The following is a 209,620-nucleotide window of genomic DNA, read 5'->3' as shown; positions in this document are numbered from 1 at the left end:
CGGGGCTTTCCGAAGCCCTGAAATCGAGTCCCCAGGCGCAACCCATGTCCACGGATTCCTGCGTTTATCTTGCCAGGTTGAGGTTGCTCAGATTCCACGAGTCCCGAAACACTCCAACTTTTCCCTGTCGATTTCTGTCGGTGGCCAGGAGGGTGGAAGGTGCAAGAGGGTTGATCACGATTCCAAGGTTAGGATCGCGACTCGAGCATGCGTGTACACATATATCGTATATTCGAGATTCGTTTCGACGTTTAAGGTCATCTTGCGCAGTGGCGGACGAAAATAAATTTGTGATTTGTAAGTAATTTGTCTGGTAACTTTCGCGTCAGATATCTTCCATCGTGTTGCCGACGGTCACAGTATTTTAGAGTAGGTTAGTACGTATTATGCTGAGTCGCTTATTTTCTAAAATCCTGCCACTTTTTATTCGGTTGTTTATTTATATCGAGATATGTACAATTTTGTGTGCTAGACTAGATTGGCCGCGTAGTAGTGATACGCGTATGTGAATACGAGCGTATGGAAGGATGTGTGTGCATAGCGTCTCGAAAGACAGATAAACGCAGTGTGGTATAGAAGATGGTGAGACAAAGAGAGCGCCGAGACGGGTGCAAATGTATATCGATGAAGATCCTGGAAATCGTTTATTAAACAAATCTAAAACTATTTTAATATGAATTCTAAGTGTAACCTTGGTGTTCCTTTACTTTTATTTCGGCGATTAAGATCCACAATTCTCAACAATTTATTCATTTGATGTAAACATTTCATATGGGATACGACGACTTGCGTAATATTAGGTTGTCCGAAAAGTGTCTTTCTTTTGCAGACACGTCCTTTACAACGACGCATCTTTATACAAATATGAAACCTAATCTGTCAAACGTTGTGATTTTTATCTTGATAAAACAAAAACGTAATTCGATAAAATGATACAAAACGAAAAATATTGTGCGTCAATGTACATCAATAATGCAAAACGAAAGAAACTTTCCGGACGACCTAATATTATTCCAGTGGTCAAGTTCGTCGCGGTATATTAAACGAATGTTACGCTTAAAATGGCGAAACAAATGTAAAGTATCGGTGAACTCGTTGGCTGGGTTAGATAATTTAGCGACGATATCGATGTGTTCAAACCGGCAGGAATAAACACTCGAGGCGAGAACGTAGGAGGATACTCGACGACATCCCCTCAGTTGCACGCGGATGTTAATGTCAGCAGGAATCGTTGAATAGTAAACATATCCGTTGAGTGTTCCGCGAAAGTAAATGAAATCAGCGGCGATGCTCCTACGTTCCAAGCTCGTGAGATTCAGTGTTCGCATAATATCAGAGTAGTTATGGTCGGCGGCAGACACTGGTTGTCCAAGTTCGTAGGCAGAACGTGTCTGACAAATTTACCGTTTGCATCGTTTCAGCCTGTCTCTTACGACGTTGCTCGAATCCCGGCAACTAGACGACTGACGCAAATTCTACCTAAAGTTAAAGGAACGAGATTAAAGTACGATACTTTATGACATCGGTTCGCGCCACTTGTATTTTAACTTTCTTTTGTCCGCTACCGTAGGTCGTTGAATTCGTCCGTTTGGCGGCTACGATGGAGCGTCGTTGTCAAGGACGTGGTCGAAAGAACGTCGACTTTACCCGATACTCGACAAGATATCTCGAGTAAAACAAGATATTTTCATTAGTGAAATGTGTTGGGACTGGGAAGGATTGCAGAGACGCGCCTTTAATTGAAATGTCGAGGAAACGATATCAATCTCGCGCGAGCAGTCGATAAATCAATCGGTGGAAGCAATTAGAATTCCGGAGATGTGGCGTGGTGCGTTAAACTTTCGTTTTCCGTCTCGATCGTTTGACGATCCGTCACGGGGATGCGTCGTTTTTATTAAAGTTCCCTTAACCGTAGGGCCAACAGAAGGGGCTAGAAGAACGGAAGGAACGATCGGCAAACGTCGTTACCCTGCCACGACGAGGTTAAAAAAGTTCTCGCGACGCGACGGAAGTTTTTTCGCCGAGGCTGTCGCCTCTCGACCTTCGACGCCCGAACGCACCTCCGAAGGGCAAACGACTAGCTCGAATTCGTAACGAGACGGGTCTACCGGAGCGAGTTTGCCAGACGAAATTTTTCTATCGTCATACTCGATCAATTTAGTCCGAATCCCTTTTTCCAACTTTCGTAAACAACGGTGGAACACGATAGGATTCCCTAAAACGTGGCTAAATTGCAGTCTCGGACATATTTGTACGCTTCTTCTCCAATTGCCAGCTTCGTATCTTTTCTTTTTCCTTTTCTTTCCACGTACTTAACGATTTGCCAGTGCCGCACGTCGCATAAATTGCCAGGGGAAAGTCGTACAGTAAGTACACTGTACGTTTTTGTAGCGTAACTCGGGTTACGCGTGGTAAAAATTAAATTTGGAAAGAGTAATTTGTAAAAGGGACGAATCGTCGTTGTTGAATTTTCACAGAACCGAGGTAAAATGTAAATAAGTTAGTGGGGGTAATCTGCAGAGATAAGAAAGTTGTAATTAGCAATGGACGAAAATCTGTCGTCCAATATCGGTTTACTTAGTAGATTGCAAGGTCTGAGTATATATTGACAATACCAATCTATTCCATCTAATGACAAAATCCACAATCACTTAGTTGCCAATCGATAGATGTAATAATTAGTAAAAACATTTTGATGGAATAGAATCGCTAAATGAGTACACCTATCACGATGAATATCACGAGTAAAACGATCGATGTTTCCTTGGTCTGTGCGTCGGCCACGCGAGCCCATCTTCTACATTTGATATGGCAAAAATATTATTAATAATCGTCTCATAGCATATGAAATTTTCATCGAACGATTCTCTGCGAACGGTGAACTGGTTCGTGAAAGTTTAGTTTGCTCCTTGGTAGGCTGTTTGTTTTTCTTACCTATCCATTCCCCTAACTTCCTTCCTCCCTTCAAAGGATTTTAATCGCAGCAAAAAGATTGTAAAGATTTAAAAAAACCTGGTGGCGCAGGAATGACGCAAAAGGATCACCCAATTACCTGAAAAATAAGGAAAACTCTATGGGAAGTAACTTTTGTTGTACAGGGAAAGTCTTGGAACTCTGACAGTACCGAGAGAAAAAAGAACTACAATACACCGGAATGCGTTGCTTAGCGCTGCTGTATTCGTTTCATTCTCCATCTACGGTGCGGTTGACTAACAGTTAACCGAAACGGCAACTCGCTTTGACCGGCGCTTTCCTATTTGTAGAAGATAGCACGGTCTTTCCACCGAGACGACTTTATTGGCAACGTTCGAGTCGTCTCTCTCTCTCTCTCTGTTGTTTGTTCGTTTGTCTCTTTATCAGGGCGTGTTCTTTTAAACAGTTGTATACATTGGCGACTGTCAGTTTGACGTTCGTCTCGATCTCTCTCGTCCGTAGCCGGTAGCATAGCCGCTGTAATTATTTCTTCTTGTCTCGTGACGACGTCCAGGCGACCCTTGTCGCTGACATTATCTCGATTCACCTCACAATCGTCTGATTCCAAGCAGCCACAACTCCCTCGAAGGAACTGTAATTCCAGCGTTTTCCAAATTCCCCGCTCCCTTGGAACAACGCTCGCAGCAACGTAGCAGCGGCCGGCTAATTTCATTTCGCCGCTGAACGCAAAAAGACGTCGTGTTTCAGCTAGAAAGGGAAGCTTGTAACGAGGACGAGTACTAGTTGACAGGTAGGTCACGCTTCGCAGCGCGTCAGTTCCTCGTAATAGTAGCGAGTCCTCTGGGAAGGGTCAGAGGTTCCGTCGAAAACGCTCTAAGCGCAGTGAGGGAGAGAAAAGAGCGCGGCTGCGACGAGGATAGGGCTGGAAAGAGGGGTACGAAGGAAAGGGGTCGCGAACGTCGGGGTACGGTTGCTGGCCGTTCGAACGAAGCGGCCAATCTACCGGAATTGAACCCGCGGATCTTTTTTGCAAGGCGAACAGCTACCCTGGCGCGACACTTGGGGCTGGTCTCGCGAGGAACGTGGTCGGGACATGTGCCAGAACGCGACTCGATGCCGGTCTATGAGATTCAGACGACGTTGCGACACGGCGATTGGAGGATTTGGTTGGCCAACGGGGAAATTGTACGAATAATTACGGAGAGCGATCGAATTTTCTGCGCGAAGAAAATTCAGAAACGCGAGGCGGGGAATTGTACGGACAATTAACCAGTCGGCTGTTGCGACCGCTTTGAAAATTGTGCACCTAAAATGCGTCGCATAAAGTAAGCGGCGACGAACACACTCGTCGAAAACGTTTCCGATTGAATGAAACCGAAGCGTTTTATCGAGAAAGCTTCATGTACGTGTGAAACATATGGGAGCGAGCCGTTTGGAAATTTTAACGTCACCTTCGCGGCACGTTTCAAGGCCGGAACGCGAGGTCAGATGCGCGAAAGCCTCGATACGGTCGACAAGTTCCGTCACATTTTTTCGTATCTCCGGTATCTCCGGTCAAACTGAAAATACGGTGCCTGGGGATGGAACCTACGCTTACTGAGCAGAGCAGATGGACCGAAATACGAATTCGCGAATATCGTGAAACGTTACGCATGATGCGATGGTGCGACCGTAAAGTAGCGGAGATGTCGTTCGTCCGATACAGCCCGCTATATCGCTGTATCGCCATACAAGTTGGTTTAAACCTTGCAATTATAGATACAAGTATAGAATGATGTCAACGATAAGGCTAGACACGGAGTACGGAAGTGACGCGCAAAGAACATAGGTGAGGCCAGAAAAATATAACATGCAGCGAAAGAGTATGCGATTTGGTCTACTTCGTAAAGTACTTCCCATTCTGTGACGTGCTTTACCAAGTAGGCCAAACCGCTATAATATATATAGTATATAATATAATAAATAAGCCAAAGGGCTTAGAATTACGTAATAAATGATAATAATTGAAGCGTTATATTGGGTGTGGTGCGTTAAATAATCACTCGGCGTTTAGGTCAACAATATATTTATTAACAAGAGTCTTCTTTTGATCGCGTCACGTATCGTTCTCGGTTTCGCTAGTCAATCTCATTGCCCGGTTACAACTCCACTTTATCGCTCTCTGGTTCGAACTTAAGTGTCGATCGGATTCGATTCCTTTCTCTTTGTCGCCCCTCAATATTCCCACTATGAACGCGTTTAAGCACTTCGCTTTAGCGATATACATTGTTGCCGAGTGCCGCCACATAATAATTAAGCCCGAGGAGACGGTAAGTTTCCCATCATTTCGTAGCGTCTGACTGGAAAAATTGAATATCGCGAAAAGGAAACGCGGAACCTGTTGCGAAGAAAGCCACTTCGTTAGAGGATAAAAGTACGCGCCATTGCTTCTTGCAGCCGTGTTGTATCTTTATTTGCTCGTCTTTTCGACTGCGTAATTTCAGCCGTCCAATTCAGCCAACTCGAACTTCGCACGTGGAAATTTCATAGAGAAGAGGAGATATCCGGAATCGAACGGACGTCACGGGATGCATACACGATCGTTGTACCGCGATTCAAGACTCGCTCGTGCTATATGTATACGTACGTATATGGTTAGGAGAGAAAGGCGACGAGGAAGATCTGCGAAAGGCAGGGGACGGCGGATATTCCCATGGCTCGGAGAATAGATTGCTTTCGCGTGCACGCCGGTCCCCGGTGGCAATTTCTACCTCTTCGCCAACAGACATGCTTGTATCTCCCGCGGAGCAACGGTCGGCTATACCCGAGATTCACTTAGCGCGTTTCGATAACGCGACACGTTCCTGAATACGTCTCAGCGATCAACGAACGTGAGATTCCGTGGAGATCTCGTTCTCCGCCCGCGAACGCCCGTTCCGGTTAACCCGACACAATCGGATTTTCCGTCCCCAACTTGGAGATGATTAGAGTGAAAGATTGTAGCTTCGGGTGTATGATAATTTGTCACGGTTATAATATTCTTTTCATTATATTTTATAACGGGAGATTGTAGTCTCGAGTGGCTATAATTTCTTCCTTCTCGCTTTCAGAGGGAAAATCGTTATTAATGTAGAAATCTCGATTTAACTTAGGGACGGTTATGACGAAAGATTGTTATCTGCGGTTAATGATGAAGTCGTGACTAGAGAATCTTTTTTTTTTTTTGCTGTGGATAATTAATATTAGTATAACAAATAGTAATTAATGATTATAGAAGAAAGGATAGAATAAGATGTGGTAAAAGCGCAATAGGAGATTACCAGCTGTAGGGGAAGAATGGCGCCGTAGAAAGCAAACAGAAGCACGCTGCTGTGTAAGCTTTTAGTTAGATGAAGTGATAGTAATTGATTGCCACAACACTAACGGTAATTAATGGTAGCAGAAGAAATAGCAAAAAATAGAGTAAAAAGGTGAGCCTCATACAATTGAAAAATAGTAAGATAGTGCTGCTATTCGATACTATTGATATTCTAAATGTGTCTCAAAGGAACGCGACTAAAGTACAAAAAAATAATTCTCTCCGCCTTAAACTTGATAAATCCACTCCTGAAAACGTATAAATGCGCTTACATAAAACAAGTACGTGTCTTCCAAAGAAAATGCACTGTGAGTTCGCGCGATAGAAAGAAACTGATTCAAACTAAACTAAGAAACCTGTCTATTAATCTTCCCCCTCTCCCGTTAAAAAACTCCAAAATTCACTGCGACAAACCAAAAGAATCTTAAAGTTCCGCTTCGCTCTTACCGAGCCGCGCGAACAGCCGCGCAAAGAAACGAGAAAAACAAATCTAGCTGGCCATCCTCGAGGAAAAAACATCGAGTCCATCCGGTCGAGTTGCTCGTTTTGTTATTGCAACTTGTTGCGAGTATCGGCTCTATCCGACAAAATCAACCACTTTTCTCTGGCGCCCGGGCCACAACCGGTACACTCGCGAGTTTCGTACAGTGGAGGCGGTTCGTAGCCAATTTACAAAGTGGCCTCGTCGAAGGCGAAACTTCCATTGGAAAGGAATCGTATCACTGGGCGGTCCTTCGATCGCCGATAAACGAACGGAAAGTTGAACGAAAGTCGTCGACGGCGAACAGACGACAAAAGGCTGGTCGATAGAAACGCGTTTTCCCTAATCTCGTCGACTCGAGTGGCACTCCGACTCGTCAAGGTTCTTAACCCTTTGGCGATGAAGCACGTGTACGGGGTGGTTCAAAGTTATAGAGTTACCACCTGCTTGATCGAACGGGTGGCACGAGGAAAAGAGTCTCTGGCCGAATCAAGATCATTCGATATTTCTAAATAATTGAAATTCTAAATTGAAAAAGGAGTTAGTTGTAGTCGTTTTCGTGCTAGAACATTCTTAACGAATAAATAATAGTTTCGACGATCTCGAGTCTCTGTACGACCGACGAATAGTTGAAAATATCCGGCGTAGAGTATGTGTTATAATATTTGGTAGACGAAACAAATTTTTGTTTAGCTTCGTTTGCTGTAGTTACGTTCGTAAAAATGTAAAAATGCATAAAAATCCGCTGTCTCTTCATTGTAATATTTAGTGGGTCTTCGCAGTCTAGTGTGTACGTAATTGTAATCTCTTTTCCTCATCAGTGAACGAAGCGTGCGTATGTTGTTGCCTTTGTGTAATAACGAATTTTGCGCTACTCGCATTTTAAACTCTCCCTTTGTCCACTCTATTAAAAAAAGAAAAATGAACCGATACTTTATCAGTCTCGTCAATAACGATATTAAATGTATAATTCAACCATCTCTTAACGTTTAGTAACCAGAAATCATGCTTCTTTATACTCATTGTTCTCTAAACTTTCTTCTCATCCACTCTAGTAAAAGAGAAAAGACCAAAGTGAATGCATCTTTCTTTGCAGTGAGAACACACTGCATCTAAAAGGTTAACAGTTGCGTGGCCGATTGAAACCCTATAACGTTCCGCGCCCTTATCCACCACCATTCTTCCGGCGTCTCCGACAATGCGGCAGCTATCGACCGCGGACGTTGGACTTTAAAGTCGAGGAACACGTCAGCAATATCCTGTTCGGTAGCCTCCTTGAACCGAGATTGTCGCGCGCTGCTGCCGGGGATATGACCGACTCTATAAGGGAAGTTCGTCTCCTGCGAACAAAATATCCAGACTGCTTTCAAGGGATACGGCTCCTCTCCGTTTCTCTTTGTTCGGTCGTGATTCTTAAACATTAGACATGGTTAGACACGCATTAACACTGCCACGCCGAAATCACACGTTTCGCTCAGCACACTACGGGAGTATTTTTATTATTCAAAACATATAATGGCAAAATAATAATAAATTGACGATGTAAGGCAACATTCTTCCCCAATGGACCGTTTATCTTATTGGTGGTCACGGATGATCACCGTGGTGCCTTGGTAACGGTTGTTGGCGACGTATTATAACGAGGCCTCGTTTATTTCGACAAACCATTCGCTTTCGTTGTTTCGTCGTAAGCAAAACATGCAGAATATATCGTTGAAACGTGTAGAAGATATTAATAAACGGTATTTGCTTATTCTATATATAACAGTAAGGTATGTTCACGCTTCTAACTTCAATTATACGATTATAAAGCAACATTTACGATTATTTTCTAAGCTGTGTTTATAATAATATTCGCGGATTACCCCTCAAAGATACGGATGCAAACACAGTGCACCGTTAAATGCAAGATTCGTTCTCCTTTTTTTTATTGATGTTCTAATACAAATGTTTAATCGTTCAATGGGGCACTTTTTATTTCAAAGCATCTTCTAAATAGATAGAAGAAATACAATTTTTGTAATTGTAAGAAATTCAAGCGCTCCGGTCACCAATGACCAACGTGGCAGTCAAAGTGTTAATATCATTGATAAGATTGGCAAAATATCGGTTGACCCTGTTTTCAGTACACTGGACAAGAGGAAAGTTCAAGAGGCATAAAAAGACAGGGTTTCTGGTTATCGAACGTTGATAGATCGAACACACGCTAATATTTCATTGATAAAACAAATAGAATGTTAGTGATTGACTTCTTTTTCGTAGAACGGACAGAAGAGATGTTTGAAAGTCATTTGTACAATTTGTATCGGACAACTGTGTCCAGGTAAAACGTCGAAATAGGATGGTTCTTGCCCCGTCGCGTCGGTGACGTGGACGCGACGAAGAACGCAATCAAGCCAGTGATTTCTGTAACAAAGCGTGGATCGCGAGGAGTTTTTGCATTTGCTAATAATACGTAATTCCGCAACGGAAAGTTTTCCGTATGAAATATCCGCGTCGACGGTAAACTTTCAGTCCGGTTATCCGGCGAACGCAAAGGGTTAATTGCGTAGCGTAGCGCACCGACCACGAAGGCATAAAATAAAGTTCATAATTGCATTCTCTTTGGCCAACGTCAGCCAGCACCGCTTCATTTCTTTAATTCGTACAACTTTCCAAACCCCTTTCATCGTCTCTACCATCGTATGCCCGTGCCGTTTCCCTCTGTGAAACAGAGAAAAATCTCTGCTCGTTAACGACGATCCTCGTTGCATCGTGAAAATACGATGTTCTTTTTTCTTGATTTTTTGAACGATGTTGAATTTGTAATAAAACCGCTAGAATTCCATTACACCCGTGTTACTTCCTGTGAAACGGTTTCTGGCGTTAGTTGGAGTTGGCGCTGGCTTGAGAGAAATCTTGTTAGCCTATTTTAATCATTTTCCTAATATTTCCTTAGTAACGCGATAACGCGACAACGTAGAATATTATGTTGCTATTAGGTTGTCCCGAAAGCGTCTTTCCTTTACAAACGTGAAACCTAATCCGTCACACGTTGCGCTCTTTATCTTAATAGAACAAAATAGTACGCGATTCAATAAAACAGTATAAAACAAAAAATGTTGCGTAGCTATTATTTCCTTAAAAAAAACGAAAGAAACTCTTGAGACAATCTAACGCAAATGGATAAAAATGCCGAGTCAGTAGCAAACTAAAGACACACGTTCGTTTCATCTGACAAATATTCTGGTCCTATACGTAATATTTTTACAGATCGCGTTGCATTCGTCGTGTACATTTTTACCTGCAATGATTTCCCGCAATTGAGATCCGAGGTATTAAAAAGCAGAGCGAGAGAAAGGCGTAAAAATCGTGGAACGTCGAAAAGCGATTGGAGTCGCATCGAAGCTCGTAAATAAGAATTTTCGCGCGCTGTATACTAAGTTGGAAAATGCCAGCGAAGAGTTGGTACCACCCATGAGACTCAGGCCCTCGTGAATCGTAACACGTGTAACTATACGCCAAGAGGGAAATTCCTGCTGGTGCAATAACGATCCCCGACGAAGGAACCACGTGGAATACTGTAACAGTGTAACACTTGGTTGGGGAGAACCATTGAATAGACCATAACGGTAACCGTTATCGTTACCCACCTAGCCGACCCGATACGCTCAATCAAACGGTACCTGTTCCTCGACCATGCTGCTTCTTACTTACAACCCCTTATTCGTATCTCCAAATCGTCAGGGTTGTCCTAATTTAACTGAGAAATCGATACGTTGAATATCATCTAGATAGCACGACTCCTGGTTATTGAAAATTTCCATCCTATTTAGAGGATTCAAATTTCCATGTTGTTCGTTCATTTGACGTAATTGCGAGGCGTGTATGGTTGTAACGATGTTTACGCACGCCAGCAGAGTTTATTAATTACCAAGATCATACACAGAGGTATTAGACGCTCGAAGACTGTACCGATTAATACGACGGATCGAAAGGTAGAAGATTATTTTATTGAATTTATCTTGGAATCCAGGATCGTTCGATACGGTGAATGAACTTACGCGAGCAAGAAATTTATCTTCCCAAGCGTTCGAAGCTAATTACATACTTTTTGTCTTTCGAACAGCGAGCCGACATCAACGTTTAAAAGAGATAAGAAGAAGAAGAAATCGTTCTCATATTCAACCCAATTGCGGTTTGTCGCAACAGATTCCCTATATCGAGCTCTCGGATGTCTAAAAGGAATGAAGGTACTGACTAAAATGTACCTAAGGTAGTGTGACGCACGAACCAAAAAATCCTGCTGCCAAAGATCGTAGCATGATCGTTACCAATACCCGACTAATAGACGTGCGATTAAAATCTGAAAAGAAAGAGGACAAGAAAGTTCAACCAGTCGTGCGTTCAACCGATTCCAATTTCTGCGAAAGAGCCTCGCCATTGCCGGCGAACATGGCGGTTTAACGATACAGGATATACTTTTTCTCGGAACGTTTCAGCGTAATCGAAGAAACCGATGCCAGAGGCGATCAATGCGAACCGCTCGCACCCGTACATATGCATCCCTCCTGCCCCGTGTATATCCGTAGAATGGTGCCGCCAGGTTTCCGAGGTTTCCATAACGAGAATCTACCGGACCCTTCGGTGCCTCCAGACGAGGATCACAATTTTCCCCATAACATCACGTGCCGTTCAAACCGTATCCATGGGACCGCGACGAGATAAGAACTTCCAGCGAGCGAGCCTCGGCATTCGACGTATTGAATGGGCCTGTCGACCGCCAGCAGGGGGTCGGAGAAAAATATCCCCCTCGCTGGACCAACGAAATTTATCAGGTTCGTCGCGAGGCTTGATTTAATTTCCCCGCGCGGACGTCGGGAAGTTGGAACGATTGTTACGATTCAGTACACTACGCGCTTTGTACCTCTGTTTTATTCTCTTTTACTCTGCGCGATGGAACTCGCGCGGTAGATAAGATAGAAAAGTAAGGGTTTCGGAGATACCAGAGTCGCGAGATACGTACGTGGAATTGAGTTCTTCGTTGCTTTCGCTTTTTCTCATTCTGCGGTTATCGTCGATTACGGGGTAAAGGTGTATTAGAGAAATTAGAATTGTCATAGGAACGATATGGAATATTCGGTTAAAGTCATTCCCGGTTCTATCGGTATTTCGAAGATAAAAGCCATCTGTGATATTATAAAATTATCTAAAAATCAAATATAATACTAGTTACCTTAAGAATTTCTTACTGTTTACCGTTTAACAAATTCTATGTTATAATTAATAACGATATGTAAACTAATTATAAGACTGTATTTGTATATTCGTATAACGTATGATTACAAAATATTCCACTTTATTTCAACAGATTAAATTAGCGCGCGCAAATGTCGCGTGCCAGCTCGTGTCACCTCCCCACCACTTTACTAAACGTATCTGTAACATGGGGTGCCATTGTTCTATCGAAAATCGTCGTGTTCGGATGTGTAACCTTGCTCGATATGCTTCGCTCTGCCTATTACCGTGTGTTACGTATTTCCATTGCTGTTTCGTAAGTATTTATACGCTATTATTAGCATTCGTTCGTTAGTACACGTTTATCTAATCGTTTATTAAGCATAGTTAATCGAGTTTATTAAGTGTAATAAAGTTAAACAGTTCTTGGAGGTTAGTTTATAATTCTTCCGTTAATCGTATGTATATCGCTCGATTATCGATAGCTTCGGTTGGCAACTTTTAACACAGGATCTATGTCATTTTAATATTATCGATTTTAATCATTTTCAATCGTTAATCTTCCGTGCAGATTATTGGCTGACGCGTGGATAACAACGAAAGAATAACAATACCGTATGATGTCAGGGGCGATTGACAGCCGATACGACGTTCTGCTATTTCGTAAGTATTTGTATACTCCTATCAGTTTCCTTCAATTACTATCCGTTTGTTTAATCGTTTATACGTAGTTATAGTAGAATTAAATAGTTTCTCGAAACTACATTAGTCTGTTTTTGTTCGTCGCATCGAATTAAACTTGCACGCGCAAATGTACAGGAAAATATTTTGCGCAAGCTTGTACCACCTGCTGCCAACCGAGTCGCATGGTATACCTATGCCATGTGGAATGTTATTGTACTGTCGAAAGTTGTGGTATTAGCACGTAACCTCGGACGCTTAAAGCACGTCGTTAAGCTATTAACTGCGTATCGTTGCGAGTTTGTAAGCATTTACATGTATCCTTCTACCAACTTCATTTCATTACTGCGCGTTTATTTAACCTTTGCGATAAACACATTTTCGAAATAGCCTCGCTCGTCTCTTCCTTTGATCGTATATTTCACTGTTCCTGCGTTATCGATAGCTTATATTACAAACTTTTAACGTAAAATCGATTTGTTTCTAGTTACGTTCTCATTTTTATTCATAAAGATATCCCTTTTAGGAAGGTAGAACACGATAAAAGGTAATGTTTCTTTTAAATTAAACAGTCTTTTCTACCAAATACTCTATTATTTATATAGAAATATATAAATAAAGTAGTTATTATAGAGTATTGGTTATTACAGAGTATAAAAATATATATGGAAATATTTTATTATTATACAAGCTATTATACAGATCGTTCAACATTTCAGAGAAAATTGCAAGTGTCCCAATACTCTTACCCGACGATATACCCGGTCTGTGGTTATGTCATACAACAATGGTTTCTACTCCGCAAGTGTAACGTCCGGTTTCGTTTTCACGCTTCTTACGTTACGTCGAAACGCGATACCCAACGACGTCGCCGGGTTCTGTCCGCGACATTCACGCTCAGGTATGCATATACACCTGGGAAACACGAGAATCCACGACTTGTCTCTCGAAACGGAACGATCGCGAGCCAATGGTGAATCGCGTAGACTCTCGCTCTCGATCGTCGAAAGTTTCGACTTCGTTTCAACTTCGTTGCAAGCTTCCCTCACGTTCGTGGAATCTCCTGTTTAATTTCTTCTACTCTGCGAGCTCTCCAAGTTTATATTAAATGCCGGAAATTGTATTTGGGAGTTGTAATCTTCTAAGAGTAATGATAACTTGTGCAGAATATTAAGAAGCAGGGGTTGAAAGCTCCAAAGAGTTTATGTACAATGTTCGCGAAGAGTAATCAATGACGAATCTAAAGTCAGTTGTTCTTAGAATGCAACGTAATTTCGTATTTGACATTAAGTTAGTTCTCTAGTTGTCGGATTTAACTGCATCGCAAGTTTAGTCATTTTTCGTAAGACTAGCTTCGATCTCGAAACGTGTATAGTAAACGACTGGAAGGGAAATGAATGATACGAAATGAGATAAATAGAGGAACCGATCTCTAAGAAGATATTAAGAAATATCGTGTCTTAACACAGAGATTATCAGTGGTATTAATCAAATCCCATTTGTACGAATCTGAAATTCTTTGATCAGATTAAAATCTTTGTCAAACAAGAAGCTTTTTAAACGAGTTAAATCTGTTTGAGAATCAAACTAGCGGATATTTTTACGAATTAAAAATTTCTATCTCTCGGACGTTTCGCTACGTGTATTATAAAATTCTACCTCGTACGTATCAACTTGGAATTTTAATTCGTTTAATTCAGATATGCCTATCGGCCTTCCAAAAAGATAATTTTCCAAGATCCTTTTTTTCATCCATTTGCTTATATTATATTATCCAATCGTTCATTGTCCGTTTCCAACCCTATACGTTTAACTTAAATAAAGAAATATAAAGCAAAGAACGATACTTTGGAGAACAGCGTAAAAATACATTGAATAATTCTTATCATTTTTTTCATAGCGAATCCATATTCGGTTCTCCATCGAAGAAAATTGCGAAACGATTCGCGATTACTTGCAGTCCGCTGCTAAACACAACGCCAACGACCATAGTGCTTTTCGTCGTTCGCCAATATCCCTAGATACTTCTATATACGAGGTGGTTAAATGGTAGCAACAGAGCGGATCTTTCGTCGTTGCGGTACACCGCAATTTTCGACCTCTAATTTTATGGTTTTTCGTGGCGGACCCAACGGAGAGGAGGTCTGCCCTCTCAACCAGAAATCCCGCACGGTGAAATACCTTTCGCGTACGTTTACGTACGTACAATTATCCTGTCGGTTACGCCGGTACACACCGATTATTTTCTTGGCGCTTCGCGTGACCAGCATCGTCCTTTTTTCTTACCCTTTCAACCATTCGACGATGAACGAGAATCTTCTCGATGAAGCTACCGTGCCAAAGTATTGTATTTCAATGCTTATTTTTGTCTTTTATTTCTTTTTTGGTTGGTTGGTTGTTTTTCTGACAAGTTAACACTCGCGCGTGTTCAGCTTCGCAGACGCTGCAAAATTGAACACACGCAAGCGCGAATTTGTAGAAAAGATCGACGGTATTCGTTTCATCGCGACTTCTCCGTGTTTGTCTAATGAAAATTTTAGGTCCCTCGGGGAAAGGATAACGGAAAATTGAAAGATCAGCGTCATTGCCGGCCCCACGAACAATTTTCATCGATTCGTCCACGACTTGTTCGACGAGAATGTTCGTTGCACGATTTTTCAAAAATAACTATCACTAAATTTAATAAAAAAGCCAGAAACTTTTCCATTGATTTCTAACATAGCATATGGCTGTCCACGCTGCCTGTCCAATCTTGTTCGACTTCAAAATCAATAAAAATGTTCACCAGGCGCAGTACTTTTGAAAACTCGACGAACGAAAATTGCTGTCGAACAAACGTGCACAAATCGTGGACAATCATATTCCGTTTACGAATCAATGAGATGTGTTAATGCTGATGCTGATGATAAATATTGTCATTTGACGATAACATTTTTTTTTATGGGCGGGGAAATGGAAGTTTTATTTGGACAAATGTGGACGATTTGCGGACAAACGAGTACCGATTGTAGTTTTTTTTTTTTTTTTTTTTTTTTGCGTGTAAATTCGCACTTGGAAACGCCAGTTTCACGAACCGACTGGCGCAACTACTATTAGGTCTTTGCTTCCATTCGATACTGCGATAGTTGCTACTTATTCGATCATATATTTCGTATTCTTACTTTCCGAATTTTGCTGGTGATTCAAATAATAATTGTCAATTGAACTAGATGAAACTGGGTTTCTGATGAAAATCATCCTCGGTGACATTTTAATTACGTTACGATATTAAAACACGCAGAAGGAACTTTGTAGCGTTGGCAAGTTATCTTGTTCACCATATATACAATTTCGTAATTTTATGTATCGTAAATTTTCATACAACCGATACTTTCGTTAATTTAAAAATATCCAATTTGTTACTTTCGTTCGTAGTTATTTTTCCATTCGACTATCCTTCGCTGATTGTGACCAAATTTGTTAATAAATAGAATAATCTACTATTTTCTTTGACGATAAGCAAAATCACTAGCGAGAAGTTGATCACAATGTGCAATAAGACGACATCGCGTTGCAAAATAGCTTCCTGTAAACGATCACCGTGGAAATACTGTAAACATCGATGGTCAAGGATTTTCCACGTCTTTTCCCCAATGGCGCTGCTCTATCGATTATCGGCAACGTGTTTTCTCCTCGTCACACGCGTCTTTGCTTCGAGAATATTTTACGTTTTCGTATCCGTAGCAGCTGGAAATAAATTTCCATTTTTAGTGGAAACTCCGCGCCGCGACTTTGACCTTGCAGCTACTCCACATTTCTATCTTCGTCCATATGACGTAAGTTTATCAACTTTCATAGTCGTTCGATATTTCCAGATTTAATCGATATTTTCATTCTAATTGGTACAGAGCGGTGTGCGGACGTTTTTAGCCAATCACATCTTTCAGCTTGCGTTCCAAGATCGAGGGAAAAATCTATCCTAAACTTTTGCACGTCGCTGTACCTATACCTGTACGTGGATGAAATAGTTCGTACGATAGAAAGGGTATGGGTGAGGTATGCAAATTAATTGCGTCGTGTATTATACCGTAAGCTTAATCTTTTAAGCTTCTTTGCGCTCTATATGCGCTTCTCGCATGTGCGTGTTAATTGAAAATCCATGTGAAGCAGCAGTTTTCGCGTGATTTAACGAGCTGAGATCGTTTTCGAGACAAATATTCGCTGACTTCCACGATTTGTTTGCCGTGTTTAATTGCGCTCGCGCGTGATCCACGTGCCATTTTCAGTGCAAACCCGAGCTTCCACGTTGAACACACCAATTTCCACGTAATTTTATCGAAGAGTAACTCGTTGATAATTTTTAATACGCGAGTATGATCGATTTGCAGTAACGATACAGAAATAGCATAGAACCTCTTTCGTGTTGTACACGCAACGATCGTAGCACGAGTTACTCGTTAATTGTATTACTCTATTAATTATTTATTGATTATCTAATCGTTCTATACATTCCCATGCGTCGTGTTTCTCCTGCAAGACGCCCGACCGATACAAAAATTTCTCTGACAGTTCAAAACGGAGTTTCACTGCAGCAGAGTCGAAAGAAAAATCGTCGATTTAGCAGAAAAGTGGCACGCTTGGAAACTCGTCGATTTTAAGCTACATCTTGGAAACTTAATTCTAAGAACACTTATTTTTTTAACTAAATTATTATTACCATTTTTTAAATAAAGTTACGCGGATCACCTCTGATTCGTACAACTTATAAAATTTGTAAAATTTCAATTCAGCGATATCGGTTGGATCGTGAACGAGTTTCCAGAGTGCTCTGTCGGTCCGTAACATACTTTTTAACTCTGAAAAAAACGGTGAAAGGTATCGAATCCGTTCGAATAGCAATAAATATTTGGGAGATCGCAACGCCGGAAGTGAATCGTATAAAATACGTATTGATTAGAAAGAGGCGGCCAGAAGAGTGGGGCCATTTGTCCATTTAACGGCGAAGATCTTGACAAAAGGTCTACAAATCCCTCGTGGAACGAGCGGCGCATCGCGGGATAAAGGAAAGTAATGGAAAGCGGACAGTAAATCTAGAGCAAAGCAGCAGCGGCAACTTCCTGGAAAATTTCAAGTATTTATAGTTGCGCACGTAGGCAGCAGCGAATGCCAAGCTTTGGTAAACAGTAACCTGTTTCGTTTATGTCGGATGAAAAGGCGGCGAGTGTATGTTTTACGGTGTTTCAAGGTCTCCGTCGCTCGTGCGTCCATCGAAACGTTATTATTATCATTCGTTTTATTTAACCACTTAACCGCGGAATTTAGTTTTAGAAATGTCTCGTGAGATTAGGTCATGGAGTACGTAAACGAATACAAGCGACGACGAATGTACACGTCAAATATAATTGATAATTAATTAATCCGTCAAATATATTAATTTTAATCAACTAGAAATTCTCCTGCATAAAGGTAATAAGTTTTTAGCAACGAATCAATCGAAGTTCGAATTTTCTAAATTACACGCTGTGCAATTATTCTACTTTACGTTCATCTACCGACGTTATCACTTACGAAGGTACTTTCTTTTTTCAACAGTTGACAGAGCAGTGTAGTTCTACGTTGAAGTTCGTGTTGGAGTGAACTATTACGTTTTATGTACGCCCTATAGGTATCTTTAAGAGCGATGTTACACGACGTGCTTCTGTTGTCCTACTTTACAATAGTTACGGCACTTTTCACGACACCTCGGGAAAGCTTCGTACAACGTACGATCTACCTACTGTATATTCTTTTATGTATTTTATATGCAGTAAGTATGTTTTTACTAGCAAGCGATAACGCTTTCTTACGTCTATCATATACGTACTCGCATACATATACGTTGTTCGCTGGTATTTCGTTAAATTAGGCACAATAATATAGGATTTTTTTATTTATTTAGAAATTAGGGTTTCCAATGATTTCTATCCTATATGATAACTTTATTGGTCGATAGATCTATTTACAGTGGATTAAACAGGAAACGATGGTTATTTAACGTGAACTAAATACAGTAATGTGCTATAACTAAGGCAACTAAATAGTTAACTCGGCAACTCAACTCTTGACTCCTCATAACTCGACTCGACTTTCAATTCACGACTATCCCACTCGACTCTTCATGTGACGACCATCCGGTAAAAACTGCCAGGCCCTTTTGACCTAACGGCACTTAGACCTCGCAATATTGTTTAACCCGATATTTTTTAGGCCATTTGTCCACGATACTACAATAACGTATGCTATTATACAACAAGTTGGTATTGTACCTTAAATTATCCACTCAACTCCTACTATGTGACGATAGCAAGGTAACACGAAATTAATACAATACCAAAGAAAGATTTGGAAGATTCTGCTGGTAAACTCCATCGCATCTATCCATGAACGATATTCATAAAAGAGTAATTAGCTCGCTTGTCCCGTTTGATAAAAGAGGAAAACGCAAGACAATATCAGAGAAGATTCCAAAAAAAGAAAACAGCTTGTCAGCTTTGCGTGTTTCGCATTGCAGATATAAGCCCTTATTCAGCCGTAAACCCTCACCTGGTTAACCTGATATTCAAGAGAACAATCACGGCACGTTAGGTTGATATTTCTGTGCGCATTTTACTTTCTCCTCCTCCTGCTCGCTTAATTTTCTAAGGGAATTTATAACGATCGGTCGTGAAAGGGAAAGGAAACGTTCGGATGTTCGCGACGAAGACGTTGAATCGGCGAAATACGAAGAAAGGTGCACGCGTATTCAAGATCCGTCGTAATTATTTCGCATTCGTATCGAAGCGGGAATTGAGACGAGAACACGCGCCACCGGTTGCGACAGTTTCGCGCCTGTGCGCACCAACGCTGACGATACGGCGCGGAAAACGTTTCTCTCTCGGTTGAGCCGTATGGTCGTTACGCAGCGAACGTCTTGCCGGTAAAAAGGATACTTTTGTAAAAATCCACCTGGTGCTCATTGAACGGAGAACGACAAGAGGGAAGGAAAGAAATTTCTCGAGTTATTGTCCGCCGCAGTAGAATGGCCCGCGATAAGTCGGACGTCGAGAGCACGTTCTTCAATACGCTGGATTTCACTTCGTCAGAGCGTACAAATCGCGAGATTCCGTTGCTTGAACGCGTGTCAACGCGTTGTTACTTGATATTCAAACCGGTTTTCGTCCTTTTTTTTTATTGTTAGATAATAGCGAATGATTTTGTCGATTTGAAGAAAGATTTACTCGAGTCTTTCACCTGTAACTGTATACTTTCGTAAGTTGTCGATCCTTTAAGCATCGAACGATGCGCATATTACAATTTATCTCAACGATATGGATACTTCGTTCTCTTTAACTTTCTTCAAATCAGTCGAATTTAAGCGGAGGAAAGAGCGAAAAGACGACGCGCAATTGTATGCGGTGCTCTGGCATCGTCTTCAATCTCCATCGTCAGTGTCTCTTCCGCTGCTTCTTTTTCCTTCGAATTCTTATTCGCTGCTCTTATTCGTTCGTACAAAGAACATTCTAATAATATGCATCCTATGTTTTCGTTTTTGTACCAGTCACGTTCCCCCATTCCCCCTTCCCTATTCTTCGCCTGTATCCTCTTTCTTTGTAGCAGAATGTTTTCTTTTGTCAGTTAGTCTCGGTTGATCTATCCTTCCTATTGCCTTTAGCGAGATTTTAAAATTCATGTGCTCTTCCCCTCCTACATTTCCTTCCCTTAATCTCTCCTACCTTTCCTTCTTCCATCCTCTTTCACGTGCTATCCTCGCTCGCTTTAACTTGTTCCGTATTTTCCATTATTCACGGTTTTCTATATCCTGCTACGTCCCCAGCAAGTGCACTAGTTCCGTGCGTTTCCTCCAATCGCGTTTTCCATTCGTTTCGTTGTTTCCCTTTCCGATCGTCCCTCTGCTTTGCCATCGGTTTCTCCGAGAGTATCCACGTTCGTACACTTACGAATTTCCCTTAAACGTTGTTTGCGTCGTCGGCAACGTTCACGCCGACGAAGATGGGTGGTGGAAACGCGGAAGACGCTTGTTCCGTGGGATCTCCTCTCGGTCTGGCCCATCGGTCTTGTCCGCGACGATTCGCCGCTGTATTTCCTCGTTTAGGAAATTTAACGATGATAAAGCGGAATGGTTACGGACTTGGGAACAACAAATTAACGAAGAGAGAATAAACGAAGGCTCGCGGTCGCGCCCTCTCGCCTCAGATTTCATTTATGCCCTTAATCTAAACTTCGCAGACCGCTCCCGTTGCTCTTAAATCAAGCACGCGTTGAAATAATTCAGGCTACCTTACGGGTTCGCGCCTACACCTCAGGAACCCGATTTACCGTATCGGAGGAAACTTTGGCTGAATAAAGTGGCCTCCGACTCGCGCCACCCTCGCCCGCCTTTCCAAGATCTACAAGAGCCTTGGTATACATTTAGCAAAAGCGCGAACGGTGTTCACGAAACGGTAGCGATATCTCTCGTAGGATTTTATAGAGTCCTTGATATTGTGAGCGGGCTGTTGTAAATCTTGTTTAGCCTGCGGTAAATATAATATGATACGGACTTCTTGGAACAACTCGCAGCAAGTTTATTGGGAATTTATACGGTTATGGGCGAGCAAGATACTTGTGAGTCGTTCTTTCTTCCTCCTCCTTTTCTTTTTGTTATCATTCGTGTTTTTTTTTTCTTTTTTTTTGTGAAGAATTATTAGCGAGTTACGAGCCGATTCTCTCGGCGATTCTCGTCGGTAATTTACGTAGAATACATTGGAAACACGTTCATTTACTTCGCGAATATTCGCCAACGAACTCGTATCTTGGTGGATGACGCGAAATACCTGGCTGTTACACCGAAGAATTCGTAGCATAGCGATTCCACGGCGAACGAATTCGTATCTATCGATAACGTTCGTAGACTTTGTTTCCGTCGCAATAAATACTCGGATCTGTATTTTTCGTTTCCGTTGGAACGCGAATGATACTTTCGGATAATTGCCGAAGCCTGTGACGATCGAAGCATTCGCAAAAATTGAAGCCAGTCGGCTTAGCATTACAGAAGCTCGATTCTCCTCCCATGTCAGGCTGTTGCGATAAAGAATCGGATTGGCAGCTTCGAAAACATGTTTTTAACGCTTCCCGATCGATTTAAAATTGCGTGAAAAGAGCGAAGTTGATCGTCGATCGATCTCGCGAAAAGCCTAATTCTCGTTTATCGCGTATTTCGCCATTACGACAAAGCGATTCGAGGTCTGCATCCTTCATTTCTATTCAGACACGTTCAAATACCTTGCGATAATTTGCAAACACAGCGACACAAAGCGAGCCACCCTATCTGTGTCAATAATCCTTACATTCGGTTCTTTAGCCAGCATCGATTTCTCTGAAAGAAGACGAACAATGCGTATGGTATGCCGCCGGTGCCGCTTGAATAAATGATAAACGCGGTAAACAGGGTCCTTTTCGTCTCCTCTGCTGTCTGTTTCATGGACTGAATAGTCGCTGGTATATATATCGAGCTCAGCTGGATTTCGATGAAGTTTCTTTTTTCTCGTGGTCGGGGTTTCTCGGCTTTTCGCGTGTTTTCTCAGTCTGCACGGATAAATAGAAATTTTTTACCGGTGAAAGAGGATGGCCTCGCCGCTGGCATTCAGAACCCGGAAGCCGTTTAATGTAACGGCCGAGGAATGCGTGGAAATTGCGACCCCGTCTGCTCTCTCAGGATTAAGATCGAGATAATTACTCGGCGCCCACGAAACGTACGACCAGACGCGCCGTCCCGACGCCTCTGCCACGAATCGCTCACTACCGAAAGCACCGTCGCTCTTCTCGCGATCGAGTTCTTCCCCGAAATTATGAAACACTGAGTCAACTTTTTCTGCTTTACTCGAGGAATAGACAATAGTCAGATTTCTCTGACAAGTTTGGAGAATAGGTGACAGACAGATATTTTTGACAAGTTTGGAGAATAGACGATAGATTTCTCTGATAAGATTAGAGAATAGATGATAGTCAGATTTCTCTGACAAGTTCGGAGAGTAGACAATAGTCAGATTTCTTTCACAAGTTTGGAGAGTAGATGATAGTCAGATTTCTTTCACAAGTTTGGAGAGTAGATGATAGTCACATTTTTCTGACAAGTTTGAAGAATAGATGATAGATTTCTCTGATAAGTTTGGAGAAGAAACGATAGTCGAATTTCTCTGAGAAGTTTGGAGAATAGGTGACAGATTTTTCTGATAAGTTTGGAGAATAGATGATAGATTTCTCTGACAAGTTTGGAGAGTGGACAATAGTCAGATTTCTTTCACAAGTTTGGAGAGTAGATGATATTCAGATTTCTTTCACAAGTTTGGAGAGTAGATGATAGTCACATTTCTCTGACAAGTTTGGAGAGTAGGTGACAGACAGATTTTTCTGACAAGTTTGGAGAATAGATGATAGATTTTTCTGATAAGTTTGGAGAATAAACGATAGATTTCTTTGATATGTTTGGAGAATAGACGATAGATTTCTTTGATAAGTTTGGAGAATAAACGATAGTCAGATTTCTCTGACAAGTTTGGAGAGTAGACAATAATCAGATTTCTTTCACAAGTTTGGAGAGTAGATGATAGTCACATTTTTCTGACAAGTTTGGAGAATAAACTATAGTCAGATTTCCCCGGTAGGTTTGGAGACTACGTTGCGGTGTATTCGCGCGTACCCATTCGTAGATTTTTGAGAAATGTTTATCGCTTCGAAAGTCGCGCAACGCAACACTCACCCCGAGAAGAAGGATCGCTCCCTTCGCGATCAAGTTGCTCGATATTTTCAGAGGCGAGATCATATGTTTTTGTCGAGTTTGGGGAGTAGATACTACTAGCGTTCGTTCGTAGTTTTCCTCCAGACTTTTATTCCTCCGAGAGTCACGCAACGAATCGCTCACGCCCGGAAGAGTACTATCGAGTTCTTCCGTGAGAAAAAGTCTCGGAAAATGATGTCGCAAATTCGCTACCGTATAATTTTTTATCGATTTTCACGTATCCGATATATTTTCGTTTCACGATTCCAATATTCGCCGATAATCGTTCATGGGAATCGATCGGTGAGAATCGCGTTCCAATTCCCCTGCTTCTCTCATTTTCCAAGTTCGTCATCTCGCAATCTGATTCTCCGGATCTTGGGTTTACCGTCCTCTACCTACTTACATAAACTTTCTACCTTCTCATATCAGTTTCCGTTCCTCCACTCCAATTCGTTCCAACTTCATTAATTGGACAAGTTCGATGAACCGTCGGACGAACGAAGAAGGTAACAATGCGACAAACAGGTGACGATGACGCATCGACGAAAGCTTAACGAACCGACAGGGTTTATGTTAAAGTTACGACTGTAAAGTCTTACGATTGATAACGCGTTATCACGCTGTTTGTTGTAGCGCAGTAGAATCTGTCGTAATCGAACCTACAGGGAGACGAACGCGCTCGGATAATGGCAACTTTCGGATAAATAGAGCTTACGTCCGGTGACTCTCTACAAAATCAAGCCCCACGCCGTGGGCAAGATGACAGCCAGATGTCCACACACACTTATCGCGTACCTTCAATAGCCTTAAAAACCCACCATAAATCTTGGCATTTTCATAGTTAAGGTCCTTCAGACCAGACAAGTATCTCTTATTTCAAGTGTTCCTTACATTTATTGTCTACTACGGGTATCTTTCGCTAGCAACTTTCTCTCGGGGGCGGCTAAGACCCTTCCTAGTCCACCAACCTTCTTATTATCCAATCAGAAGCAATGTGTATTGCCCTCATTTTCCTAGCCAAAATTGTCATCAACAAATCCGATGGTCCCGTGCGCTAGACACACCCATCCCTAGCTTTCCTTCGCCACAGCATCGTCACCGAATTTCACTGATTTTCCATCTTCAGAACAGTCAACATCTCTTGACCGGGATTCCACCCCTAGATCAGTCACCTACTTAGCTTATACATACGCACCAGCGTAACTATCTTCTTTACAAAGTTGTTGGAATAAACCGTAATTTATAACTTGTTATATCAATGTCACATTTAATTTGTGGCGGCACTCGATAGCAAATACCATCGGACGACACTAACACCTGTCGGATGGCGACAGCGCAGTGGTTAGCGCCTTAGGTTACGAAACGTTCGGCACTCGGGTTCAAATCCCGGCGACCGGAATTTCCGATTTTTCTTTCCACAACATCTAAATTAGAAGAAAAGCAGCAGTACCCCAGCAACGCTACACTATCACAACTACTACTACACCTCAAATTTAACTACCTCTATTATCCTAACCGAAATAGGGGATCGATCATTTCGTGGCGTCGATTGTCTAATCGTAGCAGGAATTTACGACTCCCGTTGACGTACTTCCTCGCGAACGCGTCTCTCCGCGAGTGGGTCGAACAAGAGCAGTCGCTTTTCTCGCGTTAAATTCTATTTATTCAAATAGGGATCGTACAAGTTGTTGGTTCGTTTTATTCGACATGCGAGAATTCGATATTTTTGAAATATCGCGTTTCATACGGGAAACCGATGATCGCGTGGTTCGTACATCGAAATTATCGGAAGCTTCGAACGAGAAACTGTCGCGTCGATGATATTTTATTTAATCGTCATCGGTCGAACGTATACAAAAATTTGTCGAATAACGACTGCTCCAGGCCTCCTCCATGAAATTTCCGCCGTTGAACGCGTCGAGTTTTTCGCATACCAGAAGTGTTTTTCGATAAAACAAGGGTTGGTCGAATATGCCGTTATGGAAAAATCCCAACCCCCAGTTAAATTCGTATTTAGCAAACTTGACGCATGAGAAATTAAACGAAGTCTTTGATATTTAATAACGTTCGCCTTTGAAATAAATAAAATGGTTTGCGACGGTGAACGAATGAATCCGTCAGTGAGAATACGTACGTTTAGAACGACAGGCGGTTACCTGATACTAGGTATACACGTAGAAACAAAGAAGATACGTTTGCACAGAGAACCTAATGACATTACCGGTTCCAAAAAATTAACCAGTTAGCTATTCTTCGCGAGTATACTCGGAGAAATAACAATATCTTGCCTTGCGACGAACCCCGTCGCTAATAAAATCAAAGAATAAAACGGTCATTATGTTATTACTTAACTCTGCGCTATAACAACCGCAGCTACTCTGTGTCTCTGACGAGTATACTCGCCAACGCTTACTTCTTACGACACATTTTAGGTACACGTTTCTCAAAGAGCTATAACTGGTCCAGAGGCAGAGTTTGATAAGAACGTGACTGAATGATCAATCGGCAAGTGTTTTCGTAGCCACCGTGAATTAAACCAAACTGAAATTTAATCCAAAGCAAGTTACTAAATTACCAAAGAAAAAAGGAAAACGGAAAATACAGCTAGGAGAGTTTCGAAACCAACAAATTAGAGAAAATTGTCAAACCACTTTGCCCTTTGTGCGAACACGAGGCATCGGATTTGAAAGTAAGATGACGTGGTGCGCCGAGTGCTCCCGAAACCGTGCGGGGGAAATTCGTTTCTCGGTTACGTTCTCGATGGAGGCAGGCAATGCCGTGGCGGGTTACCGGGAAAGCAGGCGAACAATGCGAAAACTTCTCTATTCAATGGCGTTCGAACGAACTCGTCGTCGCGTGGCCGTCTCCCCAACGTGAAATGACTGCCGTCGGGGCATGGATCGTATAAAATTGCGCATAAGTTAGCCCGAGTCTCTTGCCGTACGAATAAACGATCTCCAGGTCGCCGGCGCGGCGTAACGATACGCTTCGGAGAATGCAACGATGAAACGACTTCCCTCGGCTTCGTGCTCCTCGTGCTATGGCATATCGCACGAGCTACGTCTTTGAATATCGTCTCATTTTTTCCCCACGATATCGAGCTGAATTAGAAAATTGAGAATAAAGGAATTCGTAGCGATCACCGGTAAAATTATAGCGATGCTTTCGCCCGGCATCCTACACGATCTTTTTTAATAATAGGACCGACGATTTTGCGAATTGATTTTGTGATTTTGTGAATGTAAAACGGCATCGATTGTCCAAATGGCGAGGTCTCGACAACGTCTAATATGCTAAGACGCTGTTACACGAGGGACGTATCAGAATTCTTCCGGTGGTTCTCGAGATTAGCCCGAACATACGGACGCTTATCGGGGATTTTTATTTTATGCTATTTTATACACGTAAATGGAAGATAGATGGGCGAAATTGATTTTCTGAAGGTTACTTCGTAGCAAGAGAATTAGTGTTCACGGGTCTCTTCGGATCTTGTAGAACTGTTCCGCTATGTAAACTCTCGTTCGTCTTTAAAAACAACCGAAATCTCCTGCTGCGTCGCAACGATTCGATACTTGGTCAAACTCGATTTCGGATTTACTTCGATGAAGGAATTTGGTTGGTAAGGACCAGCACCCGATTCCCTCAAATTCTTGTGAAACTACAAATTTGAATTTTACCAAACTCCTACAGACTTACGCAAACCTATCCAAACCATCGTCCATCGATAATTCCCAATGTATTAGGTTGTCGCAAAAGCTTCTTTCGCTTCATAAGGAAACAACAGATGCACAACGTTCCTTCCTTTATACCATTGAGGTGGTGTTGGATGTAAGTGCGCAAGAAATATTCTCGAAGTTCAACAATAAAATTTATTTAACAATTAACAATCAACAATTAACAATCAACAATCACGCTTCTCGAATGTGTTTGCTTCGCTGATGCGCTAGACCCTTCGCACTTCGCTGCTCGAAACGGAATGAATCTTTTGTTCAAAACCAAACGGATTCTTTTCTTTGTTGCCCCTCGATATTCCCATAACGCACGCGTTTGTTAGACGTCCGCGACCGTTGCCGCGTATGCATCCTTCCGAATATTCGACGAAAGGACCGTAGAGATATCGATGGTACATTAGGCATCGTCGGCCTTACGCTTTGACGGTATAGCGCTTTGTGTCGCGAAGCCGTCGGAAAATTCCATCGTCGAATGCCGCCACACCATTTTATCGAACGTTCATTTTTCCTCCAATAGAATAAAATGGATCCTACATAATTCATCTATTACTTACAATGAATCTGTTATTTCTTTATAAAACGAAAGAAACTTTCGGACAGCCTAATCCTCGGACGCCTACGATTTCCAAACTTTCCCTGTACCCTGGCCAGTTTCCAATTTCCCCCGCCACTCTTTGCCAATTTCTAATTTACCCCAACTTCAGTCTGCTTGCGTTCTACGCTTCTTGATCCATTAATCCGCAGCGATCCCTCGAAACGCCAGATCCGAACGCATCCCACTGTCCCCCCGTGCATCCAACAGCCGCCCCCTCGACCCCCTTGAAAACAGCCAAACACACGTGTCTCTGTTGTTGGATCCGCGGATCCGCCTAAACCCGAGCACGCTAGATGCGACGCGATGCCACGCAATCGCCGGGAGAAGAGTTCTTTTAGAGCAGTCGAAGGCAGAACGCCGACGACGTCGGCGGGGTCGGAGCGGAGAAAGCCGAGGGAGCGGCGAAACGAATGGGAAACAATAACGATACAGCGTTCCATAATGCATATCAACGGCTGCCAGGCTCTCATTTCCCGCCACGTTTTCCTGCGCTCACTTCCCCTCTTGTCTCGCTGGTCGGTACATCATTAAGCTCGCGACGAGGTCTCTTCCTCCCCTGCGCCAACCTCCGGATGCACCGTATTCCCTGCAACCGCGTGCTACGCCTGCACCGTGCACCCTACACTGTTATGGTTAGCCCTGGCGATGGCTTTCGAGATGCCTAGTTTCCTCTCGGATCGCGGTGAATTATCGATCCGAGGGATGCTGTGTCGTACTCTTCTCGTTCCGCTTCTTCGACGAAGAGAAACGCGCAAGTTTGGGGGTTTCCGTGTTCTCCGAAGTCGTGCTCGAGCATAGCTGCACGTTTTGGATCGTCGTTGAGCAACGAAGCACGACGCGATGAAAATAAAAGAGACAAATATCGATTAGACGCGGTGGAAGGCGGATCGCGAAGAAGAGTCGTTCGCAGCGACGCCTCGAACGAGTTTGCCGAGTTGTTTGACGAAGCGTTGCGTCGATCGAAGGAGGTCCGGTTATCTTATCGGGAAAGTTACTTCTCAAGATCCGTCGACAGGTTGGGAATCGTTGCGAATTATCGATCCAGGGGATGTCGCGTCTTTCTCTTCTGGTCTCTCGTTTCCTTGGCGGGTAGAAATTGGTGGTTTTATATTCTCCAAAGGTAATTCCAAATGCGAAGTTGGTTCAGGGTACTTCTGCTATCAATTTGGAGATGGTTAGGGATCGTCGCTGAGGAAGCGGGACGATATCGGGACAAGGGAGACAAATATCGATTAGACGTCACGGAAGCCAGATCGCGAAGAGTCGTTGAAGGTGATATCTCGAAGGAGATCGCGCACAATTGTTTCACGAAATTGAAAGAGCTCTGTCTATCGTTACTTGCTTTGGGAACTTGCTTCTCAAGATGCGTCGACTGGTCCTCAATCACAGTGCGTCGTAGATCCAAAGGATACGCCGTGTCTTTCTCCTGTTGTTTCGCTCCTTTTATCAAAATTTCTCTTTTCCAATTTTCTAAAATCGTACATAAATATAAGATAGAACTTTGTTCATACGAACGAAATTTAGTATCGGCCGCTTATCCGAACTTCAGCTGATCTCTTGTTATATCAGGTTGTCCGGAAAGTGTCTTTCTTTCACAGACACGTCTTTTACAACGACGCATCTTTATACAAACATGAAACCTAATCTGTCAGACGTTATAATCTTTATTTTGATAGAACAAAATGGATCATAGGTAATTCGATGAAATAATATAAAACGAAAAATGTTGCGCATCCATTATTTCCTTATAAAACGAAAGAAACTTTTCGGACGACCTAATACGAACTACCGGCGAGCGTCTTTCCATTTCTTGATACGAACGTCCAACAATAAGACGTATGTGGAGTAGGAGCATGCGTACTCCCAGTCGATACTAGTTCGCCACATTATTATGTATTTAAGAACAAACGTTTCGTGGAATTCTCTTATGTAGAGGATGCGAGTTCCTATTATGCGAACGAACAATCATAGACGGCGGGGAGAAATAGGCGGACTCCTGTTATACGAACGACCTGGTTATGTGAACCGACTTTGTTCCTTTGTTAATGGGTTCGTATAAACGAAGTTTCTCTACTGTACTTCTGAAAACGTGTCGACTGCTTTCGACTCGTAACGAATTATGTATCCGAAGGATATCGTATCTTTCTTTTCTTCTTTCTCTACACTTTCCGGTAGCTAGACGTAGCGAAGTAGAAGGAAACGTTTCGTAAAAGAGAGCAGAATAAACGAAGAGCTTCTGTACGGTATCTGATGCCGCGTCTACCGTGTTTTATTGAAATTTTTCGATTCCTCTACGAGTGTATTGACATCCCAAATGACCAAAGTATGCAGACTGTTGTAATTAGACTGCGGCTGTTCATGCACGTATGAAAAATTTGAAGGCGAATTCGATTCGATCAACGCTAACTTTATCGGACCTGGTCGAACGACCGGTTTCAGAATTTAATTAAAAATTCTCACATTATCAAAATTTGGGAAAGCGATTAATCGGAAAACGTAAGAATTTACACAAAGTTGGAGAAATAACAATGGACGTACGATTTGAAATTAAATTTCGAAACCGGCTATTCCACCGGGTCTGGTAAAATTAGCATTGACAAAAAGATGTTTTTTTTTTTTTGTTTTTTTTTTATTGTACCAAGATTTTTTTTATTACATCTGAGTAATTCAGAATAAACTATGAATTATAATAAGATGTGTTAAGCAAAAGTACCGATATGCGACGGTACGACGTAGCCATGCTGTATTGTGCCTCGGCGTCTTTACAATTTTTTGTGTTTTATTTTTTTGTGTTAAATTCTATGGATTTAAACCGCTGGGGAGCGGAGCTTATGTGCGATCTTGTTTTTAATTGTTATTTCTGTCCTGAAAACTTGGCCGCAAAACAGGACGCTTCGATGACAAAAAGAAAAATATGAGCTTAGAATCCACGGCCTGACTGCAGTAAATTAACAATAGAACTACCTCATCAGCCGAATTGACTGGTTTTACAAATTTATTTTCAAATTCTTACTTCGTGTTATATTTTTTCGCGCAATGATGTAACGAGTTTCGCAACGATAACTAAAAGAATAATATAATGAATTTTATTTTGACTTTTATGCATTCAAACTAAAAATAATTTTGTATCAAGACTACTTATACCAATAGCAGTGAAAATGACTGGTACTTATCAAAGTGTAAAAGGGTCCTGCAATCTGTTAAACGAACCCCAATTAACCACTTTCTTCGTTTTGTACAACTTCGCACACGTTTTTCAAATATCTGATATCATTTATCAGGAAAATTCCGAATCGATCGCTAGATGCTAACGCTAGAAATACCACGGCAATCAAAACGACTGATTCGACAATTTTATAAATGTGTCAACCTTCATTTAGGGATCCCAGATGGATTAATAATACCAAAAATGTACTACATAACATGGAATTGCTTCTGTAAGAAAGTAATAAATCAATAAATATAAAAATATTCTATTGTTACGTATTTTTTAAAGACCAATCGTTTCGGCTGGTTTTGTTAACTATCGGTAGTTCTAATGTTAAGAAAAAGGATGAAACAGAATGCACACGTTTTTCCCTGCGTTCGTTACGCGTTACGAAACACCGTATACACGAGAATCGGAAGACACTTTGTCCACAGCGCGGAATAAATGGAGAACGTCGCGTTCCAAGTTTAATGATCCGCCGACCGGTACTCATATTGAAGCATCGTATACAACTCCCTGAAGGGCCCACGGATTCCGATCAATATTCGAAGCAATTCGGAGCTCGTACATTCGAGATAAGTCGAGGCATCCTGAGATCTACGCCACAAGGGTATACCGTATGCATCGGAGACCAAAGAGCACGTGCACCTACTTTGGAGTTAGCGAAGGTACCTTGTTCGTATTACGATTAGGTAGCGAGTTTGATACAGTGTAAATTAGAAACTTGGTCCGGTTCTAACGAGATGTTGCTGAGAGGGATTCGAGACTCTACGAATGCTCGAATTAACTTGGAGAAGCAGTTCAGTCGCAAGCTTCCTTTCATTTTCGATAAAATTTTATTCTTCCAGAACGTAATCGTCCACGTTGTCGTTCAAAAATAACTTTCGTTGCTAGTAGGTGATTTTTTTCGTGAGCTGTCAAGTCGATGATCGTTCCAACACCTTGAGATCTGACGCATCGCTCAGGATGCAAAGACCGTACTTTTGCCTGTTGTTAGAATTTAATCTTGAAGTTAAGATTAATAATCTGTGGAAGACACAATGTTTGTGTTGAAATAATATTCAGTGATGTTTATTAAATAGAACTACAGATGTATATAAGCGAGTGATATAATTAACAACGTATGGAGATTGTTAATTGTTGGCCAGTTACTCTCAGACTAGATTTAGGTAGTGACCCATGACCCCTTAAATACTTTGAACCCCACTCTCTATACAGTAATGAGTATGATCTGTGTAAGTGTCCTGTTCAAATGCCTGTGTGGGTGTGGGTTAAAATCGATTTTATATAATACGTGGAAAAAAGTCAAGGTGTGAAAAATATCGATTTTAACTTCCTCGAGTTTTATTATGAGCAAAAGTATGATCCTTGCATCCAGACCAATCCCAATGTCCCAACGTTATATATATATGTAATATATCGTACGAAACACCCGATACGTGTCTCCATCCATAGAACAAGTCGCACCGTCTTCGACGATGCCCTCGAGACAACGACATGCTTTGAACCAGTTCGATCGAAACTCGAAACCTTTGCAGTAGGCATTCGTTGAAGTTTGTATTCAGTTCAGTGCGAATGTTGCTACGGTGCGTCGTTAACGTCAAGATGTATACGTACTTGTTGCTGAGAGTTCTCCACGCAGTTTCAATGCACGCGTATCGTACATGGAACTTGATAGGTTTAAAGAACATCATCGGTTTCCTATTTTATTCGCCGCCCATCTGTTTCGATAGAATCGCGCGTACACCCACGCAAGTCACAGACACCTGCTACTGCATGCGATTATCGCGAAACAGCAACAAATTTTACTTTACTTTTGTATGTCACGACGTACGTAACAGCGGCTATTTGATTGAAACGCGTCGCAAGAAGTAAGCAACGACGAGTATACTCGTCGAGCACGCAGCCCGACGTGGCTATTGCAATATAGAAATAAATCGTAACGAAATGATCGCTTTAGTTTTTAATCTCATTACCGTCGTAACGCGGTATATTGTCATTTCTTCGTGACGACTATACTCGTCAGAAACGGGTAACTGGTTGAACGAGTAAAGGCAGCGATTTCACTTAACAACAGGAAAATAGAAGAAACCTTTTACGAATACTTATGGCCGGCAATCGTACGCATCGTATCGGTACGCGTGAAGAAACTGCGCTTGGCAACGACGTTTGATCTTCGATCGGCGGCGCCAAGGAACGTGAAACCGCGGTCAGATCGATAGTCGAGGCCTGAATTTCGCGAGTTCGCGGCAACAAAGCGCGTTTCCTCCCGTTTCTTTTTGGGGTAATTAACCCGTGCTCGTACTGGTATCGTTTCGCGGAGTTAACGTTTCGTTAAAGGGGTGTCCTGAATTAGAATGTTCTAAAACACCGTCTTTTTGTGATTTTTTTTTTTTAGAAGGGAAAGAAAGAAACGAAGTTATCGAATTTTGAGGTATGGTTTTATATACATTTAACGAATACAAAAAATTGTTTTTAAAGTACAAAAAAATATTATCACAGATTTCTAAGCCTATTTCATGGACTGCGGTCTTCAATCGACGGGGAAGACCTACCTTGTAATTCTTGAATGAAACAAAGAACCAAAAAAGGATTAAATTATTATGTATTTTTCTTCTGGGTGAATTAAAGAAGTTCGTCAAAAAGTTTATTTAAATAATTGTTATAACACCTTAAAGTTTTTTTTTTTAAACACATTTTTTCCTAAACCCGCCAAAATTTTCAATTTCACATTTTTTTCTGCTATTGTTTGGTTAAGGACACCCCCTTAGGAGAGGCCGAGAAAAGGCTGACACACTGGCAACGCTTGAGAATCAACCTGATAAACAGCGTTCGTCGTTTGCGTTGCTTTATTCGGTTTGGGTTTGCGGTAGAGCTCTCGTGATCTTTTTGCTTTAGAAGCTTGGCAATTATTTTTAACTTATTTCTTTATTTATTTAATTATTTCTGTATTAATTATTTCTCATTCTTAATAGCGTTCAGGACGCTTAATACGTTTCCAATCTCGTTACTCGCAGTATGTCACTGTAATATAAAAACATGAAAGTGCAGCTTGTGTTTAGCAAACGATGGTAGCCTTTGACACGTATTACTCGGAGCAAACTAGATGAGGAAAGAAGATGAAAGTATGAAGAATCGGGTATAATTGCTGTTTGCTATTTAATATTTCACTGTCAGCGACAGGTGTAATTACTAAATATTTTACTGTAATCAAATAGTCGGCCATCGGAGAATTCAGAACAATTGATATTATTCTCTAATGAAATCTACCTCTGCGAGAAACTCTGAACAGCCGAGTCAGCATCGTTTTAATTAAATATTACATTATATAACAATCCTAGGAGAGTTTGCACGATACAAAATCGTTTAATTAAACGCCCCACCCTTTTGCATCCAGAATAATTATTATTATTCTAAGGTGGATTACGCTTTACCGCTGCAAAGTACGAACCAACGATGGAACAAAAATTTCAGTCTCGATCCCTGCAGAAATTTGTAACGAGGCTTCAAACTCGAAATTGATCAATCCATTTCAACAAGACCAGCGTAAAGAATCGATAAACAACGAGAAGAAAGAAATACGTTCGCGCTTCGGGACTGGCTATTTGCATACCAAAAAGATCTATTCCCGCGCCAGTTCAGTATAGTTGGTTCGAAAAAGATTCGCGGGAATCCTTAATCACGATCGATTCGTATAAAACAAGGCGACAAATTCGAAGGAAACACCAGCCAGCTACCAAAATCACAATCCGATCCGACAATACGATTTTCTTGAAAATCGTAACGAAGGCGACACGCATACGCACACACTCTTTGCTTAACGAAGCACTTTCCATTCTACGCGCATTTCCGGTCAACCCTGACATCGAAACCCCCTGGTGATTGCAGTTTCAGCGACGCTTTCCATCGAACGTATGCCGAATTTTCGAGTATCCAAAGCTGGAGAATCCGGGCCAGGATTTCTCGGCCGAGTAACGCGACGTTACGTTCGAGCCGATCTCGCTTGCTTAAGACTCGCGCAACAAAGAACTTTTGCCGATTTGCGAAAGCTACGCGGATATAAAAGTCTGATACGAGAGTGGCACGATGTGTGTGATAACGATTTCGAAGCTGTGAAAGGAGAACGGCCAGGAATGATATAATAACTTTATTGTTCTTTGGAAATCGTGTTTATGGAGTTCGCACGGTCGTGCGCGGGTGTGAGATGGTTTTACGGCGATGGTTTTACGGTATCCGACTTGGCAAACAGTTGCATGGATTTACGTGTATGTGTTTCGAATATTTCTCGAGGATTTTCGTTTGGTTTACGAGCGGAAACGGTGGATGGATAACGCGGTCGTGTTATATTTCACGATAATTCGATCCGTTTTTCTCATTTTAATCCGCATTTTTCTCGCAAGATTTCCGATGATCTTGCAATTAGCGGTGGTTGATGAGTGAAAGCGACAGGGAACAAGAGAAACGACTTCTATTCGTCGTTTTCTACGAATTTCTCTGCAAATTTATATTTTTCGGAATATAATTACGCCGGTTATCATGAAACTGGTGGAAGAAGATATGCATTGAAATATTTCGTAAAATACACGATCTTCTAATACGACACTTACAGTTTTACGAATAATTTGTTCGAACACGCGTCTTTTAAATACTTGAAAGATTTATACCATTTTCAAAGTTATATATATACCGCTAATTAGTAACTTAGAGCAACAAGAAGATTATGAATTGTATTAGGAAAACGAGCTAAAAGCAACCAGATTTATTTATTTATTCGTGTCATATATATTTGTCGGAGATGAAAGGACATCGGGACGTTTCTTTTGGAATTTTTATGAAGATCCCCAATACTTTAGTCTACACTTTTCATTATAGCTGTACCTAAATAACAAAACTTAGAAGTAGTTGTTTATGATTTAATCCGATTACGTGTGCCCGAGATTTATGGCAGTAGACTTGAGCTCGAAGTGACACAACGGGTCGCTAAACGTAGCCATGATCACGGGATGGACGTTTTTACCTAGCAGAGGTATGGAGTAATTGTATAGCTCTCCTTAAAAATATAATTGACCCGAGGGGTACAGAGAAGTACGGAGAAGAGTATATAAGCGTAGTTCCACTTGGACCGAGAGAGTTAGTTGAGTTCTACTTGTACCGTGGGCAAGTAAGTTGAGTTACGCTTGAATCGTGGACCAGTAAGTTCAGTTCGACTTAGACTTTGGAAGAAAACGCATTCGCTATCCCGTCGACCGTGGATTCGGTATTGAACCTATGATCATTGTCATTAGTATCTCGAGTATCTAATGGTCACGGTTACTTGTCAAATTCTGTAATAATCATATTTGTACCAGTAAATATCTTCTCTATTGCATAACAACAATGTCTAATCCAAAAGAAGATTCGTTACGTGCCCCTAATCCTAATGAGAACTCGACATATATATTGTAACTGTGCACGATTAAAATATTCGTGATAAATCGGTGGAATGTGAAGTAGTAGATCCATTACGTCTTTATGCTTTTCTTCTTTTGTTACTGGCCACTCGCTTGCGTACAATGGAGATAACTGTAAAATATAATATAATTTTGGCCTTCCCCTTGTCGGTGAAACGTCTAAAACATGAAATTCCACTTGAGGCTCCATTCACGTTTTACAAAACATTGTACGCGCCGCGTTACTCCGTGCGCCGTATCCGAGCCTTTATTTAACGACATAATGCAAAAATACGTAATTATATCTTTTTCTCGCGCGTCTCTTAATTCACGCGTTAAAAACATCTGATTTACATCCATGTCGTTCCTCGTCGTCTCGCAGCTACGTGGCAAGGATTCTTTCACGGTACAGCGATACCGAACAGGTGTAACGTTAAATATAAAACAAACGAAAATCTCGATCCTTTAGGTTCCTCCACTTCTTCTTCGTCTTCGCAATTACAAGAAAATGAAATTTACCTACCAAGCAAACAGCGTTATATCAGCTTGTCCGAGAAGTTTCTTTCGTTTTGTGAGGAAATATTATATGCACGATATTTTTTCTTTTTTATATCGTTTTATTGAATTACATTTTGTATCAACAGAACAAAATTCAACGAAATATCACAATTATTTCATAAAATAATATAAAAGAACATCGCGCATCGATTACGAAGAAACTTTTGCGACAATCCAATAGTTTGCACGTTTCGTATATTTTCTCGTATGGCGTGCATCCTGTGCGATGTTACGCTTTCAAATTTTCTATAAACGCAGGAACATGCACGGCGTAGGAAACGCCAGACGCTGACTGGCTGAGCGATTAGCGCACACGCGACGAGGACGATCGGCGCGTGGACGAAAAGAGAGAAAGAACGCGTAGCAGCGTTTCGTATCGGTAGCAATTGTTGGAACGAACGAAACCGTCTCCTGGACGGAGCGGTGCGTCCTTTTTATCGTCTACTTTCCATCTAGACAGAAACGAACGTGGAGGATGGGCATGGACAACTAACTCACGATCTTCCGTTCGAGCGAGATAAAATACAGCGCGATGAATTTTTTCATTGTTAGAACGGCTGACAATGCGCATTATTCTTTTTCCGCTTTTGTGTTATATCCGGTTTGTTCGTTATCCTTGCCTTAATTAAGATTCGAAGACGGAAAAGAGGAAAATCGCGTCCGCCTCTTTCTTTCTCTCCTTTTTTCTCTTCTCTTCCCTTTTTATCCGCTCGTTTCCGCCTCTTTATTTTTGTCAATCTTTTGTAAGCACGAATTTGTAACGACGGGAAACGCGGGTCGAAAGTAAACCGTGTAGTTTGCTCGAGATCCGCATTCGTTTCGTCGCTGACGAATTTTTCTCGTAGTCGCTTTATCTTTAAAATCGTTGATCGTACCGCTGCGACCTATCTCTCTTCAAATTCATTTCAATTCTGTCCTATCGCTATTCTATCGGTGATTTCGCTCGAAATACGCGGTTCCTCGCGAGTCTCTACGCTTGTTCTATGTTAGTCGAGTAGCTTGAAACTACCTACAGGGTAACCGTGTCTGATGATACGGAGCAACGCCTGACACGGAACGCTGCGGTATCTCGGCGAGCAGCTAACGAGAGATCGATAGAGCGAAGGCGTGAAATGATGTTTCGTCGAATGCAAATGACTAGCTTACTCGTATTAAGTTTGCAACTAAGTGATTGCGGATTTTGTCAATGCCTCCTAATAACAAAATCCACAATCACCTAGTTGCCAACCCAATATTTCAGCCTCGCTCGGAAATCTGTCGTCGAACGCATTTTTCATGTCTTTCGTCGTTATTACCTTTCGCTATAATATCTATTGTTTTTCTCCTGCTTTTCTAACGTTAATTTCATTAAAAACCAAAAGAAGCTTTTGACACCAGACGTTCCAGATATTAAGCGCACTTTACCAATATGAACAACGAGCATAATTACTGTTGAAGAAGAAAACTCTACATCTGGTTATTTTAGTTTTCTCAATATAATCGACTGGGACGAAGGCAAACCATAGACAGTAGACAGGCGACGATGGTGTCACGTAAAATAAAAAATGGGAATCGAAGGTGTAAAAAAAAAGAAAAAGAAGAGAATTTATTTCTCAACGCTTGTTTTTCACTGGCTACAATTTACTTCTGAACTCTAGGCGCGACTTTTCAAGACCGAAGCTCTTACAACTTGACTTTCGGCGGAATCTGATTCCTTTTCTTTGTCATCCCTCAATATCCCCACTATCCACGCGTTTGTTAAGCGTTCTCGAACATTCGGCGAAAGGACCGTTGGGATATCGAGGGTTCGTTAGGCACTTCGCTTCGGCGACATACATCGTCGCCGAGTGCCGCCAGATCTTTATGTCCGTCATCATCCCATCGATTCCGAAGCGCGGCCTGGTCTCTCATGTGGTTGGCGTCACAATGGCTTCTCGGCTTTCGGTCATAGGGTAACACTGCTAACACTACTTGCACTTACACTTCTGTATTAAAATATATTTTCTACTTTGCAATTTATCCACGCGTTCCTCTGTTCATACATCTAATAGCTTCAACGATTACTTCGTTTGAAATTATTCTCTCGCGTCTCAAGCCTGATTGAAATTTGAATTGAAATTTTGAATTGAAATTTTGTCAATTATTGCTTGATTTCAAAGGAACGACAATAGCTGACGCGACATTGTTTCCAATTTCATGGCGTGCTTTTCTAACGCGCATACTCTTCAATGAATTTATCACTCGATCTAAACACAGTACGATGCAATTTCAAAAAGCTTGAGATCAGTGAATGCGACGTTTTCCGTTGTACTTCTACACACACACACACGCACACAGACACACCGTTGCAGTGCTCTTGATAAGGATCCTAGGAGAATCTCGACGTTCCCAAAAAAGAAGAAGCTTAAACGAACGGAAAACCGCAAATTCAAGAATTTGTGGCAAGGACGCGCGTCCCGGTTCGCTAGATCCTTTCCGAGTGGCATAAGGGTGGAATGGTGCGGGGACTCGACGTCGAGCCACGTTTAGAAATAGCAAGAACTAGAGATTTCTGCCCGCGATTTCGCTCCACTTCGTAAACTACCAACGATGTTTAACCAGTTAGCTGTTTTTGACGAGTATACTCGTGGCGAAGAAATGGCAATATTTTGCGTTACGACGAGCCCTGCCAGCAATAAAGTGAAAAAATAAGACGGTCATTTTGGTGCAACTTAATTCTATATCACAAGAGCCACACATACTCCGTGTTCGACGAGTATACTCGTCGTCGCTTACTTTATACGACACATTTCAGGTAAAGTCATATTAAAACCTGTTTGGACCTATGGAATCCAACTATGGGGAACAGCAAGTAATTCCAACATAGAAATTCTCCAACGATTCCAATCGAAAACCTTAAGATCCCTAATAGATGCACCTTGGTACGTCACCAACGAAACGATACACCACGACCTCAAGGTACCCACAGTCAAAGAAGAAATATCAAAATTCAGCAATAGACATGGCATAAGAGTTAACAACCACCAAAACCTTCTAATTACTCAACTACTCGACACGTCGGAACAGATCCGCAGGCTAAACAGACATTACACCTTAGATCTAAGCACTAGATTCAAGTAGAATCAAACATATTATAAAAATTCATTAATTATGTCATAGTATCACGTCAGATAAATTTACTTAAAATTCTCTAACGAGAATTGATTGTAAAATAAACGCAAATAAAAAAAAAAACATTTTAGGTACAGGTCTTTCAAAGTTTTCAGGATGGTCGCAACAGCTGACTGGTTAAACAGATGAATTTTTCTGAATGAGAAACCTGTATGTTATTTTTGCATTCGAAGGACGAAAGTTGGAAAAATTAATTTTTTCTCCTTCGTAGCTTACGAGCTGTTCCTCGATGACTGCTTTGTTTCTCTTTTTTTCGTTCTCTTTTTATTTTCATTCAATGTCCAGGCTCCAGCCTTCTACCGTTTTATTTATTATATTTATAGATGATATTACACGGTGTATTATGTATTGGGTTGTCCGGAAAGTTTCTTTCGTTTTATAAGGAAATAATAGACGCACAATGTTTTTTGTTTTATATTAGTTTATTGAATTATGCATTGGAAGTGGATCATACGTAATTCAATAAAATAATATAAAACAGAAATTGCTGTTCGTCTGTTAAGACCTTATGAGACGAAAAAGACTTTTCGGACAACCTAATATAAATATAGAGATATGATACTACGCGCAGATATATTATTTCGTATAGATAATAGACGACTTGAGTTGCTCGGTGCAGCTTGTGCGTGCACAGGATACGCGCAGTGTGCATTGCCAAGTCCCTGAAAAAGGAAGTTGATCGTGCACGCGTCCCTGGATACCGGCTATGTACACATAGGAGACACCCTTGCTGCTCTCGGGGGACATGTTAGCTTCGCACGTGATATTCCCAGCCTGCGACGTCTTTACGACGAGACCTCTCAACCCTCTTTTCGCTTCCATAGACCGCGCGAGTAACCTCTCCGAACGCGCGCGTGTAAGTGCCGCGAATCCGCACCGATGAATCTTACCGGTATACGAGGATACACGAACACGATGGTGTGGATGTCGTACGCAACCCTTCTTCGTTCGTTTCCCCCTTTTATTTTCGACATTCATGTTAGTCGACTCGTGGAACACGCTGCTCCTTTACGTGGACGAATTTTTTTGTTCTTTTCCTTTTTTGGATTCGATTGAGATATTATGCATATGGTGGAAGGTAAGGAAGGGCACTGGAATGGGGAGGATAAAAGGGGAGAGCAAGGGAAATTGAAAGAAAGGAAAGGAAAGTGGAAGAAGGAATGCGAGGATAAGGAAGGAAGGGTAGCAGCGAGAAGGAGGAAGGGCGGTAAGGGGAAAAAGAGGGAGAGCAAGGTACATTGAAAGGAAGGAATGCGGGAAAAAGGAAGGAAAGGAAGCAGTGAGAAGGAGGAAGGGAAAAGAAAGGGACATTGAAAGGAAGGAATACGAGGAAAAGGAAGGAAAGGAAGCAGTGAGAAGGGGGAAGGGAAAAGAAAGGGACATTGAAAGGAAGGAATGCGAGGAAAAGGAAGGAAGGGGAGGTCAGGGAAAAGAAAGAGGAAGGGAAAGTGACATCGAAAGGAAGGAAGGAATGATAAGTAAGAGAAAACGAAGGAAAGAGCAGGAAGAAAAAAAGGAAAAAGGAAAAAGGAAATAAAAGAAAATTAACCCTGTCGTTGTTAACGTTTCTTCTTCGCGTTTGTATCCCTTCGAATATTCTCTACATTTTGAAAATGCAGTGGCGTAAAAAAGTTTTCGAAACTTCTCTTCGTGTTACGATAGATCAAGAAATACACGTAGTACATATATCACGAAGTACAGACCTTTTCAACGATAACATATCCGAGATAGAGTCTGCCGTTTTGCCTGTTTTTTTTTTTTTTTTTTTTTTCGTGAAGAAATTATCAAAAAATATTTTAATATTCGTCTCTTTTCTCGATGATAACAACAAGAATGATTTACTTTATACCTCCACTGTCCAACGATAGAAAGGATCAGCCTACGTGCAACATTTTCCGTTCAAAATGTCACCTCCCAAACGCGTTAACAAAGTTTGTCGATCGAGGTCTGGAACGCCCTGTATATTTCGATGATATTTGTCGAAACAGAATATTAATTTCGAGTCACGTGGAAATGAGAAGGGAAGAGAAAAAGAAAGAAAAACATTTGTCTGTACATCAAACGAACTGCCACGATAATGTCACATTTATGCAATTTTTGCAGATTAAGAAGCCCACGTTCAAGTATGTCGGTTTATTCGGCGTGGATTTATGGTTCGGTTTGCTATGGGAATTTGGGAATTCGCGGATGGTTGTAAGTCTGAGATATATACGTGGCGGTTTCCCAAAATCCTTCGGGACAATGAAAACCGGAAATGGCCGTACTGTCAGGGTTAAATATCCCCAGGGTCGACGTACGATGTAACTTTAGATTTCAGATAATTAAGAATTTCGTTTGATCGTCGACGTTCCAATCTATGTTTTCATCTGTGAATCAATCAAATTAATGACAAAAGCCATTCTACAGTTTATGATACAAAATGTAGCAAAGAGACGCGTAATCGGGTCGACGTAAAAACGCTAATTCGCGATAATCCTGCTTTCGTCTATTATTCCACTCGATAATCGCATGTATCGCTGCGAGAATATCTTCGCCGCTGATATCGCCATCGAGAAGCTCGATCCTCTTATTTATCTAGCGGCGCCGTCTCGAAGGAGCCGTGGAAATTTTGAAACGAGGTGACGAGTGTAATCAGATGCCGACTAGCGTCTAATTATCGGGCCGGTAACGAGCTCGATGCCCTCGTTAAGCTTGCGGCTAGCTGAATACGCCAGAAATTCGAATCGGTGCAAGCCGCGGTAGTGGGAACTAAGCCGCTGTTGCATCGGAATATCGGCTATTTACCAGCGAGAAACAAAATGAAACGAACTAACAAAATTGATTTTCCTAAAGTTCAATATATCCCTATATATATGTATATATGATATAGGTAGGTCTCGTAGAAATTCAGCGAGAAAAAAAAAATCTAGTTTAGCTATCTCGATAATCTGTGACGACGAAGAACGGAGATTCGAATTTAGACGAACAGAAAGACGATTATTTGTTTGACGACGCGTGCAGAAAAATATGATGGAACGATGGTAACGATAATATGGGGATGCAAGAAGGAATGGAGGAAAAAGCTATAAAAATTATGCTTCGATAAAAGATCAAGTTTTCTTTAATGATACAATATCGGCCGCAGTATTACGTCGTTTACATAAACGTAACCCTGGAATCTCCTTTTTATCTTTCCTCTTTCCTATAGTTTTCTTACTTTTCGAAGGGAAAATAAGATCGCGTAACAGCAATTTTTTTACGCTATTGAGAATTACTTTTTATTACTCTAATTTTTGCGAAAGACATATATATAGTGGTCGTTTGCCGGGAAACTGTGGTCGATCGATGAAAATGAAAATGTCGAAGACCGCACAAACCGGCAGAATATTCGCGCAACGCAGACGAACGTTTAAAACTGGCGTTCGGAGCTGTGCTTTAAGACTCGCGCAAGCTCTAGTGCACCCTTTCCACCGGTCCACTTTCGGGGCTACTGAGCTCCGATCGCCGAGCACAATCGAACACGAACACCACGATAACGACCATTGTTTCACACGTGGGCGAAATTCTGACGAGGCACTCGAGCCCCGCGAGGATCTGCTGTTGTCTACGAAACAGTTCCATGTCGAAATTCTAAAGAGTTCGACGGCCTTGTTTTACTGTGTTGGAATACGACATTTCACGCATAGGCACAATACCCTTACACAGACACCCACACAGTCATTTGAACAGGACACTTACACAGGTCATACTCATTACTGTATATAGAGTAGGGTTCAAAGTATTTAAGGGGTCATGGGTCACTACCTAAGTCTAGTCTGAGAGTAACTGGCCAACAATCAACGATCTCCATACATTGTTAATTATATCACTCGCTTATATACATTTGGTTGTGTAGTTCTGTTTAATAAACATCACTGAATATTATTTCAACATAAACATTGTGTCTTCCACAGATTATTAATCTTAACTTCAAGATTAAATTCTAACATACTGGAGCATCTTCCGTGATGAAGCAAATCTGCAAGTTGGATAAGTGAATTGTTGCGCGGTGTGAGCGCAGAATGCGAGTATCGAAATCGGTACGTATGCAACGTATTTTTGCGAGTAAAATTTTAGTGATATTTCTTCGAATAAAAGGTAATCTTTTATTTGTTGATCGATGCTAGAGAAGCGCAGTTTCTTCGAAGTAGACGGTAGTTTCTTCGTCTTCTATCACCAAGCGCGGATTATTACGCGATCTGCGTGATTTCCATTTTGACCTAAATAATGTATTTATTAAATAAGTAATTTTTACCTTTTTCCTCTGTTATAAAGAACGTAAGATGCGATGTTTGCGAGGTAACATTGTCTACCAATCGTTTTGAACAGTAAATTTTCGATAAACTTTATGAAGAATTCGTCGTTTACTGCATCTATGACCGACCGCGCGCAGTGATGGGAATTAATCGTCAGTCGGTGCCTTCAAACGGTCCCTTAAGTAGTTCCATGATGCAAATGGGTTAACTGTTGCGATCTCTTTGAAAATTGCGTGCCTAAAACGCGTCGCAAAAGGTAGGCGATGACGAGTACACTCGTCGAACACAAAGTACGTGTAGCTGTTATAACATAGAATAAAGTTGTAACGAAATGACCGTTCCATTTTCCAATTTCGCTATTACTAAATCGCACTAAATTACAGTCAATTTTAACCACTTTTTAAGTATGACGAGTATACTCGTCGTAACGCGGAATATTGAAATTTCTTCGTGTACTCGTCAAAAACAGTCAACTAATTCACTAATTCGCTTCCACGTGATGCATTTTTCTCAACGAGTAATTCTTCTATCTCCGTTATCGCAAATTTATAGAAATTATTGAGAAACGTAGAAATTGAGAAATTCTTGCAACGATACCGTTAAGTACTGTTAAGAAAGTAACAGTCTTCTCTTTTTTCAAGATGGATAAAATACGCTCCCTAAAATTTGATCGCTTTTTTCTTATTAACGCGAGTAGCGCTAGTCGATAAGGAAAAAAGGAAAGCCGCCTGTAGGAGGAAGTTTACCCGCTGAAACGAACAACGAAGTTCTTTCCTTCGTTGGTCGGGGCTAAACACACGGAGCTACAAGGTAGGAATATTAACAGAGGACTATCTCGACGTCGTACGGCTCCTCGACATGGTCGAGTGTCCATAAAGCGACGAGTATTTAGTGCCACTACGAAACTGTGCTTCCAGGCTTACAGCAACTCTGTAATCGGATCTTCGTGTCCGACTACTTCACTTCCGGGCTGCGGAACCACGGAAGGACCTCGCGTAACGTCGCTAACTAATTTTGTAAAAATAACAAGAAAAAGAAGCATTTAATATTCTTTGGTAATCATTTGGTGAACATTCGAAGTTCTTGTAATTAAATTTTCTCTTCTACAAAATTATTTTTTCGTACTCGATACCAGTCACGCTTTGCCGCTAAGTATCACTAAAAAAAAAAAAAAAAGAAAATTCTTTAAGAAAAATATTATTCCCTTTAAAATGCACGTACGAACTCAATTTGTTCTCAATTTTGCCACTGAAATTCCAACAAATCCTTGCGGTGAAAATTCTAAAAAAAGTCACCTTTGTCCTTCGATTAAACCTCTTTGTAAAAACAAAAACGTTCGCCGTCAATCTTGCGAGAAAAATCATAAGTCACCCCATCGAAATCCCCTAAAATATCTCGTAATTGGTCGGCGTTAACGAATCAGCCACGCGAATTCGCTGTTCCTCCGTGGCAACTCTCTCCTTAATCTCTCGCCACGAAACGACAATAGGCATTCAATCGGCTATCCGAAGTGCCGGTGGCTGGAAAAGTGGCAATTTCCTCGTCGGCAAACCGCGTGCAGGAGCGTCGTAAAGCATCGAGCGACGCTTTTTATTTCGGCGCCACGCCGTGACGGATTTAGTGGCTTAGAACTATGTGCCATCTATCCGGACCAGCGTCGAGTCATTAAATTTCGCGAGTGCTTTCAACGTTTCCCCCTTTTTATTTTATTTCTATGGCAGAGGCAGCAGGTAGTCAGATATGGAATACGATTTTGTTTCTCGAGCGTCGTTCTTACGAAACGAATCGCAACGCAACTTCTTCTAAAGAGTTTCACGAATGTCGTACATTCACGTTGAATTTAAGGCCGCTCCTTTATACTCGTAACGTTGTGAACAATTTTCGATATTGAACTAACGTAAAAAGAGCGGAAATCATTGAAATTGTAATACGAAACAAGTACTCGAATATGGAGTATCGTTATATTTTCATAGAAGACGAGCGAAAGATCGTTTTATTATTCTTAACGTTCGTAACGACCGACGAACTAGCCGCCTCAGAGATATACATTTATCAGGTTTTAACAATTTAGAATTTAATAATTTAAGAATATGTAAATAAATTAAGAAATTCATTTAATAGTTTTTAACGAGTCAGAGTTAAACAGTTGCGCTGATTTATATTAGGTACACCATTGCACGTAATTGGCTATTCTCCTCCACCTGTGTAACCTGTGTGAATACATCATTTTGCAAAAATCTTGAACTCGATGTAACGAGAGCTACGATGATATTTAAATCGTGAAATTTATATAGTATTGGCTTGGCAACTAAGTGATTGCGGATTTTGTCATTAGGTGGTATTGGCATAGTCCGCAATCACTTAGTTGCCAACCCAATGGCATGTTCGTCGCTTTACAGCAACTAGGGTTGCAAAACGCGTACTCGTAGGTCGTAGATGGAAAAGAAATTTCAGGAAATACGACGCGCCGCGGAATTACGATATCGCTGGGTGCGCTCGTAGATCCGCTCGAACGCACGCGGACGGTAGGCTCTTAAGAGTTTCTGAAACTTGGCAATAATGTCGCGACGCTAATGCGCCTCGTTATTCGACGCACTACGTACGCCGTTTACATCAGCGTAACTCTTTGAGTAGGTACTTCGATTTTTCTTCCTTTCTCATTTTTCTTTTCTTCTTTTTTTTTTTTTTTTTTCTTTCTTTTCTTTCGTATATTCGCCGCTGCTCGTAGTTTCATTCAGCACGCTCGTTAGCGTAGATAATTGGTGCAGCTTGTTATGGACATAATTAATCGATTAGAATTTTGTATTTGTATACAGCTGGGAATAGACGACGAGAAATTGTGGAAATTATTCGCGAGAATTATAGAGGAGAGCGATGAATTAATAATAATTATACGCCGGGGACTATACAGTTGTGTGGATTAGATTTTGTTGAAAGAATTCCGGCTGAATCGAGTAGTTGAAAGATGAAAGTACAGGATGAAAAATTGTGACTATTATTCGCGAAAATTATAAAGGAGAAAGGAAGAGTTTCTGGAACTGCGTTAACAGCATACGAAATTTATTTACGCATATATCCTTAGATTTGCACTGTAGGCACGTCATACCAATTAATTGGCAAAATTCAAATTTGTCGTCTTATTTCTTTCTCCGTTCATCCTCTGTTCGTTTTTAAAACCTCGTCCAAAAGCTATATCCAACACTCCTTTCAGCTAACCCACCAATGGCCAGGTATGCGAATTTCACATATTTTGTCCGTCCGTTCCCCTCACAGCGAATCGATTATCCAGCAAACAAACACACAACAGGCTGCAACACGTCGCAAGCTTGCAACCTAGTGCCATAGTAATCTGTTTCAAAGATACGACTTTAGCCCGGATTTCGTTAAGGGATCAGAAATTGCTGCAGCGCGAACGCGCAGTAAGCGGACGTTGCGCAAGACGTGGAAAAAGGAGTTACGGTAATCTTCACGTAGCATCGAAGAAACCGCGAGAGAGACGAAGAGAGCGGAGAAGAAAGTAGCTCGTGGACGATGAGACGAGCTCTCGGAGAGTTTGAAGAGCGAGAACAAAGAGGAACGCGGGATGTCCGAAAGAAAAGGGGAAGAGGAAAAGAGCAGGCAAAGAGGAAGAAAAGAAAAAAGGAAGAGGAGAGTTTATTACGCTTTCGCCAAGTTTTATGTCCTTTAATCTACACGGCACACCCGTGGGGAATTGTTTTACGCCGATGTCGCACCCGCAGCATTTTACGGGCCACTTTGGATAACGTGGAAGCCGCGCCACCGTTTGACGAAAGTTGGAACAAAACGGCGGCGAACGAAAGCCAACGCATGGATTAATGCGTCGACGTTGAAATTGGCCCGTTCGTAGAGCGGAGCGATCGAGATCGCCCAACCGCCCTTTCCTCACCCTTCCAGCAACCGGAGGAACCGGCAAGAAGAAGTAATTTTCCGTCTGAGAATTTTATGAGAAATTTGACGAGGGTCCCGCACGATCGAACCCTCGCTGTGATATCCATCGCGAACTTTTCGATAGTTCGTTATATACAGGGTGTCCCCGTATTGTGTACTCGTATTCCTAAGAACGAAAGCATTTTACGCAAGAATAGGATTAAACGTGAAAATTCTCGAGGAAATTACAGAGAAGTCTGTATTTCACGCGTATCTAACGCTGCTATCGGTAGTTTAAATCAGCTTAACAGTACCAATCGTGCTTGGAACGGACGTATATCTTTGTTTTAACACGTGTACTAAAAAAATACTCTTCTACCAACGAATTAGGATGCGATCGTGTAATCGTTGAAACGCTAATTTAATCGCTACCATCTTGAAGGTTGTTGATTAAATTGCTTAAAATTATGAAGATTTTAAGATTCCGGAATTAACAAATAAATTTTTAATACACCTACGAGCATCGATATACGATTGTTACTTAGTTCCATGAATATTATAGATAGTATAAATTATTTGTATTTTTTTTTTCTTCTTTTGTTCTGGATTTACTACGTACAATACGTAAATATAGGAAAAGTCTTTCGTCGGTTAGGAGTTTTCAGTGCAACGATACCGCGTGGATGGTAACGTGGTCGTTCGATCGCGTTATTCCGAAGTGATATAAAGTTGAGATTTCGTTGCGATAAAAGGGAAAATAAAAAATAGAACTCCGGTACTCGATGGCGAGAGGATGTGCGATAGTTATTTGTATTGCTTCCTTTATAGTCGAGCAAGTTAGCGAGGATGATTGACATCATCGTGTCAAAATGTACGAATAAACTCGCTAGGTCCTATTTCCAACTCGTGTTCATTTCAACGTACAATCGTGAATCTACGTCAGTCTGGTCATACTATCTCCAACTATATCACTCAACGTACAGCTACGACGATCGTATAGATAATATCATCGTATCAAAGTATACGTTTAAAGTTTTTATTTATACCCCATGAAAAATGTATTCTTCGCCTAAAAATATAATCTCTACGTGACATCATCGTGTCAAGGTGTACGATCCACGTGTATACGTCAGCCTCATCCTACAATCTCAATCTACGTATATATCAATCTCGTCGTACAACCTGGATCTACGTTGTTCAACGTACAATCTACAATGGTGTAAGATCATCGATGACGTTATTTGTACGATTCGTCGTTAGACGGAACATCTACAATCGCGTGCAATCGTCGATGATGTCGCCCACACGTTGAGTGACGTAGATCGAGACGTACGATGAGATCGACGTACATGTAGATCGTATACCTTGATACGACGATATCACGGGCTAGAGATCACATTTTTCCTTAGAATATAAATACGATTCTTTAAACTTGTACGAGGTAATAATCGAACTCTTGCAAAAGCCACAAGGATCGTCGTTAAAGCGTACCACTAATTTCCAAAGCCTCTGCTCACAGGCCGACGACTTGGCTTCCACCTCCGGAAGAAACAACGAAAATATCGCGCGCAGCAACCTCCTTGCTCGCAGGTAAATATAAAATCCTGCGGGCAAGGTACATAAGGTGTGTCCCGAGGTTAGACTGTAACACACCCTCGTATATAATGATGAAAGGAACAAAAGTGGACAAGGAATAGAAACGGGTGAAAGAGCCGTAGTAATAAGGTATGAAGAGAAATCGAGGGCAAGGGACACAAACGAGACGGTGCTCGAATGCTGGGAAAAAACGGTCTCGAGAAACTGCAGATGGAAAGAAGAAAGAAAAGGATACGACGTGGAGAAGGGCGGTGAGGGAAGCGGAGGAATTCGGAGCAACGCGTACGAGAGACCCGAACACCTAGTGCAAATTGAAAGGACAGAACAGGAACAGTCGCGATACGACAGAATAGTAAAAGGAAAGTACCACGGAAAATGCAGGGTATTAAGAAAGGAAAGCGAAGCAGAGTATCCAAAGAATATAATGGAATATAGTGGAAAAGGAATGAATTAATAAGGTGAAGTTACGTTGGAAGAGGGGAGGAAACGGTAGAAGATCTCGTAGAAGAATGCTGAGAAATTGAGAGAAAAATAGAATTAACCGGAAGGATGATCGTGCGGAGACAAAGGGAAGGAAGAGTAAAGGGATGAGGAAAATAGTAAAAGAGGAGAAGGAAATAACTGAATAGGTTTCGCGAGTATTTTAAGTATCCGAAGTATCGTAATTACGTTACGTGACTTTGACGTATCACGTTGCTACGTGTACACACCTGTACATGGTCACCGGACATCTTAATAGAATTTAGATGCAAGTTGTTTTAAACGTAATTCGCATTAACCACACGAGGAATTACTCAGGAATTATATAATAACTCGTAAATAGAATATTTCCACCTCGCTGCGAGAGGTGCTGTCGATGTCCTCTAACTCTTCAACGTATATCGACTTTATCGCGAAGAAATTGAAACCCCAGCAAATCTAGCCGTACTTCCCAAATCGCTAAAGGAATCCCTCTGCGATACGTAGAACGTCGAAAACCACGAATTTATTCAATGCGATAAACACCTCTACGAATCCATCCAACTATTACCGTGATCCCTTAAATAAACAAAACTTTGGATGGGACGATTTTTATTACGAAATAAAATAGTATTTATCGACTGTTTGTAATTTAAACGAAATGTAAATCGGACAGTATGTCAGAAATCCTAAGAAAGTATTTTATATTTGTTTTTCATCCACCCTTGTGCAGACATCACCGCCTCATCTAATTTTCATACCCTGTCGATTCTTTTCTTCTTTTTTTAATATTCCTGCTGTAATTGTCTTGCAACATCCTTCTAATAATTGCCATAACCGTTTCTTCGACTTTTCGCCACTCTTGGTTTATTCTTCCGCGTATTGTAACTCGTCTCGCAGTTTCTCAAATAGATCCACTTAACCATCCATTCTTAAATCGGTTTATTCGAGCTGTACAAGTATTTAATTCCACGTTCGAACATTATCTTGCAGTAGCTCTATATATATATTTATAAAAAACGAAATTAACCGAACGAAATCAGGCCGGAAGATCGTGCTCGCGTGGTATCGTTCTAACGACTAATTTTACTAAAAATGGCTAACAGTCCGGTGATTTATGCACGGGTCGTATATCGATTTTATAACCGCAAGCACGCGCCAATGACTTTTTCAAGGCCGAGAATAGAAGAAAATAAAGTTTCGTGTCTAAATATAAAATCGTGCGCGATAATAATCGAACTCTAAAATTGTGACGCGGTAACGTTCGCCGAGTGGAATGTAACACGCGCGTTCCCCCGAGTCTCTTACAGAGATTAAAAATCGATCCGTCCTTAGTCCATTCTAATTCGCATGAGCCATCGACTGATTAAAATCCGCTCCCCGGATACGACGACAGGGCCGTACGCGCGTTTGCGTCTCACCCTCGCCGTCGCCCTCGCGTCTTCCTGCACCCTCTTCTTCTCCGGCCGCGGAAATTGGACGCGATTTCGACGACGAGATCAAGCTAGCGTCGAATGGAACGCAGAACGAAAAGAGCAACGCCACGTCGTCCTTTGCGCCGGAATAGACAGACTCTGTCGCCGATCTGATCTGATCGCCAACAAGATTTCATTGTGCAACCCTTCTCTTGAGATCGACGCTGACCAGATCGGGTGACCGTGCGCAAATGCCCGTGCACACGGTGCACCGTGTCGTGGCTGATTGCTGGGAAATTTTATTTCACGCTCGTATCGCCCGGTGGCTGTCGCACCACGAGATATCGACGTCGAGCCGATACCGACAAAACGGAGAGAGAAAACTGCGAAAATCGTCACGATCTTAAATGGTACTTCTTCGTTCTCCTTTCCTGTCTTCCTGTATTTCTTTCGCTACCATTCGCGCGTCTCCCTTCTCACGCGCTTTTCGTCGAAGATTTATTCGGAAATTCTCGTTGCTTTTCGAGCGACGACTCAGGTCAGATCAAGTAGCATGAAAAGCAAGGGGAAGCGTTGATATCGTTCAAAGTTATTTCAACGAAGATATTTACCTGCGGCTTTTCGTCGCTTGTTGACCGACGAATAAGTTCGGCTTAAGTAAACGAATTAAGTAACGAATAAATACGAGTAAAAGTTCGAGCAGATCGGATTAAAAAGCGGAAACACCAGGAAAATAATTACGCTTTATCAAAGTAGAATCGAATAGGACGCGCGACTACCCTCCATCTTCGTCGATTAATCACGCGCTCGTTCCACTCGAGTCGTAAAGGGACAAGACGAGAAACATCATCGATCACTCGATTTGCCTGTACGTTCAGCCATCAACCGGTGCGCCGGTGCTTCTCAACAAGCTTCGAAAAAAGGCGCACGATTTTAATAAACTTTCGTCCCCGATAAGCCCCCGAACGTCCTTTATCATTCCGTGGAAGCTCTCGCGTCGGCTTATCGTTCAACTTTTTTTCCACCCTTTCCATCCTTCCGTAACCACGGCTTCACTCCATCGTTTCTTTAATAACCGAAAGGCTCGATTGAAATTGTTAACGAAGGAGCACGAACTGTATAGAAGGGAACAGGATAGAGTATCGTTGAACGAGGTAAAAAGAAGAGTCGAAGAGGCGGAGGCGGAAGAAACAGAGAGAGAGAGAGAGAGAGGGAGAGGGAAAAAAAAGCAAATTTCAAGCATCGACCGTACTTCCGTAAGCAGCTGATGCCTGAGAACAGGCGCCGCGGCGTCTAGACGCCGGCGGGAAAACCACCCCCGTTGTTTGGCTCTGCGCCACCCCTTCAACCCCGCCATCAACCTAGGGGAAAAATAAAGCTTCGACTAGATTCAGATATGCCATGGCCAACCGAATCTTCTTCGTCGCGTACTTTCCTAACATTTTTCCAACTCTCTCGTTTCTTTCCTTTTTCCATGTTGTTTTTTCGCCCTTTCAGAGAATTATATAAGATTATCGTAGATTATCGTGCTACTCCGTTTCGTGATACTTTTTCTATTGCAGTCTGAAAATCCCTCTCTCCTATTAATCAACGTAGGTGTCTTTTAGAGTAATGAATATTAGGTTGTCCGAAAAGTTTCTTTCGTTTTATAAGGAAATAATAGATATTTTTTCTTTTATACTATTTTATCGAATAATTATGATACTTTATTGAATTTTGTTCTATTGATACAAAATGGATCGTGCCGCGATTCGATAAAATAATATAAAAGAAAAGATGTTGCGCGTCCAATATTTCCTTATGAAACGAAAGAAGCTTTTCGGACAATCTGATGGATCGATTTTGATTGTACGTATCGAGAAAGGATCGTTTAAGTTTGACAGTGGCTGATCGCGGATAAAAATAACAATTGAAATTATGTTTAAAAAATAGGAATTTTTACCTTCGATGTGGCAAACGACTTTCTCGTTTTAATTAGCATACGCGGATGTCTTTTATAGACGAACAATTTGATTTGGAAACTTTTGATTTATCTTGAATTATTTCTGTGGAATATTATATTTTATTTTGCATCATTTAAATTGTAAGTTTGGAATTGATCGAAGATGAAAGTATTCATGAATACATATTAAATCAACGATAATTCATCGCGATGACGAGAGAGGCCGGTTATGAGGGAAAAAGCAAAGTTATTAATCAATGTTTCACATTTGCGGATAACGATTTCCGTTCATATTAATTAAAATCCAATATGCGGGCTTGGCTTTATGGCTCGGTACCTGCAATCTGCCCGACCCGGCGAAAATTCACGTTAACTTTCACGTGGCTGTTTCGTTTCGTTTTAATCGAACGTTAATAATGGCTTTCTTTATCTTCCAATTAAATTAAAAGCGGTGCCTTGCAATTAATAGAGATAGGATATTGCAACTATAAATTGGAATATTTCACCCCAACGTAACGTTTTATTTGACCGCGTCTCCAAAGGTAAATTTTATAGTCAACTACAATATACGAAAAGAAGTAACTCTTTGCAGCTTATGGTGTACGGTGAAAGCAAAGGAAAAGTTTAAATACGTCGATCGAAATCGAATTAATTAGATCTCGTTGCCACCTGACAAATTTTACTTCAATTCCAAACAATTTTAAATTTAAAATACCAACGTCCCTAATAGCAGCATCTGACGTGTATTCCGGTTCGTCGAGTATTCAACATCGAAGTATTTCGTTCGTAAATGTGAAAAATTTCAAAATATTACACCTCGAGCATACGAATCTAAACCACTCAAAACTGTAAATCATTCAACATGGACGTTCAAAGTAGCCAGGTTTCAGGGATTCGCGGGAACCTCGAGGCGACAAAATCCCAGCCATTTTCAAGATTCAATTGCCAATTTTCCCGTTAATTATTCGCTCGTATAATTGATTATTCGATCGCAAGCACCAACTCTCGCACGATTCAACAATAGCGAAACGTCGTATAAACGTAAATTCGGTATGACGACGGCAATTCTACGCGAGCGGGTAGTTGGGCTTGACAATTTGCCGTGGCAAAAATCCAGTGGCGCGTACTCGTTGCGTCATTTACAGGGCGGAGCAGCGCAATTTGAATTAGTTTAACGAGATACAGCCATCGAAACTACTCCGTGGGCCAACACGTTGCGCCATAAACGCGTTCCGTGGCTTCTGGGCCCTTGAATTTACGTACGTACAGGCGCGTGCTCCACACTTGCCAACTTATTGCACGTATCCAAATTGCCACTGGCCGGATTTCACTGTGTTTATCCGGCTAATTTATCGCGCGATACCAAGAACGGTAAACGGCGCTCGAATTACTCTCGTTAATGAAAGAGCAGAGGTACGAAGAGCGCGCGATACTCGGAAATTGCTTATCGTCGCAGGAGAAGAATGGAACTCGCGATTTGGGCATTTTGGATTTCAAAAGAATCCAAGTACGCTGCTCCATCGATTTACGCGGCGTTTTTCTACGCGCTAAATTATAGCGCAATTTGCGCGGTAGTTTTTACGCGCGATGGTAATTTACGGGGCCAGTCGCGAGTTAGGGTTGTCACGCCGGAGACACGGCGAGTGGTGAAATGAAGAAAATCACTGGTCGTTTCCCCGCGTCGTTCGAACGATTTCGCGTAAGTTTTATCGTCTCACGAGCAAGGCAAGAAAAAATTCAGACTTTAGATATACTGGCAGAGTTTACTCCCGAAAAAATAAATTGCACAAATTCCCTTGTAACGTTAATATTTATAACACAGAATATTCATTTCGAAGCATATGATCATCGTTTAATCGAAAACCAAATCCACTTATCCCGTTACCTGTACCTTACGAAGTTAATGAATTTCGCTGACGATCCTCGCTCGCATAAGAAGCGAACGAAATTGAATCGACCAACGGGTACCAGCAACCGTATCGTGACCACAATACGTAGTCGCGGTGATCGATTAAAACTGTAAGGTAATTAGCAATTAGCGGGCTCTTCTGCTACGGCTAGACAGGAGGAGACGACGACTGGTCGTTAGATCCACAGGGGTTTGCATAACGAGCATGCCAAGAGTTAAAATGTCAGAGGGTTGAGGCACGTGCGTACGTCGATAACCCTAATAAAGTCGTTATTGCATTACCTCGAGGTCCGTCACTCCAGGAAACTCCGCAGCTCTGTCGTTTCGCCTTCTTCTCTCTACCGTCGTTCCTATTTCTTTCTCTTTCGCTCTTCGAACAGAGGCCATAGACAAGGGAATCGAACTCGTTGACCGGTCAACAAGATAAACTAGTTTATTTCAATGACCGCAACGTAGGTAGCCCTCGTTTGCTGTCTCTTATTATTTAGTAGACGACACGCTCGATGCTGGAAGACCTCCGGTTTCTCTGGGAATGCTGCAAATACGAATCATGTGACTGGTTTAGTAGAAATTGAAATATGATGTTTGATGGAAATGTGTATTGGAAGGAGGATATCGCGCGTATGGTTGCTCGCGAAAGTATTGGCATGTAGCTTGCCCATATGGTTTCTTCTTTTTTTTTTTTTTTTTTTTTTTTTATATATTGGATGTTGAAATTTCATTGGCACTATAATCACACGCAACTGTCGTGATTACGTTGGCAAAACTCTTGATTCCGGGAACATACATGGAAGTTATGCGGGATATTATATAGTTAACACTGGAACTGTCACACCAGGCAAATTAACTGGTTTTACAATTTTATTTTAGAATTCCTACTTCGTGTTATATTTTTTTCCACAATGATATAATGACTTTTGCAATATAATGTGTAAATAATGTAATGAATTTTATTTCGTTCTTTATGTATTCAAAGTGAAAATAATTTTGTATCAAGGCTACTTATACCAATACCAGTGAAAATGACTGGTACTTGTCAAAGTGTAAAAGAATCCTGCAATCTGTTTATCGAATCCCAATTAACCAGATTCCTCGTTTTGTATAATTTCCCACACGTTTCCCAAACTTCTACCGCGCATCATTCGATATGATGATATCAGTTACCAGGAAAATTTCGGATCGATCGCTAGATGCTAACACTAGAAATACCACAGCAGTCAAAACGATTGGTTCGACAATTTTATAGATGTGTCAACCTTCATTTAGAAATCCCAGATGGATTAACAGTACCAAAAATGTACTACATAACGTGGAATTGCTTCTGTAAGAAAGTGATAAATCAATAAATATACAAATATTCTATTGTTACGTATTTTTTAAAGACCAATCGTTTCGACTGGTTTTGGTAAAAATAGCTTCGTGTTAACTATCGGTAGTTCTAGTGTTAACGTGGTATATACACTCGTGCCTCGATTTACTGAAAATTACATAAACAAAGTCTGTCGACAGGGAAGAGAACATATCGCAAATGAAAGCTAGCACGTATGAGTTTTGGGAATACATAATCGTTTGAAATATCTTGACGAGAAAGATAACGATAGAAAGATGTGAGAAAATAAAAGTAAATTTTGTTCGATGTCACTGTAGCTACTGTAATTCAAAACAATCAACATTTTCTTCTTAATCCGAGTTTGAGAAAAGGAATTTAAATTCCATTTAAAAAACCGAAGGTGACTCTGATATCTCGTTAAAAAAGCAAAGTAATAAGAAAAGCAGATTAGAACAAAACACCGTGCAACTCTTGTTTGAAATGTTTTTTCCTACAACGAATAACATACGAGTTATTTTAAATCGTCGTGTCAGGAGACTCACGTTCTCTGTACGTTCTCCAGTTGGTTTCAAATTTGCCTGTTTGCCAGCCACGAAATTTCAATATGTTTCGCACGTAATGCGCGTAACGATACATTCGTAAAAATTTCTCGACCCGAATGTTCCAACAATTTCACCAGCCACTGCGTGTAATATCACGTTGTATCGGGTTTGTCTCGATTCCGTTGCTCGCGATAGACGATCACGACCGAAAATTGTCCCAAAATCGAAACCCAATGGATCGCTTATCTTTTGATTATCGCAACGATATATCGTCTACCCCAAACACCGATAAACACGTTACACCACGAAATACGCGGGTTTCTTTTCGTCTGTGACGCCATCGATTCCATCGGACGAGCGTGACGGAAATTCCTCGTCCGGCATTTATACACGAGCTAGACACGTTCGGTTCGTGTGCAGAGCGTTGATCGAGAAAATTAATTGCAGCGCTGCGAGGGAATTCGCCCGTCGCCGATGCGCGCCACGATGAGTACAATTAAATATCGCGAGCGTTCGATCTGCCGGCGCGCAAAATCGCGCACATACGCGTTAATTCTGGCGAATATTCGCCGCGTAAAGAAACGCCACGATCCGCCAGAAAATAAAACGGTGAACTTTCGATCGAAGGATTTGCCGGATGATCGTATATTGAAATCTCTGGCTTTGGCTAGCGCAACTTTTATGGAAGAGAGGGCAGGCGATGTTTCGTTTGAATTCGACTCGTTGACCGCGGTTTTCCTGACATTTATCAATGGGCGAATCTCTCGGTAGAATTAGACGGCGGATATTTACGCGATCCGGTGATCCTACGAACGTATGGCGTGAAAAACGCGTGCAGTGAGCTGTTTCATCTTGTTAAACGTTATAACGAGCGCTACGAATGTTTTATATTCGTCGTATTATACGCGTCAATTCTGCATCTTCAGATTCTCTGTAAATTCACGAAGAGCTCCACCATCTAAATGTAATTTTTATTCCCAATATTACGACAAACCATCGCTCGATCCTTCACAATGGGTTAAGAAAAACAGATATAGAGGCTGGAAGTAAATAAAATACGGAACCCGATGGAACGCAATCTGCGATGAAAGGCAAATTTAATAACTGCGCGTAATAGATCGAACGATGGATGCGAATAAGAGGAAGACGCGATATGCAATGTACGATGAAACGCAGATCTAATAACTCGTGTTTCTCGGTGCACACGGTCCTCCACGTCCGCAAACTCCCTGGATTACGGGAACGCGTACTGGTTATATATCCGGTTACACGAGGTTCGTTTGCTCGTCGGTCCAGTCACATTGACTCGGAAGTCTGCGAGTAGTTAGAAGGGAAAAAGAAATAGTTTCCCGTGCTACGCCACTGCACGGAATATTGATCGACGGGGTGCAAAGAGACTCTTATACTCGACACCAGTCGTCAGCCAACCCTTACGTAGGCCCTCGCACGCTCGCGGCATACCTTGCAAGACACCGCCGATGGAGTCGCCATGGAACATTAATTTTTCTGCCGTATCTCAACCTCGCGGCCAACTTTGTCAATCGCGACGGGCATAATGGCCCGTGGAACTCGATGATCCTGCAGAGGGCCATCGACGATGTTGAACAGAGAATTTGCCCGGCATACATTGAAAAATGACAAGAACGTTCCGATATCCATCTTATCAGTGTTCCTTTACACGAGAATGCGATGCAATTGATAAATAGTGTAGTATCGTAAACTATTATAATTAGTTTGTTAATAATAATTGAATTAAACGGATGTTAGTTAAACAGAAAACAATGGTTATTTAACATGAACTAAACCAAACAACGTATTATAATTAAGACAACTAGATAATTAATTATCAACTCTCGTCAACACAGATTCAACTCCCTCTCAACAACGCTAACAACACTATCTTGACAACGCAATCCACGCTCTTTGACTTCTCAACTCATAGTGCTATCAATTCGTTTATGTCCCATAGCAATCCTTTGTCTTTTGTCTTAGCCTCATATTTTCGTCTTAGACCCACCACGTACGTGCTCAGCAACCGCTTCTTTATAACTCGCACGACACCCCCCAGGCCCCTCGTCCACGATACTACAATAGTTTTAGACGAAGTAATCGTTATTGTAATAACAATCTTTATCGCTTTTCCTGCGGGACTTGGATATCCCACGTACCATGGAGTATGATAGAATAGAAATATAGTAAATTCCATTTATATACATCGAGGGTCCGGGCGAATAACATGCAAAAGCGTGCAGGACGCGACTGGTAGAAAAATAAGAGAAAAATATAAATACTTTTCGCGTATTTTACGGACTCTAAGATTTTTTTGTAGCACTCGTTCTAGGACTCTTTTCGCATCCACCAGCGAGGTTCGCTCCGTATTTGCCGTTGGCGAGAAAAGTTTCAGGGTCGCAAAAAATCGTAATTTTGATTAATGACAGTTCGCTGTCTCGTTAAACGCGCTTCCGTTCCCAAGAAGCGAAATTTTGCAACGGGAAGGGCGAGGCTTCCGCGTCGAGGCCACGGTCTCCGTACCGCCGCCGGCTGTTATTAATTTTTTCAATTAAAAATGCCGGCAGTGCAGTCGGCTGCACCCGTTGCGCGAGAGTTTTTAACGGGGCGCGTTTCGTTTTCAGCTCGCGTGAAATTTCTACCTCGGCTATCTTGCCGTTTCTTGTCGTTATCCCTTTAAATTTTATGCAATCGTAAAATTTAGCCGGCAGAAACAGCGACCAAGGAACACGCAGGCGAATATTTTTCCTCTTCGTCGTCGCGATTTTAAACAAGAGACCTCCGATGATAACGCGAAATGATCGAAAATTGCGAACGAAATGTTGCGCGTTATGGCAACGTTCGCCCTTAGCGGATTAATATTACCACGATGATGATCGCTTTCTCCATTTTTTACTAAAATTAGTTAAACGAACACTCGTCAGAATCGATCAGAAATCGAACATCGGATACTCTGAAAAAAGTGGTATAAAAAATTCTCCTAGAATGTCGCAACAGAGCTCCGACAATGTTCAAAAAGATGCGTCAAAAATTCTCCTTGTTCGATTCTTTGAACGTTCGGTCTACTCTTCGCGAACGTTTGGTCGCGTTCGTGGTGAAGACGCAGAGCGGCCGCTCGAACGGTGAGATTAAATATTCCTTTCATTAAATATTTCTCAACTTTCTGTCCAACATCAATGAACCATACGATACGTCTACGTTGGATGGAATCGTCGAACGAAACCAACGATAAATTCGTATCCGTTGAACTGTGATTAACCAACGAGTAATATAGCGTTAACAATCGTTCGGCGAAACGGCGATTTCGAAGATGACGAAGCGGAAAGGGGATTTAATATTTCAGGGCTGGCGTGTAACATCGAGGGACATCGCAGAGGCTAACAAAACGGGCTAGGGCGGAAAGGTAAAGCGGTTTGGTTTCTGTCGTACATATTTGAGAGAGCAAAAGGGGTGGAAAGAGAGCAAGATACAACAGTCGATGTTGGTTCGCGTCCAATGTTCATACGTCGCTACGAGTATTATGCATTGCGCGTAGATATTCTATTCGAAACGGCTGGCATGAATATGTAGGAAAGCACGGCATCTCTACTTCAGGGTGTCGACCACTCTTGCATCCCCTCGACCGTGCCAAAAGTCCCTCGTGAGCTTGCAGTCACCGAAATAGCTACATTTGGCAACTTTCGAATTTGTTACGTTGTACGACGATCGGCTCGGCGGAAAATATCTTCGATGGATTAATTGTTTTTATTTATAAAAGAGACGCTTTTACTCGACAAAAGAGTAAAGGTTTCGCTTCTTTTCCCTCGCTTCGTGAAATCGTATTAGAAATTCTATGCACTTGCTGCCAGGCGATTGGCTGCCGAGACTATTCTTCTATTTAAAATCTTAAATGGATTTATCGACTGTCCACAGCTCCTTAGCCTTATCAAAGCCTTCTACACGCACCATTCTCCGGTTCTTTCTTCTTATTCTACCGTCCGTCCTTCCTCTCCAGATTTGCCCACGTAAACGCTGTATCGATTGTGAGTTAGGCGACGCTTTGTGCAACGAAGTCAACTCGACCAGCGATCTTGGAAAGAAACTGTACGAAGCCTTAGCTGACTCGAGCGTAGCTTTAGTACACCCTGTATAAGTCCAGGTGTTTGTTTCATTGTCTCGCAGCGACTCGTGTCTCATAGCCTCGACGCTTATCTCCCTTTTATCGCGTAGAACCTACTTGTAAAAGGGATCCCTTACCGCCGAGTTTTTTAATAAATGAATTAAACAAATTAAACGATGGTTGAATAAAAACGAGCCTCTCGTCCATCCCGTTGCGAAAGAACTTGCTTTATGAAATTTTAACGAATACCAGCGACAAATCCTCTTGAAACTTTCGTTGCGTCATCTTTCGACGTCGAGTAAGCTTTAAACGTTCGACTTTCTTTTCCTTCGTACAACGAAGTCGCAGAGATATGAGAGGAACGTAAATTCTCCATTTACGTTGGATTTGGAAGAGAAAAAGTTGCCGACTAAAAGACCCTACCCATTTCCCCTCCACTTAATGAAATTAGGTATATCACTTAAACCTTTAATTCGTCTCACTCTGAAAGAATTTCATTTATTCTACTCTAGAAAATTCCGCTTCTCTCCTTTACGCAAATTGAAAACATTGAAGTTTCAACAAATACCGCGAACCACCAGCCCTTTCAACAGTCGTCTTTACGCCGTCTTTTGACGTCGACCGAGGTTACGATTAAGCGTTCAACCCTTTTTCTCTTCGTATAACGAAATTGCCAGGGCACGAGAGGAGCAGAAGAATGTAAATCCGTAGAGAGAATAATAACTTAAGCCAGCAGGCAAGAAGGAACGCCAGTTGTATTCATTAAATCGTTCTACTTCCGTGCAATTCGTTCTTAGAACGTGTACCATGGTTTGGCAGTCGCGTAAAAAGATTCTGGGTGAATCCCGCAGGATCTGATGCATATTCGATCGGTACCGGCATTCGGGACGTCGATCGATCGGACGAATCTCGGGGACAACGACGACGACGACGACGACGACGGAGGCAATTGGATACGGTGAATACGGGAAAAGGTGAAGCGGAACAATTAGATGGGTAAATCGGACTTCGAAGGAGGAATGTCGAAACTGGTAATCAGAGAACACAGTTTATTTTCTCGATGAGGAAAAAGTGGAAGGAAAGTGGCGCACGATGTAACCGATGAATATAGAGAAGATGAAAATAGAGGAAGGAAATTGATTCAATCGAAGAGTCTTCCAGGTAGTAGTCGGAGAATATCATTTCCTTCCTTCGTAAGTAGAATGGTAGACGCGGCGATCATTGAAAAGTATTCCAAGAGAGGAATAAATTAATCGAAATAAATGTGAATAATCGTACAAAATATTCGTGTAATAATATTCGTATAATTAGCTAATACGGGGGGATCAATATGTATTGGGTTGGCAACTAAGTTGTTAAGGTTTATTTGTTGTAGGTGAATACAAAGAAACGCGTGGATAAATTGTAAGGTATTGTAAGTATATATACATTGTGAATATTAAAGTACAAAGTGTGGAATACAATGTGAACTGGTCCAGATCCGCACGTTAGCAATGTTACCCTGAGACTAAAAGAACCCTGAAGCCAACGTCGCACATGTACCGCTTATGGTCTGTCCTCGACGCATTCTTTTGTCTATGCGCTGTCGATGGCTTCGGTGCTTGAGAAAACCAAAGATCAGATGTAGAGTTTTCTTAGAAGTGGCGACCATTTCAACATAAGTGATTGCGGATTTTGTCATTAGGTGGTATTGACAAACCTCGCAATCACTTAGTTGCCAATAAATGGCAAAATATTAGGAGTAGAAACAAATCTTTTAGCGAAGCTGATAGTCTGCTTAAAGAATAGCGCCGCAACTTGTTCGATCGAAATATTCGCCGTTGCTCTCTATTATAGCTTTAAGCCATCCATCGTCGAATCAACGACGAGTTTTATCACGAAAAAATTCAACCGCTGTACCGTCTAGACCGCATGTAGTCTTTAGACAAGATCCGACCGTCGAGTATCTTCTCCGCTAATTGGAAGTGGGTTCATCGGATAAGGCGTGTTGCATCGATCGAAACAGGTAGTAATCGGAAGGAGTAATATCCAGTGAATAAGCTGGCTGTCGCAAAACTCGTTATGATGTACTCTGTCGTAGCAGCAGTTCGAGGCTTAGCGTTATCGCGCAGCAATTTCACAGAACGTCCTTCTTAATCAGTAGCCTGACGATCGGATCTTGTTTAATTGTAAAGACACGCGATATTCTTCCGTGATTCTCTTATAAAAAGCAAGAAGAAATACTTGGATCGATTAAATAAACGTTGAATTTCGCTGTAAAATGGGATTGTTCGTTCGTACGCCTAATACATAATCCTGAATTCATTTAGTTGTATCGCGTACAGTCTATCTCTATTCCTCTCCGTAATACAGAATTTAAAAATACATTTCTTGCGCTTTGGAGCTTTATATAAATATAAAACAGCTTTCGAATTTTTATTTCAAATGATAACAACGAAATAAGTTACAAATTAAATCTGGTACAAGCGCTTCCATTGGTTGCACGCTCAGGGTTGTAATTGCACGTCATACGGCATAGTAACATTATGGAAAATCGTAGAACTATAGTGGAAGAATAAAATTCTTCGGAGCGACGTTGCAGATCTGTGTTCTAACGTTGTTGTTGATAGACAACGTTACACGGAACAATGACCACGAGGTACTAGAAAATCTGAAACATTGCTATGTCGGGAGATGAGCGTTAAATGTGGCTGCAAAACAACGTAAATCTACGATAACATAGAACATTATAGAACAGTATAAATCAGCCACAATTTCTTACAACCTCGTTCCGTTCTTCTGGAACGGTTCACCGGCCGAGATTCAATTTTTATCGCCTCGAGTCACACCGTAATCGTATATCACCGTCGAATAATACGTATACGAGTGATCTGTAAATAATACGTGGAACTTAAGCGTGGTACAAATTGCTTTCCACCGGTCGGCCGAGCGGCTTTAGCGGACGTGCAACCTTTCGCCAGCACAAAGCGCCTCTTCTACCGAAGAAGCTTTTTCCGCCCCGTGCTTTCTTTACCGCCTTGCCATTTCGACGGCTTAAGGCCTTCCGATGCGGCCCTCGACCAACGACCTTCTAACAAGATATAATATTTATATCAACCGGTGAAATATTCTCTCCTCGTCGTTTGTAAATATGGAGGCTGTTTCGTTCAACAGCTCGGTAATTTGGTCCTGCCAGCGGTAATGGCCAAAGGTATAATAATTCCGAGTACGACACGGTAACTTTGATGGTAGTATAATATACCAGGACTATTGTGTCTCGTCGTTGGTTTTATGGAAATGCAATGCCACGTGCCGCTACAGATTTCATTCGATGTGGTAGTAAGACGATATTATGTTCGTCAAACTCGTGCTACGTTCTTCCGCTCATAATCGTATTTTTCGTAACGTTAAAAAGTATCTTGAGCTCGGACGTAGTATGACAGAACTATTATTATCGGTATACATGAGTTTTGTATTAAACTTCGAAAGTGTTTTTGTTCGTTCAAACAAGAGCAGGCATTGAAGTATAGAAATTCGAGCGTCGTAGGATAAATCGACGATTCGATCAACGTGTCATGCTACGCGATTCTTCTATCCAATTTTGTATTAAACGGTGAAAGTTTTCTTGCTTATCGAAAGCACAGTAGCTTTCAAGTATACGAATACACCAAGACGAGTTAGGTCGATAAATCGACCAGTATTATACAACACGATTTTTCCTTCCAATTTTATATTAAACATTAAGACTCTTTTTGTTCGTCGAACAGCATCGAAATATACAAATTCCCCGGTAGTCTGTAAAAATCCAACAGCCCCGCGATCCCCTCGAAACCATCGATGAAATACACGTCGTAATCAATTCGATCCGAAAGGCATGGCGTGATGGAAAGTCGTATTTCCGGTGCTGGTATTCTCTAGCGCGTCCTTCTTCCCATTTACATTTATATCGACATTTTTCATTGTTTCTAGGTGTGTACGATCAGCCACCCAGATGGACCTCGCGTCTCTTCCTCACCCTGATGGGATCCATAGATATTACTGGCTTGGCAACCAAGCGATCGCGGATTTTGTCACTAGGTGATAATGACAAAATCTGCAATCACTTGGTTGCCAATCCAATAATATCTATGGATTCCATCAGGGTGAAGAAGAGACGCGAAGTCCTAGCTGATCGTACACACCTAGAAACAATGGAAAATGTCGATATAAATGTAAATGGGAAGAAGGACGCGCAAGAGAATGCCAGCACCGGAAATACGACTTTCCATCACGCCATGCCTTTTCACTAGGTGAAATTATCACTAGGTGATAATGACAAAATCCGCAATCACTTAGTTGCCAACCCAATATCGTCATCTTGAGGTTGGATGCAAGTGCCCAAAAAATACTCTCGATGTTCAACAAAAAAGGGTTTATTTAACAATTAACAACCAACAATCAACGATCAACGATTAACAATTACGCTTCTCAAATGTGTTTGCTTCGCTCTTACGCTGGACCCTTCGCACCTCGCAGTTCGGAACGGAATAAATCTTTTGTTCAAAACCAAACGGATTCTTTTCTCTCACTACGTACGCGTTTGTTAGATGTCCGCGACCGTCGCCGCGTATGATGCTACATTAGGCGTGTGGGCCTTACGCTTCGGAGGTATAGCGCTTTGTGTCGCGAAGCCATCGGAAAATTCCGTCGTCGAATGCCGTCACAATTTTATTCGAACGTACCACATTTTCGGCCAAAAGGCTTATCTTCGGGATCGCGTCGAGTGTATCAAAAATAACCGATCAGCCCCGCGTTCCATTACCTAACTAACTGTCTTTTATACCGCACCGCGCTCTCTATTATATCACTATATCGTGCGCCGCAGGTTACTTAATTTTGGTCGCTCATAGGAGGACTCATAGGAGGCTCGGTGATCCAATTATCGTGGTGCACCGCGAACGCTGAAGCACGGATGACGCGACACCCTCCGACCATCCCTTTTCACGTCGAAGGGGAAAAGCAGGCTTGCCGCTACCTACGTTGGTAACGATCCTCGAACGTAGAACGGATGATGTCTCGCCATAGGCAGCGAGGATTCCATTCCGCTGACGGATATCAATTCATTTCCTGCGAAAGCTCGCAACTGCCGTATTAAATCGCCGTATCCGAATGTTTGCGAATCTTTCTTCGCCTTTGCTTCGCAATTATTCTCTATGGTCTGTGATCTCTATCGACCTGTTTCTAAATGTGAATTGAAACTGTCTGTGCGTGTACGTGTGTGTGTGTGTGTCTGTATTACGATACCGTTAGGTTGAACGAGATCGTCGTATACAATTTAGATTCATCGCGATACGTGACGATCCGAGAGATTGAAAATGAGGAATCACGCACGCCAAAGAATTACACTCTGTCTCTGTATTCGATGCTTCGTGTAAGAAGCGACGATATTGTCTGCAATTGCACGATCAATCTCCTCGTTCGCCAATGAAATGGCAGCGTGTACAGGGCGCGGCCGAATAATGCACGTACGAACGAGCATAAGGTGTGCACGATAATAACCCGGTGAAAGAGTAAGAAAGAGATGTGCAAGAAGATTTTTCGTCCGAAAAAACCGAGCTTGAAGTTGGATAATTATCAGCCAGGTGTGGGTAAGCAATCGGCAGGAAATAATCGTACAAGTGAAAAGTAAGGAAAATTAAAATTTTCAAATTTAATTAAAAAACCAGGCAAACAAAAATACATTTTCCACTTATCCTCATCCGTAGAACAATCTCTTGTCGATTATTCGCTCTTGTCCGGTCATGTTCAAGTATAGTTGATAAATTTTCAAATCCGATTTCCTCGGAGACTGTGTCCCGGGTGAAATGTTTTCTTCTTATCTTTGCATAAGTAATCGCCTTACGGCCGCCTGTACATTCCGCAACACTCTGTACACCTGTAACTTCCTACTTTATCGATCTCCTGAAATTGTTCAAACGCATTTTCGCAACGCGATTGACCTGATCAAGACCTAAAATCCATTAGTCGATAGATCGAGACAGCGAATCGCGTAAACTGGGACGTAGAAGCGTAAAATTAAAATTAAAAATATCTATCTATCGGTCGGTCGTTGAAAACGTAGTAATAGTAGACTCGCATCTGCTAGTGTGCATTGGTCGTTAAAAGATTCAAGCTCGTCTGGAATTCTTTGAAACTGACCAGGATATAGAGGAGTGGCGACATTCGCAAGAGAGAGGGTTGCGATTGATTTCCTTGGAGCAATCGGATAAATCGGACGACATCGGTGGGCGGAACAGGCCGCGACGTATATTCGATGCGACACACAATACCGCACAGTCGAGCGTATTCTCGATGGAAAATAGAAAGCTCGCTTACAGGCCAAAAGTGAAACGATCTAGAAAACTAGGAGGCACGCGCGATAAGCAGGAAATCGTTGCTACGTGACCATCCCCCTTGCTCTACGCGCATCCAACGTTCGAATCGGTCGGGAAAATTATTATAATCTTCGGCGGCGCTTTCGATACCGGCGTAACCGGCCCGGCTCTGTGTCGTCGAACGCTCGATAAAGTAAGGATATTCGACTTGCTATTTATTTTCGGCTCGATAGGCAAGAAGAAGAATGCCGCGCGAAGCTTTTTCATTCTTGTAGCTGGCGGGAACGATCGAAAGGTGTACTCGTAGAAAGGTCTTGGCGATGCAAGCTCCTCGTTCCATTGGCAGATAGCAGCGAAAGTTAGCGGATATTTGTATTTAGATCGACGATTTTTACGGATATTTGGCTCGAGAGAAGAAAATGTTTAAAGAGGCGGATGAAAGTCAATTTTTGCGTGGTATAGTCGTGGAGTTAACGCCTCTGTTAAATTACGTCGATCTGGACAAATAGTTAGCGAGAAACGAATAAATTCTGAAGGTACACGAACGTTGACATATTCCACGGAGACAAGCTTAAACAACGCGACACTTTGCTCTACCGAATAGTTGCACGAGAATACAGTTCTCTGAAGTTGTGTAATTAAGAAAGAAGGAAGAGAAACAAGCGACGAGTATAAGGATCAGAACGATGTGATTTGTTACAAAAGGGTTAATTTCATTGTTAAAAATGCCATCTTCTAGGATCGCGATAAATCTATAGAAATGCTACTCTTCGCGTGTTTAAACGATCATCGTCGTGCGTAATACAGACTCGTTAAATACCAATTTAAATAAGAAGGCGAGGAAATGAAATAGGGCAAAAGGAAGAGACACGTGAAACGCGATAATATTGCTGCAACGCGAACCGTATCAGCTCGTGAACGGAAAATATCGAATATCGATTTAACCGAAGGCTCGAAACCTTGGCATTGAATTCACCAGCCTGGCTGCCTCTTTTGCCTTCGCTCTCTATCTCCTCTTTATTTTCCGGTACGCTTTTCATGCGTTCCGCTTTTTCTTCCCTTTTCATACGCGCCATTGTTAGACTAGACTAGACGCTCTGAAACTACTTTTCACCCGGGGGGCTGCAACCTACACGCTCACCGCTTCGCAATATCAGCCTATATTTTGTCGTTACGCCATTGTGGCCCCTGCTGCAGCTCACGAAACCCTGGTATCCCTTGTTTTCTTTTCACCTACGCTTCGGCGAAGCTCCGCGGCTCTTCTTAATACCCGGGATCGTTCCGTTGCCTGGTCAGAAGGCTTGGTTCCTGGCTTTTGTTTGCCACAGACACGATACAGGCGTTTAAACGATCTAAAAATTGGAGCGCCAGACGAAGAGATCGCGCGATCGATTCCTAGAGAGGTACGACGATGATCAATTACGTCGTGACGATTCCGCGCGTCACGGACCACCTGTTCCGATTTTCTCGCGGCGACGTGCCTTTCACGCGCCTCCTATCGTCTCTTCGTTACACGCGTTATGTTCGTCATCGAGAATCGATAAATTGTTCCCAAAAGGGAATCTACGCACGAGATTCTTTCACGCGTAATGGATCACTCGCAACGTCGAGAGCAGAGTAGCATCTCACGGGTATTTCTTGCTCCAAAGAAAGAAACCACGAAGACGGACAAAAGAGAAGACGTTTAGGAAGAACATATTTTTGAAAAATCGCCAACGATAAGCATTCTACCTGTATCTTTCTTATTTCCGTAGAATATTCGCAGAGAGGTGAAATCTGTCGCGTTGGAATTCCAGTCTCAGCCGGAATCTAGTCGGTCGGATTTCAGACTCTCGCGACCTTTATCGAGCCGCGTATTTCCGATTCTTCGAGTTTCGCAATGTTCGCGCAACGTCGTATCGTTAACACGCCGAGAGTTAGAGGTTTCGCTTTCGCGATTTCATCTTTTACTTCTTTCGAGCGACTGCCTGTATTTAAAACAAAATTACCGTGAACGTCCGAAGCTTCTTCGGCAATTGCCTCGGTACTTTGCGATATTACTTGTTACGTCGCTGCCTAATCTTTCTCCGTTTTCATTATTCGCTACCCTGTGCCACGTCCTTCCTTTGCTTCGCCACTGCATGTAAACGCGTTCCACTCTCGACATTCTTTCCCGTCAAGCAACACGTTCCACGTTGCTCGTGCTGCGTGTAGTGCAGTTCAATAATCGAACTACCTAAGCCAGCAGTCTAAGTAACGTAAGAAGAATACATCTCTGAAATTTCTATTAATCACTGTCATCTCTAATTATTCCTTTGTGCAATCCACCTGTCTCAACGTATCGTTTCTCACTACGAACTGCAAAGGTTTAAGAGGGTGTCCTGAATTAGAATGTTCTAAAACAGCGTTTCTTTGTAATTTTTTTTAGAAGGGAAAGAAAGAAACGAAGTTATTGAATTTTGAGGTATGGTTTTATACATATTTAACGAGTATACAAAATTTTTTTTAAAGTAAATTCAATCGACGGGAAAGATCCACCTCGTAATTCTTGACTGAAACAAAAAAACAAAAAAGAATTACATTATTATATATTTTTCTTCTGGGTGAACTAAACAACGGCAGAAAAAAAATGTGAAATTAAAAATTTTGGCGCTATAATTGGCGCTAATAAGGTGCTATAACGATTATTTAAATTTTTTCTGCCTTTGTTTAGTTCACCCAGAAGAAGAGTATATAATAATTTAGTCCTTTTTTGGTTTTTTGTTTCAGTCAAGAATTACGAGGTGGATCTTTCCAGTCGATTGAATTTACTTTAAAAAAAAATTTTTGTACTCGTTAAACATATATAAAACCATACCTCAAAATTCGACAACTTCGTTTCTTTCTTTCCCTTCTGAAAAAAAATCACAAAGAAACATTCTAATTCAAGACACCCCCTTAAAAAACACAGTCGAAATGCGGAGAAGCGTGTCTCGAACCCATCACTAAGTAGTAGGATCGTTGGTAAAGTGGACGCCGAATACTCGCGACCTACTTGCTATCCATCCACCCGATACATGGCACTCGTGCGAAATTTATTCGCAATTGCGGAGGCGGCGGACGGAAAACGAAAACAGGATAAGCTTTTGGGAGAATTCGCGGCACAAAAGCGTGGCAGATTACGCGCTGAAAGTTGCAGCGTAGCTTTGGAACAAGGTCCGCGAATATACAATAACGAAGTAAAACCTAGTTCGCCAAAGCGTGTTACGTTCTCGCAGCTGAGCTATGCGTCTCGTTACTTCTATCCACGACTACGCTCTGTCGTGTCTTCTCGTCCAAGCGTACGTACAGTCGGCAACGAAAATATCCTGGACAAGTTAGCGGGAACCGGCTACCAACGAAGCTTCGCTGAACGCTGCATTGCCTGTGTCAAAAATGCAAATATATTCGTTTCCACCGTTTAATGTTAATTCGCGTTGAGGAAAATCCTGTACCGAACCGTACGCTCAACTTTGCGAATTTATTTATGCGAATTATCGCGAATGTATTTATTAGAGCTTTGAGGGGCTTCCGGTTTTACACGTAGCTCCTTACAAATTCTATACGACCGTTTCAGATACGTTTACTTATCGCTATTTAAGCTTTGTCCGATTGCTTTGTCCAACAATTAACACTTTGGTAACTTGGTAATTGGCAAGGGAAATTGTGCGAAGCGAACTGTGATTCTGTTGGATATTTTCGTAATGAACAAGAGAAAAGAAGAAGAGGAAGACAATTTTGAAGATGTATTTTATTTATTTTATAAGTTGGCTGTTTCTCGCGAGTATACTCGTCACGCGTAAAAAGTAGCTGGAATTTGCTACTTAAATTGCAATTCCAGTGAAAACTAAGATATATCCGTAAATGTTTCGAATATTTTCAGGCTGAGACGAAATAGAACGAACAAATAGAAAGATATAAATAATTATTACGAGAAAAACCGTATGCAACTGCTTCCTTTGTCCTCTGCGACACATTTTAGGCGCACGCTTTTCAAAGAGGTCGCAACAGCTAACTGATTGAGATAATGATAAAACGAAACCTCTAGTTTCTTTCGATTTTGCCCAATGGGCTGGATAAGACCCCCGTACGATATTACCCCTAATCTGAACTAACAACGATAACATCGAGAATGATTAGGTTTCTCCATTCCCTAGCCGATACGGTCTCCGTATGCCCATCTATTACACCGTGTACGTACACTGTAACCAATCTTCTTGCAAAGAAACCCGCACAATATTCTTCCCGACGATATACGCAGATTTATCGTTTGATTTAGTCTTTTTCTTCGACAACTTTTCCTGTTTTCGACTGTTGTTTGTCATCCTAAGTTCGAAGGTTACTTGTCCTTCTATTTTTTCCCAAAAGTAGCGAGCAATTCGTTTTCGTATCGAGGCGATTCCTATTTCACGCGATGACAAATCGATGACGAAACTCTGTCGACGAACGCTTGAATGTGACAGAAGAAGACAATTAGCGAACGATTAATTATCAGGTCATTCCATAAGTAAATTCAGTAAACAGACAGTCGTTGGTTTTCGCATACCAGACGAAAGTAAAAAGTTTCGTAATTCGTCGGCCCAGCCTGTGAAAATTTTCGCTTCGGTTTTGTAAAACTCCGATAGCGACGACTCCCGCCGTCCTAAACTGAGCTCTTAGAAGAAAACCGCGTTACTTATGGGCTAATCCAACGTACAATTACGAAATAATAAGTACGCTGTACAGGTTTTTTCTACCATAGAACGTACGAATAAATAAATTAAGTACACAGGACACTGAAACCAATTCGACCAAGCTTCGTCGATACTTATTTTCCCACCATCTGGCCATTTATTTTTGTCTCCGACTGTAGATGTATCCGCGCTACGGTTTTTTAGCTTTTTCGCCATTGTTCTGCGTACACACAGGGGAATCCCCGCTTCGTTCCGACGAGCTGTTCCGTGTTTTCTTACGCCTCCGCTTTCTCTCTGGAGCCTCGCCGTGTTATCGACAAATTAAAAGCTCGCAACCTTCCGCGACTCTAGACGCGTCATCGCGGCGAAATCAACGCGGAAACGCAATCTGGACACGATGGTGTATCGCCAAGAAGCGTAAGGATCGTTGGCAAGATCAAATGATCGTGAAATGTTTAATGCTGCGGCCGAGGGCCACGCGAAGTCTCGTGCTGCGTGTTCCGTTAATTTCGACGAGCCACGTTATTACCGCGCGATCCTCACGATGAACATGTACGAAATGTAAGTTTCGTTCTCGATCTGGTAGAGAAAAGTATGAAAATCCAGCGCACAGCTGAAGAGTTAAACGTCTTCTTGAACTGCAAAGGCTGGGTTAATTGTACTTTCTTGGCACGTACATATTCCACGTTTGTTTGCTTCTAAATTACACACGTTTACTTGTGTATTATTTATTATTAGTAATGGCAAACTTTGTTATTATTATTAAAGCTAATAATTATAACACGTAGACTGTCACGCGACATTTTTATGCTTTGCCTATGGGCAACGATATTTCATTTTTGTAAAATGTTACATTAATTACGATTAATCGTTGTACAGCACGTTTTTCATTTCACACTGTTTCCAGCTATTCGAAATTTGTTGGTTGATCGACTCGTTTTGTTTCGATCGTTACGAAACAACATAAAAAGTCCTGCCATCGATGAATACTGTCGTGAATATCGATGAATATAAACGTGTTTCTGATAAATCGAAAGCTATGGGCTTTACGGTTAACGCTTTATGCTCGACGCACCGCTTGGACGAAAACACATAAATTAAAAATGCCTGTTAAAATATTGAAAGCTTATCAAGCTATCAAAATCTGTCGAAACTTTCAAGACTTTCGAGAGCCGCAATCATGTTCGGAGTGATTCGAATTCTTCGTCGCATCTGCAGATTCGAAACGATATTCCAAGTGTTTCAGATTCCATCGCTGACTGGATACACGAGCCCCAGGATCTTCCAGGCGAAAAATCGTCTACGAGAAGCAGAGAAGAGGAAGGGAGACACGGAGAAACGAGGAGCAGCAGAAAAGAACAGAGCTCGCGTCGTCTGGAAAAAGAATAAGGGGATTAGTTGTAATTGGGACTAACGCGCCTAGATTCTTGTAAAAATCGTGGATAATATTTATCCACGGTAACGATACCCGTTAGAAACTCGCTGGAATTTTTACAATGATTTAGACAATGGCAATTACTTTTAATTTAACGCGCATTTTCATTGTCTTCTCTCTTTTTTTGTGTGTGTGTGTGACGGGATTAGAGATTTCTAGGTTCCGTTCGTTTCAAATCCTCTTGTACTTGTCTGGAGCGGTGTTGTTACCTGAAAATTATATGTAATCGAGTAGTCACGTGTATATGGATGGTACGCAGCATGCATACGAAGAGTGAGGAGAGTGAAATGGAGAGGATGAAATGGGACGAACGAAAGGGATGATCGTGTCAGCGTGTTGCGTCTGATACGTAAGGAATGTGGCACGAGACAATATAAAATTGCGTCTCATTAAGTTGTATGCGCGAATGTTCGTGTTGTATTTTAACTACGTCCACGACCAGCGTGAAGAATTAATCGTACGATCGATCCAACGTGGTAGAATTGATAAATAAATATAAAATTATAAAATGATAAAAGATCTTTCGTAAGTTTATGATCAATTTCTATGTTCTCAAGTGAAAAGATAGACGTAAAATGAAACGAAAATAATTTAACCAATTGACATCAAAGGATTGCACATCTGAGAGCGCGTCTGTGACTTTTCGCTGCAGCATCCGATGCAGAGTAACACTTGACCATCGCGCAACCTCGAACTGCCTTCCTTAGGGAGAGACGCCTCGGGACGTGTTCAGAATTCGTCTCTGCCACTTCTCAACTCACGGAATAGATTCTGTTTCTTCTCTGTATTCGAAATTTGTAGCTCGATTCCAGCTACATATTTCGTAAAGTATCGCCGCACTTAAGATTCCCTGGGTCGTTGCAATCAATCGCATTACCTATTTAAAGTATTATAAATAAAATATCAGTTTAAAGCATAGTGGTAAGTTAAGTATTGTATAGAAGCACAGACTGTTCTATCTACCAAAATTAAGGGACAATTTATTATCCGTCATTAACCCGGAATAAGTGGTGCGTGAAATATGCAAATGCTATTCCACGTGTATTCCGCGTTTATGTTTATTCATAGAGTTCTCAACAGTTCTTACTTTACGAGAGAAAAAAGGCTGAATTACAGATGTATACCGGATATATTTCATTCTCTGTGCCTAGTCCAACAAAAGATCATTGCGTGACACGTTTTATCATTTGGGAAAAATAAAGACTCTTGTGTAAAAAATTAGAATTTATTCTTATATTTATAATAAATTAAATATTATAATACGTTAATTAATTCTAAGCCAATTCTTCCGCGGTTCACATCTACTGAAAGTACTTTCACCTCTACACGCTGACCTATCGAAACTACCGAATTCTTTAACCATTTCGTTGGTATAAGTCCATCTGTACCCGCTCCTATATCCACAAACGCTCCAAAGTGTGTAATGTTTCGTATCACACCCGTTACTGATATCCCCGCGCTCAAATCATTAATACTGAGCAAACTCTTTCGAAAAAGAGGAGTACGAGTCTTTAATCGTATATCCTCGTCCTTCTTCATAGATAAGCCTTTGACTATCACCTCCATAGTCGTCTCGTTAGTATCAAGCTTCTGGGCCAAACTAGCAAACCCTTCGTCAGCACACGATTTTACTTTTTCGATGAACTCCGTAGTTCCGAAATTCTCCAAGTTACAATTACAATATTTCAAGAAACGTTCGGCTATTTTGTACGATTCAGGATGGATCCAAGATTGATCTAATAAGTTATATGTCTGCTTAGACTTCTTAGCAGGCTTGCGTTTCTCAGAATTATCATTCATTGAAGTTTCTGGCAATATCCTAATGAAACCAGCACATTGTTCGAACACCTTGTTCCCAATTCCTTTCACATCCAGTAATTGTTGCCTATTTTTGAACGGTCCAAATTCGGATCTCCATTCTATAATGTTATTTGCCCTGGATGCGTTCAAACCTGCAACTCTTCTTAAAAGACACTGAGATGCAGTGTTCACATCCACACCCACAAAGCTCACAACCTCTGAAACAACCTGTAATCATTTTTATAGCTGTTATTGAATTTGTCAATTAATTACTTTATCTTGAATCTTAAAGCTATTGAATTTTATATTTTATACCTCATTTAATGCCGCTAACAATTGCTTCTCTGGTAGATCATGCTGATACATTCCCACACCTAAATGTTTAGGGTCTACTTTTACTAATTCAGCGAGTGGATCTTGTAGACGTCTCGCTATAGAAATAGCAGAGATTAAATTCGTGTCGAGGTCCGGGAACTCGGATTTTGCTTCGGGACTACAGCTGTAAATCGATGCTCCGGCTTCGTCAACTATCGTGTACGAAACCTCCATCGATCCGAACGCATTGGACTTAATTAACTTGTTTAGAAACATTTCAGTTTCTCTGCAAGCTGTAGCATTGCCCAATGCTAAAACTGTAGCCTTATATTTCGTCACTAAAGCTACCAAAATATCTGCTGATTCATCATAAGATTTTTTTTTCTTTGTGTGTGGATAAATTACATCTGTTTCAAGTACATCACCCTGCTCAGAGATTGCCGCTAATTTACAACCATGCGAAAATCCTGGATCTATAGCAAGTATGACCTTTCCTCGTACAGGTGGAATAAGAAGCAACTGTTTAACGTTAGTTACGAAAACTTCTATAGATGCTGTCTCTGCTTTTTGTTTCATTTCGCTTCTCACTCTACGTATTACCAAGGGCTTTATCAGCTTTGTATAAGCATAGTTAATGCTGTCGTTTAATAATTTAGAATGTAATTTAGATGCTGTGATGGCTGCATTATATTGTTTATAACAGTGTGCTTTAAATCCCTTTTCGAGAAAATCAGGAATGGTCATCTTTACGTTAAGAAACTTTTGCGCTTCCCCACGATTAATAGCCAATATCTGATGAGGTTTAATGTATTTTGTGTTTGCATTAAAGTCATAATATGTTTCATACTTTCTATGAGCATCCTTTTCTTTACTATCTGCAGATTTACTATTGGTTTTACATTCTGTAATCTGGATTTTTATCGCAGATTTGCTTTCAAGCTCTTTGACTTTATCAAATACAGTTTTATTCTTATTTATGATATCCGCTATAATATGTACAATTCCATCTATAATCTGTTGCTCAGTTTTTAATCCATCCTTAGTGGAATCGATAAAAGAAGATAATGGAGGTAGTGCCTGACCCTGTAACACAAAATCACTTACAGATCCCAAACCTAGCTCTTTTGCTCTTTCTGCTAAAGTTCGCTTAGACGCTGGCTTAAAAAAAGAATATATATGTTCTAAGTCGTCTAAAGATTTGGCAGATACAACAGCAGAATGCATAGCAGGAGACCACTGTCCTAATTTGTCAATAGACTTCAATATAGTATTAGCACGTTGTTTGATAACTTTAGCATGATCGAGACTTTCTTTCAATGCTCTTAACTTATCTGGCTCCATGCCACCAGTCATATCCCTCCTATATCTTGCAATAAATGGGATTGTATTGTCATTATTAAAAAGCTTTATAACATTTTCTACTATATGTTTTTCAATATTGTTCACTTCGCTAACATAATCTTCAACAGCCCATTCTTTCAATTCTGTAGATTTTAAAGATATATCTTTTAATATTTGTTTAATATTTCCTGCGTCAGAATTTTGTATTTCTTCTTTTTTCCTCTTTGCATTTTTATTTTGTGTCTTTTTATTCAAGTCTACTGATTCATTTGTGTTATCTATAAGTTCTGTTTTTACTTTTTCTCTTCCAAGTTTTGTTGCTATTTGTTTACTATTTTCACTTAATGAAAGGGTTCTCTTGGTACTATTTGTAGTTGTCTTCCTCTTTTTCTGAGGTGCTTTCGTGGGAACATAATTTTCATCATTTGAAACATCTGCAGGTTCATCCTCAGAATCACTTGAAGAAATAATTATTTTTCTTGCTCGAGACACTTGTCGTATGCTCCTTTTCATTATGACGTTTTTTACAAGTAAATAACAAGTATCTAAACTACCAGAAAAAAATGAACTATGTTCATAACTTTTGGTAATCGTAAATTAAAATATTCTAGGTTAATTATTAAATATACAAAACATATTTATACACATATATGTCATATAATTTCTTTTAATCTCTTACTTAACTACGAATAAGATTGTCATAAAAAAACTAGTAAATTGCTGCAACTCTATTTAATAATCATAATAATCAATAGAATTTTCCGAACAAGTTCAAGCACAACTTCGAACTAACCTTTAAAAATGTGCCTTAAGTTAAGGCGCTTGACGAGTTCGTGTAATCGGACAATTCTCAATATTTTTCGAAATTATATAAAAATTACAGATGAGATTTTGAAATTATAATGAATAACTTTTGTAATTTTTCAATTATTATATTTCATACAGATTTAGTATAAAATTTCTTCATATATTTCAGGTGATTTTGCTTTACATACTTAGCTGAAACCTTCATATTTATAAAAATTTGATAATTATTTCTTTTCTAAGGCACCTTACTTAATAATGATTTGTCTGAAAGGATGATTTACGCTTCTGTAATATTAAAAACATAGGAATTAAAATAAAGATAATAATGTGTAATAATACCGGAATACAGCTACGTATTTTGATATTATAAATTTTTATACGATTCAAATATATAAACAATATATCATGGCAGAAAAATTTCGATCGTTCATCAAGGTATTAAAAAACGAAATAAATAAACATCAACTGTTTAATGCATCTACAAGAATTAGTAGCGTCACTGGAAGGGCACAAGAAAAGTTGAACAATATACAAAGCGCAGTTGCTGCAAAGTATGATGTTCTTGCAAAGGTATTACATTTTATTTATTCATTAATAAGTATAAAAAATTATAATGTACATATGTTTGAATATAAATCATTTAAATTTATTTACTCCAGCAAATCAATAATGATTTAACAATAATTCAAAATGTAAATGGAACACAATTAGCACCAAGTCCGTTACCAAAGAAAGTTGTAAAATGGTGGCAATGGTATCAACAAATAACAGGTTTGGACAAGGTTGAAATAGCTAAACAACAAGTGATCTTTGCGCAAGACAAGTTGTTCAAATGTCAAGATGATAGAAGACAATTGAATCGTGAGGCAATGTTAATAAATGATAAATTAAAAGAAGTATATTCAGAACTTATTCAAATTAAGAGGGATGATCCAAAGTATGTACAATTGACAATAGTGGAAAACAAAAATCTTCAAGATCAAGCAAAGATTATGACAGAGCTTAATTTGTTAGAGAAAGAGGAAAAAGAACATTTCACATTATTAGCAACTGCTATTAAAGAATATCACGATAGTCAAACAATGAATGCTCAAAAGCATAAATACTTATCTATTGTTGCATCTGCTTTATTAGCGGTCATATCATTGGTAGCTTCGATAATATATAACAATATAAGGGTAGCAAATATTCAAAACATTTTATCTGAAGCGCAAGAAAAGAATGAAAATGTGCTCAGAAATAGTTTTCTATCATTAGAAAGTAGTTTAAATACAATTCGTAAAACAATAGAAAAGAATAGTGAACCAAAAGTCATGGTTAATGAAGAATTAGATAATAATAATATTGCAGAATTGCAAAGAGCTTGTGTTGTATTTGGGGTATGTATTATTGGCATATATATACTGAGATCGGTAATTGGTTAATGGTTACCTTTCAATTCATAGCAATGAATTTATTTGAAATAATTTTTTAGTAACAGAGATTTGTTCGTTTATAAATGTTTAATAAATAAATATATAATACATGTATATATTTAATTATATAATGAAATAAAGAATACATTAATATATGCATTTAGTTGGATAAATTTTATGATGTTTTGTAGCATTTTGTTATCATGTTATTTAGTTGCATTGTTCTTTGTATAAGAAACCGAGGCTATAATTTTCTCAGAAAAATACACATATATATTTGATAAACTGGGCAAATACAATGTGATATTTTTATATGGACAATCGTTTAACTAATTTTTATCTGCAATAAATGATTTTATTAAAAATAAAGTGAAATTGTTATGTGTTAAATATTAAGAAATTTAAATTTTAATTATCTGAATTATTTTATGTATTCCAGGATTTCCATTCCATACCATCTGGTAGCTTTACTTCAACTTTTCCTTTGCTCACTTCTGACCAATTTGTGCTTAACACTGTACCGCCAGACTCTTGCTATATATGTAGAAATATTACAGTGTTAAAATCAATACAACATATTTGTCAAGTGCTTTTTGAAAAGAAATACTCACAAAAGATTTATTCATTGCACGTCTAACTTCATCAGATCCACTACCATATATCTGTTGGAATAAAGCATAGAGAGCAGCTTCTCCTATAGGCTTTTCTTCTGCTTCTTGTTTCTCAATCTCTTTCTCTACTTTATTCCAATCCCGTGTCTTTTTGGTAGTTCCAGGATTTTCTGCTGGTTGATTTCCAGCTTGTAAAATTTCTTAAAAGATTTAAATCATTTTAATATGGCCATTCAAAGCAGGTTCTGTTTATACATAATATTTGAATTTTTGGTTCACCTTGAGGTATGGGTTGTACTGTATTTTGTGCAACAGGATTTCCTTCCAAAGTAGACCATGTAATTCCATCTTGTTTTTTCAATTTAATTTCTATTTTAGATGGATCGACTTTGTATGTGCATTGATCTGGTATTATTGCATGAGCTAAATCTAACTCCAAGCTATATTCATTGCCTGATGGTAACTGGGCAGACACACTTAACTAAAACCAAACAAAGAATAAAATATACAACTGATATTCAACCAAACAATAACTACTTTCATGTAAATATGACCGACAAAAATATAATTAAATTATTAATTTAAAAAACTAATTAAAAAAACATTATATACATCTTACACTTTCACAAATGAAATATTTACCGTATTCTTCTCGTAAACAACTTTGACATTTTGTGCACTTTTCGCAAGAATCGGAACTATAACATGACTTTCTGTTTGATACCAATCGTGCCTTATTTTTGGAACTGGCATCTGTAAACGTTAAAAATTTTTATGTTACATGTACAGTATTGATGTATTAACCATATTTCTTACTTCATCATTATTCACTGCTGTTGGAGTTTCTTCGTTACCCATTAGGTCGATTCTTTTCTAAAATATCAAAGACAGACCATTAAGAAATTTAACACAACATTCACATATATCGTACTTCTCGAAAGTTCATATGAATAGTATAGACGAGGAATATAATACAAAAGAGATGCTAATCATAAAAGAGAGCAAACTATAAGGTGTACCATCTTATTGGTTTAGAAAAATCGAAAAAAGATTTTGTTGTATCTGTTTTAGGTTTTATATGTATAGTAATAAATAGACTGTAGATTTTTATGCAAATTCATATTTTTGAAAATATAATTAAAGATATAGAATTTCGGTAAAGTAATTCTGTAATTTGACTGATATGGTTGTGTTCTAAAATAAGTTTATTTCTTCCTATCTCTTGAAAATTAAGTCAAAATGTTTGAATTTCCTGTGAGATACATGAAAGAAAGCCAACTTCCGGTGCCGCTTCAATGTTTTCATCAGTGTGACAAAATTTAATGTAGATAAATGTGAGGTTTAAAATCATAAATAAAAATCGAAGTTAAACAGTGATTGATAAAAATGAAAGAACCGTTCAAGGCGATTATCGATGATGTAATTATAGAACCATCCAAAGTTCAGCCAATTATTGGTAATTGCACGTTTATTCATTAAGAAGTATTTCGATATTTGAAACAACTCGTGTGTAAATTATTTTTCGAAAAATAATTGAATTGTGAAATTATACTACTCTTATAATCGTAATTGCCATTTATTTTCATTGATTTAATTCTAAATTACAAGTGATAAACAACTTGTTCGATTTGCCAATTTATAATTCATATATTACATGTATTCATTTTGAGAAAAAACATATATAATTATTTTATAGTTAATTTTCAAAATGGAGAGCTCAAGGATGAGGAAGCCAAAAAAATGTCGTGTGGATTATTTTACGATCAAAACAAGAAGAGGACAATGCTGGCTATGTCAAATGGACAGATTGTTTATAGAGGTTATAAACCAGACACGAGCCAAGATTTGATGCGTAGTATGTTTGTTCTTCATAACAGAAGGACAGGGAAGGTGAGATTGGTTCAGGTTGAACGTTGGCAAGTGACTCCGGTTTTGGAGAAACCTGCAGTGGAAGATAATAAGGGTGCAGAAGATGAAAAGATCGCTAAGTTGAACAAACAGTTTGGATCAAAGAAAGTGAAAAGGAGGACAGAGCAATACGAAAGATTAAAAGTGAATGTAGAATCTGTTAAAGAACAGCTTGAACAAACTGTATCTAGTAAGAAATTGTCTTTGCAAATGTTTTATGATATACACATAATCTCATGCTAATTTTCCTAAGAATAGAGTTAAAATTTATTCTTGTTACAGATGTTGAAATTGACAGAACGGACTTGTCAATATCATTGCCAGATAATGAGTATATTACAAATACTACTTTACCAAAGTGTAATAGAGATGCAACTAGTGTAAATGATGTATATAATATTTTTGATATTGTGCCAAAAAGTAAATTGGAATCTTTGTATGATAGTGTTACGGAAATTTTAAATGATAATTCTAATAATAAACAAGAGTATGTTTATTTTGAAAAATTACTATCTTTTTTTATTATTTTATTGTATACTGATATATACATTTATTGCTTTTTCAGAAACTCAAAATTTTTCACTCGAACATTACATCATGTGAAATCTGATCCAGATAGTCTTAAAAAGACTGCGCTGCTGATTTATGTTCAATCAGTTGCAGCATGGTTAAATATGCCAATCAAGGATGCTAAAAAACGTGGTATTGAAGTTTGTTCAGCTTCTCAAGAAATTAATTCGCATATAATAGACACGTATAGTGTTCAGAGTAACCATGGAAGGTATGTGCAACAAACATATAATAATCACATAATAAAAATGTTTAATAATTCAATAATTAATTTTTAATATTTTATAGAATGAGACCAACCAGTGTAAAAGACAAGGGAGTAATACACTGTATGATCTTAGCACTGATAATTAACAACTTTACATTAGATTTGGAATTATTTGCAACCATATTCAGTCATCGTATGGGTCTAAAAAAAATGACAGACCTTGCTAGAATTGTTGGTGCTTTACCTAACAAAGAGGACAAGAAATTTATTACTCTAAAAGTTCCATTGCCAGCAACAATATCTGTTGTAAAAAAGGGAGGAAAAAGGAAATAGTTATACATGGGTACAAATTTTCTATAGCTGTTTTACAAATGAATTACATTTAACATTTGTTAACTTTATATAAATTGAAACCAAGTTTATATTTAATTGAATAAACATTCGTTTATTATAGTTCGACCATTCTTACTATTTTAATGCTTCAAACTTTCCATGTTACAGTTTTTTCACTCTTCCAAAATATTTCCGTAACTCCTCCAAAAATACGAATTCCAATTTCAATAATCAACATGAATTATCAAAATTCAAAAGAAGAATGCAGATCAATAATTTTAGCAATCAAATGGCGAACGGCGTAAAAAGCAAGAAAGTTCCTAAGTTGAAAAAGGAAGGTGAAGAAAGATGTAGAAAGATAATTACATTCGAATAAAGGATAGACATTTTAGAGAATAAGGAAATAGAGGAAGGATTTAAATTGATGATTTTAATATGATCCTAGAAGATCTAGCTTGTATTAACGGAGGGTAAGGTCGAAGAAACTGGCACGTTGGCCGGCCCTGAGCAACTCCCAGTAATGTGGGTCGTCGTCTAACTGTTCCGCGTACCGTTCCGTCGACTCTGTGCCGTCCATTAGTCAGATTCAACTACTCCTTCTCTTTCTTACCTCCACCACTCGATAGCCGTACACACACGGTGGAGCATCTCACCTCTTCTCTTCCTTCCTCATTTTATCGACACCTACCACGTACTGAGGAATCTTTCTACAATCGATACACACTGAGAAAACCTTAGAAAGTTTGTCCCTGTTCCACCGAGCGTGTTACATTTTTTGATGAAAACAAGAATCGGATTTTTTGTTCCATATGTAGCATCAACATTGGTGTATCTTTGACCTATATGTTATTAAGGTTTGATAAACTACATAAAATTATTTTTAAGAAAATAAATTATAATTTTATATAAAATAAATCATAATGCATCTTTAAAAGATTAATTTTAGTAGCGACTCAGGAATTATTATTAGAATATTATTAGAATTTCATGAAGTTTATAAATAACAAAACAACAATACAAGAATCATACATCAGAATTAAAAGAAAGGGTAATTTAATAAAATATCAAAGGTTTATGACAATATTTCTGAAAATCAAAATCACTTCAATTCAGTGATCATTATATTTGGTGATACTTTCATTTCGACAGGAGAATCTTCCGGGATTATTTTTTTCCTTCTCTGGACTTTCGTCTTGCTCTTGTACAACATTTTGTCCACGTTCCTCCGAAGTTCCACCTCTTCGCCTTACCGCCACCACTTCAGCCGTCTTCCTGCTATCACCTGGTTGCCGAGGTACCTCAGTCGACGTGTGACCCTCTACCAGGGCTGCAAGTTTTCATGGTTTCGTCGCACGTTCTATTCACCTTGATCGTGTCCGCGTTTTACGATTGCTTTTCTTGTGACCAAAAAACCGAGAGTGACAGGTTCAACGGTAATTAGAATTGAAGTACATGGAGTTTTAAGTGCTTAAAAACACTGAGGATCGTTCTGAGATCACTGGGGTGCATCCGCATTCATCTCATCATTGCATCCAGGTATTTTTTTCTATAATGTATTGCTTTCCTTTTAACTACAAAAATTCATTAACAGAAATTATGCTTAAAAAGAAAAAGAATACTTTTTGTGTTGAATATTTTTTTATTAATCAAGTAATGAAAAATTGTAATAATACAATTATTGTTAAACAATAATATTTAATTTTGCTTAATGAAAGTACAAGATTTTCTACAGATTATTCATTAAATTAAAAAAAACAATTAGATTAAATTATTAAATTAAGTAGATGAGAATAGAGTATTTTAATATTTCGTTACAAATTTCACGTATCCAGCGTACAATTAGAATATATATATATATATATATATATATTCTGTAATCATGATACCGTTATAATTAGGCCGAGTTTACGCTGTATTAAACGTTCCATGGAGGAGCATAAATGCACGTGATAAGAACCACGTTGAAACGCGTTAAAAATTGAGTTTGAAACCGGTTACTGTCATTGCGTTTGCAAACGATTCATTTAAAAACGAAGGAAACCTCGACTACAGCATGATCTATTTATAATGTTATCTTCCGTATGTATAATTCAATTGATGTTCAAGGTATAATTAAATAAAATTAAATTAAATGAAGATTAAATTAATAAAAGAAAAAACGAAAGATTCATAAATAATAATAAGAGAAAAACAGTAAAGGTAATAAAGAAAATCCTGCATTGTTGAAGACTCCGTTATGGTCTTAACAGCCGTGTCAAACAAGATCATACGAGATGAAAAGTTGAGAACAAATTTTTTATCAAAGATTTTATCATCTTTTCAATCGAAAATTTATGACAACAATAATAATATTCACATACATAAAACAAAAGGAGATGATTACAAGAAGTATATAAAAATTAAGGAGTCCATATAAATAGGTGAAATAATAGAAGTTCATATAAAGCATCTAGAAAACAAGTTAAATTTAAGGAGAAATTCTTACATAAAAAAGTAATGATACAACTATGATAAAAATTCTAATTGTTAAGGTAAGAATAGATTGTGGGTTTTTATGTATTTATGAGAGATTTGAAGTTATAAAAGTGTATAGAATAATATAATATACAAAAATATATAAAATATCCAAAGTATAGTACTTACTATAACATTTAATAAGTAATAAAACAGTTACTGACATCTAAATTTCATCTTTACCATTATATATATATATATATATATATATATATATGAATTTGCATAAATATCAGCAGTCCGCTGATACAAATACGCGTACAATCGTGCAATATACTGTGAACAGAAAAAAGGTCAACAAAAAATTCTTTACTGAAATAATAGATCAGAGACCCTTGAACGAAGTCAATAATCACATTCATCGAGATCACAATGAACCATTGATAGAAGTACGATAAAGAAGAAAGAGGTCGAGGAGGAATAGCAACGATGAATATTATTACGGTTCCCTCCGGTGTCGTTGCTCATGGAAAAGCTGATGATTCACGAACCTGATGTAGCCGAAACAACTCTCAGGACTGAAACCCCAAAAACAAGCCGGTTAAAGTGGGTCATCCCGATGAACAGTACACACGTTTCTGTTTCGTGTACCAGTCACCGAGTTAGGAGGCGGTCACGGTCACGAACACGCTAAAGACGAATATTATGACCACCGAGGGACCTTGGAAGATGATCTCACAGGCAACAATAGATTGTTTCAGGTTATGTTGCGATCTATCAACTAGATGGCGATCAATCAGGTTGCAACTGTTCGATCGAGGTCGCGAACCTTGAACGATATTAACGTTCAAGGTGGAGGTAGATTAAAGATGTCTATTAAGCTTGTGTTTAGTAGGTTTATTTGAACTTTTTAGTATAAACGAAAGAGCAAATGAATTGTAAGTAACGGAGTTTTAACTTAGACGAATGCGTGATGAATCTGTTGTCTCTTAAAGCGCCTGGTGCTTATATTCTGTCAATCTAGGAGATGTGTTTTAGTTAACGATTCCTATCAAGTGGAAATCTGTTTCTGTCCAATTCTGTAACTGCCGAACTGTCATGGACGGTATACATGGTATCGGCATACATGGTCGAGGGTACGTAGCGTAACGTCCTTTGTCTATTGTCGAGTTTATCGAGTGTCGAGGTTTATGCCACGTCTTTTACTGTTGAGAAGACCCGTCGAGTGCTTAGGATGCCAATTAACCTCTCGACTCGGTCCGAGTCGTAAACCTTATAATATGTAGCGTGGAAAATTCCAATTTGCCAAAAAATAGCAAATGTGCTGTCTATACAGCAAACCCAAAACCCTGAACAGATTGTTAAAACTATTTGAGTTCCATGCTTTTATCCACCCACGCATTAATAAAGATGACGGTTCATTTGCTTCCGACTCTTTCTGCTCTAGTTTGTTAACACCACAAAGTAATTCTAATTATAAAAGAGTATTATTTAATCTCTATCATGCTGATGCTTCTTAAAGGGTTTGTAAGTTTTAATTATAGTTTATTCATTAGAAAATGAAATTTTATGATGGATATTTATAATTTTTTATGATTGATCAATTTGTGGTTCATGAGAAGATTTATAACAGGGATGGTACAAAAATAGAAGTACGTTTGGGTCAATTTGGTGAAAATAATATATGGAGTATGTAGGAAATGATAAAAAGTGATTTTTAATCACTTTCAGTATTTCCTTACAAATTTAAGTTTACTATAGAAGATTGTCACCGAAGTAGAGAAAAGAAGATACGTTATTTAATTCCAAAGAAGTGCCATAATTTTCGTCAGTAATCTGTAGTTTGATAAATCTACTAATAAAAAAAAAAAAATTAAGTAAAAAATACAAGAACAGATGATAAAGTAAAGATATTTAATCGTCGTATTATAATTAATATTTGATGGTACTATAAAATATTTAGTCACAAATATTCTCCAAAAAAGATGTCCCTGATGGGTCGGCGGATGTTCCTCGAGGCACCAGTTCCGTTTCGTCTGTGACAACGAAAGCTTGCTCGAAAGTGCGAGTAACAAAATGCTAATGCCAAATACAGCGATGGAGATTGTGGCACAACCTCGACAAAAGCTGCTGGAATGCTACGGGAAGAGCACGAGGAAGAGGAAAAGAGAGAGAGGACGAGAGAACCCGTTACGCGTAGGAACGCGATTCCGCTTGATGAAAGATGTAGCATGTAACCTGTTCCTGTTTATCATTCTATTGTGCTGATGATTTTCTCCACGGTCAGAGGATCCGTTAATTACTGGCCAGAAGCTCAATGTATTGTCGACGATGAACGACTTTGATTTTCATTTTGCAAATAATTGCTGGCAGTGTCGTCCTAAATTTCCGGGTCTGACTCGTGGATCCTTTCTTGACAATTATTGTAAATTACAAATTATTATCAATCGCTCTGAAACGAATTATTGAATTATTTAATTAAAAATACGTCATTTAGATGCAAGAAGAAAAGTTGAATTTCTTTCTGGCAATTGTGAAAATGATTCGTATTTTCGAGATTTTAAATGGATTAAAATTTATTACCCAATGAAAAGGAAATAATTCTAAGTTGAAGTTTGTAGATGCAGGTATATGCAACTGAACGGTTAATTCATTAATTTGCATTTGTTCGCATTGTTCTTGTTTGGCGAAGGTGATGCAGACATCGGTGACGCGTTTACAGTAATTTCGGTGATGGTATGACGCGACAAATCCGGTGGGCGTATCATGAACTGTACGTGTATCCCGCATGCACGTTTCACTACCGTGTCCAGATATATTAAATGTAGGACACAAGGGACGGAACTGTTTTCCGGCCTTTTACTTTACCATCCGTCATACTGACAGTTCAGAAAACTAACAAGCATCGTGGATAATTTGAAGTTTCATAAATATGTATAATAATGGAGTACTAGAAAAACAGAAACTGAGCATGTTTTTAAACGCTTACAACATTCGTTTCTCTAATTTGTATAAGAAAATGTAGAATTTCAATTTACGTAATTGGATCTTCAGAAATACTATGTATAGAATATAAAGTTTAATTTGATACTCTAACTTTCTACAAGTATAATAATATTTCCATTAATAACAGCCATAAGACTGCTATAAATAAGAATCGTAGAGCCATAATATATAAATACATGTATTATATTAATAAATACTACGTGTAAATACTAAATATAAATAAGAAAAGCAAGCCGTGACCAACTTTTACCTATCGCACGTATTCTATAATTAAAGTTAGTAAAAATGTATAAAAAAATATTTTCACATAGAACTAAAATCCTTTATTTTATTACGAATGTGACACGCTTTCAGGTATGCGAAGAACAATGCGATTCGGTCCATGGATACTAATGGTCACATTGGCCTGCGTGACGGGCACCTTGTCGGAGTATTTGATGGGAGGCCATATGGACAACAGTCCGCCAAAGTCCTTACTGGAGGAGATGGAATCTTCTCCAAGTTTGGCAAGGACGGCGCAGCTGGGTGACCTTGACCTGGATCTCGATGCAGAGGAGAGCACCGCTGCGCTGTCGACGTCGGACGACGAAGAAGCGCCGCGTTATCATCTTCCGTATCCTTTCGCCTTCAACGGTGGCAGACCGTTTTCGCTCGAGAAGGATCCTATCACCGGTAAAATTGACTTCGAGAAGGCGCCGCCAGTCAAAGCCCTCAACTTCAGCACTCGTTATCAAGAAAGCGTAAACGAAGATGAAAAGATGAACAACAAGGACTTAGCGAGGGAGAACGAATCTTATTTAACGAAAAAGAAGATGGAAAACAACAAAGAGACCGATGATGTTAGTCCAAACGAGATTAATCCTTATTCACCTAATTTTCATGATTTTCTTAATCTTCCTGTTCATTATTCTTCCGACAAGTATGGCAAGGACAAATATCCATTGATATCAAGTTCCTATGCGAATACAAAAGTTCAGAGTGGATCAAATAGTTATAGTACTTATAATCACAAGCCTTATCATGGAGAAACTGTAATGTATTATCCCACTAGAAAACCGTATATGCCTAAGACAACTTCGACTACAACAATGAGAACGACTGCTAAACCAATCCCGTCGACTACATCTAGAGCTACCACCACTTCTACGACTTCTAGACCCACGACAACTTCGACGACGACGACGACGATGACGACGACTAGTACTACTACTTCTACTACGACATCTAGTCCTCCACCATCTACTACTGTCTCCACTTCGACGAAAGCACCTGTTGTAACAACCTGGAAGCCTCCTGTCTCCACTCCCAAACGATTTACTGATCATCTGGATGATTACGATGATATTCTTCCAATAGAGAAACTTCAATCCTCTGCGTACAGTAATGGTCATCAAGGACCAAATAATATAGTGCAGCACAATCGAGATCCTCAGACGATGCCTCCTATAAACCACGAAGAGTATATAGATAGTTACGAGGATTATGAAATTGGAGATGGAGAGGATGCGAAGGATTATGTCTCGATGAAAGAGACGACCAATGAAATTGTAAAAGCTAGTACAGTGCCTAGCACAACGTCGACTGTTCATAATATAACCACAACTGTTGGAATTCCAGAGACCACTCCTGTAACCACTACGACAACAAGTACGCCAGTTCCATCATCGTCTGCAATATATTCTTCACCAGTGCCTCAAGAAAGTATCTTCCACAGTAACTCGCTACCGTTCCAAGCTCTTCCTTCGCGTCTAGTAACGTCTATGCCCTTGGACAACGAACACAGAATGCCATCAGCGTTTGAAAAAGATAATCGAAAACATGGTATTGCGGATAACATTATCATGAACCAGGGATATCGTCCAAACGCAGTTATTAATCAGAGACCAACTGGATTAGGTGGGGGAATTCTGGTAGAAAGCACTAGCAATATAGTGATACCACCTGATCAGGATACAGTATCCTTTGTCCTTGGAAACAGACAAAACGTCGAAGGTGGATATTATTCACTAGGCACTGCAATTGGAGAGAATCCTTATAGCGGCTCTACTGGAATCGATGCTTCTTTCCGACCTTTATACGGTGTTTCATCAGACAAAAGCAATTACGATCCACAATCAGATTACCGAGGAACAATTGGCCTGCCTTCGGTATCCGTACTGGAGAATAATCCTACTTATGCTGCTCAAACATGGAGACAACCTAATCCTACTGGAACTCAGAAGCTGGCAAATGAGATAGAACCTTCTAGAACACAGAATTCATTCGTAAAAGGCACAGTGCTTATGGAACAGTCGGAAGATAAGAAGGATGATAAGGACGTTAACTACGTGGTATTTCCTAAAGATGAACCTAAACAACCAGTTGAGGAACACATTGTTGTTATAAACGAAGCTGATGGCACTGTGCATGAAATAACACCTTCTTCCACAACGTTGAAACCTGTAAGGGTAGATCCTCCAGTTTTAAATGAAGATCACCTGCCACAACTTTCGGAGAACTTAACTCCGCCGGCTGAACGACCAAAGTCGCCACCACAGTTCTATTATCATTATCATCACGGTGGTACGATAAGACCGGATCATCCAAGACCTCAAAGATTGCCTTTGCCACCTCGTGGGAAACAACCACCGTCTCCTCCCCTTCCACCACCTCCTCCTCCTTCAGAACCTATGGGAATAAGAAGACGTCCTTATCCTCCCGATTCTACTTTGCCAAACATTCTACCACAATTCCGTCCAAATGCTAAAACGTCTCATGGTCATCGTGGATCTGAGGCGATTGGAACGATTCCAGCTGGTCAAGGCTATCCCACCAGAGTGAGACAGCCTGTTCAGTCTCATCCTCCAACCAGAAGACCTCTACCACCTCCACCTCCATCTTATCTTCAGAGATTAAACCCTCCTCCTCCTCCAATTCATGCCGTTAGGCTTGCCGGCGCAGCTTCCGCGAAGGCTGAGAACATAGTGCCTCCTCGAGACGTCGAGTCCACGGTCAAGAGGTTTCGCCTTCCATCGATACCAGCCACCTCTAGAGGAGAGGACGATGTTAAACTGGCGCACCGTGTGCCCAATCAGAAACTGCGGTTGGAAGAGGAAGAACGGGCAGAACGTTACTCAGAGGAGCCGCCTCAGGTGCCGCCAAGACCTCCATTATTCCCTAAACGAAGAACTGCTGATCCGCCACACGTAGCTACTCTTCAGATGATCCAACAACATGGCGAATTCGCGGAGGATATTACAGAACCAAATTTGTCCTCTATGGATGAAAATACAAATGACGAGTCGGATAGAATAGTAACTGAGCAGAATGCAGATAGGAGAAAGTTTGACAGCCATGAACCAATAGCTGAGCCACCGGTTTACGTGGTCTATCCTGTGAATACTGCTGTGAATATTCATCCTGACGATTCTAGAGAAAAAGATGAGAGCGTAGTTGTCGGGACGAGAGGACCACATAGACCCCTTCCTCCAGAGACATTACTTCAGGATAATGAGGATCAAGAAATGGATGAAGAGCCAAGACCTTCTGTTCATAATGTCTTTAATGGACGGCCACTTGCCTCAGACTTTCCGTATCCTCTGGAACGTCCTGACCCTTCCATTCTTGTCAATGGAATGAGAGAAACGCCATTATTGGTGCCCAGCGATCAGCGACAAGAAGAAGATTCTATACAAGAAACTACAGAAGAGAAGGACGAAAAGGATTCCAGCGTGAACGTTATACCATACTTACAGGATTTCGTACCTTTCCCAGCAAGGAAGAACGAGGTTATCTCAGCTACTCTTCATCGTTTGCCAGCCTTGCCATCTTCTACACCAATTGCTTATGTTTATACTCCAACAGCTCAAGCTTCTCATCGTTTAGACATAGATATGCGTGATGAGGATAAATCTAAAACTGAAAATAGTGATCAGAAGCCCATTCTGTTGCCTTCGCAGCAACCTTCTAGTTCCTCCAGCTCTGCGCCGTCTCCACAGAACTTCATGGCGCCGTTTGTAGCAAGTATCAGTGCAGAAACACCTTCAAAGAACGGCTGGAGCGTTGTCGTAGTTGAACCTACCATTAGTAGAAAATCGGATGACGATTCTTCCGAGACCACCTCGAATGCAGAAGAGTCTCAAACAGAAAAAACTGAATTCGATGCTGAGAACTTCAAACCACAGCTCTTCGGTGGGTTCAAACCGATTTACGAATTTCCTACGCAGAACGAAGACCGGTCAGAGCGTAAAGAATCCAGCGAGTTGGAAACTGAAGTGAGCACGCATTTTCAAGAGTCTGCCAATTCGACAGTTTGATGAAAGCATATGTTTATCATGTAGAAATATTAATTGAGCGAAAATAAGCTTGGTTTCGAGTATTTCGTTAATTACTATTACGCTCCTCTTGGCATTGCTGTCTTTCTCCAGAATGAAAGATTTGGACCAATCTTAGTTGGGTTATCGAAGTAATGCCGATTGGAACACTTGCTTTGAAAAGGGAACTAAAGATCTCGAAACTATGTGCACTGGTGACTGGGACAATTCATTGTCTTCATGGGGAGTTAAACTATATAAGTCTGAATATTCACATGATCTTTGATAATTTTGGATCATTGAATTCGTTGAGAAGGGTTGGATGCAATGGGGTGCAAGCGATACAATCCGAGTTAAATACTAACAATTTAGTAACAATCTTAACTACTTCATGTAATGCAACATGTTATAAATCATCTTGTAGCAAAGAATAAAATTTTATTAAATGTATTTGCACCGCTTTGCATGTAATCCTCTTGATTACAATGACTACAAGGAATCATCTACAATATTTATTTTATTAAGAAATTACTATATTTATATTAATTTATCTATTTTATTTATAGATTATATAGTAATTTTATAAAGTTCTATTGTGTTAAATTGTAGAAATCACCATATTTTGTACATCTACTTCATACGTTATCATAATAAGTTTGAATCTATCTAACGAGTCAGTCTGAAGAATGTATACTACATTACTTATTTTCTACTTTCTCATTGATGATCGCAATTATATATTAAGCAATTAATATAATAAATTATTCCTAAATTATTTATTGCATACTCCGTTTATTTATATTAATGCCCTCCTAAATGCGTCATACTTTGTACAATGTGTTTAATATAAAAAACAAATGCTCCCTGGCTATATACTATCAATTTTACAATAACAATAATACTGTAGCGCTTCAAACGAATATAAATTATTAATTTCTAAGGAAGACTAAGAATTGACATGATTGGATGAACTTTATACAACATGGAAAATAATATAAGTACTCGCTTTCTTATAAACTAATATCAGAATATCAATTTCATATGATGAAAAGGATGCATTGCAAAGAATGCATATATCATAAACTTTCTTAAAATACAATAAAATAAATATACAATAAAATATTAATTGTTTGTGCCCTTATTGATCACTTATAATTACCAAACTACAGTTACCAATTACATTAAGGCAAGAATTTGTTTTCTTATAATTAATGATATGGAAAATCTAACCAGCAGTAACAATTTTTAATTTATGTCATAGTCATTTACTTCTAAATATGAGTAATGTAATCCTTTTATCGATTACCAAAGAGTCGTAAATCCAACTTCAACACAACGATGCCTTTTTCGACTTCATGTAACTGAATACGTTTCTGTATTGGCCCACACGAATCTCTACTATCTCTCATTATGTCAGCAACTCTTATTTCTGCTCGGCCGAGGAATTCTGTGATAATATTTAAAATATTTTGTTACTCTAAAATTCTTTTAGTTATGTTTATATGAGAAGTATAGAATTAATTTTACCATCTGGACTATAATAGCCTTTATCGAAGACCGTGATACATAAAGTATCCTCAAGTAAATCCTTTACTTGAAATTGCATTGATGTATCCCATAAAGGGCAATCAGTTCCTGATATGACACCCGTTCTCTCTTCTTGTGAGCCCATACTCACTTTACAAAATGTATTGCACTTTCCTATAAAGTTCGATATTTTATTATAATTGTTATAACATTAAAAAATTTAATTTTATATAAAATAGATTACAGTGCTCATACTATTAATAAAGCATAAATTGCAAGTGTAAATTGCAGTTGCATAGTTTTCGCAGCTAAGATGTAAGATAATAATATTATTAAGTTTAATGTTACTAGATAGCTAAATACTAACATCATCTACTATTGCAAAAAGGTCTCCCATACATGCGTAATATAGTTAAGAAATGAAGAAGCAATAGAGATAAAAAAGAAAAATTTAAAAAAGTTTAGCTAAAACATAAGATGTATGATTTTCAATCCTTTGTAATTTTCATTTTATTTGTGTTTATCTATAAGTCTGTCCATACCAAGTCGCAAGGTAGAACTTCCATGCAAGCAGAAAATTTTACCTTTTTTCAACATAATTAAATCTTCAGCTTCCACAATTACTAATCGAAGTCTACCCTGGGGTGGTCTTCTGCGAACTACAATCATGCCAGATCTTTGTTAGTAAAATCGCATTGTATAGTTAGAGAATGTAATTGCGATACGAATGACCCTCGATGGTTTTATTTCGTAGTGAAGATTATTACGCTTCCTTTCATCGTACGCTTTTATAGAAAAATAAAAAATAACAACCAAGCAACCATAAGCAAGCACAAAGCACATGCACGAAAAGGCAAACAACTTAAGCACATACAAGTTTGGCTTACCAGGTATTGTCTTTAAATTGAAACCTTCAAGCACTGTAACAAGAATTCTGCCACACGCTCCAAATTGCGCCTGCTCTGTTTACTCACACATATTATGCGTTATTATACATTAAATTTATTGTAAGTATTTCTTATACGTTGCATTATACTTATGAAAGTTACTATTACAATAACGATACAAAAATAAACACGGAGTATACTATAACTTAACAATAATATATAGCTAGATATAACGAAAGTATGACTTACTTGATCTTTGTCTTTGCAAACGTGTTTTTTCGTTTTCCATAAATTTCTTTCTTGCTTCTGTAATTCTTCTGATCCATAGTGAACATTCACTTGGAGACGGTGCTAATAATATTATTGGCTTTTTTTGATCTTTTAGTCTCAATATTTTCGTTGAATTTTCTGAACCTTCACAGGAACCTAAACTAATATTACCATTCATCTCTAAATCACCCAGAAAAGATAATTCGTTTAAAAATATTGGCTGCAATAAATAAATATTTTCATTAGTACCGTTATGCTGCTATTACAGTAATTTACTGTAAAATACCTTTCTATACATCTTGAATTTTTGATGTTCGTTTCTCTCAAATGAAAACTGTTGTCCACTGGATAAAGACTTTCTGCTGAGTACTGGTTGAGCAAACAGTAAGAAGTCGTTTGTGAGAAATCCAACAAGTTCTTTTCCACTTTTTGCCTAAGAGGCATTAAAGTATTATAAAGTTGTTATTACATGAAAGAAATGTCTCCTAGATTTGACCTACCTTATGAAGTATACCAAAATGAAGAAGTTTTCGTGGACCTAAAGAATTGGTTAAAGAATTAAAGATAAGTTGTTCTTCAAGACCATCGCATGCCACATGTGTTTGCAACCATTCTAATCTATCACTATTTTCTTTTTCTCTAACTCCCTCGTTTACCTACAGTAAAATAAATCAAATTAATATTAAAACGATAATAATCCTTTTTATTTAACTGGACAGTTAATATTTTAAAAATTTTACCTGAGTACAAAATTCTTCGGCTTTAGCCAATGCTTCTTGGAGATATTGCCTATCAGGATGGTCAACTGGTGTGTGCTCTAAAATCTAAAATAATTATGGTAAATTGATGTAAAGATGTTTATACTTTTCTGAAATCAAGAATGGAAAGATGATAGTTACTTTGCCAATAATAAGAGGATATTTTGTTATCCTTTGCATTGGTTTTATAAGGAAAGAGCTCAAAGGCATTCCTTTTGTACGTAGATCTTGCTGACAGATTTGAGCAACTTTGACAAATTCTGGCATAGTTTCAGTCAATCTCTGAAGATAAACAGCAGCGGATATTTGACAACTGCAGAATCTTATATATGCTGACATTCTAGGTATCTAAAATATACGAATATTAAACTATGATATAAAATTAATTACAAACAGTAAAAGAAATTTACATTTTCACATAGAATGTCTCCAATCATTCTTACAATCCCTCCTTCGCTATTATCTCGTCGTATCCGTAATGTTCTGAAAAATATTTATCAAATAATTGACCGGTATTGTAAATGTTTTTTGAATTATATTTATATAAAACGCTACCTTAAGAAATTATCGTTACACGCAATAATATCTCTCCAATTAACAAATATTTTATCTACTTCATCCACGGTTAAAACTAAACTTTCAATGAGAGGTTTCTCAAAAACCTGTAAAAGAATTTTTATTTTTAAATAAATTTAAATATAACACATAGCAAATTATTTTACATAAAAATTGTTATATACCTCGTGAACAAGTCTCATGTCTTCTATATATGCTTGTTCAGTTGTGATAAGTTCTTTTATGTATTCTTGTCGTTTTCTTTCCATAGAATCCAATCCAGCCACTAGTAAGTTAGTTGTCATCTCATTAGCTACACATAAAATGTATGCAGAGTTTTTTCAGTCTCTTTTTATTTTTTTTTTTATTTTTTTTAATAACTTTAGCTAATTTTAGGCGACTTGCTCCAAATAATAAATGAAGTTTTTAGCAAAATTATTACATACAATTTTGTAAGAATTAAATGTTTGAGAAATAAAACTTAAAAATCATAAGAAAATATTCTTAGTATTTAAGTTAGTCATCGGGTTTCACTGAGTAATGGAGAATTGTTGTACTCAACAATACTTTACAACAGACAGATACTTTATTTCAATCAGCAGTTTTGCGAATACGTCTGTATATTATGTATGGATATGTGTACATATGTATAAGAACGGCGTGTATATGCATATGAGAAATTTCAAATATATCCACATGAAGTGTGAACAAAAACCTGTAATAAATACAGAATGATTTAACTTGTTCACACTCATACAGTGTCCTTCACTCAAAAGTATACCACACACAATTTGAGATTCATAATGAGATTCGACGATACAACAAACAATATGGATATTTTGCAAATAGTAACAACCTTAAGGATATAGCACTACACAAGTATTTTTCTCATCTAAGAATAACCAGTTGCATAACTTGCTTTACACATTGTCAACATGTTTTAGATAAAGATTACAAGATTATGGGCGCATCTAGAATATTTAATATTAAGCACACAATGTTTAGTTCCATGATCAGGCATATTTATACACTTTTTTTTGCAAAGAGTTATATAGAACGTGTAAAAGGATTAATTAGTGTATAAATATGCTGATCTACTGTGCGCTTTTGCGGTGATTCGAAACTAGTTATTCCATCAAATTCCTGAATATTTCAATGGAATGAATATTAAATGTAATACAATATATTCAATGATTTCTTCTACTAATTATTTTGTATTACTTCGCAAAATTTGTATAAAATTTTAAACACTACAAAATTAAGAGTAATTAGGAGTAAAAATAGTAAATTATTTCAAAATAATAAGGCGGCATTTAAGTATCTCAGCACAGAGATTCGTAAACTTATAAGCAATAAATATAAATAAAGAATAAGTAAATAACAATACATTTGTGAAATAATATTTAGATACTCTATCCTTAAATGATCTAAACTATTATACTCAGGGGTAAATTGATGGAAAAACTGGTTTACAATATAACATTACTTAACAAATCATTCTCACCATTGGAGATAATATCTACCTAACTTTATGATTATTATTAATGATATTTTAATGATGATTTAGGCTCTATAATAAAAGGCTGTGAAGAAGGAGCACATCATCTTCCATTATGTTATCAGACAAAACTCAAAGCAGAAAACAAATAATAACTATACATATATAGAATAAATAAATAGGAACAATGGATTTGGTTAAAACTTATTGAATTCAAAAGAGAGCAATATTTTAATTCTCTTTGTAAACATTATGCACAGTATTACTACGTCTCTTTCTGATCCCTATACTTACATATAAAATTTTGAATTTAAACAGAAGTTATAGACTGTGTAATTGTTCAAAAATTTCAAGGCTATGTAAATATCTCCTATACATTGTAACAAACTCTTCACCCGTGGCAAAGAAAAGGTTAAATGAAATATTCAACACTATGATTTAACAACTCCTTCTCCCTTTACATTGAAGACAAGCAGAAAAATAATATTCTGTTGCCTATATTGTTGCTCTAGGCCTCGGCGCAATATAACTGTACAAACCATCTGTATTGCACACCAAATAACGTACTAATGCTAATAGAAGAGAAGGGAACAGAGACAGGCAGCAGTTAAACATTTTAAAAAACTTCACTCTTAGGGACATTAATTATAAAGTTCTAATACTACTAATAGCACTTGTACACGTAATTTTTATTGATCTAACACTTTAAGCCCTTTAATTATTTAATAATGTTTCTATATTTTTATTTACACATAAAGCTGTTCAAATGTTAAATACATAGAGTAGTATGAATGTTTTACAGATAAATACTTCGATGTTTATTGTCTTTACTTCTAGCAGAAAATGCTTCTGTACTACTACAGCTATATCTCTATAACCGCTTTTTTGTGGATTTTAAAAAATTTTCTTTTGGGCAAAAAGTGCTAGTATAAACAGAAAGTACGTCTAATGTCTTCTAAAAATCAAACTTCTTAAATAAATATATGTTGCATTTAATTTTTATTTGAGATATTAGATACTAATAGATTTTATTCCAAATGGTTAAAGAAATCATATTCGATTTTTAAGCTCTGTTCTAAATTAAAGTAGAGGGTTGAGGTAGGATTTGGTGCACATGTCAGGTGGTTGTAATAACACGATATTAACTAGTTACTCAATATTTAGCGCTCTCCTTTATGAGTATATATATATATTATATATATAAATACTGCGCAATGGTAATTGCGTTTGTAAACCATACGTAGAGATTCAATAGTTTAAAGGATAATGGTCATTAAAACATATGGTAACAATTTGAACGATAATGAAAATAAAGGACCGAGTAGGACCCTGAACCAGAAGAAAAAGACTCGCAATAATTCGGAGTAATATAAAAACGAAGAACCAGCCCTGAGTCTGTCTTTCCCTTCTTTTGCTTTCATTTCTATGCTCATTGTCTCCACCGATGAGACTTGTTGGTTGTAACATGTCGCGTTCAGTGTAGACTGCTATCATTCTTATTGCACTCGAGACGCTTTTATTTTAGCCTGCAATGCTGCGGTGCTGCTCTGCTATCCTTTATGCTGCATGTTAAGCAGAGGCGAAAGATAACAATTAGTAAAAAGGATTGTTTCCAAGTATTAATGACAGATATTCAAATTCCTTGAAGTAGCTATTTCGCTTTATAATACTACTATTGATATTATAATTCCACTCAAATACTTTATGAAGCAATAGCTTAAAGTAATAAAGCAAATTAATAAAGATTATATAGATGAATAAAATAATAATAAATAATAAAAATAAGTAAAATAAAAAATATGATTATAATGATTATTTATATTATAATGATAATGTTTATAATTTGATATAATATATGTTAAATAAAATGTTTTCCTTATCTAACTCTTTGATTACACTTAATGATATGATATTTCTAAAATAGGGATAAATTTAAAATTTTGTATTAAACATTAAATAATATTATATAATTTTTCTTTAATTATACACATATATATATATAAAATCCTATAAATATTTTATTGAAACGAAGCAGCTACCTCAAACGGACAGACGGACGGACAGGCAGGCATGCAGGCAGACAGGCAGGCTGTATAATAGAGAAAGTACGCTTCTTTGATAACTGATTTCGCAAAAAACTACCCGTTATAAATAGACCAGAAATAAAATAACGATTATTGTAAAGTACCGCTATCTTTGATATACCGCTTTCCAAGCCAAAGTGCGGAATTTGAACGCAGCCATATCAGAGGAGGAAGCACACATAACATCCGTAGTGTATAATAGTGAAAGAAACACTGTTTCCGTATAATTTTTTATCATAAATTAGAATGTAGTACTCATAGACTATAAACAATGAAAATCAATAAGTAATATTTATATATCTAACTTATCAAAGAACTTGTCAAAATATTCAATAACTATCTTATTTATGCCTGTAATCTATAGCTAATTTCAAATTAATTCTATAAGTTATTAGTTAAATATTATATATATAAATGACTATAATATGTAAATAAAAACGTATTTAAAAGCAGATTTTTATGATATTTTTATAAATACAGAATTATACAATATGAAAATATACATTATGTATAAGTAGATGAAATAGTATTCAGGAAATTACTATTTTATGTGGTCCTACTAAACGACCGTCGCATTAATTTATAAATTGCGTTATTAAAATTTTGAAGACTGATACTGTCATAACATCGATTTATATCTTATAATGATAGATAAAATTTGAAACCTGACGGTCGTCCGTCTATCCGTATTATAAATTGCAAATATGGTATAGCAATTATATTTGTTTCATATTATTTCAAATTGTATTACACTAGTGAATTACAAAACTGTTTCAAAACTGCTCCTTATTAAACACTTATAATGGACATCAATTATATTTCAAATTCTATAAAAGAAATGTAAAACTTTGAAATAAAAAAGAATACTTACACATAGAAGATACATAATTACTAGGGAAAACGCCAGACATTCCGTTTAATTCGCCTTTCCACCATGCTGCTTCATCCTTCGCAAGTACGGTTATAACGTCGCCTTTCTCGAAACTTAATTCATCCTCATTTTGAGCCTGATACGGGTACAATGCCATAACGCGTTCTATATTGGTAAAACATGTTACTGATATGTTCCTCATATTTAGTGCATATAAAATGACATTACACAAAGTTGAAAACTACTCACCAACATTTGGATCTGTAGGAGAGTCTTGATATCCATGAGAAACAGGTGTACTTCGATTGCTACTACTGGTTAAAGGTTTAACATAAGAAGCTGGGAACCAACCAATTTGTCTTTTTTTACCACGTGCCTAAACAGTATAGCAAGAACACGAAATATAATACAATTACAAAAAAAAACCATTATTTTATCATAGTTAATTTGAAAGGACTAATAAATTATACCTGTAATTCTCCTTCCCACCAGCCACTATCTGTCTTCTTACGAATCATTATTAATTGTCCCTTTTGTAAATCTAACTGCTCAGAACTAGTGGCTTGATAAGGTGCAATAACTTGTACAATTTCAGGTTTCCTTCCTCTCTGTTAACAAAGCCTTTGTGTTATAAAAATATACTATATATTCTACTCATATATATATACTATAAATATTACAAATGTATATTATTATTTATGAAGCCATAATATATGAATATTAAGCACAAAATATAAGCCAGTACTTAGCAGGTACATTTTGTAACAAATAAAGTACCTTATGATACTGCGATAACGGGACATCAGCAATAAAAAAAAACAATTAAATTTTATTAAATAATCAATATTAAATATTCCTAAATTACATATATGTCACAAGCACATATTAATTACCTGCTGCGCAGCCATTGCGGAAAAATCTGGCAATTCTGCTCTATCTTCCGCGGCTTGTCTTTCATCTTCGAGTTGCTCAGCAGTTTTCTCTGCTTGCTAAACATGGGATATATGTGCGTCTATCTTTATACCTTACAGGCTAATTATTAATGTGTACAAAATTAAATCTATAAAGCTTTTAAATACACAATAGCTTTTTACAATACAGAGGAAATATATTCTCAACATAGTTAGGAAGTAGAGAAGCATTAAAATCAAAATATTACGAACCAATGTTGCCTGAGCAATTGAAGTAGCTGTTTCATGATTACTTGTGGTTGTGTCCTCAGTTGTTTCAGTAATCGCAGTTGTTTCAGATACGTTAGTAGTTATAGAGGCACCCTGATTAATGTTATATATGTTAAGATTCTAAAATCTTGTTTTATTTCTTATGCATATCATCACATTGTATAGCAAAAGTTGAAATCAGTTACTCAAACTTCACTCAATAAAATGGAAGGAGGACCGCCATTTTACCTGATCTGGAGCATCGCATTTTTCTACATAATTGGCAGGAAAAATTCCACTCCTATCTCCTGTAGTGCCTGTCCACCAATCACCTTCCTTTTTAGTGACTAATATAACTTCTCCTTGGTTGAAAGTTAAGTCTCCAACCTCGGCGGAATCATATAGATATAAGGCTACGTAGTATTCATTGAGTCCTTCAACTACTGCAGTTTGATTAGCAGAAATTTCCTTGACATACGATTTAGGGAACCAACCCTTAGCTCCATTACCAGATGTACCATACCACCAATCCCCCTAAAGTGTTAAGAAATGTAATTAATGTCAATGTATATATACGCTGTGAATATATCTTTATACTAACCTGTTGTTCATCTACTTTAATAATATCTCCTTTCTCAAAGGGAAGATGTTGCTCTATCGTAGGACGATAGTGATACAAAGTGGTTACTTGTATATCACAAACTACACCTAATCCAAGAGTAGGTATGATAGGTTCAACAGGAGGAGGCTCATCGCCGAGTGATCCGGCATCAGATACATTCTCAGGAACTTCAGCAATCCCTCTATATTAAATAAACATAATAATAAATTATATATCTTTTTAACAATTAACTATGATTTCAGTTTAATTAACTAACTCTAACGTTCTCTTCTCCACACTGTCTTGTTGTACGAAAGCATTATCATTTGAGCTGCCAACATCTATTGGTTCTACATAAGATTCCGGGAACCAACCAGTATGACCACGAATTTCGCCAGCCATCCATCCTGGTTCTGCGTTTTGAACAGGTGGTACCTGTTAGAAGAATAATTTAATTTTTATACTCTATGTTCTTCATATTATTCTAATATACGAATATAGTTTTATAATAATACCAAGATAATATCACCAGGTTGAAACGATATTTCATCTTGATTTCTAGCTACAAATTCGTATAAAGCTCTATATTTCATAACCCCTGGAGTAGTTTCTTCCACTGCATTAGTTGTGGTGGTATCATTAACAGGCCATGCAGAATCGTTAACTGCCGCTGAAGTATCATTCCAACCACTATCACCCCAAGCAGATGTTGTATAATCGGTACCAGCTCCAGTACCACCACTTGCTCTGAGTTCTAAAACTTTTAATTTTTTATCTTCGAAAGTTAAGTAAAGATTCTTACAGTCAGCCACTAAAGTTTCCAGTTGCGTTTTAATATCTTGAAGCTGGCCATTATTATTTTCTATGTCAGCCATTTTAGCATCAATCTATTAATATTAATTTCATATTACAAAATTACAGCACTTTTAATATATTATATATTACACTGTATTTTGATATACTTAAGTATACCTGCTGTTGTAAATCAGCAATTTTATCCTTCATTTGTTTCAGGGTAATTTGCTTATTATCGAATGCCATTTTGATTGCTTCTTGGCCCGCCGACTCCATAGCTGTATTTAGCTTATTCTTTGCTTCGATTCGAGCTTTCTCTTGACTCAAGGCTAGTAATCTTTGGTTTTGTTCTCGAAGTTTATTCTTTAAGGCAGCCATCTCTTGTAACTGTGCATCACGTGTCGATCGCATTCCATCAATCGTCGTTTTTACTCCAGATACACCAACTCGAGTGTCACAGATTTTTTGAGATAGTTCTTTCACTTTATCGTTCTAAGTTGTAACCAAAATTTTATATAGATACTAGTTAGTTTATTAATAAAGTCTTCAATACTTACAAGTGTTCCTAATTCGATAGTTAATGTTTGATTTTTTGCTTTCAATTTTAGTAAGACATCTTGTTCTTTTTGCCTCTGAGTCTGAAGCTCTTGTGATTTCTGTTTTTCCCATTCTAATTGTCGTTGTCTTTCCATCTCTCTGTTAAAACAATAAATTTGCATTACTGAAAATTTTTAAGATCTTTATAGATGCAAATATTTATATAAAATTTCACTTACTTTCTTGCTGCTTCTCTTTGTTCTTGAGCTCGTTTTCGTTGTTCTTCCTTTTCCTGTTCAATCTCTTTCTGCCTTTGCATTTGTTTCTCAATCTCTGCTTGTCTTCGTCTTTCTTGTTCTAATCTGTATAATATTTGTTCTCAGTCAATATAAAACACTTTAATACAAACGTTCTCCTATCCAATCTTCAAGAAACATTTGTTTACCTAATTTTCTCTTGTTTCTCAGCCTCTTCCCTTTCTTTTCGTTCACGTTCTTCTTGTTCTTTACGTTGAATTTCTAATAAAGCCTTGCGTCTACGTTCTAGCTCCGCTTGTCCTTTCTCAAAATTTTCTTTACGTTTGTCTTCAAAAGAGGTCTGTAAGAAAAACAATTATAATATATAATACATATTATTATACATAATTATGAAATTATTTAAGCATAAATATACAAAAAAAGTAAACTTACTTGCGGCATACCAGCCGATGGATCTACGTTTTCCGTTCCAGTTTGTGAAAGTGTTAAGCTACTTTGTCGTTGACGTCTGAATGCAGGTGGTATAAGTTCAATTGGTAATGTGGTAGGTATCTTTTCACCAAGCTTAGCTATATCACATAAATGCATTGCTAATACAAATTCGTCGCAACTCAAACGACCATCCGAATCCATGTCCGCTAACGCCCTAGTAACACATTTATATTCTATAGAAATGTTAAGAATTATCCTTTCGATAGTTATTGTTTAATATTTGCTGTCATATTATTATACCATATCTGTGCCAACACTTGTTGAGGTAATTGTGACTGCACCATTATATTTCTGGCCTGAGGGCCAGATAGAAATCCAGATCGCGCCCTGTCCCAGGTATTAAATAATTGAGTATATTTCAATTTTGTTTGATGAGGTACAGCCCATTCCACAGATTGTGGAGAACCTACTGAATGCTGACTATGTTGTGAATCAACCGAACCCACCCTATCTATACTTGGTGGACGTGCAGTTGTGCTTAATGGTGTACTTGTGGATACTGGTGTTTGAGCAATTACACCATTCACTAACGTACTTGCTGTGGTTGCTGATACTAGAGGTAAACCTACAACTGGAGGAGTCGATACTACACCAGTTCCTGAAAGAAAATGTAGCAAATAATGAAGCATATCATGTAATAACAAAACAAGATACTTTATGATTACAAAAATTAAATTATATATACCAGTGGACATTGGTGCAATAGATGGTACCATAGTAGAACCACCTGCAATCATACTAGTACAAGATAATGGTTGCATAGGCATTGCTTGTGCCATACCAAAAGCAGCCATTGGTGTTGGAGTTGTATTTAAAGGTGCAATTGGTGCTGCTGCAGACATCCCTGTTTGAAAAAAAACATGTTTATTAAATATATGTTATCTGCTCCTGAGTGATATTAAAAATACTATTCGATGAATGATTTAGTTAATAATGTTAAATTACTAATTATCATAGTTTATTATCTACAGTAGTGCAGTATTTCTTATATTAGAGTCTTAGCTTAAGGTATAGGAAAATCAAAATTTAAGAATACCATAAAAAAATATTTAAGTTACATTATTTATTAGTTAAATTAAGTAAAAATAACAACTAAGTCTTTCTACAGAATTTAATAAAGTATACCTGAAAACTCAAGATCAAGTAAATCTGTAAAAAAAGGAATAAAACATCATTCACAAATCAATAAATTTTCTAATTCAAATATATCACTGGAAACTAAAAATCTAAATAAATATTAAAAAAATAATGAAGAAACAGAGTGTGGAAGAAAAAACATATGGTTTTACCCATGGTAGATGTAGTCATTGGTTGTACAGATTGAACAACAGGAGGAACAATAGCTGTGGCAGAAACAGGTGGAATTTTGACTGGTGAAATCCCAGTAGCGACAGGGCTATTAGGAAATGAAGGCGGTGCTGGCTTTGGTGGTGGACCACTAGTAGCAGGTGAAAAATTTGCCCCTAAAATACATAATTACATTTTTAAAAACAATCTCATTAAAGAATTACTTTAAATAAAATGTATAAAATAAAAACATGATATAACAGCAAAGCAAAGCAATAGCAAAGTAATTGAAAAATAAAATAATATAAATTACATCTGCAACAACTGGAAAGATTAGTAATAAAGGCAAAATTAATTCATAATTATGGGTATTTTATATTAAAATGTATGTATTTGATGCTATTGGATGATCTTTTATTACAGTAAGGTGTTTAATGCAATAATATATAATGCAAAAAGGAATCATTTCTTTATATTAAAATTTAATTCTAAAGATATAGGAAACTATCTAGATATACATGCAATTTTATCTTTTAAATAAATGGATAAACTACTTCTCAAATCTCCTTTGCACTTTGAAACATACCAATATTTGAGGGTGGTGTAGGTCTTTGAGAAGGACCACCACTAGGAGTGGTGGTAGTGGTAGTGGTAGTACTTGTAGAAGGCACGATTCCTTTTTTTTTTTTTTGCAGCACAAATATTATATTATTGTATACAGAGTTGCATAAGTGGACAGTTATATATATATATAAAAGATGTATATAGAGAGGAAAAAATAATAGAGTAGAATATGTATATGCTTAGTCAGTGACCAAAGCAATTGCAACATTGATTATACATATAGTGTCACATATAATATACATACTGTATTGTGTGTTTTTATAATGAAATAAAAACATAGACATAGACACGAAGAATAAAAGTATATCTTTTGAAGATAAGTGTTTGTGTTGTCTTTTAGTGATATGTAATTGTGTAAAATATAATGTAATATCATTTTGATAATGATATTGTACACATTATTATATATGTTAATTATTTAGAATATAGCAAGTTCTTTCATGCAAAAATGAGTCTTTGCATTCAAAATATTAATGCATATACAACAGCACATCATAACATTATATTATTGATCATATCAAGAAAAAGGAAAAAATATGCCTTAAAGAAAAGTCATAATATTTTTACAAACTTGAAAGAAAGGTACAAAATAGAAGAAAATTCAGATATAATCATTCATATGTAAACATCCACTTCTTATAACATACCCACAGAGGGTGGTGCAGGTCGAGCAGGTGGCTTTGACGCTGTGTGAGTTGTGGCATGTGTAGTGGCAGCCACATTCTGTCTACTTTGTCGTGATGCTGTGTAGTATGATGCATAAGTATAATAATGCTACATAATGCTGTTTGTTAGATAAAATGTATTTTTTTCTTATTTTTTTGGATCTATAATATCTATAGTAAACAATGGTAGTAATTGAAATAGACTTTAATTCTTGATAATGGAATATTTTGCTGTTATGATATACATCAATCATAAATTCAACTGAAAGATGAATTGTATTTGTTGTGAAATAGAATCCTTAGCAGTAGTGTAAGAGTTTTGATGAATACTATGAAAATTTATATTTTTTTCACCATATGTACTCATTTATATATGCTTTAGATACTTAAACATAAAATTTTTAGAGTAATTACCTGGTAAGGTCATTGGTGAAACAGGCCTAATAGAATGTCCTGGTAATGGTCCATTTACAGGTGGTGGTCCTATAAGCGGACGTGGAACAGATCCAGTCATAGGCATCCCACTAATTAAAGGCTGTACCGGAACTTGTGGTGGGGCAGATAAATTTACTAATGAAGCAACATTATTCTGTGGTAGAATATTAGCAGCTCCATTTGTTAAGTTCGTAACATTACTATCACCTAAATATTATCAAACATTAGAGTTCAGAACTCATGATTGAAGTAATCTTGATTATTTATTACCTTTATCATACTTACTGGCAGAAAGTGACTTCAAACTCTGTATTAAAGCTGAAGGTAAGGCTTTAGGAATTTCAAAACCACGTAACTTTAAATTAATTAATTTACATGCAATACTAAATTCATTTATGTCCATTTTTCCATCTGCATCTGTATCTGATAAAGCCCTATATAATCATGTTTTTATATGTATGATAATTTCTGAAGATATTAAATATCAGAGTGATATAATAATAAAATTTGAATACCATATTTGTCCAAGGATGACAGGTGGAAGCTGTGATTTAAGTAAAAATTCTTTTGCTTGCTCTCCAGTAACAACTCCATTGATTGGTTTTAAAGAATCAAACTGCTCTCTATATCTTGCACGTTCTCTGGGTTGGATTACCCAAGGATCCATACCTGAAAGAATTGCCATCTCCTTTTTTATCTTATAATATTCAAATAAACAACTTCTTTTGAATGAAAGTAAAAGTATTTGTGAAATGGTCTAATATTCAATCAATAACATCTACAAAATCAGAAATTTCTGTTTTCTCCTTAATTCAATTACTGTCAACATGACAACTAAATAGGAGCATGCCTGTCACTAAGCTTGGACACAAAGAAACAATTCACTTACCCGGAGTTTGAGGGGTGGCCATCTCTGTTCACCCGTAGGTGACCACCGAATCAAATCTGTAATTAAAGAAATATATAACTTCTATAAAAATTATTGGAGAAATCAATGAGAGAAATTTGTGATTTCAAGGTTAGGTCATGGTTACCGAACTTAGCGAAAGTGACTCGATATGTACCTCACGAAAGAAGAATTGTCGAAACGCTATAAATTTAGCGTAGATTCAATCACGAACAAACCCAATTAACCGAATACTATGAGTTCATGAACTTGAAGATTGATCGAAACCCTAACGCACACGTATAAGAGCAAGATTTTTCGCACGCCAGTTATACAAAAATACAACAATGAGCTATTTTCTTTGGTTATAAGACCTCTTTTACAGTTTTACTAAAAGAAATTCATGATTGCATGTCGCGACGTTGGCGATCCTTTAGTAAGAAACAGAATCAGACAGATTTCTTCACTATACCGACAGTACGCGGGTCGGCCCACACTACTGACGTACATACGTCACTTTCACGACCTCGGTTATTTCCGTAAATCTTCGGGAGGAATCGATAGCTTGCCCGAAACCGCCTCGTTCATTTTCGGCAGAAATCGCTATTTCCGCAACCCTTAGTTCGAACGTTCAAATTTCCTGCACTTCATTCAATAGAAGAAATTCTACACGTATATCATATTTATTCGTGATATGATGTTTGATTAATCCTATAATTTAATATATAAATATTGGTGTCGATATAATGAAGTATCGTATTTCCTCGAAATTTGCTCCATTAATCTGGTCGACCTTGTTAAACACATATGCCAGGAAGAAGACTTCATAATTGAAATTAAACAATAGATTCAGCTAATAGAATAATAAGGTAGTAATCTAATATTTTACCAACAAGCTCGGGTCAAAAATGGTTAAGTAGAAAATTCTACACGATGGTTCAGATGTTATTACACTGCATCAAACGATCAATATATTGTTTACTCGTTTAAAAATATAATCTTACATCGTTACACTCGAGACCGGAAGTATGAATAACCTATTAATTACCATCAACTACTTTTCTTATCAGGTATAGAATCAATCGGTCTATTGATATTTGCAAAGAAGGAAAAGGAGATATGTAGCAACTATGCAAAATACAAAATTGAGAAGAAAGTAATTCCTACTTTCCTAAGAAAATCTTACTTTGTTTTTCTTTTGAACAACTGGAAATGTCTAATATATGAAAGAATTTGAATATTTAATATTAAAATAAAGGTAAATAATAAACATTTGATATTTTTTCGCTTTTACTTCTGTGTTGTTTTATGCTTAAATCGAATATAATTAGACTGTAGTCTAATACATGTACACCTGAAATATTGTATTAAAGTGAGATTTCAATTTACCGATGGGGTTCCATGTTACCACCTTCTCCTCTACATGTTCGAAATACGCTACTTTCGTTCAATGAGGAGTAATGTGAATTACACGAAGTTACAAGTAGCCTATGCTTAACACGTCCTTGATTGTATCTGTTTCATGCCCACTCTAGATAGGTGCACACGACCTGGAAATTACAAAGCTTCATTTCATTGTCAGTTAAGCTCATGCGAACGTTAAAACGAGTACGGACTACAGTGAATCGGTTTCAACAAACAAAACTCTCTCTTGACATGGAGAACACTGTTCCGCGGAATAAACGAGGTTTCCTATCCTCGGTACCTTCTGAATCTTTATGGAAAGCTGAATGTTTATAGTTTGTAAATAGTTAATCGTAAATTTGATCATAACAACAATCATACACGCGAATATCCTCTTTGATCTTTATAGTGTGCTGATATCATAGATATCGTTAATCAAAAAATTTAAATGTGCTTCTTACTAAGTGTCATGACTTTTAGCGATGTAATTATATAGCAATTGTATTTGTGAAATATACCAGTAGTAAATGTGTCTTATGTTTGTACTGTTCGAAATGATATACATAGTTATACATCCAATATGATTGATTGTTGTATCGTGTAATATAATCAATGACCGTGGGACGATTAAAATTTCATTGGATCCAAAATTTAAGTAAGTTTTATTGTATTAATATTATTTTTTTATATGTATATACATAATTATGTACTATGATATTTTCAAACAGATTTTTAAATGTTATAAATGGTATCAAGAATGATCGAATGATTGTAATCCCAGTGATTAATATGTTCGCTGCTATTCCTGTCCTGCTATTTGAACACAACCTCTATATGATGTTAAGTGACGCTGTCTAATTATATTATTACCGCGATAAAGATATAAAAATAGAAATAATATATAACTGTGTGTATCTGAAGGAGGAGAAGTAAAAATGCAAAGATATATAAAAATAAAATTAGGAATCAAATAGTAAAAGGTATCCAAACAATCATCTTTAAATAGCTACTCCGATTTCAATAAAATAGTAAGATATGCAATTTCTAAGAGAAACTAAACATTCTTCATGGATTCAAATTAAAAAAATTTTACACTATCGATATACATATATTTTCATTATATCAATTGTTTGCCTACCGGTACTACTATTAGTTAATTTTGATATCATAAAAAATTGTTAAACTAATAATTGTAACATTTTAAATTTCCCATTGGATTTATACATACATACATATGTACCAAGATCTATTTATATATTATTATACACAAATTATTTATTTATTTATACTGTACATAAATTTATAAAAGAAAGTATAAGAAGATGATTTTTTTATAGCACTCGTTATGATTCTATACTTATGCTGTCGTCCAACCGGACTGTGGTCCCATTCAGAATGTACACTGTTAATGTGAGGTGATTACGCATTTGTCACCAGTCAATGCCAATCGTTTCGAGTAGAGAACCGGTAGAGTTCGACGTTAAGGCATTACAGTACGGATTGCATCTATCAATTGACATGAGGATAGTTAAGTGCGCTAACCTACACAAAACAAGGAAAAAGCACGTGTTTCGATGATTCCGAATACTATTCGAAGTATTAAATAACGTTTAATCGATTTTGTATTTATATTGATCGTACTTTATTGGTGCCAAGCTCTTTTTACTCTTTTCTACACTAATGTCTTCACAGAGCCAATTGCTATCCGATGCTGAACGCTATTCTAATAATTTCTCAATTAATAAAACAGTAGTTTGAAGGACAATAGAAATGTAAACATCATTCAAGTATGTAATATAAATTAATAAAAAATAAATAATGAAAGTAATTTTAATCCAGCTAGTTACAATAGATATTTCAAAAAGAAAGACACATTATTGTAGAGCGTACATTATCAGCAAGTGGAATTGTGTGACATGCATTAGAATCACACGTCTAATCGCATTTCTGTTTTGTATGCAGGATTGTGCATGAATGTAATTTAAAGATTAGCGCATATAGTTCAATACTTTGTTACTATTATGCTCAACATTTTATACGCATTGCAATGTACTACAGTTAACAGATGTTTGTTGCCTTTAGAATGAAACAACCTTCCCTTTTTAGGGTTGAATTGGTTACCCGAAAATGTCGAACAAACATTTCATTCCAAATGCAATCATGCATTTCTTCCAATACTATCAAACGATATCGCCCATATGAATCAATATTCAACTGTACATGAGCATGAAACTCGACGAGAGGTCAAGTGCAAGTATAATGCACAATATCAAAGTACAATAGATCAAATATATGATTCGCTCTTGTTAACTCATATTGAACAAAGTTGACAACGTATATACGAATGAATACTTTTATGCATTGCAAACATTTTCAAAGCGATGATGCATTGAAATTATAAATTATATCTTTATAAATATTTAAAATATACATATATTTTCTTTCGTACGAGTAAAACGTAGGGCGTAAAGTAACATAAAGTTTAAAAGCATTCTAATTATGTAAAATTTTACTATAAATCAAATGGATATTCAATAATTCATAAATAGTGTACAACGCCATCTTTCAATGGCTTTGGAAAGTACATATTCAGTATCATCGGGTCTTCGACCTGTCCTTTTCTCGTTAGTGTGTGCTTTCAGTGCTTTGACGTTTTAATATGTGACGTGAGCCCCCGAACTAGCTGCTACTCGCTGGGAAATCTACGATTCTATGACAGAGACAGACAGGTATAAAAGGTTGACGTATGTTTCGCGTGTAGTAGGAAGTACAAATTGGTTCACTTGTCGTGGAACCATTGCTTTTATATTCATTATCGATTAACTGTGCATACTTGGCCGGCCGGCAGACAGTCGACACGACGCCGGGTCAGCTAAGCAGCTAATAAAAAGTTCGTATGAACGATCGCGAAAGCAATCCTCAATCATAGGAGGGGTATATGTTCACACGTTCTGCGTATTAGAAAATAATATTGCCAGGAGATTTCGTACGAAAAGAGTAATTATATCATTGATCATTTCTGTGAAACAATCTGGGTCATTAGCATGCCAACTATGCGCGAGTTTCTGCTGAACAAATTTACCAACGCGCATGCTCGTAGTACGAAATACACGCGGGAAAATATTGCAAATGAAAACGTAAACTCCGTGCAAATATTCACTTTAGAACTTAAGATTTAATCATACAATTTATAATCTTACACTTTTCTATGCTGCAGAACATGAGTCACTGAATATTTGCAGCAAAAATTATATAAATATTTGCAATAACAATGATGAGGATTTCCTTAAACATCTGAATATTGTTGTCCCGTAACCAAGATAAACGTTGTTGGAATGCACATTGGATAAAATGGAATATGGAAAGTTGTGGAAGCACGATCTTCATCTCGTATGCGAACAGACGACGGATATATATTCTGACACAAAGACATGTTAATGAGGAAAACGATTTCATAAAATCTTAGGCCTTCGAATATTGTTGACTGAGAAGCAGGTTGACTCTATATATCACCAATGTTTTGAAGTGTTCACGTCAAGTCAATCATCCATATAAAACATCGTATAAGAGCTCAAATGTTGCTTACCTTGAATCTTTAATAGTTTCTCTATTTAGAATAGAGTATAATATAGTACTCAATACTTTATATCTCATTTGTTTCAGTTTTTGAATCGAGTAACATCAAATTTAGAAATTAAGGAATCTATTAGGTTCAGTTAAAAGTATAATTATTAAGACATTGTTAAGATAATTGTTATATATAATTATTGATAATATATTGATCTCTTTAATATTTTAATATTATAACAAGCAATATTTGTAAAAATATATAAAAATATATCTTTCACCTCAAAATTTAAAAAAAGGATAATGTTGGTAACGTATAATTAATTGACAAAATTAATTTTGAAATTTAAAACTGCTGCTCTGTAAAAAATTAAGAAAATAGGAAATGTGACTTATTATATCCTTTCTCTCTAGTCTTCAATTGAAAGGAAATCAAATGATCCCGGGGAGCATTTAATGAGACGGATGACTCGGCTGGTCAGTTTCCCGCCAGTAGCTTGAGTTTGGTGTCTGTATTTCTACGTTAAAATTTCTCAGAGGGGGATGCAAACGCCTCCAGCGACTTTCTTGCTTCCTCCGCGAGTGTAGTTCACGGGAGCGCCCTTGCAAGGACAGCGGCCTTTCAGGGCTTTCAAGCCTTTCGGGGCGAACGTTTAAAACGAGGCAAATGGACAAGAGAAAGCGAGTCAAGACGAGTATACAGACAGAACCAGCCGCCTTCTCTTGCTTTCCTGTGTCTCCTTCTATCTCCTTCTTTCCCCTTTTTCTTTCTCCGTACCACTCATTCTTCCCTCCTTTCATTTACCTCCCTCCAAAGTTCAAATGCTTCCCTTCTCCTCTTTCCTTCTCTCTGGCTCGCAGGAAACCAGTCGCGATTTTTCACGCGGTGGGAACTAGAAGCCGCTCCCTACTATAAATAGCCTTCGAGTTCGCTCTCGAGCTCTGCTCTCTCGGCCTCCAACGGCGATGGGAGTAGCTAAAAGGGGGTAGCCATCCATGGGCGCCGACACACTGACGTTTCAACATTATTTTTTACCACCAGTTTCTAATTCTACATTCTGCTTCAACAAGGATGCTGTGCCCCTTTCTATCAACACTTGGACTCGCGATAACGATTTCAAGGTGGCACCTTTTTTCTTTATTTTGTTTACTTTACTGTCCTCTTTACTAAACTTGATTAATTAACGATGGAATTGTTTGTAGATAGTCATTAGTAGACTGTGAATCTGTATACATGTATGGGAAATTTGAAGGTATAAAAATGCACAGAAAACACATAATATGCAAAAATATATGAAACATCCAAAGTATAATACTCTACAATATTTAACAGATAAAACAATTTTCTATCTAAGTTCCATTTTACAAATTATATTTACAAAAATACGTTTTTTCATAAATGGTAGAAGACAATGAAAGATTGTTTTTAATCTTTGTGTTTTAATTAGAACCTTTTTTTGTAGAAACATTGAAGTTTGGCGCAACTAAAAATGTTATGTTAAATGGGATCTTTAAACTTAAATGAGAAATATGCAGTTCCAAAATGTTCAAGAATATTGTCTTTGGTAAATACGGAATATTTAATCAGTTATATTCGCATCCTTCACAGAACACATTGCTTGAGGCAAGCAGTGACGCTGTTAGAAATTATTCGTTTCCCTAAGGTGCGCGATAACTGTAAAATGTGAGCGTTCCAAGAGAATGTCTATCCACGTGGGTCGTGGAATCACGCGTCAAGGGAAGGCGTGGTTGCTGCGATCCCGTGTGAAACAGCATGTTGATCAGGTGGATGGGTTTTCAATAATACTTGTATTTTTATCTAAATCTTCATTGTATTTCATAAACTTATATAATTTTTATTATAATGTATACAGCTTGAAAGTTATGTCAAATTCATTTACTGAAGTACAAAAAAAAAAGATTAAAGATTCATAAAAAATGATAAAGTTAATTTTATAGGATAATTAATGGTGGATTTGAAAAACTATTAATTTTCCCCATTTTAGACGAAATTCTATCGGCGCCCATGTAAGTCATGACTTTGTACGCGCGTGACAGAGGAGTAGAAGGGATGAGCGTTGGAATTTTTATGGAAAGAAAAAAAGGAAAAACTTCGTGTCTGCGACCAAAAGGGGCGGTCGGTAAGCGCGAGGTATAGGTATACCAGAGTGAACAATCGAGATAACTTGCAAAAAATTATATAATTATATAATTCGGTCCTTCAGAAAAAAGAATGCTGTTCTATGAAATCTCGGAATTGTCTTGTATTTTCTTAAAATTCATAAAAGGAATAGATATAAAGGACATAGACTTTTAACTTTTTATAACGTAACCTACGATAAATTTCTTTAACCTGATAATTATTAATACGAATACTTTTGTTGATTCATTAAAAATTAATTAAGATTATTGCAGAAAATAGCATTCCGAGAAACTTAGTTTTAGCAAAACATCGTTTTAATAATTCTATAATTACTGTGTTATTAGATACTTCAGTGAGTAATTAGAATTTATGATAAAAATAATATGATTAAAAAATTAAAAAAAAATTATGATAAAAGAAAACATTTATCCGTTGCATTAAGATTGTTACTAAAAGAATTTATATGGCCCTATTTATCAAATCTCTAGAAGGATCGTAATTGTAAATGGTTTCATTTTCTTCCGTAAGGATTAAATATTCGAATTGAAGAGTGTAGTGAGTGATTAAGCAATGACGCGCCTCTTAGAATCTATCGTGCAGACGGTAATATCTCAGAATGATCTTTAACGTAACTAATAAAATGAATACGTATGAAATAGTTTCATGATAGAAAAGAAATGTCAAAGACAATAAACGTTAATGATCAAAATTCATTGTCAAAATTTATAATATATGTAACTGGATATCATATACCTTACCAAGGTTTATGATAAGACTATCTTATCACGAAAAACCAACTGGTCGAATTGTTCTAACTAAATCGTATTTTTTATAATGCATGTTTGTTTACAAATATCAATATCAATTACCACTTGACACATGGATAAATTAAAATTTAGTATCCTAAAATTAAGTAACCTACTTTAGTTCAAATTGTTGCATAGTCCATCTCTGACCTATGATACTTATAGTACTTGTAATTAAATTACAAATATTTATACAAATTCATATTTTTATAAACTTAAATAGAGGTTTCTTTCGCCTATTAAACTGTAAGGAATACTCTACTTTGGATATTTTAAATACGGATTCTATACATTTTTGTATACTCGAATTTCGCATTAATGCATAAATATGCATGACCCAACAATAGTAGTCGGACATTAATCCCGCAATAAATACTTTTGGACGTTAACATACTTCTATATCGAATTCAACTTCACATGGATATTAAAGCCGTTATGGCGTTTTAGCGTCGTTGTAAGACACTTTTATGTTTGATGTTCTGAATCTTCCATTAATGGTTGTCATCGGACCAATCATTCAACGTTGGTGATACAACCGATTAAGCTATCGACTCGAGATCAGTTTAGTGAAACAATTTACATGATGTAAAAGATAATATTTCCATTGCAGAAAACAATTGATCTTTCTTGGAAATAAATACTAAATTATACTTTCAATTGGGGTAAACAATTATTCATTATAAGTTCACTGAATGTTGTATATCATCCATTTTAGGAATTTCAACAGCTTTTTCTAATTCCAGAAAGGCGCAATCTTAATTAAGATCTTCTCAAAATAAACAAAGAATCACCTACTAGAATAAAATGACCAACATGCAAGTTATTCTGAGAGAGCATTTCAAGAATTCCTCTAAGCTTTGCTACTTTGCGTGCTTATAAGCAAGCGGCGCTTTACTACGATGACGTTAAGTATAGAAGGACTTTACACTTGTTTATTCCATGAATATTCCTCTAAATATTTAGAAGCAATTATTTTTACGTCACAGAAAATAACTGGTTTTCTACGAAGATATTTCGCTCTTAGTCAAAGGATAAAGTCTTAGTCAACGGAATTCTTCATTCCTATTTTGAAATCTTCACAGAAACATCCTAAGAAGTTTTTAATTTTTAAAGTGTAAAAAATGTCAAAAAATAGCATAGAGCAATGATTATTATTTAAGGAACAAAGTGTCAAAAGGACGAAAATTTATGTAAATTTATTTGTGTTAACATCATACTATATTAATATAAGAATGCTTTTTAATTAGAAGATTTAAAGGCAGTCTTTTATCAACAAATAATGATAGAAAAATGCTCTCACGATGAAGGAAAGCAGATAAAGAAAAGAAATATCGGCGAGTCCGTGGACACGAACGATAAAGTTACGATTTGCTGGGCAATCAATGTGAAAACCGGTTGTTGGTTGGAGCATAATGTTTCTCAAATCAATTCGTACTCGACGGGAAATACACCTGTACCCCGACTTCTCCCTTTCACGCTCTAGCCTCTCGGCACTCGCTCCGAACTCGCATAAACGCACACACTCTATTTATAGATAGCGTAAGGTTGATTACTCTTTTCACAGATATATGCCGCCCGAGTCCTTAAGTTTCATCATAAACGTAGAATGGGAGAATCATAAACCAATGTGATGAGAGAATAAGCGAATGAACGATGGCAATTCCAACAGATAGGAGAAAGAAACAAAAATCTGTTTTTATTCTATCTACTTGTGTTCTAAATATATCGAGGTGAAAAATTTTTAATGATAGAGACGTAAAATTATTTGATAATCATGTTTTAATTCATTACCAGACGATATACAAAAAATATCAAATATATAATTTAAAGTAAATGAATAAAATATCTTAACTTATTTTAATAAGTATCCTGTGTTTCTGAACACCTATTCGACCTATTTTTTAGATTGATTTCTATATTAATAATCTAACAAATATATTACATTATTTGAAGTAAGTTAAATTACAAACGTTTTAAATAAATCCTACAGAATAACAATATATATAATATGCATTAAGTAGTATAGCTTAAATACTTAGATTTATTGAATGTTATTGATAAAACCACCTCTTTACTAGGTTCGCTATCAGTAGAATGGATCAATAGTTGAACATTATCAAGAGAATACTATCCATCCCAAGAGTTCTGAAAGAAATAAAGTAGTATAAGCGAAACAAGCGGGAGAAGCGTTCCACTGTGGCATCATCCATATCTTCCAGCATAATAACTTCAATTTCGTCCCGCGGTATTGCAATTTACAAAGAATTGGGGTAACTATCGAGCATCCGGTTATAGTGCGCAGAATACGTGCAATTATCCGTTTCTTTTAAATGCACCAGACGCGAAATGGAGTAGACAAAGTGTGACAGAGAAAGAAAGAGTGAGATCTACGCTGACGAGACAAAGTGTTATGGTTCTTAATGTTACGGGATATAATCTGGCGTCTGAACGACTGTGCGTTTCAGTCATGCCCGTCAATGTTTTTCCACGGACGAAAACCTGTTGTAAATTACATCTCTGCGTCTCGGTCCTCTTTTGTACTCGTCCTTCGAGGGAGATCGTCCGCACGAGGATCACCGGAGAATCGTAATTTACAAGATCTCCTCGTCCTCCATGTTTTTCGTGCCTCCCATCGCCACGCACCCTGAATAATTTACATTTTCTTGCAGTTTCCGTCGATTTATTTACTTTTCTACCGGGTCACGGTGTATTGGAGATCCTCAGACCTATCTTGCACCATCAACTTCATCCCTGAAGAAATTTCTCCATATCAGGAAGAGAAACACAAAAAATGAAGGACTAAGAGAGTATTTTAGTCTTGAAGGTTTAAAAGTAATTACATAACAGATGATATTCTATTTCCCGTGTTATTGAAGACAATTTTTTGAAATTTTGGTTACAAGTTAAAAAATATGTATCTACATATTTATCTACGTAGTTACTGATTCTTTTTTTATGTTCCGTAATAATAGGTAAAAGTAATTGTCTAGGGTAGAGTACTGCCTTATGGCAAAAATAAACCTCTTTTCTCTTCAGAGAGGATCGAGAGATAATAAAAGGAACATGCTCTATCGGATTAATTCCCGAAAGCAAATGGTCAACCAGCACCTTCCTGAGCAGTCATAAATATTCGAAAATCTCTAAAAGGATTTTATTCTGGAAGGATCCTAAATTCCAGCAGGAGCTGCGTTCTCCAACGGTCCTAAGCCTCTTCGTGAACGAACATCAGGCTCTGCTTCAGCACGCGACTGAATTGCCGCGGTATGCCGCGAATGCAAACGACCACTTTTTACCTTGTCATCGTTTCCAGCGCGTTACACGCACGCGGTACCATCAATTCGCCCAGCTCGTTGTGTTATCAACTCGCCGCTACGCGATCTGTTTGCATCCTGAGAACTGGCATGACTCAATGCGCATAGTTATGACCGCACGATATATGCACCTTTTCTAGTTGCTTTCCACTGTGTGCTTGTGACCATTGGTACTCTTTATATGTTTAATGATTATTTCATATAAAATTGATGGTTAATTATGATATGTTTCCCTAATTGTTGAAGGAGATTTTATCGAATAAGGATAATTAATTGTTGCTACAAATTTTGTGATTATTAATATTTTATGTGTGTTGAATTGGCATGAAAAAATGCGACAATTATTTTGATCACAATTCAAGTGTACTTTTTATAGTAGTGATGGATAAATGTCTTCTTGAATCTTTAAAAAGGTGTAAATACTGGTTTCTCTTGAAATATCTTTTTCTTGCAGATATTTGCACAGAGATCTGTCGTTATAATATCTAATTCTTCTTACATAATACAGTGGACATTGAAGTTTTCAACGGGAAGATAATCTAAATATTTACTTAGGTCATTAACGTATGAAATATCTATTTGAAGATAGTCTCCTGCCTACATTTTCAAGCATTCACATGTATGAGTAGTAGTAGAATTTACTTGCTATGTTTCTCTTTATAATAGATCGAAGATAAACGTGAATTTTATTTTCAAATGATGCTGATGGCAAACAGATATGATCATTTTCCTTCAGATATTTAGATACAATTTTTCTTTTTTCAAAAATTATTTCAAGCTTTCGACAAAGATGATTTTAAACCTAATTGAATACTTTATTCATTTATTAAGAATTATAATTGTTTCTTCTTGAAATATACATAGTTTATATATTTTATTCTAATATGATAGAAGCATTTAGATAATAAAAGATCAAAAGAAACCTCTGCATTAATCCAAGATGGAATGCAAAAAGCAAACGAACCTCCGCCAGCAACATGATCCCAACGATGTTGTCCGCACATTGCTGGCTGATTTCTCCTGTTCATCCACCTTGTCCAAATGAATTTGGCACGGTGAATCGTCTGATTCAACGAGGAGCAACAGGTTTGCAACAGGTCTTTGGTCAGGATGAGTTCGAGAAGTCGAGCGAGACAAAGAATTAGAAGTAGAATTTTTAGCCTCTGGTGAGGTCAAAGACACAGATTTGGAGGTTCAATGGTCAGAGATGAAACGAATTTAATTAAGGATAACGAACTTTAAAAGAGTACTGAGGATTGAATGAAGAATTTTTAACCAGTAGTAATGAAGTTCAATCTTTTTAGCATCAATGAAAAATAATTGGATGGAAGCAGAAAGAGACGAAATAAAGAATTAGGAATCGAAAGTTTTAAGCATTGATAGTAACAAATGTGAAAATATAGAGAAAAATTGACCACGAAAGGTACCAATACTATAAAAAAATAAAATATAGATCGAGTATAGAAAATGATAAATATGAAAATACAGAGAAAATTGAAAGTCAAAGGTAAAATCTCCAGCTACCTATGAAAAAAAATGTTTAAGGAAAAAGATTATAAAGTACCAACAATTAAAGATTCTTCTTCTATTTCACGATCTTCCTTGGGAGCAACAAGTCATCGACATTCAGACAACCATTTGGTATGGTTGACCATGGCACTCCCGAGGGTGGAAGAAAGCTGGTGGGAGTCTTGGTGGATGGCAACGGTGAACGTGATAGAAAAGTGAGGGTAGGAGGAGGGTAGACTTGTTCAGCCGATGGTGGTGGTTGCGGCGCCACTGCTATTCCTCTGAGGAAGGGTCATATACTTGAGTTCCTGTGTATCATCGGCATCGGCCAAAGCGCCGGCAGTCGTCGTCCGGCCTTCGTGCGTGCAAGATTGCTTCGTATTCGTTCGTCCAACGACCACTCTCTGATTTCTTTAATAAACGTGTGATAACTTGCCATATCAGTGACCATACTACGTGAGGAAACATATACGATACTTTTAATTAGCAAGTATCCGGTTGAAATGCGATTAGGATACTTAATATGTATAAGGAATAAGAGCGTATATTGTAGAGTATAATAGCACGTGACGTGTACAAGCACGTTGATCATGTTCTTTTGGCTCTTGTAAATAAGGCAATATGTTTTTGAAGTTGATACATTTAAGAAGAAAATTATTTTTTAATAATTTTAGAAGATGCATGATTTGAACTTATTTTAATTGAATGAAGATCTGAGAAGGGCTTTTATAGAGATCTTGTTATGTTAGAAAGATAATCAACGAGATTGTGTAATCTTTTTAAACTTTATTTAGGTATTATTTCTGATAGGGTAGTATTAATAGAAAAGAGGTAACGAAGTTTGTGCTGCCGAAGATTCGCTATCTTCTTATAGTTTTGTATAGTCTTTAGAAAAAATATTTAGTTAATTACTTGTTAATTTAAATTAGAGGCAAAAAAGTAATGCTTATTGTACAATAAGCCTAATTTTGGTATAAGGATCTTTTAGATAAAAAATGTTTCTGTAGTAAAGATCACACGAGGTATATACGTTTAATTCATACGTTTCATTGAGTGGAAATACAGAACGGTTAGTCCACTGTCATTCTTCAACCTGACACGCGAGGCAACGTGTACTTACTTTCTTCAGGAAGTCTAAATGATATTGCATAAGATCCATATACACGCATCTATGATTCTATTACATTATATTATACATTATATCATATATTTCATAATACATTCAACCTATTTACGTACATGAAATCTACTGATTTTCGATTGTAAATTTATTTTTATGTAATTTCCACATAGAACTATAATATAGCGTACAGGTTTCACCAATCATTTCAGAAACTGTTTTTCAATTAGCATACAGACCGACTGAAACAAAAGTCGAGTTTATACTTGTAAATTAAGAGACTCCCCCTTGACGATGATCACTCTTGCAATCAGTGGTAATTGTTTTCCTTGTCACTATGCAAAAAAATATCTATCTTCTTCAAATAGATCTGCTCGTTATCTCAATTGTCAGTCGATTGTTGATTATTTCTTTTCAAGAGATATTGAAACAAGATATAATTTGAAACGTTTACTCATTATATTAGTAGGATTATAATTAAAAGTTTAAGTATTCACTCACGCAACTTCACTTTCCAGAAAAAGGAACAAATTATACTGATTTCCTACAATATCTATACTTATAATACAACGATTACGGCATATTTAAGATAGTTTAGAAATTCTGTTTGAAATAAGCATCAAAATTCCAATATAGCTCGTAAATTAAATATTCGTATACTCATTTAAATGGTGTTCCATTTTAAGTAGTATATATCAAGAAAGCACAAAACATTTTTTTCATTCCATAAATTCGACTTGCTTATTCAGCCGCTCTGTATTACCACATACATATTTATTTTGTCATCTCATATTGTTCACTATTAACATAATACTACATTCGTTATCGATCTTGAAGATTATTCATTAAACATTCTTGTTCGACTTGACACATATTTTGCATTATTTTTATCTGATGAATTATTCACAGTAATCTCCGCGTTACGTAAATATTTCTAATAGATACAAGTACATATTCGTATAAATGTTTTGGTCAGATTCGACTCCGATGATTATCTGTAGTTAGGTTGAATTCAAGCCGGTAAAACCAAGCAAGTGTATATTAAATCATTTACATTGTTAATGATTCGATAATGTATAGCTCATATCGCAATACTTATCGCATCGTGTAACATTACAAGGTACTCTATCTGATTGAGATGCCTGTTGATCGCGATGTCCTGATGGTTCTTGACTGTGCACACCGCTCAGAACGATTTTATATGTATATATCTTACCTTGAGAATAGTTTCCGTGATTATTCAGTCAATTTGCATATCCTTTAAGTTACAAATTATTTTTATCCTTATACGAAGCATTTTGCTCCTAACTATTGTTTCATGGTCTACATTTCTTACATTTTCTTCCAGTTATTGAAATGGGCATTTTAACGAGCCTTTATTGTAATATCAGCGAATTTTATCGCTACAATTCTGCTAAAATTGTAGCGCAGTAAAGATTGTATTGGAGATCGTGTAGGACAAATTAGTAGTTCAAAATCATATTAGTTTATTCCATTTTTTATAATTTTATTATTTACTTACTAATACAAATACCGATATAGATAAGTGGAATAAATACATTCATCGATTTTTATGTATATAACAGAGAATAATGAAAGTGGAAAAATTGAAGTCGGAATGCCAAAATAGCTAACTAATTTGGCGAGACATCGTTCTTCGATGTCCTTGAATGCTCAACTAATTTTAGGCAAATTACAACGCTTCGCTGCAAAAGTGATTAAGCAATTTTTCCGAACAATATTTGAACTCGATTGAAATTGTTTTTCGATTTTAATTGTTTTATTGTTAAACATGTTTACAAGTTAATTTCACAGATCTATTCAATTTCTGAATTTCAGGGTGAAAGTGGGAGATCTACATGCACCAAAATCCGAGCCAACACAGTCAATTTAAACTTTCGTTAGATCATTGACACGTTCAAGAAACTGTCTGCTTAGATAAAAGTACTCTTAAAGACTGTCTTATTGACAACGATTTCGATATAACTTCTATTTTATTAAAAATGCCATAGTCCACAAATATAGACTTACACTCTTCTCCTAAAGAAGAAAAGATAGAGGAAGGTTTTCCAAAATTAAAATTCGTGAATCGGTAACTCGATTCATCTAAGCGGCGATACGGTTAAAGGCCTCCTTGAGGCAAGAAATCATTATTTTCGGCGAGACGGATTCGACGATAGAAAAAAGTTACTTTAGAAGTGTATCCCCGAACAGAAGGACTACGGGGATTTGGAGGCGCAAACGGAGAAGAATTAGAAGCATCAAAGAAAAATGGCGTATGACGATGTTATACTTCGAATGGGGGAGTTCGGCCGATACCAACGCAGAATCTATCTGTTGCTCTGTCTACCGGCGATATCCTGCGCTTTCCATAAAATCGCTGGAGTCTTCCTGAGCGCGAAAATGAACGCTAGGTAAAATCTTATTCTAGCAATTTAAATAGATTGTTGATATTTTTATATTGTTGAAAGAATAATATCATACTCTGAGTTTTTCAAATTGATTAAAATCTCGCTTTGAATAATAAATTATATATCTAGAATGAATTTTCATAAATAAATTTCCATTCTAGATGTCTGTTACCACATGAAAATCCGGAGAATGCCACATATTTTTTACCGCCACACATACTGAATACGAGTTATCCAGGGGGTTACGAGCAGGAAAAATTGTTACAATGCTACATGCTGGATCTTCCTAATATCGTTAATGAGACAACGATCAATAGGTACGTCGACACGTCAACGGGTAATATACACGGAGAAACACCATTAACTCCAAATAGTCTCAACACCCAAGGATACAAGCCATGTGAAACGTTCGTTTATGATAGAAGCAAATATAAAAGTACTACCACTTCTGAGGTATATTTCATGTCTTCGTGACATTAAAATGATAAATCCGAATATTTTCTATATCTTCGAACGTTTTAACAAACAATTATCTCTTTTTATTTCCAGTGGAATTTAGTTTGCGATAGGTCATGGTTGAGAGCTACGGGGGATTCGTTGTTTATGGTAGGAGTCATGCTTGGCTCGATGATTTTCGGTGGTTTGTCCGATAAGTTTGGGCGTAGACCAATTTTCTTCCTGTCTTTAGTCATACAGTTGGTCGGTGGTGTACTAGTCGCAGTTTCCCCCGAGTATATTTCCTACGTTGTCTTCAGGTTAATAGTTGGCTCCACTACTAGTGGAGTCTTTTTAGTCGCCTATGTAATAGGTAAAGTCTTACGAATTTCGTATATTTAATAAATCTCATATATTCTTCACTACTATTATTTAATATTATAGCTTGATGTTATAATACTGACAATGAGAACGACAACGTTGCCTTTCAGCCTTGGAAATGGTAGGACCAAAGAAGCGTTTGGTAGCTGGGGTCGGCTGCCAATTGTTCTTCACAACTGGATATATTCTAACTGCTGGTTTTGCGTATTTTATAACCGATTGGAGAATGCTACAAATCGCTATCACTATACCTAGCATTGCGTTTCTTCTCTACTGGTGGTAAGATCAATATCTCTTTGTTCAGTGCTTTTCTGAAAAACATATTTTCCTTTTCTTCATTTTTTAAATGTTGTTATGAGAAACTTTATAGGTTCATTCCTGAATCCGCACGTTGGTTATTGACAAAGGGTCGTGTACAAGAGGCGAAAGATCTCCTCCAACGAGCTTCCTTAGAAAATGGCGTAGAGATGCCGAGCGAAGCTCTGGATACGCTTCTTAATAGTAATAACGAAGAAACTACACCAGATTATAGAAAGCCATCGTTATTTGATCTTTTTCGGTATCCAAACTTGAGAAGAAAGAGTATTTTACTATTTTTCAACTGGTAATCTTTACTTTAATTTTCCTTTTGATTTTTCAGTAGTTTTTAGCATATAGTATTTGCAAATATATCATCCTTTCCTTATTAATAGGCTTGTAAATAGTGGCACATACTACGGTTTATCCTGGCATGTGTCCAACCTTGGTGGCAACGATTACGTTAATTTCGTCATATCCGGGTTGGTGGAAATACCTGCATACACATTTTTAATCTTCACATTGAATCGTTGGGGAAGAAAGATCATCCTGTGCGGTTGCATGCTAATAGCAGGATTTGCATTACTTGGAATCTTGCTTGTACCTGCTGGTTAGAACCAAAACAAAAATTAAATTTTATTGCATTGTTTTTTAATGTAAATCAATAAATTTATTAATATTTTCTAATTTATGAATATTTTTAGATGCTCAGTGGCTCATAATATGTTTAGCGATGATCGGTAAACTCACAATTACATCATCTTATGGTGCTATTTACGTTTTTACTGCCGAACAATTCCCTACGGTTATTCGAAATGTCGGTCTTGGAGCAAGCTCGACTTTCGCTCGAATCGGTGGAGTAATTGCTCCACATGTCATTCACTTGGTAATTCATTATTTTAACTTCCTAATCATGTTTATGATATATTTATTTTTGATAAATACTATTTTGTAGTCTGAAATCTGGATGCCTCTACCATTTGTTATTTTTGGATCGTGCGTACTTTTTGGTGGAGTTATGTCGTTACTCCTTCCAGAGACGTTAAATAAGAAGCTCCCAGAATCTATACAAGATGGCGAATTATTTGGAAAGTATGTTGAGATACGACACTTCTTTTTCATTTCACAGGGTAAAATATCAAAAAATCCTATTATCACATTTCCATGATTTTAGGAAACCGAAGAAGAAGAAGAAGAAGCAACAACTAGATATAGAACAACTAAACGAAGTTGATGTGATAAAACCATTGAAACCACAAGAAAACGGTGTTCACGAGAAACAAAACGGATGACGTTAATTTAGAAAAAAAACAACGGTTATGCTCAAAGTATATACTTCAATCCTGTCTGATTGTATTTTAGGCACCCTTGTATACGCGTCTTACGTATACTAATCTTAGTGTGCCCATTGCAATACTGCAGTACCAAAAACAAAAGAAAACAAAACAAAAAAAAACAAAATCACATTTATCTTTCAAATTATATCACCAATGATGTAGATTGCTTTTAATCAAACGAAACATGCAAAACGTGAAATCGAAGGATGATAAGAAATGTATACTTAGACTTTCAGCTTGTTTCGTAATTACTGGAAAATACAATGAAAGCAAGAAGGTAGCATTTTCCTTATGTTTATACATACACGCAATATACAGCTTTTGTATTTAATAGCACATAAAAATTCTGCCAACATATATATCATTTATTTTAATTTCTAAATGTGGTTTACATACATATTAAGTGACCTTGAAATATAAACCTGTAAAAGCTACTTTCGAAAGCTCACGCAGGAAATAATTATATTTCTGCGCCGAGATCGCAGGTAAAAAATACAAAGACTTTGACGTTTTAATTATGTCTTTATTTCATTATTAGTAATATATAACATATACCCCATCCTCCTATTTTAATCATTTTAATAGTTTAGATGTATTACTGTTTTAAAATAAAATTTTCAATTTTATAAAATCTCAAATTTTTAGATTTTGTAGCTTGTGCTGACACCTGCTGGAAAGCGCAATAAATTTTGATAATGTATCGAAATATGGAAAATATCGATTCTTTGAAGTATATCGAAGACGCCTCAACTTTCTTGTTTTCCCGCGTAAACTGTTACGAATGCGTACCGGTTGTTTTCAGTCGTGTTTGTGTATATAAATTTTATAATCGTGAAGATATTTGTAAAAATATTTGTAAACAGTATTGTGTTAAAACAGTAAAATTAATCGGAAAAGATGGATATTGATCGAGATCAAAGATTAGAAGAAATACAAAGAGAGTATATGGATTTTTTAGATGATATGGTAAGTTTGTAAAATTTTATAATTCTTAACCCTATATTATTCGTCCTTTTTCTTGCGTATTCCTTAGGAAGATCAAGGCATTTATACTACTCTTGTTAAAAATATGATTGAAGAAAACAATCGCAGACTGTATGTAAATGTTAACGATTTACGAAGAAAGAATCCTACTCGTACAGCGAGGTATACATAAATCTACTTTGTTCATTCCTGATCTTGTTTCTCAAGTATGATTAATCATATTAATTTTACAATATTTTATACCACATTGGTTCTAATTCTTTTTATAGTCTATTAAATAATTCTTTTGAAGAACATCAAGCTTTCCAAAATGCATTAAAGCAATTTGTTGCAAGCATTGACACAGAGTATGCAAAACAAAATATAGATTTTTTTATAGCATTTGAAGGAAGTTTTGGAAATAAACATGTTACACCAAGAACCCTTACATCACGCTTTTTAGGTAACTTGGTGTGTGTAGAAGGTATTGTTACAAAATGTAAGTTATACAATTTTATATCATATTATATATCATATCAATTTTATGCGTGAATATTATTACATTTTGATTCTGTGAAATATGTGTTTTAAACTTTGTTAGGTTCCTTGGTACGTCCAAAGGTTGTGAGAAGTGTTCATTATTGCAATGTAACACATACAGTAATTGAACGAACATATACTGACTTCACTTCATTTGAAGCATTTCCACAGTCTGCTGTGTACCCAACTACAGTAATTATTTATAATACCATCATTCAAAAGTAAAATAAATATTTCATGTCATATTTCTAATTTCGCAAATGTAGGATGAAGATGGTAATCCATTAGAAACAGAATTTGGCCTTTCTACATACAAAGATCATCAGACATTAACAATTCAAGAAATGCCAGAAAAAGCACCAACTGGTCAGCTACCAAGAAGTATAGATGTTGTATGCGATAATGATTTAGTAGATATTTGTAAACCTGGAGACAGAGTTCAGATTGTTGGAAGCTTCAGATGTCTACCTGGTAAACAAGGAGGATATACAACAGGAACTTTCAGGTATGCCAACTAACAAATATAAGTTTTGAAAATAACATTTAAATCTATTTAAATATAAAAATTATCTTATACAGATCGATCTTAATTGCTAACAATATCATGCAATTAAGCAAAGAAGCTAATCTAACTATTTCTCATGATGATGTTGCTAAGTGTAAAAAACTTGCAAAAAACAATCCTTGCAAAAATATCTTTGAATTACTTGCTAGATCGCTAGCACCTTCCATTCATGGTCATGATTACGTGAAGAAAGCAATTTTATGTTTATTACTTGGTGGTGTTGAGAAATTATTACCTAATGGTACAAGATTAAGAGGGTAAGAAACATTAAGTTATATGCATAGCAAGTAAATTTTCTTAATTGACTTTAAATAAGATCTAATAGTTAATTCCTTTATTAGAGATATCAATGTTTTGCTCATTGGTGATCCATCTGTTGCAAAGTCACAACTTTTGCGCTACGTTCTGTGTACAGCTCCGAGAGCAATACCAACTACTGGTAGAGGATCATCTGGCGTGGGTTTAACAGCCGCAGTTACTATAGATAATGAGACAGGAGAACGTCGGCTTGAAGCTGGGGCTATGGTATTAGCGGATCGCGGAATTATTTGTATAGATGAATTTGATAAAATGTCAGACATTGACAGAACAGCTATTCATGAAGTGATGGAACAAGGAAAAGTAACAATTGCTAAAGCTGGAATACATGTTAGCTTAAATGCAAGATGTTCAGTACTGGCAGCTGCAAATCCAGTTTATGGAAGAGTAAATTGCGTTATATTCATTAATATAAATTAATATGTATTTGTTTATACATATATCTTTTTCAGTACGATCAATATAAGACGCCAATGGAAAATATCGGACTCCAGGATTCATTGCTTTCACGTTTCGATTTATTATTTGTTATGCTAGACATTGTGGATTCTGAACAAGATCAAATAATCAGTGACCATGTTGTTAGGATGCATAGGTATAGAAGTACAAAAGAAAAAGATGGAGAGGCATTACCTCTAGGCAGTAAAGTAGATATATTAAGTACAAAAAATCCAGATCAAATCCTTCCTGATGAAAATGACACTCAAGTTTATCAAAAATATGATCCCTTATTGCATGGATTATTGCAATCTAAAAGGTACTTAAACTGTTATACATTTATACATTTATATTTATAGTACTTTGTAGAATGATAATGTTCTTTTAGCGATCAATTACTAACTATAAATTTTATGAGGAAATATATTCACATAGCTCGTTGTATGAAACCAAAGCTTACAGAGGAAGCTAGTGAAGTAATTGCTTCCGAATATTCGAAATTACGATCTGAAGAATCGATAAGTTCTGATGTAGCAAGGGTACATTGTTTTATTCATTTGTAATTTATTTCATTTATTTCCTCATTAATTTTTTATTACTTCTTACTAGACTCAACCAGTAACAGCTCGTACTTTAGAAACATTGATTCGATTGTCTACTGCACATGCAAAGGCTCGTTTATCAAAAAACGTTACCGCAGATGATGCGCATGCAGCAATAGAATTGGTAGAATTTGCCTATTTCAAACGAGTTCTGGAAAAAGAAAGGAAGAAACGAAGGCGACATGATAGCGAAGAAAGTGCAGGTGGAGACGAGGAGAACGAAATCAAGAAGAAACGTACAAAGAAGAGTAACGCGGGAGAACAAGACCCATATGATTTTGAAAGCGATGATGACAGCCACATTGATGAAGCTGCAAAAAGAATTACTAGGTCGCAAATGAAATCGACTGATTCAAGTCAGCCATCAGCACCAGATTCTGATCAAACTGTAGAATCAGAAACTATTGCAACTATCACTGAAGAAAGGTATGTGTTTAATTGTTTTTAAACTGTTATTTATATCATTTAATTTGAGTATTATATATGAATTTGAATATTATATATGTTCTGTGATTTCAGATTGAAGGTTTTCAGAGCACTTCTTCATAAATTGTTCCAACAACAAAGGGCACAATCACTTTCATTATCAGCAGTACGCGAATATATCAATACTCAACAAAGTCAAGAATTTACATCGAACGAAATTACCGCTGCAATTAACAAAATGTCTGATGCGAATCAAATTATGGCCGCAGATGATAATATCTTCCTTATGTAAAATGTATTTGGTACTGTAAGTTATCCTGTATTTTCTAGATTAAGGATAATTGTAAATTTGTTATGAATGTATTTATCGTTAAAAAAAACATTTTATGCATATCTATATTCTGGTTAAATTATACTTTTACTATTTAAAATTTATATTATATGTATAAGTACTTGATACATTTTATATTCTCATAATTGACAATTCATAAAAATGGCTGATCTATCTCTTTTTTTCTAAAATAAAGAGAGAGTTTAATATAATTGGAAATATTTATATCTATCAACATTTATTATCTCTCCATATTACAGTACAGCACATTGGCACGTAAACTAGCAACAGTGATCAACATTCATTACAATATCGTAAACAATATTGTTTATATTTCTAAGTCTTTGTTTTGTATATATATATATTTATATAAAATCAACCCATATCACATAGATATAAATAGTTGCGCTGTCTCATTTAAATATATATATATATATATATATGTATCTAATATTTAGGCATTTTTTACACAACTTGTCATATCCGCGTTTTTATACCGTTAAAAAAGTTCTTAAATTTGTAACGTCATAAATTTTCACTGTATACTAGCTGTTATAAATTTTTGTAATTATCTTGAACATACGGTATTTCTAGAACTGTCTGATCAAGTTTTAAAAAACCTTGCTGTATAATATTTAATTTTACATAATCATATTGTTTGAAATTATGTATGTTGATTTATATTTACAGGTCTAATACCATTTGATTTGAATATACATCAATGATAATATTGTAACATAATATATTGCCTTTTTTTTCATACGCACAATTTGTATAATTAAATTATGATCTTTGAATGTACCAAATTGTTTAGATTTTACTATATAGGTATATATATAATCACAACAAAAAAATACTACAACATTTATAATCAGCTACTTTCTTATTGTTATAATACAGGCCTTCAGGACGTAATGTTTCTATTGGAAATGAACAAATTTCGTTCGATCGTCTTTTGTTCACATTCGATATATTAAATTTTCAACAACTAAATTGTTTATTTTTTTAAAAAATCGTCACTTAAATTCATTGTACTCATATTGTTCTCGATAACGTTAATTTCATTACTCTTAATTAGCACTTCCATGGCTTAACTTTTTGCTGTATAAAACCTACTGTGTCTAATTCTATAATTCTGTACAAATTACACATTTCAACACCAATAACTGACACAGAATATATATAACACAATAACAAATTATATTCAATATATCTTAAAATATGTTATTACAATCTACAAAACATTAATCTATATAGAACCTGAGTATTTGCAATAGCAAACTGAGACATGAGGGAAAAAATAAACTTCTGTTTATAAAAAAATAATATCGAATAACACGATAAATAATTTAGAAATAAGAATTGTATTATACAATTCCCTTGTGCAGTAATAAAATAATACTTCGATACAGCATTGCAAAATTTTCTATATAAAAATAACGATTAAAAATGGATATAAATCATTTTTCTACATATATCTCTACATTTTTCATTTTATAAACAACGACGTAAAAAATAAGATTCGAAAAATATGCAAAAGAAATAATTCTACTTCGATATTTTTCCGATAGGATTACAGAAATTGTACCTTGTCTTCTCTGTGCTCAAAAAATGCTTCTCTTATGCCTTACCTTTAACGCTGGTGTTTCAGGCACATACTTATATTTTTTTTCTTATTTACCAATGTTTTATTCGTGTAGACAGTTAAGAACGAAGCACATGTAATCAACAGTGAAATACAAATTGTATTTGCATTGTTTTTAATCTAATTCACATTTTCACCAAGGATGCTAAAAAGCATGTGCTCCATTTTTATACTGTACTGCGCTATACTTTTAATTTATATCCGCGGCTATTCGTTTAAAAGCGTTTACTTAAACCTCGTCTTCGCTGGACTCACTGCTATATGCCAACTGTTCCTTCCACCATTCTCGAACCTCTAGCATGACGCTGGAAGGTTTTGGTACAGTTGCTTTTGCATTGACTACTTCCCGCTGCTGTCGGCTTTGCTCGGTGCTCTCTGTGAGATGTGGCAAATTATTTTTCGGCGCCGCTTCAAATGGAAAGCTCACGTTGGAGAAAAACACGATGAAAAGAATATAGATACAGAGTATAAAAATATACATACGTGGTGGTCTATTATTCTTCTTCTTAGGTGCTGCACTCTTATCTTTTTCAGACCTAATCGAAGCAGGATCTGATAGTGTTGGAATTAAATATTTTCTTCCTGATCCACTACCTATACTATCAGATCTTGGAAGTACTACTGGTTTCTTTACTTTGCAGTGCCTGATTGCATCAATCTCCTGCTTGGTAATGAATATTATTAAAAATTATATATATATATATTTTTTAGTATCAATTAATTGAAAATAAAATTTACCTTCGTTTCAGTTTCTTCTTCTTTGGCTACTTCCTTCCCTTTTTCTTCTACATGCTCTTGTTGTTGTACCTGTTCAGTGTTGGCACGAAGACCGGCTACGAGACTATTCTGTTGCTTCTGTAATTGTAAAGTATAAATTACATCCAATTTTCTATAAATTATTGTTTGTAAACTTACCCCACTAGCACGTATTTTTTTCAGACAACCTTCTAGCCAATTTCTGATTGTTTGTTTAGCAACCTCTTCTTCAATAATGTATTCAAACTCCTCTCTTGCCAATAATTCTTCAAGTTGAAGGGCTTTTCGAATATCAACCGAACGATAGGATAACATGCTGCAAAGAACATGTCGTTGGAAAATATTTCTTAAAATAATGATAGTTACTTATACAAAGACTTACTTGATAACGTCATGAAAGGTAACATCTTCACCATTGTTCAACTTTTCTAATTCGTAGCACATATGTTTGAAGAGAAGTCGATCCTTCTGTGGGTCAGTTTCCAATCTACCTTTCAATAATCTTAAAATAAACTTCACCTAAAACAAACTAATATATCATTACTTCTAGCCAATTTATAATAGCATGTTAAGTCCGTAAAGACCTTTCTTTTAGGCGTACCCGTTTCACAGGTATAAAACCTTTCTGATGATTATCAACGACGTTCCAAGTGTTCTGGAAGTTTCTAATATCAGCATACGATAACAAAGCGTCTTCTTCATTGGAGTAAAATAGAGAAAAGTTCTCCATAATAATAGCTATTATGAAAGATTATAAATTTATGGTACCATCCTTAAAGAATCATTCCAAAACAACCAGTGTATCTATTCAATGGGATCGATTAGTACTTACCCACCAGAAGATTTAAAACAATGTAAGTGATAATGACGTAGAAAGTACAAAAATATATTAAGGAAGCATGAAAGTTGCCGCAATCGGTTTCCCAATAATTAGCAGCTGGAGTGCAATATGGTGGTTGTATCATGCAATCGTGCATTATTTTATTCCAATCTTCCCCTGTGACAATACGGAAGAGCATCGCGACGCCTGTTACAGGTGACTCAAAATTGGCACGCCTAAATGATAATCGTCTCTCTTAAGATTGTATTAGAAAAAAGCGCCTGCACCATTTAATTATTTTCTAATCTTAACACTACTCCTTCATTTTATTGCACTGAAATACGTAACATTACCTTCCTATACCTTCACCATACTTTACAGTTCCAAAGATGATCGTGCCAGCTAGCGCATAAAAGAAAACAAGAAGGAACATGCCAAATATAATGAAGAAACTTTTGCAAACGGATACTCCGACCGTTAACATCAGCATTTTGAGAGTTGTATGTTTGCCAGTGATTGTGAAAAATCTAAGGATCACGACCATGAAGCCGATTACATATGACAAATCATTCTGCAAGAAAGGTATTCCCGTCATTACGGTCATTATGTTATTTTTAAACAAACGAACGATCACTGGATAATAATATTACCGACCTACCTTCATTGTACAATGAATGACGATCCAAATAACACCGACGACTGTCACGAGCAAATCATATCTGTTTCTTCTGGACTGCCAATAGCCACGTGGTGTAAAAGCAATATTTTTCATAATTACTTCCACGAGGAAGATGAGTGTCAGAATCGTGGACACCGTAGCGAGTGCTTCCGTGTGTTCTTCCTCGATTCTCCACTTAAGGGGGGAAAAAATAAAAAAAGGTTCATTAACGCAAAAAAAATATTGTGTCGATTTACTTTTACCACGGTCTAATGGTAGCCGGCAAGGAACAAATGATTCAAGGTAACAGTCATTGAATCCTGTCCTTTTGCGAGTATGTTCTTTTGTATGCGAAAAGTTTGCTAATTAATTTTATAAAACGATGTTATGGTGTTGTGGTGTTTTTGTGTGTTGTTCTTATAGAAAATGGATGAAAAATTATTCAACTCACAGAGACACACAGAAGAGCACTGTTTATGAGCACCATGACCGCAATAAATCTTTTAAAATAGATATTTTGCGTGATGTCATAGATAAATGCCCTGAATTTTTTCCCATCTGGTCTGGGTGGTAAATGTAACGGTTGTGCGATTTTCAGTCGCTTTTTCAAATCACACCTATTCGAATCATAATAAATATTCGTTTACAATTTGAACGTTTCATTTGAGAAATTCATTATGTTTAATTAAAACTTTACCATCGTCTTTGATCGACCGTGAGTAATGCGGTTCCTTTATTTTCAGAATAATTAGCGATAACAACACCGACGAACAGCGTTAAACCAATCATACAACCCAGGAAAATATAGATATGAATATAAATAGCATGGACCTAAAAAGTCATTGAATAATATCATCGCAGAAGTACTCGAAGGTAATGTTAATGACTTACGGGACCAAGAGCTTGTATAAGAACATCTCTAACGTCGAGCCATCCTTTAAAAGAGAGTACTTCAAAAAGTGCCATCAGCGCGTCACCAATATTATCAAAATTAAATCTTCTAGGATTAGCCCTAAAAGATTTTAATATCTACTTAGAAACCCTTTCCTTTGTAGAATCATTTAAATTTGGCATTTTCTTTTTAATAAGCCTACCAAACGCGTGGCACTAGTATCGATGGATAGCTCTCATTTTCGCTAGGATTTAATTTCATTTTCGTCACAAAAACTCTCCTCATGAATACTCCAACGCAATCTTCTCGTTTTAAAATAGTGGGATCGTTGCAACGAGCTAATCTACCCCCGTAGAGCTGTACACCATAACTCGCGAATATAAACATCAGTAAAATCAATAGAGTAGAGACCTAAAAAGCTTCTTATTCATTTTTTGTCTGAACTCAGTGCCAAACGGCTTTTATGTATTCAAAAAACATTTGCATGTTTGAACTTTTAATTAGAATTATTTACCAATAAGATCTCTTTGAACCCTCTACATAATTCATAAACAACTTTTCTCATGTGCGGTACAAGAGTGAAGATTCTTAGTGGTCTAACGCAACGTAAGATCATAAGAAGTTGCGCACCGGAATTCGGAGGCACGCTCCTCGGCATCCAACAGAGAAACACGAGGCTGACCTAAACGACCACTGGATTAGCGTTGAATTTATCAGATATCGAATAGCAAGAGTGATTTTTTATCAACGTACGACATAAATAAAAATATCCAACACGGAGGCGACGTCTTTGATATAGGCCTTCGGCGTAAAAAATAGCCCGTCTGCCAGAATTTTCAGAGCTAACTCGATACTCATAAAGATCACGAAACCGTACTCCGCAATTTGCAATGCCGGAACTTCCATTACGCGGTATCGTGGTGTTTCGAACATCATAGAGATACAAGACATAGTGGTAGCAAAAATCATTACCCAATCAAGGTACGTGACCAAGCCAAGAAAATTGCTACAAAGCGTATAAATATATGTGACTATAATTAATATTCCTTGTCTTGAACTTCAAGCAATAGTTTAATGCATTTTAAAATATCAATGCTTATACTGAAAGCACTTACTGCAGGCTTTTATATTGAACTTTCCTCTCTTTTCCAGTTAATGGATCTTTTACATTTGTATCGTATCTCGCGTAAACAAGCGACTGGCAAATTTTACGAAATTTACTCTCACGCGGTACTGCGAACAATGGTGTGTCAAAAAATGGGTGATTTTCGCGTAAATCTTCTTCACGCTGATTTCTACATAAGTGCAATGTGGTAAGCAGTTCAATTAGAAATAGAAAGAGTGTAAGTGTTCGAACCAGTGAGGAGAAACTATTGCATCTTACCTTCGCATCTCGGCCTGCTGTCGTTTAGCTTGCAACAATTTAATGTCCAAATCATGCGGTCTACTCCGAGAAGAGCTAACTCTGTTTATACCTCCGATATCACCGTTTTCCATTAAATGTTCGTACGTCTGTTTCAACTTGATTGATCCACTACGGACGCTTCTTCTAATTGATCTATTATAATGATTATTTACAAAATTATTATTATTTATAAATACTTTTTAAGTAATACATTATTATGCAATTATTTGTAGAACTTAAGATCTTACTTTTTCTGGTCAAAACGAAGTTGCTTGGCACTACTGACAGTACCCTGTGGCTTTAAAAGACCTTTCCCTGGCACTGGTATCATAGCCGAATCACCTAGTAATAATCTTTGATTATTTGAATCACTGAAAAACGGTACAAATATTATATGTTTAGCATAAGACTTATAAATAATGTTCAAACATTTTATGATATAATAACTCACTTTATAATATAGATAACAGCTGCTTTTTTAAGATTTGTAACAACGTTTCTTACTTTCGGTGGATTATTTAAAATTTTTACTGGACGTTGTTTCCTATATATCATTTTTGAATCAAAAGTTTCATTTATTTTCTTGACCCCTTCGTTTTCTTCAGTTTCCATTTCAAATACAAACTGTCTCATGAAACTTTCACGAACCTAAATTAAAAATATAAAAATGTATACGTTTTACCCATTTTCTTTGTAATAAAAATACACAGTAGGATAATAAGTAATACTTACTTTTGGAAGATTGAAATCTGATGGCACTTTGTGTAAACATGTCATTTGAGGACTATCAGGAAACTTTTCAAAGATTCGCAATCTAAATGGTAGAGTTTCCTTTATCTCTGCACTTTGTTCGCGGAATTTTAATTGCTTCAGTTTCTTAATATCCTCGTCCAATTCAAGATTATCCAAAATTACAGCGACGAACAAACTTAACACAATCTATAAAAAAGATATAATATTATTAATTACATCACAATTAAGAAGAAAGTAACTTCAAATCTATCTCTATTTTTTTTTACCAGTGTGACGAAAAGATGGTATAGAATGAAATACATAGCAGCAAGAGGAGCCATTGTTTCATGTGTTCTTAACATAGTTTCGTCCATAACATCTACCCAAGCTTCTTGTGTCAAGATTTGGAACATGGACATAAATGCCTAAAACACCTTCTGTCAGTATAATTTGATTACAGTATAAATCTGATTACATCTTTTACCTCTGGAAATGTTTCAAATTTCGTGAAATCAAGAAAGCAAAAAAGCTGCATAGAAATACTGGACGATATGACTAGCAGGCACATGGTAAATATAATGAGGCTGCCTAGCTTCTTCCCCGGACCAAATATTTTATATACAAAATCCTCAAGCATAGGTGATGCCTTAATGAGTCTGACTACTCTAAGAACCTAATTACAAAAAAATACCATATCAATTTATCATTGTATACTTTGATTCTATCTTTTTTTCTAACTATATAACTGTATCTGTTTTAGGGCTGAACAAAAGTGAATATAGAAACCTGAAAATACGTGAATCCAGAAAGATAGAAGAACGGAATGATGTGTAGGGTTGTACCAATTGCCAGCAGCAGCTCGAATTTGTGAATCGAATGCTTGTAATAACTGCGAAAGCCGAGACACCAGATTTTGAATAACGTCTCGAGGTCCAAGAATACGGTGAACGCGATTTCAGCGTAGTAATAGTTGTCATAGTACATATGCCTTGGTTTCTCATCATGCTTGAAGCTCATCGTCGCGGTGGCGATTCCATTTGCCAAAATCACGAACATTACCACCATACGAAATTGAGGAGATCTAAGAATTGCGTGACATATGGGAGAAGCTAATCCTCCATGTTTGTTTTCATCTAGAGTTACCAATTTCCAACCATTATCGTCACCAGTTAGTATCTAAAAAAAAAAAAAAGAGAGACATTATATGTGGAGTCCAATTAATTATTTTACGAACTACAAAGTTTATTACTAACTTGCGACGCTGTATTGTTACTGATGTGCCCCCTAACACCCCACATTTGTTGAAATTGTACTCGTATTTCATTAAAAGTTTCCGTAATGACGGCTATGAATACGTTTTTCACAAGCCATGCCAAGAAAAATATCATCGTACTAAAGTAAAGAACCGCACGCCAAGCGGGTAAACTATCTATTGCACGGTACATGATAAAAACCCATCCCTCTTGCGATGCAGTTTGATAGACAGTAAAAATACTAGTAGCTGAAAAACCAAAGTTATTTCTGTAAAGTACATTACTTATTTATTAAAGTTGTAAGAAATGTTTTATACTGTAAGGTTTGTCATTACCAAATTCATCGAATCCATTGAAACCCATGATGTACTTCGACAACTGGAGTTTCATACAAGTCATTCCTTCTGGACATTGGTATCCTGATTCAGGATCAGTAGAACAGAAAGTATCAGGAATGGCTAAACTATTTATAGTTATATACTTCGGATCTGTAGTATTAAGAACACAATGGTTTTTCAATTCACCGAAGAATTGAACGCCTAAAAGACCATAAAGAGACATGAAGAAAAGGAAGAAAAGAGTCACATTATATATCTGTTGACTCGAACGCCTGAAATCACAAGTAGCGCAATAAGTATAAAACGCTCAATAAATTTTTTATCTCCAAAATACTTACTTAAAAATTTGATTAATTCTAGCTTTCGGCATGGAGAACTTAAGGAAGACTCGTAAGAAGCGTATCATAATCAAGGGTCGTGGTGCCCGCAATATCGAAATGGGAGTGAGTCGTATATCGAAACCTAGCATCTCAAACATTTGTAAAATTACAGATAACCAGAGAAAGATGACCATACTTCCATCGAATTGGCACCAATGGTCTTTTAGATAAGATTTATCCCTCTGTAACTGAATGATTGTCAGTTTTTTGTAAATTGTTATATAGATTTACAATATTATACGAATTACCTTCAGTATGCCCCTTATGTGCATCTTAGCAATCATTTCAGCAGTAAATAAAAACGTAATAACTAAATCACAAATAAAGGTAACATATTGAAGAGGTGGAACTTTTTCAAAAGTCTTAGGAGTATTTAAGCAAACAGAAGCTAAAGATACCAGAGCACAAGACCTCATCAATCTTCTCACCCATAGCTACAACAACCAAGTAATTAGTTAGTAATTAATATTAATAAATGTACACGCAGTTTACAAGAAGAAATGACAAATATCTGACTTATTCAGGAATGAATATACGTGTTTCTGATGTACCTTATTCACCCATTCTATATCAGCGCTCTCATTGAGGGACTCTTCTGGGCCATAATCGGCCAAGACGGGTTCCCCTTTGAGGCTCTGCTTGCGCCCCAGCATCATAATAGGAATTATGTTCGCAATGGTGAGGCCTATAATTGAAAAGTATTGCGAATAACACAATATTACAGAATAAACATGAACATCAATAACAATAAATAATAATAAAAAACAATTCTTTCGATATTATTATAAAAACAATTATATTATTATAAATCAACAGCAATATGGTAGTTAAATAATTACATGTTGAAAATTAAAATATAATATATGATACCGATATACGAAAAAGACAATAGTTAAAATTGCTATAACATAATTAAACGTGTACATAATGTATAATTTTAATTAAGATTACTATAATTATCGCGTCCAATAAAAATGATGTAATTAATTGGTCCTACCTTTTTTTTAACAATTTGGACGACAACGAAAATTGCCTTTACGGCAATTCATATAGACTACATTTCAGTATAAAACAACGATAAAGCTTTAACGTGTAATAAACATCTTATTAGTAACAACAAACTGGCGGCATGGCGGTGATCATTTTTTGGTTCAGTTCTGGGCTTTCCAGTGATAGTGAAAGCTCGATGTGAGCATGAGCAGTAATATTATCATTGCAAACAAATCAATATTTCAAATCGTGAACGAAGGCGCGTGAATTGACGATGTTGTAAATAACAAAGACTTTTATTTTGATAAACATTATTTATTAATGAAATATTTAAAAGAATAATGTCGATTTATTTTAAAAATATAGTCTTCTTCTCTCATAATTAAGAAGGAAATGTTTTACTTATATTATTAATTTTATTTTTCAAAAATAGTATATTAAAATGTGCTTAATATATATTTTAAAGAACACTTTCATTTTCTTAATCTGTTAATGTTTGTATTTATTAAATATAATACTATTGTTAATATTGATTAAGTTTCCTTTATGTTCTTCTCTGTTGAGGCCATCATTTTCGAAAATTCGGAGTTTGAATTGGATAAAAGTACAGATGGTGCGTCAAATTCAATTATTTGGCCATTCTTCATAACGATAACACGATTACATAAAATAACAGTCTTCAAACGATGAGCTATCGTTAATACAGTAGAATCGGAAAATGCGTTTTGTATGGTATTTTGAACAGCTACTTCAGTTTCTGGATCAACAGCAGCAGTTGCTTCATCTAATACTATTATCTACGATGGAATTATAAATTATTAAGTGAAATAAACATTAATTAATACGAAGAACTTTCGCTGACATACTTTGGCATTACGCAAAAGTGCTCTTGATAAACAAAGTAATTGTCGCTCGCCAACGCTTAAATTGTTTCCTCCAACTTCAATAAGAGCATTGAGTTCTCCTGGCATAGCTTGAATTTTCTCTTTCAATTGGGTTTTTTCTAAAACACTCCAAATTTCGGAATCGTCAAATTGTTCAAAAGGATCCAAATTTGATCTACAATATAATTATAGATATTATTCAATCTCTAGTATTCAAATTTACTTTTTTGTTTATTTTTTAATTTGTTAAATGTACTTGCCGTATGGTTCCACTAAATAAAACAGGATCCTGAGGAATTATAGACAATTTATTCCTTAACAATTTTAACTTCACTTTTGCTATATCTATGCCGTCAATTTGAATTTTTCCATTAGAAATTTCAACTAATCGAAACAAAGCAACGATAAGAGAACTTTTCCCAGCTCCTGTTCTTCCCACAATACCTAAAATTCATTATGTCACAGAAAAAATAATCATGTAAATAATGATGGTAAATCTGTTATCAAATTATTGTTACCTATATGTTCACCGGATTTAATAACAAATGAAATATTATCTAATACAGGTGGCAGTTCTTTTCTGTACTTCAATTCGACTTTATGAAATTCCAATTCGCCGTCAGTAGGCCATTGATCTGAAGGATTTATAGGATTATTCTCAAAACTTTCTTCTTTCTGCAATGTCTGTAAGGTGCAACATATATATTATTAGCTATGTGATTTAATTATCAATTACTGCTGCAACTAATAAGTACTAATTTTATTTACCCTCAAGTAGTAACTTATTCTTTCGACACTTATAAAACGAGTTTCTGTTTCTGCCATTAATCTTACAGTATACTGAAAAACGCCGGTCATTTGCATTGCGTATGCCATTGCCAAACCGGCAAGAGGTGGTGATATCTGATTTTTAAGCAATATTACAAGAAACGCAGTAATGGAAGAGGAAATAATCGCTAAAATATCGAGTCTCACGGCGGACCATCTCATGATAGACTGACATAAGTAAAGACACAAATTGTTTAAGTCAATTAATTCCTCAAATCTAAAATGTAGTAATTCAGTGTTATACTTTTATCTCCTTCAAATTACTTCATTCATGATTCAATTTAAGAAACATACTTGTTTACAAAAGCTTTTCCCTTTTGGAATGCATGAATGGTATTCAAACCATGAATAGTGGTCGTAACAAAGCTCAAAACGGGAGATCGTGAGGTACTCTCTATTCGCTTGAAATCTCTCATTGCTACTCTGAAAAATTTGTCTCTTCGCTACATTTGATAGTAATAAATATGATAAATTTTTATTTAGAATGTTAATCTTACCTAAAGATTTTGCTAATATAGAAGAAAACAGCCGCAAGAATGATCAATGGTATACAAAACCAGGGTAATATTGCACATATAGCTATAATTGCAAAACTACATGTAATAATATTCTGTACCATGTTTTCCACAGAAATCGGTATGTAATTGTCCACTACAATAAAAAGATAAATAAAGAAATGCATTTACTTACTAGTTCCAAAAATATTTAGGTCTTACCTTCATCAATATCTCGACTAAAAATATTTTGTATCCTTCCAATAGGAGTAGTTTCAAAAAATGTTACTGTTGATTTAATCATTTTCTTAAAAACTTGATTGTGTAATGTCGTTGAAGCCTTTATCGTAGCGTACATAATAGCCAAGCCACGCAGTAAACTTGTTAAAAAAATAACTCCAATGCAGCCAATATAAATGTCTTGATAGTATGAATAGTTTGGATTATCATTTAAATTGTTTGAAGTTACAGTTTTGTTGGTATTGGGATCAGTGACATTCTTAAATGAAAAAGATCAATGTGAACTAAAAATAAGAAACATAAATACCAATTAAAAAAAGAAAACATATTTACTCCACCACCAGCTTTAATCCATATGGCTAACCACCAAGTACTAAATGCTGAACTTCCAACATTTAACAAGAGCGTAAAAAATACCAAAAGAGCTACGAAATAACCACCCGCAGATTTCACATATGTATGATACGTGTGCAATTCCACAGTACCCGTCCCCATTTTTTCTGGTGTTGTCAGAATTGCTCCTAGATAACAAACATGAATAACATAAATGACAAATATTTTTAAATTGATGATATAAATCATAACACACACCTCCTCCATGTATTTCCTTTGATATTGCAATATTTTCATTGTTGTCTCCAGAACTGCATGCTATTTGCTTCCCCAAATCATTATTAGATTCTCTGTTATCTATCTTAGTTAATACTGAGGTTTCACTAATTAAATTAGAAGTAATTGTTAAAATTATGAAAACTATAGTCTTTAAAAATTATTTGTAAAATGCATACTCTTTTGAACTATCCTTTGTTTTTAATAGTGCACTGTTTACCATTGCAGCGTATTCTCTATTCAATTTTATCAATTCATCGTGTGTACCTTGTTCTACAATTCTACCTTTATACATTACATAGATTTGATTAGAGTGTTTTAGGAACTGTAATTGTTTGGATATAATGTTATTTGTAATTAAGTATATATATATATATATATTAATTGAGTTTCATAAATATTTATTTAAAACATACTTGAACCTGATGTGTTACAAGCAAAACACACTTATCCTTAAGCGCTCCGAGAATTAAATTTTTAAAAATGTAAGAACCCACATGTGCATCCACCGCACTTAATGGGTCGTCCAAAAAATATATATCTCTGGAAAAAGAATGCTTTTTAATATCCACTTGTAATAATAAATTAAAAAACTTTAACAGAGAAACAAAACTATTTACCGATTAGCGTAGAGTGCTCTAGCAAGAGCAACTCTTTGTTTTTGTCCCCCTGAAAGATTTATACCTCTTTCTCCAATCTCAGTTTCGTCTCCACCCGGTAACATATTCAAGTCTTCTTTTAGACTGCATACTGTTAATGCTTGATAGTATCGTTTAGCATCAAACTGGTTTCCAAACAATATATTTTCTTTAAAAGTTGCATTAACAATCCATGCCTGTTGACTAACATAAGCGCATGAACCTTCTCTCAAAATATGGCCATTTATCATTTTTAACTGCCCTAGAGCAGCAAGTAAGAGACTAGATTTCCCACTTCCTACTTGTCCACAAATTCCTATTAATCTACCTTTAGCTGCTCCAAACTTAATGTCAGAGAGTACTTCCACATATTGTGTTTCCTGGGAGGGTTCATTAAGTTTCTCTAGTTCGATTTTGGTCTTTAAATATGATCCGAATTTCCTGAAAAAATATTTAAAAAAAAATTATTTCAAAGGAATAATTCAAGATGACAGTAAAAATACACAAACAAACAAAAACTCACTTTTTCTCTTTAACATTTTTTAACTTCTTAGTGTGCAAGTTAGAATTTTCGTAAACAAATGTACCATTAGCAATGGCTACAGCTTGCGATTTTACTATTGGTTTAGATATGTGGCATATCTGTTCTTCTAGAAGCAATACATCCTACACAAATATTACTAATTACTAATTACTAAAGGTGAATATCAAAAAGTGTAGTCAAAAAGAGTAATTCGTGACTGTTTTGACAATCAAATCATTATAAACATGGTCAAATGATTAATTCTAATGACAAAACGACATTCACATAAGCAAGCATTAAATTTCTCACATCTTACATTACATACACCAATTATAAATAATAAACTTAAAAATGCATACAAATTAGAACTTACAACATGCAACGTGTCACACAATCGTACTGTATTAATGCCTCTAAAAAAAAAAAAAAAAGTGAATCATCACAATGTTTATGTATTTAAATGGATTACCTTAAAGAATATCAGGCATGAAATCAATTATATTACAAAGCATCATGCATTGCTCTAACTACGATAACAACCTTTTTACAATGCAAATGTTATTTGCAAATTAACTAATTTTATGTTTCTACTACCATAATTAGTAATTACTATTAACAAAAAAGATCCAAAAGTAAACACCTGAAATCTGTTGAGTGTTATGTTTGACTCACTAATATTAACTAATGCCACTTGAAGAAACATAAAAGAAGAACGAAATTGAGAATTCAGCAATGTTACAAAAGGGAACACCTGGAAAAGTAATGGATTATAATTTAAAGTAGTAATATGACAAACTTATGTTTTGTTAGACTATTTTCAAACATTTGCATTTCAATCATATGAATAACCCTGTATTATTTCCTTAATGTATATAATACCACAAGGAGGAGTAAAAGAAAAAGCAATTATTCTATATATATTTACATGTATGCAACACTTTCCCGTTTACGACTATAACCATTCAACCATTTACAATTAAGGTGAAAATATGAGATTATTAATAAAACAAAACTTCCGTGTATATTATATCATAATTTTCGTTCAATTTTTTTTTTAAATAATTTAAAAAATAAATTTGGTAAATATAAGATACACGAGAATTTGTTTGATAGTAATAAATACGAAATACCCATCCATTAACCATTAAACATAAATTATGGAAGAATTGCAATTAAATTGTAATTTAAATTTTAAAAGACCTTCATTCTCCTAAGTGCAATATGAGCGTCGATAAAATGTCGTGTAGAATCCTTAAGGGAGGCGAGTGCCATTCTCAGCATATTTCCAAAAAATGTTGTAATTGGGAAAGCCTGCAATATATATCCCATTAAGTGCAACACTTGTTTCTTGGCTTGATGACTTTAAATATTCTATGCAAAATAAATATCGTTGACCATACAAATGCTAATTATACAGTTTTTAAATTGTACCGATGTCGATTTACACATGATTTTTTCGGTATTACTTATTCTAATATTCCTCCAAAAGAATATAAATAGGTGGCTGTGCTAAATGTTTACTTCACAAATTAATATATACCTGAGCAGCAGTTAAATTGCTGCCTGTAGATAAATGAGCTAGAAATGTAATAATTCCAGCTATCACAGGTATAGCTGGAGTTAAAGAAATAGCAAGACTTTGGAAATATACAATTTTATGTAACCAGTATTCCTCCTTCTTTCGTATACCTGAGAATTAATTAGTATATTAAAAGGTGATACAAATTAAAAATATAGTACTAATATATTTCATTAAATAGTTTATTAAAAAGATGGTAATCATACCAAGAAGTTTGTGGCTGAAATATTTTTCCCATGAATACATTTTAATCAATTTTACACATTCTAAAATTTCGTTCATTAATTTCACTCGTATGTCTGTAATAACAACAGTCTTAGAACGAAAATGTCCGACTAAACGGGATATAAGATACTGTTGAAAAATAATGTCATGTAGTGAAATTTTGAATAGACAGAGAAAATAACTTCGCAAACATTATAAAAAAACATTGTTTACCTGACAAGGATAGAATATCAGAAAGGTCAATATTCCACAAATAGCTATGGGATTAAATATCCACAGAATATAGGCTATACCACAGATAATAATTATTGGGCCACTGAATATCATAGGTCCATAAATGACTACATCAAAAAGTCTTTGACTGTCATTAGTAAACAAATTAGTTATCTGAAATTGCAAAATGAACATAAATATGAAATTAAATTCAATTTGACAATATATTCGAAATCTCACTTCTCCTGTGCTTTTGTTTCCAAGACTATTCAGTCTAATAATCTTTTTGTATAAAAGAGTAGTACAAGCAGATTTTAATCTCAGTGCTGTTCTAATATTAGTGTTCCAAGTCCAATTAAAAAATACTACTCGCAAAAGATCACAGCATGTTAGTAACAATGCCCATTTTATACCTATCCATGTATTTTCTTCCGGTGACTGAACATGTTCCAGCACTTTCTTCATTAATATCATCTAAGACAAAAATATAGCATTCTGTATAGTACTATATATAACACTTGTATTCTACAAAACTAAAAGTCATACAGAGGTAATAAATCCACAAATTGTTGAGCAACTTAATAAAAATGCAGCTATACATATTCTTGTTCTCATGAACCTCCAAGCTACGCTTGAAAATGATGCCAAGTATGGACCATGTTTGCCTATCTCCTCTTGCCAAAGTATTTCTAATCTAAACATGAGATTTATTTTAGATATAGTAAAAAAAGATAGATTCACAGTATAATGCAGTTACCTATGTGCATTGTATTTGGAGCTCTCATAAATAGAAATACGTGGTAGATTTGTAATGTCAATACCCTTTTTATATGCTTCCCATATATATGGCGTTATCCATGTATAAAAAATATATGAAAATAATCCAGCACTATCTGCTGGCATACTTTCTTTATTTCTAAAATACATACAGTAAAATATTACTTAAAAAATAATTTTTTATCTCAAAAACACATCTACTTTAGTACATACTCGTTTCTATGACGTATTGGTATAAGATTCCTTAAAGCTGGATTGTACCGGCTCATATTAGTTCCTCTAATATATTCTATTGGTACTTTTGGTGAGCGTGAATATCTACTAGGAAGTAAAAAATGCTGTCCTTCACTAGCATCATTGTGCCTAAAAAAATATAAGAAAATATCAATTTTTCACTTAGACTTAAAAAATATAAACAAGACTATAGTTCTTTACCTTTCACTATTAATACACTGAACTTCATTATCTTCACTTTGACCACTAGGAGAATCTGTCTTATTTTCCATGATTTTCTTTTAACACTATATGTTAACAATACATAAAAAAATTTTATAAGAATAAGATTATAATTTATAAAATATAGTTTTTTCAATTATTTACCAATTCTTCAATTTATTTGATGATATTTTACTTTGTAGTATTACTTATGCATTGTTACATGCTTGGTAGAAATATCAGTACAATAGTTATCGTTATCTATCTAACGATTAAACTATCAGCTATGTACAGTTATGTCGTTCTTCACCTTATGCAAAAAAACAATAACTTTATTACACCTGTTATTTACTTAATCACAATAGAAAAACCAAATAAATTTAGTTTTCAGTGAAGCTATACATACATAATGTATAGTAATTTCAGCATTCACAGTGAATATTAATAGTGTTAGAAAGCTGATAAAAAACCTAATCTTGTCTAATCAATGATAAGTACCAAAACTGAACAAATATGTGGTTTTAAATTTATATGTGAGAAGTTGTGCCCTCTGTGATTTGACAATTCGTGTATGTTATGCCATGTGACATAATCCTTAATTAACCTGATTTTTTAAATATTCGTTTAAATCAATGAAGTAACGGTATTTTATATCATAATTTTGGGAATTTTTTCATAAAATGATTAAAGATGAAAACATATAGAAGATACTTATATAAATAAAAAATATTTCACAAGAAGTATATATATATACACGCATCAGATTAATAAACTATGAAAAATAGCTGTTATTTTTTTGTGTTGTAATAAATATTTTTGTAATGTTATACCATTCGTTCACCAAAAAAATAATGTAATTAAATTAAAAATTAAAAAACCCATGTTTCTTGTACATATAAGGATATGTTGAATGTATATTTAAATTATACTTCCTCTACTTACATTTTATGGAAAAAATGTGCCAAATTTTTACTGAATTATATCTTATTTTCCAAAATCTAATGTCGTCGTTGACCTCAAATATACTTAAGATACTGATTATCTTTGTTTATGGATGATTAATTTTGGTGTATGTTTTGTCAAACCGTGTAGTTTCATATTCCCCACCCAGTCACTTGTATACATGACTAATAGATTTCAATCAAGTACTTGATATGCTAAATATATACAATACAATGTGCTTCATACTTCTCTGTCCCATAGTCCTATTTCTTCCAACCTCATTTATATGTATTCATTATTTAAGTTATAATATTGAACTATGTTATACTTAATTCACAAAAATCCGAAAGTCTAAAAAATAAATAAGAAATTTATAATAAAAAAAAATTCGTAAAAGTTGAATTACTTTCTAGAATGGAAATTTATAATGATGTCTAACTATAAAAACACTATTTTTAATTGAATAAATAAATTAGTTAATCACTTATTAAGTACAACACGATATGAATAAAGGCCTTCAATCACGAAGATAACGTTTATTGCTATGCTTTATAAAACACAGGTCACATCAAACATACGTCATTCCTATTAAGTTCATGCACAAGATAAGTTTATAAGGATACATTTTATTATTATTATTTGAATATAGAATTTTTTCACGTACAAAATATAAGGTCCTAAACAAATACAAGCATTTCTGTTTTGTTTACAACATTCATTTTCACAATGAAAGATAAGGAGTATTTTGTCTCTGTTTCCTTATATATAATGAAATATTACATTTGTATCTTTTTGTAATATTTTCTTTTTTTTTTTTTTTTTTTTCATGTGAACGTCTCTCATGAAAACTTGTAGAGCTACACATACTACAAGTAAAATTGACTCAAAAGCAATTATAATCTTTATAAATGCCAAAAGTGGAGTAGAGCCCAGTAGTAGTAAACACTTTGACTGCCACGCCGAAATCACATGTTTCGCTCAGGACGCCACGGGAGTATTTTTATTATTCGAAGCATATAATGGCAAAATAATAATAAATTGATCATGTAAGACAACATTCTTCCCCAATGAACCATTTATCTTATATGATTATAAAGCAGCATTTATGATTATTTTTTGAGGTGTGTTTATAATAATATTCGTAGATTATCCCTCAAAGATATGGATGCAAACACAGTGCACCGTTAGATGCAAGATTTGTTCTCATTTTTTTTTTTTTATTGATGTTCTAATAAAAATGTTTAATTATTCAATGGGGCACTTTTTATTTCAAAGTATCTTCTATTTTGTTATATTCAAAATACCCTAACTATAATTTTTGCAATTATAAGAATTATTACAAATGACCGGTTACCAATGACCACCGTGGCGTAAGAGAAACCGTAGCCGGTGATATATGATCAACGTGGCAGTCAAAATATTAATACACACCGAATTATTTAACATACTCTCAGTTTTTTTAATAATATCGTGTATATATCATTAAACATGAGTTCATAGTCGAAGAACTTCACGTATTATTTAGAGTAATAATATTCGACAGGGTTAACATAAACTATTATACTGGATGTAACTGTGAATTACTATTTGATAAATATATTACAATATGAATCGTAATTGTTGAACTGTTTGTGTTTTGATATAAACTAACTATCCTTGTACGATTGCAAACTCTGATATTTCTAACTCTGACAAATAACATGATGTCGAAGCTGTTATATAATTTATAAATATGCTTATTCTCTAATATTAGAATTTGGAACACTTTTGTGAGGTTTTAATGAAATGGTGGATGTACAATGCATCAAAATGATATTATAATGAAAAAAAAAAGAACAAAAGTTATATACTTTTGTGACTTAGATTTTTACGATTCAATGAAATCATACTAATTATATATGAAAAATATAATTTGTCTTTTATGATCATTATAATTGAAATACGTATTATATCAATAATTTGATAAAAGAGTTTATAATATAACGCTTAATATTTTATCTCAAAAACGAATGATGATTAAACAGAATTATAATAAATTCCGATCAACTAAATTCGCCCCTTAAAATAACGTTAAACTAATTAATATTTGTCGAACTCAAACAAACTTTTTTAATTCTATTTAATGATTTCGTACGTAATACGCAAAACAGAGAAACAGTAATTAACCTTTAACTGAACGTAATATGAAAATAAAATTTCATTGTGATAATTATAATCCAATAAATCTTTGATTTAAGAGATATTTTATCGTCGATAGCGCAAGAAACGCGACATCCGGCCTCAAAAACTATTATAATTACTTCCTCCTAATTGAGAGCTGAAGCCTCTGTTTGGAGAATATCCAGGCCTGAAGTTATTACCCAAACCTAGCAGTATAAATCTTTAATTAATATTTGCTTAATATAACAAAATTGTAAAAATTTAATAAGGATGAGAATGTTAAAGAATAGATAATAATAAAAAAGAAATTAGGAAGTACCTCCGCAGAAATTTCCAATACCACCCAGAGACATTCCACTTGAACCACCAGTTGAATTTAGGAATAATTCAATATACCTATGAGACATATGGCTTTTGTCCTATAACAACATTATGACAGAAAATAATTAATATATAAAATTATTAATTGAAAATCACAATGTCAATTATATTTATTCAAATAACCTTAGACATGGCTTTAACAGCCTCCTCATGAGTTGCAAACTCTACATCTGCTTCTCCAGAAGGACGTCCTCCATTTTCAAGAATAATTCGAACATTTACCGGTTCGATAGGTCTGAAGAACTACAATTATACCACCAAATTTCATTATAAAAATATTAACTTAATAAAATGTTCTACATTTATTTCATTCAATTATAAACTTACATCAGCTATATCTTGTTCGGTAGCTTTAAATGGTAATCCACGCATATGTATACTATGAATACCGGAATTACCACCCCATGTATCACCGCTGCCCCTGAAGTTCCCACCTTTCATGTCCAAACCACCTCTCATACCCATGCTTCCACCGCGTGAATCGAAGTTATTACCACTTCCCCATGGACCACCATCAAAGTCTAAAACATATTAAACAATAATAAGAGAAAAATGATGTAATAAGTGACATTTCACATTTTAAATAACTAATGAATTCGTGTAGTACCTCTATTTCTAGAACCTCTGCTATTATTGCTAAAACGATTCATCCCTCCGAAACGAGAGCCTCGGTCATAGGGTGCTGGTCTCTGATTGAAACCACCCATTGGCCCACCTCGCATTTTCGGTCCAATACTAGCACGTACTTCGGACAAACTGCTTCGGAAGATTTCGATGTATCTGTTAAGATTAATATTAATTATTATTATTCTCGTTTAAATATTATTGCCGTTCATATAGTCGGCTGCCTTCTCAAATAAGAGAAAATTTAATGCAAAAATATCAATGAGCATAAAATTTTAATTTTAGAGCGCACTTTTAAACGAAGAAAATAACCTTTCACGTAACGGAACTAAATAATTATTGTTCCAATATAAAAAATTAGGAGATTAAAAGAAAACAAAAATAAAATAAAAAGAAAAACGACGTGATTCGAAGAAAAAATCCATACTGAGAATTTTGTAATGGATTAACTGTTCATACTACACCTCCGCATATTTATTAAACCTGTGTGTAGATACCCTCCCTCGGTGACATTGCATTCTGATGTATCTTATGTCACCCTAGCCATTGAGATGCTGATGATCCTCAGGTATATGACAATTACAATTGCACTTTATGCAACTCAGGAGAGAAAGAGAAAGAGAGAGTGGAAGAGAGATAGGGTAAACAATATATAAGTATCGAGAAGCGATACAACTAAAAGAAAGTACTCCGAATTTAAATATTTAATTTAAAAAAATAGGAAAAAAGCTAAAATAATTGAAGTTAGCATATCTTATCGTATGACAATGATAATAAAATATTTCCGTGCAATTAACGAGCTGTATGTATCAACTATAAATAGTGATGTTACAAAAGAAAAACTGTGCAAAGCCTTTGAGTTCAGATTATTACATTGTCTCGCATAAAACGTACAATTGTGCAATTGTCAAACAGGTGTGCCAAATTAGATCGATGATTACTACCTCCGTAGCGCCCACCCATCCTGGGTTAGCCCTACCCACCTCCCATGGGATTTGGTGACGATGTAAGGGGGTACCTCCCGCCCGGCACCCACCCATAGGTTTCAGTTGGGCCAACAGTACTTTCGCTTACGTACCACTAACTTTCTTTTATTCGTGTTTAGAAAGAGAAGCAGTTTCTTTATACAATTAATTTCCATAATAGCGTATGAATAGAATAATGCGAATGCAAAATTAGTAAATACGTTTTAATAATATAATTCATTCCAGATTATTTGCAGTAATAAGTAAATTATTTTATATAATAGTTTTCTGTTTGTAAAATAAAATATTAAAGAAACTGCATCTATATAAAAACTCGCTCCCGCTATTTACTAACAAAATTTATATACCTACATGTACTACGATCATAAAATGATATTGAAAAGTCATAAGTATACCCAAACCCAGCTAGCGTCAGTGCCCCACCTGTGTCCTATCTTTTCCTTGTGTTTCTGCAGAGCGCGCTCCGCAACATCTTTGTTAACAAATTGAACGTAAGCCTCCCCAGTACTGCGGCCCGTGTAGTCTGTCGGTAGTGAAATCCCGTTCGGCAATATCTCCAACCCTGACCCACACATAATCAAACATCGACATTGTAGCGTAACACCCATTATTAATTATAGTATCGTCAGTTTATTTAAAACCCTTATAAAGAAGCAAGATTTAAAATATCCTTTGCACATTATGTGCAAAACGTCTCGCTCCAGAAATATAGACATTTTTTCTCAATTAAGTCAAAACAGAAGAAAATGTTAACTATGCCGAAGTTAAGAATTAAGTTCTATATACAAAACATAAAAATATAAATAAAACAAATATAAGGATATTTTTATACAATTATATAAAACACACATGGAAATTATAATAAATGTTCCTTTTCCAAGTCTATAAAGGATTATAAAGCTTAGGGACTTTACTTCCTTAAATCTTAACTAAGGCCATCTGATGATTGTAGAAACACAGAGACACTGCTTGGGACGGGCATAAAACAAATTTTATACTTTTATATGTAAAACTAGTGAAATGTTGGACACTTTTATTGTAATATGTGTATTGTTTTGCCAGATACTTTTATTCCCATATTTATTCTCTAATAATTTAATTCTAGGATATATGTCTCTTGTATATTAATTTCCAACACCTATGTCCATTCTTTTAAATTATGAAGACACAAAAAGGTGTGCTGTTTATATACTTCATATGTATCATAACCATCAAAAGCATTTAGTCCCTGTGATTCAAGATTTTTATTTGATTAACAAAAATCAAACGATTGGGAAATAATTTTATTATAAAAAATAAAAGAAAAAACAAAACACATTGATCGCCAATAAGGTGTAAGTGAATTTCTAGTAATATATAATATAAAAAACTGAATAAAGATACAGGTTTGAATGTATGGTATAAAATACCTGAGAAGAACTGAGCAATTTCTTCTTTGGAACAGCCAAATGGTAGACCACGTAGTCTCACGCAACCATCATCCATGGCATTCTCTAGGTTCATACCGCTTCTCTTGACTACCCACTCCATTTCACCTCTTTTTGCTTTAAAGACTATAATAAAAGACATATTTTATTATATATCTTTTAAATATTTTTACCTTTATATGTTTTATAACAAACCTTCTATATAACGATGACCCATATGATCCCTATCTCTTTTACAAGCTTTTTCAATATCTTCAAGTGTATCCATTTCTACATAAGCCTCTCCACTTGGACGGCCTTCTCTTGACATTGTCATATGTACACCATTTTTACCATTTGTAATAGAACAATCACTAAAGAATTTCATGATTTCATCAACAGTAGTAGACCATGGAAGTCCACGTAGTTTAACAACATAGCCTTCATCATCATGGTCCCCACTTCCATTCGACATGATTGTAGTCTAAAATAAACTATGTTATAATTTGTATAAATATATCCTGATATTTTCCTATATATTATAAAATATTAAATCAAAAACAATATAAATACACAGCATGATTATTTTATAATTATTATTTATTTTTAAAGTACAATATATTATAACAAATAGTTGTATATTATTTGCTCCTTTTTACTTTTTTTATTGTTTAAATTTTCGCTGTATTTAAAAGATATTGCATCATTTACGCAATAGTAAATTTATGAGAACAGTCATTCAAGAATTTGAAGGTCAATAATATCCAACAAAATGTTAAAATAATGTGAAAATATAGCATTTCGTAACTTTTTATTGAGATTCCAAGAATAAATAAATAAATAAATACATATATACGTAAAAAAATACAACATTGCAATATAGTCGGAAGAAAAGTTTGAAAAAAAAATATTTCTTTACCGAAGAATTGTTCGTATCGGTAATATACTAGTTTTTGTTTTATACCACCAAAATATATTCATTTCATATATTGTAAATATTATTATTCATACTTACGGTTTCTTAATGTTGATCTACAAGTTAGAAGGAATCACGAATTAAGTTTAATTGACAGCAAACGCTTATCCAACGCCACGCTCTGCGAAACTATCTGCAAAATGGCGTTTATCTTAACGAAACTAATGGCTGGTTTATAAACATTGTAACATTATGGTATATAAAATCCCTGGTTTCTTTAGAAATCTTTAGAGTTAGTCTTAGTTATTACTTTACGAATACACTTGCCATATGAAACGAACATATTTCATCAACTTAAATAAAAAAATTGCAATTATATTATAATCAAAATGTAATATATTCTTTTCAAATATAACGAAATATATTAATATTATAAAAATTTAGATGATTAGAAATACAGTTGTGAATCTGCTCTAAAATTTTTGACGTTAATTTTAAATAAAATCTATTTTGGCAAGACAAGATCGAAGAAGAACATGATTAAAGCAGGATAGAATTGTTGAGAAAGTGAATAATTCATTGGTTCGGAGCATGGGAAGGAATCTAAAGAAAAGTACACATTAGAAGTTTATAAAATTTAAAATTCGCGCCAGTAATATTAGAGAAGATTTGTGGTCATATTTGAAATGCATTAAGGCGAATACGCATACTAATAAGTCCTCCATGTTAGCGTTCCTAAATTCATTTAACTTTGACAATCTATATTTTTTACCTGCTATATCGATCGTGCTACACATAGTAAAATATTTGTACTATAGTTACTTAAATAGTATATCGATATAATTTGCGATTTTCGCAGAGGCTAAGACATTTTAAACGTCGAAATGATATAAATCATAAAATAACAGGAAAAATTAGAAACTGTGTGTCTGCGATCACGTCTGTATAGAGGTCGTGACCGAATCTAAAGAAGTAGAATCCCGTTCAACAGTGGAAGGATTGAAGTCGAGGTGATTGCAGAAAAGGTAGTTGACAAAACGTCTATCGTGCTGTCGCGGGAGAGAGTGTATGGTGCATGTTAAGAAGGATCGTTCGCAGCTTACATCTCATAATATTGTAGAATATTGCAAAAATCAACGACACGTGCAGCCGTGTAGCAGTAAATTGAATTTCACCGACAGGTCATCCAGGAGTGCACAATGAGCTTCCTATTGTAAGTTTTTTTTCCGTTTCCAATGAAAATCGACTTTTACTCTACTATAACGCTTTTACCTTTTTGATATCGTAACATTAAATTTCCGATGCATTCAAAAAAGTAAGCTTACCGAACACTCAATGTTTTCCTGTTAATCGATCGCCTGATATCACACCAATGTTATTTGCAAGTGACAAATGACAGCAAAGAAGGAATCGATGATTTGTTACCATAGACCGATCGGAGTGAGAGCAGATATTGACAGAAACTGGTCAACCAGTTTCGTAAATATTACCTTCTCGGCTAATTTAGGTAACCGACCCAATGTACTCTTGAATTCGTGTACATCGCGATCGACCAATCTGTGGATATCTAAAAATAGCATGATGCCATAATTTCTTTGAAAAATCCTCCGTTTTCACACGATCTTCAGCCCTCTCTTTTAGCTAATGCTTTCACTCGTGCTCTGTTGCACGCGCGCATATTCGTCACACGTCAAATTAATCGCCACGGGACATATCTTATCGCAGCGGATTGCACCGTGGAAGTAGAATTTTTTTAAACGCTCCTGATGCGATATCGGGCAAGTTCTTAGTTGCAATTGTGGCCGATCGATTTGTCATATCCGCCCTAAACATCGTTTTGGTCACTCGTTAAATTTATGCGTTTCCTGTATTTGTATTTCGAATGATACATATGATCAACTGATGTTTGTTTTTGTCTTTAATCGAATTGCGAATATGATTTATAATAAAATGCTTCAATCTGTAAACAATTGAACATATAAACAAAAATGTAAAAAATATAGGTACAAATAGAAATTTTCTAATTCTGATTGTGTTTTTTACTAATATAGAAATTAATACAAATGTCTAAAAATTAACTATTATTGAAATATAATATTGTATTTTTATAAATACAACAATTATTGAAATATATTTGTATGGCTTTTTAAGTGGAAGCAGGTCTTCGAAAACCTTTAAACCAAAGAAGAATATCCCTGAGGGAACTCATCAATATGACTTGATGAAGCATGCAGCAGCCACTCTAGGCTCTGGAAATTTGAGACTTGCAGTTATGCTCCCAGAAGGTGAAGATTTAAATGAATGGGTTGCAGTAAATAGTATGTACTACAAGCATATTATTGTATATTCCAACTTGTAATAACTAACAAATTACAACTAACTTTTTTATATTGTTTCAGCTGTTGATTTTTTCAACCAAATCAATATGTTATATGGCACTATTACAGAGTTCTGTACAGAAGAAAGTTGTCCCATCATGTCTGCAGGACCTAAATACGAATACCATTGGGCTGATGGGCATACTGTGAAAAAGCCAATTAAATGTTCTGCACCAAAGTACATTGATTATTTAATGACTTGGGTGCAGGACCAGTTAGATGATGAAACCCTATTTCCTTCAAAAATCGGTCAGTCACATTATCTTGTTGGATAAGATAATTTCGTATTTGATATACTGATAAAATTATAATCTCTTAGGAGTCCCTTTTCCAAAAAATTTCTTGTCCATTGCCAAGACAATATTGAAAAGATTATTCAGAGTGTATGCACATATTTATCATCAACACTTCAGCGAAGTGGTTCAGCTTGGTGAAGAAGCACATTTAAATACTTCATTCAAACATTTTATCTTTTTTGTTCAGGTAAAGTACTCAAAACTAAATGAACCTTCAACAAATATAGATATGCTCCATTATGATCTTTTATTACTTTCGTTTGTTGTAGGAATTTAACTTGATAGAAAGAAGAGAATTGGCGCCATTGCAAGAATTAATAGAGAAGTTAACAGCGAAGGACGCCCGATGAACGATTTTGATCGTCAACCGAAAACTCCTCCAAAGACTCTCACCCGTGCTATCTTTTTAATCAAACGTGTAATTGTGCATGTTATTTAACTAATCCAATTCATTGCTAACGCGATCATCGCCTCGAAGCAGGAGTCACTGGTATTGTACTACATAACATATTTTATTCATTTACAAAAACGAGTGACTGATTTACGCATTTTATAACGAAGACGAATCTCGATAAAAACAGAGTTCTGTCTATTTGGGAGATCGTTAAAATTACAGAGTAAAGATCGATAGGGTGAGGATTATTAACGTAGACTTTTGTAAAATAGTTATACATTCGATACAATTCGTCCGTTTTATTTTACATCTTGAAAGAAGGAAAAAATTGTTGTTTCTTAAGTAGTCGAGATGTTTTGTGGTAAATTGTAATTTATTACGCGTAACGAATTTTTATACTTGGAACTTTGAGAAGAAAGATTAGCGTGAGAGACGAAAAAAATAATTCATATCGACTATATAAAATGGATTACATTTTTAAAAAAACGTTAGAAACAACGTTTACACTCGGTCTTACGTTTCTTATTCTCATTGTTTGTTATTAACTTTCATACTATTGAACATTATGCTGTTTTATTGTAAAAGTTCGAGAAATATCGTAACTTTTATAAATAGAAACGATACTACGCGTAATGTCTGAAAATAAGAATGCTCTCGATAGCATCTCTATATCTTTTTTTTAAATTTGCGACAACTTTGTGAAAACGTTGCGCCTTTGATTATCGACATGAATTGGTACAACCTGATATTGAACATTTTATATCACTGCTAAACTATACATTGTTAGTACATAACATTATTAAGTTAATATTACGCTATTTACATTAAAATTCATACTATGTAATTAGTTTAGACGATTATTATCATCGTGTCAAGCGCTTGCAATAGAAATTATTTATAGCGTTAGGGATTTTATACGCACCATATCTTTTATTCTTTATACGAGTGAATTTTTGAGTCTGTTCTATTTTAGAAAGCATGTTATATTATATTTAAGCCGTTTGCGTCGCGTTACTGGGAAAGTTCTTTTTGCATTTCAGCTTTTTTTATTTTTGGTATTTTATGTAAAAATTATTGCTTCTCGTACGTTATAAAAACATTTGTACATGAATATACCAAAAATTAATAACTTCATTTCTAAGTATATCATAGATTCGATTCGAAACATGTTTTCTAAAGAAGTTAGAATTAATTCGAAGGATACAGGGTATCCCAGGAGAAACGCAAAGGGCAAACATTTTCGTATAAATAATACTAAATATGTGATGTGCATAGTCACAGTATAAACAATCACACATGATTTATTTCGCTATTAAGAAATCAATTTTGATATATAGAAATGTCAAATAGAACGTATATTCGTTTATAGCGCGTTCAGCTACGTACGATAGGTTTCTCGCTTATAGCAGAGATGAGATGTTAATATATATACATATATATTAATGTAAATGCTTGCTGTTTTCACGCGCGGTGAGACTGCACCCGTTGCATTCGAATATTTAAATGGATGCATTGTATTCGCTTGTAACTAGAAAATACTCCTCAGATAGTTTCTGTTCACACATTGTGCCCTTTGCTGTGATGATCGGACTTTTGCATTTCTGTGTAACGAGCTACATTTACGTATGGCGGAGTGAAATTTTAACTAAGTTTTCGTACTGCTATTCATGTAAGTGGCTATCGTTTGAATGGAGTAATATAGGAGGATAAGAAGTTATTGCTTATACGATCATGAGACATACGTTTGCTTTCAATGGACCAGGCTATTTTGTGATAAGTAGCGCATAAAGTGATTACTGAATCAGAGAAGAGATACAAGGAGATGTAGTGGCTGTACCTTTCTTTGATATCTTTCACTTAAGATCTTGATAAGAGAAGTCCAGAAAGATTCGTTTAGTATTATATCTAGTATAAAAATGTTAATACAATCTTGTTTATTATGATTCATGGTTTACATATACAATGACTATTTTATATGCAAATTGTGAATTAGGTGTTGTTATGTAAGTCTAAAATTCCTTGTCATTTAATATACCAAAAAGATTAATTCAAGTCATTTAAAATTAATACAAATCGTTTAAAAAAATCATTTCTTTTTTAACAATTAAATGTTAATCAGAAGGGACAAGGACAGGTAATGAAGACGAGAAATTTATAAAAAGTGAAGTTGACCAACTTGTTCTCCGAAAGGCTCGTACGTTTCCAAATTTCTAATATTGCTCGATTTGTTGTCAAATTTTAAATAACTAATTGGAAATAACGCATCTAGGATTTTTGATAAAAATTTGATATATCCAAAAAGAGGAACTCGTTTACCATCGCAATTCTCCTTGTATATCTTATCAGTTTAGCGACTATACATGAAAAACTTATCTCAAAACAGTCTAATATTACGATGCAGCGAGCGGAAACATTGTAATTAATGGAATTCGAAATCGCGACATAGATTGCAAGTTGTTAGCATTCGAAGCGAATGAAAGGAACAAAATGTTATTTTTTTATAATAAGGAAAAATGGTCTGCTATTATTTAACAGGCACTGATTAGAGTTTTTGCTTATCTCTCTGGCGTTGGCGTATAAACGATCGAAACATTATATGAGGTTGCTCGATGTGATATCACTTTTCATGTAAATCACGAGGATCAATGAGAAATTTCACGAGGTCCAGGACTAATATAAATGTATTTTATTATAAACGATATAAACGAATTAGCTTTCGTAATAATCTAAATATATATCGATAGAGGAAGGAAAGGATGAACGAGAGGAAATAACTAATAGAAATGGAATAGAATGAAACAAGTCTCAAGAGAGAACGATTACGAGATGGGCTTTCTTCCGCGATGGTCTACAGGTGTGTTTCTCGATGTAAAATGAATATAAGTAACAGTAAAAGTAACAATAATAATGGCTCGTATCGACGATAATATTGTATTCAGTACTTAAGAAGACCGGAAGAATTGTACCTTATAGAAAAATGAAAAAAAAAAACTTTTCTCGCAGCAAACAAGCACGATTTCGTCTCTCTCTCTCTCTCTCTCTCTCTCTCTCTCTCTCTCTTTTCTTTCTTAATCACATATTTAGGTCAGAGGGGCGAGATCGTTCGAATATATTACCGTTGTCAGTTAGAAATTATTTTACACACAAGTAATGCTGTTATTAATTATAATTACTCTTATTATTATTTTTATTATTAGTAGTATTATCGATATGATTATTATATACGATACTGACGCTTTTATCGCTATTTATATAATAATTTACACGATTAAATGTCGTTAGATCGGCGTTGAACGATAGCCTTTAACAAAACGCACTTGAGTCACCTCTCTTTGTTTCTTTTAATTGAAAATATACGCGAACCCGGTATGTTACATTTTTCGACTGACTTGTTACTTGAAAAGATAAGCGATATTTTATATATATATATAGATATGATTTCTCTTTAAGCTTGTGCTGTTCTTTTTACTTTTTCTTCTTTTTTCTTTTTTATCTTTCTTATCTAGAATCTTTTTGAGGATCGTTTCCTTGACATCGCTGGAAGCTCTTTCATATGATCACCAGTTGAAGAAACGTCTAATTGTTTCGAGATTTTGAACGAAAAATTAAAGTAAATGTAAGCAAATAAAAGAAGAAAATAGAAAAGCGAAGAGTGCGTGTAAAGGGAGGTTGAATAAAAGATATTTTAAGGACTCAGATAGGTTCTTAGATGTCAAAATTTCTATTTTACAGAAGTATTTACCTTTTTTTTTTTAGGCAGACAAGAACTACCGACCCAACTTAAAAATTGAATAATTTGTTAATGATAATTGATTTTGTTTGTGTATTTCAAAGAAAAGAAACATATTATTTCAACGATTGATTTTTATTAAGTTTATAAGAGGATTAATTCGGATATTAACTGTAAGACAAGTTTGTCATTATAATTGATAGTTGAATAAAAATTGTTTGTTCCTTCAAAACTAAGTGCGAAGAGCTTTCAGGAATACCGATTGTTTATTCGTTTTTTTAACGACGCTAGTGATATATCTGTGCAATGTAAATAATATTTTTTTCAAATAAACGAAAGCTCACGCGTAACCGTAAACATAAGACTATTATTTCTTACGAAACCCTTCGTTCCCTTTTCTCTTCCTACTATTTCGAAATTGAAGTTGCTACATCTCACCTTTCACTTTTGTTTTTAATTTACCAAGTCGGTGAATATTTTCCATAAGGAGACTCGAAACTGATGTAGGAACATATGTATAAATTACATTATTTTTCATTCTAAGAAATAATATGAATTCTCATATTTTAATTTTAATGAACAAGTTTTAATAAATTTTATAATCGAGATTGCAAATATTTTTGAAATATTTCCAGAACTTTAATTCAACATCCTAATTTTCTTTTAGATTGCTCCCTAACACGTGACTGAATTTGCGAAATCTTGGCGCGCGGTTTTCACGCTCGCATGGCCTAGCGAAACAGAAAGTTTCGCGTTTAATGAAACGCTTGGTTGTTCCTTCGAACACTGGAATTACAATCCTCTAGAATTCTGAAGGCGTGTTTCAAACGTAAATCTCTAAGTATAAAGATTAGAAAACGACGAATGACACGTTAATTACTTCGAGTCGAAGAACGTACGTAACAAGGATAGAGCTGCTAATTTATGCTAATTCGCTATTCACACAGATGTTCAAAGTTATTGAGGAAACGAAGAAAACGAATAATTTCACCACGTGTTATCATATGAAATGTCTTGTTACGTTAAACCTGCATTTGCGAAATTCGATTTGAACATGCCAATGAGCAAAATTAACTAGACATTTCGCGCCTCCTTCTCTCGTCAAACGTTGTCCACGTTTTATTTCATCGCTGTTCGTATCTGATAGGAAAATGGCAATTAGCTTAGTAGTAATATCACGTCCAGCACATGATTAAGGGCAACCATGTGTCGTTTAAATGGTATGACAAATTAAAATTAATGGAAAGGCAAAAAGAAAGAAAATAAAAATCGTACGCGATGATATATATCGATTGATAACATTTAAACGAATTGATAAGAAAATCGAGCAATTTACGCGAGTCTGCAGAGGACGGACGAGGACGAAGAAAAGCAAGCGATACTTAGGAGGAATTCGGCCGCCCCACTCGTAACAACTACGAAAACCGTTTTCTTTTTGTACTCGAGTGCCGTGGCAATCTCGAATTAGTCTTGCAACTGCCGTTTATCGTATTCGGTCTCCGTCAAATTCTTGCTGCATCGTGCATCAATGCCACCACGTGAAACGCTTTACTATCTTCAATATGGTAAACAGGAGAGTTTTTAATCGGTAGAAAAAGTACAACGATGTCGTGGAATTGATTAACGCAAGAACTGACGCCAACGGAATAACGCATATTTTATCGTCATCTTTTAAAAAATATCCAAGTGTCTTTTGATAACTAAAAATAGAAATTCCGAAACCTGTTATGTGTTTATGATTTTCATTAATTCTAGCGTTAATCTTTCAAGTTCGCGCGTTTCGAGTTTCCAAAAAGATATAGCGACGAGTACGTGTACGAATAGGTAAAATGCTTGTATTAAATTTAATTGCATTTAATTTGTAACTGTTGCTCGAGACGAAGCTCCGAGGATCGGTTCTCTCTGTGTGTACAGTGCTTCGAAATAACAAGGATTCGTAAGTCTTATGTGACAGGGGAAAAATAGTATAAGATCGTCTATAATTCTTTTGGTTCGTTTCTCTTTCTCACAATTTTTCCGTGTGTTTCTACCTTTTGACGTGATTCCGTGACGAAAAACGACAGGTTGTAGAACGACGATGAAGAGAAACAAGCGAAGCGTAAATGAGGTTCGAGAAAGCGTTAGGCCAACAGACGTTGACACCAGCCCAGAATTATATTTACATCGATATAGTTGAGAATAAAGAATTTTTATTGCTAGAAGTTTCGTGGAAGTTAGTGAGAACGTTGGATTTCTAAGCGCTATTTTTGTTTGAAGCGAGTTTCAGGGTTTCACGAATACGTGGATCGACTTCCTCAACCTTCGTACATTTTTGATTGAACACTATTTTCAGGTAAAGGAATTCTAAGCTGATCTGTTCTTAAATTATTCGGCTAATGCAACGTGTAGAGATTGCAAAGTTTTGGTAGGTCAGTAAAGCTCAATGTCACGTCGATCATTGCGCGTGCAATCTCGTTCAATTGATCTTGTGGCTGGTGATTAAAAAAAGAAGATCTCTGTGCTGCATATGTATTGAATGTAATATATTGAATAGTCCTGAAATCTTCGAAAAAAAACTAGCTAGAAAGGTGTGTTTCGTTAGAAAAAGAAAAAGACAAAAGTCACTTTGAAGTCTTCGACGCGCATTTAACAGAATCGAAGTTAACAGATCAGGAAAACAGAGAATAGGAATTGGATTATGGTAAATAGAGCTCCGAGGCTAACATACAAAAATTGATTTCTGTGATTATGAAACTGGCGAAGCAGCGATTACCGTAATTGAATCTCTGCAGGTAGAACAATGTTTCGAACAACGTATCATGCAATTAAGTTAATACGTGTTCCATAACGTGTATTCTTCGTAAGAACGTAGCCTTACTCCTTAGTCTAGCTTATTATATTAATCGAGTCATTGATAAAGCGAAACATTTTCATTGGTATTAATTGAAATTTATGTCATTAATGTCTATTACGCTGTTTCACCTTATACTACTTACGACATAATCGTGCTTTTATGAAACCATAAATCAGAAAAATTATATCAAAAAACGAAATTAGTAATGCAAAAATGTATCATTTGCGCTATCATTAATGTACAGCTGCCCATTACCGTTTCGTTTGTATAACATTAACTACAATGACAATTCTGCGAGTTTCCACTGAGAATTGAAAATCAGATACGAAACGCGTCAGAAGCGTCGTTCGTCGCGTGATATTGGCGTTCAAACTTCGTTGTCGGCTAAATATTATTCATCAGACATTGCCTGATCATATACAGAATATTCTCCTGTGAGAATTCGTCGTTACCGTTACCACGGAAAGCACGAGTTCGCGCGTCACGTTTCATTCAAATTTAGATTAATCGAATTAGTTAAATTTTCGGTGATACGATTGGAATAAATTGGACACAATAATTTGTTATTTAGTTTTATGGATATATATATATATATAATTTGTAATCGAATGAAATTTAATCGACTATGACAGAATAAGATCTAAGCACGAAATTATTACGAGTTCTTCTATCCAATTATTCTCGATGAAAATTATTGACATTTTCTTTTTTTTTTTTTTTTTTTTAATGTACGAAAACATTCTCTCGCGCGACAAAAATATTATCTCGATATCCGCTAACAATTTGGGACGATTCATACGATTGCGACGATTTACGATGGATGTGCAATTAATCTTGATTGTCGATAATGAAATATCGAGTAACAAACTACATCGTTAAAATAAAGCCATTTGGAAACTGTTGTTATTCAATTAACAACTCTTATGTAACTACTGATCTTTAATGACGTGCGATGAATTATTTGCGATTTTTCACACGTTTTGATCGCGACGTCTCGTATTCGACAGATGCTTTCCGATAGTTCTGTACAATGACGCAAAATAAGTTATGACTAGTAAACACCTTTGGAGTAGATCGAGACGATTGCATCATGATTCAATATTTACTCAAATTCTCGAATGAAAATATCGACAACACCTGCGACACGAAAATACGCGTCAATGTCGAGCAGATGATTTTTTAAATAAGTATGACATATTCATAAATAATTTCTATTTTTAAATTTACAACAGTAATAGAAGCAAACAAATCTACGAATGCCATCGAATAATCTCTGGAGATCATTTCACGTTTGCTCAAAAGAAGATGGAAAATGTCACGTTTGAGAAAATTAACACCGTTATGGTTTGGCACGTAACAAAGCTTTTGGGGAATAAGAATTTTTTTATAAAATTTCACGATTTCTTGTTTCAAGAGATTTCATGCTCTGTTACTTCATCTTATTCGGTGTTACGTGGCGCAATAACGTAGAAACACTCTGGTAAACGTGCTCAAGGAAAGAGACAGCGAGCTGACTTATTTCTTAATTTGTTTAATAATTAATACTTAGTCGCCACCCCGATAATTACTTCTCGTTTCGTAAATAGCAAAGTTCCACAAACGATAGCGTACATATCGAAGATTATTTAATCAAAGTGACTCAACGTTCATTCGACAATGCAGAGGATGCCTAAAAACGTATATTATTTCTTTCCGCGAAGAATGACGAGAAGATTTAATCTATGCAGACAAAAATGTACGACTGTGGAAAAAAAAGTAAATATTATGCAATTGTAAAAATTCATTTCCTTTCTTGAAATTTCTCTCGAATCGCAATGGAATCGCGGAAAAAGAAAGAAAACGAAGAGAAGAAAGGAAGAAAGGGAAACGATTCGTCTGAATCGTGCGCAGTACGCCAGACGAAAAAGAGAAGAAGAACTGAGAAATGGCTATAACTCGGCATGAAGACGAACGAGTCAAATTGACATCACTTTCTGGTCTACACGAAAAAGAACAGGAAAATGATCATAAAAGCAAAAGGACGTATCAATTGAATGAATGAATCAAGCATTTGATTAATTCTAAAAATAAGAATTATCAAGAAGCCGCAGACGAATTTATCAGGGATAATATTTTTCTGCGAATGAAGATAATGAGATATTTAGGAGGAAAATTGAAATATCGAAACATATAACAAAGTATATAGAGCCTAGGAATTTGTTTGTTTAATTCCATGTTAATATTCGAATATTTAACTCCAATTTAATATTACAATATTTACTTATTATTATTTTCTTAAATATTTGATTGGCTCGGGAAAGAAGTTTTATCCGGATAAGTAAAAAATTGATATTATAGATATCACAAACGAAGATAAAAATCTAAACGTTTCTTCGGTCAAACGACACGAACCTTAATTATTATTCCAACGAATGGGAATAAAATTTCTATTCAATTAAAATATTATTGAAACATTTAAAAACGATCATCTATTCGTTAACTAGGGGACTTATTGATTGAATTCTTAACAAAAATATCGGACAATGCCTATTACATAATATGTTGTACGAAATATTATCTTCGTCAAATATTGCATATCTATCCATGAATATATTTTTTTTTTGTTAATGATCACTAAATTATAAAGTACGAAATATTCTCTTAAATATCTTACTACAATACTCATGCTCATTACTTTTTTAATAATATTTGCATTGTTAAGTCGGTATCCTTTTTTTCTATTTAGCCACGTCAAAAGATCGCCGAGGGTTTTACAAAACGCCCCACCACGATGATTTTTCGCTTAAGTATGCCACTTGTGCGTCAAGACCGTTTAGTCCAGAACTATCAACCGCTACTCTACTTACGACCACTTAAATAACGTAACGGTAAAAAAAGAGAGATAACAGGAAAAATAGTGAAAATACAGGTGTATACCTTTTTACTATCGTAAATTAAACGTTCGGACATTCCAAATTATCGTTGATATACGAAACGTAGTTACTTCGGATAAAGCTCTTTGATCTGATATTTGCTGCTGATCTCGCCTAAGGCAACCATATACCTATGGTTAGTAGTTATCGATGAAAGCAATGATTGATATCAATTAGTACGAATAGAAGGGCATAAAATTAAATGAAATAAATGAAACTGAAAGATGAATGAGAATCGCTTCTACGGAAGTTACACCTACGTAACTTAAGTGGCTTTAAAAGCGTATCTGCCCGATGTTGAGATGTTAGAACGTTCGGAGTACGTTTACGTTCCTCAATCACATTCTGAAAGTTTGCTCAGATTTTATGAAACGTCGGCTATTTCTTTGATATAAATATGAAGCTTGATCCACGCTGCTGTGTATCGTTGTGTCTTGTTTCAATTTCAATTTAGGAGAACGTTTCTCTTTCGTTCGAGTTACAAGCGAGAAACATCCTTCGTATAATAATGTCGGGGATGTAAGAAAAATATCAATCTTCTTCGACTGGATTGTACCGAGTGTCGAAATACTGCACGGCAGTGTACACAATATATAGGTACGGAAACATAGACGTTCGATTAAAATTTTACATCGAAATCGAGTGTATATTTGTAATACGTGAGTGTGATCGATAAAAACGCAAGTGTTTATTTATTCTTTGTATAGAAGTTTGTTTTACTTCTATACAACTTGTACTTACTATAATTACTTGTGTACTTTCTTATTAACATTTATGAAAATGCATGAACGTTCATTTACATTTTGTGTTTGCCATTTGTATTGTACATTCAAAGTCGACGGTTGACTATGTGTTCGATAATAAATAATCTGATTATAGATAACGCGCTTTCGTTCCAAACAAAAGAAGGAGAAATGTACGCGCAACAGAAGAATTAGTGAATCTAAATTTGAAATTGTCGGTTTGAAAATGATATAAAATTTCAGTTTGGAAAACGTGGAGATAAGAACACCGTCAAATCGATTTTCAACGAAGGAGATAAAATACGTCCGGCTTCGTTTGAAACCAGAGGATATCCGGAGAAGATGATCGAGATGCGCTTTGACTGTGGATGTGTTTGATTCGATGACAACCAAACTAGCTATAATAAATCTAATCAGTGAACAATACGAATCAGTACTGACGTAATTTGTCTTCGTGACCACGTATCGTGGAACGGTTATTTCTACGCCAACGATCGGATAATTCTAATTGAAAAACAGAAGGCTGAAACTTCTATGGCACACCCTGCCGTTGATGTATCCCCAAAATCTGGTACAGTACAATTTTTTAGCGAATAACGGCGACCTACAACAAATTTCTGCAAACGACTACTCGGAAGAAGAAAACGATCAGTATGATTTCACAAAACGTGGATAAGAAAAAAATAGATAAATAAATAAAAAATGCCTTGTAATTAAAAATATCTCCAAGACAGATTTGTATGAAATAGAATTAACAATCCTGATAAAAATATTTTCTACATTTTGATATATTTTTTTATTGCCTCTTCCGTAAAAAAATTATCAGCTTTTCATCGTTTTCCTCCATTCGTTATATTTTTTTCATATATAACGATTTCTTTTATCAACTCTTGCCTTCATCGTGTAATTCGAGTCATAATCGAAAATCAATGACTCATTAATGGCTAACATAACATCATTTTCAAGTACGGTGCATATAGACATTTCCAGCGAGTTCGAATTGCGGCCGAGCAAACACGGGACAACGATTAGAGAAGAATGTTCGCTTAAAGATTCCCTTTCACGTTCGCCGGCATTTCCAGAATGTAACGATTCGCATTGATAATCGCAATTTTCGAAGTTCGTTAAAAATCCTCGAACGAATGTTGCCAGTAAGAGATATGGTTATGTAAAATCGAAAAGATCTATTAATGTAAAGAATTACCTAAGACCAATCGAATGTTTAATTACCATTAGCTGCATATTCAAATTACGTAGAGAATGAATAGCTATCAATGAAAAACATTTTGCACGTAAAATTGAAAAGACTTCGCTGCAAAGAATTACCTAAGCTTAGTCGAATGTTTAATTAGCATTAGGTGAATTATTAAATTATGTAGAGCTTTGCATGTATTGCAATTTGCGTGCAAAATTAAAAATAATCCTATGTAAAAATTTACTTAAACCTAATCAAACGTTTAACGATCAAAATCCATTAGACGAGACGAAATTACGATCGAATGAAAAGTTGATTTAATCCGAACTATCTTCTTTAATATTTATCAAAGATAATATCAAGATCGTTTACATCATTCATCGCAGGAATTTATTATCCGTTTAAATTAAATCTAATTAAATCTATTATGTATTTATTCAAGTTATGTCATAAACTCGTTTCTCTTCTACATTGAAAGTCCTCTGTATTTTATAATAACAGATGTCGATGAAGAGGAACGAACGTTTACTTAAAACAACGTTAAAGTAGTTCAGCAATAGGCTATTAATGATTATTACTTCCTATGCCGAACTTTCTCTTGATTGTTTGTTTCGAAGGAAACCCTTCGAACGATTCTATACGACGCAAATATGGTCGCAATTAATCGTTCATCGTTGATCGTTAAATTAATTATGCGATAATCATAAGATACTTTGTTCCTTCATCTTACGAATTCCTTAAAATTTCGAAGTGAAAATCTAGTTTGAAATGCGAAAGTCTTGAAAGAAAAATATCTGTATCTGTAGCAGTTCAATATAACGCGTCATTTTATTTAATTATCGTGTTACTAATTTTTATTACCCGCCACGCTCATTTAATGTTTATTTTTACAATGACCCTTAATTGAACTCTCATTATCAGTTTAATGAACTTTCACTACGAATGTAGATACGGAAGTTTTAATTAATGTATGTTTTTCTACGTCTCGTCCTGTATGTTTATAAACTACGTTAAATTTTCTAATACATAATATGCTAATATAGCAATTTAATTTTGTTTCTTCTTTTCTGTAGGATATGATAAACCTGATGATTCAGAAGTTGCTAAAGTACCTTATTTTTATGCTACGCTGTATCGTGACGCCAATTTTAAAGCTGCAATACTTTAAGAAGCGGAAACGAATACCAAAGATCAAGAATCAGCTGTTGTTGATTTCAGCGACAGAAATTGCGCGACAGATTCGCAAGAAAGTGGTGAGGTCACGATAACCGGTCAACTGATAAACAAAAATTCATTTCTCTTTGATCGCTAATAGTTTGATCTCGATGATATAATTATCGAGCTTTCTAATTCACCGTTTCGTTTTCATCGATAATAAGTTATCAAATTTACAAAACAATTTCTAATTCCATTTTCGGAGAATTTTTTTTTCGCCAAATAAATTAAAAATTTTTTTTCCGACGCACAAAAATCTTCTTCGAGATTAAGCCGGAAGTAGATGAACGAAAGAATAATTACGATCTTATTTCTAACGATTCGCAAACGATAAAAAATATCGGCTCTAGCATAGTAACCGGACTGCAAGATATTCGGCTAGAACGATACCTTTTAGGTGTTTTTCAGCTCGCTGAAGCCAAAAATTATGGTCGTTTTTCACTTTTTTCAAATTTGCTACTCTTCAACTACTCTATGACTCTGTGCGCATTTGATTTTGTCACGACTATCGGATTAGGATCGAGTTATCTTTTATTTTTTCCCGCGATCGTACAGAGAGCTATAAACGGTAAAGATAAAACGGAAAATTGGCATTTGCAGCATTGGCATTGGCTGTGCGACCACTTGTCTTGCCGCTTATCGCTCTGCACGTTCACGGTCTTGCACGGATTTCTTTTTGGTTAAGACCAAATATTCGTAACGCCGAATTTTCTGAAACATGTCCAATTTTCGGCTCTAGCGACCTTAAAATGCCTGCGATAAGACACATTCGCATGAAAAGTGTCGCAGTCCGGATACTATACTTCATCCAAAGTATCTCTTTCGTAGATCAGCAGCGAAGAAGTGGTAAGAGCCTATGTGGAGAGATGCACGGACGTAAATCCTGTGTTAAACGCTATCGTCGAGTCACGTTTCAGCGCAGCCATTCAGGAAGCGCAGGAAGTTGACAAACTCTTAACGAGCACCACGAAAACCGAGGAGGAACTTGCTTGTGAGATGCCTCTTCTTGGCGTGCCCGTAACCGTGAAAGAAAGTTTCGCCGTTGAAGGTTCGTCCAATCTTTTTTAACCGGCCAGATTTTCGTCTAGACGAAGACAACTAATCAGTTTCTTCATCGCAAGGAAAACTACAGCTTGTTTTTAAAAACATTCCAAATTCAAACATTTCGAAATTATTTTCAGTTGCACTGTGTCGTACGCGTAACTTGCCACGTATTTATGTAGCAAAATCGGCGGTTCTAGCGTTAAAGAATCCAGAAAAAAAAAAAAAAAAAAAGAAGAAAGAAAAGGAAATCATTGTCGAAGCTATCGTTCAAAAATTTCCTTAACATCGAAAATAACAGTTGTCGAAACGAACGAAAGAAATCTTCGTGCGATATTTTTCATTTCAGTCACGGACGGCAACGACTTATTCACTCTCTACTCTCCGGTGTTTTCTTTTCCTTTTCCTTGAGCAGTCACGATTAAATAGGACAAACAAACATTTGCATACAACGATACTGATTATAAATGGAACCTATTCGAAGCAACGTCGATGATCGTTCGTGTTTCGAATACGACGTACGAAAGAGCTCGTAACGTGTGTCTCATACGTTTCTTGCATTCTCGTTTCCGCTTTCTGTCTATTCACATATTCATCTTTTTCCTTTTTCTTCGTTTAAAACGACAGACTCGCGCAAATGATTTGACTTCAACTCTACGTAAAAGAAATCTGTTTAATCTGTTAATAGAGACGGGGTTTTTCAAGTAAAGTGCAATTAAAGTTCAACCATTAAAGTCAGTAATTTTAAGTTTATCGCCGTTGTAATTACACACTTTGTCAATAGTATCAAAGAAACTACATTTATCGCTTTACGATTTATCCATTCCTCGATATAATTTACTACAGTACAATTTAATTGCCCGATAACAAATAGCATCACGCGCATCGTTGAGAAGTAAATCATGTTCGATTGAAAGGACTGATGACTTATTCAATACGAGTAGAATTAAGTTTCGAATTAATCTTCTGTCAGGAATGTCGCATATGGCCGGCGTGAAGAAAAAATCTCCACAGAAAGCGACTAAAAACGCAGTAGTTGTTAGCATGGTGCGCAAGGCTGGCGCTATTGTCCTTCTCGTCAGTAATACTCCCGAGCTATGTCTGGACTGGGAAACTAGCAACAGAGTTACTGGTACTACTAGAAACCCTTATGACACCAACAAGGTACCTGGTGGCTCTTCCGGTGGCGAGGTTTGTATTTATTTAAACTCCATTCGTCTTATCACAGAATCACTCCAAGAAAGGTGCATTATATTTCTGTATGGAAAACCTCGAGGTCGCTTAGACATCGGATCTAGCAGACTTCGCGTCAGACTTTACATAAAATGCCGTATACGTCTATTGTTTCCTTCAAAAATAAAATCAACTCTTCCTCTGTTTTATTTCTACTTATAGAAAAAGCAAAGAATAATCAAATGATAGTTACAATTATGATACAGCCTCTTTTCTCCTCTCTTTTTACTTTCTCTTTGTTTCTTGCTCCTTTTTAGGCGGCGTAAGATCACAGTCTGATTTCTAATTTTTCGTTTCCGTAATTCTCTCCTTCTCTTCGTTTTTCATTTATTTTCACGCAGCGTAAGATTATAATTCGCCGAATGAAAATTATAACGTGGCTTTGCGGTCTCTCCTTTCCATTCTTCTTTTCTTATTTCTTTTCAGGCAGCACTAATAGGCTCCGCCGCCTCCATCGTGGGCATCGCGTCGGATGTTGCAGGTTCTGCGAGGCTTCCGGCTATGTTCTGCGGTATTTTCGGTCACAGACCCACGTCCGGTAAATCCTGACACTCAGTAAAATATCCACTAACCAAACCCACGATCGTTTTACAAAATCTTCATGGAATATATATTCCTGTTGATTATATATCGAATCAGAAAGAATGAAAGATCAGAAAATATCATTTTCACCGTATAAATTTGCTTTGCAGGTCTGGTCCCTACAGAGGGCCATAAGCCATATTCCCATGATGAATCATTTACCGTGTACTGTACAGCAGGAACGATGGTCAGATACGCCGATGATTTGTCTCTTATGATGAAGATAATTTGTCAGTCGGAAGAGACGCGGAAGAAGTTCGAGCAGAAGGTTACTGGACTCTTTATACTACGAAATTTTTGCGCCGTTAAATTCTCAATTATTTTGTGTCTTCCCGTAAATAACCAAAGACTGCGGTATCGTTTAATTCTCAACCGGTATCTTTAAATTATTCACTGTCTCGGGAAACTAATCGAATATTAATCGCAGAAGATATTTATGGACGTGTTATGGCACAAGCAATATAGTAAAAGCTTTGTGAGAGATGAAGAGTTACAGAGGAATGATCTAAGTTCGGACATCGTATAACTAATTACGGTTTTCAATTATTCGAGCATGTAACGTAAACACACTTGCATGACATTTCGTTTATAGCATCCACTGCTTCCTTCACAGTAGTTTTATTTATCAGTAGTTAACGTTTTTATAAAATATCGCATAAAGCACGTGAGAATTTCCTTTCGCATTTTTCAACTGTCCGCGTCTCCAGTGCGCAAAACGTAAATCTCTGATTATCTTCGCTGAATATTTCGTAGAATTTCTATTGCTGTAGGTATGTTTGAAAGACATGAAATTCTTTTACCTGGAGGACTGCTGCGCGGTATCGGACTCTATAGGCAAAGATGTAAAACAGGCGATGAAGAAGCTGAGGATACACATCGAAACGACGTACGGTCTCAAAGTAGAAAAGGTATTTTATCGGTTTAAGTACTCGCACGAAGTACGTATATGACGAGTTCAGAGAAGAAATAGGCGTTTGAAATTCGATTTATCAATGAATAGTTTCGAATTCGAAAGAGTATAGGTTCTAAATCTGGTGATTTTCATGGATTTCCAAATTGATAAAAATGAGATAGTTAACGTTAGTTAGAAACTACGTATACGATAGTTCTTCCTTAAGGAAACGTTTACGAAAATATATAATTTTAGGCACGATTACCTGCCATGAAATTTAATTTTAACATGGCATTGCTTATGCTGTTGGTGAATCTCGACGACATCAACGATGATATTAAATGCGTGGTGAGTTACCATTAACACGTTCAAGCCGGTGTCACCCACCGGTGGGCCACGATCTGCGATTCTATCTGGCGGGTCACGGCTGGGTTGTATCTTCTTTTTTCCTTTTTTACTATTTTAACTTATAAAAATGTAATTTAACGGAAAATGGAACGCGTTAAACAGGTTGTTTAACGCTGTTTAACGTCGTGCTTTCTTGAAAGCTTTCCAATATAATTAGCAACCAATTATCGCGCAGGGATCGAGTAGATGTCTGCTTGAAGAATTGAAATCAATTTGTGGCATGTCGCGGAATACGTTCTCTGCAGTTACATATGCCGTCATAAAATGGGTATATCATAAATTACCAGAGAATTATCAACGCAAAATGTTCGCTAAGAAGGACGAGTTAAAGAAACAATTCGAGGTAAGCGAGTTTCAATTAAAACTCGATACAGATGTACTAACAGGCTTGAAATAATTTCCAGGAAATTTCCTGCATCCTTTACGACAGTGTCTAATTTAGAGATGGAGTGTTGTTTCTGTTTATAGTCTGAAATAATTTATTAACATTAATATTTATAATAAATGAAATTTAGTCTGAAATAACCCTTTACGTATATGCGAATTTCTTAAAATAAAAGTTGACCATTTTATATCTAAAAACTAACACTTGTTGGCGTAGCTGTTAGTAAACATATTGCTTCCTATCGAAAAGTAATATAGTGTTGTATAAATTAGGATAAGTGTTACATTGTAGATAGTTTAACGGGACAGAGCTATCGGCGATGAGAATCGACTTTCATATTTAGACGACGGGCTGTGATGGCCACGTACAGTCCTTGAAAGGCTGAAGCCAAAAAGGATGTGCATGGGTGTGTGTATGGGTGTGTGTGTGTGTGTTTGCATCGAGTGATCGCGCGAAGACAAGACAGTCCTAGCTAGCGAGCATGAGCGAACGTCTCTTTTTACCTAGCAATAAAATAATAGTTTAACTTCCCTTAATAGTCATCCGGTCTATCATCCCTACAGTAAATTATAAATGTTTTTATTGCAGGAGCTACTAGGTGATAACGGCGTACTGATATTACCAACGTTCGTATCATCAGCCTATTACCCGCACGAATCCCACACGAATATCTTCAATTTCATGTATCTGACAGTCGCTAATGTACTAGGAATGCCAGCGACACATTGTACAATGGGGTTCGACAAACAAGGTTTACCTGTTGGCCTTCAAGTAAGTACCTGTGAAATTCAAGCATCGGAGTAACGACATTTCGTATGCACCCTTTTAAGTTCATTGCGTAATGCGTTTCCATCCTTATTTGCCTTGTATAGATCATGGCAAACGCGGGCAACGATCATCTTACGATCGCAGTGGCTAAAGAGATCGACGAAGCCTTCGGTGGTTGGCAGCCGCCACCGATGGCCGAGCTGCAAGTTTGATTTTCTCTTTGATCAGACGATAAAGACTTCAATATGAGTATCCATCGTGATGAATCGAGCGTATTCGACGTGATACGATCGGCGAAGAAACTACGGTAACGAACGCGCGCCTCTTCGTTCAAACGACGAACAATCGCGATACCTCAAACGTGAATGAATCTACGATAGAAATTAAGATGTGCAATAAATATAGGCTGTTTTTATAACATGTGGAGAGTGATCAGTTTGGTTTTACCCTGAAATAGTTTAGGAATAAGTCGAATTTACAATGGTTGGGAAAGATATTACGAATAAATAATGAAATAAAAATTTGACCTTCGATCGTTGGAGAAATTTGTAACAAGGCGAACGAGCTTTGTCCGAAGCTGATTTAATAAATTAGTTTCTTAATTATCATGCGCGCCAGTTTAAAAAGTTATTGGACGTGAACCGTTCAAAATGTTAATGAACAATCAGAAGAATTGGAGCAAAAAGAATCACATTTGTATTTCAGGATTCTATACATATTCTATACATATTCTATATATATATAAATAAAATTCATAAAAATAATTCGTGTTTATTTTTGTTACGTAAGAATGCCCCTCCTCGTCGCTCTCTTGCATCTCATTAAAGTTGATCGTGCATATTTTGCAAGTAATGAATAATTCAGTAAAGGAATTAAATCATCTATAGGTCAATTTACATAACTTAATGAACAACGATAAAATCGCACCGTTTCCATTTAAACGAGCGTATGACAAACAGCAAAAAAAACGTCTTTAAGAACAGCTGAGATTGAGCTTGACTGCAACAGAGACACAACAGCTATCAGAAGAGCATTAGAATTCGATCGAAGTCGATCAGTTCACTGCAATCGATTTATTCATTGATGGCCGTAAAGTGAAGAACTTTAAGAATGACGTATCGACAGAGTGTTATTTAATAATAAAGAAAGTGAGAATCTTGTTTTATTCGAATTTGTGTCAAAGTTTGCATATTTTCGATAGATACCGATTTTTATTTCGTAGAAGAAGAAAACAAGGTAAGTTCTGCTAAAACTGAAAATTTTCTTGGATATTGTGAAATTCTATTAATTGCACAATTAAGAACTTCAAAAATAATTTTATTTCGATGAAAAGCGAAGACCACGTCTATTTTTTTTTCTTGTTTTTTCAATTGAACAACACATCTTTTTGTGCACCATCCCATGGATTTTTTAATTCTCTACAAATTTAATTCTCTCTAAGGTACTTGAGGTGAAAAATGATTACTTTAAAAAGTATTTTAACTTTAATTATTCTTCTTATTCTCTGAACTAATTATTTTTCGATCCCAAGTACTTCGAGTACCTTTTCGTAGAGAATTCAAAAATCCATCGAATAGTACATAAAAGGATGTGTCGTTTAATTTAAGAAATTAGAGTGACCTTGTAACGAGCGTAAAAATGGTTATGTGCATATCGATCTTGAATTACATATTCAAATTGCTGTTATATTCTCCCAAAGTTTACTGGATATTTCATTTACCCGACTGCCCCACTTAGAAGATAACCTGATGCAACGATATACAGAACGTTAATTGGTGTAACCAAGATTTCTTCCACGTTCAAGTACACAGGGTGTTCGGTTATAAGTTAAAAAAATTTAAAGCGTGATTCTTGAAGCTAAAATAAGATAAAAATCAAGAATAAAAAATTGCATCTTCGACTTTGCTTTTTAGTTATAGATAATTAAAAATTAGCTGAAATATCCCTGTGCGCGAGCAAGCCTTCTTACACGAACGAAAGTGGGTCCGCCTAAACAGCAGCGTCTACAAGAATTCACAACACGTATAAGTCATCGATAAGACGATTATGATATTTGAAGACGTAAACATCCTGCGCGACCTTTCGCAAAAAAAAATCGTAGATTAAATATTATACTGCCTATTTGTGAAGATCCGTGACAGCATATCGAAAACAGCCTCCGTCATAGAGTAGATTAACGCCTCCTCCGATCTTTTACTTCTATAAATAATTAATAAATGTCTACACAGTCTAGGCTGTTTACAAAAAAATCGCAACGAAAATAGCGATCGTTTAATAGCAAAAATAGCAAACAAAATACACACTAAGCACGATACATACATGCGCATTGTACACGCTGCACGTCCAAGTCGTTCGCGTTGGAACTAAATAAAAAAAAAAACAAAAACAAAGAAAAAGAATACAGAAAATTAAAGAGTTCAACGAACTAAAAACGAAAAGGCGCAAAAAAAGATCATACAACGGAATAACATAAACCTATACTATAATCGCTATATAACATAACGCTGATAAAGAAAAGAAGAAATTGATCTCCATATGATATTTACGCGTCTATCTGCCAAAAAACTATTTACTTCAAATTATATGCCTCTGAATGGCATAGCAACTACAGTTACCACATAACGAGTGTTTTATGTAACACCCTCACAATATATTGGCTGTTTACTATAATCTATTCGAAGTAATAAAAAACTGATATGTCATTCACATTTCATTTAACAAAGGTTATCAATATTTATAACGAAAGGATGGAACAGAGAGAAAAATTTCCTGAACGTAACTGTTCATCACGTTATACCGATAAAAATGCAACTAATATTTATCGTAAAGCTAATTACGTCGTATACATGTTATTTATTATTGCAATCAAACAATGAAAACCGTTACGGAGAAGATGAATAAAAGAATTATTAAGCATACTGATAACGAATATTCACATGTTGGTCTAAAGTTCGAACCGCACCGTGTGACCATGTTCAAGAACACTGCGAATATATTCATTCAATGGGGACCGACCTGTAGGTTAACACATGAATATTCGTTATCAGTATCCTTAATAATTTATTGCTTTTTTAGAGAACTTGATCGCGAAAGTGATATTTTTGAAACAAGCATGATACGAACGAGAAAATGTTTCAATCATATCATTTATTTCTCCATCGGGATCTTCACGGAAGAGATTGAAAAACTCGCGTGGATCTTTCTCAGTAGGATAGACTTTTCACAACGATACGAAAATAATACATCATCTTGTGAAAGAATTTTGTTTCATATAGAAAATAAATTGATTAATAAAATATTAAAATAAAAAATATTGAAACGCATTAATGAAATATACTGAAACCAGGAAATTTATCGTATTTTCCTTACAAATTTATTACTTACGAAGCAAAAGCTCGAAGCTCATTATCGGATATCACGTAACAGGTACGTAGGTATCGCGTACGGGAAAAAGAAAAAAACGTAGAAGTCAGAGATTGTACACTCACTGCAACGAGAAAAAGTATTTATAAGAAAACCTTAGACGCGACGTAAAAACAGCATACGTTTCCGGTGATTTATGATGTAATCCATATTTTTTGTTTACGGAAAAATACTGCGAAACCTCGAATAAATTAACAGGGTGTATAAAAAGTAAGTGTAAAAGATATCGATTTGCGATCTTATATCTCTGGATCGATGAAGATTTGTAATAAAGAGAAGTTCATGTAAAATTGATCTTGATCATGATTTCCAAATATTTTTATCGCAATATATCCCTCTCGTCACTAGGAACGGAAACCCGAAAAGAACTACGAGTCGCAAACTCTTCTCCTGAGAAAAAATATTAAATTTTTAATAATACTTCGACTGATTTTATTTACGAACGTGTTTAGATTCCACCGTTCACTATCGTAGGACGTAGATGCTGCGGGTCCACTATTATGCATGTATATATATATCTCGTATCTCTTCCATTCTTCCCTTTCCTTTTTCTTCTTCTCTCCTTTCTGCTTATTTAAGCAGCCCCGACCTCGCATTTCTATTTTAGCTAAGTTCTTGTTCAAGATAACGCAGTGAACTTTTATTTCGTATCGTACAAACCACATTCAATCGGATGCTATAATTGTTTAACGGATGTAATCTGTTTGTTTGAATAATAAAGAATTTCTTCATCGAATCTCATAAACAGAGAGACCACACGTGAAGAGCAGGTATGTATTCTATCCACGGTAATTCAAACTTTTCATTCAAACATTGCCGTACCGATGAAGCGAAGACTCTACCATGGTGTATAGTAATTTGTCACGTAATTCGTTTAGGAGACGAACGTAAAAATCGCGAACGTGTCACGTTTGTTATTTTTGTAGATAAAAAAATGGGCTAATAATTCCTGTCCATACGTTTACAGTGAATCGTTCTTCTCTATAATTTTTTGATCAAACATTTAGAAGCTGACGATATTATATATTTCTTTTTCCTTGTCTGCCCTTGTTCAAGTAATATTATTAATGAAATTTCACGAATCATAAGTGACAAATTATTAAAACCAGTAAATTCTCCTAATTTATTTTATAAATTTCTAATAAATTTCGGTAATACGAAATTAAAAGTAAAATTTACAGGCTAACAATCGTCCGACTCTTTCTTACAAATTTTACTTACTAATTAAATTTTACTTACAAATTTACTTGTTAGTCGTATTACCGAAATTTATTTCTAATAAATATTTCTAATAAATTTATTTCTAATAAATTTCGGTAATACGACTAACAAGTAAATTTGTAAGTAAAATTTACAGGCTAACAATCGTCCGACTCTCTTACGTAAATCGTGAAATTATAGAAGAATAGTCTATAAACTGCAAGCTTCCCACGAAGTTGTAAATCGCGTGTCAAATATGTCTGATAAATCAGAATATGTCATTGTGGATTTAAAAAAATAATTATTCTGGTTTAAAATATGCAACGCGAAGAGGAAGTATCCAAGACATATGATACAAAATCCCACAAAGAAAAATTAATTTAACGTATAACGTACACCTTGTGATATTCATTGAATATTTATTAGTTTTTTAAATGCAAGAAATCGATAGAGTATGAAAAACTAGCAAATTGATCGTCACGTATGGCAAATAAGAAAAACTTGAGCATGTATGTTTGTTCTTAATGCACATATTTTCTAATAAAAACTGCCTTTATCTGAACTTGTCAGTCGACAAGCAGCTTATGTAACTAGAATTTATATAAAAGCGTAATACTATTGAGTTGGCAATTAAATGATTACGGATTTTATATATATATACCACCACCATATATATGTATAATATCGCCTATTGACAAAACTCGCAGTCACTTAATTATCAACCTAATACATATTCTCGTTTATACAAAGTGCGGTCGCATAACACGTACAATCGGACACGGGATGATCCCTTTGAAAAAATAAGAACAAAATATGCAATAAAATTTGTTCATTTAAGATTTAGTTTTTGAAAAAATCGAGTTTAGAAAATTTATCAAGTATAATTGAACGTGGCTAATTACGGACAAGTACGATCGAATACTATAAAAAAATCATTCCATTCCTCTAATTATCCTAGTAAGCTTAAAATAGCAGCTTAATAAATAAAGCTTCCTATTACAGGAAAGATGATACAGCCATTCATCAACCTTATAATAATTTTGGTACAAGTGATAGGCAGCATTCACAATTTTATACTCATGGTTATTCATTGGAGGAAGAAGCCGAGTATACCTCCAATTGGAAATCCACTGTTAAGATTAAGCGCAACCACGCTAGCCAGGAAGATCAGGAACGGAGAAGTAAGGAACTTAGTAGAAATGATTTCGTTCTGATCAATTCATACACAACGTCATTTTTATTTTAATCATTTCTTCGTTTATTTTTGCTCCTTGCATTCATTATCGTCCCATTAATAAATTAAACTATCTTCATTGAAATTAAAATCTCCTCTGATATTTCTACTTGAACTTTACCATTTGGTTCGTTAAGGGTTCTTATTATCGTCAGGTATTATCGTCAAGTAAACGGAACATTTTATTAAAAGCGCCTAAATGAAGTAATTTAAATTTGCTTTGTTCTTTACCTTTTGCTTTGTCTTTTTCCTGACGAAAAGAACCCGTGAATTTCGTTTTACTTTTCCTCGACACTCAGACAAATCCCCACGATTCGAAGAAATAATTTATCCCGTTACCATAAATACTTGAATTTTCTCGAATACTCTGGAAAATAAAATTATAGGATCTAAGTGAAAGAAATAATGATACAAAGAATGTCCGTTACACAAGATAGAGTCACAAGTAAAACCTCTATCCTGCATTCTGATATCATCGAGCTTTTTATAGAATCATAGAATTGTAAATAAAAGAACAAAATATTAGCGAGAGAGATATGAAAAACAAATTTTTACTGTTTCCTGTCGTAAAATTAATATAAATATAATATAAATTAATTGAAAAAAATAATATATAGAATAACATAAATTAATTGAGAAAGAGAAAAGAAAAAACGGAATTACGCGTGAAATTTGGCCCTTAACAGTTGAATTACTTTACAATTTTTGTAATTTCTTTTTATTGGAAAACAGCTCAGTAGTCAGATAGTAGTGGAAGCATATATCGAGCGTATTAAAGAAGTGAATCCATTCATAAACGCAGTAATAGAAGATCGATTCGAAGCTGCTCTAGAGGAATCAAAGATATGTGACGCCAAATTGAAAAGCGATGACTTAGCCATGACTGCCGAGCAGCTGGAAAGGTATAAGCCTCTTTATGGTGTGCCGATATCTATCAAGGAATCCTGCGCGGTTAAAGGTAACAATTGACTATTTGACGAAACATTGAATTGATTGAAACATTGCTTCACGGATGTTTTATTTTGATATTCGTCTTACGAATCGAAATTCATCAGCAATATTTTAATTGACATAAATTAAGTAACTTTTACGATATAATCGAGGTCGAAGTAAATTATTCTCATTGCCATAGATACCTTTCTCTTTTTTCCCATCATTTCCTTCTTCTGTTCAACGAAATTTTTGAAATTTAACGTGAACATGTAGAAGTCGTGGTTGATACGCGCGATGTCTTAAGATATTAAAAATCCTTATGTTCCTTGAAACGAAAGCAAGATTGGAGAGCGTAGAAATTCGAAGTTATGGTTTCTGAAATGACTTAAGAAGCCCAGCGAACAAAATTTTAAAATATTCTCTTTTCCTATTTTCTTTAATACTCCATCGATCCCTTCGATCCATCTTCGCATTGATACTGTTTGTATTTTAAACACTGTCGGATGACCAAATTCTTACATAAGAATTTCTAAAACTGTAGACCCTCGCTACTGTGAAAGTAATAATAAATTATAATATAACGTCTGTAGTTAATATATTTCTAATATGATAAAAAAGGCGAGCGAGCGTAATATCGAAATTTTTTCTCCGTTTGAATTAGGAATGAGCTTTACCTGTGGTTGCGTATCCAGGAAAGGCATGAAGGCCACAGAAGACGCATATGTAGTTAAAACGTTAAAAAACGCTGGTGCCATTCCTTTGTTGGTCTCCAACGTTCCCGAATATTGTGTAACTCTGCACACTTATAATTTTCTCTTTGGCCATACAATGAATCCATATGACACGAGAAAAACATCAGGAGGATCGTCAGGGGGTGAGGTAATCATTTAGATCATCCGAGTTTTTACGTTTACAGTAATTTAATGCTCCTATACACCGTATATGGCGTAATCAATAAAATCGCGAATCATAAGAAAATATATAAAAGTTTCTATATAATCACAAAAGAATTTTCACCCTTTATTCAATTGCTAAATATTTTTTTACTTAATTATCTTTTTGATTTTAGACTGCGTTAATTAGCTCAGGAGCATCTGTGCTTGGAATTGGAACGGATTTTATTGGATCCCTAAGAATACCAAGTTTCTTCACTGGTATTTTTGCTCATAAACCTACTGCAGGTATTGCTTTCAGAATTTATACGTACTTGTTGGAATATATGTATATATATATATATTTTTACACGATTGTTTCTTTATAGGTACCATTCCTCTCGATGGACATTTCTTTCTAGTTGACGATCCTATCTTTAAACAGTTTCTAACAATAGGACCCATAGCAAGATACGTGGACGATCTTTACTTGAGCATGAAGGTGTTTGCCACATCCCCCGAATGCAGATTGCTTCCACTTTTCGACGAACCAGTCGATATAAAAAACTTAAAATTTTATTACTTCGATAGCATCAGTGGCATTTTCGGTACTAGCTCGACAACATCAGAAATAAAGAGGACAATTCACAAAGCCAAGCAGTATCTAATAACGAAAGGCGCTAGCGTGGAAGAAGTAAAAATCTTATAATAATTTAAATTTAAAAAGAAGTGAAATTTTCGAAATCTAATAAATAAGTAATATAATTAATATAGCTAAATATAATACATAATTAAGATTCAAATATTGCATTCCAGTTTCCACAAGAATGGCTCCAAGATATAACCTACATGTTGTTATCAACATTAGGAACCCTAAATATTGATTCTATACTGGAACCAGACTCAAACGTAATGATAATTCAAATATCGATAATAAAAATGTTTTATTGCATATATATTTCTGGCTTCTATTTTTCAAGCTAATAAATTGTAATTTTCTGTTTCATTTCTGTGACCTGGTATAGAAGGGATCTGGTATAGAATTCACAAAAACAATATTAGGATTGTCACAATATACGCCAATGCGTGCGCTTATGCAAGTGCTCCTAGAAAACAAGGGATTCGTGCCATCTTCACGTAGAGCACATTATAAAAGGGCTGTGGCAGAACTTACTTTAAAACTAAATGTACGATTAATAATTCTTTTAAGTAATAAAGACGTAATTTATATATGCTTGTTGTATCGAATAAGTCTTCAGTATTTTCTTATGCTGCTTACAGAATATGTTAAAAGATAATGGAGTACTAATATGTCCAACTTGGTGTCGTACAGCAAGTTTTCCGCAAATAATGTTATGGGAAACGCATTGCTGTATTTATACCGCCCTAGCTAATATGACATGTACACCTGCAACGCAGATACCAATGGGTTTCAATAAAGATGGAATACCACTTGGTTTTCAGGTAATTAATGGATTCTAAACTTCAGACTTTCTAACATGTTTTTTGCATGTTCATTTCTCTATGATACATTTCATAATTGTGTTCCAGGTGATATCTGCATCTTATCAAGATCATCTTTGTTTAGCAGTTGCCAGAGAATTCGAGAAAGATCATTGTGGCTGGATACCTCCTAACTAAGCTTTTATTTTAGCATTACTAATATATTGCTACGAGTACAAACATTTTTATTAGAAACTATACACGATATTACCCTAACACAAAACGAAAAATGGCATAAATGTTATTTATTTGTAAGAATAATTGATCGCATATTATATATTTCATGAATTTTTTTATATCTACTAAAAAGACGAACGTACAATTCGCGTTAAATGTGCAACGATATATCTTGTAAATAAGTAAAATTACTTATACATAATAGAAGATAGTCTTTTCAACGATGTTGTATATTACTCGAAGGAACCATGAGCCTTTTCCATTACAAAATATGAAGGAATTTTATATGCTAAAAGTTCATCGATTTTCAATAAACCTTAATACCATAAATTGATTTCATTAGGCAAATCGACATACATACATACTTTTTCCTTCTTGAAAAGAAAGGTATAAGTTCAACTTGAATGAGATCTATCGTTTTCTACGAATATTTTCCTTTTAATTACAAAAATTTTTAGCACATTTTTATACTGACTTCGAATACTGAACAATTAAATCTATCGTATTAAGAATCCTGTTCCCACATGAGCATTCAAATAGCTAATTGAAATATTGTGTATATATCACATCGCACCAGGCATCAGGCGTATATGCATTATACGTCCACTCATCCTTAAATCCACTGCAGATGCAATTATCTCCCTACACTTCTCATGAAAAATTTTATAACCAATAATAATATTAATCAATATTATCGTGCTTTCCAAAGAATTGCCTTTTTTGTGTAACGAGTAAGGCACAAATCCTAAGGCACTGTGCTATAGGTTCACTTTCAAAGTGGGTTAATATAAAAATTTATAAGATCTATATTAAAACTACTTTCGCCTGTTTAATGGAATGGTCTCATTTCTTACGATCACACGGAGGTACGTACGGTTTGCCTCCGTGTTTCTCCCATTCACGATTGAACTCATGTTCCAACACCTCGGCCCCGCGTTTCCTCGTCAATCCAGTCTCATCTAGGCTCAGTTCGCACATTTGCATGTCATCAATACCTTCACAGAAATTAATTTTTGCTCAAGATTCTAATTACTACAATGAATATACACGATTATTTGTTCCCTTCGAATGTGGTGTCTTTGAAAATAAGTTTTAACTAACATATAACATAAATGTATGCAGTGATTCTAACTATTGTTGTAACGATGTATACAGATAAGATTATAGCTGATAAAGAAAAAAAAAAAAATAGATTAAAACGAATTAGGGATGAATATCTAGAATTTTACCTGCCACCAACAGAATCGGTGCCTTATCAGGATGAAGTTCCATCTGTCTGGCAACGTACTGACCATCGAAATGAGCGTACCACCATCCTCGTTTACAAGATGTATGCGAGTTATCTTGCTGACCGGATGCAGCTGGTCGTACAAAGGGAATTCTGAAATATCGTTGCGATGATCCGATTATGGGCTGTTTCATTTGAGGCACTGAGGTTTTGGCAGCTGAAAGAAACATTGAAATATATTAATATAATACAAGATGTTCCGTTTTTGATTTTCAGATAAATAAACTTGTCCGTATGCATTACCGGCTTCCATAATAGATTTTGGTGCCCTTTCATTTTCATCCATGGTTGTTCGCCTGCGATTTCTCGCTTTCCACGCGTGGTAAACTTTTAGTCTTCGATGGAATTCATGACGACAAGCCTATAAGAAAAAAATTACACAATAATAATTCTTATTGCATTTTATTTACCTTATAGTCAGTTGATAATTCTATAGAAGTGACGCGTACCTCTAACAATTCGATATCGCAGGATGTGTTTATAGCGTCTCGTAATTCCGAATACTTCCACTTAGATAAATCGTATTTTTTATTGGCCATAGCTGCCTGATTATTGCGCACTTGCTCCGATCTATATTTTTAAACGAAATTAATTAATGTTAACAGAACATATGCTGTATATATTATCACTATTAAAACATTAAATATTTATACTTAAAATACTTATTCTTAACATATTTTATATTGAAAAGAGAAAGAGGGGATTGTTTGTTAAAATTGCTCTTAAAGCTTGCATGTATGTATATCAGAAATATCATTGTGCATTCCTTAATTGCAAAACACGAACAATGGTTAGCATGCTAAAAAATCTCCAAATATTACCCATTCAGAAACAATAGAAATCGAATATTGTTAATATTACAGGAAAATATATGTTAGTTAATTAGTTACAAAATATTAGTAAGTGTTAGTTGTACATGCAGTAAACCTCAACGAGTTTTACAATACCTTGCTAATCTGTTGTTGTTTGATGGTACTCGTACATCGGAACCGCTATATGTACATATTTAACAAAATAAGATCATATTTTTTCACTCAAAAAAAATTCTTCGAATGATCAGCAAGATTAATTTCGTTATATTTTGGCTACATTTCATTTAATCAAAATTTGTTTATTATCCATTGTAGCTCGCTTTACTTTCCTCCAATTAGTATAAAAAAAAAAAAATGAAATAACAGATTCCAAATGCTTAAATTTTGATAAAAGCGAAACATGATACAATACCTTCGCACAAATGGTGGAGAATCATCGACTTGACCATTCGATTCTTGAGCTAATCTGACTGCCAATTCATGATCCCTTCTTTCTTGCTCCAATAACTCGCGATATTTGCTGTTTTCCATTGCTTCTTTTTCCAACTGTGCCTTCAGAACAGATAGAAAATGTAATAAAATAAATAAAACGTATTAAACACTTTTGACAAATTATGCTACATTAAGAGAACTCTACATAAACAAGTAATGTAATCATATCAGTAGATAAGTAATAAACGGGGAAAAGACTAATTGTCAAAGATAAAGTATGTACTTTACGAAGCTCATCAGATTTCTTATCTTCTTCTTCTTGTTTTTTCTTTTGTTCCTCTTCTGCCTTCCTTCTCATCTCGATATCGTGTTTCTTTCTTCTATTTTCTTCCTCCTCTCTCTTTTTCCGTTCATCCTCTTCCTTTCTCTGCTTTTCAAGTTCTAACTCCTGTTGGATCTTCCTCAGTCTTGCTTGTTCCTCAGCAATCTTCTGTTGCTCGACCATATCTTGCAACAACGCCATTTGTTTGTTCACCTGGTTCACCAAATTCGTATACAAAGAATCGATTTCAACTGGTTTTATTTTTTCATTCATCTTTATTTTCTCAATAGCCGCATTCAAATCGCTCTGCAGTCTTTTAATGTCGCCCATAGGTTTTTCACGGTTTTTCAATTGCTCGGACGTTTCTTCCATGCCACTTAACTGTGTCTTCAACTTCTCGATCTTCGCTGTTCCCTTTATGCGAGGACGATGTTGCTTCTTAGCTATGTACATTCTAGCTGTTTTTTGCAAAATAATTAAATGCTGTCTTCGATAGATGATCTTATTTTTCAACTTGATCACAGATAACGCACAAAACTGCATCTTGTTCCAACGAGACTTAAGTAACCATTTCTTTACGTTAGCTACCAACTTCCTTAGGTTCTCAGGATCCGATTTCATGATCTTATCGAATTCAGCAAATTTTCCAGGTTTGAAAAAAACTCTGGTAATTCCAAACTTAAAATCTTTCTTATTCAATTTTAGGCTATGAAGCAACGCTTCGCAAAAAAATCTGGGCTCCAGTTTGGCCAATTCTGGCGGAAGATAAGACTTGTACATGTTATACAATTCCTGGAATGGAACTCTACTAGGATAGCCATGTTCCATGAGTTCTAAAACAGACGTCATTCCAGAACAACGAAGCTGTCCCAAAATACTGTTTCCGTCGAATTGATGAGCCACCATCTCGTTATTCGGTTTGATGCAGCGAATAAAATTTGTTCCCTGTAAGAAAAATTTAATTTACCTGCTACCTGATTATCTACTTAAAAAGAGCATAATATTAAAACGACTAATATAAGTAATTCTCTTACGGTGCTTTTTAATTTATCCATTAGTTCCCCAAGTTGTGTTTTAAATTTACTGCCTACACTGATGAAAGTAAGTTTCCCCTTCTGACGAGAATTATTGGCAAACTGTGTTCTTAGAAATTTGTTATTACTTTCTTGAATTAATGCTTCCAAGGAAGCATGTAGAGCATCGTTATTTTTCTCAATGAATTGATTCTAAAAATGAGAAAAATTGCTAGAAATTTCTTAAAGAAAGGAAAGTCAGAAAGTGAGATAGAAAGTGTACCAAATATAGAAAGCATAACAATATAGCGTATCATATTAATAATAAATATACTTTCTATAAAGAGCAAGAGCAAAAATAGGATATACTACATATAACAGATGAAGTACCGTTTGATAACAAACACCACCAGCATAATGACGAATTACGAATCCTTCATCGTCACGCAATTCTCGGTGGGCTTTCAAACGAGAAGTTCGCGGTAGGGTTATTCTAAAATGACCATTCCAAACACGATGAACTTCGCTGGTAAAATGTGCAAAACTGTGAGTTGGTAATTTTGATTCTTCATCTAAGAGACTGAAAATCCCCATGTTCTTCGATTCGATTAAATCTAAAAATTGAATATGTAGGAAAAAGATTTATTTGTTTAAGCAATGAAATGACGAATTAACAATTAAACTTACCAATGCAGTCCTGATTATCCACGTAAGATATCTTCGGCACATTAAGCGATTCTCTTGCATAAAGATCTTGCTCGTATTTCAAGATCCTTTCATTAAAAAATTGTTGCAACTTTTCATTACAGTAATTTATACAAAATTGTTCAAAACTGTTGACTTTAAAATACTCTATAAGAGATAATAAAAAAAGGATCATAAATTTATCGAAGGAGTAAGGATAGCGTAAGGAATATTATAACACATACCAAATCCTGCAATGTCTAAAACTCCAATATAATAGCTCGAAGCTTTAAAAGGAATACTCTTATTGATACGAGCTACGATATGATCGAACAATTTACTGTAAATAGCTTTAGCCAGAGCATCTCTGGCATTATTGGCTTCGTAGACTTTCAGTGGTACCCTTAAAAGTATTCAGTCAGTCATTAAGCTTTCTTTTTGTTTCTCTATTTCTGATTTTTATATAAACTTACATGATGACCGTTCCCTTGATACCGCCGCGACTAGTCTGCATTACTTTCGAAACCAAAGCTTGCCTGAGTTCCTCAGGATCAACAGCCAATAACTTCGCACTCATTAATACTGCTCTCTCAGAATTAGCGGATATCCTAGAGCCGCCCTTCGTATCTTCGGGATTGTCCTCGAATGTGATATTCCCAAGGTGGAGTACCGCAGCTACCATTGTGTAAATTTCCATTCTTTCCGCTTCAGTTAAACCAAGACGTGTTAAAGCCTTCGTAAAAAGTGAAAAGTAAAAAAAAAAAAGAGCAATTAATCACCGCTGTACTAAAAAATGTACATAAAATACATAAATATCAAAATCAATCGTGTAATAAAAAATTTTATGGATGGAGGAAAGCCATTTTGTAACTAAACATGAATAGATTAGTAAAATCAAAAATTGCATGAAATGAATGGGTGGTTTGACAATAATCAAAAAATTATCAAATTACCGTTGCTTTTTCCTGAATTTATAAAGTTATCCAATCAGCAAAAAGAGGTAAAATATAATTAACAATCTTTCAACAAAAGAATATTTTACTTTCTAAATTATTTTTCATAATAGATAAATCCGTGACATAATTTGCGCGGTTATAAAAATCTTTAAAAAGCTGAGACTGTTAAGAATCTAAACTATTGATAGTCTAACTCTAAATACTAATTATAATATTTATAATTACTTGATCGATGGCATTAAATCCTTCAACGTCATCCAAAATTGGATCGTGCAAGGTACCTTTCATGCTCTGATCGCGACTCTTTTGAGCATCGTTCAATTTTTTTTCCGACTCCTCGTTGCAAAAGTACTGCGTACAACCATTCTTTAGATACTGAAAATCGTCTGGCCTCGTAATCCCTAGTTTCGCGCGAAGTTCTGGAGGAGCTCCGGCACACATCATGTAAAAGACATGGTAGTTCCTCTCGTCAGGACTTTGAAGACACACTCTCGACTTTTCCAACAGATAATGGGAAATGTAACCGCCGACCACTTGACATTTCGAATCGAAATGAACTTCCATGAATTTACCAAAACGAGAACTATTATTGTTTCGTTTGGTCTTTGCGTTTCCAAAAGCTTCCAGCACTGGATTAGCTAAATGTATGAATATACAGCAATGAATATAATTGATCGATCGTGTTTAATAGTATAGCTTAATTAATTAAGTTTAATAGTATAGCTAGTTTATAGTATAGCTTCCATTTTCTAGAATGTACCATCTAAAATCTTCTGTTCGATCGGCCCAGCCGTTGATCCCCATAAGTCACAGAGATATCGTAGCAGATACTTGGTAGATTCGGTTTTCCCTGCTCCTGATTCGCCAGAAACGATGATACTTTGTGATTGCTTCAGTACTTTCATATCTCTAAACGCCTTGTCCGCTGTGAAAGGGAAAGCGAATGTTTAAATCAATCCAAATTACCAAAACATCTGGTAACAATAGTGAAAACTAAGAGTACCAATAGCGAAAACATGAGGTGGCGTCTCTCCCAAAGACTTTCCCTTATAAGCCTTGATCGTTTCAGCAGAATAAAGATCCTTGACCTCCCAATATGGATTTACAGCGATTAAGATATTGGCCACGTAAGTCTGTCAGGTATCAGCAAAAACGTACGCTTTAATCATGATGTATTACATACAATTACTAGAAGAAGTACTTTCACGAAATTTATAGAATCTAATAGAAAAACGGTTCGTTGAAAAATAAGACTATGCGTCAATATTTTTTATAGCCACCGTATAACGATGAGAAAATACCAATAGCAGATTTACACTGAAATATCCAACATTTTTAAAAGTAATAATTTATTATTCATCTAAAACGCATTCGTCCCATATAACATCGAGCTATTTAGGTACGTGATCTGCCAATTGTTTCGAACAGTACATCGCAATTTGCGCGCAATTACTCACGTATATTCTATCCTTGAAGTAACGAGTTCGTACGTTGTTGAGCAGCGTGGCCTCATTCAGGTACATCAGAGCGCCTGAGAATATGAAAAACAGAACAAACCCGTGAAGATAGATGTTGTAAAGCGACAGAAAGAGAGAGTCACCTGCGATATTTAAAGACTTCCGTTCTTGACGGAAACCCCCGTGACTCGTGTTCCCCCTTTACACGTGAATATCGTAAAACATATTTGTTATTATCTAAACCCCATTCAATCAATGAACCCAACATAACACAATTTTTCACCAATTTTTCCGTACATCGTATACAAAATTACAAAGATAAATACCCATGGTATTTAAACGTTTGATCCGATCGTTTCCAAACACGTTCGAATACAAAAGAAAGAGCCAAATGATAAATCGTGGAGGTAAGAACGAGAGTTGTAATGATGAAATTACAATTATCTTCAACGTCTTTGGTGTATTCTCCAGCAGGATAAACTTCGTCCAGCGGACAAGTGCGTTGCGGATATTTCGGATCCAATGGTATGATCAACGCATCCCCGTCGACCATGTCCATGAACTTGCCGATTATGAAACCCTCTTGAGGGTCTCGCACCCACACCTGCTGATTCTCCATACTGGCTTACGCTCTAAAACGAGAACAATGTGAAAATTAATTCACAGAATGATACGTACTTACATTTGCGTACTACTCTACGTACTATGACTGCAAGTTCTATTAATTTAACGTTATCGGATCTCGAACATTTTTGCAACATTTTTGAAAACAACGTAATGTTTGCTTTGTTCCGTATCTATAAATCGTATTATTTCGCTCTATATATTATAGGTTTCAAAGAAATAATCACGTTAGCAGAAGTATGTACGTCGAGAAATATAATCCAAGCGTACATTTGTGTCGATATTGTCTAAGAAAATGAGGAAAGAACGTAGAGCGTTTGAGAGGAAATTATTGAAAATTATTGACAATTCAAATTCTGTTATAAATTTGCAAACACGATATAACCAGCCTACGCGAACATTTCGCGACAGCCATTGATAAATAAAATAGAAAATATTTTCAAGCTCTAGTTACGGCTTTACAACACGATCTGTTATCACCTAAATATGTATCTTTGTGGCCATCACGATGTAAAAAGAAACAAACTGAATGAAAGCGAAATTTACAACTTCCCCCCGCAGGAATAGACGATCATACGCATTTTAACATATTCGCTACGATATATCTTCTTCTCTGCTGGCATCAATCTCACCACTCGAGTTCTAAAGAGTTAGTTAAACTAATTACACGGTGGAAGGAACAACAGGCACATTTGAACCAGTGCGCATAATTCAAATGGTTTCGCATGAGCTGCAATCGCGTAGAAACTGCTATAACGAGAATCACGACAAACGGAATTTTCCTTTGCAAAATTCGTTTCAACGTGTCGCCCAACTTTCACCTGTGAAAACGGAGGAACGTTTCCGGTGAAAGGAGCAGTCTTCCGAGATTTCCGCTGGCGAGATTACGAATTCAAGAAGAAATCCGCACGAACGCCACGACGCGAATGGCATCGCTATACTAAGAAAAGAAAAACCATGATACTCGGTTTCCTGGCAACGGTTGGTAAAAAGAATTTTTCAACGTACGTTATTTATTCGCGTAATGGAATAATTGGTACAGTGGCTACGAAAAGTAATATTATTACTACAATTAACGCGCTCATTTTCCAATGATTCATCATATCATCAAGTTCTACGTTTCGCTCTCAATCGTTCTATAGTACATCTCTCAATCTATATATAATCAATTTATATTCTATATTCTCGATCGAACTACGTTCGCTAGTATCAAATTTTTGTAGCCACACAACTACCACTGTAATTAGTGCTGCTAGACGATAAGAAGTTTAATATCATTGAATCTAATTAATTAACGTACATTCTAAGATAAATATAAGGATGTGTAATTATAATTTGCATATCCACTATTTGCTCGTTTGCTTCGTTTTTCCAGATAGCAAATAAACGGCATAGCAAAGTTTCTTTTAGCAACTTGCTTTCTGAATTTCGAAACGCGAGCACTGTATACAAAAACAAAAGAGAACGATACGTTATCTCTTTCGTATTAAAAGGATGAAGAAAAATGTTATCCTAATATAATTTGACTGTCTCTTATCGTTTTTGGACAGAGATCAGTCAAACGAATCGAACAAACGAAAGTGACCCGCTGCGTCTAATTTATAGATCGATCGCTGCAAAGAAGAACAACTCCGCCTTAGATTAGACGAACGAAATTGGTTCGCGCGGTGTTATTGATGGAAGAAGCAGCATAAGTGCCGCCGTCAAAGCCGTTCGACGAAGACTTAAGATGACCCTCGACCGACCCGTGCGAAAGGTACCTGACGAAGGACGCAAGGTTCCATTGATTCTACACGAATTTAGTAAATCACGCCGTGTTAAACCGATACGCAAATCGCTATAAATAACGACGAGCAAGTACCAGCCGGTTCAAAATCCATTAAAAAACGATTACGTTAGACGCTGTAAGACTATTTAACACTTTGCGGACTGGAGATGCGAATTCGCGTCTTACAAAAAATGTTAACTACCGTTAGATAAAACAGTAAAAAAGATGCAATAGATGCTATAAACGAAACGTTGCGAAAGTGTTTTTACGTTGTATGGTCGAATAATACGAAACCGTTATCAATGTATTAGATATCAATTGCTGGGAAAGTTCGTTCCGACTTTTAAGGAATTTAATAGAATAATAAATTTTGCTTAGTAACTCTGCATCGGGGAAATTGTTTTCACACTAAAGAACGTTACCAGAAGTATCTTTAAATACGCTCATTGATTTTTAATAAAATGTTATACTTGTTAAATGCTGCTCGGAAAGTTCCTTCCGATTTTTAACTCTTCGGTCGACATAAAAAATCATATTGAAAAGTTCTTCCCCGAAGAATGTGAGAGGTTCTGAAAGGATGGAACATTCAAGTCGCGTGAAAGATGGAGAAAGGTTGTGGGCAACAAAATGTCACCTATACAATTCAATAAATATACATGGAATCGAAACGTAAATCGGAAGGAACTTTCCGAGCGACTGTTTCAATCTTTTCAATCACACCAAAGATACCCGCTATATGCTTGCCAGAGCATACGCCCCTCAAAGTATCAAAAAAGATAGAATACTATAAAAACGCAGTCGTGACTCAATGAATTCTTCGATTACGGAGGAATGTGCCTGGTCAAAATTTCTCGACTCTTATCGATCGTTATCACGTGATAGGACATAGATAGATAAAAAACGCACGGTATCAAACTGTCGTAATTACTCACCGAAGCTGTTACAGGAATGCGATCTTACCTGTTTTTTCAGTTGCCTTTCTTTTTCTTTTTTTTTTTTCTTCTTTTCGTGTACTAGCTAAAAGAAGAGGTGGCAAGAGAATCTTGTTTCTATAAACTGGAATTGGCAATCCTGAACAATATCGTGGTGGAAAAATAATCTAGACGCATCCTTTCGGATTTATCGTTCTGCTAATCGGATGACAGTCACTGAATCGAACAAAAGTCGTCACGTACCGGTGCACCGTTGTCGCACAAAGTACAAGCCACCGTGACAGAATTTTGAAAACGCCCACGAATCGAAGCGGTGCGCTCTCAAGCGACACGTTGCGCGTTCACCTCGACGAATTCGCTGGTAAATGACTTTTATCGGCATGAACGAGCCGCTAGAACTTCTTTCGTGGAAAGTGAATACGATTAACAACGTGTGTACCGAGTTATCGCGTTCGGTGAAACGTAGTGTTACATTTTCAGAATAGATCCTAGCTTACGCTGAATTTACAGATATTCTTGGATCGTTATATTTTGTAAATCATCCGTGAAATATATATACAGCACTACGTTTTTTTAGAACAAATTTCAGCTCACATACGTATACATATAGATACAATAGTCGATAAGCGTACAATGCGAATATTCGTAGAAACCTTTTACAAGAATAATGTAACTTGACCAATACGATCTCGACAATCGGCTCTCGTTATAACGTTAATGAAATATCAAAATGTTCTATATAACGTACACATCGTATAGACGTAAAAGTTTTCTACGATAAAAGTTTAAATACCTTCGCGAGACACTGTACGTATGACATTTTAAATATTTTTGAATTACGTAATGGTACGTTTCATCTTTTCTAAATTTCATACTACCAAGTACACATTACGTTTTGAAGATAATTCAAAGCCACGTATGTATACTATATTCTATAGTCCCCAAATATAGTAAGAAATTTTAAGGTCAATAGATAAGTTGTAAAACATTTCCAAAGGCAAAGCGCTTTTCTCGCTACCTGAGACATTTAAATCACGTTACACTGCTTACCAGTTATCGATGACCTTGAATAGCATAACGCTGCGACAAGATAGTGCATTAGTAAGTATTAATACTCCAAATGAGCGACTCAAACTGATTATGTATGGGAACTTTTCTCTTCCTTTCCGGTTATACTTTTTCACTTGCTAATCGCTGTACCTTCTTTTGTGTCTTCTAGTTCACTTTATTTTTCTTTCTTTCTTTTTTCCTTTTTTAGAAGTCGATGGGATAATTTTAAAGGAGAATTCGTAAGTGTAAATATCGAACGATCATTCGCGTGGCTGATCTAGAAAGCGCGAGAGAAGGCAATGCTTTCGGCTAGTTCACTCCGCCGCCGCGTCGCATTCCCAGCATCCCGTTAGGAGTATCGTAACGGTAAAAGTAACCGGTAGATCCTTGCATCGATCCTTGAAACACGAACCGCGACTGCATCACGCTAATCTGTACGGTTTCGTGTCCTACACGTTGCCCACTACAATAATTTATGACAACACTGACATACAGTTATCGATAGATACCGATGATCCAAATTTTCTTTCTTATTTTCCATATCTTTCCTCTGCGTTTCGCCTGTGGTAACATTCTGCGGATTAAAGTGGCTGTTGTTGTACATTTGTAGTGTACACGTTCGTATCTTTGCGCTGAAACAATGATTTTAGATGAGTTACAAATTCAGCCACAGCCACGTGAGAAATAATTAATCGTTACCCTATAATTCTATTTATCAGTAACACAATGTGCATCTTTAATCGAAAACTCTTAATCCATCAAGTTATCGACGTTATCTTATCAAAGTTTCATTTATAATTTCTTTCTAGTCGATTCGCGTTATCGAGTTCCATTAAATTCATACCGTAATCATGAAAAGAAAAGCTGTAAGCCATCGATCTGCGACATCCGCGTTTGTTAAGTCACCGTCAATCATGTTCTTTTAAATCGTCTTGAATACAATCTCTCGCAGATTTCTCGTAACAAACAGCACAGATCGAAAAAACTCCAAGTGAAAATCTCTCTGATAGAAATCGAGTCTCAAGCTTTTCCATCTTTCCGAAAGATCGTCGTTTGGTAAAATCTGACTAGTAAATCTCTCTCTCTCTCTCTCTTTCTCTCTCTCTCACTGTCCACATCGACGTTGCTGATAATCACAGAGGCGCAGGTGATACGACGTTAGAATTTATTAAAAAAGAAAAAATCCAAGGATCTGCTGGATTATTTCTCCTTTACAGTCTCTTTCATCTAAATTCTACAATTTTAGAAAATTTAAAGAAATCGAAGTGTCTCACGGCACTACGATCAGATTCTCTCGGCGAATTGCGAGTTATTTTTATCTCCGCCGTGTCGTACTTTCGGATATTGTTTCGCTGCTTGGCCTTTAATTAATGGAGTTAAAACGTATCGAGCAGAGAATTTCCGTATCGGTGAAAGAAGAACGATCGAATGGTTCGGTTCGTTCACCTTGTTCCCCCGTAGAGAAACGGCGATACGCGGTTTTACCGGATCGTTCGATCGCCGTGCGTTACCACGAAAACCAACGTACGACACGTCTCGATGAAATAAAATGAATGAATCGGTAGGGGAAGCAGGAAACGGCAGGTGAAGCCCAGGGTCGGGAATAGGGAGACACGCGTCAGTGGCCACGTGGTTACCGACGAAATTTCATTACAGAATCACGAAGCGAGAGTAAAGGGAAAAAAGAAGAAGAACGCGTATGTTACGCGATCCACGATGAGTAAGTACGTGGAGACACAGAGTAAGATAAGCTTGTTTGAGTTAGAAGGATATTTGGGTCAAACTAATCGTAAGTAATTTTCCCCTGTAATTCGACAGTTCCACTTATCAACGAGTTTTACGATCGATGTACGTTTGAAAAATGGCCCGTTTAGCTCCGTTATCGGTAGCCTGACAGAAAAGTGAGATACATATATCGTACATGCATATTGATAAATCAACGACTATAGTTTTCTACGAGGACAAATTTCGCTCGTCAAAAGATAAGAAATCGTTTCGATCAACTGTTAACATTTTCATCTCGTCCGATCTAACGATCGCGATACGGTAGCAAGTGTACGTTGCTTTCTTCGTAGAAATTATTTCGTTGTTCATCTTGTTAGTTCTTACAGCGTAATATCTCTTCGCTGACTCGAATAATCCTATCGCACAGTCATTCTCGAATCGTTCTCTCGGTTTTCATATATTTTTCTTGCTTAGAGCGCGCGATATTTTCTCTAGTTCCTTCGTCACTCTGTCGTAAACTGATGATGGTGTGTTAAAACGTATAACGACGCGCGATTATTCCGTGCAACGTTCAAGATTGAACTTTAAGACGTAGAAACTTGGGTGAATTCCGGTAACTCTACCTTATTACAGCGAATCTTTCTTTCCTCGGAGGCGACATTGGAATACGAAAGTAAGCACGCTCGAATCATTGCTCTTTTCTTTTTCTTGCGTATCGACTTGGTCTACGTCTAAACTCCACAGAGCCTAGACACTCTTCCCGTGGTGCTGCTCGGTTTCGTCACCGCGAGAAAGTAAGAGCCGCCTATCTGTTGTCACGGTCAACGAACTCGGGACAGCTACTTCACCTTCTGCGAACATACTCATTACGCATTACGTCCACGCGTTGCGTAGCTGCTGTGTAATTAGACGTTACGCTTAGTCCGGTTTCGTAATTCATTCGACGCGATTAGAGAGCAGAAGTGGCAGAACAATGCAGCCGGCGAACTTGATGGACAACAGCACGTGATGCAAACATTCACAATCAGATCTGTTATTATAATATAGACGGTGGTTCTGCATTCGCGACGCGAGCGAAGTCACAGAGACTGCATAGTTCGAGGTAACACAAAAATCGAATGTAACGAAACTACGTTCGAAGCTTCAGCTTCGGGAAAGTCGAGTTTGAGCAGTTTTCGAGTATACGTGAATTTGTCCAGTCTGAACCGAATGAAAGCAGATAGACGTTTTGCAGGAAATCAGTCTGCGTGTGAAGATAAATCGGAAACGTAGAATAAAGTTCTCTTCTTGAGGCTTTTCTTCCTCTGAGGTTTGAAGAAGATGGAATTTGAAAATTTGTCAGGTACTGAGGAACTTTTGATCAACCGGTTAGCTGTTTTTCACGAGTATACTGGTCACGAAGAAACTTATTTTACGATATTTTACGTTACGGCGAGCCCTCGCGGTAATAAGATTAAAAACTAAATCATTTCATTGCAACTTAATTCTATATTACAACAGCCATACGTACTCCGTGTTCGACGAGTATACTCGCTATCGCTTACTTTTCGCGACGCATTTTAGGTACATGCTTTTCAAAGAGGTCGCAACGGCTAACTGATTAAACACGTTCGAACTTTATTTTCTCCGAAACGAAGCGTTAAGAACAAAATTTCATTCCTTCCGACTTATGTTCACTGGTATAGAACCATCTCCTGACTACTCTTGTCTACTTCAGATCGGACAAATTCACGCGAACGTAATGGTAGATGATATTCTACGGATATTATAGATAACTATCATCCTTTTCAGGATCATTGTCACGGCCTCGGTAGCAAGAAGTTAACGGTCAATCTTTTGCGCCGTGATATTAAATTAAAGGTATCTATTCGGTTTAATCATCGGGTATCGAATACACATTGCAAAACACAGCACAAGATCAAAAAAGGAGAACGAAGGAGAAAAGGTTGACAAGGGATTTACAATGGATATTACGTTAAAATGGAGCGTTGGCACCACCACAAAGCGCGGTCAACGAACCTGTTCTCCCTGGACAAAAGGACAAGATCAAAGAAAAGCGAAATCTCGATACAGTGTAGTCGAGACGCAATGCGATCATCCTCGATTCCGTCAATTACCTCTCTATCTCGTGCTAACCAGCTGTTTCAGTGCAACGTTAAAAGAAGTACTCGAAAATTTTCCGCGAATAGGCAGAAGAAAATTTTGATCTAGATTCGGAGCGTAGAATCTTTTTAATATAAAGCGAAGAACCTACGCTGCGAGTGTATCGGGGGCATAGTAACGAGTGCATGGCCCGTTAATACGCTCACGTACGGTAATATCATCATTTCGCAGGCCGTTTAATATTAATTGGAACAACCTTCCCGCGATCATCATCATCAACCGCTTTCAACGATTAGATTGAATCGTGGTATATATGATCCCGAGCATACGTTGCCTTGCCGTGCTACTTAATCTCTCTCCTTCTCTCATTTATTCATCATTTTTCGTATCACGTCGATAATTTATAAAAAGTTACGTCGTAAAAACTATTGACCAGGGAATTAGCCGATATCGAGGATGGAACTCTACAGAAGCTTATACACGTATAAACGATTATTTATGTAACTTACAATTGATAAGTATTCTGTCGAGAAACGTATTTATAATACGTGTACTTTAGCGATTAGACATTGGTATTCAAACAACTATTAACTTATCTCTACCTTCGGAATTATAATAATTATATTATTACGTTGTTATATTGTGTACAGAGTGTTTCGCAACGTGCGGCATCCACTTCGCTTCAACTTCGACAGTGGACACCAAAAACAGTGAAAAAGGTTCATGTAGACGTGTGTCCTGTTCGATCCTGTTCCAATATTGTAGCCACTTTCGTGTCACGATGATCCACAAATTTGGATTACCTTCGTGAAAGGTACTGGAAAGTATTGGACCATTTCATCGCCTGTATTATATTCCATACATGCAATTGGAATTTTTGAAAGATTGCGAAATTCTCTGACACGACGATTGCGAGCTTGCGTAGAAACTGAGGATGGTCATTTCGAGAATCTTCTACGAAGATAAACTGTCGTCGATTGTTGTTACACGTAAGTAGCTGTTGACTTTGAAACGAGGTGAAATAGGACGTTTCAGATGAACTTTCTTCATTGCTGTTGTGTCTCCTGTCCACTCCCAAAGTGGGCCTCACGTTATGAAACACCTTGTTCTTTCTTTATCAGAGATCATCTAGTCAAATATAGAAGATCGATTACAGTTTCTCAGTCGTATTCAAATTTAAAAATATTTTAATAAATAAATATCAGATCGTCCGAAAAGTTTCTCTCGTCTTATAAGGAAATAATAGTTTAATTTTATAGTAACTGACCTAATATTACTTGCTATTGGAAGATACCGAGACGACAATCATAGAAAGTTCGAAGTTTCACAGATAACTGAGTTCCAAAGATCCGTCAAGCATCAGAGCAAAAAGTACAGTTTTCAGAGAAATCCGTTTGATGTTTCAATTAACGGTCTATTCAGCCTAACGCGCAGTCTTTTCCAATGCTGTAGCTTCGTTAATTACATAAACTTAAAAAAAGTCCTTCGTTATAGGTTATTCCTTCGTTATAGGTTATATAAAGAAATTTTGTCCATCCTTTTTAAACCGACAAAATGATGTATCGCCTTAAAAAGAAAATCGTCATTTGTAATATTCGTGTACGACACCAACTATGTACGTAATCGTAAAGAAATAACGTAAGGAGATCTATATAATTCAAGTCGATTACGTTGATCGGTTAATAACTCATTTGCATGTCAAAAAGACCTTGCGGTACGTTACCTTTTTCCATTGCCGAGATAATTAGTCTGGCAACCGAGACTGCGTTACGTAATTGCGGAAAAAAGATCGTTCGTTGCCATATAGGTGAGCCGATATCGTAAGACGAGGATCGTATCACCAGTGACTCATGCAGACGTACTACTAGAGAGAATCTCGGAGAGAATCGTCAACTGTGTTCCTGTGCCGCCATTAAGGACACATCAGTGTACAATACATTATAATTAATACATTAGTCGATTGAGACCAACTCTGTTAATCGTATCCCTTGATCGTATTCCTATCCGACGCGATCCTCCTTACAATTAATTAAAACCGATTACCTGTACAAATGATGGTTAATAACGCGTCAAATCAAAAAGAAAAGCGGCGACGTGTGATTCACGTGATTCCATTATCAATAACACGTTGTAATATGTTTTGTATGGTATCAAAGATTGACGATCTTGTTATATTGTTGAAATCAAGATACGGAGGTTATATAAACATGTAGATGTTAATAAATAGTTATAAAAACAAGTAGAATGTAAAATACGTAATGTAAAATAAGTAGATATTATGATATATGTATTTGTATTAAGTATTTCAATTAAGTAACTAACACGTTTTTAAATTAGACTTTAAGAGGTTAGGGTACAATCCTAAGACTGATAAAATAGACAGATATTTATGCAAATTCAAACTTTTCTCAATATAATTTAAAAAAAAATAGAACCTAAGTAGAAAATTGTTTTACTTATTAAATATCATAGAAACCACTGTATTTTGAGATATTTTACATATGCTTGTAAACATTACACGAGTCCTGTGCATTTTCACATCTTTTGCTCATAAATGCATAAAAATCGACAGACTACTCATCAGAAAATTATATACTTTTGTAATATGATATATTACATTTCGCGATAATGTTATTGTTATAGTTTAATACGAATAACATCTTTGTAATTTTTTACTTTATTCCGATGACTGAATGTATAGTGATATACAGGCCTATAGTTTTAATCTTCAAGAGAAGAAACTATTCTTGAAGCTACTTTTCTTCTTCCATATTATTAATAAATGATGCATAGAGGAACTCTTATGTGAACAATGATTCAATGAACGAAATTTAAGTGGTGAAAGGAATCGTGGTTGAAAGATGATAAAAGATGTACGCTGTTATAATTCAAACCAATTGTCAATGGTCAAAGACGCGTGACCAAACAAAGCAGAATTTTGTAGTGCAATAGGGGAAGCAGATGCAGCTGTAAAAGACACATTGTTTCTAAATAAAAGCTTTGTTACATATCACACATCCTCGCATGACGATAGACGAACTCAAACGAGCTTTCATCACGCACTAGGAGACGGGAGATTTATTTCCTTCTTTTTTTCCGTGACTACCTGATACACTTATGAAGAACGAAGCCGCGCACAATTCACATGCTAATTCACCTACACTGAATCGTCTATTTTCTTTCGCGCACCTGTGCACTTTCGTTCCACTCTCCTAATCCTCTTGCAACTCGCAAATGAGAAATATCGCACATTTTACGTCGTACAATGTCGTCATAATAACACAAACTTACATAAACATCTGCCACATTGACTAACATCTTCATATTGTATATGTAGATTGTCTCGCTTAAAAGAGCTTACAAATTATTATAGAAAAACAGGATAACTATTCATTTTACTCGTTTCAATTCGATACTGACACTCATAATTTTGTGTTATATTTTTTAATGGAGAAATTCAAGTCGAACCTAATTAACCTAATCCAAACTATGTTAGAAAATAAACTACACTATATTTCGTCTATTATTATGTTATAATTTTTTATGTGTGTCAGTGTGAAGTATTAATAAACAGTATATACACGATATCTTGGTCAATGAATTACATAGAATTAGTTGATAAACAAAACATACTAAATGTATATATAGCCAACCTAACTGATACTTGCTATCGTAATTAGAAGTACGACTTAATTAAGAAAATTCTTCCCCATTAGAGAAATAATAAACAAGCGAGATCGTTTTGATGACAACGATTGTGAGTTTAATTAGTTCTCATCAAGGAGAAATGAAGCACTGAAGACACTCTTGTTTCATATGAAATTTTCACGGACGATGTATAGGACCTATATAGCATGCTTCCCTAACCTAATTTAAATAAAAGAAATATAATTCTACAATATATGATTGCTTAACCCAGCTGTCACGAGTAATAGTTAGTATAAATTAATAATATAAAGAAACATTAAAAAAGCTGTTTAAATGACGTTTTAATAAATGATAAATAAATTCTTAAATAACTTCGATAGAATATATTTTCGAAGTATTTCAATAGAAATAATTTCAATGGAATATTTTTCCAGAATATTCTAGTAGAGACGAATAGAATAAAATATTTCTTGGTTTAATTAATTTGACATAAATTCACGATTCAATTGTAAAAAGCAGTTGTAGTGTTTCCTGAAGATTCTTCGTGTATGATAGCGGAACTATCCGATAAATCGTTCAAAAAACAACTGTACTACAGTAGGAAATTTATCGCTGTTCAAAAAACACGCGCATATGTTTGAGCAGGCTTTAATGCATCATACTTGTGTCAGCAACTTATGCTTGAAACCACCGTTACCTATCATTAATTATTTTTCACAGAATAATCGACAAAAAAAATTTTAATAACCCAAGATTTTTTCTGTGCATTGAAAAACATAATAAGTACTAATAATTCCATACATTTGTCTTTAATAAATATACACGTAAGTTAATTTCTAAAAAATAATAAATGATGATATTAACGAAAACACGAATAGTTAGTTATTATATTATGGAACATATGTTGCGCTGAATTTCAATTTCTAGTTAACTTCCTATTTCACGTTTTACACATCATTTACATGTAAATATAAACACACACGTAAACGTATCCAGAAGGACAGACGACACCGATGCTTAATCGACAATTTCAGAATCAATATAATACATCGAATGACTATAAACCGACGCGAGTTCTTTAACAATAAAAATCAGATCGAGACGAATTAGTCTCCCATCTAGTTTTTCGAACGCTACTAAAACCTCGTATAACCTTCTCGAATTGCATAGTAGTTTGATACAATCACCGGTCTGCATTGAAGTACAGTAAGGCCTTGCTAACTGACAGCGGATCGGGACTGAATGTGGTCGGTTAACAAGGAAGAATTTTTATATTTATGTCAGGTTGCTCTTGCACAAGAATACCAACTAACAATATTAATAAGTTAAATAGAAGTTGTAGGTTATAGATTTCTTTTTCATAATTTTATAACTCTTTGTCAAATAGGGTAAATCAGATAATTTATAATTTACAAAATTTACTTATGAAATTTCATTTGTTTCATCATCAAATTTGTTAATTAGAAAAGATATTTACTAATGCTGGTAATTTGACATACGACATGTAAAAGATCGCTAATGACAATAGTTCAAACAGTCCAGGAATCGACGAGTAACAGATACGTATGTCGATAGAGTGAAACAGTGATACTCAATATCCAATTTTAAATATTGAAATTTAAAAATCGGTACTTTACATAAAAGCAGTCAAATGTGCAAAATCACAACAGATAAAATGGAAGAAATACATATAACACTGGAGCTTTAGTTCCACGCAGACACTTTTAAAAAATAATGGGGATAACGATGGCCAGTTAGAAAAGCAGAATTCTGACCAATTAGCAAGAGAGTATTGTAATATGTTATACACCAAAAAGCGATTCAAAAACTAAAATTTAAAAGAAATATACATGTAAAATGGAAAATGTCAACAGTGAATGCGTTAGCCATGAAACACATGTAAATGAAAAAGTATGTACATATATATGAATATTTTAAAATACTAATTCATATATCCTTATCCTTATTATATGTATTTCGTACAAGCGTATATTTAACAAACTGATACATATTTAAAAATTATAAAAAAAATGGCAACATGAAAACTGTGTTACCTTGGTGTTAACTTGAAGGAAAGTTTGTTATATTAGGAAATTGACAAGTATTCACAGATGTCGAACAGAAAAGAATGCATGTTAAAACGAAGTTACTCACCGAAGAAAAGAACAATACCAACGACACAAACGGAACGACGTCCGACATGCAACTGGCGCTTTGATGCGTCAGTTCTATAACGTCGGAAATTTTCGTGCGTTTTCGGACATGCCACGCGGCAAATAGCAATCACCTGGCGAATCGCGCCATGGGAATTTAACCGAGATTATTATCGTAACAACAGGTGGTAATGAATTTAAAAATAAAACATCATGAACATTCCTCCATAGATTTTGTGTACTTTCCAATAAAAAGTGTTATACTTGCTAAAATCTGAGTAAACATTTATGATTATCAAATGAAACATTTGAATTTTAAACATAAAAGATATTTCAATCCACTTAAAAAATTGTAGGTTCTTTCCTTGTATTTTAAATTATTATCTCTAAATATTGTTGCAACATATGCAAAAGTAGATATATACATTCCTCTTATCTTGAAATTAGGCATATTATTTAACTGGAAATTTTTAGATACAAGGAGACATAGATAACACTATTGATATAACTTAGAATAAAATTGTTCGCGTGACTTGCGTGAATAGTAATTATTGAAATATTAGACAATGTAATATCTACATATCTACAAATTCTCTATAACAATACTAATGTAGTGACACCTATCTTAACATGGACTGTGTTACTGTCGGTAAAACAAAACATCAAGTATGTATGTACATACATATATACTTGAGCTGGTGGGCTTTCCTGCTATACCAACCGTCGCTATTATCGCAGTTCAACTTTAATCACCGACGATGTGTATTTAGTCTGTGTTTTAACCGTGGATACGATCAACACCTCTTTATACGTATTCGAGTTTCAAATTGCAATATAACTTCGATTCGCGAACGCTTTAATCGTGTAAAAGTTAATTAGTTGTAATTAATTCGTATTCTAATTCAGTATTGGTGAATTTGCCCCGATTAACTACGCTGACTAACTTCTTTTTAGTGGAACCGCGAAATTACGCAACGTTTGTAATGATTGGTCTCTATTTTCTTAAAATTAGAGTTGCAAATTATCATCATTTCTAAAAATTAAAGTTACATGTGACTGATAGAACTACTCACGATTTTATAAAGTTTTCAATAAATATTCAATAAATATTAAATAATGATTTTTTAAAATTAACATTTTGTATTACTGTGTAAAAAATTTCCTTTAGTTTTAATATTGCAAGCTCAAAAGTGTTAATAACACTTTATAAAATGCAAAAGCGATATCTATAAATAGGTCTGTGATAAATTATAGTCGTATAAAAGTCATTGACCTCAACAGGTTACAGACACTAAGAACATAATGCACATACCTTTAAAGCTATAAAAAGCTAACTCCTCAATTTATGCCACGTAAAAGTTTGACTGCCATATCTTTCACTAAAACATTCTACAGAAGTCATTGTATATTCCACAGTTCCCTTTTC

The 209,620-nt window shown here is 36.2% G+C and overlaps 15 protein-coding genes and 3 long non-coding RNA genes across 59 annotated transcripts; 10 read left to right on the top strand and 8 right to left on the bottom strand.

Moving 5' to 3' along the window:
• The first annotated feature begins 12,108 nt into the window (after positions 1-12,108).
• On the top strand, positions 12,109-76,862 carry LOC139995766 (uncharacterized). Of its 2 annotated transcripts, XR_011802053.1 has the most exons (4): positions 12,109-12,285; positions 12,541-12,632; positions 44,031-44,156; positions 73,802-76,862. It is a non-coding gene; the product is annotated as an uncharacterized lncRNA (long non-coding RNA). The 2 variants fall into 2 exon arrangements; XR_011802054.1 differs by lacking the exon at positions 44,031-44,156.
• LOC139995740 (S1 RNA-binding domain-containing protein 1) lies at positions 75,205-77,999 on the bottom strand. Its single transcript, XM_072019494.1, has 2 exons — positions 76,114-77,999; positions 75,205-76,026 (listed from the first exon to the last, which is right to left on the bottom strand). Exons 1-2 carry the CDS (start codon positions 77,965-77,967, stop codon positions 75,253-75,255), a joined length of 2,628 nt encoding a protein of 875 aa, XP_071875595.1. The 5' UTR covers positions 77,968-77,999; the 3' UTR covers positions 75,205-75,252.
• Positions 78,000-78,185: 186 nt separating this feature from the next.
• On the top strand, positions 78,186-80,210 carry LOC139995752 (mitochondrial potassium channel). 2 transcript variants are annotated; one of them, XM_072019530.1, is made up of 3 exons: positions 78,186-78,430; positions 78,533-78,831; positions 78,921-80,210. In XM_072019530.1, exons 2-3 carry the CDS (start codon positions 78,667-78,669, stop codon positions 79,683-79,685), a joined length of 930 nt encoding a protein of 309 aa, XP_071875631.1. In that variant the 5' UTR covers positions 78,186-78,430; positions 78,533-78,666; the 3' UTR covers positions 79,686-80,210. The 2 variants fall into 2 exon arrangements, with proteins under 2 accessions (XP_071875631.1, XP_071875630.1); XM_072019529.1 differs by having other exon boundaries at positions 78,502-78,831.
• Sgt1 (suppressor of G2 allele of skp1) lies at positions 79,857-81,259 on the bottom strand. Of its 2 annotated transcripts, XM_072019536.1 has the most exons (6): positions 81,104-81,259; positions 80,930-81,040; positions 80,567-80,768; positions 80,288-80,487; positions 80,132-80,210; positions 79,857-80,016 (listed from the first exon to the last, which is right to left on the bottom strand). In XM_072019536.1, exons 1-6 carry the CDS (start codon positions 81,143-81,145, stop codon positions 80,006-80,008), a joined length of 645 nt encoding a protein of 214 aa, XP_071875637.1. In that variant the 5' UTR covers positions 81,146-81,259; the 3' UTR covers positions 79,857-80,005. The 2 variants fall into 2 exon arrangements, with proteins under 2 accessions (XP_071875637.1, XP_071875636.1); XM_072019535.1 differs by having other exon boundaries at positions 80,010-80,210.
• Positions 81,260-81,548: 289 nt separating this feature from the next.
• LOC139995750 (uncharacterized) lies at positions 81,549-83,424 on the top strand. Its single transcript, XM_072019525.1, has 5 exons — positions 81,549-81,743; positions 81,984-82,385; positions 82,478-82,682; positions 82,761-82,976; positions 83,054-83,424. Exons 1-5 carry the CDS (start codon positions 81,674-81,676, stop codon positions 83,304-83,306), a joined length of 1,146 nt encoding a protein of 381 aa, XP_071875626.1. The 5' UTR covers positions 81,549-81,673; the 3' UTR covers positions 83,307-83,424.
• Positions 83,425-83,479: 55 nt separating this feature from the next.
• Positions 83,480-93,833, top strand: LOC139995734 (uncharacterized). Of its 2 annotated transcripts, XM_072019477.1 has the most exons (4): positions 83,480-84,160; positions 84,253-84,354; positions 84,456-84,842; positions 89,121-93,833. In XM_072019477.1, exon 4 carries the CDS (start codon positions 89,123-89,125, stop codon positions 93,059-93,061), a length of 3,939 nt encoding a protein of 1,312 aa, XP_071875578.1. In that variant the 5' UTR covers positions 83,480-84,160; positions 84,253-84,354; positions 84,456-84,842; positions 89,121-89,122; the 3' UTR covers positions 93,062-93,833. The 2 variants fall into 2 exon arrangements, with proteins under 2 accessions (XP_071875578.1, XP_071875579.1); XM_072019478.1 differs by lacking the exons at positions 83,480-84,160; positions 84,253-84,354 and having other exon boundaries at positions 84,402-84,842.
• LOC139995767 (uncharacterized) lies at positions 84,982-89,236 on the bottom strand. Its single transcript, XR_011802055.1, has 2 exons — positions 89,102-89,236; positions 84,982-86,338 (listed from the first exon to the last, which is right to left on the bottom strand). It is a non-coding gene; the product is annotated as an uncharacterized lncRNA (long non-coding RNA).
• Positions 93,820-109,765, bottom strand: Dap160 (dynamin associated protein 160). 13 transcript variants are annotated; one of them, XM_072019452.1, is made up of 37 exons: positions 109,426-109,765; positions 109,251-109,306; positions 108,877-109,030; positions 108,647-108,795; positions 108,341-108,568; positions 107,909-108,004; positions 107,224-107,313; positions 106,640-106,813; positions 106,476-106,499; positions 106,036-106,194; positions 105,591-105,948; positions 105,291-105,504; positions 105,047-105,198; positions 104,841-104,963; positions 104,622-104,760; positions 104,242-104,556; positions 103,785-104,156; positions 103,547-103,704; positions 103,270-103,471; positions 102,918-103,202; positions 102,672-102,782; positions 102,391-102,497; positions 101,979-102,114; positions 101,758-101,884; positions 101,509-101,673; positions 97,241-97,368; positions 97,056-97,162; positions 96,911-96,983; positions 96,642-96,848; positions 96,483-96,566; positions 96,243-96,398; positions 96,029-96,175; positions 95,722-95,962; positions 95,473-95,547; positions 95,170-95,244; positions 94,586-94,759; positions 93,820-94,505 (listed from the first exon to the last, which is right to left on the bottom strand). In XM_072019452.1, the coding sequence occupies exons 2-37, from the start codon at positions 109,270-109,272 to the stop codon at positions 94,354-94,356; spliced, it is 5,679 nt and encodes a 1,892-aa protein (XP_071875553.1). In that variant the 5' UTR covers positions 109,273-109,306; positions 109,426-109,765; the 3' UTR covers positions 93,820-94,353. The 13 variants fall into 13 exon arrangements, with proteins under 13 accessions (XP_071875553.1, XP_071875555.1, XP_071875554.1 ...); XM_072019454.1 differs by having other exon boundaries at positions 101,979-102,116; positions 102,402-102,497; XM_072019453.1 differs by having other exon boundaries at positions 103,553-103,704.
• A 1,050-nt stretch (positions 109,766-110,815) lies between these two features.
• On the top strand, positions 110,816-128,483 carry Orct (Organic cation transporter). 7 transcript variants are annotated; one of them, XM_072019497.1, is made up of 14 exons: positions 117,911-118,897; positions 119,246-119,437; positions 119,507-119,753; positions 119,837-119,999; positions 120,204-120,428; positions 124,947-125,521; positions 125,680-125,971; positions 126,068-126,326; positions 126,445-126,613; positions 126,705-126,938; positions 127,027-127,241; positions 127,336-127,517; positions 127,587-127,723; positions 127,806-128,483. In XM_072019497.1, exons 6-14 carry the CDS (start codon positions 125,379-125,381, stop codon positions 127,921-127,923), a joined length of 1,749 nt encoding a protein of 582 aa, XP_071875598.1. In that variant the 5' UTR covers positions 117,911-118,897; positions 119,246-119,437; positions 119,507-119,753; positions 119,837-119,999; positions 120,204-120,428; positions 124,947-125,378; the 3' UTR covers positions 127,924-128,483. The 7 variants fall into 7 exon arrangements, with proteins under 7 accessions (XP_071875603.1, XP_071875600.1, XP_071875598.1 ...); XM_072019502.1 differs by lacking the exons at positions 117,911-118,897; positions 119,246-119,437; positions 119,507-119,753; positions 119,837-119,999; positions 120,204-120,428 and adding an exon at positions 110,816-111,306; XM_072019499.1 differs by lacking the exons at positions 117,911-118,897; positions 119,246-119,437; positions 119,507-119,753; positions 119,837-119,999; positions 120,204-120,428 and adding an exon at positions 113,224-113,380.
• Positions 128,484-128,625: 142 nt separating this feature from the next.
• On the top strand, positions 128,626-132,175 carry Mcm3 (minichromosome maintenance 3). Its single transcript, XM_072019496.1, has 11 exons — positions 128,626-128,934; positions 129,002-129,114; positions 129,222-129,430; positions 129,533-129,663; positions 129,738-129,976; positions 130,051-130,293; positions 130,378-130,741; positions 130,807-131,111; positions 131,181-131,331; positions 131,402-131,820; positions 131,914-132,175. The coding sequence occupies exons 1-11, from the start codon at positions 128,866-128,868 to the stop codon at positions 132,110-132,112; spliced, it is 2,442 nt and encodes an 813-aa protein (XP_071875597.1). The 5' UTR covers positions 128,626-128,865; the 3' UTR covers positions 132,113-132,175.
• A 236-nt stretch (positions 132,176-132,411) lies between these two features.
• Positions 132,412-142,272, bottom strand: LOC139995732 (sodium leak channel NALCN-like). 7 transcript variants are annotated; one of them, XM_072019466.1, is made up of 29 exons: positions 142,028-142,272; positions 141,582-141,715; positions 141,279-141,464; positions 140,989-141,218; positions 140,648-140,922; positions 140,313-140,560; positions 139,846-140,235; positions 139,544-139,732; positions 139,347-139,484; positions 139,060-139,266; positions 138,779-138,975; positions 138,576-138,698; positions 138,307-138,480; positions 138,038-138,217; positions 137,676-137,928; positions 137,437-137,604; positions 137,125-137,333; positions 136,922-137,042; positions 136,728-136,861; positions 136,482-136,647; positions 136,031-136,225; positions 135,726-135,943; positions 135,385-135,608; positions 135,154-135,290; positions 134,935-135,071; positions 134,712-134,868; positions 134,535-134,651; positions 134,280-134,460; positions 132,412-134,204 (listed from the first exon to the last, which is right to left on the bottom strand). In XM_072019466.1, the coding sequence occupies exons 2-29, from the start codon at positions 141,684-141,686 to the stop codon at positions 134,026-134,028; spliced, it is 5,238 nt and encodes a 1,745-aa protein (XP_071875567.1). In that variant the 5' UTR covers positions 141,687-141,715; positions 142,028-142,272; the 3' UTR covers positions 132,412-134,025. The 7 variants fall into 7 exon arrangements, 6 of the variants coding, with proteins under 6 accessions (XP_071875567.1, XP_071875571.1, XP_071875568.1 ...); XM_072019470.1 differs by having other exon boundaries at positions 132,412-134,171; XM_072019467.1 differs by having other exon boundaries at positions 134,280-134,457.
• LOC139995765 (uncharacterized) lies at positions 135,821-141,098 on the top strand. Its single transcript, XR_011802052.1, has 5 exons — positions 135,821-135,954; positions 136,774-137,903; positions 138,075-138,235; positions 139,350-139,628; positions 139,820-141,098. It is a non-coding gene; the product is annotated as an uncharacterized lncRNA (long non-coding RNA).
• A 144-nt stretch (positions 142,273-142,416) lies between the features above and the next one.
• LOC139995733 (ATP-binding cassette sub-family C member 5-like) lies at positions 142,417-150,738 on the bottom strand. 4 transcript variants are annotated; one of them, XM_072019473.1, is made up of 26 exons: positions 150,408-150,738; positions 149,631-149,775; positions 149,466-149,551; positions 149,244-149,393; positions 149,011-149,169; positions 148,800-148,947; positions 148,494-148,727; positions 148,254-148,427; positions 148,022-148,169; positions 147,777-147,925; positions 147,437-147,547; positions 146,877-146,987; positions 146,237-146,379; positions 145,696-146,154; positions 145,492-145,618; positions 145,255-145,400; positions 145,058-145,182; positions 144,800-144,987; positions 144,449-144,725; positions 144,230-144,383; positions 144,027-144,155; positions 143,673-143,949; positions 143,423-143,588; positions 143,165-143,348; positions 142,887-143,079; positions 142,417-142,817 (listed from the first exon to the last, which is right to left on the bottom strand). In XM_072019473.1, exons 3-26 carry the CDS (start codon positions 149,534-149,536, stop codon positions 142,554-142,556), a joined length of 4,287 nt encoding a protein of 1,428 aa, XP_071875574.1. In that variant the 5' UTR covers positions 149,537-149,551; positions 149,631-149,775; positions 150,408-150,738; the 3' UTR covers positions 142,417-142,553. The 4 variants fall into 4 exon arrangements, with proteins under 4 accessions (XP_071875574.1, XP_071875575.1, XP_071875577.1 ...); XM_072019474.1 differs by lacking the exon at positions 150,408-150,738 and adding an exon at positions 149,872-150,274; XM_072019476.1 differs by lacking the exon at positions 146,877-146,987 and having other exon boundaries at positions 150,408-150,737.
• Positions 150,739-150,927: 189 nt separating this feature from the next.
• On the bottom strand, positions 150,928-157,073 carry Glo (heterogeneous nuclear ribonucleoprotein glorund). Its single transcript, XM_072019522.1, has 9 exons — positions 156,980-157,073; positions 156,181-156,458; positions 155,968-156,111; positions 154,982-155,120; positions 153,556-153,728; positions 153,276-153,469; positions 153,072-153,191; positions 152,887-152,986; positions 150,928-152,773 (listed from the first exon to the last, which is right to left on the bottom strand). Exons 2-9 carry the CDS (start codon positions 156,437-156,439, stop codon positions 152,688-152,690), a joined length of 1,215 nt encoding a protein of 404 aa, XP_071875623.1. The 5' UTR covers positions 156,440-156,458; positions 156,980-157,073; the 3' UTR covers positions 150,928-152,687.
• A 606-nt stretch (positions 157,074-157,679) lies between these two features.
• On the top strand, positions 157,680-164,040 carry Mats (MOB kinase activator-like 1). 2 transcript variants are annotated; one of them, XM_072019537.1, is made up of 5 exons: positions 157,680-158,093; positions 159,032-159,198; positions 159,280-159,507; positions 159,578-159,741; positions 159,824-164,040. In XM_072019537.1, exons 1-5 carry the CDS (start codon positions 158,080-158,082, stop codon positions 159,902-159,904), a joined length of 654 nt encoding a protein of 217 aa, XP_071875638.1. In that variant the 5' UTR covers positions 157,680-158,079; the 3' UTR covers positions 159,905-164,040. The 2 variants fall into 2 exon arrangements, with proteins under 2 accessions (XP_071875638.1, XP_071875639.1); XM_072019538.1 differs by lacking the exon at positions 157,680-158,093 and adding an exon at positions 158,248-158,883.
• Positions 164,041-165,093: 1,053 nt separating this feature from the next.
• On the top strand, positions 165,094-178,584 carry LOC139995743 (fatty-acid amide hydrolase 2-like). Of its 5 annotated transcripts, none has more exons than XM_072019508.1 (11): positions 165,094-165,243; positions 172,435-172,614; positions 173,405-173,624; positions 174,591-174,808; positions 175,277-175,388; positions 175,543-175,700; positions 176,203-176,340; positions 176,580-176,672; positions 176,908-177,075; positions 177,706-177,888; positions 177,990-178,584. In XM_072019508.1, the coding sequence occupies exons 1-11, from the start codon at positions 165,241-165,243 to the stop codon at positions 178,095-178,097; spliced, it is 1,581 nt and encodes a 526-aa protein (XP_071875609.1). In that variant the 5' UTR covers positions 165,094-165,240; the 3' UTR covers positions 178,098-178,584. The 5 variants fall into 5 exon arrangements, with proteins under 5 accessions (XP_071875609.1, XP_071875608.1, XP_071875607.1 ...); XM_072019507.1 differs by lacking the exon at positions 165,094-165,243 and adding an exon at positions 165,596-165,614; XM_072019506.1 differs by lacking the exon at positions 165,094-165,243 and adding an exon at positions 169,343-169,419.
• Positions 178,585-178,881: 297 nt separating this feature from the next.
• On the top strand, positions 178,882-187,448 carry LOC139995746 (fatty-acid amide hydrolase 2-B). 3 transcript variants are annotated; one of them, XM_072019517.1, is made up of 10 exons: positions 178,882-179,121; positions 183,511-183,689; positions 184,475-184,700; positions 185,337-185,554; positions 185,745-185,856; positions 185,937-186,241; positions 186,364-186,456; positions 186,573-186,734; positions 186,829-187,011; positions 187,099-187,448. In XM_072019517.1, the coding sequence occupies exons 2-10, from the start codon at positions 183,516-183,518 to the stop codon at positions 187,186-187,188; spliced, it is 1,563 nt and encodes a 520-aa protein (XP_071875618.1). In that variant the 5' UTR covers positions 178,882-179,121; positions 183,511-183,515; the 3' UTR covers positions 187,189-187,448. The 3 variants fall into 3 exon arrangements, with proteins under 3 accessions (XP_071875618.1, XP_071875621.1, XP_071875619.1); XM_072019520.1 differs by having other exon boundaries at positions 178,883-179,121; positions 186,576-186,734; XM_072019518.1 differs by lacking the exon at positions 178,882-179,121 and adding an exon at positions 181,916-182,078.
• Positions 187,032-208,325, bottom strand: Jar (Myosin heavy chain 95F jaguar). Of its 4 annotated transcripts, none has more exons than XM_072019480.1 (18): positions 208,196-208,325; positions 194,630-194,823; positions 194,192-194,265; positions 193,738-193,867; positions 193,495-193,659; positions 192,960-193,372; positions 192,252-192,511; positions 192,024-192,181; positions 191,782-191,946; positions 191,485-191,708; positions 191,116-191,307; positions 190,043-191,026; positions 189,740-189,879; positions 189,463-189,507; positions 188,965-189,085; positions 188,759-188,876; positions 188,457-188,672; positions 187,032-188,222 (listed from the first exon to the last, which is right to left on the bottom strand). In XM_072019480.1, the coding sequence occupies exons 2-18, from the start codon at positions 194,808-194,810 to the stop codon at positions 188,071-188,073; spliced, it is 3,738 nt and encodes a 1,245-aa protein (XP_071875581.1). In that variant the 5' UTR covers positions 194,811-194,823; positions 208,196-208,325; the 3' UTR covers positions 187,032-188,070. The 4 variants fall into 4 exon arrangements, with proteins under 4 accessions (XP_071875581.1, XP_071875582.1, XP_071875580.1 ...); XM_072019481.1 differs by lacking the exon at positions 208,196-208,325 and adding an exon at positions 200,914-201,141; XM_072019479.1 differs by lacking the exon at positions 208,196-208,325 and having other exon boundaries at positions 194,630-194,859.
• Positions 208,326-209,620: the final 1,295 nt, after the last annotated feature.

The sequence above is a fragment of the Bombus fervidus genome, chromosome 16, assembly GCF_041682495.2.
Source record: "Bombus fervidus isolate BK054 chromosome 16, iyBomFerv1, whole genome shotgun sequence".
NCBI lineage: Eukaryota > Metazoa > Arthropoda > Insecta > Hymenoptera > Apidae > Bombus > Bombus fervidus.
This window is presented reverse-complemented; position numbering and strand designations above follow the sequence as displayed.

What these genes read in the sequence shown, in the direction of transcription:
- LOC139995740 (XM_072019494.1), bottom strand. Translation starts at nt 77,967, where the DNA reads ATGAAAAGGAGCATACGACAAGTGTCTCGAGCAAGAAAAATAATTATT. An exon ending in TGTTAGCGGCATTAAATGAG is followed by an intron (nt 76,027 to 76,113) that starts GTATAAAATATA and finishes AAATGATTACAG; the next exon opens with GTTGTTTCAGAGGTTGTGAG.
- LOC139995752 (XM_072019530.1), top strand. Translation starts at nt 78,667, where the DNA reads ATGGCAGAAAAATTTCGATCGTTCATCAAGGTATTAAAAAACGAAATA. An exon ending in AGTATGATGTTCTTGCAAAG is followed by an intron (nt 78,832 to 78,920) that starts GTATTACATTTT and finishes TATTTACTCCAG; the next exon opens with CAAATCAATAATGATTTAAC.
- Sgt1 (XM_072019535.1), bottom strand. Translation starts at nt 81,145, where the DNA reads ATGGGTAACGAAGAAACTCCAACAGCAGTGAATAATGATGAA. An exon ending in CAGCAGTGAATAATGATGAA is followed by an intron (nt 81,041 to 81,103) that starts GTAAGAAATATG and finishes TAACGTTTACAG; the next exon opens with ATGCCAGTTCCAAAAATAAG. An exon ending in TTGTTTACGAGAAGAATACG is followed by an intron (nt 80,769 to 80,929) that starts GTAAATATTTCA and finishes GTTTGGTTTTAG; the next exon opens with TTAAGTGTGTCTGCCCAGTT.
- LOC139995750 (XM_072019525.1), top strand. Translation starts at nt 81,674, where the DNA reads ATGAAAGAACCGTTCAAGGCGATTATCGATGATGTAATTATAGAACCA. An exon ending in GCTTGAACAAACTGTATCTA is followed by an intron (nt 82,386 to 82,477) that starts GTAAGAAATTGT and finishes TTCTTGTTACAG; the next exon opens with ATGTTGAAATTGACAGAACG. An exon ending in AATTCTAATAATAAACAAGA is followed by an intron (nt 82,683 to 82,760) that starts GTATGTTTATTT and finishes TTGCTTTTTCAG; the next exon opens with AAACTCAAAATTTTTCACTC.
- LOC139995734 (XM_072019477.1), top strand. Translation starts at nt 89,123, where the DNA reads ATGCGAAGAACAATGCGATTCGGTCCATGGATACTAATGGTCACATTG.
- Dap160 (XM_072019452.1), bottom strand. Translation starts at nt 109,272, where the DNA reads ATGGCCACCCCTCAAACTCCGG. An exon ending in TTTGAAGTCACTTTCTGCCA is followed by an intron (nt 108,569 to 108,646) that starts GTAAGTATGATA and finishes GATAATATTTAG; the next exon opens with GTGATAGTAATGTTACGAAC. An exon ending in ACTTGATCTTGAGTTTTCAG is followed by an intron (nt 106,195 to 106,475) that starts GTATACTTTATT and finishes TTTTTCAAACAG; the next exon opens with GGATGTCTGCAGCAGCACCA.
- Orct (XM_072019502.1), top strand. Translation starts at nt 125,379, where the DNA reads ATGGCGTATGACGATGTTATACTTCGAATGGGGGAGTTCGGCCGATAC. An exon ending in AGCGCGAAAATGAACGCTAG is followed by an intron (nt 125,522 to 125,679) that starts GTAAAATCTTAT and finishes TTTCCATTCTAG; the next exon opens with ATGTCTGTTACCACATGAAA. An exon ending in AAAGTACTACCACTTCTGAG is followed by an intron (nt 125,972 to 126,067) that starts GTATATTTCATG and finishes TTTTATTTCCAG; the next exon opens with TGGAATTTAGTTTGCGATAG.
- Mcm3 (XM_072019496.1), top strand. Translation starts at nt 128,866, where the DNA reads ATGGATATTGATCGAGATCAAAGATTAGAAGAAATACAAAGAGAGTAT. An exon ending in AGAAGGTATTGTTACAAAAT is followed by an intron (nt 129,431 to 129,532) that starts GTAAGTTATACA and finishes AAACTTTGTTAG; the next exon opens with GTTCCTTGGTACGTCCAAAG. An exon ending in GGATTATTGCAATCTAAAAG is followed by an intron (nt 131,112 to 131,180) that starts GTACTTAAACTG and finishes ATGTTCTTTTAG; the next exon opens with CGATCAATTACTAACTATAA.
- LOC139995732 (XM_072019466.1), bottom strand. Translation starts at nt 141,686, where the DNA reads ATGATGCTGGGGCGCAAGCAGAGCCTCAAAGGGGAACCCGTCTTGGCC. An exon ending in ACCATCTTTTCGTCACACTG is followed by an intron (nt 139,267 to 139,346) that starts GTAAAAAAAAAT and finishes TCTTTTTTATAG; the next exon opens with ATTGTGTTAAGTTTGTTCGT. An exon ending in TGTTTTAAATCTTCTGGTGG is followed by an intron (nt 135,291 to 135,384) that starts GTAAGTACTAAT and finishes CTTTCATAATAG; the next exon opens with CTATTATTATGGAGAACTTT.
- LOC139995733 (XM_072019473.1), bottom strand. Translation starts at nt 149,536, where the DNA reads ATGGAAAATAAGACAGATTCTCCTAGTGGTCAAAGTGAAGATAATGAA. An exon ending in GCAATTTAACTGCTGCTCAG is followed by an intron (nt 147,548 to 147,776) that starts GTATATATTAAT and finishes TATATATTGCAG; the next exon opens with GCTTTCCCAATTACAACATT. An exon ending in TAAATCCGGTGAACATATAG is followed by an intron (nt 143,349 to 143,422) that starts GTAACAATAATT and finishes AATGAATTTTAG; the next exon opens with GTATTGTGGGAAGAACAGGA.
- Glo (XM_072019522.1), bottom strand. Translation starts at nt 156,439, where the DNA reads ATGTCGAATGGAAGTGGGGACCATGATGATGAAGGCTATGTTGTTAAA. An exon ending in AATTGCTCAGTTCTTCTCAG is followed by an intron (nt 155,121 to 155,967) that starts GTATTTTATACC and finishes TGTGTGGGTCAG; the next exon opens with GGTTGGAGATATTGCCGAAC. An exon ending in AAGGAAAAGATAGGACACAG is followed by an intron (nt 153,729 to 154,981) that starts GTGGGGCACTGA and finishes TAATCTTAACAG; the next exon opens with ATACATCGAAATCTTCCGAA.
- Mats (XM_072019537.1), top strand. An exon ending in CCTATTTCCTTCAAAAATCG is followed by an intron (nt 159,508 to 159,577) that starts GTCAGTCACATT and finishes ATAATCTCTTAG; the next exon opens with GAGTCCCTTTTCCAAAAAAT. An exon ending in ATTTTATCTTTTTTGTTCAG is followed by an intron (nt 159,742 to 159,823) that starts GTAAAGTACTCA and finishes CGTTTGTTGTAG; the next exon opens with GAATTTAACTTGATAGAAAG.
- LOC139995743 (XM_072019504.1), top strand. Translation starts at nt 169,648, where the DNA reads ATGAATGAGAATCGCTTCTACGGAAGTTACACCTAC. An exon ending in GACAGATTCGCAAGAAAGTG is followed by an intron (nt 172,615 to 173,404) that starts GTGAGGTCACGA and finishes TCTCTTTCGTAG; the next exon opens with ATCAGCAGCGAAGAAGTGGT. An exon ending in ACGGTCTCAAAGTAGAAAAG is followed by an intron (nt 176,341 to 176,579) that starts GTATTTTATCGG and finishes ATATAATTTTAG; the next exon opens with GCACGATTACCTGCCATGAA.
- LOC139995746 (XM_072019517.1), top strand. Translation starts at nt 183,516, where the DNA reads ATGATACAGCCATTCATCAACCTTATAATAATTTTGGTACAAGTGATA. An exon ending in GGAATCCTGCGCGGTTAAAG is followed by an intron (nt 184,701 to 185,336) that starts GTAACAATTGAC and finishes CGTTTGAATTAG; the next exon opens with GAATGAGCTTTACCTGTGGT. An exon ending in TACTGGAACCAGACTCAAAC is followed by an intron (nt 186,457 to 186,572) that starts GTAATGATAATT and finishes GACCTGGTATAG; the next exon opens with AAGGGATCTGGTATAGAATT.
- Jar (XM_072019480.1), bottom strand. Translation starts at nt 194,810, where the DNA reads ATGGAGAATCAGCAGGTGTGGGTGCGAGACCCTCAAGAGGGTTTCATA. An exon ending in GATTTAATGCCATCGATCAA is followed by an intron (nt 192,512 to 192,959) that starts GTAATTATAAAT and finishes CTTTTTACGAAG; the next exon opens with GCTTTAACACGTCTTGGTTT. An exon ending in TCTCCACCATTTGTGCGAAG is followed by an intron (nt 189,508 to 189,739) that starts GTATTGTATCAT and finishes ATGTACATATAG; the next exon opens with CGGTTCCGATGTACGAGTAC.